This window comes from Ischnura elegans, chromosome 9 (genome assembly GCF_921293095.1).
Source record: "Ischnura elegans chromosome 9, ioIscEleg1.1, whole genome shotgun sequence".
NCBI lineage: Eukaryota > Metazoa > Arthropoda > Insecta > Odonata > Coenagrionidae > Ischnura > Ischnura elegans.
Genome location: NC_060254.1, coordinates 7,524,357 through 7,812,714, shown reverse-complemented (window position 1 = coordinate 7,812,714; position 288,358 = coordinate 7,524,357). Strand labels below are relative to the sequence as shown.

The 288,358-nt window shown below is 38.1% G+C and overlaps 6 protein-coding genes and 2 long non-coding RNA genes across 8 annotated transcripts; 7 read left to right on the top strand and 1 right to left on the bottom strand.

Annotated features, from left to right (window-relative positions):
* The first annotated feature begins 4,564 nt into the window (after positions 1-4,564).
* LOC124166107 (eukaryotic translation initiation factor 3 subunit L) lies at positions 4,565-18,333 on the top strand. The gene is made up of 11 exons (XM_046543751.1): positions 4,565-4,722; positions 4,854-5,062; positions 6,888-6,972; positions 7,950-8,076; positions 8,980-9,209; positions 10,701-10,871; positions 11,082-11,252; positions 12,621-12,767; positions 13,355-13,515; positions 15,997-16,204; positions 18,078-18,333. Exons 1-11 carry the CDS (start codon positions 4,693-4,695, stop codon positions 18,210-18,212), a joined length of 1,674 nt encoding a protein of 557 aa, XP_046399707.1. The 5' UTR covers positions 4,565-4,692; the 3' UTR covers positions 18,213-18,333.
* Positions 18,334-22,188: 3,855 nt separating this feature from the next.
* Positions 22,189-40,525, top strand: LOC124165246 (peroxisomal membrane protein PMP34). Its single transcript, XM_046542565.1, has 8 exons — positions 22,189-22,468; positions 22,544-22,604; positions 22,696-22,762; positions 24,300-24,454; positions 26,830-26,955; positions 27,442-27,701; positions 27,915-27,982; positions 38,707-40,525. Exons 1-8 carry the CDS (start codon positions 22,406-22,408, stop codon positions 38,858-38,860), a joined length of 954 nt encoding a protein of 317 aa, XP_046398521.1. The 5' UTR covers positions 22,189-22,405; the 3' UTR covers positions 38,861-40,525.
* Positions 40,526-47,282: 6,757 nt separating this feature from the next.
* LOC124165811 (FAD-linked sulfhydryl oxidase ALR) lies at positions 47,283-51,675 on the bottom strand. The gene is made up of 4 exons (XM_046543337.1): positions 51,527-51,675; positions 51,336-51,396; positions 48,319-48,466; positions 47,283-47,809 (listed from the first exon to the last, which is right to left on the bottom strand). The coding sequence occupies exons 1-4, from the start codon at positions 51,659-51,661 to the stop codon at positions 47,647-47,649; spliced, it is 507 nt and encodes a 168-aa protein (XP_046399293.1). The 5' UTR covers positions 51,662-51,675; the 3' UTR covers positions 47,283-47,646.
* Positions 51,676-55,443: 3,768 nt separating this feature from the next.
* Positions 55,444-175,705, top strand: LOC124166025 (serine/threonine-protein kinase SMG1). The gene is made up of 59 exons (XM_046543600.1): positions 55,444-56,106; positions 56,344-56,450; positions 63,705-63,871; positions 64,633-64,798; positions 65,139-65,264; positions 65,697-65,867; positions 66,156-66,250; positions 66,503-66,687; positions 67,938-68,092; positions 68,346-68,593; positions 68,751-68,932; positions 71,938-72,094; positions 77,545-77,710; positions 78,724-78,987; positions 80,491-80,743; positions 82,270-82,474; positions 83,586-83,866; positions 84,972-85,195; positions 85,563-85,736; positions 87,924-88,111; positions 88,708-88,825; positions 90,455-90,559; positions 91,153-91,418; positions 92,426-92,603; positions 93,928-94,193; positions 95,834-96,117; positions 96,745-96,939; positions 97,488-97,915; positions 98,374-98,764; positions 104,157-104,422; positions 104,898-105,128; positions 105,780-105,962; positions 107,245-107,465; positions 107,775-108,124; positions 108,409-108,599; positions 110,106-110,164; positions 111,004-111,157; positions 114,955-115,074; positions 130,948-131,083; positions 136,599-136,752; positions 137,689-137,892; positions 138,605-138,752; positions 139,662-139,823; positions 140,456-140,652; positions 143,031-143,386; positions 145,643-145,878; positions 148,525-148,755; positions 148,873-149,160; positions 150,003-150,300; positions 150,513-151,126; positions 151,650-151,818; positions 154,479-154,636; positions 155,954-156,197; positions 158,492-158,626; positions 159,222-159,382; positions 162,953-163,253; positions 170,989-171,192; positions 172,109-172,227; positions 173,390-175,705. Exons 1-59 carry the CDS (start codon positions 55,569-55,571, stop codon positions 173,465-173,467), a joined length of 12,651 nt encoding a protein of 4,216 aa, XP_046399556.1. The 5' UTR covers positions 55,444-55,568; the 3' UTR covers positions 173,468-175,705.
* Positions 175,706-182,125: 6,420 nt separating this feature from the next.
* LOC124165420 (cell division cycle 7-related protein kinase-like) lies at positions 182,126-203,026 on the top strand. The gene is made up of 11 exons (XM_046542827.1): positions 182,126-182,224; positions 182,390-182,743; positions 186,543-186,762; positions 188,514-188,607; positions 188,856-188,998; positions 190,688-190,814; positions 191,519-191,731; positions 194,278-194,373; positions 196,072-196,393; positions 198,693-198,842; positions 201,941-203,026. The coding sequence occupies exons 2-11, from the start codon at positions 182,422-182,424 to the stop codon at positions 202,150-202,152; spliced, it is 1,899 nt and encodes a 632-aa protein (XP_046398783.1). The 5' UTR covers positions 182,126-182,224; positions 182,390-182,421; the 3' UTR covers positions 202,153-203,026.
* Positions 203,027-207,142: 4,116 nt separating this feature from the next.
* Positions 207,143-235,833, top strand: LOC124165541 (zinc finger CCCH-type with G patch domain-containing protein). The gene is made up of 11 exons (XM_046542989.1): positions 207,143-207,369; positions 207,461-207,673; positions 207,741-207,827; positions 209,015-209,152; positions 211,124-211,266; positions 213,276-213,487; positions 213,938-214,080; positions 227,556-227,676; positions 228,917-229,120; positions 233,157-233,342; positions 233,973-235,833. The coding sequence occupies exons 1-11, from the start codon at positions 207,313-207,315 to the stop codon at positions 234,140-234,142; spliced, it is 1,674 nt and encodes a 557-aa protein (XP_046398945.1). The 5' UTR covers positions 207,143-207,312; the 3' UTR covers positions 234,143-235,833.
* Positions 235,834-252,136: 16,303 nt separating this feature from the next.
* Positions 252,137-271,286, top strand: LOC124165471. The gene is made up of 4 exons (XR_006866236.1): positions 252,137-252,256; positions 252,520-252,882; positions 258,463-258,565; positions 270,676-271,286. It is a non-coding gene; the product is annotated as an uncharacterized LOC124165471 (long non-coding RNA).
* Positions 271,287-271,616: 330 nt separating this feature from the next.
* LOC124165472 lies at positions 271,617-273,956 on the top strand. Its single transcript, XR_006866237.1, has 3 exons — positions 271,617-272,039; positions 272,497-272,596; positions 273,522-273,956. It is a non-coding gene; the product is annotated as an uncharacterized LOC124165472 (long non-coding RNA).
* Positions 273,957-288,358: the final 14,402 nt, after the last annotated feature.

The following is a 288,358-nucleotide window of genomic DNA, read 5'->3' as shown; positions in this document are numbered from 1 at the left end:
TACTGCATATATAATGCTTAAAAATTAACTCCAAGACATTTTTATTTTAGTATTCTACCGCTTGGTATTAAGGTAGGTTTGCATGGAGCATTCCAAAAGTCCCCCATGCCCTCATGGACTTCCCTCCTGAATTCACAACTTCGCCCTTTTCATGCTATTTAAAAATCCTATTCTCTCCTTTGTTTACCCAACATTCTATCCTCTAATAGTGTTTTCAACATCCACTCCCAGCTCAGTACTCCCCTAATCCATACCTCCTGTCTCCTTTGAATTCTATCCAGTAGCTGCCTCTCCTCACTCAACATGTCTCGCACTTTGACCTTCTTTCTTCTCTCAGTCCACTTCACTTTCTCCTTACACACATCTCGAACACCTCCAGCCTCTCCCATTCTCCTCCCTAAGTGCCCATGTTCCCACACTGTAAAGTGCTATACTCCAGATCAAAATGTTACAAATTTATCAACCAATGTACTGTCTGTAAGCAAGCTAGTTAAAAAGACACAGCTGTCTTGTTTAATGAATCTGGGTACAGCTTATTTGATGCCAGATCTTTGGAAGTAAAAGGAGTGATCTAGCCACTAGTTTAGAAGAAAATGGCATATGTTGTCAAGATTTGAAACAATATAATTCATAAAGTAAAAGTAATGCAACTTGTTACGTAGGATTGATATCAAAGCAGTAGAGGACTGTTTACTAAGTCTGTGGCACAAGAGTAGCAGACTTGTGACAGAGTAACATGCAGGTTATAATGTGGTTGTCAGTGGTGTGGATTGTACCCCTAATAATTAATTTCAGCCTTGTATAGCATATGTTGATGGCATGTTAGCAAAGAAATGATTCAAGATAAGTGCTAGAATGGAAGCTGTATGTAATAAATTAAGTCTGATCCTCTCAGAATTGTGTGGTCTGATGGTATTATAGGTGAAAATATATTTATATTATTTATGCAAAATATACATATAAATTCAGGGGTAAGGAAAGAAAGGGATAGGAACATGGAATAGAAAAAGGGCGAGGACATTGTATGCTCACCGTAACTGATGACTGCACAAGAAAGGTTTTTGTTTTCTTTATTAAAAGTAAGGAGTCTCAATTAGTCCTACAATGCTATACAATTTTTGAGGCAAGCATGGAGAATGAGACAGGGGACAATATGAAATGCCTGCATACAGATTATGGGGGTGAATATATGGGACAGGCATAACAGGGGAGGTTAAGGGCATGTGTGATAAAAGATTAAACTACAAAATCTTATAATCTTCAAGCAGAAATGATTCGCTGAGCAAATAGAAAGCTAGGTACAAACTCTCTGGCATCAATTTACTAAAATATTATTGGGTTGAAGCTTGTTGAGAAGCTGTGTATCTCGAAACAGTAACATCCAAAGCAGGAGGGAATGCATTACCTGAGGAGAGATGGTCTGAACGAAAATTTAATCGAAGACATCTAAAAGTATTTGGATGTATTTTCTATGCTTATGTGGCTACAGAGCAATGAAAGATGCTGGATGCCAAATGCAAAAAGTATTGGCAATTGTGAGGAGTCAAAAATGGTATTTTTTGACTGACCCTGATATTGCGGGAAGATTCATCGAAGCATGTGATATAGTATTCTTTGTAAATATGTTTAGGGAGCTTAAACCAGTCCAAATATCTCTTGGTAACTCTTTTATTCTACCTAGGCTCTTAGGGGATAAGGGATAATTAGGTACTAGCCTCAACCTGGCAGTGGAGAGAATGGCAGAGCTGAACTCACAAAGGTACCCAAGTAGTGAGGGGAATATCAGAATATCAAGTAATGAAGACTCCATCCCTGAATCAAGTTGTGAGGGTAATGACAAAGTTCCAACTAATGTAGACAGTAGTTTTGAGAGTAATCAAGAAAATGAGTCAGTGTTTGGAAGCGAGGAAGCAGAAGAGACGTTTTCTTTAAAAAAATGGAGTGGCTCGAAAATTACCAGATCACATAATCTCCTTGTCATCTACTAACTTGAGATGCAATCAACATTTGTCTCATAGAAGCAGGTTTGAATGTAGCTCCTGCAGTGACCCAAAAACTTTTCCTGATGCTCCATTTCTAATTTTGATTGGTTTTCTTATGTATGCAATGATTTGTACAAGGCCAGATCGCGTCTTTGCAGTGTCAAACTTAAGAAGGTTTATTGATGATTTTACAATGCAATACTGGGCATATGCAAAGAGTATATTAAGATATTTTAATGGGAACTATAAATTATCTTATTCTTAGTCAGGAAAGTTTCTGGAGGGATATAAAAATGCTGACTTTGCCATTGACAAATTAGATTGAGTGTCCTGTACTGCATACATGACAAGTTAGTTAATGGAGCAGTAGCTTGGGAAAACAAAAAGCAGTGCTGTGCAGTGGCTATGTATACAATAGAAGGCGAGTATGTAAGTTAGGCAGCTGGAGCAAAAAAAACTTGGCACTGCATGGAAGGTCAAAGAACAGAGGTTAGACATCATTTTGTTAAAAACTCTGTTGCCAAAGGAAAAAATAATTGCTGATTACATGTTTACAAAATATGGTAGCAAATGTGCCTCCAAATGGGCTTAACAATGGTAAGCATTTGAACTGCATTAATGAATAGAATTTTTTAGCTGTTGGAAGCAACTGGTTGAAGGGAGGTTTTTGTGCTTGTAACCTAGTTGCAAAGTTAAGAAATAAATAGCTACAACATGTTAAAATGGTTCTTGGAGTGTAGGTCAATGTCTCATTTTTCAACATAGGTACATATTTTACTGTTCCGAGTGCATAAAAAAGCCTAAATCACAATAAAATTAAGTACATTTTGGGGATTGGATAGTTGGGCATTGTCCATTTACTTAGAGTGACATTCATCAAATAGAATTTAGCATTTCCTCCTGATTTTACAAAATTTTATACGGTGTAATTATGACTGAAAATTGAACGTAAACATTGAAAACCGGTAATCACTATAGTTATGGCGATTTCCGATTTTCAATGTTTTTGTTTACTTTTCAATGTTTGATATCATATGATGCAGCTTCTTAAGACAAATACCCAAGTTCAACTGAGAACCATTTTGGAAACCCATTACTTTTGAAAACATTGATAGAAGTGTGCCTGTATAGTTGGATAGCATTTAGGAGGACACTGAAAATAAGTTGGCCGCGTCATCAATGCGTCGATTAAAGAGTATTTGGAGCCAATTTATAAACTAACTGCAGTACTGCAATACGTATTTATCCGGGCTTACCAAATCACACGCTATGAACAAAACAATTGCACTGAATACTCAATCAACTCGATGGGGTTCTTCAAGCACACATCACTGCAGTGTACATGTAAATCAAGCACACATCCATGATCCTTGCATAAATAAATTAATTGATGATGTTATTTATCACGGCATCACTACCCTGAATGTCACTTTACTTGTGGTACCATAACGTGAACTGATCTCTTTAGCAGGGGAAAATAATTTTACTACCTACGGAGCAAATTCACTTGCGATGAATGTATAGTTTAGCACATTAAATAGCTAATAAACGTTTGGCAAAATGGCAATAATTTGCAACATATATGCCTTAAAATGATAGACCAGTGAGATTATGCAAAGCGTAAGCAATTCTAATATTCCGACGAACAAAGTCTTATATTGTTATTTTGAAGATACTATTATACTATAAACCACAGTCTCTATGCTATAAACACTCCCTGATGTAGCTTTTCAACTTATCTTTTCACAATATAACGTTAGAGTGTCGAAAATTTCCACAAGTTAGTATACAGAAGCAAAAATACCGTTAAAACTACCACGCCTGCATATTAATGTGTGAAATTATAGATCGTATTTTGCATTTTTTACCACCAATTAAATTAATAACGGTTGTAAACAAGTTACATACACGCACACTTCAACGCAACGGATATACATTTTCCCATTTTCAATTTTATATGGACTAATTATTTCAAAAACTAATATCTATAACTCCTTAAACTCTTTCCTACGATAATAGAAGCACAATATAGTCGTGTAAACACCCTATGCAAACACAAAACACCAGTCAAAATTTTAAAGGTTGCGCCTATTTTCGCCTTCGCATCAACTGCATCAAGAATTTCTGATGCGAGCCGATGCGAGTTGATGCTTCCGAAACCTCGAAATATGCTCGTTGCAGGGCCGCATCAATGCGCATCAATGCTTGATTCGGAACGGCCTGATGCGCATCGATGCACATGATGCGTGATTCGGAACGCACCCCTACTCAACAGGGATTCTACAACTGCTACAACGATATGGATGCTCAGTCGATACACGAGCGATATATTGACAAGTCGCTTAAAACGTTGAAATATCATGGAATTCTTCCTATATTTCCGATAGTTGAATATTTACCCAATTATTCGGGAATAATCTGTGAAATGGAAGCTAGAGCACAATTTAAAAAAAAGCAATAAGTGCTTATTTTCTACTCTTTTAAGTGTATTTTCATGAATCGAAATCTCTTGAAAATCGTAATTTCGAATCGTCTCGAATCGAAATATGGTGAAAGCCTGCACTCTAGTGGTGATTGTTCCTCGACCATCCTCGACGACAGTTGAGGATCGTAACTGTGAGAGGAGTCGGGGAGCGAATGTGTGGCACAGTGTTTTCCTGCTAAATTCTCTAATATTTTTTGTGAATATCTTCATTGAAATTCTGTAGCAATGTATGACGACTATGACCCAGCTGTTAAAGTGAGTGGTTTCAGTGGCATTGGTGGCTTATATATAAGAAGTTCATAATGCATGCTTCACTACCTCCCATCTGTTTTGTGTAAAGAAATCAAGCTCTATCAATGTATAATACATATGCTGTGTTTATTTAGGCTGGATTTGATTCCTACGGTTATGGAGGTGCTGGAGCAGGAGGTGCACTGGAATATGAACCGCATTCCGGGGACCCCTATGTGGATATTGATTACGACCGGCAATATTCTTCCATCCCAGAAGTGGTGAAAAAGTTTCTGGTATATTTTAGAAACATTATCCATGAAGAAGGAACAATGTTTGAGATTCAGAATATTTATGAAAATTCGTAAGTTGAAAATAAGCCCTGATTTGGACATAAGTAATTGATGAAATCACCTTGAAGTAATTTACTGTAATAATGACGATAGTCTTACCAAGTTGAATCATCTTTTACTATTGTCTTTAATGTAGTGCGTGAAGTATCTGCCATAAATATTCCTCTTTTTATTTAAATTCATAAGTTAAATGCAGACCGTATATATCTCTAGTTTTCTACCTCTAGTATTCTATCTCCGGTATTCAGAGTGCTGGAAAGGGAAATTTGTGGTTTATTTTAGCCAAATTAACACCTTGTTATTCCGTCAATTCCTCTGTTGCTGTTGTATAGTATATTATACCATCAGTTTTATTTAAGCTTATGTGATGGGTTTCATTCATATGCATTCAACTTCACTAATGATCTCTCCCGAGTTTTTTTGCTAACGTCTGTTAAAGCTTGGTGGTGATAAAAAAAATTTGTTGGTCTGTCTCCTATTTATGTAATTTCATGTTTTCATCGCATAAAAATTCCTTCTCAGTTAGGAGTGGTGCAGTGCATGCAGTCTCATGCTGAAGTGTGTAGCTAAGTTATCAAAACCATCACCTTCATTTGAGAATGTCTGTATGTGTCCACCCTTACACCATTCCTATGAAAAATTGCAGAAGTCTGAATCCACCTGTACATGCACTGCCATATCCTCCTATGGCTGGGAGCCGTCAACGGTCGTTCTAAATCTTATTACCGATCAGCAGAAACACCCTCTAGTTGTTCAGGCTGGCCAACCAAAGAAGGCTGCTTTGATATTCCAAGCATAATTTTTAGTGGAATGATGAGTTCCATTCGATGGAAATAAAATATGTGACGCAGTTACTGCCTGCAGGCCTGTTGTTAGCTCAACTCATCTTTCAATCTTTGATAGTTACCTTCTTCTCTGAAGTGGTCTTCTACTTTTTTGACCTTGTTGCTCTTTTTGTTTTATTGTTTTTTGTTTTTGACCTTCATTTTCTTTGTATCCTCCAACAATTGTTCACTCGAAAGTAATGTGAAGCCTTCAATTCTTCTCCTTAATCAATTCAGTGTGGAGTACTTTTTTTTAAGGTTTTAGTGTTTCACTTAATAAATGCTTGCCCAAAGGCTGTAAAAGTTGACTCCACAATTCGAATACTTTATTTTTTATTTGGTGTGGAAGGCAGATAGGAATATTTTTTTTAGTAGTTATTCAGTCCAACTTCTTGTTTCCTTGGAATTAATCATTTTAAATCGTAAAAGCAGCTTACCCATTGTCATTGCCCCCATACCATTGCTAGGCAATCAGAATACTCTGAATACAACTGGTCTCTGGTTTGAGATCCTATGAAGCTAATTTTTTTTTCCTCTTTTATGATGGATATTTCAAAAGATGATTCAACTGTTATGTTTGTTATGATTATTTGACTCTTTTAAAGTATTTTTCCTGTGCAGTTGACCTAGAAACACCTATACAACAGGCTTTACTATGTAGTGAATTTCTCTATGGTCCAAAACTCCTCGAGAATAATAAGAGTTTCTTAGTCATAAGATATAAATACTTTAGTCAATTACACATTGCAAATATGAGTAGTGATGAATATTTTGAAACATACGGCTTGATTATTCCTTTTCCCTCGTATTTTACCTTAATGTCATGCATAAGATATTCCTTATACATACATGTGTGTTTCCATTTGCCCAGTCATTTTAGGTGTGTATTTTAAATTCTGAAGGCTGAACCCTGATCGTGCCTATTGCACTTTGATGAGGCCTCCATTTTTGCATAATTTTGTCTGCTTTCTTCTCAACCATAATTATTTTATCTTCCTGCAAATATTTTTAGATTTCCCAAGTTGACGGAGCAGTATTTTGACAAGCGGCCCTGGCCAAGTGAGGAAGAGGTTGAAAGACTTGTGGATAACGACCAGGTACGTTCACTTATTTATTTTAGATGTTTGAATGCTCTTGAGTCTGCCAAGGGGAACTGAGGGTTGATTTCAACCAAGGCATTTATTGCTTGGCACCAACTCAGTCAAACACATTTGCTTTCTGCCCTTTAATGGCTGTTGGTGTGCCCCGCATTTCGTATCCCTCCCTCTGCTCCTCTGGAATGTTAAGGACCCTAGGGGGTGGTCTCTCCTCCTGCCCACTGCTGCATCTTCCATACTCACTTCCCTATGGCAACAAACCTGTCAACAGACCTTTGCCCTTGCCACCTCAACCTTAGGACCTTATTAGAATGATGCAAATGCTAAAGGCCTAAAAGGCAATTGATATGGCTTATGTCACTTGTGCATCCATCATTAAGAGAAACTTTACATATCATAAGAGCTTTTCTCTTCTTACTTTTTTGTTTCAATTTTAATGAAGCGGAGGTTAAATTGAACTAACTGTGAAATTATCTTTAGTAAATTAATGTGTTAAAGCTGATAATGAGCCGTCTGATAACGATGTCGCTTAGGGCGAAGTCCCACATTGGGGAGGGCTCGTAAGCTCGTCAATAATAAAAATAATTACCATGGATAATACCATTTGCCAGTGTTTTGAGATGTTTTTTATTAGCTTGACTAGAAGAGCTTCACTTATTCCCACCAGCAGATATTTGCAGTGATAAGAAACTGATTACTTGCAAAGGCCTCATCGATGACTCTAAGATGATGTCAGTTACTTTTCTAGGAGTGTTGAGAGTCTGTAGTTTAGTTTTAGGGAAATTTTAATATTTTTTTAATTACAACTTTATTAAATGGGTAGATGGTGGAAATCAGGAGTCAAAAATTTTCAATTGTGGTCTTCATAAATCAGGAAATACTTTTAGCTATGATAATTGTAATCTATGTAGAGTAAATCATTTGAATGGGTGTATTTCGCTTCACGTTTCATTTTCAGTTTATGACTCTCCTTTCAGGTGTTCATGGTCTTGTACAAGGAGCTTTACTTTCGCCATATTTACGCCCATGTTAGTATGGGGCCTACCTTGGAACAGCGGTTTGGGTCTTATTATAACTATTGTGCATTCTTCAACATAATATTGAGTAAGTAGCCTTCTATGATTTATATGCTTGAATTAAGTTTTTTTATTGAACTGTGTAAGTGACCCCGAGTACACTCTCATCCCTAATTTTTACGGCAGCTGTGATTAATGTCTCTTACATGAACTTATATGGTATTAGTGGCAAAGTAAATGAAGTAATTGTTATTGAAAGTAATAATAATCAAAGAATAAAGTAGATGCTTAATTATGTATTGTGTGATGAATGATTCTTTTGACAGTCCACCTATCAAGTCCCTCTCCAGCCCACCAAAATATTCCTCTACCCTTTTTACCCTCATTTGTCCTGCTTTCTTGCCATTCCCATCCTAAATTACACCGGTTTTGTGGAGGAATGAGCTCTTGTGTTACAGAGAAAGCATGACACTGAAACCAAATTTAAAATTGCTTCGAAAATGATTTAAGAATGATCTTCCTTTGATAATTTTTTTGGGATTGTCTTTCCACTACGATGGATATTCAAATTTATATAATGATAAAACAATTTATGACTATGTGATAATTAATTTAGAAAGCCTTAAGAATTTCTAAGGCATATTTGCTATTACAAGAGGTGGAATTATCCATGAAATTCAAACCAATGGTTTAGGCCAAATTTTTTTTTTCATTATTGATCATGTCAACTCAAATTGTCTCATCAAATTTAGTGACTGGTGGTTTTAATAAATGTCTGATTGAATGTCATAGTTAAAAATGGCTTATGCTCATCTTTCTCTTCTGTATGCAATAGTTCAAGTTTAATAATCCTTCAAATGTATAAATCTTAAAATTTAAATTTAGAATTCAGTAATCTTTACACAGGCCTTTCACTCTAGGATCTATTGTTTGATTTTATTACTAAGTACATGTGTACTGTTAATGATGTTCTTGCATTCCTAATTCACAGGTTCAGAAACTCCGTTTGCCCTGGAACTCCCTGATCTTTGGTTGTGGGAATTAGTGGATGAATTTGTGTACCAATTCCAAAGCTTTGCACAATATAGGTCGCGTATGAACAAGAAAGGCCCCGACGAGGTTGAAGTCTGTGCCCAGCACATGAAAGTGTGGAACGTCTTCTGTGTCCTTAATGTTCTTCATTCCTTAGTGGATAAATCAAACATCAAGCAGCAACTAGAGGTAATTGCTGCTTTTCAGAGAGCTTAGCCTTTTGCTCGAACACATGCCTGCGCAATATGCGTTTCTTCTCAGTAAAACATGTGTGTTATTTTTCTATATTAACCCAGTCTTAAGGCCTGTTTACATAGTGTACAAATACGGTCTTTTTAAGTTCTACATTGTATAAATGCAAAAATTCACCATCCAACCTCCCAACTTATGGAAATGGAATCAGTTGTAATGTGGTTCATGCATTTCTACTTGTTCCGTTCTAGTCAACCAAAATTGTTCACGCATTTACACACTAACTTGTAGGTATAAAAATCTTGTGTAACCAGGCTTTTATGATCCATTCACTGCCATCTCTACAAATTTGCTCTAGTATGCCTATATTTAATAGTTTTAATTTTGAAAAAAAAATGCATTTCTCTTCAGGAGTATTCTAATACACTATGTAATCAGACATAGTGTATCTTATTTCATGTTGTTTACTTAAATGACATTAATTAATCTTCAGTCTTAAAAAAACACTTTTATCTCTGAAAATAATAATTTATTTCCCATCGATATTACAAGATACGTCATAATCATATTTTAAAATGTACAAGAAAAAAAATTCAGACTATATAATATTTTAAAAACAGCATTTCAGTTAAGAAATATTATGATGCAGAATCACGTCATCTCCTTGACACAAAGTTCTTGCTATAGCCTCTGAAGTCCTCTCAGGCTTTGGATGGAATCTTTCTTTATCTCACTCAAGATACATTTGAGAACCAATTATCGTATTTATCTGACAATATTCCCCCATTTTTTTATCAAAAATTCCCATTTCAAAAGTAAAGGACCTATATTCAAGCTCATTTTTAAATTTTTCCTGAAACTGAAGCCTAAAAATTAGGGGGGAAATATGTGGAGAAATATGGTACTAGTGAAGCTGGCCTGTATGTCTTCTATTAAAATGGACCCCTCTTTATATAAAAGGGTAGAAGAATTCTGTTACTGCATATAAATATTATGGGTAGGGATGAAAGTTAGGTAAATACGTTTTGAAAAACTGCTGCCATCAAGCAGTGTAAAATAATTGCATTTAAATTTTTACAGTTAATTAAAAAATTGTTTTCACTGTTACTACTATTAAAATTAGAAAATTCAGCATAATTTTAGGATGAAAGAATTGTAGGTGGGTTCAAGTGGGTGGGTATTTTATCAAGAATGTTATAGAAACATATTTTTCATTTCTTTTCCCAACCTATAACTGAAGGCTATGAATTTCCAGTGCTTGTAACTTCTGTACTAAGAATCTTTTTCAAATCTGATCATAAAGAAAAGGGCTAAATTAGAAATAGCTCCCCGTAACAATATTTTGAGATTTTAAACTCGTTGTTCATTTCCCTAATATTGTTTCCACGAGCCTATAATGATTGGAGCTTTAATGCATAGATGTGTACTTTCATTTGATGTGGTATTCATAGCATATTTACCATTCAACGATTTTAAATGATTTCACAGGTATATGCTGCTGGTGGTGATCCGAACACGGTTGCTGGTGAATTTGGTTCTCACTCGTTGTACAAGATGCTGGGGTACTTTAGCTTGGTTGGTCTTCTCCGTTTACACTCTCTCCTTGGTGACTATTACCAAGCCATCAAAGCGCTGGAAAACATTGAGCTTCATAAAAAGGTTTGTATATTACATAATATGTATGTTTGCATTCATTTTTGAGAGCCCAGAATGTATACGTTCATGGCATGTTTAGTAATCTGTTGATTGAATTTCATTTTAAAATGAACAGTTTGGGGGAAAAGTTGAAAAATGGCACATTGTGAAGTTGCTTGCCATGCCCTTGTTTTTGAAGTCTCATATTTACGCTTTGATTGATTTTTATTTCAGACTCAGTATTCACACGTACCAGCCTGTCAGATCACCATGTCATACTATGTTGGATTTGCGTACATGATGATGCGCAGGTATTCTGATGCCATCAGGACATTCTCTTCAATTTTGCTCTATGTGCAGCGAACAAAACAGCTGTTTACCACCCGAACCTACCAAAATGACCAGGTATGCTAATAAAATCGGTAGATTCTCCAATGGAAAATTACCCAATGAGGCAGTAGATGAAATTCTTTCATTTAGCTTGAGTGCATTCTGTGTTCACCACGTCAGTTTGCATGATTCTCACCATTTGGTTCATGCTTCCTTCCAGCGAGTGTGCCTAGCATTCTAAACAGTCTATTTTCTGCAGATTAACATTGAACGATTACCCGGGAAGAACATAAAACATTTTCACATTCTGAATATGTTGAGCTGGTAGAAATCATTTAAATTAGTATTTTGGGAAAGATATGAACATATACATTTAATTTTCTGCCACCCCATGGTGCTCACCTATTAGAATTTCATACTATAGGCTCATGATACTAGTCTACGCATGCACTAGACCATCCTTCAGATTGCTCTAAACGGAATTGCCCTGTGGATTCAAATTTTAAAGGTTAAGAAACAAGGAAAAACAGGAGTATGTTCATCTCCAATCTGATATTCCTATCCAAATGCATTTGTCTCCAAATGGACATTGTGCCAATAGATTCCAAATTTTTTTTTCTCTTAAATGGCAGAACACCCTCCCAATTTTTTTGTCATATTCTTAATATTTATTCTTTTTTTGCCCGTTGTAATAGAAAAAAATTGATGAAAGAAATAAAAAATTGTTTTAAAATTGGCAATTATTAAAATATTTAATCTTTCGTTTAGTGACATATTGATGGGAAAATTAACAATTACTCCTACATTTAAGTTACATTTTCGGATTTGGTAAAGAATGTAGCATTTAAATGCCCTAAAACATCTTTTTCATTTACTAATTGCCATACATGTTACGTCAAAAGTTTAGTGAGCATGAAAAACTTGCAGAAGAAATTCGTCGCTATGATAAGGTTAGCAGATAGGAAAGAGGAATGGAGAGCTGCTAAATCCAATATTAGGATTGCTGACTAATGATGATGATGATGATGAAAAACTTTCATTTTAAAATACCTATTATGCAGATGTTTTTTATTTCAGCCAAGGGCTTTTTATGATCGCTTTATTTATACAGATAAAAATGTATACCAATATTTATTACATAATAATTTATCTAATTCTGAGAGGTCAATGTCAGCCTACGTTGGTATGGAACGACCCAAGAAGTCAAATCAATACTTATAAAACATTCCTTTCATTTTCACGTTTACCTAATAGGATTCAACATTTTTGGTGGTATTCCCTTTCTTTGCAATTTTCAGGGTTGCCCTTGTAGCCAATATTAATACTGACTGCTACTTATACTCAGAATTTCTACTGAGTTTCCCTTGATCGTATTCAGTTTGTTAAGGAAGAGGACCTGTTTTCGATTTTTTTCTATGTAATTTCCTTTTAATTATATTTCAGATCAACAAGCAAACTGAGCAGATGTACACGTTGCTGTGTATGTGCCTTGTTCTGCATCCTCAGTGTGTGGATGAATCGATCCAGCAAGCTCTGAGAGACAAGGGTTTCCACGAGAAAATGTATAAAATGCAATATGGGGAACTGCAGGTATTGTTTTCTTAATTAGCCAGTTTCACATGAGGCATGAAATTGACGACTTGATGGATATGGAACGTGCTTTTTGAAATGGATATTTGAAAGCCATGAATTGCATGTACTTATGCACAAATGCCAAAATTACCCTTTATTTTATTTTAAAATGATTGCGTGCCCAGTTGAGAAAAAGATGTAATTTGAGGGGATCAGGTTGGTGTGGTGGCTGCTCACCCTGTGGGCCTGAGTTCAAATCCTGGCTGTGGCAGAGATTTTACAGAGACAGCCTAATCCCTGCTTGAGTGCTTAATGGAGGGCATGCCAAGGGCAGCACTCTGTCCAACGGACATTCAACTGTTGTCCCAGTGGTGTCTTTTGTTAATAGCAAGCTAATGTCGACACTGAATTCGTATCCACCATTCCTTCTCTCCTCTCATGGCACAGCTCTCGGTAACCTTTTTATACCAATCCATACCAAAATGGAGCTTGAAGATGTGCAATTCCATGCCCCGTATGATACAGGCTTTATCTCATGACTTAGGGGAGGGCTCGTGTGGATTACTTATCTGTGAATAAATGTTTGTTTCTTTTTCGTCCATCAGGAGTTTGAGCAGTGCTTTTTGTTTGCGTGTCCTAAATTCCTCTCGCCAGCGCCGCCTCCTCCGGATGCCGTGGAAGACTTCTCCAAGGACGCCACCAAGCATCAGTGTCAGGTGTTCATGGATGAAGTGAAGCAGCAGAAGATGCTACCCACCATCAGGAGGTGCGTTAATGTCTCTTCTTTCCAAAAGGAATAGTCGGATGAAGATTTATAAATTGTGGGGGTTCTTCTGAAAACTGGAGTCGCAAAGTTTCATTTGCCAATTTACTTCTGTTGATATTTTGAGTGGTTTGGATTTTTTGTCTGTTGCCATGCTGGTGTTATAATTGGCATCAGCTCTTGGTTCCTCTTCTTGAGAAAGTGTTATCTTTTCATTGCTTAAATTTAAGAAGGAATATAATAATGATTTTCTTTCGGAAGTACTTTATAAAATACACCCATGTCTCGTATAGCGCAAGGGATGCGTTCCTTGGGGTCTTTGCGCTATACGAATTTGCGTTTTACGAGAGCGTTTTAACATAGGGAAGATAGGAATACGTTCCTGGTAGCATAGGTCTTTGGTATTGAATTTCCTCTAAAACATCTATATTCCCATAAAAAGCCTTAGAAAACATTATTTCTATAAATATTTATAGTTTAAAACATCTTTAAAGATAGTATTCACGCATTCAAAGACTTTTATTCACGTTAAAAAAAATTCTTACGTGCTTTCGAAATTCCATCCTGTTGTGCGGGTGGGCTAACATCTGCTATCTCAGGGGATCGTAATGCGTTTCCGGCAGTTGACGATTTTTAAAACTAGTCTAAAAACAACTGTTGTGTCACCCAGGCCCTTTTGTAGCTCATCGAAATGACAGGAAAATGCTACTTTAAATGCCATTTCATAGCTAGTGGAGTTTATGAATGATAAATCATTTTAATTTGAAGTCCTCCGAGTCATTAGCAGCTACGTGAAACAGTCTTTAAATGCCTTGAAACCTGACCCAGGTTTTCCTTCCCTGAAAATGAATGAACGAGAATGCATTCTTTTCCAAAAGAATATCGTCTCGTCAACACTAGATCTAGTTGAGGGGGAAAGGAGCCACTTTCAATAACAGCTTGGAGTTCATCCGAAAATGTTGTGGTGGCTGCGCTATCAACACTTGCAGATTCACCTGATATCGCCGCACTGAAAATACCTGCTTGCCGTTTAAATTCTGGAACCAACCGCTTTCACTAAATGTCTCGGAGCGACTACCACTCTCGTCTTTTTGTACTGATTCACCATGAACTTTCCGTATGTGTAGACCGCTTGGTTGAAGTTGGTGCGGCTGAGGTCACTGATATTTTAGCTTCGTCTTTATTCAAAATAAGGCATCGTGAGTTTAAACTTCCACGCAATATCGCTTTGACGCTCTCCATTTCCAAAGCAATTGACCTCTTTCAATTCCTCTTCTAGGTTTATAGTTTTTCTTGATAAATTCTTGATTTTTCTACACGCATTCCTATTTTTTGCCATATTCTCTTGGTTTTTACTCTGTATGGCTCTATCTAAATCACCTTCTTCTGCTGAACTGTATTCCTGAGACGCAGAAGGCCAATGACTGCGGGGAGGGAACGAAGCCATTGTGTTTGAGACTCTATAGCGGACCCTTTTATGTGTTGATGCTATTCATGCGCAACTCGGCCACCGCTCCATTTCTCCCCCGTGAATACCGATGACATGAAATAATATTAATATGCGTAAATTGATAGAAATTACGTGTGTACTTAGCGCAAGTTCACGTTTTATCACGAGAGCGTTTAAAATGTTTGATTAGGCTACACTGCGTTGCAATGTTTCCCCGAGGAACGAATTTGCGCTATATCGAAATTGCGCTATACGAGACATGGGTGTACATCATCTCATAGGTGATTGGATCCATAAAAATCTCTTTCTTTAAATTCTTAATACAGCCAATATTCATTGAAAGTTTTGTGCAAATTATTCCTGTGGCGATTATTTTTGGCTTTGGTTCCGTTTGTCATGCTAAGCACAAGAACCGGTTGAACCAAAGAACCAAACCAGCTCTTCCTTCATAGGTGCAGTATGCTTAACTAATCCGTACCCTCATGGCAAAATATGGCCTTGCTGGGATTTGGCCTCATCCACAAGTTCCCTCCGTCATTTTACATGTCCCTCTTCCTAACAATTCCCGGAATCAGTTGATGTCTGAATTGATCACATCCCTCCGCCTTATCTTTGGTTGGTGGAGCCTTCCTTCTGGTCTCCCCGTGATCCCCCTCCTTAGGCATCATACCCATCTCAGTTCTTTTGCTGTCATTGTAAATATCTACATAATTTAGATGATGTCAAAAAGTCATTATTTGCTGCTTTTTATGAAGTTTTTTTCTCTGCACTATGGAAGAAATGCTAGGGTAAGCCCAGTTTCACATGGCAGCTGCTCTAAAAACAGATTTTTTTAGGGGACGAGTAATTCATTGTCACCTTGTTAATATTATACCATCGATGAAATTAGAGAAAAATATACATATTATTTTTATTTAACTACAAAGAGAATTTGTGAAGGAAAGAATAGTCAATGAGAAAATTGATTTTTAGAGTAGCAAACAACATTCTTCTCCTCATCAGTATTGTCACTTCTCTTTTTTTTTATTTTACAGCTACTTGAAACTGTATACAACATTGCCTCTGTCCAAACTTGCTGCATTTATGTCTCAAGGGCAGAAGTCAGAGGATTCAGACGTGGAAAGAGAGTGTGAAGAAATGCTTGCTATCCATCTCTTGTGCTTCAAACATAAGATGAAGAATATTGTTTGGACCAAGGGAGGAACTTCAGGCTTGGATGGAGAATTCCAATCTGGCTCAGAGGTAATACTGCCAATAAGTTTCATCTGTCCCTTGCACATCAAAATTCCATATATATAATATTTGTCTTATTTTGTAAAAATCTTGAATATTTGTCTTTTGCCATCATAAAAATGGAATGAGTCCATTGCTTTTTGATCCCATGTTGAAATGATGATAATAGTGGATACATTTGGACATAGTTTATTTCAGACAGTTAAGAAACCGTATTAAGCCGGTGTCCCACGGTTAAATTTACGTCAAAATTTCTTGACCAAAACTTTTGATGCAAACGCATTTGATCCAAAAATTTGTATGTGACACAATGGGGTCTCCCACGATGCATCTCATTTGGACCAAAAGATGGAAAACAAACGAAAGGCGATATTTTTGTAAACAAATATGGAAGCTTGTGCAGTGGAGGATTCTTGGAAGAGGAGTCATTTTTTTTAGCAGTCGAAATTGTCTGAGCAGGCCTCTTGAACATTAAAGAGGCGAAAAAAAAGAAAATGGGGGAGTGTTGAACTTGGCCTTGGCCTGAAAGGAGATATGAAAGCATTGGAATAGGTGTGCTAGCCATGTTGGAGAAGGAGTTTGTTGCCGAAGTTCCTGTAAATCATCTACATTAATTGAGGATGAGTTTAGATATTTTCATGTCCCTTAATTTGAGGGAAGAATAAAATGCCGGGATACAAACGTGAGGCAGTTTATTCCCGCGAGGAAAATGTTATTAATAAATGATGTACATTGTAGTTGAGATGATGTTGTGAATAGTGCTGTAAACGTGCATTGAAATTACATTTTTTCTCTCCTTATTGAGCAGTTGATAAAATAAAGTCCTTATCCTACCTTAGTGATCGAAACAGGCAGCTGTAGTGTTTCACAGTCAGTCATTTCGTCAGCTGCGTGCTCACTTGGAACTTCATGTCCTCCACAAAGTTACCTGTAGAATTTGGCCTCCATACCTTAATTAAATCTTTAATTCTTTCCAAAACACTCCTCCTTATATTGTGTTTTTAAAAGATCGCTTCCTTCTTATTAAACCTGAACTCATTATTATGGATTTCCTAGTTGAGAGTTTCCAAGGCCCTGTGATTGGTGTCATCCAATTGGATGAAAATTTAGAACCTGTCCTATACATTTGGACCAAACTGAGTTTGTTCCAAACGATAGGACCAAAAGCCAGTTGGATGAAATTTTGACCATGGGACAGGGTGTGCGTCAGTTGTATCAAAATTTGATACAAATATTTTGATGCAAATTTGACCGTGGGACACCAGCTTTAACTTGTAACAAATAATTTGAGTAATTGTTGCTTCAAAGTGCCACTGGATACTTAATTCCTCAGCTTGGAGAAATATCAGAAAGCGGTATTTTTGGGTACTTTTTGTGTATGCTGATACCTTCAGAGCATTTTGAATACCGTATGCAGGTAAAGAAAATGCTTGAAGTCAAATAGTCAAGAAAACGTTACTATTAACTGCAGTTTGACTTCGAAGTGCCTTTCCATCATGGAAAATAAAAATATCATATAGATTTACTCTCGATTTTGTTTAATTATGGTTTTAATCATGATCAGTCACCAGAAAACATTACAAACCACCTTGATCACATCTATTAAAAATGTGCAGTGAACCGTAGGTGTAATATTTTTATAATCCAGACAAGAAAACCTCAAAAGAGCCTCCATAATTCTTTCTTTAGCATTGTTTGAGTATCAAAGAAACAGGACTTGCAAATGTTCTTTTGATTGGGCGTTAGTAAGCCAAAAAATTATGTTTGTTCATGGAATGTGTTTTTCTCCGAAGTCAAGGGTGTCTAAAGTTTTAAGAATAATATCTGTTATGCTAGTCATAAGTGAAAAAATTCTAATTTCTTCTGAAATTTCTTTTTTCAGTTGGATTTCTATATTGATAATAACATGATCCACATAGCTGATACCAAGGTTGCTCATCGCTATGGAGATTTCTTCATTAGAAAAATTTTAAAATTTGAAGAACTGAATAGGAAACTTCATGCGGTCAAGATGTAGTGTGCTCTGAATTAAAACCATGTGAATTTGTACTAAGGCGTGCATCTTTGTCCATTTGTTGTATTTTGTATAATATACAGTTTCTCAAGGAATAAAAGCCGGGTTATGTGTCCAAAAAATACCGAAATGCCTCTCTTTCCTGATGATAGCATGTCAAAACTTGAACTCTATGTCACCACTGCAATTTATTTAAGAAATTTCCATAATAAAATATTGGATAACTAAGTCCTTCGTAATTTTTGCTGTGCATGTCCACCATTTGTGTGATTTTCGTTTGCAAAATGTTTGAATTGAAGAAGGCATGGACCATAATTCATTTAATAATATGTAGAGGTCCGTGAAATTCGGGAGATGCGATATCGCAAAATAATGCGAAATCTGTGTGTAAAAACGAAATTTCCAGTTTTTGCAATTTTAGGCGAAATAGCGATAAAATCACATCTAATGAGTCATAATCTATTAAAGCCTAAGCCTTCATTGTTAAACACTGCCGATGTTCATTTTCTCTATCTCATTATGCTTCCAAGGTCAATTGGCTTGTTTAGTGTTGCACATAATGCATCCGCATAATATCACGCACTGTAGTGATTTCTCCGCCAGTATTTGCCCATTAAATTTATCGCAACTTCTCTCTTCGATTCCCATGTATCAATCCTGAAATATTTAGAATGAGGCGCATTCTTACCTGAAGCATTAGATATTACGAATTAAAAAGTGCTGAAAGAAATTTAATGCGGCCGCAGAAGAGCGAAAATACAAGCTCACGTGCCTGGTACGCATCAATGCCGAGCAGTAATTCAGGTGACTCAACGCGACACATTAGACAGCGTTATTGGATAACTTGTCGCAGGAAAACCTTGATTGTGGGTCTAATGTAACAATTCTGTTGACTTAAACACGGCCACTGGCTGGGAACGGGTCGCTGTTCAAGGTACGGCCCACAGTATGGCAGAGTTGTCTCGTCTGAAAGTGGCCTGAATTTCACAGCATCGTGACGTGAATGGCAGCCAGCGAAAAGTCGTTTCGTCAGAAAGCGGCCTCAATGTAGCATTGCCTATATTTCTCGTCGTAGACAGTGCACTGCCAGGCCGGATTGAAATGGGCACCGTGGTGACCACGGCGCTGTGCCATCAACTGCGTGATTCGATTCATTTAAAGACATCCATAAACACATATGGTTATTTGAAAGCATGAAGCGCTAGCAGTTGGGGGAAGGGAAGGAAGGAACAGAAAGGAGAGGGGGTTCTCCTTATTAGAGGACAAATCGTCGGATATTCGGAAAAAGATATTAGCCAAATCTAATATCTTTTTCTTCAGGTGAGAAAGCATCTCATTCTAGATGTTTCAGGGTTGATAAATGGGAAATAATTTTTCAAGTTTCTTTGAATCCGATTATTTTTAGTTATATGTGCTTCTTTCACTGCCTTTCCTGACCGATTGGCGACAGCTGTAATCAAAACTAAGCGATTTTGTTGTATCTAGATGCTGTCCTATCTTCCCTAAACACCTTGGTGAGGGGTATCGAGAGGGAACATGAAACATTTCGGCCAATTTGTACGTTATACAGTACTATGGTTATACTGTAGCTACCAAGCACTCAGTTTGAAAACACCATTAAGAGGGGTTGTGTTTTGTGGTTGGACTTTTTTTTTTATTGTGGTTCCAGCTTTAAATATCGAACGAAGGGAAGGAATTTTAAAATGCCAAAAGCTAATGATACCGTTCATACCAGGGCAAGTGATTTCAGCTCAGAAGGAATTGTATGTGAAAGACAGAGTATTACGGTGCAAAGTTTGCGATAAAAGATACGACTTTGAAAGATGTGACACGTTGTTAAAGCACATCAGTAGCGATACACATAAACGTGCTAAAGAAAGGGGACCCGCAAAACAACAGCTATCATTTGAACACTCAGTCAAAGAAAGTAAAAAAAGAGCTTGTTGTTGCTACTACTGAAGCACTTTTAGTCTTTATTTAGTGTAGAGAAACGTGACAATCCAAAAATTCTGGAATGACTCCCGAAGTATACACATATAAGGTAGTAGGGATTTGCTGGTTGCCGATTGTATTCGTCAAGACTGCATACTTGAACCATTCATACTCCTTGAACCATTTCATTTAATTTTATCAGAAATTTTGTACAATCGAAATTGTGTTAAATGATATTTAAAATGCTTAATAAAAGTATAAGTATTCATGAAACTTGTACCATAAAATAATAAAAAGTGGAAAAAATTGTAGTATAATAACGCCTCCAAGATTTTCTATAACACCGAAATCACATGGTTTTAAAACGAATTTTAGCAAAAAATAAAACCACTTTCATGGGCCTCTAATAATATGTGATAGTTTTCCCTCGAGGCCTTAGGTAATTTTTTTTAGCTGATAATTCATACCCTCTCATCCCTATGTATCTTTTTCATTTGTTGCAAAGTTAGTCTTTTTGAGATTCACAATCTTTTAATTTTTTGGTCTTGATTGCAGCTCATTTTTCTTTGTTAAGGCCCACCAAATTCTGTTGGCATCTTTATAGTTTTAAGAGTCATCTCAATGGGCATCAAAGTATCCTCTGAATAAAAAAGTAGTCTTTAAGTAATTAGGGCAGCCTTATCTTGAATCCAGGTGATGAAAATGTGAAGGGAGAGAACATTATATCCTTATGCCTTATCTTGTTCTATTTATATTGAACAATATTCCATTTCCTTATTATATCTTTTAGTCAATCAATCAGTCCAATCATTCATGCCCTCAAAGAAAACTCAAATTTACATCATTTAATATAGCATATTGCCTAACTTGTGAATAGGCTGATTGAAAAATAAAATAGATCGTGAAATGATGAATTGATGGTGAAACATCGGTTGACAATTGCGTAACAAGGCTTTGTAGCCTTGTCACTTAACAGACACACCCATGTAAAATCTGCAAAGCTTGAGGTGGCTTAGGGAAAAGAATTGACCCCCTCACCCTACCCTGAAGAGTTGATATTCACGCTCCTGTGGTAGAGTCTGTAGCCAACTTTAACCTCACCTATCCAAACTAACCTTCAGGTTGAATCAATAAGTGAACTGCTTTTATTTCCTTATGAGACCAAAAGTTCATATCTGCCTCAGTAGACTGCACCATAAGGCCATTGCGTTACCATGGCAGGCACCGATGAATTGTCCTTGGATTGTAGAATGTTGTATGTAGTTGGAGCTAGCAGAATAGGGCACTTGAGATCTGAAACTGGATAGGTTTGTTTATAATCATGCTAATTGGAGGTAGCAGTAGGGTTACCAGATGCCAATATATGAAAAGATGACAGCACCCTGTGAAAAAGGGGGATAAAGGACACCTGAAAAGTAGCGGCAATTTCATAATTCAGAATGAGAAAAATTTATTAGCATTTATGCTGTAATAATATATATTAAATGAATTTACAACACTCTCAAGATAACTGTTTGGCTCCAACAAAAGCATCTATTGATAGTATAAAAAGTATTCAATTTAAAATGGACTGCTGTGGTTTGTGAGAGAGAGGGTCACAGTCTAAACATTTCATTAGGCATTGGTGAGGGTACTGAAGGGTGTGGAATAAGTGTAACTCGATGCTTATTTATTACAAAGGATTTATTGACGATTTAATGTATTAAGTTTGCTAATTATATGAGATACCTGTGAAAATACGCGAATCTAAGCGAGATTTTTATCAGAATTCTGTTGACGACATGATATATTCCTGCAGAGCCACAATCTAGAATTTAAATTTGGCGGGATATATTTGGAAAGCATGCCAACTTTAAAAAATTTTCTGAATATTTAAATTATCCCAAAAAATGAAAATTAGGTATAAAATGTGTTCAAGAAAGATAATAAATTTTAAAATGTTATCAAGATTACCATCAAAGATAATTATTATTTTGGTGTCCAGTTCAAAGAAAGGAGAACGATGCAACCCGCAAAGCTGATGTATTTTATTTGCTGATTTGGGATTACTTGACGGACCTTGAGGCCGGATACCCCGATTGGAGTTGAACGATCGTTTGAAAAGGACTTACAAATTTTGTGGAATACATTTATAAGTGATAGTTTCTAACTTCAATAGGGGGAAGTTTTGTTTGTCATTAGTTTCCACTTGTAATTGAGCATGTACTTGTAGATATACCTATACTCTTACTCGATCAATTGAGTTAATAAAGTTAGTATCAAAAATGAAGACGGACAAGAAGCTTTTCTCCTACGAAACGCTGGCTCATGCTGCTGCGGGCGCCGCGGTAAGGCTGCGCTCATGTTTGCTTAATTTATTTACTCATCATTGAAGTTTGGATTCATTTAAATGATTGTTACAGGGGAGCGTCGTGGGAATGACTACATTTTTCCCACTTGATACTGTCAGATCTCGATTGCAACGTAAGGGTTTTATTTATTTTTGGTAGAAGCAGAATAGGTTAATAAATTTTCTTTCTGGTGACATTTTTTTCTTTTTCGTTTTCAAACTCAGTTGAAGACCACAGGGAGGCGAAGAATACTGTAGCTGTAATTAAGGATCTCGTTCAGGAAGAAGGATTGTGAGTATATTTCAAAATATTTTAGGATTATACCGTAGTTAACGCCCGTTTGTTTTACATTTTTACTTATATTGCCTAGGTATTGTGCCCGCATCTAGGTGTCTGGATATAACAGTTATAAGAATAACTTAATTGTACGTAGTTTTTTCACGAAAAAAGGCCCGAGACAGCCCATGCAGACGTGAGATTTTCTCGACACAGTAGTGTGTAAGCACATACTGTCTTGTAAAAAATAAATACAGCATAGTTGTGGGCATTGGGAAGTTCTGGCGGGCCAACTTCCCATGATAACGATTCCAGGGAGAATACGGGAGTGACAGGGTGATTGATGAATGAAAAATTATACTAACGTTAGTAAATAATGACATTGCTCAAATCAATGCATTGCATTGGGATCAGAAGGCCTCATTAAAGAGGGTAAAATTATTTCAACATCCTTCTTCCTTTAACAAATGTATTTTAAAATTAAATAATTTCTATATATTTCTACCCATGGAATGGCTAACTTTTCAATAAATACCTCATTTTCAGTTTTAAATAAATTTTTACTACCACTGCAAAATATTCATACATCTCTCGTCCACAAGTGAGGTATGTGGTAGATCTAATACAGTGTACAAATATAGAGATCTGTATCATTCCATAGTAGATGTTATGGCTGCCTGAGGTATGGTATATCATTCAGAGAGAGATATGATATTACCCACTGTGTGTCAAATCAAAATATTTATAACTATCTATTAATTTGACGAGAATATCTATTTATTTCAAGAATAGAGGTAAGGCTTCCTATCGTAGGATTCATGGAACAAATCCCATCGTTGGCAGTGGTTTTTCTGGGGTATACCTGTCATTGCTCGAGTGCTGTGTTGAGCACTCATCAACTACAGCATTTTATCCATTGGTGGTGACAACTCGCCACGGTCCTTTTGGTAACTGTAGTTTTAGTTCTTGGCGATGCGTGGTTTATTTTGGCTCTCCCTCAACAGTCCAAATGATCTTCACTTCTGGAACCCCCTTACATTTTTGTGCCGGTATTAAATTAATGCATCTAGACATAATGCACTGAATTGTTGAGGCCTTTACTTTGTAGAATTCCATTATATGGTTGGAAGGAAATTACTTTGCTTTTCTACAAAACACACACTTTATTGCCGACTAGTTTCGGTTACACTGTACCATTTCAAGACTAGTGATACACATAAGAATTTGCCGGGATATATACTCTGTGGTCGGGTGATTGGAGGGGAAGGGGAGAGGGGAGGTAAGTGACGGGAAGGGGGATCTCTTCCCACCTTCCCCCTTCCCGTCACTTACCTCCCCTCTCCCCTTCCCCTCCAATCACCCGACCACAGAGTATATATCCTGGCAAATTCTTATGCGTATCACTAGTCTTGAAATGGTACAGTGTAACCGAAACTAGTTGGCAATAAAGTGTGTGTTTTGTAGAAAAGCAAAGTAATTTCCTTCCAACCATCTAGATATACATTAAATCCATGCTCAATGTAATGCAAGCTGAAACCCTTCAATTTTTCAGTGCCACACTGTATCGGGGTCTGGTTCCAGTCCTTAACAGTCTCTGCGCATCCAACTTTGTGTACTTCTATGCATTCCATGGTCTCAGGCATTCCTTGGGTTCAGGCCCCCGTGGTGCCTCTGCAGAGAAAGATCTTCTCCTGGCCAGTGTAGCAGGTACGTGCTACGGACTCTTGCTCTTAATTTTATCATCGGATATTACCTTTGAAGGGATAGTATTATTGAAAGGTACAATTACTCAGACAAAAAATTTCATGATTTGTTTACTGATAAATTGAAAAAAATAGATTTTCCTCTAAAAAGTCTATACATTCAGCCACAAATTCAAAGATTTGAAGCAAATAAAATTTTAACTACTCTATTCTCTCCTAAAGTTAATGATATATTTGTCAAATGAAACAACATTGTACATTCCATGTAGCTTTATAATTATGTACTTCTTCCTTTATGATAGGGTAGTTTCCTTCATCAAAGAAAACGAAAGGGATTGATTGCGATTCGTTTCCCACGATTAGTGTATTGATAACATAAAAATTATTTGGTTTTAGAAACCCTTGTTAAGACAAATGTTAATGGTCCATTTTAACCTCATTTGAAAAAGGCCAAATTGGCGCCCATGCAATGCCACTCCACGTGACGTCACGAGGACCTAGATTCTGTATGAGTTTTACATCATCTGAGATTACCAATGTATGCATGAGGCACAGCTCAGGGAAACATTTCTTAATAATCACCTATTACAATTGGCTGTGGTCGGAAAGTTCCTTCGTTTGATAGGGTATTAATAATCCTTATTTAAGCCAAGCTCTACCTGCTAGCAGGGTACTCTACCCCACCACCTTGCTCGGCAGCAAGCAGCCTGCATCGTAGCGGCGTTCATAGCCTCGCACCCAGGTGGCCTCACGCAGCAGCAGCCAGAGTCACCCTGGCTTTTTCCAGCATTCATGGTTAGTCATCAGGTTTTCGCACGATTGAAAATTTTCACTTTTCATGTAATCCCATAAATAAATATCGTCATTTGAAAATCTAACAGCATGAAATATATATGTACTCAAGGAGTAATAATCTTTCCATTTAGGCAATAAAAAAATAATAGGAAACCACTCTATTACCTAAGAGTGCCTCATCACATATTTTCTAAGAGAATAACAAATCGATGGCTAAGTTCTAACAACACGTATCTCAAAAATAGCAACTTTTCAGGTGAGCAAAAAAACAATTAATTTTTTGTACTTGCACAATGAATTAAAAAACCAAAATTTCATAAAACTGAAAAAGAAGCATTGATTTGCAAACAAGTAGTTGTTTTTTGCTTGTATTTTATTTTTTTAAATGTTATTACACTTTGTTTAAGATACCTGTCTCAAACCGGCCGAATTTAAGATACGTGTTGTTAGAATTTAGCCATTGATATGAGAATGTCTATTTTCATATTATTTTGCGTTTTATAGAATTTAAATGAAATACATAATACAGGGTAACCCAAATGTTAAAGTGTATAAAGTACAGCCAGAGTGGCTAGTAACATCCAATTCCTATTATTTTTTATTGCGTAAATCGAAAGATTATTACTCCTGGAGTACGAATTTCACGCCTTTAGATTTTGAAATGACGATATCTATTTTTCGCGATTAAATGAAAAGTGAAACATTTCAAGCGTGCGAAAACGCGATGGCTAAGTATGAATGCTGGGAAAACCTCGTGTGACGTCGTTCTGGTTCCCGCTGCTGCAAGTGAGGTGACCTTGGGGTGAGGCTTTGAGCGCTGATACGACACAGAATGCTAGCAGGTAGTAGAGTACCCTGCTAGGTGGTAGCGCTTGGCTTAAATAAGGATTATTAATGCCTTATCAAACGAAGGAACTTTCCGACCATAGGCAGATTTAATAGGTGATTATTAAGAGACGTTTCCCTGAGCTCTGTGCCTCATGCATGCATTGGTAATCTCAGACGTTATAAAACTCCCATCTACTCGTATAGAAACTAGGTCCCTGTGACGTCACGTGGAGTGGCATCGCATGGGTGCCAATCTGGCCTTTTTCAAATAAGGTTAAAATTGCCCATTGCCATTCGTCTAAACTGGGATTTCTAAAACCAAATAATTTGTATATTATGAATACACTAATGGTGGGTAAGGAATCGCAATCAATGCATTTCGTTTTCTTTGATGAAGGAAACTACCCTATTGTATAAGTCCCTTACTTTCCCCTGATGATCTACCAATTTCCTTGAGTGATTCCCAAAAGATCAGCTATTTTGGGAGTGATTTATTTATCCTCCATAAAATTTCCCTTTCCTTAAAAAAATCAGCAGGACATTGATCTATAAAGTAGTCTGCAGGGTAATTTATAGATCAATTATAGATTTTTGATCATAACAGTTAGTTTTTGTAGGTAATATTGGAGAATGACTTTAATATTTTTTAGTACTAATAGGGTAATGTGGCAGTGATATATGTAAACCTTAAAGCTTCTTGTCCTGCAAAATTAAGGGTTTTGCATTTTTTTATTTGGACGTTTCTTTTCCTTTTAGGTGTAATCAATGTATTGACGACAACTCCTCTTTGGGTTGTGAATACGAGACTGAAAATGCAAGGAATTCAGTCTCACAATGAAGAAAGAGTGCCTGTGAATCGAGAAAAATTTGATGGCTTGATAGGTATGATTAAAAAAAAAAAATATTTCATAGCTGCTCAACATAATCCACTTCCAAGATGACATCTAGTATTATTTAGGCATAAATTTTGGGCATGAATGTTCATCCACTGGCATCGGAATTATGCACTTAGGGCGTGCATCTGTTGTGCTTGCCCAGATTTTTTACTTTTTCTTGTCAAGTAGTAAATGTGGTGTATTTTTTATATAAATTCATTTGATCAATTTTATTTTAATTCGGCAATCGGTTGAAAAATTACTTGATATTTTAAGCTGAAGCACTTAAGATCATGGAGATATATGTATTAAGTTTTAGTAATACTGGTCAAGTGTAAGGATTAAATAATATATATCATCTCTTTGCATTTTAGCTTAGTTGTTTTGGGCTGTAAAGTAATCCAGATTTATCTTTTTTGCTGACATTGTCTGTCATACAGTGTCAGGTAATTATGATTGTCAGTGTCTGTGATGTCATGTCTTTATTTTGCAGATGGTCTCATGAAAGTTTATGGCAGGGGAGGCATTCCTGCTTTGTGGGCAGGGACTGTGCCTTCTCTGATTCTGGTTTCCAATCCAGCTATACAGTTTGCTGCCTACGAGGCACTAAAAAGACATTTACTAAATCCTCCAGGCGCATCTGGCCGCTTAGAGCAACCATCCGCCCTGGTCGCCTTTCTATTGGGTGCTATTGCAAAAGCAGTTGCTACCCTCATTACCTACCCCATTCAGCTTATCCAGACTCGTTTACGGGTAAGTTCCTTGCTTGTGAGAAACTGTATGAAGTTAGACCTTGTGGAAATATTATTTGCAGTTTATGGTGAAAGCAAAAGATATTGTTCTCTTGAAATATGTATTATTTTAGTGAATGCTCAGAGACAGGTCTTTTACTCTGGTGCTCACGTATTACATTCAAATGCTGAAGTAATTTTACAAAATGTACGGTAAAAATTCTTTTCCTTACAGCATGGGCATAACTTGGAAGGGCTGAAGAGAGATGCTGGAATGTTTGATATGATGATATACATTCTAAGGTATGTGTTTTTTAATGTACATATAAATATATATATTGGCTATATATATTTATATTATATTATATTGGCATTTACATTATGTTGGCTATTATATATATTATAAATATATTAAATGGCAATTAATTCATTAAATTTCAAATTTACATCCCATCTAATGAGTACCTCTGCTACAAAAATTCTCCTGCACAATGCTGTACACTTTGGTGGTGAGCAATTGCCTTATATTTTTGAGATTGGCTTGAAATATTAAAATCAAGATATTCCACATTTCTTTTTGAGTGCTGAGTTTGTGCTTGTAAGATAGATAGTTCATTGGTAAGGATGTGAATTCATCTATGTGCTGTAAGTATTTGGAGTTGTATTTTTCAGGAATATTGGTTATTCAATTAGGGATAAGTCAAGGGATTTAAAAATTCAATTTCCTCCTTCCATGTTGTAATTGATTCAGTGACTAAGTACACTTTGTTTTAAAACAAATACAGTAAAACCTCTATGTAGTAAACCTCTTTACATCATAAACCTCCATACATCATACCACCCCTACGGTCCCATCTGATTTACATGTAAATTTATAGGCAAACCTCTTGTAGTGAACCTCTTTATATCGTAAAACCTCCACTTATCATACCAAGGAGATGCCCCAGATACAGCCTGACTACCTCTGCAAATCGTACTGAGACAACAAGAGACCATTAATGCAGCGGTGATGACGTACATGGAATGACATTTTCAGCAGTTAATGTTTCACTCTTTTTTTTCTTATATGTATACCTTATTATGCTGTTATTTTCACGTTAATCATTAGTTGTGGCCATTTTGTTCAATATGAAAGCATACCTTACAGTAAATAAGAAAAAAAGGTTTTCAACTGTCCCAATCATTTTAAGTGACTGTTGAACTGATAGAGATCACATCATTTTCTCTCGAATCATGGCAAAAATCATGCGATAGCATTCGCTTTCTGTAATTATTGAATAATAAATGTACATATGTTCATTGATGCATGCATGTGTGTTTAAACACATAAATATAATGGTTTAAAAGACAGTAGCACCTTTCATTTCCAAAGGATATGAAAAAATGGTGCCTATCACTAAAACCTCTCTGTAGTGAACCTCCATTCATCAAATTGCCCAAATTTTGGTCCCCTCCATTACGATGTAAAGATGTTTTACTGTATGTATAGAAAAACTTGCTACAGCAATTATTTCCATTCTTTTATACCCTCGCCTAAGAAATAAAAATCAGAATGTCAATTAAGTTTCGAAATATTATCTCTGGAACAGGTTTTCAGGCTAATTAAGGCCACCATCAATGAGAAAAAGAGAGTTTGTCAACCTGTGAGAAGTGGGGCTCGGTAGTGTCAGCATAGATGACTCCTCTAGTGTGCGAGTTGATGTCGTCACACCACTGCCCAATGAGAATCATGCTTTGCAGTTTTTCTATTTTCCAATTTGTCATCAGCTATAGGAGCTATTTTTTTATTTAAACTAGGGATGAGTCGATTCCACTTTTTTTCGATTCCGATTCCAATTTCGATTCCTTCAAATCGATTCTCGATTCCGATTCCATCGATTCTTGTTCATTCTAACTGGTGGGATTTTGATTTATCTGTGGTATTGCTGTCATTAAAATTTAAGAATTGAATGGAATGAAATAACTAGGGATGGACGGATCCAGGATTTTTGGAGTGAGATCTTTTGAATCGGATATTTTCGAATCCAAATGCATTTTCAAATTCCTGTCATTAAACAAAGTCATTATTCAAGTTTGTTGTGGGTACATACAATCAATGGAATGCTTCTTAGATTTTCATTCACATTCTAATATTTTTATAAATTAAAAATTATTTTATGGGCTTTCAAGTTGTTTTTTAAAAACATCTTCACATACTCAGGGCCTAAACTGTTACGCTTGGGTTTGGAAATGAAAATAGGAAAAATCTTAGGATAAACCACTGACCAGTGGCGTAGCGAGAGGAATATAAATGTAAAAAACACAATTACTTTCCTTCATAAAAGGAAACAAAATATTTAAAAATCATGAATTTACAAAAATGAAAAAAAATGAATCTTTGAAAAATGAAGTTTTTCTATTATGAAGGGCGTTAAAATTAGTTTGAAACCCTCTCCTTTTTACCCTGTTGTTTAAAAATTTTCCCCCTGGTGTTGGATCCCCCCTTAACAAAATTCCTGGGTACCCCCCTGCCATCGACTGAATTCCAATTTTCCTCACGCACGTTTCTCCCGAATTTTACTTTCTCATCACTTACGGACTTGTGTTTCATCCGAAAATGCTTCAGTATGGTGAGGTGGGTTTAGCACATCCTCGGGATAACTTACGCCACAGTGCACGCACATGGCATTCATTGGTTCTCCTTATCTCAGTGGAAATGTTTACACGCAAGACATTTTTATTGGCGTATCATTAAATTGAATTGCAACTGTGCAATTAGCAACACAATTAACAGTATTTAAAATGGCATTAACGTCATGTGTGACGAGGTGCTCAACCGCTTAGCATGAGGAAGAAGTGGGCAGCAGAAGCACGTAAAGGAGAGGTGGAGGGGTGGCGTAGCCAGGAATTTCGTTCGGGGGGGATTCAAAACCAGGGGGGAAATTTAAAAAAAAACCGGGCTTTAAATAATGGGTTTTAAACTAATTTTAACACTTTTTATAATCGAAAAACTTAATTTGTTAAAGAAAAATTTTGTAAATTCCTGATTTTTTCAATATTTTGTTTTCTTTTGTGAAGGACAATAACTGTGTTTTTATATTTCGGGGGGTGAGGTCCGGACCATCCCCATGGCTACGCCACTGGGAAGGAGCACGTGAAGGAGAGGTGGAGAGGAAGGAGCGCGCTCCCTCCGTATTTCAAACAACAAGGCTACAAATGAGGGAGTCGGACGAAGAAATCAGATCTTGCTTCAGTGACGTCGTTGCCTTCAAAGAGAAGCCGGGCGCGCTATGTGATATATGTAGTTGGCGTTTCCAATCCGTCTCTAATTGTTTGAGGGGTTAATGCTGCGCTTGTTTCTTTGAAAATTATGCTGTTTGGACAATCAGTTAAGTGTAATTGTAGAATTGTAGATAGAAAACTGAGTGGCAATCAATTAGAGCTGAAAAATAAACAGAAATATCGTCAGGAATGCGTCTCGTTTGGTCTAATTCTTTTTTAAATCCCGTGCATATCATCTAATTGTCGAAGCTATCAAGATATCTTCGGGCCCAAAAAGTCACTCTCCTAGCATTTGTCGTCTAGAAACAGAGAATTGAAGCAGGTAGGCCAAAAAAGGTCAGTTGGTGAGGCGAGTTAGGGATGAAACACGCTTCAATTGTTTTCATGTGATTTGATATTTTCCTTAGAAGACGATGATTTTTGGTCCGTGTGATTTCGGATACAAAAAAAACAACAGAGGCACGGGCTGGTGGACGGCCAAGGGTGGTTTTCTGAAATCTGCGACGTAGTTACTTTTGACGTGGTTATTATCCTACGGCGCTGAAATTCCTCCGATGATTGTTCAATCTCTTGGGGAGAGTCACACTATGTGCCAGTCGTATTTTGCCTTTTTTATTTTCTGGCTGAAAATCCTGGCCACGGCTGAAATTCTTCTCGCAACCTCTGCGAGAGCCTTCAAACAAAACGGTTCATGAGTAGGACAAGAATCGCATGCGACGACGCATTCGAAGAGAGAATCGGAACTCTTTCCACCCTGATGGGGCATTGCATTCACTGAATCTGTTATTTAAAATTTCGGATCCAGATCCGATGTCTTCCGCGACTTTGGATCCGATGTATCGGATGAAGGGCAATATCCGCGGATATTTGGATCAGAGGTATCCGATCCGACCATCCCTAAAAATAACAATAGCCGCGGTGGCTACATTCTCGTTTGGCCGCGGTGGCTAAACAAGAATGTAGCGTTCATTGCGTCCATACACACTAGAGCAGCCTGGCGGGTGCGCGGTGGCGGCTGAACGCAACCTGTCGAGTCCGCCCGGAGGCCGCGGCGGCTTATGCCAACCAAGTATCAACTTCCTCAAGGGTTGCATTGCTGAAACTGGGCTATACAAACGCGAATGTGTCTAATTTTTTTATTATTGACGCAGACGCGTGTTAGTCTAAAAAAGTTACGTACATAAAAAAACCCGCTCTTAGCGCGTATTTGTAAGAAACTTTTTTCACAGGAAAACTCGCTCTCTGCACGTTTTTATTATCATCAGACTTCAAATATCATTCGAAAATAAAAAAAATATATTTCGATCTATTATACTTTAAAATTGGTGGTCGAGATGAATTCTCCGAATGTGATTCATAATCGCAATACTTTGATTTGCCGTGACCAGCGGCTAATAAAAGAACGGAAAACGCATATTTTCATGTTTCCGAGGCCGCTTAGGTATGTAAGTCGGAGCACCCGCATGCCGGGCGTATCCTCCGCGCGGGCAAGGCTGACACTGCGGCCGCTTAGATGTGTGGCAGCCTTTGTGACCCAAACTTATATATAACTTACGACCTTCGTTTCGCTATCAGTTCATAAATGTGAATGATTTTCAAATTATGGCGGTATGATGTTATTTCTCCTCATAATATAGAAGCGCCAATAATAAAAACATTGTTTTAATACATAAAGGCCTTAAATAACACTCTGAAACGATGGGATAATAACGGCATCTACGGAAGTGCTGAAAGTTTGGCATCCATTTCGCCATTACTCTGGATGTTTGTCGGCCTGGCCGTAAGAAACCCATAACAAGCTTACTTGAGAAGCGATTTCCTTATTTCTTCCTTTCACCTTATCTCAATGACTTATAGTTAGGGACATGCAAAAGTCGCAAATGCGATAACGCGAATTTTAACGCGAATTCCGGGATTTTCCCGCGAAATACGCGATTTCCGGGGTTTTCCCGCGAATACGCGAATTTCGTGTTAATTGCGATTTTCTCCAATTCATGGGCGATTTTCACTAACTCAGACGCGATTTTCACCATTTTTTTCTTCTGCTCATGCTCCTCCCACGAAATTATTTTTCGAGACGTACATTTAAGCCGTAATTTTTTCACTGCATTGGACGCGACGAATTTCAATGGGCCGCCGTTCACGGCACAGCGCCGTGAGATGTCTCGTTTGAAAGAGGCCTGAATTTCACGGAACCGTGCCGTGAACGGCGGCCGGCGAAAAGTCGTCGCGTTTGAAAGTAGCCTCAAGGTAGTACAATGTGTATTTCACGGCATAAACGGCGCACCGCCGGGCCGGATTGAGCCTTGCCTTGCTGACCGTCAACAACGCCGTGCCGTCAACTGCGCGATTCGACTCGCTTGAAGACATGCATTGAGACCAATGGTTATTTGAAAGCACAGTGCCGTGCCGTTGACGACGGCCGGAGCAAAGCAAAAGTCTGAAAGCGGCAAAAAGTGTCTATTCCGTGAAATACACACGGAGCTACATTGTGGCAGCTTTGTGCCAAAACGACTTATCGCCGGCCGCCGTTCCCTGCACAGCGCCGTAAAATTCAGGCCACTTTCCGACAAGACGACTCTCTGGATTTCACGGCGCTGTGGCGGGAACGGCGGTCCGCGGAAATTAGTCGCGTCTATGAGCGGCCAATGCCGTGAAAAAATTACGGCTTAAATTTACGCATCGAAAAACAATTTCATGCAGAGCAGAAGGAAAAAACGATGAAATTCGCGTCTGAGTTGGTGAAAATCGCCCATGAATTGGAGAAAATTCATGGTTTCCACAAAGAAACACCCTCGAGGAAATAAGGCGACTTGTTTGCCCGGAGGATGTCTAAACCGAATTCACGATGTCTACAAAGTAGCAAAAATGCCATGGGAATTTGATGGTTGACTTTATAAAATTACTGGAGGGTTCAAACTATCCAAATACTCACATTCTATAAAGAGTTAACCCTTTCACTACTAATGACGAAAATATGCGGCAGGACGTTTCTTGACCCGGGAGACGAATGGCGAAAATTTTCGTCTGAGATTTTCCTACGCAGGCCTAATGCCGAAAATACTTTTCCTTGCTCTCCTCCTTTTATGACATTCGTGGGTTCGCAAAGTCTTAGTTTCGGGACCCAACACAGGCCAACACCATGGACTGGCAAAATCTGTAACTTCCGAAATCCGGAAGCATGAACCTAGACCCTCGTCTCTTATTACCCCTCTTTGTGGCAAGGGACCGCAATCATACAATTGTTCATTCAGTTAGTTTGCGAAATAAATATATGGTTCTTTCTCAAAAAATATAAACGAAGAATTGAATTCTTTGTCTTTTGGCAGCGTTTACAAATTTTTAAACGAAATTCTACCATAAATATTAACTTATATCTCGATTTCAGTATAAAATCAACATGGATATTGTTAAGGCATTAAATTCGTTAATGCTGACGGTAGAGCTTCATTCAAAATTTTAAAATTCTCAGAACAAATCGAGGAATTCAATTGAAAGTCTGCAATTTACGTGCAAGCAACAATCATCCATATAGCTATCCACATAAACAAAGCATGAGTTGACAGCGAACCAATGCTGCTGGTAGGGTTGTAAACCACGAAAGGAGGGAGACCAACTACCCTCAGAGTCCAAGGGCAAAATGCCCACTAGGAAGGATCAGACAAGGTTGGTGTTGAGAGTGTTTGATTATCTGCAAGACCTTTCTTAACAGATGTCCAACATAAATGCTCCATACAGAGGGGACCGAAGAGTCTCATGGAGCGCAGTCCCGCATTCATGTTAAGGAGAGTACTCCACCATTTAGAAAGAGTTAAGGAAGTTAAAAATGAGCCTCGAGAAAATTCATAGAGTACTTTTTCTTAGATAAAACCACTTATTACATCTGCAAAACATGAAAACCTCTAAAGCAGCTGCTGTAAAGTCAATACCTATGCAGATGGCTGAAAAAGCGTCAACCAAACTTAGTTCTCTTATGGTAGAAGACCTAAGCAGAAAAATAGGTATTTGAAAAGATCTCAGTTTTTGATCCCCAAGAAGTTCCGTCTACAGACATGAACCCTGACTTAAAAACAAAAAAATCATGGCCTGGAATCAATGGAGACAGAGAAGTTGATGTTGGGGTTGGGAGAATTACAGAAACTACTACAAAAGCAAAATTCCCGCGGTTCAGTGGATGTAATTAAAGCAATCCAGGAGCTCAAATGTCTGAGACATCGTTTGCATCTAAGTGCCTTTAAGCAAATTTGGATCCCTTCTGCAAACATGGACTGAGAAAGATTTCTTTCCTGCTATAGCACTGTGTTAACAGATATGAGAACAAAAGTAAAAGATGACAACTTGATCACAATAGCAATATTTCATTTGAAATTACAGACATTTAAAAGTAATTTCTCTCTATGTAAGCTAGATAAAACCACTTATTACATCTGCAAAACATGAAAACCTCTAAAGCAGCTGCTGTAAAGTCAATACCTATGTATGTAATATACCTAAATAAAATATACGCGAAGGATAAATATGTAAAATAGGTTAATTCAGTCATGTACATTATTGCTTTAATTATTCTCGATCAGTAATATCCTAAATTTAGGGCAATGGGTGGGCCACTGGAAGGATGGCTCTCAATCAACATAAATTACTTTGCCGTTAAAATAACACCGATTTCAGGGCAAAATAACATCGCTTTTGTAGAAAAATAACACCACTTTTGGCTATAAAATAACCCCACCTTTTGCATGTCCCTACTTATAGTGTGCTAGCTGGGTAGTCTATGCTCAATACATTTATCTTCCTGGAATCGATGGAATCGGAATCGACTTTAGGCGATCGATTCTCGATTCCGATTCCGTGCCCTAGAATCGGTGGAATCGACAGAAGAGAAAATCCCGCCCCATTGTGAGGAATGTGACTCTATAATCAGTGTGAGACATATCCTGACGGAATGTGACCTATATCGGATATTGTGATATAGGATGAACCTTGTTGGAGGACTAAACGATATGCTTCGTGACGACCCTGAACGTCTTAGTCGGGTAATAAAATTTCTGAAAACTATTGGTCTGCTGAATGAAATCTAACCTCGTTACACAATTTGTATTCACGCACTCACCTTTCTCACCTATTATTTTATATTCCGAGGAAGTAAATATCCAGATTCCTTCAGGTTCAGGTTTATGATTTGATCCTCCCAAAATGAATTTTTACGAATGGAATGATGCGGTGCAAAATGACCTAAGATGTCGACGCACCCTAAAAATAACAATAACTAACTAATCGGTGGAATCGAGAATCGACATTTGGAATCGACTCATCCCTAATTTAAACATTGACGGTCTTAACCCTATCACGGATAAATCGATCTCCTTGGATTTGAACCGTGGACCCTGTGATCAATAAATAGCCCGAAACACAGCCTCCCCCCTCCCCTCCCTTGGTGGCATCAAGGTCCAAATAGGCCGAAAGAAAATATTATGCTGAGCTTTGTTTGTGTGAAGCGGGCTGTGGAAATCACTCTGGAGGAAAGGAAGATGAAAAGAGGGAGCAGTTTCCACCAAAGGAAAACATTGACACCATTCCTGAATTGGATAGGACTGGGACAGTTATATCTGATGGAACCTTGACAATCATTGTGAAAGTCAGGATACAAAAGCATGCTAATTACACCTGCATGACACTCAGTTCCCTTAGTAAAAAACTGTTATTATTATTTTATTTGCTCAGCGATCTTGTACATTAAATAATGTCCCACATGTAAGGCAAGTCAAGTCATACAATATATACATATTGATACCAACATAACAAACAGTATATTACCCTATACACATATGTACATATTTACATTAAAGTGTTAAAGAGCATCATCCAGATATCCCTAACTGAATAATACATTTTTCTTAGTAAGAGTTTTTTCAACTTATTTTTAAACAAAATATCATCATTAACATTTTTAATGTCGTTGCAGAAAAGTTTCTTGAGTTTTCCACCGGTTGATGTCGTCCAAGTCTCCCGACGTTCTTGAAACGTCGGGAGACATGGACGACATCAACCGGTGGAAAACCCGAGAAACTTTTCTGCAACTGATACGCCGGGAAAACCTAAGATCATACATTTTTAATATCAGCAGTGAGTTGTAATATCAGAGGAGTCACTAGCTTTGGAAGTTGACTGAGAAGCTCTTATTTAACCTCATTAGGGAGCTAGGTAGTGTGGAGGATAGACTGCTACTGATCAAAGCGATCAGTGTTTAAATGCTGGTGAAGCATTTCAGACACCCCTAAAATAAAAAATCCAAGTGCAAATTGGCTCAGAGAAAGGAATTTACTTTTATGATGCCAGATCACATGCCTGTGGCTTAGTCTGTGATGAAATCTTCCATCACCCATCCAAACCACCCTTCAGGTTGAATCACTGAGTGGTCGAGTGATATTTGAGTCACCACCGCAGGTAATTGAGTATTTGTTACCATTTCTCAAGGACTTCCTCAGAGGACTTTTCCTTCTACTTTTCCCTCCATCATATGTCTCATAGGGTAGTTTCCTTCATCAAAGAAAATGAAAGGCATTGATTTCGATTGGTTACCTACAATTAGTGTATCCATAATATATAAATTATTTTGTTTTATGATTCCCAGTTTAGAAAAATGGCAATGGTCAATTTTAACTGCATTTGAAAGAGGCCAGATTGGCGCCCATGCGATGCCACTCCACGTGACGTCAGAGGGACCTAGTTTCTATACGAGTAGATAGGAGTTTTACATCGTCTGAGGTTACCAATGCATGCAAGAGGCACAGAGCTCAGGGAAACGTCTCTTAATAATCACCTATTAAAACTGCCTATGGTCTGAAAGTTTCCTTCGTTTGATAAGGTATTAATAGTCCTAATTTAATCCAAGGGCTACCAGCTAGCAGGGTTTTCTGCTACCTGCTAGCATCCTGCATCGTATCAGCGATCAAAGCCTCACCCCAAGGTCACCTCACTTGGTGCAGTGGGAACCAGAATGACGTCACACAGGGTTTTCCCAGCATTCATACTTAGCCGTCGGGCGCTTGAAAATTTTTACTTTTCATTTGATCATGAAAAATAGATGTCATCATTTAAAAATCTAAAAGCATGAAATACGTACTCCAGGAGTAATCTTTCGATGTAGGCAATATATAAAAATAATAGGAAACCACCCTATTGTGCCTAGGATATACCATGACCTATTCCACTGGGTCCTTCCGTTGCTCATAGAGCTCCTTAGTTCCCTCTCCTCTCCTTTTCTTCAGGGCAATTCATAACCCTATCTGTCCATTTAACTTCAGCACCAGGTCTCGAAGGCTGTTATCTGTTCTGATCGTCTTTTTTAAAAAGAATCTCTTTTTTATTTAATGCCTATGTCCCCATCAATGTTTTCGCATGCTGTTTTCTTGTCTCTAGTATTTTGATCTTGTAGCAGAGTAGTGGCCTTTATGTCATGAAGGCAGTATTAGCTTTTGGGATAGTTAGCTTAATGTCTGTCATGCTTCTTTCCTTCAAATCCAATTGTTCAATATATTCAACTTCACAACTAAGTAATCCTGAAAGCATTTATGAGTGGTACAGTGTTCTGTTTGGGGGAGGGAAAAGTCTGTTGTCGATTCTTACTTGTGAGTGAATTATTTCTAATGAATTTGGCAAGTTATTACTTTGCTGGTTATAATATCGTAATAAAATACTTGACATCCTATATGTACTTGCCCCTTTTTTATACTCAGTTAATGAAAATTGTCTTGATTTTTTTGCAGGAGGCAAGGTTTTAAAGGACTTTATAAAGGAATGGAGGCTAAAATCCTACAAACTGTCTTGACTGCTGCCCTAATGTTTGCCACATATGAGAAGATTGTAGCATTTGTGCTGCATTTATTACTGAGAAACAAACCAGCCCCCCTGAAGCATTGACTAGTCAGCAAGAAAGATGTACGTTCACTTGTGGTATTGTTGTGTTTATTACTTGCGTGCCTTTGTCTCTCAAAATTTTAATGTCTTTCTTTCCAATGAGCATGTAAAAGAACAAATTTTTCTCTTGTCATTTTATTCTACTGAGGTTGTTATAGGTTTGTTATTATACTTTATTGTTATTTTTTATTCTTGCCATATTGTTAAAAAATAAACAATTCTCATGCTCCTGGACAAGTGATACAGGGACAGAATCACCTTTTCAGGTGCAATATTGTAGGCAAAATGTCATTACTGTTATTATGTTCATCAAATGAGAATGGTGCCACTCTAATATCCTTTTGTTCAAATCAGGTTGTGAAAATTTTATGTATATTTAATCATACGACTTCTTACTGTGCATGAAACATAAGAGGCTTGTTAATATGGCAAGTCTAATAAGAAAGAATTTTGCGTGCTGTAAGATATTTTAATAAGGAGGGAATGGAATTGAATCCTATGTATGATTTTTTATCATAATTTCTATTTAGAATGATTTTTTTTAGGCTGTAGCTGAAGATCTATCTACCTTGGCTCACATAATTACTCATTACATAACTATCAATTATGTACCTTAAATACTTTAACATGCCTAGTATGAAATTTTTTCTTGGAAGTATTTTGTTGAAAATTTTTATTCATTTATTTGCGCATCATGATTTTTAACTTTAAATTTCGTAATCCTGAAAATGTTGTATCCAACTTTTGAGTCAGATTCAGTTGATGAAGCACTTTGTGACCTTTGTAATTGTGGATTTACATGCTGTGTCAAAGTGACTCCAAGCTACAAGAGATAATTTATGTTTATGCGTTACTTGTTGGACTATTCATCAATGAGGTTGAAATTTAGTTAGTTAACCACTCAGTGTAGTGACTAGTTATTCCCAAGGAGTCACCTTTAAATTTTTGATGAAAAATGGTTTAAGGAATCCAGGAAAAAACCCCGAGGCTCACGTTTGAAAATGTTAGCTTTTCTTATTTTGTTGTTGATTTTGTATATGAAATACTTCAGTATTCCAAATTCCATGTTAAAAACATGTGAAACAAAATAGTTATGCATTTATAATTAATTTAATTAGCTTTTGATTTTTTTACATTGATTGCCTCAAAGCTTACTTATTTATTTTATTTTGACTGTTTTATTAATATGGGTAATATTCCTCAAAAGGAAAATTGTTTTTGCATTTTGAAATTCTGTTATTAGAAAAACCATGCTTTAAGAACAAACTAATTGCATCTGGAATCGACTCTATGTTCACTCCTCATCATGTGCAGTAAGGAGGCATTTTTTTTATCTTCTACAAAGTATATTTAATATCATTGTGTATAGCCAATGTGTCTTAAAATTTCTTTTCATTAAATAACTTTTGCAAGCTTTATAAAAATGAGTGGAGGTAGATAATTCAATTCCTGTGCAATAAAGCCATGTTTATACCCGTAATATTATGATAAAATGCGGAACATTCAACCATTTATTGACATTTCCATAATTTTACCTCTTGCCGTTGACCTTACAGGATTAGAGTTATTTGATAGGTTCTGTTCAGATTTCTCCTCTTTGTTCTTTGAATTTTGATGTGAGGAAAAGTTATAATACCTTATGGAAAAGCCATTCTTTTGTAAGGGAAATTGGTATCCAGAAAAATCGTCTTTCATTTAGAGGTATGGACTTATCATTAACATTTGGATTATATTATTTCACCTCAAATTAAGTTGTGATCCTGGTTTGCCTGAGAAGAACTATTATGTGATTAGTATTTAATTTCATCAAAATGTATTCTAGCTCCATACTCTGGAACAGTGGTGGTTTCTGGAACTTATCAAGGGGGAGGCGAGTCTAAAGCAGTCCATAGGTTAGGCTATACCTCACTAGGAAATAGAGTCGCCAGAAAAGTATGGACTTCACTTCGGGATACTATGATCATAATGCTGCATTAGCCCAACTCAAAATCGTAAAACCATAAAAATGTGAGATGAGATGTGAGGGGAGGACTTAATTGTTCCCTGCCACAGCTGCTGCTCTGGAACGTACTGTGGAGCTCCAATTATTATCCATCCTTAAGGATAGGAAAACCAAAGCAGATAATTAAATGAGACATAATGTATTCATGATCATTTGATTTTCAATTTTACAGAAGTATCTTTATGATGCCTTTGCATTTTAGCCACCGCAACTTGGAAAAGTTGTTTTTGAGATTGGGAAGGGTAGTAAAGGGGATGAGAATGGTTTATCCATTTAGGATGCTACCCAGGAAATTAATGGGATTGTAATTTAATGAACAGTTAATAGGGGGTCAATTCTATTTTTATTTTTTTTCTCTGCCAAGTTGTATGTGCATGAATCTCATTGTGTATCATTAATTTTGGCATTATTTATTCTTATACAATTTATTCACTTCTTCCTGCATCTGATTGTGATACAAACTGCCATTTTTCACTTTTTTAGTATGACTTAAAATTGTTATTTTTATGAATGCCAACCAACCAACCAAATATTTTAGCCAACTTGGGCATTAGATTCCGAAATATCTCAATGCAGTTAACCAACTGCCACAATGTAGATGCGTTTCATTATTATCTGTAGTAACAAATCTTTGTTGGAATTTTGTGCTCTCAAGAGTTCAGTGGTGATTCAAGAGGAAGAACACTGAACTGAAACATTTTATGGGATAAAATTAATCTATGTTGTGGGCAAATACATGGTTTATCATGAAAATATGTAATGAAAACTTTTGGGACGTAGCCTTTTTTAACACGTGTATGTACTCAAGTGATTACTTAATACTTTGATGGGGAAAATTTAGGGCATCTCTCTCCTATTCCTTTTCATGTATAATTCGTCTAAACTGGGAATTATAAGTTTTGGTCAGGAAATTATATATACCTATGTATGTATTTTAGTTGCCATAGTGGATGGCTAAATTTTCACCAGAAATGGTTGAGTAAATTTAGCGATGGTAATAAACATTGATCAACATAATGGGTATTCACAGTGCTATTTGACCTCAGATCTTGTCCAGAGGTTAACATGGTGTGATTTTTATGTATGACATATTTATGAAAAATTTTGTTTCATGTAAAACCAAAAAAAGTTGTAACTAAAGCAGGGTTGTTATTAAAATAATATTGTATCAATGGAATCAATTGTGAAGCTCCTTTTTTATTTTTGTTGTTTAATATTAACCTTTGTGGGATAATTATGGCAAGCTAATACATAGGTACTTGACCTGAAAAGAGAGTTGCCATGCAAATCCATTTTTGTATACCTGTTCTCAATTTTAGAACTGGGTTAATTGTTTGCAAACTACTTTGAAATGGTAAAGGACAACCGAAATCATTAATTCTATGCTAAATTATGCTTTGTCAGTTATGTGACCTGTCCTGTAAGGAAGTACCTTTTGGGAAAATAACTCAGAAAAACATTTTTTTCTGGGCAAGATTCATTTTTACACAAAAGTGCATATCTTACAATATTTATCAACACAGTTGCCACCATTGTTTAGACAATTGTCATAACAGGAAACTAACTTTACTCTGCCGTTTTCATAGAGAGATGCCGCCAAGGAATATGGCCATTGCTGAACACACTTCTTTGTGTTCACTCAATCACTGTTTTTGCCTACCTCCAAAATCATGCTTCTCATTCAAGAATAAGTGATAGTCAGAAGATGCGAGATTGGGGTTGTGCAGCGTGTGATCAAACTGCTCCCAACCAAATTACCTTGGTACTGAATAAGGTCTTGAGTGACACCAGCAGAATGGGGTCATGTTTAGTCAGGAAGCAACACAATCCCTTACCTGAGCATTCTGTGCCTTTGTTTTGAATCGTTTTCTCATTGTTTCACAGCATTGCAACAAATTAATGGTTTCACATTTGGGAATTAGGAAAGCAATGAGTCAGCATGAGATTAATGGTATCTATTGAGTTTTGGAGATAGGGGTGTAGGTATGAATGGGAAGGAACATGGGTGAATGTTCATGGTTGGGATCTCTGGAGTTATGTGCAATACATATATCATGTTGCAAACTTTAGAATACAGGGCTGAAGCACCTGTGCCTAGGGTAATAATTTGGACCTCATAATTTTCTTTGTCAAAAACTATTTAAATGATGATATGTATGTAGTTGTATTAGCGAGGAAACTGATTGAGTGCAATGCAGCTGCACTAAAAATTCTTTGTACAGTAGAAGCTGGTTTTAGTGATTACAGCATACAGCAATAAAAGGCATTATAACAAGTGATTTGCAGTGTACTGCCAAAAGGCCTGTGATTAACATGTAAAAGATATGCATATAGCAAGACTAAGAAGTCCCCACCATGGTATGCGCTCTGTACATCTTTGTTGAGCGATGCATAATAATTTGACAATGGAGAAAATAGGGTCGCCCATTTTGCCAGTGATGGTGGAAATTAACTGTGAAAACAGATTTTTGATGTGTGTTTCACCAGCAACCAAACTTCTAAGCATCGCAAATACAGTACACGTAACCAGACCAAATTGAATTGCAATCTACTACTCACGGGAATGACCACCCAGCTTGTGGGAAAAATATGAAAGATTAAAGTCAGTGTAGTTTTATGTGGGAAGAGGGCTCAATCCGTGTGCTGGACTGCCAATGGTTGATGGGGAGCACTAAGGAGAACTCACGTAGTCCACACATATAAGGTGAGCGGGTGTCCGGATTAATCTGGACGTGTCCTCCTCTGTAGATGTTCGTCTGCTGTCCTTGCAGACTTTTTAAGTATCGGAAAACATCCTCCTTGCTTGTCATTATCATTCCTTGTATAGTAAATCTGTTGGTAGCCATTCAGAATTTCTCAAAATTTCCGAATATTTCTTCAGCATACCTGGTCACAATGAAAATGCAGAAAGAATACTTTCTCTTATATCATCTCAGTGGACTGATGAGAGAAAAAAATTAACCCTGACTCAGTAAAGGAACTCATAGTGGTAAATTACAATTTCTAACTATTATCTTGTATGAATTTAATATTTTTCAGTTAAAAATGCCAATATTGCTTGAAAAAATTAGATCAACAGAAAAATATAAGCATAATGCTAATAAATTTTTGTTATTTTCTTACTATTATTTTTCAAGTGACCTACTTTGTCCTCATTTTTCACTACATATTTGGGTACTGTCCTGTTTTTCACCTCTTGGCATCCAGTCACCCTTCACACACTGAACTTATTATTGCCAGGCTGATCGACATCCTGCTGGAGCAGGGAGAAGATATTGATACAAGCTTAAATTGTTTTCCAGGAGTACATATTGTCAGTCAACTACAAGTTTAGTATGTATTAGTAAAATTAGACACAGCAATATTTCCCCTGAGTTTTATTATGACACTATGCATTTTGTTGTTACAAACGACATTATCAAGTGTTTGTAACGACAAAACGCGTAGAGTCATAATAAAACTCAGTGGAATTATTGCTACGTCTAATTTTACTAATATTAAGAATGTCCACCATATTGTACCCAACATCATACAAGATACAAGTTTAGTACCTAGCAACTACTTGTCCTTCCCGCCGACTCAATGCTAATTTGAGATCTGATGCTTCCGAGTGAATACTGATCAGCATCTACTCCACTGCGTGACTGCCACCATATTGTATTCAAATCCAGGGCGTGATACTCACTAAATTATCGTAAAACTTGGAAATTAACTTTATTTCCCTCTTCTAATTATTGAAGCCAAGTTCTCGGTTTTCAATCACCAATTACATAGTATGTACTGTATAAATACACGGTATTACCAGATTGGTGAAAGCAAAATGAAAAAAAAAACTACAGTTGAACACCTAGAACTCCCTAGTCAGGCAATATTTCCAAGATATGCTCTGTTGTAGATAGATCAGAGTAATATGATGCAACTACTGATTCACTCTATGATATAACTTATGTTGAATACATAATTTTATTTGTCTTCGCCAGCTGAAAATGCTTCCCACTCTTAACAAATACACTCTGTGATGTATCTGTCAATAATGGGACACAAAGTTACTCATATGACACTATACATGTTGCAGAGTTGTTAGACATTGATGCAGTGATAGCTCAACTTGGCCCCACCACACAGCCTTGGCCCGTCATGGAGCAGATGGATGACTTCTTTTCTGTGTTCTCTTTGTTGCTTTTTGTATAAAATGATTGTGGGATTGTAATAAATTGCTGAAAACAAAGATCCCTTGTAAATAATTGTAGATCAGCTGTGCATAGCATGTTGATATCTCGCTGTCGTGGAGATGGGCAGTAAAAACTGGAGTAGAAATGGGGAGAGTCTTTTAGTTATCTTCCAGCATTGCAAAGAAACCCTTTGCCCACCGGCAACGATCCCTCTCCATCAGTCACACCCAATGTAACAATGTATATGCGCACAGATGGAAAAATCTGTGTGGCAGTGACCATTACGGAGTTACAACATGGATAGCAGAAAGCTCATTGAACTAGGTATATTCAACAGGGTGTAAATGGATCGCAAGGGACTTCTACTACATTAAAAATGTTTTCTTTACTTTATTTTTAGCCTAATAACGTAATGTTTCACATACTGATATGTATGGGGAGTGTGATAGCCTAGTGGGTAGAGCACTTGGCTGCTGATGAAAGAGTCCCAGATTCTGGGTGAAGAAGCCTTTGGACACCCCAAATTAAAATCCTCTGTGTGCGAGGCTCCCCCCGGAAAGGAACTGGCCCCACTACACTGAATGTGAGATATTCACACACCTGTGGCTAAGTCTGGGATGAACTCTACCCTCACCTATTCAAACCAACCTTCTGGTTGAATCACTGGGTGAATTCTGAGATATATTCATGCTGGGAGTCTTCTTCTTATCCCGTCATTACTCAATGCTACCTTGTGGTTGAATATGAATGTTTGTTAATTTAGGAACAATTAATTTCCTATAAATCATAAATTATTAGTAAAATTAACATTTTTCATCTCAATTTGCAGTGACTTATCAAGGCCCTCTCAAAGAAAAAGCAGACCAAATAAAAGATTGGAATAATTACGGTCATTACTACCATAGAACCCAAAATTCAGCATCATCCAAGTCCCAATTGAAGGTGCTCAACTATATGTCGACATGTACAAGTGATTCACTCATAAAATATTTACAGCCTTCCCAGGCATATTTTTAGAGGAATTGCAAGTTTTCATACTTTTTTTTCGGTAATCTGAATGCACAGAGAAGCCTCTAACCAACAGCATCTAGCAGCAGTGGAGAGCCAAAGCGTGGGTAAAGGGTGGATATAACTTGTTGTTGCTGTCAAGAGTTGTGCCATATTTGCATAGGGTAGACCAGTCCGAAAACGGATGATCAGAAAAGATCTAGTCAACATCAGTTTGCAGCCTCCACACACCTCCATTATCTGCCATTCACTGATTTTATTTCCATTGTGCACCATGTTAATTCAGCTTATGTCATTAATGAAACTAGCTGAAACTGCAGCAGCATCCTATCCAGGAAATTTTAGTCTTCGGACCAAAAAACCAAAATAAAACATGAGTGCAAAATAGATATCTTCACATATTGAATTCAGAAGGCACAGAATTCATTGCCAGATCATCTAGGTCATTCTCAACCTTGAAGAGTAAAAAAGATAAATTGAGCAGCTTGAACACAATGGCTGACAATCTTGTCTATGTCAGTATCAGTGGCTTTAAGAGCTTGTCTTGTATGATATGCGGCATGATGTTGCGGAAGTTCTAGATATTATTTTAATAAATGAAATAATGCAATGTTTCATTCAACTAACATTTAGAGTTTTGTACTCAAGAACAGCCCATTTGCAGATACATAATGTGTAATGCCATAATCGCGTGTTACATACCTAAATGAGAACTCTGTTTATTGCTTCAGAGTGTGGCAGGAGGTGGCCACATGTTAAGGAACGACGTCTTGCAACGACTGACTCTCGTGCAACTTACAGCAATGCCACTGTTTGGCACTGGATCTGGCAAATGGTTTCTGCCATGCATAGAGATTTGACGAATCCTTCCCATCCCAGATGATTTCTGATCACATTACCCCTCATTGTGCAACATGCAGCCATGAATGTGTGATTTTTAAGAAACAAATGGCAATAATTGTTATGCAATGTGTATTCCAATTGCAAAATTATGTACAAATATGCAATTTATGGCAAATGCAAATCTTATGACTTTATGTAATTACTCCAAATTGAAAGAAAAGCTGTGAGTAATGGTGAATATGAGAATTTAGAGGCCTGATCTTTCACCTTCTGAAATACATAACAAGCTCCCGATTTTCTGGGTATTACGAGCACTCATCAAATCGACCTTCCACTGTATGTACTTATTTTGGAACATGGTCAATAGGCTATTTATGAAAAAAATGCTTGCAGCAGAGTATACTATTCTTAAAACATATATTACATTTTTTGTATTATAAAAGACTCATGGTACATAATTGAACACTACAAAGAGAATAGAAAATAACATTTCTCTGAATAGGAATAATTTTTTAAGATGCTCCTCTCTTTGGGAAGGGAGCCAAATCATAAATATTTATCCGACATAAAATAAAACAAAAGAATGTAACTTTAACATAACAAACTTTTATTTTCATTTTTTAAATGGAAACGAAGTAAAGAGTGAAAAAATAATTTAGCAAACATTTCATAGCCATAAAAAGTATCTTCTAAACCACACACAATACTGTTAACATCGCCACTGACCAGATGAAAACCACAGTCATGGAGTGCCTACGAGACCACTAATCACATGAACCGTCCCGCCATCCATCACGCCACCTTTCATCAACTAATTTGCAGTCAAATATAGGCTTACCCAGCTTCTTATTCACACGATTATGCATTTCACACAGCCACTGGCTAAAATCGCGATGAGAGGTAATTCTTGGTGGGTGAACTTCAAGGCTGAAGAAGAAAAAAAGAAATTATATACTAAATATCATTGCGTAGGCATTAGTACTCATTGAAATTTATTGCACAGGTCAATATTAAACACTTGGTTAATGGTTTTTAAATAATTCAGTCATTCATTGTGTAATTTAAATAGGAACAAAAAATAAACTAACCAAAAGTGTGCAAATGGGTCAGCAAAAAATTAATGCCACAATCAAACAACAGATTTAATCTTCTTTTAAAAACAATGTCATGAAAAATAAAAATCTTTCAAATATGTGGTCTAATAAAGAACAAAGGTGTGTCAACACATTAAGTATAATGAAGAAGCAGTTGAGCAAAGCACTGATTCCTTCACATCAAATGTATTTTAGTATCCTTTTAGTATATTCATCTACATCCGCATACTACTCCGCAAGCCACCTAAAAGGCGAGTGGCAGAGGGTGTTACAGGACACCACCCAGGATATTAATTTGTACCTTCCCTATTATTCATGATTTTCAAACAAGTAAGAACTTACTCTTTCCTGAAATCTTCAGCACAATGCTCACATGGATAAAATTGAGAAAAAAGGCTCACAAACTGTTTCATTCCTTCTTTTTCCTTATTACTTGGTTGATCTGGATACTTAGCTGCAATTGTATGGAGAACTGCCCATGTTGCATTACCTGGAAAAAAAACAATATCCTGTGAATCATGAAATCAATAAAAATATAAATGCATTGTTTGTATGATTCCATAAAGAGGATTACAGTGAATCAACCCATTTCTGCCCAGAATAATGTCTGAAATTACTATTTGCACCCATCTTTTCAAGCAAGTGGGATTACGTGTACCAGCTTCAAAAATAAACTAATATAAGGATTAAGTCAACAAATGTGGACATACCCTACCCAAATACCTACACTATTTTCGTGCATACACCCCTGTTGAAATCATGGTAAATCTAAGCGTCCTGGTAGAGCAACCGGCCGGCAACCGGGATGTTCTGGGTTCGAGTCCCTGTCAGGCGGCATTCTTACTCTCTGATCTCTGGCTTTTTCCATCTACCACAGCATCGTTGTCCTCGTCCATTTTCTGCTACGTGTTCCTATCCTATTCTAAGAACTTACATCCTTGTGTGTTGGCAGTTACGGCATTGTGTTAATAAACAAAGGAGTATGTATAAGGATCATATGCATTGGCTTGCTTCGCTTGGACTCGGCATCCCCTGAAATGCATGCTCCTGTCTCTTTCCAGCTGTCATGTGAGAGTTTATCTTTCCTTCCATTCTTGTGTCCTTGTTCATTTCTGTTGGTGATTGTGAGCTGCCCCAGTGCCATCTTTGGCTACTCTTATGGGCCAAAGCAAAGGACGTTTTCTGTGCATAAACCCCAAATGACATAACGGTAAAAAGCATCCTGGTAAAGCAACTGGTAAGGGACCAAGCTGGCAAACGAGAGATTCTGGCTTTAAGTCCCAGTCAGGCCGCATTTTTGCCCTCTGATTTCTAGCTTTTCTCATCTACCACAGCACTGTTGTCCATGTACTTTTTCTGCTAAGTGTTCCTATCCTTTTCTTTCCAATCCTATGAATTTATTTGTAGATATATTTATATTAGTACATGCCACAAATATAACCCAGGTTGGGTAAGACATAGGCCCATATTCTTAGTCGACCCAACATATCCGTCCCTACATAACAAGAGGCCCCTACATGCGTTTCTCAGTCGACCCTACAAATGTGGTGGGGGGTAATTCCATCGTCAAGTTCTCTGAGATGACGTAGATGATGGCACAGCACCAATTTTCCACTCTGGTGGCGTAATGGGAACTAGCTATGAAACTAAGAAAAGACACCCGATAATTTTTGGGCGTATTGTTAGGGCAACGGCTCAAGGTAAATAAACAAGCAGTGTCGTCTGCCAGGTCGTGTTGGTAAATGAGTGGCAATAGCGACATGAAAATATGTTTTTCATGGTAGTACGTAAACAATATTGGTTTCTTAAAAGCGTACCAAGTGCCAAACAAGAAAAAATTAATATATATCCACAGAAACAAGATGATGTAAACCACTGTATCACACTTATTATACTTCAGACAATTTTATTATTTATTTAACTTGATGGGTGTAATGTGGTAGTTTTATTACCTTTCTGCTGTGTTACTGTACATTTTAAAATGGCTTGTGTGAAGTCGTCTCCCTTAATATCCATTGTAACGTAGATTCTTTAATCGAAGTGATCAGCAGACGAAATTTTGCCACCATGTTTTTGTAGGGTGTAGGGCTGGTTCGGGTACCCTACATTAAGTAGTGCCTGTTTAGTTCCAAAAACGGCCATATGTAGGGTTTGATGTGGCGCATGTAGGGGGAGATGGCTTAATGTAGGGGCTGATGACGTATCAAGGGTCGGTTGGCCCTACAGGGTCGACTAAGAATACGGGCCATAGTATCAAAGACAAAAGACACAATTAAAAAAATTACACGACTAAACTTTTGGTGGCACTACCACCTCCCTCTTTCTTAAGTCTTCTTCCTAATGCCAAGGAAGATGGTAGTGCCACAGAAAATTTATTTGAGTTTTTTTTTATTGTTTCTTTTATACTTTGCCTTACCCAACCGGGGTTATATTTTAGCTAAATACCTCATCGAGGAATATCAAAGTAACGATATTATAGTGGCTGACATAGCTATGGAAGGATGATAATTTTAAATACATTTCTATGGGATCTACGAACTGACCTATGAATTTATACCTAGGCTCTGGACTCTATAAAGGTTTAATCCCACAAACCCCCTGGAAGTCAAGCTTACCAACTTCAACCCCTCACATCTGACAACCTATTGCGAGTGATAGAAGAATTTTTTAAACATGGATTATTCGATAAGAGATTCTGTCATTTTTGTGATATTTCTCGACGTTTGGACATGGATTGAGCTCCTAGTCAACAGGTGGTGGTGAAGCAAGGAGGTTCAAAAACACCCAAAATGTTTGGTAGATACAGTGTTTAGTTAGCCCCACCAAAAATGCACCCTTCCTCCAAACGAAACTCCCCAGAAATTTTTTCTAGGCCTTTGGATACACACATTTTAATAAATATTATCAGCATAAATTTACCGTCGTAACGTCGACCTATAGAATGATGCAATGCCTAAAGCCTCTGCTACTAACAGCGATGCTGTTTGAAGACTTCTTGAATGCCGGTGACATCATACACAATAACCACTACTCAATCCTCCTCTTCCATGCGCTCTTAATGAGCAGGGTACTTATTTTACAGGGGCTGGACTGAGGAATGGCGAGTCCACAGAAATGCTTCCCCAGTCTCCAGATCTTATATTTCTCATATTATAAATAATTGGTTCATAGCAAATTGGGTATTACTAAATGGTGGAAACAAACGATTGACATCATCTTTAGCTCAAACCTTGAAAATCAATTAACAAGAAAAATCAAGGGCATAGCATACAAACTAAACAAATCGGGCCACTAGGAACTACAAATTGTGTTATAGCCAGAATGAGAAATGAAATATGTGTGCTCATGCTGCTACGTACCTAATTCGTCCTTGTCCAGAGGACACCCATGGTCTTTTGCTTTGCCTGTATTTGGTATGCCCTACGTTAAGAGAGCAATATATGATTTAAAAGAAATGCATAAAACGCAAAAGAGTAGAATAACAGAGTGACCTTTATGATGATGCAATATTAATCAACTGAATATAATGCAAAGGTGAGATTTCACTCACATTAGTGCGTCCTTGGGGGCTCATGTTCATAGCATCTTTCTGTTGCTTCGACCAAGTCTTAAAGTCCACGCATGTTCGACAAGATTTCTGGCGAGCACTACCTCCATACTCTCCGTGGCCACTGAACGTCGCCATGATGAATTTAAAAAAATAAATATTAGAGAACAGTTGAGCGCATAAGCGCGTAAAAGGAAATCGCCATTTCAGCGGGAAATACGAAAGAAAAATCGAAAAATCATACGCTTTTATCAAAGTTTATAGGCTACTGTTTGTAACATGAGTTTAGGATTCTGAATATAACATCGAAAATTTTGCATTCACTCTTTGGAAATAATTTGAAATGAAATTAGTATTGTATTATCATCAACTTAATTACTTTTTACGTGCGGATATAGACACGAATGGGTTCTGTTTACAACTTTTTCGGATTGAGTTAATTATTATTTTAGCTTTTTTGTGACCGTTATTGAAGTGATTTAGATTTGATTCGAATTGTTTTATTTCAAATCATTACGTAAATAGTGCATAAAATTACACTTTACATTAAAATTTATTGTCCAAGATTCGTCAATCAGCCTGTATTTGATATGACGGACGTATAGCACGGCCTAACCACTTTGAGACATGAAATTTGTATCCAATGCCACTTTCGAAAACTATTTACCGATGAATATAACTATAAAAATTTATTTTAATGCCTGAATTTTCTTTGACATAAGCTATAATTTTATGAAATGGCCATTTTATAAAAGTGTAACGAAATTATCAATGAATGGATTATAATCCACAGGTACTTAAATCTTGATAGTCTTTAAATACACAAAATTCCGTTAAACAACGTACCGTATAAAATAAGGTGATTTTCAAGTTCAGGAGTATAGCTAGGAATCAATGCTGGGAGGCATGAGGTGGGGTGCAACTATAATACCGGGGTGTGTGTGGGTATGGAATACCCACCAAGGATAAGCGGTAGGTGCGAGATTAATAAATTGCGGAATTTTAAGATCAATTGATCAAAATTGTGAGTTTTACGGCTTTCTGATGGATATTTTTGTTAATACTTACACTATTCTATTAGTGATATAAATCCAATTAAGTAAAATAGATTAAACTTAAAAATTTCTCTGAGCTCTGGGGGGGGATTATCACCCCCCCCCCCTCCCCTCGCTGCGCCGCTGCTCAAGTTTTCCAGCCGGCATGATTGCTCGCCGTAATTAAGAAACGGCCTTTGCTCATCGTATTCCATGCATTTTTCGGTATCATTGAATCACCGACGTCATTGAATTAGTGTTTCTCATAAAGTTGAGGATCAAAACATTCACGCTTCCAATTTTATGTCCTCACCACTTTTTCACGAACATTGTGTGACTTTATTCTTTTGGACTTTTGGCACTCATTTGTATTCCTGTACGGAAGGTGCAGATAACTTCGAATACTTTAAATTAATAATAATTTACCCATCCATTATCAGAACGCTCAATGGTTCATAGTGCTACGAAGTATCCTCTGGTCTGCCGGTCGCATCATAAAATAACCAACCAATGACAAGGAAATCCTTTCGTTACGAGGATTAATGATCGCGAATTCTGAGGTTAAATGACGTACTAACTCTCAACGTGAAGGAAACTGGAGCGAGAATAATTTATTGCCTCCACCAAACATACCACTTGGTAAATTAATACAGCGACAAGAATGAAAAAATATAAGCTTTTAGAAGCCACAGAGGCATGGCTGTTTCATGAGTATGCCTTTAAATAAATAGTTATCGCTACTTTACACATTGATACATTTGCTGTTATCAATAAAAAATTAAGCTGCGATGCGCTTCATCTCCTACGCACATAACAGGAAATCTTTCGCGGATGACATTGCAACATTGATTGTACAACACAAATATTTTCAGGAACTCCAAATGTTGAGAAGATAATAATTTTCACTTAAGGAGTCGGGAAATGTGGAAGAAACGGGCATGAAAAGAGATTCAATTTACAAGAAAACTTTTTTCTTGTAAATTTTTCTTAACTCTTTTTTCCCTTGGAGGGAATCCATGTTTCATTCCGGATCGGACATTTCATTATCTGTAGCATTTATCAGTAGCGCAGCGAGGGGGGAGGGGTTTGGGGGATAAAATCCCCCTAGAGCTCAGAAAAACTTAAGTTTAATCCATTTTACTTCATTTGAATAATGTACTTATAGAAGAGTGTATAAGGATTACTAAAATATCCCTCAGAAAGCCATAAAACTCACCATTTTGAACCATTTATCTTAAAATATTTCTGGGGGAGGGCCCCCGCACCTCCCGCTTATCCTGGAAGGTATACCACACAACCCATGTCTATAGTCGCGCATAAAACCCCTCTTGCCTTAATTCCTAGCTGCGCCCCTGGCATTTATGACATTGTTTCCCATGAACAGTGGCTTATCTCTTCTGAATGAATTGCCATGAATGAAGAACTACAAGGCATATACTATCTATAGAGCAAGGGTGGATCTGGCCGAAGGTTGGCTCGCACCCTCTGATGCGTATGCGTATAATCATAGAGTAAGTATATATATACCATAGAGTATACTTACTCTATGGTATAATGTATGCTCCGAGTGTTTGAAAATGCGCTACTTTATTAAATTACCCTATGCTATAAAGAGGAATCGTAGACAAAAAAACTTTTGATGACGACATGTGGCGTTCAAAAAAAGCACCCAAAGCAAACATTACCACGTATGAATCAAGAGTCGGCAAGGTATGGCCTGCGTATGGAGCCGATTGACTGTTAGCTTTGAATTAATTTTTATACTTGCTATAAAAGATTACATATGCCAAATTTTTTTTCAAAACTAAAGCAGCTGCAGATAGAATCGCATTTACGCTCTAACTGATAAAACTGTCTTTCTATGTAAGCGGAACTACGGTAAAATGTTCAAAAATTTAATTTCAAATCTGCTCCCTTTGCCATGAAATTAGGTTCTGAATCAGTATGAAGAAAGTGTCATAATAAATAAAACATAAAATTATAGCATCTTTAATTTAAAGCTTTTAGCTTTTATCTGCTTCTTATCTTTGTTTTATTTTTTTGAATTTTTACTAGTTGTTAGGGTTTTCTAGGCTACTTCTCTCAGTGGCGCAGCGAGGGGGGTTTTTGGGAAATAAACCCCTCCCCCCAGAGATCAGAGAATTTTTTTATAAAAATATTTTTATGTGAAAAAATTTGCACTTAATATTAGGGGGACGGAAGGCACATAAACAAAACATCAAACTATTTTCACACTGCCGTAAAAGTCACCATTTATCTTAAGAATTTTCATGGGAGGGCACCACGTCTGCACCTCCCGCTTACTCTGCCGGCATTACATACCCCCCAGACCCTTCAGTAATACCGTTAAATAACAGTAAATACGTTCAAGCGATATCTCAATTATTTATTAATACGATGCTAGGTTTGATGCCTTTAGGATGTAGCATTAACTACATCACTATAGTGTGCTTACTGATGATCATGGCATGTTGAAATTTTTATCAATCAAATTCTACTTAAGATAATTTCTCCAAAAATAGATATCATTTTCGCCACACCCAAATATAATATTTCTAGTAAGTGCATAAAAGATATTAATTTATGCACGACCGCAAGTTGGAGAATACATTATACCTCTTCAGTACATTTAAAAATTATAAGCGGTTGAATTGGTGTTAAAAATCATAAATAAAATTTAAATAAGTAATAAGTTGCGATAAATATCGTTGAAAAGTAATTGTAACACATTTAAAAGATGTAAATAGCCATATTAATTTCATACCATGCCAATAAGTTGTTTGTATCGGGTGCCATTGCAGACAGATAATGCGGCGACGATGCTCAGATATTCTTAAGAGAAAGCGCCTCTATGCATAGCAGGAGAAATTAATCATTAAAGGAAGATAGTGGACTGCACGAACTCAACGGAGGCGTAATTGTTTATTTTATTTGAGTCAGCTACATTGCACTCATAATTGTGCACTTTTATAGTAGTTATACTCCCAACGTAATGTAAATGACGAAAGGTAATGCAAACTAATAACTGTGGAAATAAGCTGAAGCCTTCCAAGAGCTACAGAGACTCTGAAGACGCGGCGGCAAAAGAGGGGGTAGGCAACGAATCGGAATTCAAATCCAAAGTTTTCTATTCCGAAGAGAAGAAAAGGTCACTAGATAGTTCTAGTTTTATTAGAGGCTCTAGTAACAGCAACTCTTCAACTTTTCCCACGATTGTGGTGTGTCAGAGGGAGAGTAAGCCCCTCGGCCGGTCTAGGGGTAGATCACGAGATGACTTCAGAATGGCAAGAGGTGGTAGTGTGGCTGAAAGAAGAGGAGGCGGTGGAAACGGCATTAGCGGATCGTCCACAAATGTTAGAGGCCGGGGTGCAGGAGGTATGTCTCGGAAAGCGACAGAAAGAGAGGTTGACTCAGGAGTGGGTGGATTCTTACCTCGTGGTAAATTTCAAGAATCGCTGAGTAAAAGCAGCTCTAGTGACGTCTTGTCCTCAGGATCATCGAATTTGTCGAAAAACGTCAATGAAATGGAAGGGAACAAAGGCAGATCAGGTAACATGACTCGTGTAAACCCTTAAGTAGACTAACAGTTCTGAGCTTCTGTCATTTCCTCTGAAAAGTAACCAACATACTTAACTGAAATTCTGACATGTCATGATTTTTTTATGTGTTTGTATTTATATATTTTTAAGTAGCAATATTTATGTTTGCGCTCGTCATTAGGGTTTTATGATTAATTATTAGTATAATTATGGTTGTATGAATGTTCCACAACTTTTCTCCTTCCAGATTCCTACTTCATGCTTCCCGATGATGCTAGGATCTCTAAACTTCTCCGCCGGCTAAATAGGGAAGATGACCCAGAAAAATGCATATCTATAACTAAACAGCTGCAGGTTAGTCTGTCGTAAGCAATGTTTATTCTATGAATTATGTCATGGTGTGTTCTCTAGAAAAAAAGAACTTCATATGTACTGAAGACCTCGGCCGCAACCTCCATTTACTACTACCACTCCTGGTAGCTTTACTTCGTGTCAGCTGCGCTAGAAGTTATTACTTGTGATTTATAATGGAAGCCTCCTGTCCAAGAGGGTTGTTATTTTTTCTATCCTTTAAGTAACCTTAGGCTTAGTGTAAATCGTTAAATTTTATGATAATCTTATATTATATCATATGTTATATGCTGTGGACGTATACCATTTGGAGTTCTTTTACCTATCTGTTAATTTCTTAGTTGATTCTAGTGTTGGGATTACAGCCTTAAATAATTTGCCAACATGTCGAAGTGGTTTCTAGGTTACATATAACAGATTTACAACACAACTTCTCCTCCTAACTAGAACACATTTCTCACCTAAAAAGGAACACCATTCATATGATTATATTTCTACTAATCTCAACCTTGTTCTAAATTTTGAAACTTAAAATGCATTCAAAGGTTTCATTTAAATATCACCTATCTTCAGTTGGGATGTACCGAAGTTCAACCTTTTTATATCCTACAGCCTCTCATAGAAAGTGATAATGTGCATCAATATGTTTAGTTCTATGGCTTTTCCTTTTATTCATTGCTAGTTTCTGTACAGGCTGGCCATAAGAGATTATTGGTCCATAATTAATCTTTCCAATTAATTCATGGAGAAGATTATTTAAGTACGCTCATTACACATTTGATACCTTCAGTGATAGCCATGTATTTGGCTTCTGTGCCGGAAATGGCTACAGTCTGCTGCTGTCTCTCGTGAAACAACACTTTTATTTAACATAAACACAAGCCATGTATCTATCTAACTGGTAACTTTAACTGTTTGCTGGTTTAACTGGATTACTGTCTACATTTGAAATTTGGTCAACACCTTATCAATGTATTTGTATTAATCTACCAATATGCAATCACTTGTATTTATTACTCCCATACGACGGATATGTTTTACTGCTCCTAAGTCTTTCAATTCAAACATATGTATAAGTTTACTTTTGAGCATCTTCTTTTCAACGCTGTCATTTCCAAAAACAAAATTACACCCATGTCTCGTATAGCGCAAGGGATGCGTTCCTCGAGGTCTTTGCGCTATACGAATTTGCATTATACGAGAGCGTTTTATCATTGGGAAGATAGGGATGCGTTCCTGGTAGCATAGGTCTTGGGTATTGAATTTCCTCTAAAACATCTATATTCCCATAAAAAGCCTTAGAAAACATTATTTATATAAATGTTTATAGTTTAAAACATCTTTAAAGATAGGATGCACGCATTTGAAGACTTTTATTCACGTTTAAAAAAATTCTTACGTGCTTTTGAAATTCCCTCCTGTCGTGCGGGTGGGCTAACATCTGCTATCTCAGGGGATCGTAACGCGTTGCCGGCAGTTGACGATTTTTCAAACTAGTCTAAAAACAACTATTGTGTCACCCAGGCCCTTTTGTTGCTCATTGAAATGACAGGAAAATGCTACTTTGAATGCCATTTCATAGCTAGCAGAGTTTATGAATGATAAATCATTTTAATTCGAAGTCCTCCGAGTCAATAGCAGCTACGTGAAACTGTCTTTAAATGCCTTGAAACCTGACCCAGGTTTTCCTTCCCTGAAAATGAATGAACGAGATTGCATTCTTTTCCAAAACAATATCGTCTCGTCAACACTAAAAACTGGTTGATGGGGAAAGGAGCCACTTTCAATCACAGCTTGGAGTTCATCAGAAAATGTTGCGGTGACTGCGCTATCAACACTTGCATATTCACCTGATATCGCCGCACTGAAAATACCTGCTTGCCGTTTAAATTCTGGTACCAACCGGAGCTTTCACTAAATGTCTCGGAGCGATTACCACTCTCGTCTTTTTGTACTGATTCTCTATGAACTTTCCGCATGTGTAGACCGCTTGGTTGAAGTTGGTGCGGCTGAGGTCACTGATGTTTTAACTTCGTCTTTATTCAGAATAAGGCATCGTGCGTTTAAACTTCCGCGCAATATCGCTTTGACGCTCTCCATTTCCAAAGCAATTGACCTCTTTCAATTCCTCTTCTAGGTTTATAGTTTTTCTTGATAAATTCTTGATTTTTCTACACGCATTCCTATTTTTTGCCATATTCTCTTGGTTTTTACTCTGTATGGCTCTATCTAAATCACCTTCCACTGCTGAACTGTATTCCTGAGACGCAGAAGGCCTAAGACTGCGCGGAGGGAACGAAGCCATTGTGTTTGAGTCTCTATAGCGGACCCTTTTATTTGTTGATGCTATTCATGCGCAACTTGGCCACCGCTCCATTTCTCCCCCGTGAATACCGATGACCTTGAAGGCTTCAGCGTAGACACACTACCTGGAAGTCAATCGCCCGATAACCTATGACGGCAAAAATACGTCTCAAACCGTATTGCTGGAAAAAAAAATCATTTCCACTTGCCCCACGCTTAATTAACGATCTAAATTATTTATTATCATTCTGTTAAGGAGACGAGATAAATTACTTCGGTAGGCCGGCTATCTGGACCCAATGACGGGTAATACTTTTGGCCATTGCACAGCAATGGATTTCGATTAATATATAAACAAAAAAGAAGCTTTGAGGCAAGCAATAATATTAATATGCGTAAAATGATAGAAATTTCGTGTGTACTTCGCGCAAGTTCACGTTTTATCACGAGAGCGTTTAAGATTTTTGATTAGGCTACACTGCGTTGCAATGTTTCCCCGAGGAACGAATTTGCGCTATATCGAAATTGCGCTATACGAGACATGGGTGTATCACGAACTAATATTGCAGCAACAAAAATACAGATCCATCTCACCCTTTTGTAAACACCTGGTTCAGGGTCACACTGCTCATAATTAAACTGATACAGAACAGAATGTATTTTATCATTCCATGCTTCCATGTTTGTTTGAGACCATTCAATGCCTTTTTTAACTTGCATACCTTCCCTTCTCCTGCAATTTCCTTACCCTCTGGTTGCATCATATAGACTTCTTCCAGTACTCCAGTTAGGAATGCCAACTTAATGTTCCAATGGTCCATTTGCCAGCCTAAGTGGACTGATAGAGCAAAGGCCACCCTTAATGTTGAGTACCTTACCACTAGGGAAAAAGTATTAAAGTAATCTACTCCATATTTTTGGGTAAAACCTTTGGCCATTAATCTTGCCTTCTATCTAAGTACAATACCCTCACGGTCACTTTTTTATCTTAAATACCCATATATTTTGCTCTAGCTTCTCACGTATTGTAGCGTTACGTCGTTAAATCTGGTCGATTGTTCACGTAAGCCCAGACATAGGGAAAACTCCAACCGTCGGTCACAAGCTGGATCAGGGAAAGACTCCACAAACAAGAAATCAGCTCACAAGAAAAAAATTGTCAAAAATAATTTACGAGTATTTTCGTTCAATATCTATTCCAAGTAGAGTATTCAAAATCAGAAGTATTACAGAAAACAATGATTATAACTAATGATCCTATAGGAAACATTACCAACTAAATACCAGCAGTATATTCTTTCTAAATCGGCCATGTCCCACTAGCCATGAGTCCAACAAGAGGGCCCGAGCAGAAGAGGGCTTGGGTATTGCACGACGAGACAGGATTGAGGGGAGGGGTTTTTCCAAGGAGTGGAGGGGTAGTCAGGACGATGTTCATCCACTGCGTCACTGCCCCTGTTGACAGGCTGCTCCGCAAAACATCATCCCTGGGTTGGAGTGAACAGCATACCAGCCAGAATTTTCCCCTCAAACTTCTGGGTTGGAGATATCAGTCGAATCAGAGTGATATTCATTGGAACACAAGGAGGGGAGAGACATAGTGGGGTGAGGTGTTGGAGGGAGAGAGAGTTGTGATAGGACTATGGTAATACTTTTCACTCCAAACTGCATACTAGAGACTCATCACCCATTTCCCCTTGCTTGCCAATGAGTAAGTATTCCTCCGCAGTAGTCCTATATAAGTCTTGCATAGCAGGTAGGCTGGTTCGGGGCTGTTTCGGGGCTGTTTTGGGGGCTGTTTCCGGAGACAGGGCCTTTGTGGGAAAATCCTTTGCGGGAAAAACCTTAGCGCGAAAAGTCCTTAGCGGGAGAAGTTCTGTGGATAAGTTCGGAGGAAGTTTGGAGGAATTTCTGGGGGGGGGGAGGGTACCAGAAATTTTGGGGCGGGGGGAACACTAAAAAATGCCACAGTATAGTGGTGAATGTATGAGTACCTAAGTGTCATTTCGACACCTCCACTGCACAAATGCTCAAAAATCGCCCTCCAAATCATATCGCTAATCTTGTAGCCCAACAATACGAATGCTCTCTGCTGGCAGTAGCTGGAGCATAAATGCTCACCTCTAATTCTCCAAGCTTAGGAGGTGAGCGATTGTGCTCAGACTACTGCCAGCTGGGTGCATTCCTATTGTGGGGCTACTAGATGGGCGGATTTGATTCGGTGAGTGATAGTTGAGCATTTGTGCAGTGGGGGTATCGATTGGCCTTCAGGGAATTTTACTCCTAATGCATAGCGTGCACCCACGTATCCCTCTCCTTAGAAGACAAAGCCTGAGACAAGGACTGGTTCCACTCTTCTACATTCCGAACTGAAGGTTATGTAATCAGGGAATTCCTTGAATAGTCATCCGTCATCAGCAATAAAAGTTGATTTGTCTAGCCATAAATATTTGCATCCGAGTGTGCAGTACACTCCCGATTATCGTAATGGGCAAATGATGGGGAGAGACGGCACGAATAATGGGAAAACACGGATAATCCAAGCTTTCACTTAAATGTCTTGTAATGTTCATAATTTACGTGAAACAATCAATATATTATTATTTATGCTGTTATTCTGTTATTTTAGAGTGCTTCCCGGATTCAATGAGAGCCTTCTTTGCCAGTTCGCGATCTTTTTAGCGGCGATATCATGCTTGTATTCATGTTATTAATGCTCCATGTAAGGCATGGTTTCGAAAACCACACATCCGTGGGTGCGTGATGTCAGATACAGAAAAGTGGTTTGAACGAATGCTTCAAAATACTGCCCGACATTGGATGCTACACTTTCAAGCACCACACCACGTATTTGTGTCTTGCACAATTTTCGCGGGTTGCAACTGCTGCGGGACATGTATCCGTGATCACGAATCGCAGTCGCACACTGCGAGTCTTGGAAAATGGGAACACGGAGCTCCCGTGTATGCAGCTAGTGTGCGATTGCCTCCGTTTTATAAAGGGGATTCTAATTGAAATAATAAGTCCGGTGTATCCTAGCATTAAAATGGAGTAATTCTGGTGATTTTGCGTTCGGTTTTATTTTTATAAAGATCGCAGAAATATTGAGCAAGAGTGAAAATAATGCATGGATAATCCGCAACACAGATATACCGCAGCTGGATAATTGGGAGTCTGCAGTATTTTGTTTTATTGCAGTTTTAATGCCAATGTAACACATATCCCCCAGACACACACAGCATTGTTTTTACCAAAGGTTGGATTCATTAATGAGACTTTAAACTGGCTAAAGTCTACTTTCTCCTTTTCATGGATGCCTCGCTGAATCTGGAAAATTGTTTTAGTGTCACTGTACTGTGAAGTGCCCAAACGGAGCTCAGGGCTAATTAGCCTTGAGCTCTGACATTAATGTCTGCTGCACTAATAAATTAATATGGCCGTACCGGCTGTTATTGAACTTTAGTTTCTTGAAGTTGAAATCTAATTTAAATGTTCAAATCATCCCAGATATGGCAATAATGGTGGGAAATTCCTCCACTTTGAGATGTATTGGGTGATGGTAATAGGAATTAGTTTTGTGATGAGAACACACAGCATTCAATGCAGGTTAATGATTATGGCAGTGCGTTATTCTTGTGTCGATTTACTGACATTTCTCTGATAGATAAGTGGAATTATTGCAAAATTCTCTTTCCAGTGGCTTAAATCATCTTCGGAAACAAATACTTGATATTTATATTGTTTGATCAGCCTAGCGCTAGTTTCAACATGTTGTGTAATAAGTATCTTGTATGATGTTAGGCACGATGTGGTGGAAATTCTTAATATTATTAAAATGAGACATTGCAATGTTTCCACTTATAGTTTTATTATGACACTATGCGTTTCATGGTCACAAACAACAATCAATCAAGTGTGAAAAGGTCTTAAAGAGTTTCTCCTTATATATCTTGGTGCTTGAAGGGTGGAGGATGGGGTTTGGGTGACGAGAAGTGAGGATATTGAAGGCTGTGGGGGGGAAGGGTCGTTTTTTAGGGTCTCGAAGAGAAGCAGGGTGGGGGGGAGGAAGGAAAGGTTCCAGGATGGGTGAGGGTACCTCGCACTCTTTCAATGTCTTCTTTCGGGTTGTGGTCGTCCGGATGGAGTCCTCGTCCAGATGATCTTCTCCTCCTGGGTAGTTGACCCCATGTCCTTCTTCTATTGTTCTTCTATGGTGTGAAAGTGGGGGTGTAGTGTGGAAAGGGTTTCTACAAAATTTAAAAAACCTTTGGATATCCTAACAAATTTTTTCGGGGTCAACTGTGACGGTTGGGAATCTAGGGGAAAAAAAATACAGTGAATATTTTCCTGATTTTGGCAACTTTTTTCAGTTTCTCACCTCAATGATTACACAGGTGATATCATATCAAGAAGGTAAGCAATAAAAAAGTTAAACATAGTTTCCTTGATAATCAATTTATCTGCAGCGTAGTAATACTTTCTCAAGGGTGCACCATTATCATGAAGTGCTCTTTACACAGTAACACACACGCATATAACATGCACAGTTAAATGTACAAGATGATCATCAAATGATATTAAAAAATCAGCATGTGAGTCGCTAGAATGCTATAAGCATCAAAATGCTATAAGCATCAAAATGCTATAAGCATCGAAATGAGTCTTCCAATAAATGAACGCATAGGCTACTGCCACAGCCCCCAGATAGGCCAGACAAATTGGTACTTTTGTATATAAAAACATGTATAACACATTAGTATCACAGAGTGTAGTTATTTATTTGACATTTTTAAATAGACACATTATTTCCATATTTAGTGAATGATTGTTTTCATTATTGATGTTTTACTATTATAAGCATGCGTATCACAAAATATCCCTACCCCTGACAGCCTAAAGGGCATTTTAAATTCTAGTGCATTATCGATCTGTTCTCCAAAATTTCTTTTGCAGGAGGCTTTTCAAAATTCAGAAAATGGTCGCTACATACGTCGCTCAGTGGATCTTATCGCAGATTCACTTCTGGAAGTCCTGCGTAGAGGTCCTGGCTCAGATGCTAGACAACAGGCTGCTCGCTGCTTAGGTAGATTTGGATATGCTTTGGAGAGCGACTTCAAAAGGTATGTTTCACGAATGAAAATAGCTCCATTAATCTCATCAAGGTTTATATAATACTAGTTTTATCTTCGTTTAGTGTCTCAAATATTAGTGCCATGATGTTCATTTTTAATTTTTTTAAAAATTCTCATTGTTTTTATGTAGTTTTGATCCAATGAAGTTGAGGAAAACTTCATTCTTGGAACCATTTCTCTGTTAATCAGTTCATTGGACATAAAAATGAAGTGAATTTTGGTACTTGCGGCCTGTACACTTTTCATCTTTGGGTTTGAAATGAAGTGACATGGTATATTTGAGAAAGTCGATTGTTATTGCTTTTAATGATCTTGGGAGATCTCCAAATGTCAAAAATCAATCAACCAAATTTTTTAGCTTGTTGATTCTACTCCCCATAGCACATTCTAACTGGTTTAAATGAAGAATCTGAGAAGAATTAAAAACGAAGCCACACACTAATGAGGAGACTTTTTTAATGTGACTAGTCTGTCTCTGCTTTGTTTGCGGCATTACATGCTTGTGCCTGACGCTATACTGGAGGCTGTAACAACTGCCAACTGTGGGAAAATGAAAAGTTCTATTAATATTCCATCATTGAGGGGGTATTAACTCTTAAGACTGTAGGATTGGTTGTTATGGCTGCAAATGTTGTTTGTATATTTTGTTAGAATAGAAATATTTCTAATCTTTTCAAAACTTAATGTATGTTTGTTTTTATTTAGTTGTTTTGTTAATTTACCATTTTCTGTCATCGTGCACCCTACAGATTTTCTGAGTGGCTATTTAACAAGTATTCTACAGAGAGAGGGGAAGAAGTGCGACGCCTCCTGATGGTGGCACTGTTGGAAACTTTAAAAGTAGATGCTCGTTCTGGTGGCGATGGTGAAAGTAAAGGAGATGGATCTTTAGTAAAACTTAAAGACTTCTCTGGGGTAAGCTAATGTAATATATTATCATTGAATTGTTGTAGCTAATGGATTAAACTGTTTTAGTATTTGTATAGGCCCTTTTACTTGTGGAATATGGTTTTATTTTTTATTCTAGAGGTGATTCTATGAAGTTTTTAAGCTTTTTGCTCCATTATTTCTTTGGCATGCACTTTCATGAAAAATGAAAATATATCACTATTTACATTATTTTTATAAAATGATCATTGATCATGTCCCTTGGAGGGAATTGTTTGACGCTTTTATATCAAGAGCTTAATGTTGAGTAGATTTCATTTTCTTATGCTTTGTTTGATTGTAATCAATATCTATTACTCTATTGCAGCATCTTATGTCTCAGCTTCAAACAGCCCTGGAGAATACATGCCTTCCAGAACTGCTTGTTGCAACAGTTGATGTTCTGCTCTTCTTGGCAAAACTCTGTCCTGTGCCCTTTACAAAGCACTTTAGAGTAAGTATCTTGAGTTAGAAGAATGTCATAAACATAAATAATACTCATTTACTTTTAATATCTCAATTGCAGAGTCAAAAACTTGACTGGGTTTAATAATAAAATCTTCTACATAAAAATCTTTTTATCTCAAAATTTTGGAATACCTATGTGGTGGAATTAGGAAATGCAATTGTCTTGTTGGTACCCATGTCTGAGGCTTTATCTTCATCCAAAACAGTGAAACCTTTATGATTTATGTTTAAAATTTTTTAAATAATGTTTTATATTGAATGTGCTAGAGGAGTTCAATCCCTGCTGGCTGTTTTTGTGTATTTGGCAAAGTCTTGATGGCACTGATGACCTTGAAACCATTTCCTTTCCTACATGCAATATGGAATTTGTAACCATGTTTGCTGCTTCTAGAGTTCCTTGATTATATTTCTGTTCCAGGACACTGTTGACATCCTTGTGGGATGGCACATTGATGGAGGACAGCCGCATTGGGTCTGTACGTATGCATCTCAGACACTTCGCAAACTTCGACCATTCTGGCTCAATGACCTGGGATTTTCAGTGAATTTGCTTGCGCAGTTCATTGAAGATGTTGAAGCATTTGGGGAGGTTAGTGTGATGTTTTAAATGCAACACTACATCTAATTTTTTCAAAATGTCTTGTGCTAATCAGTTAACAAAGTTAATGGGTTGATATTGAGTTAGGCTACTACAAGTGAAAAAAAACGGAATATCATTCTGAGACAAATGAAATAACTCAATTGTTAATGTTTCGAACACGCATTATGTGTCTGTGTTGCATTGTTATAATTAAATGATTATTCAAATGATATGAAGTACTCAATGTTTTTATGCAATATATATTGGAAATTAAGTTCTTATTGATATCTTTTCCAGGATCTTCTACAGTCCGAGTCTGGGCGTTCTAGTCCAGAAGACAAGCCTCCATCCAGCCCTGAGGATCTAGTTTTTCGCATCACTCAATTAATCAAGTAAGAGGATTAGCTGACACTACTTATTTTTCAGTGAATACTGATTCTCTTTTATAAGTGTTGTTTGGCAGGTTGAAAATTTTTAAAGTGCACTTAAAAATCAGTTGCTTTTCGTAGTGAGTAGAACAAAAGAACTGGCTTATCAATGCATGCCAGTTCTATAAAAATTCTTTGATATTCTGTCTGTTTGCATTGATAACAAGACACGGAAGTCCCGCTCTCAGGTCTGATGAGGAAATGTCTCTCTCCTAGGGTGTTCAACACAGTGGTGCGGAGCCTTGGTGAGGGGCTGACGCCGGCAGTGCCTCCGGCTCCTCAGAGTCCTGTCACATGGCCGTTTCTTGTTGATGGCCTCCAAAAAGTTTTAAAAGCTGTTCATTCTGCTCTGTCCACACCACCTGCATCTCATCAAAATTATGAAGACCTTCTTGTATCTGGTATGTGACTGCTGTAAAGATTATTTGGGAATGTTTGAGGAAGGTATGGCCAGGGAACAAATCGGTAGTTTATCCATTTGAAAACGTATTGTCATACATTTGGTGTGGTTAAGTGGGCACTCTAGATTGGACCATGGGAGACTCATTGAGCCTCCAACATTCTAAAGTCATAGTCAACAGTCCCGTCCCCATATGACACACAGATTCATTGTCATTAGCGGTGTTATGTTAACTGCATTGTATGCATCCCATTGCTGTATCACCATCGTCTACAATATAAACAAGGCAGCAATAAAATAATGACTCTAGCATTATAACAATGCACAACAGGCGGAAAACCACAGCTGATCTTTCCTCACCCTTGCAATTTCTGACAGAATTAAGTATTAACGTGCCTTGCATCCAGCAAGTGGGATTACTCGCCAAGTTACTTATTCTGGGAGCCAATGAGTGCTCTCTGTGCATGCACCCTTACAATGCTCAACTTTGTCTCTTATTTCATGCGATTTCTTCTGGAATGATCAGTTAATCGCTCTTTGGAGGAGGAGAGAACTAAATTTCTCCTAGAGTCATTGGCATTATGATAGAAATGTGAAATAGGAAAAAGGAGTCAGATTAGTGTGTTGGTTCCCATCCCGTGGACCCTGGTTCAAATAATGATGTTAGCTGAGGTTTTTCTAGGTTGCCTTGTCCCTACTATAGTACCCCGTGAAGAGATGGGAGGTCAGCAATTTTTCTTTCATGTGGGATGTTAACCCCTGGTCCCCTTGGCACCTTTCATTACGAGCAGGCGATTGTTGCTGCAATGCTTCTCTCTGTCCTTCCTTCTCTGCCCTTCCAAACGATGCAAATGACCTGACCTCTTGGATCCCTCTTCCAATGACCTGCTTATGAAAAAATATAAATGAAGCATGAATGAATTTTAGCTTAGTATTTCACTGAAAAATTACCCTGGGCAGAAAATATCCATACAACATGTCTTGCAACATTATTGCAGTTCAACCATGAGGGCTGCTAGAATATATCTGTGTTAGATTAATAATTTATTATGAATATGCCTACGCTAGAAGAAATATTTTTAGCAATAAGGTCTAGTGTTAAAAAAAAAAAAAATTAGTTATGATTTTAGGGGGTTATAAATTATTTATTTCCTGGGCAATGTCTTTTTAGAGTTGAAATTGCAAATTGATGAGGTTAGCCAGAATGCTCTCAGAATGAAGACTAATGTTTTTATAAACTTTCATTTCTAGCAAATGAGTGTGCCTGCCTACTCCTATCCTTATTGCACTCTCGGATGGGGACTTCAGTGCTGGAATCTCTGAAGACATTTTTATTTTCTCAGATAGCCCTTACACCCTCACTTTCACATTCAGCTAGAGTTTCCATGCTGGGTACCATTGCCAAGGTAAATTCTGGAGTGTCAACCTTTTGAAATTTTATTTGTGTTTTTGTCAAATGGACTAATTTATACATGCTTGATGATTTTAATCACTGTTGCTGAGGATAGATACACGACTATTTACTCAAATTTTCAAGATTATGATTTTGGACTTCAATTACTCACAACTAATGATTCAAAACGCTTTTTGTTGATAATTTTCCCTCACTTTTCTCCCAATCTTATATCCCATGCGTCAATGAGTGTTACTTTTTTTCAGACTGTAAGAGAGGTGAGTTCCAACTTGCCTCCCGAACTAGTTCCTGCACTGATCTCTCCAATTCTGCCGGAAGCGTCTCCTCTCTTGGAATTGAGGTTTAGTGCCAGTTGCCCGGGGCACCTCGACTGCCCATGTCGCTCTGCAACTTCGGAGAGTAAAGGTGTAGGGGGTGAAGGAGAAATGCTTCTCGTTGTCCATCATGCCTTGCTCAGTCTGAAAAATGTACCCTTGCTGCAGGAGGCTTACAGGTCTGTCCACCATTTGTAGCATTTTCACTTCAAGATGATTATCTGAGATATAAAATAATTTAGGATGATTGATAGTCCTCATTTCTCTTGTTTTTTTCTTGAAAACTACCTTTCGTCTATCTTCATTATTGTGGATATTGTCAATTATTTTTTCCAGGTATGTTCTGATGGAACTAGAGGCAGCCTACATGAAACTAGTCCCTTCAGCTTCTCTGCTCTCCACCACATCAGTGTCTTCAGATGTTGAACCCATTGTAAATGGAGAAGATGATGATGATATTCAATCAGAAAAGGCTCAGATAATTGTATTGTATCAACTCCGAGCTCTGTCGGACTTAGGTAAGGGAAAATAGTCTCTCCTCTCAAAATATGTTTTTTAGAATGCCATAATTGACATAATTTATTGGATCTTTACCCCTTGGATCTGTTTATTTGCTTTGATGGATAAATAAACCTTAACTTATGGGTAGAGACATGCAAAAGGTGGGGTTATTTTATAGGCTGAATTTTGAATTGGTGAATATCACGATATCATGCTAAGTTTGCATGGGAAAAACCCCAGAATCCATGTTAATATTTGCATTATCGAAATTGTGACTACTGCATGTTTGTACTTACACGTTACAAACTCTTTAATTATTTGGATTCAAAATAATAATTAAAAGGAAGCAGAGCACTGCACATGAATAGTTACGTGTAGTCCATCAGAAAAATTGTGATATAGTATGCTATTGCACACCAGGCAATTTCTATCAAAAAAGAATAGATGAGATCCAGATAAGATAAAAATGTTGGATTTAAAAAATTAAAACCTGGAGAAAGATCAAGTGGCTGCCTGATGTAATGAGACATATTGGTCGACTAAGCATTCTTTTACAATGTGTTATTAAAACTTTTTTACTTGGCAAATAAAATTATGGAGGTGATCCCAAGTTTTTTTTCAGAGCTTTCCTGCTTGTTTACATTTTTTGTGAAATTATTTTCATTCTTTTCTTGTGGTTGTTCATTTAAATTTGCCATTAATTCAGATAATAAGAGTTCATCCTTGGAACGGTAGTATTGAGAACCGATGGGGGAGAACCGGACCAGTATCAAAAACCGAAAAAATTTAAGAACTGATTTATCCTTACTTACCGTATATCTCCGAATATAGTCCCCCCCCGAATATAGTCCCCCCCCCTAATTTTGAGACCTCAGTTTTGGGAAAAATTTTAAAATGTAAAGGAAGGCAATTTTTCTGTGGTTAGCAAGTTAAGATTCTAGATTCGATAAAAACTATTATTTTCTGTGAAGATTAAGAACAAATCTGTTCACATATTTTCCATCACAACAAAATAACTATACCTAAAACATGTTGTGATCCATTGCATGTATCAGTAATTTATAGTTCCTTAACCAGATGTAATGAAGAAATGAGAATTTTTTTTAAGTATCCAAGGCTATTGTATTTTTTAAACCTACACAAATTATTAATATTTTTGATTTCCAAATGACTACAGACAATGTCAATATATAAGCTTTAACTTAAAGCCCATAAACAGTATTGCATTTGGCCCTAAAACTTCCTTAGATCCAGTGTAACACACCCATCAAGTCATCACAAATCCAAGTGACCTGAAGAATTTAGGAAATCTAAATAAAATTGTGTTAAATAAATTATAAATATTATAAAAATATTGCTATCAAATGCCTGCTAAGCAAAACAATTAAACTACAGGACTTACAAATATCAAAGTAATAAAATTAAGAAATAAACTTTTTCCAACAAACATTAAAACTGAAAAAAAATTATATCAATTTTCAATGCCTCGTCGCGAATCATTGCATAAGTTACACAAAGAGCTTCTGCTCTGCATTTGCGCACAAATTCGACGATATTTTCCTCTAATTCTTTGAATCTGCCGCATCGAGACCCCTGAAATGACTTCCGCGATGTATTAGCGCTTTGCTAGCGCTGTAAATACTATGATTTACGGCGTATTCTGCAACGGCTATTTTTAAATTGGCATCGAAACTCCGTCTTTGAAGGCCTCTAATCTGCGGCAGGATTGATCCTCATCTTTCTACTTGATCCATCACCTCACTGTTGAACGTAAAATTATTTTTAATAAAGAAAATATCGCGGAAATAATTGCGAAACGTTATGCGACGTAATTTATCGATCCTATTTACCCTGACGAATTGAAGATATTCCTCAATAAATTGATTACACTTTCGATGCTGAGTCGCTGTATTTCGATCAAATGCAGTAATGCCGGCGCTTCTGGTTTAAAGTCGTCGATTATTGCGCCTTTTCAGAAACAAATGCATCACCTATTGCGCATTCTTGTTCTGTGAAAGCGGCAGTGGTTGTAAACACGAACCGCACGGACGTATAGTAGCTACGGACGTAATGAAATGCTAAATCGTCACGAAAGGTTCACTTTATCTGTTTATTTTTCGCAATTATTTAAATCGTGTAGTTATTAAATGAGCGACGGGTACATATACTATTGATTCAATTCTAGTGTTCGATTAATGTAATGATAGTGTGTGTTTAGTTTTCATTTTAATTATTTACTGTTTTGCGTCATTAAGTGATCAGTGTCGATTGAATTATTCTAACAATACTTTTCCAAGAAAAATTAGCGGCTACCCGATGGGTTCCGTGAAAACGCATATTCGATATGCTATTTGAATCGGAATAATCGTATCTGTACAACATTTGTGGTAAAAATTGTCTTAATTTCCGGTAAAACGTGGCAGTATTTACTAATATCTCCGATTATAATCCTCATAAATATACTCAAATAGAAAGACTACGAGAACATTAGCCATTATGCCGTTATTTATTACTTTATGGTCACCTTTAGTATGCTAAATTGGATTACACTCGATTATTGTCCCCCCCCCTTACTTTTCCGCGGCCATTTTTGGAAAAAAAGGGGGGACTATATTCGGAGATATACGGTAATATCATTGAGGAATATAAGAAATATATGTCAGTGCAAAATGAAAAAAATTAAATAACAATGGTATTGCTAATTGTATCCATTAATGAGGAATTTATTTGTTTCTGAGAGGCCCTAAATTAAGGGAAAGTTTTGTTTAATTGGTAAATTCAACCAATCTTTGTTTTCGCTCCAGTGTTTTCTTGGGGTAAATGGTTGTGTTTATGTTGAATTCTTAAGTAGGAGACTATTTTTGTTTTATTTGTACTAGTGGACCAAGTTTGTTTGGGTATCTAGTGTTTGAATACCCTTTATTTGTTCTTTAATAGATGGTGAGATCGTACATTTGTTTATTGCAGCCTGTGTTAATTTACTGGGCATTAATATTAACTTATGCATACTTTTTCCAATTAGCTAATGCCAGTAACTCCATAATTGGTATGTGGGCTTTGAAACCTAGCATATTGGAGTTGCTTGCTGTACGAATGCGATGCTATAATCCAAGACTTGCTGTGAAGTGGCCTCATATTCAGCATGCTATCCTGTATCTTCTGCGTTCTCATTGTCAGAGGTAAGTTGAATGTAATTGAAGAGTGATATTATAATCATTACATTCTCTTTTGTTTCAACTCACGTTGAATCAGTTTTTTGACTGAAATGGATAAATCTTGAGGGCCGCATGCAAAATATTTGTTTTAATTACTTGTGTGTGGAGGAATGCTAAAGGTGGCATTATTTTAAGGCTGTTTTACATGGGGCACGTCATTGCGAAATCTGACTTACGTACGAAGGTGCAATCAAAATTGCGTAGTGTAAAGTGGTGAAATGCTAGAACACATGCGAGAATGTGTGGATGTAAGACTGCAAAATAGCCCCTGCTCTCATTCCGAACTCGCATTCTCGCAATTTCAACAATTTTTTTACTAAAGAAGTCGCATTAGTAACCATGATTATTATTCAGAATATTCTCGTGAATTGAGCAATAATGCCCCTAATTTCTACTTATAAGTATATGATGTGAAAATGATTAGTATGTATGTGAGAATGAATGTCTTGAGTACCTATTTGAAATATTTGGTTTGCCAACTTTGAGTGATTTGCTGGTAAACACGAGGAAATATTATTAGAATATTGTTTTTCGCGCATTTATCTATTTGTGTTACGTTAAGTATTCAGCTGTAGGAAGGTTTGTGATGCATAAATGTTCTTATTCTGCCATACTGGTTTGTTTAATGAGTGAATGGTTCATCTCGAGTTACGTTCGATAGACATACATATTAAATTAAGTTCATGGTAAGTGCCATTGCATTTACGATGATCCATTACATGAGATTCACTATGTGCATACATGTTACAGTATTCTAGAGCATTTGATTGACGTGAAAAATTTGTAATTTTCGATAATGACTTCTGTCTTATTCCGATTAAACCATGCTAAGCGGTAACACATTAGTCTGCACAATAATTATTGCGTGTGAGATTGAGAAATGAATGTAGTGCTAACGTGTGCAATTACATGCCCCGTATAAAGTGGCCTTTAGACACAAAAATAGTTTTTTTTTTTGCACAAGTGGTACTCTGAAATTTGTGTTATTTTAGCAACAATTTATTGGATTCTAATTAATTGCCTTCCTTTCAGTAGGCCCACCTATTACCTTTGAGTTTGAATACTATTGATTTATAAATTCAAGGATAAACATTAGCAAAAAACTGGCTTAAGGGCTTTCTGGAGATTATTTATTTTATGGCAAAAAAAATTTTGTGAGGGTTAACACATTACGTGCTGACCGTTTTTTGAAGAAAATGCCCTGTGGCTGACTTTTTGGCAAAAATTTGTATTTTTTTAATTATTATTTTAACGACGTGATCTTATGATTTGTGATGCCTGCTACATGTTTTCGCACTTTTTTTTTAAATATCCCTTTATTTGTTGAAAATTTGAAATTTAAATTTTCAGAGTATCCTGTCAAACCTTTGATACCTTCCCGCAACACACCTACATGTTTCCCACATTTCTTTGCTCTTTGTCAATACTGTAGCGAAAACCCGTTCAGACTTTATCACTTTCTGGAAAAAACTAATGGAAATAGTAATGCTGTAAACATTATTTTTATAATCTGGAAATGATACATTCAAATACGATTTTAAATGTTTTATTGCTCAAAAGAAAATATTGCGAGTATTACCAATATTTCCAGCAAAAGTGTTGCTCCCTATTGTGGAAAAATTATTATGAACGATATGATATCCTTTGGATAATATTTTATTATAATAAACATTGGTTTATAAATGAAAGGGAAAATATGTATTAACGAAGAATTGTTGCAACGAAACATATTGTTTTACAAATCAAAAATTGACCAGCATTTTTAGAATAATTTATCAGTTACTAAATACTTCGCATAAAATAATATCTTTTTAAATAAATATTGAAATAGAAAATATAAAAGGTAAACATTAAAAAATAATTTTTTTCCGCTGGGTAAATAATTTTCTGCATCACAAAGTCTTGTGATACTTCTGGAAACAGTCAAGGCACAATCGAGGATCAGACAGGATCAGATTCATATAAACGGGTAAATGTCCTAATAAGCCCTTGGTTTTGGTTGAGGCAGGCTAGGATGACTATCTCCTCAAAAGGATCGAAGGTACAGATATTGTCATAAGATATTCTATAACTGGAATTAGAAAGTCGATTAGAGGAATTTTTCAAAAATTTTCTTTGAATAAAAATTACGTTTCAGCAACAGTTATTTCAGTAGGTGGATTCCCAATTTTTAGTACCATTTGATGGATTTCCTTTCAATGGGAAAGTCAGACATCATTTGATCCCAATGATCGAGGCCACAATTGTAATTGCTGTATTCAACCACCGCATGTAGCTTTCCCGGCGAGCACCCTCGTTTTTTCGTAGATTCGTTCATTTTTTGCACTGAATTCAGCGATGATCATCCGCACTTCCCTCTTATCCGTCCACCTTAGGATACCGATTTTATACTCATGAAAGGCCTCCACCACCTCACCTTTCTTTAATTCGCAGCAGAGCACCAAAAGAGGAATAACTTTCTTGCCTCTCCTCAGTGTCCCCGTCAAGTTAGGTTTCACATTTGGATAGAGTCTAGAACTGGCTACACTGTTATAAAAGTTATCAATATAAAAGGATTAGCCTCAGTATAAATGATCCTCCATCGTTTCTTTACCATCTTCTCCGAATGCCCTTATCCAGACACTTCTGAGTTGGAGGACCTGCAGGGCCAAACCCTTTGCTTCCGTCAACATATACAACTATATTGCGTACCTGTAGCGCTTTCCCCTCACATATTCACTATATCCCAGCCTAGCTCTCCAAGGAACCATAGACTCTTCCAAACTTAGGTCACGTGAGCGGGTTACTGCTTTTTCCATTGATTCCTTGAATGCGTCTATATGGGGCTAATTTTGAATAATCAGTGGGCCAGAGGAGTGTTATATTCAGAGAACGTAGATAGGTTCTTGTTGATTTGAAGGGCTTGGAGAATCGACATGAATTGATCAAGCGATTTCTCTCTCCTGAAGCAATGCAAGTCATATAAAGATCAAGCTTTTCAATTATTGGAGATACGGGAGATTTGGATAATTCTAGCACGAAAAATAAGGCCAAAAAGTGGGGAAATTCTTCTATGGTTAAATATTTCCATCTAGTAAATTTCCTTCAGGACACGTATAGCCCATTTTATATCCTCGGATGTATATATCCTCGGGCCGGATCAGTTTCTTCGAGTTCGGCGGCATGTAACTGGGTTAGTGGAAATTGTTCTCTTAGGCTTTTTTTTGTTGGGGAGGATGCCAAATAGAATGCTTGTAAGTATTTCGGATATTATGGAAATAATCAAGTAATGAGTCTCTAATTCAAATGCTAGTGAACATAAGGATGGGGAAGTCTAGCTATTGTGCATGAAATGTAAATAGTAAAAATAAATTGCAATGTGGAACCAGGACTTTACTGAAGTTATTGTAAAATTTATGCAAATATATTATTTCATGCAAAGCAGCAAATAAACATAGGGATAACAACAAATTTTGCCATGATGAAATCATAGCAAATAAAATTCACTCGGAAACTTTAAAAGTATAAGAACATTTATTAATATCGTTAGGATAAAAATACACATACCTGGAGTATGTCCGAAATTAGGCAACCAGCTAAGCAATTTACCACGATAGCGTTAATTGAAGTTAAAAATAAAATTAACAACAAGGGAAAAATATTTGTATTCCTTCTTGTAAAAACCAATATTATTTCGCTTTGAATATTTGTAAAAGTTTTTTTTTAAGGTATAATAACAATTGTGAGAATATATAACTGTTTTCTGCATTATAAAATGAAAGTAATAAAAAATACATTGTAAAAAGCCACTCCCAAAGACGTCCTTGCAGAGAAAAACCGGGTAAAATAGAAAAACACAGAAAAAATCGAAAAAAAAATTTTTTCGGAGCTTTCCGCATGGCAAACAGGCAAAGAGTGGTGACTGACCCTCTCCCATACCCTAACAGCGGTGGCTGGCGCACAGGGCGGAACATAACGCAAAAGGGAATCATGACGTAGCGTCTACGTCATCAGTCACTGGGTAGTGGCTGCCATGACGTAGACGCTACGTCATCAGCACGGAACGTGTTAAGGCCTGGAATGACCAAGATTGTAACATGGATCTCCCATAACCATGGTATACAGTGAGTCCTCGTTTAACGTCACTTACCGTTCCTGAAAAATGTGACGATAAACGAAATGACGTTAATCGAAGCATAATATCCCATAAGAAACAATGTAAAAAGTGAATATCGGCTCCTAGACCTCACAACTCCTACGCGAAAAAAATGTTAGCGTATCATATCTTGGGCATTTTTTACGATAGGAATACCAAACTATCGCATAAATACGAGTTCCTGTTTTCATCGACGACAATAGCAGCAGTGATGTAAATCCTTCTCCATTTTTGCATCTTCCAGCATTTGCTTTTCGGCTTCACTATGGTGGCTGCCCAGGCGAGCGTCGCCTGGGCATCATCATCGCTGAAACATCGTCGCAGTTACAGGAACCAAAATTATTGGGAACTCGGCGAAAAAAGTGACGACAAAAACTCTGAGATCTACACGGAAAAATGCCTTGAAATCACTTTTTAGGTTCCTGAAAACCATTATGTCAAGTAAAACCTTGCGCACCTATGCAAGAATTCATTTTGCAGAAATTTTTGCTAAAACCGTAATCGCAATTATCAATAAACAACACCGTTTCACACTTTGTATAGACTGACTATATTACCACCCACAAAACGAACAACATGCAACACCCGCCGCTTCGCCTTTTTTTTCACGCGAAATTTAAAATACTTGACGTTATTGCGAAGCGGAAGTGCGATAAACGAATGACGGTCTCAAAATTTTCATGACGTAATCGCGAAATGACGTTAAACGGGGTGACGTAGAACGAGGACTCACTGTATGTTCTACTACTTGAACTATCATGAAATAATCTTTCTTGGCAGAGTTCTGATTTAAAAAGTGTTGTACAAATTCCAAAAAACTTCACTTTCTAATGGTCAAATGCAGCTGCTAAATAACATAATTTCAAACAAACGTTCAGCATATTTATTTTACCATCTTCTAATATTTGGATCATATTCCTTGTCAAGCAAAAATTTTAGTTTAACGAAGGCCTCTTGTGAGTCTCATGAAAATGCGTAAGAGGCATATTTCCTGTGGATTGTTAGTTTGGTTATCTATTTTAAGCATGAGGGAACTTCATTAGCCCTTCACCCATAATGTTCAGGCTGGCAGTCGAATTATTTCAGGCATAAACTTTGGGCTCAACAGGCATGAGCATGCACCTACTAGATGTTTATGTCTTGCTATTTTAACTCAGTTTATTGCCATTTGCCAATCTCCTCAAGTATAATGTTGTTTTTAATGATTTAGTTATTACAGTTATCAGCCTTTTTGTAATTTTTGTCGATATTTTTTTAATTCTGGTGAATTTTTCTCCAGGTACAATCATTTTGTGTCAAGCAGTAGCCTTGTAGGTGCCGGGGCCGGTGGTAGTGTCATTGGTGGCCCCACAGAAGTTGGTGGCCTTGTTGTACCTTCTGGGTCTTCACCTACCAGTGGCCACCTTACTACTATTCTTCAACTGTTAGCTAAAATTCTCAATGAGGTAATACCTGTATGATGACTTTTTAACTAATTGAAATGTGGCTTTTTTCCACTCCCTGAAAGCTACGAATCACGTAAAATTTAAAAGGAGAACATTAACTTATATTGTGGAAGAGTAGAATCATGTGTTGTCATTATTTGTATTAAATTGTTGTTTTTTAGTGCTCTAATGGTGTTAATCCTACATATTATCTCCCTCAGTTGCTAGCAAACTAATAGTTTAATTCAATTTCAATTGAATACATTGTAACAAGCAACTACTTTTCATTTAAAAAAATTGGATCTTCTATTAACATACTACACCCAGTCAGATATCCATATAAATATTTATTTGTAGTACCCTGGCTCTTATTTATAATGATTATGATTGAATTGAGTTCTTATTAAAATTAATTAATGTGTCTTACTCACCTGATATCTTTGCAACATTAATGCACATTAATAAGAAAGTAAAAGCTGATTAGAACGTTATTACATGATATTTTATCTGTGTAGTTCTGGTTTATGAATATCGTATAATTATTCTTTTTAATTTCTAAATTGCCTTCTGAAACTTCTAAATCAAATGTCAATCGTAGTAGTTTTCTTATTATTATGCTGGGCCAGATGCTCAAGATGATTCTACTTAAGCTCCTTCATGGCACACCTTGGTAAGAAGCACATCTCACTTTTATGCATTCAAATTTGTGAAAAAAATGGTCAGTCCTTTTGTATGAGTCCTATTGAGAAGTTTAAGGAATATTTACATGTACTTTTGGCCATTGTCTAGGACTTTGATAAGCGTCTTGTAACTTATCTGGGTACCTAAGCAAACCAACAATCCCTTTTTCCCTAATGTTTTGGGGTGAGCGCCATGGTCACCCAGTTTCCCATTGGACTTGAGAAGATTGCAGAAGGTTAACATGTTGTTTAAAAGGCGCATGTTCAGCTGTAATTTTTGGGAAAAATCTTTGCCTCACACTCGAGTTTAATTGGTATTTTTTTTTAAAGAACCATCAATTTCTGTTGTTTCAGCCTGAAACTGGTGAGCCCACTCGTCTCCTTGTACTCCACTGGTCCCGAGAAGTTATTGCTCAATGTAATCCATATTTGTACGGCAATAATGGGAGTGTGTGGCATGGACATGGGACTGAATTTGTTGACTTTGTGTGGGCACTTGTGCTCTCGGGGAGAACCCACAAGAGGCACACTGCGCAAGCAGTCCTTGCGGCAATGGCCACTCTCCTCGATGCCAACTCTTCCTCTGTTAAGTTTTCGGGAGAGAGTTGGTGCTCAAAGGTAAGTTCAATCTAGAATGCTCCAAATATGACTCAGATTTGCATTTTGTTGGGAGCCCCTAGAGACTTGGAGGCTACGTACTTGGTCAATTATGAGCAGTTACCTTTTAGAATGGCATCCTCTCAGGATTACAGCACACTCCTGAATATCCAGGCTAATGATGGGGAGGTGCGGTACAAATGATTGGAAAACACGAATAATCCAAACAATAATTCTCTTTAAGTCTTGTTGTTTTTGTAAATCAAACTATTATTATTCAAGCACATTTTCTGTTATGATAGATAGCTTTCTGGAATCATTAAGAGCTTTCTTCTCCTGATTGCGATCTTTTTAGTGTTGATGACGTGATTGTACTTGTATTCCTAATGCTCCGTGTAATATCTGGTTTCCGAAAACCATGTATCTGTGGCTGCAAGATCACGGATTCAGAAAAGTGGTTTGCGTGAATGCTTCATAACCACTGCGCGACACAGGAATCTGCACTGTCAGGCACCACACCACATAGTCGCGTCTCATACAAGCTGCCCGGGATGCAACTGCTGATAGTCACGGATCTGTGGTCACTGAGAATGATTGCACACTGCGATGATTGGGAAAAAGGAACACGGAACCCCTGCGAAAGTAACGGGTGGGCGATCACGGCATTGCGTAGCAGCGGTTATAGGAAACCACGACTTAAGGCAAAAGGTCTACGCAGGCGAGTGCCTGGCATTGACTCATGCTATCTCTACTTGCACTTCCCCCGCTGCTTTCACTTCCACTTTTCCCCTCCTCTCCAGTTTGACCTTGGCTAGCCACGGCGTGAACATGCCCGAGTGCAACGAAATCTGCGGCTCCCTTTGGCCATATTCAACTGCATGCGAAGCCACGGCCATAATTGCACATTTGTGATTTGCAATTTATGATCGTAGATCACATTTCTCTTAATTTACGATTGGTTAACCAATAAAAAATCATCTAAAATTGATCAAGAGATTTTTCCCCGCCACTAATCATCGTTTGCAATGCTAGAGCAGGCATCCAAGTAAACTTGATACATTCCTTGTGAGCAAGTAAATGAATTAATCCCAATTTACAATGGGGTTTCTAATGGATATAATAAGCCCAGTGTAGTCTTGCTTTAAAATGCAAATATCTCGGCGTTTTTGCGTCCGATTTTTTTTTGTAGAAATGGTGGAAAAATCTAAGGAGCGTGAACTCGTGTATGGATAATCTACAAACCGAATAAACCGCTGCCGGATAATCGGGAGTCTGCTGTAGTCTGCAATTCCAGGTCCTACAGACACAATGAAATAAGTGATACTTAATTGTATGGATAAGTTAAGGTGTATGTTTTTCTCTTCGACTATAAAAGCTTAAAAAAATGCTGAGCAAGGCAGATTGAAGTCATTTTATTCTGTGTCGGGGGAAAAAAAGAAAGAAAAAATTAAGCCTAGTTTGATTTTTATGCCAGGAGTGGCCCATATATGTGTATTGATCTCGTTATCCAACTCTTCTTTTTAGGTGCTTCCTGAAGAGATGGTGCCATATATTGTAGACATGTGCTTGCAGCACTTGGACTGGCCTGAGCCAGAATTAGTGAAACTTCAGCCCCTGCTCTTAGGAATTCTTCCTCACCTTCCATGGCCAGTGGCATTACCTGTACTTCTGTCACGACTGACGGCAGCTGCGCCTAGCCGTATTCTCAGCAGCAACGATGTTGGTGCACTCATCCAGAATTCTGTTTCTCCACAAAAGGATTGTAACCGTGTAACTGGTAGGAATTTTTACATTCCTTTGTACATTATTTTTGTGGGTATAGGTAATTACAGTGATTTAAATTTTGAAGTATAGTCATTGGCTGAAAGTAATGTTTTTCAGGAAATAGGGTAATCCTCAGTGTGTGGTAAAATAAAAAATATTCAACCACTATGTTTAGTTTAAGTGTTAGTAATTAAGATTTTATTTCCTTTAATATGGTTTAACCATGAAATCGATATATTTGGTATTTACTAGGTGAAAATTCACGCTGAATTGAAGGTATACTAACTTTGTAAATTTTCACTGTGTAAGTCGTCTTCGCCGACAGTAGTGGGGTTCGGGGGAAACGAAGCTGGGAACGAGTCCTAAATTCTCACACAAAGCAACTTCACTTTATTCAGCCCAAGCCTTACACTTCTATCCCGCTGCCCAACCACAACTGCCTCCCCTAGCCGCCGCCAGCCCATGTCCCTGGAGTCACCGAGAGAGATCATTTCTCAAGCAACTCTTCCGATGACAGCAGGAACGTGCTTATTGGCTGGGTTTCAAACGAAGTCCGTTCGAGGCAGCTCCCCGTCATCTCGCAGCTTTTAATAATCTTAATGAAACCGCGCTTACAACTGACTATTTATTTAGTAAGACACGTTTCGACGCTAAGGCATAATTTTCTAACATCAGAAAGTAATGCTTTAGAGGGGAAACACATTTGTTTTAACACATTTGCTGCGTTGTGACTCACCCGTGGATCTCACCTTACTTCCTCCCTGGGTGGTAAATAGCTATTTTTTGTCATTTTGCAGCAGTTGGCATTGAGCAAAATGAGAGGTTTGAGAATAGGGTAATCTATGTTGTCTGACCGGCTGTTAACCCACTGGTGGGTCCCACTCTCACCTGACTGAATGTTGCCACGCAAAATGGCCAACTGTCTGCTATTCGGCCCACCCCTCAAGATGAGAGAGAATCCGTCGACCTGAAATTTTGTATGAAATGTATAAATTTCATGTTTCACTCGACCCAAGAATGAAGTTTGACAGCTAAAATTGAAAGAAAAAGGACTTGGAACCAGATGTCACTGGTCTCTTGTCTAATGCTCAGGTTGTGAATGCTGATAAATTAACAGCACTTGAGTTCTGGCTGCAGACCTTAGCCACATTCTGGAGGGACTGTTCTGCAAAGGCCTAAAAATATAGGGCCTCTAGCATTGTCTCTATCTGCAGTGGGCTCAAACGTTGGCTTCCCCATGTTCGTCCACTTTCCTCTCTACCTGCTCCCAAAGGCAGAAAGCCCCTGAGTGCAGTTAGTTACCTTTAGGCAGTGGTTAGATGATGAGGCTACAAGTGATCACCGGTGGGTCACACAGCACAGATTGATGCCCACCCACTGTTGAGTCCCACCATGGTCTGACCCTGGGAAGAGAAATTCAGCTCCATTGCAAACGTGTTGATAAATTTCTTGAAATTGTATTTTTGGTCTTGGCTGTATTGTTAAAAGCTCAACTTATATTAGTTTTTATTCAGCTGTCTTATTTCTCTGTTCTTGCAGTTAATGGAAGTGATATGCCAGATTTGACGGACAATTCTTTGCATAAACTAAAGAAGAATGACTCAAGGCAATTGTGCATGAGAACTGTGAAGACATGGCGCTCCATAATGTGCGATGGTGCCTGCAGAGGGACCTTTGGAGGAGAAATGCATCCTACCCACTTTCGGCCATTTATGGCTTATCTCCTGCAGGGCATCCAGCACAGGTTAGTTTCACTAAAATATTGCCATACATGCTATGTAGCCGTGTGCGTAAGATCCTTCCCTAGAGTCTGGTTAAGTGATCAAGCTGGTTTGCAAAGGGGTAGTGTGAGCTTAATCTTGTTACATATTCCAAGGTTGGTTATTCAGTTTGCTGAGTGGCCACTTAAGTGTAAATATGTCATAAGAATGAACAGAAAGTGTTGTTGCTGGTAGATGAAATTAAAATCTTGTGCACAATTTCTCAGAGCAAGTATATTTTCTCACATTGTCTGTCTTTGAAATCAAATACAGTAGATTCTGGTTAATTGGGACATATCGGGACTTGTGCACTCTGCCCCAATTAAGCGGCTGCCCCAATTAGTCGAACAATCCTGTACATGGGCATAAACAAACGTTGAAATGACAGAAAGAATACTAAAGAATGTTTATAATGCAACATAAGTTTATTAAACTATTAATTTGATTATTGAATCAGCGAGTTTAATTAATTTATTATGATTTTTAAGAATTATAACAAAATAGTTAAAAATATTTTTCCCAGCCTGTATTTTACTAAGTCCTATTAAAGAAAAGTCCTATCCTCTTTCGGATAGTATAACAACAAGAGCTTTCAAAATAGGGCAAGAATAGGAACATTTGTGAAAAATAAGAGTAAATAAAAAGGAGGAAAATATAAAAAATAGTATTCTGAAAAAAAAATTTTAATTTCGTCGCGAGTATTGAGTCAATTTCGCCGACTCATGGCCCAATGAAGCGGCATGTTGTCCCATTTAAGTGGAAAATACCCTGGGATATTCCTCTATTGGGTTCTGTTCTTCAAGATCTGCCCCAATTAAGCGGCTGCCCCAAGTAACCGGTGGACTCATTAAACGGAATCTACTGTAAAAGGGAAGTGGTAGTATTCAGTGGAACTTGGTGACATTAACCAAGATAGAAGGAATGTAATTGGCTGTAAATACTCTTAAGAAATTTTAAGCTGGGTTCTATGACTTTTGAATCTTTTATTTTAAGAAATAATGTTTCGTTTCTGTAATACCTTCAGTCACCATTTTCATGGTTTTTATGGATTTAAGGGAGTTTTAATGTGTGTTTCAAACTGATGTTTATTTTTAGTGACAAGAACTGGCTGTTGCAAGCGTTTGCCTCGTGTTGGCCCCTTCAGCATGGCCAGGGATCTTTTGAGGGTAACCTGAGGAACAGCATAGTTGCCGCTCTCACTGGTAAGAAGCGAGTTGAGGGGAGGCTGGAGGATCAGAGCCTGGCGTTGGAGTTGGCGCTCTCGTCAGAGGCAGCTCTCCTCTCTTGGGCCGCTCACCAAGCTGCGCATCTTTGCGTGAGGATGAAGTTGAGAACACCTTTGGGAAAACCTCAGGATACATTCACCAGCATTGAAAGTTAGTGCTTTGCTTTCACTCATTCATTGTTATCTACGCAAAGTTTTATACCATGTGTGTTTGTGTTGGTCATTGAAACCATGTATAAAAAAACTGCTAAGTATTAAATGGGCAATTAGCCCTCTTAGTTCCGTGCCCTTGGAGTGGTACTAGTGAGAAATGCAGAGGGCATTTAAATAAAATATAACAACTTAATAGAAAATGATGCGGTGTCATGTTTTTGCAAGTATACATTCTACATATTTTTTGAAATTCTACTATTTTAATGTTAATTGTTAACTATATCATTTATCTTGATTTTTATGCAAAAGTTTAGTAGCTGCATGATAATTAATTTGAACAATAACCTATCGCAAAAGGTGATTCATCAGCTGGTGGCACTTAACAGCTGAGAAGCAAAAGCCAATTAGCCAGCAGCACCAGAAGGGTTAATATAGAAATGTAATGTTTTTCGTGAAAATTTTCAGAAAAAAGGTCATGAGAATTTTTTTTAACCAATATGGTGTTTCAATCCTGTAAACTTCAAAACAATGAGTCCACTGTATTTACTTAAAAGTTTGCAAGTTTGCATATTTTCCATGTAAGAAATATTTGGTTTGGGCAAAATTGAAAAATTTCATAATTTTCACAATTTAATGTTTAATGAATTTTCTTATCCATGACAGAAGAATATTTGGGTGTTTCAATTTTATGAGATTTTTCTTCTCTCTCTAAGGAGGGGTTAAATTTGATTTTCTGCATGCTTATTCAAATCTTGTGTGGGTTTTAAACATTCTAATCAGGAGATCTCCTCTAAAATAATAATTTTCTCTTTGTATCTTGATAGGTGTTGTTTCATGCATTCAAAATAGTCCAACCTATGTAATTTGCTTAATCAGAAAGAAGTGAATGACTTAGTTAAATTTACATGTTGTAGTGATTCTTTCTGAATCATTATTAACATTTTTATCAGTTGCTAGATATTTTGTGGATTTTTAGAATATTGATTGTTTCAATTTGTGAAACATGTGATAAAAAAATACCGCAACTGAGTAGGTGGGTTTTCTTTAAACTATTGCCTGCCTTTTTGGCTTCTTTGATGTCTAAATGCATTCCATATTTTCAGGTGCGATTAAAAATATAGCGAGAGAGGGACCACATGTGCTTATAACTCAGCCAAGGAGTGAGAGTAATGACCAGACGCCACGGGGTGGCACCAGGAAGTGGTTGATGCGCACGCAGCCTCTTGCTCGAAGGGCAATGGTATTACTGGACTTCCTCGAGCAGCTGGAGAAGGCTGCGTACAATGCATGGGAAGGTTCTGCTGTTTCAATGGCACCACCACCCAAGGTATGTGTACGTAATAATCCCATGGTCTCTGTAACATTTTCCTCTGACTCTTCTTTTCCTTGCCCACATTAGTGATGTTTATGGATTTTAAGAAACACACTGGTCAAATAAAGCAGAGCATCTGTTATCCATCAAGAGAATGGGCAAGAAAGATAAAGAGAAGAAATGACATGTTCAAATCATTTTCATTTCATTACCATAAGAAAAGTGATCATTATGGATTTCTAATTGAAACGTCACAGATTATAAATAGAATCTCATTGATCATAGCAATTATAAGCTGATATGTTTTGGAGATTATATTCTGCTATGCTAAGAAATAACAATAACTTCATTTTTTGAAGTATTAAATTTTTCCTTCCTTTAGCCTGTGAGAATGTTCTTCCGCACCAATAAGAGCACTTGTGCTGAATGGCTTGGCCGGATACGTTGGGCATCAATGACAGTTGCAGTTCAGAGAACAACTCATGGAGCTCCTGCACACGCATTGCGTCATGGACAAATGATGCTGTCAGCCCTTGCAGAAGCTGCTAATACTAGGGTAACTTTGGGCATGACTGTTTAAAATTGTAACTTGATTTGTTTTATAGTCTAAAATGAATGTGATTAAACTTTAATGAGTCTACAGCTAAAAAAGTATTGACTTAAAGACCTCTCAGTGAAGATTTTTATGCAGCTTCTTGGCTTTAAGATAATTTTTCTTTAAATTGCGAACCCTCAAAATTGTGTAACCATTTTGTTCTTCTGACTTCAGATCTAAACTCACTAATATTCAATCCTCTCATATGTTGTCGGTTGAATTGGTGAACACGTAGGATATTATGTCAAATTTGGCATAAATAAGTCTTTCAGTTGCTGCAGTAGTCGTTCTCATTGAGGAAATAATACTTTAGTGGAACAGACTTATGTTTTGACTAGAGATGGGTCGAATAGCAGATTTCTCAAACTCGAAATCGAATATTAAATCATTGCTCGAATATTCGAATACCTCAAATTTCGAATACCTCAAATTTCGAATACCTCGAATTTCGAATACCTCGAATTTCGAATACCTCGAATACTAAACGATGAATGCTGGAATGTTTGACTCGGTTGCCTATGCAGCAGGCAACACAAGATTTTGGGGAGTAATTTTGATTTCCTTTAAAGGATTCGAACAGGAATTTAGCTGATTAATGGAATATATTAATTGTATGGAAACAATTGGGCATATAATTAATTCAGCTAACATCGCTTTACCCCCACTCCTGCTGCCAAGTGCTAGCTGACAATCTGAGGTATTTTGTAAAATACAAGCTCTTCTCCACCGGATTTTCTTCAATTATTTTCAATCCATCTTTGGGAGTTCTCACGAGATAAGAAGATGAATTGGAATTGCTATCAGGGAGAAACCAAATATCCTGAGAAAATATCCCTTTGTCTGGGACTGTAACAATAAAGATTTATAGCACCACTCATAAATTGTAACTTGATATATGTTTTCGGAAAAAATACCACATCAACTTCCGAGAAGCTCTGCTGCTCATATCGAGTCTCGCCAGAATGCCAAGCCTCCATCCTATTTTGACATTTATTTCCTCGCGTAAAATGCTTAAATAAAGTCAGAAATGCGTCGTGTTCGGTCTTGTTCTTTTTTAAATTACGCACACATTACTAATATTTCAATCCAACAAAGGTGTACTATCAATTGCCGAAAGTCATAGTTAGACACCTTATGGGCTAATAGGTGATTCATGCAGCAGTTGACCTCCAGAAACTGGAAACTTAGAAGCAGGTAGGCTGACAAAGGTCAGCGGGTGAGAGAAGGGGGGAGGGGCCGGAAATACATTTCTTTTGTTCTCGTGTAACTTGATATTTTTTTTCGAAGCTAAGGTCTTCGTAATATGATCCCTGCGCGAGCTGGTACCTTTTTTTATTTCGGAGAAGAGGAAAGCTTCAGAGGGGGATAGCGGATCTTGGGAAATGCGCTAATGTCACTATCCCACGGTACTCATGCTGCAGTTGAGCTCCAGAAATGGGGAACTTCGAAGCAGGTAGGCAGAAAAAGGTCAGTGGGTTAGAAAAGGGGGGCGTGAGACACGTCTTTATTGTTCTCGTGTAACTTGATATTTTTTTCGAAGCTAAGGTCTTCGTAATACAACCCCTGCCCAAGCGAGGACCTTTTGTTTGATTTCGGAGAAGATGTAAGCGTCAGAGTGGGTGAGGCGAGTGCTGAATGGAGGGGGATAGCAGATCGTGGGAAATGCGCGGATGTTACTATCCCACGGCATTGGAGTTTCCTGGTGGGGGAAACCGGGGATTTTCGGATTTTTTTCACCGGGATCAATTTAGGTTCCCCACGTCGAGCTCTTTTCACCGCTCTGACCCGCGAATTTGATGTATTTTGTCAACTTGCCTATGACAGCGCTGCATGCACTAAAAGACTAGAGTTCTGTACATTTTTCCAACTACCAACTACGCGCGTGCGACAGTGTACGACGCGAAATTCAAAGTATTCGAGGCGGTACTTTTCGCATAACTATTCGAGACCTCGAATATCGAATACTTTCTAGTATTCGAGTATTCGCGGATACTATTCACACATCTCTAGTTTTGACTGTTATACAGTCAATATCCAGATTTTGAAAGGGTGAACTGCCTTTTTATGGTTGAAATAAATGGGTTTTTAATGTGTTAAAGTTTTTATTTTAGGAAATGCCTCTCATTTATTTTCTTATTCTTTTTATAGAGTTCTGAGTTTGAGAGGTGTGTGCTGTATGTAGCCTGGTCTTTATGCATGCTTGGGGAGCCTGAAGCAATTGTTGGCCTGCAAGCCTGGTGCAACTCAGTTGTGAATTCATCTGTCGAAGAGGAAGACATCTCTACAGGCATGAAGTTTTCATGGCTTGAAGCCATTTCACATCAGGCTGCTGGAAGGTGAGGTTCATCGTTCAAAACATTTAGGGAGTGTGATAATTTACCTCAATTTTCTTGTTTGTAAAATTTTCATGTGATAATCCTTGTTTGAATTGTTAGTAATTCCTGTAAAATGTTAATGGAATCAAATGAAGCATTATATGATGTTGAACTCAGAAATGGATATCTTGGTGGTACAAATTATCCATACTTTATAGTATATTTTAGGCTGAGCTTTTTAATTCATATGCTATTAAAATATTGCTTTCCCTGAGCATTATAGTGTACTGCTTCCTGTCCTCTCTATTACTTTCGTACCTCCAAGCTTTCAGTGGCTTTTTTCTGGAGGATTATGACCACTGTGAGCTCTCTTATGTTTTTATTGCACTCTTATGGAAACAATATAATATTTTAAAGTGGGCACAAAACATTTTCCATATTTTGCTACTCGTATGAAATAAATGTAATGATTTCAGACAGAATAAGCTCAAGTTGAAAAATATTTGTTGCAAAAGGCAGAGTATCAGCCTGTTGCACCTATTGCCATGCAATTTAACGGTAAAAGCAAAAAAAAATGCCCACAGAAGTTAGAAGGTTCACATGCATTGCCTTTGCAGGTATGAGGCAGCCCTCAGGGAGTATATGGCTGTCATTGATGAAAGTGAAAACTTTGAATGTGATGAAGGCAAATCAGAGCACATAGATTCCCATGTTATGGCATTTATACACAAGCAGGTGAGTAATATTCTTTTACTTGACGTATTTTAGTGCCTTGTATTTTATGTGTTGATTGAAAATCTGATTGATGTGATGGCTATGTGTGTGGGATGGGATTCGGTAATTCAGATGGGTTAATAGTGGCTGTAAGTGCAGATGCGATGAATGGAGAGAAGTGCGATAATTATTTCTGTTTACTTAGAAAACTTACTACCCCTTGGTTCTTTCAACATTGCCGTTGAATGTTACCTCCTCTTGCACTGCTTTTATTCTGTAAAACATTTCCAGAACGATTCTGAGGCCTTATTATATAAAGTATGTGTGGATCTAGGACTCTTTTTTTCAGATCCAGATTTGGATCAGATCCTTAATTTCAGGAGTTGGATGTTGGGATATTATCTGATTCAAATGTTTTTTATTTGCCTGCTATAAGACAAAGTACAGTTGAGGACCTCAAATCCGGAATCCCGAAACCCGGAAAAGCCGAAATCCAGAACATTTGAAAATTCCTCTGCGTAGTTGCCACCTCGTGTCACCACTCTCCAAGCCTTGTTCTGGGACGAGTAGGAATTTAGCACATGCTACGGACACACGCTAAGAACCTTGTCAGGGACACAGAAGGATATCAAATATCAAGTACAAGAGCCTGAGCACATGTATAAATCAATTAATTTACTATGCATACTACGAAGACCAGAAAACCCAGAAATCCAGAAGCCCTTTGGTCCCAAGCTTTCTGGATTTGAGGTCCTCAACTGTATTAGAATTTCTTCTGGGTACATGCAATCGAATGCTATTTTGATTTTCGTTCACTTTTGAATACTTTTCCTGATTATAAATCATTTTTATAAGCTTACACACAATTTTTTTAATACTAATATTTTTACACGCTTAGGATCTAAATGGTTATTCTTGTGTTTGGAAATGAAAGCAGGATTCTATCTTTGGATAAATTATCGACTGCATTCAAATTTTCCTCACACATGTTTCCTGCGAGTTTTGTCATTTTTTCTGTCACAGACTAACTTGTGTTTCACTTGTGGAGGCTTCAGTTGTGGTGAGGTGCATTTTGCTCTTCCTTGCAATAGTTTCATGCAACAGCGGATCATGCGAGAACTACCGATAGTAATTGTAATTATGACGACTTTTCCACAGATTGCAATTACCCCGACTGCTATTAATTACTTTCCTTGTTAGCACGTTTTCCTGGTTAGTACGTTCATTTTTTGTAGCCCCTTCAGAAACGTACTAAACAAGTTCTACTGTATGTTGTCTGTTTTACGTAAATTGTGAACACAACAAGACATTAAAGTGAAAGTTTGGGTTATCCATGTTTTCCGATTATTCTCTGCCGTCTCTGCCCATCATTAGCCATTAGGATAATCGGGAGTGTACTGTTATTTAAAATTTCGAATCCAGATTCAATTTCTTTGGAAAATTTGTAACAATTTCATTACCCAGTGAAGAGCATTATCTATAGATATTTGGATCCAAAGTATCTGATCTGACCATCGCTAAAAATATGTATTTAATATGGATGATCTTCTACACTTACTGCTGTTTATTTGCTATGCCTTTATAGGCCAATTGAAGGTAAATAAATGTAATATTATTGCTACTATTGTTAGTTTTCATATCTATTTTCAGGTTGAGGAATGTTATTGTTCTCTCCAAGCATGGAATGCTGCAATGCTTTGGTGCGAGAAAGATACACACATGGTGGACAATCACTGTGGATGGCTCTATGAAAGGGTTAGTGGAGAATGGGCGTGGGTTTGAGGCATGTTTTTTGAAACCCATTTTTTTAGGATGTTAGAATAGTTGTTAATGAGAAATAGGTGAGAAATCCATGTGGTATTTTCATTAGGAATCATAACTTGTGATAAGTTTATTTGGGTCATAATACAAGTCATTAAAATGGATTGTGAGGCATATGATAATATCTTTACGTCTTGTTCTCAACAGCAAATTTTTCAATGCTACTTTACAGTTGCTAAGGAGACTTTAATTATTTTTTCAAAGCTTGGTGTTATAAGTTTTAATGCCCTCTCTAACTACTAACTTAATTCATTTTCATAAAATGATAAATTTCATTTGTTTTTTATGTCTATCAAAGATGTATTAGAGTATATTTATGATGGTATTTTTGTTGAATTTTTAGTGTTAGGTTTCGTAGCTCGGAAGGTGTTTTCTTAAGGCTCACAGTTCACTTCTATAAAATATGTCATTTTAATGGGGAAATGTTTCATTGGTTTTATCATTTATTAATATAAAAAGTATACTTCATCATTCACGTAGTAATACTGTTATGTTTATCATTATAGATTTTGATTTTTGGTTTACAGAAATCTCGTGCTGTGTTGAAGATACTGAGTAATTTCCCATCATCCATGAAGAGTAGTGATTCAGAAAGTAAAATTTCAATTGATGAGGACAAGGATGACCGGGGAAGTGATGAAGAAAGTGCTTTTGAAGACTCAATATGGGAAAAGTATGGCTTGAATGATGGCATAATTGGTTCAGCGTCATCCACTGTCGCGCGAGTGGAGTCGGTGCTGCAAGGCATTGCCTTAATGATAGCAAAAGAAGGGACAAAAATTACAGATGCTGTGTAAGTGCACGTATAGTTCATTGGGAAGTAGTGGACTATTATTTGTTTTAATTTGTGCTTTAATTTTTACTTTGGTAACATTATTACATTCATAGCATAACAGTTTACTAGATAATCAATATCTAGCAACTGTTGTTTATTGAGCCTCTTGTATGGGGAATAAATGATTACTGGTGATTTAAAAAAGTGGCTTGTTATAATTTGCTACTTATTAAAATTGTTGTTGTTATTTACTGCATTGACGTTTCAGCCAGCCAGTGTTTATTCTTAGAAAAGCAATCGACATTTTGATGCAAGTTTTTAGCCCTTTTAATTGGATGTGCAAAAATTACCGCTGGCCCTTTGATGGGGGCAACCTTTTACCGTATTAATCATTAAATTAAATGCACCAAAGGATGAAGTTCACCATGAAAATATATTTGACATAGCCGGGATTCGAACCCAGATCTCCTGATTGCCAGTCAGGCATATTACCCTGTTACACCACCAAGCCATTATCACAGAGCAAACTTAGGGATAGGTTTTGCCAAACAAAGTGTTGACTTCACAAGTCCATACTGAAGCACTGTTTTTAACTTTGCACCCGTGCATGTGACTAAATACAAAGTCACTTGTGTCATGATCAGTGCTTTGATCATTGAATTGTCTTTTTTTCCATCACAAAATTAATTCCCCTTCATTCTGCCTTGATTTTAAGTCCAAAAATCTGCATCAGGAAAAAATCTAAGTGTATGTATTAAATTTAGTTCTACAAATAGTGAAAAATGTGAAATTTCAAACTTCCTGAAAACAGCGTTGGCAGTCTTAGCACCTCCCACTAAAAGTGTTTGTGCAATAAAAGGCTGAAATATACTGGCATTCACCCATTTTGTACGACCACAATATGTATTCACATAATTCATAGAAAAACTTGTCTTACTTTTGTGCTTCGTAATGATTCTGTTTGTGTTCCTATTTGTTGCTATATCTGCTTCTAATTTTTTGCTGTGCTACATTAATTCATGCAGGAAATTGCCCCTGATGGGTGAAGTGGAAGGTTGTGAAAAAGCATTGCAAATTCATTTACGAGAGGGATTATTCAGCAGTCCAAGCAATTTCCTCCCGGAGGTGTGTGTACTTCAGTTTGCAGCATCTGGCCTACGATCTGTTTTAGAAGGGAAATCAGGAACATACTTGTTTGATTTGGTGAGTGATGTCTTTTGGCCTATAGTGTGTGAATCATGTATTGATAAGATAAGTTTTCCATGTGAAGCTACATTCTGTGAAGCCTCTTATTTGCACTCAACTGTTTCATGTTTTCTCTGATTATACATTAATTGCTTTCGATCCCAGGCAATACGTCATATGAGCATTGCTTCTTTGTTTTTCACTTTCTTCGAATTCATACTTTTTGCAGGCAGTGCCTTCAAGATTGTAATGAAGTTTCACAGTTATAATCTACTTAGAGATCCGAGAAATTCACGAGATGTGATTCGTGAAATAACTCAAAAAAATGGGAAATCGGTAAATAAAAACGAAATTTCACATTTTTTGCGATTTTTGATGAATTAGCGAAAAAATCACATCTAATGAGTCATATTCTATTAAAGCCTAAGCCTTCATTGTTTAACCCTGCTGACGTTCATTCTATCTTATTACAATACTAAGGTCAATTGGTTTGTTTTGTCTCTCGCATATTGAATTTGCGTAATATCGCACATTATAGTGATGACTCCGCCGGAATATGCCATGGACTCAATCAAGCCTCTCTTCGCTTCACAATTATCAATCTAGAAATTCTTGTAAATGTCTAGAATGATGCGCTTTCTCTCCTGAAGAATTAGATATTCTGAATCAATAAAAACCTAGCGTAAATATAAGCTCATGCACCCGGCACGCATCAATGCCAATCAGTAATTCCGATACCACAATAAACAGAGTTATTGGATAACTTGTTGCAGGAAAAACTTAAAGTGTGGGACTACCTTAACAATTTTATAGACTTAAACACGGCCACTGGCTGGGAATGGAAGGCCACTTTCAGACGAGAGGACACTCCGCCAGCCGCCATTCACGGCACGGCACACGGCGTGGTGGGCGAGTCCTCTCGTCTGAAAGCGGCCTGAATTTCACACCGTCGTGCCATAAACAGCGGCTGACAAAAAGTCATACCGTCGGAAAGCGGCTTCAATGTAGCACTGCCAGCATTCCACGCCGTAGCCAGCACACCGTTGTCCCGGTGACCACGGTGGCCGTTGACAGTGCTGTGCCATCAATGGCGTGATTCATCTAGTTTGAAGACATCCAACAGTTTCACTTCATGTTATCCTGTTTTGTGAAATCGAAAGTTTATTGTTATACTCCGTCAAAGCAATATGATGTGTGGCCTAAAGTGATGTGAATAATGAGTATAAAAATAGCATCAATTCCATACTGGCTATTGTTAAGAACTTTTTTAATCCGTTGAGAGTTTTAATGAGTGCATGTTGTTATTCCCAAAGGTAAAAGTGTTTTGTCTTAATTTTTCTAGTCTGGCTCTGACGTTCTGGATCCTGGATTGGGATCGTCGTTGCTCCTGCGCTTGCTGTGGTGGAGCCACTTCTTCTCTGCCGATCTAGAGAATGATGCTGTAATTAGCCGACTTCGTATATGTGCGTCCAAGGCTGCTCGCTGGGAGGGAAACTTCAATCTTTGTGAGAAGCTGTTGGAGAAGGAGATGAAAGTGCGCAGTGGAAAAGAAGTGTACATTCTGGAAAATTTAAATGTCACCGCAGAGCATGCCAAATTCCTTCAATAGTGAGTCAATAGTTTATTTCATTACCAAATTGCTGTTGATTGTTGTGATTGCTGTTTATTAGAGATGGGTTGGTTCCGCTACCCAGTTCTGTCGGTTCTTGGCCCGTGGAACTGGTATCGAGAACCAGTCGCTAAAAGTTGGTACTTTGGAACCGGCTCGGAACGGTTGCAAGGATTTGAATTTAGCGCCCTTAATAAATTTCTTATGGTTGCTCATTTAAATTTGCTGTTAATGCAGATAATAGGAGTTCATCCTTCGAACTGAGTTTCAAGAACTGAGAACCGATTGCGGAGAACCGGACCAGTACCGAGAACGGAAAAAATTTAAGAACCGACTCATCCATGCTATTTATATATTTAATAATTTATTTAAATATTAGCTTTGGGTACACTAATATTACTGCTAGTGTGAAAATGTGATAAAAGTAAATTCAAGTATTTTTAAGGTACCATATCATCATATTGTGGACAGGTTAAGATTCCCTCAGGAGGCAAAATATGCCAGTGATGGTATTTGATCTCTGTTATTGTTGATCGATTTTGTTTCAGTATACAGGCGGTCCCCGACTTTCATACACAATGCGTTCCCGAAAACTTGTACGAAAGTCGAATGTACGAAAGTTGAACCATTGACTTCGATACTAATTAGGGGTTGCGTTCCAAAAGAGCAGAATATACAGACTAAAACCTTTTTTTTCACGGAATTCATTTCAATTGACTTAATTTTAATAATATGTTAATAAAACTCCTCAAATCATCTAATTTCTTTCGAAAATATGCAGAAAATGCAAATAAAAGTTAAAAAAAAACAAGAACTCCGTTGGCTATCGAGTGAAACTTCTTCTTGGCGTTTAAGTTGACATTCCACTTATTACGTCCACTGTAAATAAAAGGACATATCAAGAAGCATAACAAAATGTAGTTGTTGAACCTGCACTCTGGATACCTTTTAATTTTTACACCAAAATTCGACATTTGGCAGGTGACATTCGTGATCGCGTATATTCCGCATGTTATTCAAAAAAGACAAAAGACAAACGGAATTCTGGTGATATTTCGTGCAATATCGTTGCTGAAGGTTTACATAAATTAAACAGCACTCAAACATAAAAACACAATTAGAAAGAAGATCTTACTAGTTTTAATGAAAGCTATTCGATGATGTCTAGTCAACTTCTTTTGAAAAATATCTTCAATGAAGGCTTTCATCTTCTCTTGATAAAGGAGCCTATAGCAGGCAGTCTCTCTCCCAAATAAATCACCTAGATTAGAGTCAATTACCAACCATTCCCTTCTTTATATACGTTCGTATTGTTCGTATATACTGCCAATACTGCCATTTGAAACAATTGAATGTTGGGATGCGCAATAAACATCGCGGGAATTTAAAAAAAATTGCAGACCAACGTCCGAAAGTCCGAATTTAGCGTTCGAAAGTCAAGTAAAAGGTGTCAATTTTGAACGTACGAAAGTGCGAATTGTACGAAAGTCGAGGACCGCCTGTACTATGTGTTGATTGATGCTACTTTTGTTAACTCTTAATTGTAACTTAATAGAATTAATTATTTCAATTAAACATGAAGGTATTCATGTAACGTCATCAATTTTGTTCTTATGAAGCTATGATTAACTCATTGCAGTACTGGAAGTCATGTGGATGCTATCAATTTGGCGTCCAAGACTTGCCTTGAAATATGTAAAGTCTTCTCGGAGAAGCCCACATCCGAGAGCTCGGCTGTACGTGAAAAGTGCTCTCGCCTGCTGCTCAGTCTCTCCAAGTGGATTCGGCCCGCGCCATCGGCCTCCGATGATCCTGATTCTTTGCTTTCCTCTCCCGACTACGTCACCAGTTCACCCAGTTTGCTAGAACTCTTAAATTGGGAGAAGAGTTCCTCCTCTCTCTCTTTGGATACCACTCCTCCAGGTTTGTCGTCTTTTTCCCAACTCTCACGCTCACTCAGTGGTTTAACATTAAGGTTGGCTTAGATAGGTGTGGGTAGAGCTCACCCCAGACTAATCCTTTGTCCTATAAAATTCACGCAGTACGGGCAGGGGTGCCAATTCCTTTCCCTGGACCAATGCCTTTTAGGATCAGGCGTGATCTACCTGCTAGGCTACCATGCTCCTCTTTCCTAGCCAGTAAGAAAATGAAAGGAAATAAACTTAAGTTCACAGACCTTTAATAATACTGACCCCGGGTTTGACTGTGCTACTACTGAAGTGATTTTTTAGATCTAAAGATCCGTAAAAACCTGGGTTTGTGTCATTTAAAGTCTATGATACTTCAATTATACAATTTATTTTCATTTTCATGGAGTTTCACAATGTTGTGTTAGTCACAATCTGGTGTACCAGGAAAGAAGATTTTGGTGATGGTTTTTGTGGGGTTGAATGATTTCAATGGTTTATATTTTAATTTCCTCAATGGCTTCGTCTGTTTCGATGGTGACATTAATAAACTCTACCCCACCTTCAATGCAGATCATATAATCCAACATAAAATCTTCCTTGAATTCTAAAATACTAATGGATACCCTTTTCCATACTTCAGGTTTTGAGCAACTTGCTGTTGATAGTTCGTGGAAGAGTGGTGAAATGAGTGAGTCGGCTGAGGCTTTGCCAAGTTTGATCCGCCTCGGAATTTCCATCTGTCCTGGCTTAGCAAAAGCGTGGGCTACCCTTGGTGGGTGGTGTTATGACATGGGTCGCAAAACTGTGGAAGAAATTTCAATGCCAACTGCTGCAAGTATGTATATTTAAAAGATATATTATCATAGCATAGTGATACTTGTGACAAAAGAACTTCTATTGAATTTTAAGTTTCATCCTCATGGTCGGAACCTAATAAAATTCATTTAACCTCTTATTTCCAAATTAGTATGAGCTGTGGTAGCAATTTTTCATTTTTGTTAGACAAATCATCTCATAGTGGGAGTATGTACAACTGTTTCTGTAGTTAGCTGTTTATTTTTTATCCAAGGATCATGTGCATATGATGTATGACATGCGAAAAAAAAGAATTCCCCCATCAGTATAACTCTCCACTCCACTTGTAGCTTATTTATAATAACAAAAATGTGTGATAATTTAATTAAAAATATATATTTTATAAACAGAAAACATTTTTGCTACAATTTTTTATGAGTTCTTCAATTATTTCCTCAAGAGACCCTAAATATAATGTGACCTTAATTGAAAACCCATTTTTGTTGTGGGACAACATCATTGATCTTTGCATACGTTGGTGATATTCCTTTGTTAATGCTTGCTGACTTTTTAAATCTATCTTTTAAGGTGGCAACAACATTCCAATGTGGCTCTCTGATAAAGAGATGGTGGCTGCTCAAAATATCTTCATGCCAGTTTTACGGACTAATATGGAAATTTTAGAAGCTTGTGAATACCTTTTGCAGAAGATAAGTGAAGAAGAATGTGAAGTGAATGATGTTGTTAGTAACCTTGTCAGTGAATTTAGCAGCCTTTCTCTGGAGGGTGCAGATAATCAGTTGCTTGAAAGTGCTTCATCGGATGATAATCAAGAAGTTCCAGACTCTTCATCGCCCAAGAAATACTTATCCACACTCAGTGAGCAGCAACTGTTGGAGTTATGGACACTTATTCAAAGTGCATTAAAAAGACGTTATGTGCATTATGAGATGGCGGTAGCTGCCTATTTCCGTTATTTGCACCTTAGTGGTGGTGATGAAGAAGTGAAAAGCAAGGTAATGTTTAGCATGTGATTAATGCTTATCCTTAGTTATAATGTAACTATGATTAATTATCTTGTTATATGTTCATTCACTAACTGTTTTGAGAGGTTGTTAGCTTTGAAGATCCCATAGTATCTTCGATGGAATAGTATCCATTCCGTAGTATCTTCTATTATTCTACAGTATCAGGCTGTTTTAAAGGAATAGTGGGCCTGCTTACTTACATCCAAATAGGCATATATCAACCATAGTTGTCAAGAGAAGTGTCCATTAGTTAAGTTGAGAGTTTTCTCCTCAGTCTTTGTTTTTGACTGTGATGATTTTGATTATTAACTTGTATGAAACTAGAATTGAGGTGATAACTGAGGGAAAAGCTTTGATACATCATATACATATATGGGCATTATGCCTTAGTTTTTCGTGTATAGAAATGTTACATTGACTCATTTATTGTTCTCCTTTGTTTTTAGGAATCTGTAATGAATGGCTCTGATGCAACTACTCGCCTCACAGCTTCTCTGCGCCTTTTGCGACTGGTGTCTTCACCTCTTAGGGCTCACATTCGATTGCGCCCCTATCTTGAGCATGGTGTTGCATCTACGCCAGTTGCTCCTTGGGTTCCTCTTCTCCCGCAGTTGCTTTCACGTCTAGGCCATGCATCGACTCCGCCTTACGCCCGTCGAGCTCTCTCTGGACTGCTCTGCCGTCTTCCCCAGCACCTCGTGGCATTTCCTGCCGTTGTTGGCGCCACTGCTGACAGCTTAACCAAAGCCCCTGGTCTGAGACAGCCTTCTGGGCCTAAGAGCGGGCTGAGGGGCAAGAGGAATTCTATTCCAGAAAACAGAGATGTGGCAACATCAGGTGAGCTCTAAACTCTTTAATACAGATTCCTCTGGTGGGAATCTTAATTTAGGGCCTTTAATTTTGATAGTTCTTCTTTTCAGCAAACATGAAAAATGTACTTTATGAAGAAATTTCTTGCTCTGAATGCAGTGGAAGAGTATTCTATTGGAATTTAATATCAAAACTGCAGCATCTTTCATTGAAGTTAAAAAAATTTATGGCTTAACCTTCCTTATTATTATCAAAAATCTTTATTATATATAATTATTCAAGCGCTTGTGTTAGTTAAGGATTCTCTTATTTGATAGCAGCACTAAAATTTTTAGAGTAGGGTCATTCCATGTCAGTTCATCCAGGCATGACACCCACCGACTCGGATTTTGATGAAACTTGCCAATTTTCATCCTTCCATGCTGGAATGAAACAGTGTAAAATATTTCTTGGCTATCTCTAACAGTTTTTTTTTCACGACCATTTGAAGTTTGGGTGAAACTGCAGTTTTTCAATGAATGCGATCTCCAGAGGCACTTGCGCCTCCAGAGGGAAATAATTTGTCTCAGCCATAGTTTTCATCCGATTCTAATGAAAATTTGCAGGTTTACTATAGAAGTCATGAGGATTCCAAAAAAGTATTGAAAAATATCCTAAGGAATATTGGAAATTCTCTAACCTCGTATGTTTCATAAGATTTTAGAAAATTTTGCGTCAAAAACATGGTTCTATAAAACATCAAATTTTGACCTGAGGCAATATCTGAATCAAGCTAAATTATTTTTTCTAATATTCCTTAAGGTATGACCCACCACATGTAAAAATAAAATTCATGGCTTTTTGCTTGCTTTGTTGTTAAAAAAAATTTTATGCAAAAAAAAATCCCTTTTCACGACTCTGGTCGTCAGTGTTGGGTCCTCCTCCAAGTGTGATGAAATGCTTGTGTTAACTGCTTTCTATATCTAAGAAAATATTTACAACATGTATCTAGTGCATAATACATTCAAAAATTAAAACATTTTTTTATGTGCAGGTTGTTTTTCTCCCGATAAGAAAAATATATTTTTGAAATAGAATATTTTAAGGAATTCATAGCACTTACCCATCATTGCTGGGGATAACTTGATTGTTGTTACATAAAACACATCAAAATACAGGATTCATGTCAATACAAGTCAACTTTCTCCTTTTTGTATTGACAAAAAAACTTCACGAATGTTTTTTACCTCATTAATGTTGTTCTACTTTGAACAAAAAGGTTTTCAAAGTACTGGATAAAGATTTCCTTCCAGAGCATGATTCAGAAGTTCTTGATAAAGCGAGTGATATGGATGTGCTAGTTGGGTTACTAAATGAAAAACTGCTGACAGCAGGCAGTCAGCGAGAGATAATTCAGCTACTAACACTAGCTCTGACTTCGTGGAGTAGGAAAAAAGTAGCCACTGAAATTAATGTTAGTGAATATACAATTCAGCATGCTAGGGAATTCTAAGAATGAAAGGCATAATAGCCATACCAGATCCAAGGAGGGGCACAAACATAGAACAAACTGCAGTGGACTTAGTTCAGTCATTCTACCAAAATTATGAGTATTCACGCCTTATGCTAGGAATGAAAGATAAGGTGAGTGTGTCCACAAATATCCACAAGCAAAGGAGGTTACTTCTAAGTAACCTAAATGAGCTGTATGCAGCTTTTTAATTTGAATTCTCACATGTAAATATAGGGTTTTCAAAATTTTGTCTGTTGCGGCCTAAATGGTGCATGTTGGCAGGCTCCTCTGCAACCCATTCTGTGTGTGTCTGTGCTATCCATCAGAATGCATCACTTCTTCTCCATGGATGCTCTATAGAGGAGACCCACAACGACCTATTTGACTACTTGGTATGTTCCTAAGATAACAGGGATTGCATGTTATGGCTCTGTTCAGAATGTATGTCTGAAAAACGACTGAAGGAGCATCTAAAAAGTAAATTAGAAGAATGGAACCCTGAAGATGAAGTGACATACAATGGGTGACAACAGATCGGACCCAATAAATTAGGTTAACAGTGACTCTGGATGAATACATCAATAGTCTGGTGAACAATCTGGAAAAACTTCTCCCACATTCCTTCATAAACAAATCCCAGGCGAGATACCTAAAAGAACTAAAAAATAACCTACAGCCAGATGAAGCCATTGTTTTGCTGGATTTCAGTGAAAACTACCATTATGTAATACAAGATGAGGTTCAGGGTCATCACTGGAATCAGGATGGTTGTTCCCTACATCCAGCGGTAATTTATACTCGTGGACAGCTGAAGAAAGATCTACGTGTGTCAAGTTTGTGTGTATTTTGTGACGATCTAGAACATGATGTAGCTTTCGTATTTGAAATGCAAAAAAATAGTCACTCAGTTTTTAAAGGAAAAGTTCCTTGAAGTAAAGGAAGTGCAATATTTCAGTGATGGTTGTGCTGGCCAATATAAGAACTGTAAAAACTTTATAAACCTGTGCCATCATCACCAGGACTTTGACTTGCATGCTTCTTGGTCTTTTTTTCAACTAGTCATGGGAAATCTCCATGTGATGGGATAGGTGGAACAGTTAAGTGCATTCTTACAAGAGAAAGCCTTCAGCGGGATCTGAGTAATATAATGACTTCCATTGAAGGTGTTTGAGTTCTGCAAGTACAAAGTGGACAAAATTTCATTCTACGTTTTAAAAAAAGAACAATTATCAATGATTCGGCAACAATTAGAAACTCGCTGGTACCTTGTAAAAACAATCCCAGGTACTCGTAGCTACCATTCTTCTATACATTATTGCGACAAAAAAAAATAGCTTTAGGACTGCCGCATTCAATTGTCTCCTTAATAACTTCATACACCACTTGTAATGGCGTTTTCTTTCCATTAGTTACGAATGCAATTACAGGCCCTTGAAATTTACCCCACCAATGAATTTACTATAACCTAACACACTACCAGACTTCCGAGTCTCTTTTTTGCCTTTCAATACTATTCCCATTTCGTAGGATCCCCAATTGTAAAAAAATACCACTCACAGTAAGTACACCCGATGAGAATTTCAACACACGGCTTGAAAGAACACCACGCAGCATGAATGACTCTAGTGGACTGAAGCTCGTGGTTTAAAAGCTCCCTCAAGAGACGAGAAAATATCTCGAAGGGGCCCTGGTATATGCTGACTGTGTAGATGGAATCTTATCTTCGTCGATTACTGTCCAGAAAAAAATATAAAAAAATAAATGCAGAGCGAGGCACATGGCCCCTTCGCCTAGGACGCTAAGGACTAACGAGGCGGGCCAAACACACTTGGGGCTCGAGGTGACGACAAACAAGCAGAAGACGGAGAGAAGGCATTCAGTTCTGAAGATACCGTATCTCAAGTTTAAGTAGCTGACCCTTGTTGATGTCTCTCAAGCAGAATAGGAGGAAGTTTTCATGATAGAACAGTTGAAGGAAGGCGTTGAGTTTTTGGACCGAAGTCGTCAACGTGCTGGTTTAAAACGGAATTTTATCGAAGCATTTTAAAAACTTTTTGAAGGCATAAAGCTGTTATAGATATTTTATTGGAGAGGAAAAACATTTCTTCAAATGATAGAGTAATTAGTTTTAATTTAACATGCAATGTGTGGTGGAGAAAAAATATTATATACAGTAGGTCAGGAAGCGTACTGGGTACGCATGACGGTGGCATACGAAATTTAAAGGGCGCGTACTGGGTACGCATGACGGCGTTGAGGGTTTAAAAGGAAAACTTGGAATTACCACTACTGGGAAAAAAATGTAACTCTAGTGTAACTGAAATATTAGCTTTCTCAGGGATAGGCCTCAGTGAAGACTATGGATACTATCCTATTTAACTACAAACTGATGCACAGACAAAAGTGACTATATATTGTTCATTTATAAGTTGTGCAACATTATTGAAGTAAAACACATTCAAGAAGTTCTTTGTCAATACAAAATGGAGAAAGGTGACTTGCATTGACATGCATCCTGTATTTTGATGTGTTTTATGTAACAACAATCAAGTTATCCCCAGCAATGATGGGTAAGTGCTATGAATTCCTTAAAATATTCTATTTCAAAAATATATTTTTCTTATCGGGAGAAAAACAACCTGCACATAAAAAAATGTTTTAATTTTTGAATGTATTATGCACTAGATACATGTTGTAAATATTTTCTTAGATATAGAAAGCAGTTAACACAAGCATTTCATCACACTTGGAGGAGGACCCAACACTGACGACCAGAGTCGTGAAAAGGGATTTTTTTTTGCATAAAATTTTTTTTAACAACAAAGCAAGCAAAAAGCCATGAATTTTATTTTTACAGGTGGTGGGTCATACCTTAAGGAATATTAGAAAAAATAATTTAGCTTGATTCAGATATTGCCTCAGGTCAAAATTTGATGTTTTATAGAACCATGTTTTTGACGCAAAATTTTCTAAAATCTTATGAAACATACGAGGTTAGAGAATTTCCAATATTCCTTAGGATATTTTTCAATACTTTTTTGGAATCCTCATGACTTCTATAGTAAACCTGCAAATTTTCATTAGAATCGGATGAAAACTATGGCTGAGACAAATTATTTCCCTCTGGAGGCGCAAGTGCCTCTGGAGATCGCATTCATTGAAAAACTGCAGTTTCACCCAAACTTCAAATGGTCGTGAAAAAAAAACTGTTAGAGATAGCCAAGAAATATTTTACACTGTTTCATTCCAGCATGGAAGGATGAAAATTGGCAAGTTTCATCAAAATCCGAGTCGGTGGGTGTCATGCCTGGATGAACTGACATGGAATGACCCAGTAATAACCAGATTGCTAGTAAGTGTATCTGACCTCCCGAGTTGATTGTCACGAATTGATATCAAGGCTGTTGCAAGTTGGGGGAGTAATGGATGTCAAACCACTTTAAATGTTTGGGAGATATTGTCTTAAACGTTGCCTCCTCCAAATCAAACCACACCAAAATGGATCCCATCTCCAAGTGAATGCCCCCAAAATGTTCTTGTTCTGACCTTGTATTGAAGCAGTATTGATTTATTGAATGTGGTAAATAAACTTCTTTGTGAGAAAAATAACACTGTATTCTGACCTTGGTGGAAGAGTTTTCATTTGTATTTAATATCAAAGCAGCAGAACCATTCAAGTTGTATGGTACTTAACTTACCTCCATGATTATAGTTAAATTTGAATCATTGAAGTACTTGCATTAATATAATGGGATGTGCCATTTTTAAAAGCAGTACTTCTAGGAGGGAAAAAAATTATATTCTGAAAGTGTTTACAGCTCTTATTGCTCATCAATCAAATTTCAATGATCTTGTGAGTCCATATTGATGTGTTGATGTGGTCTTTAGTGAGTTAATGGAGCTTGCAATGGGTGTTCTCGTTTCTAGAAATGTTTGAGGAGTCCCAATCAGAAGTTGGAGACGGGAATGATGCGGAAATGGCCAATGAAGAGAAGGAGAGGGCCGACGAGGATGAGATGGCGGAGGAGGAGAAGGCGATGGAGAGGGGGGAAGGAGGGGGGGTTGATGAGGAGGATGAAGACGAGGAGGACGATGAAGACGAAGAGGATGAAGAGGACGGGAGCGCGGGGGAAATGCAAGCGTCCGTCATGAAGAATTGCTTCCAGTCCATTGTCGATACTTTGGCTAAAAAGGTATGATGGAACTCCACATATTTCATTTATTTGAAGGTGTTACCACTGTGTAATGTGACTCACAATGTTACCCAGGTAAATAACTAAGCTTTTTGCATACCTTATTATTTTAAGTAATTGAAATACTTTTGTGGTTGTATTGGGATATTTTGAACGTAGGTTTTCACAGCGAGAGGCATCGTTGCTAACGGCTTCCGGGTGCAGCTGCGTGTTGCGCTTTGTCGTGCAAGCTTTTGGGATATTATCTAATTGGGATATTGGGATATTATCTAATGTATCTGAGCATGCATACAATACGTTCAACAAATGTTTAGCCAGTGTTTGTTAGGCTTGCATATCCAATGCTTTAGCTGGGTGTCAATCGATGTGTGCAATGCTGGAAATACGTGGGAAATTTAAAGGGCCGAGGAAAATACGTGAAATCTGAATTACGCTTGGAAAATTTTCACTTTAGCCATTTCTTTTTTATTTGTAGAATCCCGAGTGTGTAGCTGGAGTTCAGACTCTGGTTAAAGAGCTGAGACGGACTACCCTTCTGTGGGATGAGGCGTGGTTGGGTCTATTGGCTCAGCAGTCCACTGAGGCAGCCAGGCGTTGTAGTCAAGCCGAGGCGGAAGCTGCAAGGACGTACGCCAATCCTAGGATCATTGATCCAACAGTGCGGGATAAGATTATTCTAGAAAAACATCGGATTATTGTTGCACCTGTAAGTATCCTCTTTCATGGTCTGTCTTGAATTTATAGCTCTATTTTTAAAATGGGAAATGTTTTGTTGGAGACATAGGCCTCCTTTTCACTACAAATGGTGGTTTTAGTGAGGCTTTTCTTAATTTTCACCATTCTTACATTGGACATAACAGGGTTCCACCAACACTTTGCCAAGCTGTGCAGAACATTAGAGTTAGCTCAAGAAAAATGTATTGTTTGTGGTTTGTGTGGAGTGGAACCTAGTCCTCACACTTTGCATCTTGTTCTTATCATGGCAAGATTTGTTTATTTTCCTCATGGAGGTTTAAATAATAATATGGAGGAGGTGTGGATAGTGAATATTCATTGTTGGAGGTGATTCAAAAACAGATTTGCATGGGAAGGATATTGTGGTGATCGTGCACTGCCCCTGGCCATTAAGCACAAGTGGTGGACTTGAGCATAAGATTTGATCAAGCAAAATGTCATCTCCATATTGTTTTGAGCCTCCTTGGCTACTGATCCACCACTTATGTGCCACCACTCATTATCACACCCGAGACCTTCACTGTTTTGGTTCTCCATTATTTGAGTATTTTTATACAGAAGTGCTTTGGAATCTGGCACGATGCTTAGCGTACGGTGTGATAATTTTAATTTTTTTCATCAGGTGCTGTGGGCGTTAGAGCAGCTTTACTCTTTGACGTGTGTTGTTCCACCTGAAACTCCTCATGAGAGGCGGTTCAGGGATCGTCACGGACCACTCTTAACTGAGTTACTGTCGCGAATGCGCCAACCGCCTGATCCTCGACATCCAAATGAATCTTGGCTGACGCTCTATCACAGAATACAGGTATAATTTTTTAATTCCAAACGTATCCCTTTTGAAAGGAATAAAAGCATAGAGATTCATCAATCAACATGAGTCACTGGATGTGGACTATGCTATCTGTTTTCAATTTAACTTCTTTGCAATACGGTACACTCCCGATTATCGTAATGGCTAATGATGGGGAGAGACGGTACGAATAATCGAAAAACACGGATAACCCACACTTTACAATCATTTACCCCTGGACCTCAAAATTAAGATAGGTACCGAAGTATTCAGGTGTAAGTGTTTTACTCTGTAAAAGAATTCTTTGATTCAAATTTTTAAAGGAGTGGAATGAGTGATTAATTTTACATAGTTATATATACCATTTTTTAAGATTGTATTTTATCTTATCTTGTACATATGCACTTTGTGTAATTCATTGACGTGCCTTATATTGATGCACAATGCTGCTATCAATCTCTGGGCAAATAAACACTATTATTATTATTTCACTTAAATGCCTTGTAATGTTCATAATTTACCTAAAACAAACAATATATTATTATTTATGCTGTTATTCTGTTATTTAAGAGAGCTTCCTTGACTAATTGAGAGCTTTCTTCGCCAATTCGCGATCTTTTTAGCGGCGATATCATGCATGTATTCATGTTATTAATGCTCCATGTAAGGCATGGTTTCGAAAACAACCCATCCGTGGCTGCGGAAAAAATTGAGGGAGAGTGAAAAATCATGCACGGATAGGTAATCCACAACACGGATAAAGCGCAGCCGGATAATCGGGAGTCTGCTGTACTTTTAATTTGTGTCGTCTTTGATTTTCATTGCTATTTCATTCTCTGCTAATCCTGAAATCATTGAGTGATAAACCTCAGTTCAATAATGAAGCATGGATACTTGTTTTATTAAAAAAAGTGGATAAATTTGCTTTTTAAACCTTTGAGCATTTTGCACCTATCTATGCATTCAGACGAAAAAGTGTATCAATTGCTATAAGTACACATGTACTTGTGGCTTGTCCATTTAAATGTCCACAAAGCAGTAATGATGTGTCCCATAAATAGTTGAGGCCTATCCTATGTGGCCGTGGCCTGAAGAGAAAGAGGATTTCTTCTAATTTCCTCTTGAGGATGAATTTCTATCCAGTATGTAGCTCCTTTGTCGAAACTATTTATCCTGGTAGAAACTTCATCTTTCTGGATTTTGCCTTTTTAAACTAATGGTAAAAGTTGAGTAGATTTTTTGTTGACCCTTTTTTCATTAACCTATTGTATTAACTCTTTTGTTTACCTTCTCGCAGGCTTCTCTGAGAGGAGGATCAAGTTCAGGGCCTCCATCTCTACGTATGTCAGAAGTGAGCCCAGTTTTGGCAGCCATGCGTGGAACTGCTGTTGCTATGCCCGGAGCCAACAACTCCACTGGGAATGTAATTACAATAGAGGGAGTACATGAGCATGTGACAATTCTCCCGACAAAGACTCGGCCCAAGAAATTAGTTTTCTATGGATCAGATGGCCAGAAGTAAGTTGGTATTTAAAAGGTATCAGGAATATCAATATAATCTTGTAGAAGCTTCAGAAGAAGTAAAAGCTATTAACTTTAGGAACTATTAACTTAAAGCTATTAACTTATGAAAGAAGTTTTCACAGTCTTGCTATCTTTTCATGAATGATGTATTATCTCTCTACATTTGTGATTTTTGTCACTTAATTGTCTTGGACCTAATTTAAATATCTTTTTTAACGCATGTTGTTTTTTATTGTGACCTCCTTTTCAGCCTCAATGGTGTAATTATTCTGCAATGTCCTACTCTCCATTTTATCTTCCCAGGTATACATACTTATTCAAGGGACTGGAAGATCTGCATTTAGACGAGAGAATAATGCAGTTCCTAAGTGTTGCCAACACAATGATGGCTCGAGCATCTCGGAAGTACAGCAATTTGGATGTGGTGAGCAGGGGGGGAGGCGGGTGGAAAGACCGCGGTTCGTTGTACCGTGCCAGGCACTACTCGGTGACGCCTCTAGGCCCAAGAGCTGGGCTCATCAGCTGGGTGGAAGGCGCAACTCCATTGTTTGGCCTGTACAAGAGATGGCAGCACCGTCAAGCTGCAGCTTCAGCAGCAGCTGCGGCTGCTGCTGCAGCTAAACCTCCAGGAATCCAGTCTTCTTCAGGACAAGGTTTGTTTTCTCAGAAATCATGTTAATTAATTCACTTTAATCATAAAGTGCGTATGAAACAAATATTGCATTATTGAAGAGTGCTGGATTGTTTTGGAAATGTTAAAATGTAAAAAAAAAATCAACAACAGTTTAAAGGTAAAATATCATGATTTTATGAACAGTTCATGCTCTTCTATGAACTCTTAGACGTTATTGGAATTCCACTTTAAATATGATTTATAACCAAGTTTGAATATTCGCTCTTTTGCTCAATTTCATGAATAAAACATTGTTTACTTTAGCGTCGGTCAGCAGCAAGAGTGGTGGTGGTAATAGTGGTGCACCCACGGGAATCCTTCGCCCATCGGAGTTGTTCCACTCTAAACTAGCGCCGCTTCTGAAAGAGAGGGGAATCCCAGTGCCAGTGGCGCCAGGGCCCCATGGCGGAGGAGGATATGTGCCAGCCGATGGGAGGAGAGATTGGCCCCCACAGGTGAGTGCAAGAGTTGTCATCACAGTGGAAATTTCTTGAAAATGGAGTAATATGTGGTGTATATCTCTCTTTCACTCAACGATTTAAACCAAAGGTTGGTATGAATTAGTGAGTGTGGGAATCCAGAGAAGGGCAATCAATTATATCTTCTTTCACTAACTAATATTACCACAATCTATTCCCGTTGAGAGTGTCAGAAGATTTGTTGAATACTATGTCATCAAGGAACTTCACCATCATCTTTATTGAGATTAAACTTTGACAGCATATGTTGGCTACCAAATTACATGTTGTTTCTTTAGTATACTTATCGTACAAAGGTGAATGGAATTTCAAATGGTCAATATTTCACTAATTCATATTTCAGCTACCAACTTAACAGTATAATTATAAAATGTTTTTATTTCTCTCTGAAATGATTATAAAGATAGTTGTGGCACATCACATTGAAAATAACTTTCATACAGTGGAACCTCGTTAAAGCGAGTACGGGCTATAGCGAGACCCCCGCTATTACGAGAGATAGCCGATGCACCGTCAATTGACCCTATAATAACCGTGTTAAAAAAATCGTTTTTACGAGGCTCTTTTGGTGTTGACTCTCGCCATAGCGAGGGTTTCACCTCCGGAAAAACTTACACCAAGACTCCTTAATCTCTGTAATTGCTAGCGATCTGTTAGAAATGAAGTTAATGGAGTGCTCAGTCTCAAATTTATGTGGTAAACTGTCGTTCGATAAATACGTAGTTAATTTTGGTGAAAATATTGTGGCATTAGCATTCGCGAATGCTTGATCTTCTTTTGTTCCTCGGGCGGCAGAAAGCAGTCGTCAGCATACCGGCACGTCCATGAGTTGCATGAATAGAAAGCATTTTATGGAACACACCATGGCCAAAAAAAACTCCAAACACGTCTAAGCGAGAAAATAAAAATAAAGGAGTAATATGAGGTATATTGGCTATTATATGCACCACCTCCGGTAAAGCGACAATTCGCTATAGCGAGTGTTTATTGGTGCACCGTGGGGTGTCGTTTTATCGAGGTTCCACTGTAATTGGTTGGTCAAAAAGTATTTTCAAATTATGGTAGGTGTTTATCAGCATGCTGAATGTGCAGTTTTTGCTCATTTGATTTAGTATTGCAGAGTCTCGTAGATTATCGAAAGGGAAATAGATTTTTGTGTTGTACAGTGGGAGCCACAGCCATTCATGTATTTCTGTTTGGCTTAAAACTGAGAAAATCTCTACCTTGTCACCAAATGGCCTAATAGTTTTGAGATTATCTAATATAGGTATAAGGGGGGTGATTCTGTTTTTTATAAATGTTAATTTATTGATACTAATGTATTTTTGAAGTGCACTGCTACTTTTAGTTTCATTTATGTGAAGCAATGGTTTTTTACTTCCTTTTTGTATGTCACCTCAGATAAGTCGCAAATTCTTAAGAATGAGTGAATATTATTTCTGTGCTTGGCATGTGAGAATGATGAAAGAATGTATGTTCCAGGTTCTTCGCCAAGTACTCTCACAGCTGATGGAAGAAACACCCAAGGATTTGTTAGCTAAGTATGTATTCTGAGTGAATGAACAATTTTGAGCTATTTAAAAGTGATACACGGGTGTATGCCATGTGGTGTACAGGATTTTGCCCCTACGTTTTTGTGAACGACTGCTGGATAATTCTTCAAGGGAATGGTTTGGTTCTATTCCCTTGAAGAAATGCCCATCAATCGGTCACGAAACATGGGGGAACATCCAACGTACCATGTGGCATACATCCGTACGCTACTTTTTAATCATCATGAGCCAAAAAAGGTTTAATTAAGAAATATTTGAGCAATGGTCATTTCTTGAATTCAGTCAAATTTGTTATCATTCTGTGAATTGTGATGGTGACAATGATAATTGCCCTTGGTAATGTTGCACAAGCCAGGGAAATACAAAGATATGGACATGAAAGTTATTTAATGATTGTATTATGAAACTTCAGGAATCTCTCATGCAATTTTAAGGAACTTGATTGCTTTCAGGAATTCTTCCTCATAGATCCATACTGTGGACTACTCTTTTGCTAGGTAGTTTTCCACAGTAGGTGAATGAGGAGGAATACTTGATTATGATTACCATGATTATTCCTTTACCACTTTACCGAAGCTTCCAGTGGACTTACGTTTGAGGAAGAAGGAGAAATTTAAATAATTATTCTTATAATGTAACTCTGTCTTGCTTGGTCAAAATTGTGATGCAAAGGAGATTTACAGTTAGTGAATGATTTTAAGTGATCATCCTCAGAAAGCATTGACCCTTATGCTGACTCTGGATCACCTGTTTTGTGTTATGCAGTGTGTCGGTATTTGCAGATCCTTTTCACTGGTATTTATTGCAATGTAATGTTTCAATTTCAGAGAGCTCTGGTGTCGTAGTGCAAATGCAAGTGCTTGGTGGCAGGCAACACGGACATACGCCCACTCAGTGGCTGTGATGTCCATAATTGGATATGTCATTGGTTTGGGAGATCGTCACCTTGATAATGTGCTGGTGGACTTGGAAACTGGGGAGGTAAGGCATTTTATTGGTCATTTTTACATTCTCCTTAACAGTCCAAGAGTTGCTTATGCAGCAGAACTGTGTTAAATAGTTTCCCTAAGGTATTAAGATCTTAAGCTTTGGTGGCGTATGCTGGAAGTGAAAGCTGCTCAGGTGCTCCCCTGGGTAACCTCCTCCATGGCTTCCTATTTTTTTTTTTCTTTTTGGCAGCCATCGAGGAGATTACCCAGTGGAGCACATGAGCAGCCTCCATGACTAGTGTATCTAAGGTCTTTGAGGGTCAGGAACTTCTTAGGTCAGAAAAATTATTGATAAGGAAATCAAAGCAAAGGCATCAATTGTTAATCGTAGTGGGACTTGTGGAATTATTTTTTCTAATTGGAAAAGCCTCTATTTATACACTTCTTAACTGGGTTTTACTGTAATTAGTGAATGATAAGGAAGATATTCATTGTGAACAAAATTACAGATGGTTCTTGACTCCACCAGTTCTTGAGCTAGGAACCAGAATCAGAACCAAAGCCATCGGTACCATCTGCATCAGTACCAAAATAATTTATGGTAAACCCAGTATGAAGAATTTTATTGATCACATTTGGCATTGCATTAAATGGAGTAATTTTATGATTCCAATCACTTTTGGGATATCTTAATGTATTATTATAGCAGTTTTCATAATAAACCTATGAAAATAATTACTGTCGTTGTTTAATTAAGCTATCATAAGGAAACGATTAAGAGCAAAAACAAGGATAAAAATTACAGAATTAGAATGGACAGAATAGTGGTACTGATTTGCCTTGGAAAAATTCATTGGACCTAGCCAGGATTTAACCCACTTACAGTAGAACCTCGGTTATACGACCCTCAATTATTAGATGACCTCACTTATACGCCGATTTTTTTTGGTCTGGTGGATAACCCCATATGAGCCCATGTATTTCCAACCTCAGTTATGAAACTCTTCACCTATACGACGACCTCGGTTATGAAACGTATTTTTCTAGTCCAATGTGATAAAATACCTCACTTGTACGACTTGTCAGAGAACTGCTCTACGAGAAGATTGCGGTACGCGCGCCGATTTGTCACAGGAGCGGGGGTAGTATGCTCTCATTACATAGATATGTCAATGAAGAATAATAAGTTTTAATAATGAGCGATGCTGTTTATTAGATATTCTTTCTAACTGCATTAGATGATCGTTAATCCGGAATATCTATCTCTAACGGAAGATTGTCTAGAATTTTCCAAGGTTATGCTTCCCGTCGCCCGGCGAAATAACACATAAATGAGCCGTTAAAAATCCTCGCGTACCAAAATTTTGGCTTCCAAGGTCATCCAAAAAAGATTATTGTATTGGTAGTATGGACGTAAGTCGATGGTGATTCAACACAATGGCAAAAACAGCATGCGTGGTCTCATTCCGCGGGCTAATCCCTCATCCGCGGGACGAATTGAGCCGGAGGAAAGTTGCTTACGCGGCGCGCAGATCAAAACTGACCCAACATGTATCTCAGTGGATTTAAATGAAACGAAGGTGGACCTTCAGTAGCTATTAGCTTGAGTCTGCCCGGTGGCAAGCGTTTGTTTTTTAACTGAACGAGAGTTAGTACGAATGCCCTCGGAGAATAACTCGCGTCGTTAGTAGTAACGTAATCATTGAAGTCAAATTCAAAACGCGAGAGATAAGGCAGTTCCTTTCGACTCAGGAATGACTTATAACCATTCGAAGTACAAAAACAGTCTTGGTGTTGTTTTCAGATATGGGGAAGCAAAATATTACGTGAAGATGAGTCACACGGCTTGTGAGTCGAAGTTCCCGGCGCTGAATTCGCGGAAGAATGCCGGCAGAGAAGCTATACCTGGTAGATTCAATCTATTATTGCTAAAATGTCATGGGAAAATTCTTTTTTAGTGCGTAAACATTATTGAGAGGGGAGATTTTTCCGGGCTCTTAATCTATTTTTGTCCATTCATCACTGACAGCAGTTGCGCGATTATTTCAAATGCTCACTTAAAAGTTTTCTAAGCACCGGAAAAGTGAATTTACTCACGGAATATCCCGGGTACCAGTGGCGTAACTAGGAATATGCTTTGGGAGTGAAGGTAGTACCTGGGGGGCGGCTTCACCCCCCCCCCCACCCCGCCCCGTCCGAGGCAATGGGGATTCCCGTAAAATTTTAAAAAATGGCATGCCTGTAAATATGTTCTACATAATTTTGGCACATAAAATTTAACTTTAAGTAGATGCAGTTGCTGTTTATCAAAGCTAGACTTGTGTTTTAAATTTTTTTAAATTTCTCTGAGGCTTTGGAGAGGGATCTATGCCCTCATCCCCCAACCATAATTACGTCACTGCCAGGTGCTCCATATTATCTATGGCATGGTATTTAGAGGGAGAAAACCGACAGCGGGGGTCATTTGTGCCATGAGGTAAGAGAGGGAGTATAGAAACCCTGTGATGGAATTAGCCAGGTTGTAACAATAGGCTTAACCAGGGCTTACTGTCCAATCTGCCGGACAGTGTGCTGCACTGGAAGTTCCGTTCACGCTACTCTCAAGCAGGGATAGAGCCATCTCTGAAAACTTTCTGCCTCTGCCATTAACCCGGGTCCATAGAGTGTGAAGCCTTTGTGATGCATTAGTGAAATTTTGCTCCCTAATGACGGGGTTAATTTGGATGACTTTCCTCTGGTATTTCATTTCTTTAATCTCCAATCTGGGGTTTGCCTATAGGTGGTAAAATGAATTTCCTGAAAACTGCTTTTGATGAGTCAACTTTTTTAAAAAATTGGCTTCTTTGTGAACATTTAGTGTCATCATTCCGAAATCTCTCCAGTATGATAGCCTTGCAGCTTAGTACCAGAAATGCTGGACGTTCAACCGTGGGTAATGTTGTTCAGGAATGTAAAATTATGTTTCTCTTAAAGTAACACATCATCTGGGGTGTTACTTTTGAGAAAATAAGACCATTAGGCATCAATTTCTTGCCTCCAAATGAGTAATTGCATCCTGGAAACAAACCAGCCCCTATAGGAAAGGATTTCATGCTAAATACTGAAAAACCTCACATATGAAACTTCCTCACTTATGAAACTTTTTTTGGTTTCCCGCTGAAAGTTTCATAAGCGAGGTTCTACTGTATTTGTGATTGTGAATGCATGCGTGATAACGTGTTTGTGTAAATAACAATGTTAGCATCAATTCATTTTATGTTAGCCTCTTCAAGTATTTCTGATTATTGATGCTGCAAAGTATTTAATGGTAATATTACAAATGCAATGCTTCAAATGGCAAATTTTATCTTTTTTCCATTGTAGGTTTAAGAGGATGCATAATGAATGTCTTTTTTGTGATGCGTTGCTCATTTATAATTTAGTACTATCATTTTGAAATATAGCATAGACCTTTTCAACATTTTTCTTATATCTCAAGTATCAAAAGTTTACTGTTGTATTTTCTTGAAGGGTAAATCTTCATGTTTGAGGTACAGGTAAATGTGTTCATGGGTTTAGTCTGCACTTCCACAAAATTCCTTGGTGATGGTATAAGTTTTAAGTGTACAACAAGGCAAATTTTAATACTTGGTGTATATAATTTGGCACCGGTACATGTGACCGCATACAAAGTTACTGGTTTCATGCTTTGTGCATTAGTTTTAAACCTCAATGCAAGCAATGAATCCCAAAAAAATGACAATAACAACTGGTTGAGTGGGGGTGCTGTGTCCTGCTCAGGAATTTCATTTTGAAATACATACTATTTGAGTCATTCTTTGGTGAATATATGTTTTTTTAATATTTCAGGTTGTTCATATAGACTACAATGTCTGTTTTGAGAAAGGTCGCACGCTGAGGGTTCCAGAGAAGGTTCCATTCAGAATGACCCCCAATCTTGAAACTGCCTTGGGCGTGACAGGAATTGAGGTAAGTACATACATTGTGATCGTTGTATTATTCATGCCTCATAATTGTTGGTGAGTGTCTATCATAATAAGAAAAACCACACTGAAAACTAAGAATAACTTTTGAAAAGAAGATTTAGAAAAGAATTGGGAAATTCCCTTGTGAAAATCCATGAGTTTATGTCAACTGTGACAGCAACAATACATGAAATAGCATCACAAGTAAGGAAGGCATTTTTTTAATGAGGAACTTGCATGGGTCGTAGATTGCTCTAAAAACTATTTTGAATAAGTCAAATGGATACATTAGGTCGCAAAAATACCTTCAGTTTCTCCATTCAACATCAAAAGAAATAAAAAAATTGCATTTAAAATCGAGAAAAATTTCTCTGAGCCGACCACTGCGCGAAGACACCCGAGCGTTGCCGAGGCCAGGCGTGACGTCATAGGTGCCTAAACAACCGTAGGGAGTAGGGAAATACGCTGAGCGCATGGTGTAAAATTTATTTTGAGGGAGTATTTAGCCGCTCATCGTCACTTTATTTTGTTCTGTTATTCTTGGGCAAGTTTTCCTATTGCTATTGTGCCTAGATTATTACTTGGGATATTAATAATGCGGCATCGGGATGATGAAGTACAAGCGTTTCACTTCGTGTGTTTTGGTTATCAGAAAAATGGATGATAACGTTGCCACTCGTTCGAATAGTACACCTGAAATTCATCTACGTCAACATAATACCCCGCAAGCCGCCTAAAAGGCGTGTGGCATGGGGTGTTAGGACACCAGCCTTTTTTTAGGACACCAAAAATTGATGCTACGACCCTCATGGAATTTGTTAAGACAAATTATTGCTATACGTCGGCGGCAAATCGAGTTGTAAAAGAAACTTGTAATACTGGAGGATAACGATCGTAAGATGTGCTGTTGACATTAGAGTAAGCTGTGCTGTTGAATTTGGCAACGCCGGATTAACGGAGAAGGTAGTCGTATCCGTCCTACGGTACGAATTCACAGCAAAACAGTCTGCACACAATCCACATGTGAGATCGCGAATCGGTTCCGCTCCCAACACACACAAGCTACAACCTATTTCAATGATATAGGTAAATCCATAAACAATATACTAGCATATACCATAAAAATATAATGGGAAATAGGCAAATACTCTTATCAAAAACTGGATGTCACTATCACATTCTTATATTCATCACGTACAACTTACAATAACAGAACTCGTTATGATGAATACAACTATTTATTCACTGATTTAAACCCTTAAATTAGCCCACACAAGTGACATTTCTCACTACTATTCGTTGAAATAATGGAATAACAAACTTCACACCCAGTTTTTATTTCAATAGCGTGATCGTGAAATGTCATATCTACGGTGAACAACGGAGATTAGCACGCCACTGACAATTTTTACACCACTTTTAGACATTTATCGATAGCGTAATAGCACTTTTTACAATTCAACCACGATGGAACACTGATAACTCTTGGCCGATATTTTTCAACCTTGTCAAACTTTGTGCATTACAACCACTGGCACTGTGATTATTAGCAGTAGCTTAACGGGAGATGTCACGTTAAAAATAACACTATTTTGGCACAAAAATGTTCCTAGATGTCTCCAATCAGCGAGCAAAAGTTGCATTGACTGGAATTCACCCCATAATACAAGCACAGAGAGTCCTAAACGACGAATTCTCCGGTACCTACGAATAAACGGACGAAGTTATTGTATATAAAAGCTAAGCGGACATCAGTAAACATCAAAATCGTTCTAATTACATACTTAAATGAATGATATGCCGTCGATAACATCAACTTACAATTAACGTATCCCCCTTCCAATGGCCGTGGCTCAGACTCCTACAACGATGTTATTTAGGTATTATCAAATTTTTGGTTTAACTGCTCCAGTTTTATATTTTATGCCCTTACTCAGATATTAATATTATAAATAATGCAAAATACGAGGGCTTCCAAGCCTCTATCGTCGGATATTTATCTTTAAATATAAAATAATCAACACGTCTAACAAACGAAGCTCTCACAACTGCTGGCAACTATTACAAACAATCACAACAATAGCTTCGCGTGATGTTTAGGCACCTTTGACGTCATCGAGGCTTCGTCGGCAGTGGCTTGGGGGGTGAGGGAGTTTTTCCCGCGCTTTAAAATTCGTTATATTTATCATTAAATAACTCGCGAAGGAAAACTCAGATTTACATGCGGTGTTCTTTGCTGTATTCAGAAAATAATTTTCTAACCCCCTATGAAATAAAAAAAAATCATGCAAGTTCCCCATTGAGTTGATAACCCTGTTAGCTCTAGTGCCGCCAATAAAACTAAGATAAGCCAATGCTGGATACCTATTCTTCCCATTTACTATATAGTAAATAGTTCTAATGATGAAACTACAGATATACAGATTGGCCTAACTTTATTCAGAGTACAGGATTGTGCAGTAACTTAAAATACAAACGAGATACAGTGCAACCTCGATATAACGACACCCCACGGTACACTAATAAACACTCGCTATAGCGAATTGTCGTTTTACCGGAGGTGGAGCAAATAATAGCCAATATACCTGTTGCGAACAGATACACAGGAACAGGAGTGGTGCGGCGACAGATAAACATCTATCCGATAAACGTAAGCCTAAATCCAGACGAAAGGCGATGTTTTTTTGCATCACTAAATTTCCTTACTCAAATAACGACTGACTATTCAAACAATTTATAAGCACCGCACTGAATAAAAAATCGTGCAAAGCATTGTTTCGTCAATCATTATATTTATCGAACGACAGTTTACCACATAAATTTAAGACTGAGCACTCCATTAACTTCATTTCTAACAGATCGCTAGCAATTACAGAGGTTAAGGAGTCTTGATGAAAGTCTTCCGGCGGTGAAACCCTCGCTATGGCGAGAGCCAACGCCGAAAGGGTCTCGTAAAAACGAATTTTTTAACACGCTTATTATAGGGTCAAATGAAGGTGCATCGGCTATCTCTCGTAATAGCGGGGGTGTCGCTATAGCCCGTACTCGCTTTAACGAGGTTCCACTGTATTAAAGTTATTTTGGATTTTGGTTTGAAGTAAATTACGAATAAGAGCATCATTTCATGAGCAGCGTTAAAAAACTCCCATTAATTGGGATGTATTTATGATGCTTACAATATGGAAGGATTGTAGATAAAAACGATATCTCAAATAGCACCATTTCCAAATATTATGAAAATCAGATTTTATCGCATGTTTTGAATGAAAAATTTCACCCAACTGAAACTTTACTTATTCATTGAATCACAAGATCCACTGTTTTCAATTAGTGGTGTAATTAGAAATGAAAGTATACTTTCTGGCAAGAATAATTTTATGATAATACCTCTTCAGGTCACCCTTACACTCGAACCGTCCACAACAATAGATTCCGAGGGTGCAACTAGCAATGCTCTGAGGTGTACATAGATTTAGGAAATACTCTTAACATAGATGATGAGCAGAGTTTAGTATCCTAATGCCCTTCTGCATCATAAAATTGGACATGTTGTTTAACTGTAATTGTTTTAGTATTTGATTGCTTCTCAATCTTGTTTCAATTCTATTATAGTATTTTCAAGACTGTTCTGTTTAGAAGTAAAGGTACAGCTGTAAGAAAATAAATAGAAACAATTTCCTCTATGAATTTAAGTTTTGTTTAATAAATTTATATCTGAAATACTACATACATTTTACTACTAGTATAAAATTCTAGGTTTACAGAAAAGTAATTGAACTTTGCAAAATTCTTCTCAATATATATATTATTATAGAGTTCCACATAGTACTGACCACTACAGTCATTTTTAAAATTCTAGGAATTATAAACTTATTTCGTGTATATCTAATGAGATTAGTCATTTTAATCATCTTGCTATTGTTTCATATGTTGACTGCTGTTGAAAATCAAATATCATGGTCACTATTTATGTTTAATTTATAGCACTTTTGGGAGAGACATTTTTAGTTTACATTTTATCTTAATTTCATGTTAATTTCATTAGTTATTATATTGAGATGCTAAATAGTTTCCCCGTCTAATAATGATTTTGGGAACCAAATGATGCATCTGTAAAGTTGCACGAGTCCATCTCTGGATCTTCCATCTGTTCTTCCCTCATGTATTTTCTTCGACAAGCTTGCCACTTTTTCAAAATGAATCTTAGGAATACTCTTTTTAATTCGGCGTTCTTCCAACCGTAAATGATGGGATTCAGGCCAGAGTTTGACATGGCAAGGGAAAATGTTGCCCTGTAAATATTATATGGGAGGTGGTAGCCGTTAACCAATAGAGCACAGACTATAATGTACGGTAGCCATAGAAGTAAAAATGATCCAAGGACCAGCAGGACTACAATGGTGCTCTTAGAAAGGGGACGGACTGTTGTTCCGGCACTTGTGAGGGATGGGAATCGAATGTTCCAAGTGCTGCCACGTGGGTCATCTTGAGAGGTGCAAGATGATGATCTCCTCTTTACGGATGGATAATGTTCAATTTTATCTTTTTGCACCGGAGAAAGTGATGGCAAATCGTGGCTGCTTGGCTTTTTGCTTGATCCTTCCTCTAAGTTGTCACCGTCCTTTGTGGGTTCTATGTTCTGTATATTATGGATTTTGAAGTCTCCATCGTGTGTAGTTGATTTTTCCATCATCCCTTCTACATTCAGTCTTGATCTTAAATTGAAACCTATTGATAGATCATTTAGTTCATTTTCGTTATTATTGTTATATGATGCACTGACAGTTATCACGTTTTCATTCTCCTCTTTTGCATCATCCGAGTTGTCAGTTGGACTTTCATTTGTCAACTTCAAGGCATTTACGCTCAAAATTATTTCTTGTGATTTGAGACTTTCCTGGTAATCATTCACCCGCATTTCAGGTGCATCCTTGGGGTCGTAGTATCCCTCTACTCTTTGGTCCAGGGACATTGCTCCGTTAGTGCCGTGGCAATTTTGTTGTGATTTTTGAGAAACAATATTTGGGTGTTCGGACACATCTGTCAAATTTGGGGAAGTATGCTCCTCCTTATCTGCCATTTGATTGTTGTTGATATTGCAAGAATTACTCCAGGGATTATGTGCTGCAGAAGCATTGCAGTAATTAGGCAAACTCTTCACATTGGTACATACATGCACAGCATGAAAGTGGCCCTTAAGATTTTTAATAGCTTTTGATATGCATTTGTTTCGACATTTGCTGATGTCAAAAGAATTTCCTTTTTCTGATTTAGAAAATGGAGAATTTTTTAGTTCATACTTTTCGTCATTGTATGCATGATTCTTTGAAACATCATCACCAGGTGGTAATGTTTGATCTTCTATACTCTTACTTTTTGGGAAAGATTCAGAGAACTTGTGTGGGATAGTGTTGCATGTTTCAGATATTTGCTCCACCAGTGGTTTTTCTTGGAAACTATCCAATGGGATATCTCCTTTATGTTGTGATTGAATGATTTGTTCATGATTCAATATTTGGTGATTTTCATTTGATGTCTGAGTAGTGTCTGAAGAAATAGAATTCAAATTTTCCTCGTCATCTGCTATGTCACTTTCCTCTTCAATTTTATACAAGATATGGAAGTTACTTACATTCTCATTATATTCCTCTCTTCCCTCGATCTTATAGTTGGCCAAATTTCCCTCAATAGCTGTTGAGTTACATCCTGTTTGTTGCAAGTCTTGACCCAGTGTAATACATTGCTGTGATGGGAGCCCACTTGATGTCAGCTGGCTTGACGGCTGAGTAGAGTTGTTGCCTTCTGTTGTGTTGGGATTACGTTGTGCAGTCTGGATTTTGCTCTTTTCCGTCTTCGGATTGTCATTGAATGAGGGGAAATGACAGTAGGTTTTTCCGCTCTGGCATCTTCTCCACGGGGGGCCTTTCCCGTCTGCCCCCAGGAACGTGCTCAGCTTGGCTCGGGCCTCTTTGCTAATCCGCCAGTAGAGAATGGTGAGGGCCACCATGACAGTGCTGAACAGTGGTGGGATGACACAAGTGATGTACTGAGGTGTGAATATCTGTTTGAAGGGAACAAGCATGCATTTCATCAGTACTATTAATTATTAATTTGGTATTATTTATTTGGATTGGGTCTATGCTGGCAATTTTATGCTAAAGTTACATTATACAAGTGAATTATGGCATAAATTTACTTGTGTAACCTCTTGCAATGTGGAAAATAATGGCAGAAAAAATTTTTTGTGGCCCCCAGAAGTTAATTTACTGACCCAGGTTTCTGTAAACTATGTAATTTATAAGTTGGAAATGCACATGATGCGAGCTAATGTATACATTTGTTTTGGAGTTGGGTGGGGGATGGCTAGGAATTGGGGAAGGGATAAATGGAGTATAGGTGGAGGTGGAGTATAGTACTCCTCACAATCCTCCACCCTTGTTTTAATTGCACATCCAGTTTGACCCACTCACTTGGCTTTTGCAACTTGTTACTTATCTTTTTCCATTCACATTATGGTTGAGTTCACTAAGTTAAAAATGCTCGACTGAATATATTCCTGATGTGTCCAGATAGGCGTCATTGCCAGTTAATGCCGAGTTTGATGAGTATAATTTTTCATTATGTGATGCCAGTATTAGTTAAATATTTTCTCAGATTTTAAGGAATCTAATAAAACAATGATTGATTGGGATATTCCTCGTCTGATGAATGAATAATTTCAACAGCCAGTATTTATAGGATTTAATTCAGACCATGTTTTCAAATGCCTAAGGGGAATGAAATGTGGAACATTGTTCAAATTACCTCGTCTAGTTCACATGCTGTTGCTGTATTCCATCGGTTCCAGTATGCGGGCACAGTTGATAGCGCTAACGCTGACACCCAACATGAAATAATCATGGCCACTGCCACCCTGAGGAAAAAGGAGGATCTCTTTTTTTCATTTGAGCAATTACATTCTCTTATTTAGAGAATTGTTTCAGGCTTTATCTGGTGGATTTTTAAAATAGAAAATTGAAACTTACAGGCACCTTTCCACCAATACTTCAGTTTCACTTCACGGCCGGTTTCGATACATTTTGTATGATCGTCAGTTGACTTCTTCTCAAAACATTTTGTTTAAATGCTCTGGAGGGGAAATGAGTCGGGGAAGAGACTGAGGGAGTCGTGAGTGTCGAGGGAGGGATCTGGGTGGTGTGGTGGCTAGTAGTGTTATGGCTTCCCGTGGACTCTGGTTCAAATGTAGAGAATTTTCAGACTGCCTGATTCCTGCTTGAGCGTTGTGTGGAGGACATTTCAAGTGCAACACTCCGTCCGTCGGATGGGACGTTAAGCCGGGGTCCCCTTGGTGCCTTTCGTTTATAGCAGGCTAATGCCGACACTGGGTTTCTTCCCACTCTTCCTTCCACACCCTTTCCTCATGGCAGAAATTACCTCAGCTGCTGGTCGCATTTGTACTCCAAATCAGTGGCGCAGCGAGGGGGGGGGGGGTTTTTAAGGGATAAACCCCCCCCCCCCCCCTTAATAAACTAATTAAGTATGGTGAACCTTAGATGAAACAGTTTTGAGCAGTACAAGATGTATTCCAATACACAACCGTAAAAACATGTCATGCCGAGGCTACATCGATGAGCCACATGATAGCACTACAAGTACCTACAAACCCCCCCCCCCCCAGAGCTCAGGAATTTGTAAGTTAAATCCATTTTACTTAATTGGATTGATATTACTAATAGAATAGTGTAAGGATTAATAAGATATCCCTCAGAAAGCCGTAAAAATCACCAATTTGAACCGTTTATCCTAACATTCTGCAATTTATTAATCTCGCACCCAGCCGCTTATACTGGTTAGTATTCCATACCCCAACACACCCTGATATTAGTTGCACCTAAAACCCCCCCCCCCCCCCCCTAGCCTTAATTCCTGGCTGCGCCCCTGCTCCAAATAACATAGCACACGGTGAGTGGATGGGGAGAATCGCGGACCATTGTGTTGGGGTCCCATGTGACTTTTATTCTCCCCCCAATCAACTCCCCCTCACTTCCGCCTCAGTCTCTTCCCCTACTTATTTCCCCTCCAGAGTATTTAAGCAAAATGTATTGAGAAGGAATCAACTGAGGATCGTGCAAAATGTGTTGAAACCAGCTGTGAAGTGAAATAGAAGTATTTGTAGAAAATTGTAACTTTGAATTTACTAATATACAGGCGGTCCCCGACTTTCGTACACAATGCGTTCCCGAAAACTTGTACGAAAGTCGAACCATTGACTTCCATACTAATTAGAGGTTACGTTCCATAAGAGCGGAATATATGTACTAAAACCTCGAATCATCGAAAATCGTCGAATCATCTAATTTCTTTCGAAAATACACAGAAACTGTAAATAAAAGTTAAAAAAAAAAACAAGAACTCCATTGGCTATCGAGTGAAACTTCCTCTTGCCGTTTAAACTGACATTCCACTTGTTACGTCCACTATAAATGAAAAGACATATCAAGAAGCATAACCAAATGTAATTGTTGAACCTGCACTCGGGATGCCTTTTAATTTTCACATCAAAATTCGAAATTCGGCAGGTGACATTCGTGATCCCATATATTTCGCATGTAATTCAAAAAAGACAAAAGACAAATGGAATTCGGGTGATATTTTGTGCAATATCGTAATATCGTTGCTGAAGGTGTACATGAATGAAACAGCACTGAAACGAAAAAACAAAATTAGAAAGAAGATCTTACTAGTTTTATTGAAAGCCATTTTATGATGTCTAGTCAACTTCTTTTGAAAAATATCTTCAATGAAGGCTTTCTTCTTCTCTTGATAAAGGAGCCTATAGCAGGCAGTCTCACTCCCAAATAAATCACCTAGATTACAGTCAACTACCAACAATTCCCTTCATTGTATACGTTCGTATTGTTCGCATATACTGCCATTTGAAACAATTGAATGTTGGGATGCGCAGTAAACATCGTGGGAATTAAAAAAAAAATACAGACCAACGTCCGAAAGTCCGAATTTAGCATACGAAGTCAAGTAAAAGGTGTCAATTTTGAACGTACGAAAGTGCGAATTGTACGAAAGTCGAGGACCGCCTGTATTACATTATCTTTCAATAATTTGGTATTTGCTGGAAATAAGGACTGCGAATCATCAAGTGAAGAAGCTTTCATTACCGTTATGAAATTTTGTTGGAATTAACCAATAATTCACCTGAAAGATAAAGATATCTCATGAAAGATATTTGATGTCCATTTTTTGTTTTGAATACTTTCCATCATGATTTTTTTTTGTTTGATTGTGTATGTTCTCCACTGTCGAGCCAGTCTTTTACTGGTGAAGCTTTATCCTGAAGTGCAGTCATCAAGTCATTACTAGCATTCTTTTTTCATTTTTGAATGATTTTACAACTGAGAATTGTCTAGCATAAAAAAATATTTGCAGCATTTTATTTATTAAATAATTAAAGCATATGACCAAGGTTGGTGCGTTGATGTTGCACACTGGACTTGCGGGAATAGTGTAGTCACTAAGTAAATTTAAAAAATGAAAGTCATCTCCATACAGTTAAACATCTTCATACATCATGATGTCATTTCAAGCGTCATTGCCAAGCCACTATTTACATGTTCCTTTTTTCCTTTCCATTTTCTCTCCTAAGATACGCTCTGTGCAAGTACAGAATTTTAGGATGAAAGGAAATGGGTAAGGCATCTGATTGCTCTCCACCTTGAATTCGATCAGAGAGCAATGACTGGCTATGCTTGATTGGTACGTCATCAACATGTGTCGGGAGTAGAAAGCAAAAAGGAATGAGCAAATAGGGACTTAGGCTTAAGATAGCCTGGTTTTTCCTAGTCCCTTCTCTTTTGTGGCTAAGGTGATGTAGGAATTGACATTACAGTGTTCGCGTACTGCCTCAAGATGTTTTTGTAAGACTCCCCTTCCTTTAAAATGTTCTGCTTTCATGGCCCTTTTCCGAATAGAAATTAAAAGTTGTTAGAAATATGTAATTTAAGGGTCTTTAGCATTATTAAATAATTCCCGAAAATAATGTTAGTTCTCAGTTGGGAATATTTTATGACATGCAGGCCATACTCACTTTTTATTCATGTATCGATTGTAGTGTAGAGGATAGACAATGGCTATATATCTGTCCACTGCTATTGCCAAAAGGTTACAGGCAGATGCGCTGCAAGCCAGGGCAATCAAGATGAAGCGTAGCAGGCATGTCCACTCAATCTCTCCAAGTATGATGCCCTCATCTTGGCGAATTGAGCCTTCTCTGTCTGCTCCTTGTATGTAAAAGGTCATGTGAAATGGCATTGCCAAGCCAACGAGTAAATCCGACATTGCTAGACTGAGCACAAAGCAGGACGATCTAGACGGTCGTCGGCAGTTTCGAGCCATCTCCTCTGGCCCATTTCCTAAAAATTTCAATGGTTTTAGAACTATGACTCATTATTTGTACTAATCATACTGTGCATACTAGCTTCATTTTTATTTAGGATTTGTATCTTCAGTTTTTTTTATTATAATAGCATTCTGCTTACGAAATGTTAAATTGTGGTTTAGACTGAGTATTAAGCTTTAGTTTTGAGAATAAAAGTGCATATTAAATCATAGGTTATCACACTATCAGAAAAGGCACACATTTTTAAATGAGGAATACTATATGCAAAGAAAATTATGATATTGTAATTTGGACAAATTCTGATTGAGCTGTATGGTCCTGTTAACATTTATGCAGTGCAATTTATGTAAGTGCAAAACTGTAACTCCAAGTATTTACCTATTGTGTTACCTTAACATTGAGAAAATAATATTCCTCATAGAGTGCAACCTTTTATTGCAAGTCATGCTCTATTTTTTATGCCCTTATTCAGCAGTCTTGTCATCAGAGATTAATTTATGATTTTTTTCCTTTTACTTTAGAAAAAATTATACCTGACGGATACCAGTTAGTAACAATATTTAGCTATTTAAATGGATAAAATAGATAAGATATTTCAAGTCCTTACGTTTATGATCACTGCTGTGTAGTCCCATCTCACTAGTGTGCTTCCTGTTTGAACATTTTGATCGGGTCCGCTGAAGTGGTCCTTTTACTTTGGATTTCTTATTCCTGATCCTTCTCCTCCTTGTGCGAAGTATAATGGCGATGCTTAAACTGTTTCCCGTGACAATAGCCACCAGTAGAAATGCATCCACTATTATCCATAGGAGTGCTTCTGGGCCACGTCCTGGTACTATTACCAGAGTTTGCAGTGATATATTGTGATTTAAAAATGTGCTTCCCGTTATATTGTGTGTGCTTAGTGGCATCTTCAGTATTTTTCAGCTCATTTTGGATTTCCATTAAAAGTATCCTGAAGTGTTTATAAAATGTGAATGAAAAAATCATTACATTAACAAATATAGCTTATACGATTATTTTAACCTGTGGTAGCTGTGCAACTGGTATGGTTAACTTCAGTTAGTTCAGATGGCCAGTCTATCACTTAGTGTGTAATTTTGAAGCCTCAATAGAACTGTGAACATGCAGGGGTGGAACACACACATTTTTGCAAGGGCTGGTCATTGAAATCAAAGTGGGCATTTTTTTCATTTTTTATGTGGTAAATTTGTGCTCATTCCATCATTGTGCTTGCTTCTATTTTGTGATTTTATTGAGGCTAATTCGTTCATGCTTTTAGATTTGGGTATCCTCCTTTCATTAAGACTACATTCAGGTAAATATTTCACTTTATTACCCAATACACTTTCAGAATTTAGGAGCGGAATAATATTAAGAAGCAATGAAAAATGACTTGAACACTCTGAATTAGATTGTATGCATTGTGCAGAATTAGATTTGATAAAGGAGGAATCCGTACTTACTGTGGGAATGAACTCACTGTTGTGTAGACTCATTTATTATTTTTAAGTAACTGTTATTAACTCTGTCACTATAATACCACTCGGGTAGTTCTCAGCAGCTTTAAAAGTCCTGCATTAGCATGCTATCAAATGTTTACTTTAGCTCCTTCTGACCGAAGTATCAGGCACGCTAATGGGAACACTGCCACTGATAGCTCCCTCTGGCTGATAAATGGAGTGTGTTATGAGAAGGGAAGGGGTAGCTAAGCAGCTTGAGACAAGAGAGTTCTTCCCTGGCATTTATATGATCTCTGTTGAAAGATTATGATGAGATGCCTCGACAAAAATTTCCATGCAAAAATATGACATGGGATTTTTAGAAATACATTTTGATCACTATTGTATGCCTAGTTAAGGTTTTATGGTGTAATTAATGTGAAGCCCATTTGGCTAAGAATAAGACAATGTAATTATTTTTAGGATCATATTTTTAACCATAAATATTTACATGAAAATGATCTCCGGGCCTCCTGAAATACATTTATGGCAATAATGAATGGTTTTCACTAAATACTTTTATATATAACCATTGATTACTGCTGAAGTATGTATTCCTGAGGGTGGAAAATTTAAAAATCGCTGAAAAATTCCTCAAGTTTAAAATAAAATAGTTTATGCATCTTACATGATAAGGGTTATATCTTAAAGGACGTATGTGCAATGCATATCTCCTCCTGATTTTGGTGTTGCATCTATTATTGAAAGATGTATCATAGCACCATTTTAATTTATTGTTAGCTCATCATAATTGAAATAATGATTAGGAAAGAGTGAGTAATATCAGGCAGAATTCTAAGAAATTTCAACGTATTTGAGAACACCTCGTCGATTTTTTATGATTTGTACTTATTCGTGAACTAACGGCAGTTTAGTACTTCCAAACTTAGGTTGGCATTGAATCATTTAATTGTTGCGAATCGCTGGAAAATTATCCATTTTAAAAATTACTGCAGAAAGTATGGATATTGTGCATGAAGAGTTAGGCCTATCACTGCAATGAGTTTGTTTACTGACTTATTTATTTTATTTCGGATACATTTTAGGTTATATGTTTTTAAGGCTTCGTTTATCATTTTTTATGTTGAAGGGAAATGTGGTTGGGTGGATGGGAAGTGGAGCTTCCATGCGTCAGAGAATCATGTCGGCACCTGCTGATTGACTCTCTTTCCCATCCTGTGGTTGTTATACCTCCCACTTTCCCTCGATCCCTGGTCTGCTTGATTCCTCTCTTATCTTCCCACTAACCACACACAAATTGCTCTGTCTCCCTCACTGTGTGATCAACCCTATCAATCTCTCTCTCTCTCCACCCAGACTAATAGATAAAGGGATTCCCTTATCTTTAATCTCCCCTCTACTGTCATGTTCTCATTAACCGTGCGCATAGCTTTGATGTGAGTAGGATATTGTCTTCTTCATTGAGTGGCTGCTTGGTTTATTCAATTTCAAGCTGCTGCTTTTTTTCTTAATTTATTCGTGCAAATTTAGGTCAGAAATTTTTAGAGATGAAAGCAAATCATTTCTATTTTCATTTTGAGAAGCTTGTGATTCAATGACTCAGCTCATTCTCTTACTTAAAATAATAATAGTTCCATGTCACATTATTGATTTAATTGATCAGTTAATATTATACGTTGGTTACTAATAGAAAAGTAACTAAACTACAATCCAATGACAACATACTCTGGAAGATAGATTCAGCAATCTCTGTTATTCTCCATTGCATTTCATATTATAGCAGTTTGAGTCACAATTACTTGCTATTATTTTCATGCAAATTGGAAGAATTCGAGGCACGAACTAAACACTATAGATTCATGGATTTGAATGGCCCATCTCCATTTACATTGAATACCTTCTTCAATATATTTTCATCTCTGTTTGAAATTTCATCCTTTATAAGTTCTGTTTTGTGTCAAATGCGGCTTCTTCTTCCTTGAAGTGTGACACTATAATGGTAAAACATCAAATTTTCATCCTGAGTAAGTTAGGTATTGCATTATAATTATTGTAGTAATGTGGTAGCCTGTGGATACGCAACCCACGCCACTTAATTAATGAGCATTTAATGTTATGGACCCCAGTAAATGACATTTGCCATATCTTGTTAATAGAATATTAATTCTTATCAGAAGTATTGAGATGATAATGTTCTAGGCAGATGGTCGAGGTTATATGTATTTTGGCCATCCATCCACTGTAATCAGGAAATGATGTGATGATAACCTGGTCAAAATGATACCCATGTTTCAAGGTTGTGTTATTCATCAAACATTTTTAAGATCATCTCCTATTTAGTTTGTTTATTATTATGTGAGTTACAATTTCTATAGTATTTTTGGAAATATGTTTGGATACTAAATAAGTATTAATGTGTCGTATGCTAATCTTGTTTAAGATTTTAAATGAGTTACGAAGTAAGTTTATCAGAGAGATCAATTGCAATTTTAGCTTCTTCTAGTTTATTTAAATTATTCTTTGTGTTTATGATTTTAAATTCCAACGTTAGGTTATATGTTCTGTGGAATATTCTAGCACCCAATGAATGATTTTTATGTGTACACTTTCTACCTGCGTAATTATCTTGACTCATCAAGTCTTAGACCAATACGTATCTGCACCTGCTAGTTTCCCACGTATGAGTCGTTCCGAATGGAGGGAGAGGTAACCTCAAAAGGGTACATCAATAGCTCCTCCGGGTGGCATTCAGTAAAACTACTAGTGAACTATGAATGTGATGAACATTTCAATTCAAATTTTAAATGTGAGATGAAGCGGAGTACAGTTAGAAATTGGGAGGTAAATAATGTTTCTGTATATTTTTTTATAATCTTTGATTGAATTTAGAAATACAAGAGCCTCAAATGATATGAGCACGGAGTCATTACAACTATGTGTAGTGGAATTCTGCAGGTAAACATTCGTAACTGCAAAAAAAAATGAAGTATGTCTCTCATTCATAATGTGTGAAATTTCCATTCCATTCTTTTTTCATGACATCAATATGATTTAGGTATGATTATGCATATGATGTATATATTTCTCTCAGTTCACGGTTAGTTCCTTAAATTCCTGCTATTGGCTCTGTGGTTACCACTCTCTCCAATCTCTGAAACCCCTCGCGTTTAGTCTTCTGTCCTGGTCGGTCGTGTTTTAGATTATCTTTGTAATCACTTGAGCGCTTTTATTTTGTCTTTCCTCTCCTTGGTACATACATGGTTGCCAATTTTCACTTGTGCATAAGCTTGACCCAATAGCATTTAATTTTGCATGCATTCGTCAATGCTCGTTCAGATAACTCCTACTGCGCATACTGATATTTAATTCCCACTTTTATACTTAAGAATCATTGATTAGTGTTTGTGGACTATTGGAAGCTTAGCATTTGAAATTTAATTGGAAGGAGTTTGATTTTTAATTGCAATCTTTGATTGCACTTTCAATTTTTATGATAGAGGAATTTATTTTTTGAGAGAGAAGAAAAATCTGTTGAAATTAAAATTACTTAATTTTATTTCTATATAATTATCCAATGGTATTTGAATAATCTGCAGGGCATTCTACTGTTTGAATTAGAAAAATTACTTCTTAAATTTGACCAGGAAATTGAACTGTAAATGCATGAAGCTGGTGTTCTATCTTCTATTTCTCTGTACGGAAAATTTAACCTATTTTCTTACATGTATATCATAACAATCTATGTTGTCTTTATTCTAATCTGTAAGTAAATCTTTTTTGTTTTACTTACATGCAACATTGTATTTTCTTGTATCTTTTTCGGAACTTAGTTTTCTATTCCTGAAGGTTGTCTTGTCATTCAATGTTTACACTGGCCATCTTACTGAATATCTGTGTAGTTATCTTAGAAATTTAAAAGTATCTAATTTCGTTGGGAATGAAACGAAGAGGTTACATCATTGAATTGTTTCATTTACTACTTGTTTCCATTATGTTACAGGGAACGTTTAGGTTAGCCTGTGAACATGTTCTACAGACCCTTCAAAATGGATCTGAAACACTGTTAACACTCTTGGAAGCTTTTGTTTATGATCCATTGGTCGACTGGACTCCCGGAAATGAAGTGGGATATGCAGGTAATGTAACTCATTCACTCTTAAACCTGCCCTGCTCATTGCCTTACACAAGCAGAAGCATCACTTCTGCCCAACCAATCTTCTGAGTAGACCCTTCTACCCATTGGCCCATATCTGGAAATTTTACCTAAGTAATTTCTTGAATGTAAAATCTTTAAGCTAATGTCTAGTGTTGATTAAAATTTGATCAACTTATCCTGAAAAATTCTTGGTTATGACATAAGATTTAAATGAGTGATTCGTTGTGAGAAAAGAAAAATTAAATCTGGTTGAGTAATGAGTCCCATTTAGATACTTATAAAATCATACATTGCTAAAACAGATCCTTTTCGTTAAAAAAAAATGATAATGGTGATTACCAGTTGTAATGTCTGCACATTAATATAAGGAGCCACTTTTAAGAACTGTCTTTATTCTCTCGATCACACTCCATGACAACTCATAACAATTCAATAAACAAAACACACCAATACATCACATCTCCTCCCCCCATACTCCGAAGACCACCGTTCATAACAAATTCAAATTTAGCAACCTCCACAAAACTTTAACATCAGCAAACCTGAACTACTACACAAAAACAATATTCTTCCCAATGCACAAAAAAAATAATAATACCTTGTAACATAGAAATCGACAGAAACAAACAATCATAATGAATAACATACATAAAGCATACAATGCACAATAACAATCAAATTCAAATTAACAAGCCTGAACATCAAATAATATATAATGCTTACAAGTTTAACCTTTCCACCTGCCTGCGCTCTCGCACAGGGTAACGCCTCTCTATTCTCTGTTTTGGACTATCAGATTTAACTAATTGCCGTGAAGTTAAGTTAGGTGAAGTGACGTCATGCTGAGGCATATCAGACTTCAGCCTAGCGTATTCACTGCTAGAATGATGAGGCGGTGTATTCTTGGGACTGTACTGTTGAGATGGTGTGCTCTGCAGAGGTGACCCCCCCTCCTTCGACAGCCTGTCGTCTGTCACTCTAGGCAACAATAATTGTTCCGGTGGAATCACCTTATCAGGTACAATTGAAGGCATGAGAGGCTCACTATTTAGGTCTATAATTTGATCGATATGACGTTTCCAAATGACATCATTCTTTAATTTCACCAAGTATGATACTGCACTCAGTCTCTTAACAATTACTGCTCCTATCCATTTATTTCTGCCTCTGAAATCCCGTACAACTACAGGTTGACCCTCAGATAACATTCTCGTCTTACAACCCCCATAATTTGCAACTTGCTTACTCTGTTTATTGTATACATAACTTTGAAGATTAGGTCTAATGAGATCTAACCTTGTTCTGATTGGTCGCCCAAACATTAACATAGCTGGCGTTTCATTAGTTGTTAAATGTACCGAATTTCTATAAACAAGTAGAAATTTATATAAAGCCATATTTACATTGTCATTACTACTTAAAGCTAGGTTAACACGCTTTTTTACATTCTTCACAGAATTTTCTGCTTGACCATTTGTAGCTGGATGGTAAGGTGGCGATAAGGTATGCTTAATGCCATTGCATCTTAGAAAATCCTTAAATTCACCAGAATTGAAGGGTGGACCATTATCTGAAACTATTTGTTGCGGTAAACCAAACCTTGCAAACAAAGCACTTAATTTTGTAATAGTCTGATTAGCTGATGTTGAGCTTACCTCTTCCACCTCCAACCATTTACTATGAGCATCTACTATAACAAGATATAGTTTGTTACTTACAGGCCCTAAGAAATCAATATGTAAACGTTCCCACACACTCTTGGGATACTCCCACACATGTAGGTTACACTTTTTAGGGTTCTGCCTCACAGACAAGCAAGGTGGACAACTGTTGGCTAAATTCTCAATGTCTGAGTCTAAACCTGGCCACCAAAAATACGAACGAGCCATGGCTTTCATCTTAACAATGCCAAGGTGTCCGCAATGCAACTCAGTTAATAATGGCTTACGTAAACTATGAGGTACAACTATCCTATGCCCCCAAACAATAATACCATTTTCAATAGCTAATTCACCTTGCCGCTGGAAATACGGTTTTAATTCATTGTCCATATTTGAGTGGTTATTTGGCCAACCATACAATACATAGTTGTACACTTTCCTTAACAAAACATCCCTTTTTGTTTCCTCCATAACGTTATTAAAATCAACTGGTATGTCATTCTCTTGAATAAATTGCAAATAAGTACCTACATAATTTACATCCTCTGACTCAAACTGAAATTCTTTTACATTCAAAGGCAATCTAGATAAGCAATCTGCGTTTGCATTATCCTGTGATTTAACATATTTAATATCAAAGTCATAATTCGTTAAGAACAGCGCATAGCGCTGAAGTCTGCTTGCTGCATAAGCAGGTAAACCTTTCTTTGATCCAAAAATAGATATCAATGGTTTGTGATCAGTTATTAAAGTAAACTTTCTACCATACAAATATTGATTAAACTTTCGCACACCATAAATAATACCTAAAGCCTCCTTGTCTATGACACTGTACCCCATTTCAGCCTTTGATAAGGTCCTTGATGCATAACAAATTGGTTTCTCAGAACCATCCTTCTGTAACTGACTTAATACACAGCCTAAACCATAGCTAGAACTATCAGTAGCTAATCTTACCGGTAGGTTAGGGTCATAATGTGCCAATATTGGAGCTGAAACTAATTTATTCTTGATTAGCTTGAATGCTTGTTCACATGAGATTGACCACTCAAAAACACTATCTTTCCTCAACAAACTATACAAAGGTGCTGCAATAGTAGATAAATGAGGCACATATTTTCCATAATAATTAACCATACCTAAAAATGCCTTTAATTGTGAAACATCAGTGGGAGTAGGCGCCTTTTCAATAGCGCTTATTTTAGATGGCGATGTACTTAGGCCATCCTCACTCAAAACATAACCCAAGTACTCAATTGACTTGCGGAAAAATTCACACTTCTTTTTACTCACACTGAGACCACTCACTTTTAATCTATTGCAAACTTCATATAACCTTTCCTTGTGAACATCATTATTTTCCCCAGTAATCAAAATGTCATCAAGGAAACAAACAACTCCTGGAATACCAGCGAGAATGGTTTCCATTATTTTCTGAAAAATACCTGGTGCAGAGGCCACTCCATAGGGAACTCTATTGTACATAAATAGCCCTTTTGTAGTACTTATAGTACACAATTTCTTTGATTGGTCATCTAAGCATATCTGCTGATAAGCTTGGGATAGGTCCATTTTGGAGAAAGTTCTACCTTTTTGTAACGTATTAAAAAGATCTTCAATCCTAGGTATTGGATGTCTATTGATGATTAGCGAATCATTTAGTGAAGAAACCCTGAAATCTGCACACAAACGTAATTCCCCGGTTTTTTTTACTATTGGAACAATGGGACTTCCCCATTCACTATCACTCACAGGTGACAAAATACCTTCCCTTACCAATCTATCTATCTCAGCCTCTACCTTGTTTTTCAGGGAGAAAGGTATCGGCCTAGGCTTCAGAAATCTAGGCACAACATTATCTTTTAAAACTAACCTAGCTGGCTCACCCTTATAACAGCCTAATTTATCAGTAAACACCTCAGGAAACTTTTGATATAAACTATTAACTATTTTAAATTCTGCATCTATTATACTACATAAATCCCTACTATGCTCTGAGTTAGTGCTCATAATAATATTACTAACCCCACTAGGTATTTTAATTACCAACCCAAGATCACGGATCCAGTCTCTGCCCATTAAAGGATTTGCTCCCTTAGCTATTACATATAAGGATAACTGTTTACATATATTTCTATATTTTACCATTACGCTCAATTTCCCTATTGGTTTGATAGGCTGGCTTGTATATGAGCTTAATACCAAATTGGTACTTAGTAACTTTACTGAAGTAAAATTGTCTTGATAACATTGCTCATTTATGACACTGACACAAGCACCACTATCTACTTCAAAATACAAAAGCTTATCTTCAACTTGCAATTTTACCATAATAGGCCTTACCCTATCATTGGTTTCATCAACCTCATTAGCTTTACTTACATTAAATAGATTAGTTAAATCATATATATAATCATTAGTTGGCTCATTTTGCTTGGAATCGTCAGTAGTAGGCTTGTTTAGCATACAATCATTAGAATCACAGGGTTCACAATAGTGATTAGATGGCTTAGTACTAAAATTATTAGGCTTTGGATTTGACACACCCCTATCTTGACTTCGACAAACCTGTGACAAGTGGCCTACTTTGCCACACTTATAGCACTTGTATGACTTGAATTTACACATATTGGCCCTATGGCCTGACTTCCCACAACAATAACACTTTACATCACTAGACACTCTCTCTTCCCTCCTAGTTGTGTCCTCCCTCCTTTGGTTTGTGGGACGTTGTTGTTGTTGGTTCACGTGAGAACAGCTGCCACGGCGATGCGTTGTCCCCATAGCCGCCGACGTCGTCGCCAAACCCTTCCGCCTGGCGTTGTAGTTAAGTTGACTTGTTTGTGGATTCCCTCGCGCCATCAACGTCGCTGCATCGTGGTCAGCCATCTCCATGTTGGTAGCTATCGTTACTGCCTTTTCAAAAGTAAGATCTGTTTCCCCCAGCAGCCGCCTCTTAATTGCGTCACTACGGATACCGCTGACCAGTCTATCTCTCAAATAATCCGACAGATTATTTCTAAATTCACAAAACATTGAAAGTTCCTTTAACTGTACCACATAATCGGAAATTGACTCGTGCTCCCGCTGGCTCCGTAAACTAAACTTATAACGCTCCGAAATAAATGATGGCTTTGGACTTAAGTGCGTTGTTACTAGCTGCACTAATTGTTCAAATGTCTTAGTTGCCGGCTTATCTGGTGCACACAAATTTTTTACTAAATTGTAAGTTTTATGCCCAATTACTGTTAACAAGGTAGGCACTTTTTTCTCGTCCTTAATGTCGTTTGCATCAAAAAATAGTTCTAAACGCTCAATATACGAAGACCACGTCTCTTCAGCCGCGTCAAATGCATTCATTGAGCCGATGAGTCCCGCCATTTTGCCGTCACCAAAAAATCTATCTTCCTGCACTCGAACTTGGTACTTTTACTATCACGATCACGCTCAATCACGGCTACGCCCTTCCGCTGTTGACCGTAATTACGTGGATTCGTGCTTCCTCGTCGCCAAAAATGTAATGTCTGCACATTAATATAAGGAGCCACTTTTAAGAACTGTCTTTATTCTCTCGATCACACTCCATGACAACTCATAACAATTCAATAAACAAAACACACCAATACATCACACCAGTAACTTTTAAATTGTACTCATGTTGAGACATTACTGGTGTGATATACGACTATTTTTGAACCATTACCTGTTTTTATTGCCTCTCTTTGTGTTTAATTTCAATGCGCTTATCTTGTGAGGTAATAATTCCTTGAAATGTTGTTAATCGAACAAAGAGTGGCCAAATAAGCTGAAGCATGCGTTGGGTTTTTTTGGCAGGCTCTGTGTATGGTGGTGGTTGGAGTCACAGGAGGCCTCAAGGAAGTACAATGCTGGAGGGTCGTCAGTCACGAAAAGAAATGGAGAAAGAGCTTACAAAGTCCATGTTTATTGTTCGTGTGCAGGAAATGAGAAATGAATGGTTTGCTAATCAGTAAGTAGATATCTCAATGGAAAAATAAACTGTCAATCTTGATTTTTTGATCAATTGTTGGTGGAAAGTTAAATGTAGTCTAATGAAAAATCGGATCAACTTTTTAGTAAAAATTCTGTCATTCAGTACATGTTTATTATGCTTTCAGTACAGTTTGTATTTGTTTGAGTACATGTATTCAGTACATGTTTGCATTGCTTCTTTTGAGCTCAAAAATATATAGTTCCGATGTGAAATATTGCTTTGATTTCCAGCTTGGATCATGGTGCTGTATGCATGTTTTGTAATTCTTTTTATCATGTATGAAATTTGTGGAAACTGTTTTCGTCCTTGTTAGCCTTGGTCTTTCTGAATGGGCCAATTTTGTACCTTATCATAAGATTATTGGGATTAGATCTTCAATGATCATGCTTACTTACCTCATGACTGTTTCATCTATTGCCAAATAATATCTGTGCACCTTTTTAAGTTTTGCTTGTCATCATTTTTAATGGGGATGGGTCGGTTCCATTCTCAGTTTCACCTCTCAGCCAAATCAGAACCAAAGCCAAAAAGAATCAGTGCAGAAAGATTTAGCTCAAAACTCAGTTTGAAATTCTTTATTTACACAATTTAAGTTGCTTACTTTGGACAGAGAGATTTTATGGACTCAACCACTTGTTAGATAAGTCCTTGTATTGTTTCAGGAAGTTTTCTCAATATCATCACAAAAATCATTTATGTCTTTGATAATCAAGCTATGATAATAAAACCCACAGTTTAGAACCAGAACCAATCAATGAACGGGAATTGGAACTGACAATAAAGTGAAACCTACCAATCCTTAATTTTTTAGAAGTTCTCGTTACCTGCTCAGAGTCTTTGGATCACATTGCCTTCTTCAGAAACCAATTCCTGTATGAATATTGTCTCAACAGTGTTCTTCACCTTTTTCAGGGATGATCTCAAGGATTTATTGCCACAGGCAAAGGTGCAGCTAGAAGCTTGGGAGGCAGCTAGGTCATCTTATCGCTCGAGAGCGCATACATTGCAAGGGTGGCACCACGTTCTTGCTGCCTTGAAGGATGCTGAGGCAAACTGCTTAATGCTCACCGCTAGCGAAGATGTAGAAAGCAAGGAAAACGTTGGGGGCGCTTCAGGGTAAATTTTCACTCAATTTCTCTCCATGATCACCAATTTTTCATGGCACTAATGTCCTGAAGTTTTTTTCTTTTTTTACTTTTCATTATGCTCTTATATTCCCCAGGAAGATTTTAAAACTTAATTTTATGACCGACTTTTTTTTTTAATCCAACTGGAGTGCATAATGACTTAAGCACACACTTTATGTTTTCCACACGTTTGTATTTGTCGTCTTCAAAAAGATGCCAAGGCATTGTATCCATTTGAGGTCAAATGAAAATATGCAATGCATGCATTATGGGTACTCATTTTCTTTTTCTTTTCAAGTTATGATAGCAAATGAATGGCTGGGTAAATTATCCTTAAGGGTTGAAAAAATCAATTGAAGTGTACCTTGCCTACCAGCGTGCATTTTCTTGGAAGGCTACTTAGGTCTCCCACTGGGTAATTGCTGACATTGCTTCCAAGGCTTCAAGAACCTAGTCAGTTCTGAAAAGGGTGGTAGCAATGTTTACGATTACCCTAATTGCCTTTCAAGAACTTCATCTTCAATGTAGATTGAGTCATCCCATCTGTATAAATTGATGCAATTTTGCATCACAAACTTTGCAATTTACCTAAAGCAAGGCATTGCAGTGCAAACCAAATTTTATTAAAACGTGTCGTCCAGTTGGTGTGCTATTTTCATTCTTTATTATGCTATATTAATTCTCATGTGGATTTTCTCCAGGAATGGGTCAAGTAACCAAGAAAAGGCAATGATGGTTGATGGAGCTGCTGCTTCCAGTTCTGGCGAAGGAGAAAATGCAGTTGAAAAGGCCAAGGAAGGCCTAACGGAAGCAATCCAAGAATGGGAAGCTCAAGAAAAACTGCATCAGGTAGGCATTCATTTTTATTTATCCAAACATGCAATCCTTAGTTCACAGAGACTAATGGGAAATAAATTAAGTTTTTAAACAATGGCAGAATTCAGCCAGTAGCTCCTTCCCAATGACCTAATGAGACACTTTCTCACCACATATTCCATGCAACGGCTGTGGCCTGGAGCTACTCACACTTAGGCATAGGGTCACTCATGGTTGTGGTGCATGTGACGTCTCTGTGTTACATGGTTTGCCTTTCTCTGTCCCAGACGCTTATGTTATGTTCTTGCCCAAGAGCTGTATTTACTTGATTTAAAATGTATTGAATTAAATAATAAACCACTTGAAGTGTGGGCCTCCATGGAATCATTTTTCACAATGCACTGTGTTGGAGCCATAACTAGTAGTAACACAACTAATAACTTCACTATGGGATGAATAATCACATGAAAGTAGCAGTTGCTGAGATTGGTTTCCTGCGATCCAATACCTACCGTTTGAATCCCTTACGTTAATTTGTTTGCTATGCCTCATAAAATTGGTCTAAGTAATACAAAAACTTGTTCAAAATTATATTCAAGCGCACATGAAATCAAATCACTTTGTCATCCGTGATTTCCAAAACACCTGAAACGTAGACCAAAATATTGCTGGAATCTATGTGTACTATTAATAGTTGCACTGCAGTATATTTTTTTGTGCTAAAAATTCACCTAATTCGTTCACATAATTGTCAGATGACCTTGTGCCAAGATCATTTTTCGTGTGAAACAGCCTATCCACAGGAGGAGAAGGCTACGGTGATGTAACGATACTTAGGGAAACTTATTGTTTTCATAATAATTTGTTAATTCAAGTAAAAGTTAATAATCTCGAGAAAATGCAGTTGTTTAATTGAGTATGTGTCGTTGTTATTTTTTTCAGGCTGCCCTCAGCTCGTTGTTTGGCCCACAACTGTCCCTATGGATGCAGGAAATGCAGAGTTTCTCGATCAAGGAAAGAGAAGGGGATGAGAAGAGTCGAGAGGCATTCGATTTGGTGCGAGGCTTGCTCCAGACCCTTGGGGCTGGACAGACTGTGGCTCAGGTATCATTTAGACCAAGCCTGTTTTGTTTAAAATGTCATTTTTTAATCTGTGCTGTTTTGTCTCAGGCGTGACCAACTTCTATTTTTTAATTCTTCCTCCTTCGTCAGAAAATTAATTTTTTTAATACCTACAGTCCCTGAGCTGAAATGGACTATTTTTTTGATTTAAATTGCTGGGAGTTTTATTAAGTGGTTATTCTCCCACAAAAATTAAATAAATTGATTGAAATTCTTAAGTACCTAATGCTTAATTTCGTCCTATTTTTTATGGTATAATTCCAGAAGGTGTCGTACCTCTACCCTATTTTATACGTATCAAATGCACTGGCCCTAATCTAGTCCAACCAATTGTTACTCTGGTGTTATGTTAGTTACTGTAGAATTTTCATCACAATAGTCATGTTGAATGGATTCATTTCGAGAAGTGGGGATCTACTTCATTGAATACATACTTGATTTTTAATCATGGTAATTGCATTCACAATGTGTAATTGGTGTCCATTGAGTAGTTTTTTATCCATGAAGTAATAATTCATCTCATCTTTGTATGTTTTAATTTTAAATGAGATATTTTATTCTCATGGATTAAATGAAATAGCGTGTGTTTACGTATCCCTTTTTGTTTCTCGCAGTGTGATCAATCCAGAGCAGATTTGTGGAATGTGAGGTGTCGACGAATGATGTTGGTCCATGGATGCTTGGATCTCCTGGGGCAGTACTCAACTCTGGCCTCATTTTTCCCAAGATCCAATAGCCGTTCCACCCCCCACAGGCCTATTTGCTATGCCCGGTGGGCTAATGAGTTGCTTCAGGACTTCACTGTGGAAACGTATGTTCACCTTCACCATTTCATACATTTTGAGTGTGTGGCCATTTGCAATTCTGATAAATTACTTAGTTCATGTAAAATCTAGGTTCATTCTGTTTCTATTTTAACCTGGAGGTGTAAAAGCAAACTCTGAATAATTGTATTTATACCTATCAACTGCGGAGTAGCCTGAGCAACCTTAGAGACTTGAGTGAGGTTTCATAATACCAACGGGGCAATATAGTCGAGTTTGAGTTACGACTTGAGTAACATTCTAAAATACAACCCCGAGTGTTCAAGCATCTAAGATAGCATGAGGTGTTGGTTATGTAAGCATAGACATGAACTTGTTTCATGTGTATGCAGATTTCTTACTCAAAATATGTAATTTTCATGGCTTTCAAGTTGGAGTGTCTTCTACTTAGTGTCTTAATTTATTTTATTATGAAGTTCTATATGTGCTCTTTCAATGTAAATGCCTTAAATCCATAGTATCAATTAGAGATGTGCGAATAGTATCCGCGAATACTCGAATGCCTCGAATATTAGAAAGTATTCGATATTCGAGGTTTCGAATAGTTATGCGAAAAGTACCGTCTCGAATACCTCGAATACTTTGAATTTCGCGTCATACACTGTCGCACGCACGTCGTTGGTAGTTGACTCGGAAAAATGAAGAGAACTCTAGTCGTTTAGTTCTCGCAGCGCCGTTTTACGCAAGTTGACGAATTACATCAAATTCGTGGATTTTAGCGGTGAAAAGAGTTAGACGAGGGGGACCGAAAATGGTCGGGTGAAAAAATCCGAAAATCCCCGATTCCCCCCACCAGGAGTACCTCAGTGCCGTGGGATAGCAACCTTAGGTCATTTCCCACGATCCGCTATCCCCCTCCATTCAGCACTTGCCTCACCCACTCTGACGCTTTCCTCTTCTCCGTAATCAAACAAATGGTCCCAGATCGCGCAGGGATCGCATTACGAAGACCCCTGCTTCGAAAAAAATATCGAGTTACGAGAACAATAAAAACGTGTTTCACACCCTCCCCCCTTTTCTCACCCACTGACCTTTTTCTGGCTACCTGCTTCGAAGTTTCCCATTTCTGGAGGTCAACAGCTGTGTGAGTAACGTGGGATACTTACATTAGCGCATTTCCCTAGATCCGGTATCCCTCTCCATTCAGCACTAGCCCCCCTCTGAGGCTTTCGTCTTCTTCGAAATAAAAAAAAGGTCACAGCTCGCGCAGGGATCATATTACGAAGACCTTAGCTTCGAAAAAATACCAAGTTACACGAGAACAATAGAAACGTGTTTCGGGCCCTCCCTTTTTTCCCCCACTGACCTTTTTTTTCCTACCAGCTTGGAAGTTCCCCATTTCTGTGGAGGTCAACCGCTGCATGAGTCATCTATTAGCACAAAAGGTGTCTAAGAATGACTTTCGTCAATTGATGTTACACCTTTATTGAATTGAAATATTAGTAATGTGCGCGTAATTTCAAAAAGAATAAGACCAAACACGACGTATTTCTGAGTTTATTTAAGCATTTTACGCAAAGAAATAAATATCAAAATACGACGGAGACTTAGCATTCTGGCGAAACTCGATATGAGCAGCAGAGCTTCTCGGGAGTTGATGCCGTATTTTTTTCCGAAAACATATATAAAGTTACAATTTATGAGTGGTGCTATAAATCTTTATTGTTACAGTCCCAGACAAAGGGATATTTTCTCAGGATATTTGGTTTCTCCCTGATAGCAATTCCAATTCATCTTCTTATCTCGTGAGAACTCCCAAAGGTGGACTAATAATAATAACTAACAAAATAATTGAAGAAAATCCGGAGGGAAAGAGCTTGTATTTTGCAAATTGCCTCAGATTGTCAGCTAGCACTTGGCAGCAGGAGTGAGGGTAAAGCGATGTTAGTTGAATTAATTATATGCCCAATTGTTTCCATAAAATTAAAATATTCAATAATCAGCTAAATTCCTGTTCGAATCATTTAAAGGAAATCAAAATTACTCCCCAAAATCTTGTGTTGCCTGCTGCATAGGCAACCGAGTCAAACATACCAGCATTCATCATTTAGTATTCGAGGTATTCGAATATTCGAGCAATGATTTAATATTCGAATTCGATATTCGAATTCGAGAAATCTGCTATTCGACCCATCTCTAGTATCAATACACATTTCTCAGCCTACTGCTTACCTTGGCATTTGCCAGTTGTCTGAGTGATTTTTCCTTGTCTCTGAGAATGTATTTGGAAATGACTGAAAACATCTGAGCTTTGCTGGTGGTGTACTCATAATTTCACTCCTCACACCACTTCTGGTGTACACATTGTGAAAAATTGTTGTCTGTGTTGTAGTGTAATTTTGTTTTATGTATTTTGACTTTGCAGGTGTCATCGTTTACACTCTCTTGCATCATCCCTTCTAATGAATCCAAGCAACATGAGTTCCGATTTGGCAGCTGTCCTCAGTTACCGCCGGTCATTACAGGCATCAATTGCTCACTCTGCATCATATTTAGAGAAGGTTTGTGTTCGACTGAGGGCAGAGAAATTGGACGAAGCCGATGGTAGCATGACCATGACACCATTGCAAGCCTGTGAAGATTCTCGTAATGCAGTTATGAGGTTCATTGCTGCTGAAGGTGGTTTGCTGAGAGGGGGAGCTGCTATCCAGTGCGTGGTACTGACAGCGTTGGCCAGGCTGAATCGACAGTTCTTGAGTATGGAGTCTGCTGCTGCTTCAGGTAATTGATTTAGAATTTGCTAATCAGAATTTGTCGAGGGGTTTGCAAATAGGGTGGTTTCCTACATCAAAGAAAACGAAAGGCATTGATTGTGATTCGTTACCCACCATTATTGTATTCATAATATACAAATTATTTGGTTTTAGAAATACCGGTTTAGACTAATGGCAAGGGTCAATTTTAACCTCATTTGAAAAAGGCCAGATTGGCACCCATGCGATGCCACTACACGTGACATCACAGGGACCTAGTTTCTATACGAGTAGATAGGAGTTTTACATCGTCTGAGATTGCCTATGCATACATGAGGCACAGAGCTCAGGGAAACATGTCTTAATAATCACCTATTAAAACTGGCTAATGTCAGAAAGTTTCCTTCGTTTGATAAGGTAATAATAATCCTTATTTAAGCCAAGCGCTACCAGCTAGCAGGGTACTCTGCTACCTGCTAGCACCCTGTGTCGTATCAGCACTCAAAGCCTCGCCCCAAGGTCGCCTCACTTGCGGCAGCGGGAACCAGTACGACGTCACACGGAGATTTCCCGGCATTCATACTTAGCCGTCGCGTTTTAGTGCGCTTGAAAATTTTCACTTTTAATTTAATCGCGAAAAATAGATATCATCATTTAAAAATCTAAAAGCATGAAATACGTACTCCAGGGGTAATAATCTTTCGATTTAAGAAATAAAAAAATAATAGGAAACCACCCCATTCAAAAAGCATGTCTATAATGCAATAGGCTTGTATGCCTACTTTGTTTTATATCCAATTGTCATTGAGTTTGAAGAATTGAGATGTGTGTTTTTCAATTTATTGATTATTCGCTTGTGACACTTGTAATGTAGCAATTCGTGACAAAAAGTCGATGGCCTTAAACGCTTAGGAGATGAGTTGATGATTTCACACACTTCTGTCAAGCAACTAACTGTGGCTCTGGAACCCCACGACCTTGCAAGGTTCATTGCTCTTTACACTCCTGTGACCGATTCCTTCCCTCAATGATTGGTTCTCTCTTAACAAGTTCACTCACTCTGTGATTCTTCCCAAAGTTTTTTTTGGAGAGGTGAGGGTAAAGCTCTCCCCAGACTTAGCTTGTGAATAATACTTATTCTGGGTTACTTTCCCTGGGTCACCGTGCCGTACGAAAATTTTAATTTGGCTGTGTTGGAAGGCTTCACCTGAATCACAGTAGCGGATACAGAAAAAACTCATTGGGGTGGGGGAGTGCAAAAAATATCTTGAGCTAACCTTACTTTTAGTTATGAAAAATAATCAAGTTACGTATAATAAATAAGCAAATTTTAAGAAAGTTTTATTGAAACTAATTTTAAACACGTACAAGACAATGCCATTTTATGGTATAAAAAAGTTCCAACTGTGGATCTGCAATGGTTGGCTATGTGGGCAGACCTGCAAAGGGGACAAGTGCCCACCATATGTATCCGCCACTGACCTGAATCACCATCCCATTGATCAGCAGCAGCTAAGCACTCGGCCCACACTCCCCAAGAACAAGAGCCATAACTCACCAACTCCTGAAAACTCGGGAGAAAATTCTGCCTTTCTTCATTCGACACCTTCAAGAAAATTGCCATATGAAAATTACTTTTTTATTGTAATCTATTTTTCTCTCTGATCCTCTGAATTCTTTTAATGAATTGCAACATTTGTCTGAATGAACGACTCCATTCTATTTCTTCCATTTCTGACCTAGCCACTTCTTCCATTTCTCTTTCTGACCATTGCAGAAAGATGCTTACCCCTCTACTTTAACATTGTCATCAACTTAATTGCGACCAGCATGATCCTTGAATCCATTTAACAAATGACCAGGCTTGAGAAAATTCTGGAAATTGTACCAAATGGAATGAATATTTTTAATAGCTCCATGTGGTATGCTTCGTGTCAATAGCACACAGCCTTGAGTAGGACTCTCAGTTATAATTGTAATAATGAGCCAGATAATCATTTTTGATCCGATTCTGGCATCCAGCTAACATTGGCGTTCAGGTTGAACATTTCAGTGGTATACTATTGATTGCTTTGTTGTTAATGTAATTTTATTTTGATGAATGGAAGATTATTGTATGATAGTGAGAATTTGTACATTTCAGGCCATTGTTTCTTCATCAAGAATTAAAATCCTTTACGTGAATATTTATGGCACTCTCCTCTTTATGTTACTTGCATATTTTTTATTCCTCTCTTGCATATTGCAATGAATCTTCTTCATTATTGTATTTTGTTATTTATAGCAATTGGAGAGTCCTTGTCTACACTCTGCTCAAGGGAAGGGGATTGGTTCTTGGATGAGATGTGTAACATCATAACTACAGTCACGGAAATTTCTTCAGTGGTTGACATGGACGGTGCTTGGGGAGGAGATATTGGTGGTGTAGGCATGGCAACAAATGTTGAGGATGATATTCCTCAATTGAGAGATGCATTGCAATGTCTGCACACAGCATATGGCATTTTTAAAGCCCTTCAGGTATTTATATTTGTATTTTCCTATTCTCTGAGCATGTGTTGAAGCCTGATATTTAAAAGTTGGGAAAATATTAAAAGTGCTCTTGAATTTTTAAGCTTCTGAAAGTGTGTTAAGAGTATTTTCGGTGATTTATTTTGTGCATGATTAAATAACTGATACCAATTTATTAAATGTGTTCAGATTTTTTGTCTATTTTTTCAGTTTTCACTTTAAAAATTCTAGTTAATTGGGATGCTCCTTTTTTGGTCTTCAATAAATTAATTGCATTATTGGATTAATTAGAGACCCAATTTCATGTACTTATGAGCTCAGTGAATTGGTCCTTTAGAAAGTGATGCTAATTAATGGGTCAGGAAAGATCTTTATTACTTTACAGTGATAGAGGGTTCCTGATACAGAACTTTCATTGGATTAGTACTAGTGATGGGTCGATTCCAAAATTTTTACGATTCCGATCCCGATTCTGGCATTTCGATTCCGATTCTACCGATACCGATTCCATCGATTCTGACGCCATAAGCTCCAAGAAAAATATCACTTATAGCTACAAGGGAGACCCCTGAGTATAGTCGTATTCATAGTTATAATAAAGATTAAATACTATATATATGAATCATGTAATATTTGGCCCTTTGAAATTCTCAAGCAGAAAAACCAACATGCTCATGCTCAGCCAGCAGGTTTTGATGTCTCCATGTTACAGTATTACTGCCTGCAGAAAATTGCCTTTTGCTACACACTTGTGTGACTGGGCAAGTACTTTCCTACCAATATTGCAAGATTTCGGAAACTGGAATTTTTATTAAAAACTATATCATCGATCTTTATGGATCTTGAGTCCTCATGGAACTCAAGTGACTAAGCGAATGGGCTAAAGAACTTAGCTTTAGTTTTGTAGAGCCAAAAAAATCTATACTTCTCACGTCGTTTAATCAACCTTAAAAACTCTTGTTTTTTTTTTTTAAGTTCAAGAAAGAAACTAAACGCTACAAATGAATATCACATCGGATGGACGCAGTAATACAAAAAACTTAAAGATGCCTTGTGGTGTGAAAACTCCCCTTTCCGCGCGACTCACCTCGGGGAAGGTGGAAAGGGAAAAAGGGTATCGGTTGTTGCCTTTCGAGGAAACAGTTTATTTTCCTCTCTCTTAAGCATGCCGACTTAATCTCTTTACTTTACTTCAATACCCGAGCCATATTTCTTATGCATGAGATGGTTCTGAAAAATATCCTATCCTTAGTATTTTCACTCGAGTAATGCGTTAAATGGTCAAGTCTATCTATACATAACCCTTTTTAACACCTTCAGTTTAGTGTTTTATGTCAATCAAGACTATTATCCGTGCTTTAAATGACGATTTTCAAGACTAAAATTTTTAAAAACTTGAAAAATCGGCCTCAGTTACCGAGCCTCAAAGTTCTGCGGCGTGTAGCTCAGCCTTAATTGACGCACGATTGAAAAATCGCTCATATTTCCTTTGTCGCAAACGTTTTTTTTCCAAGATTTCTACTTAGTACTTTTTAGAAATCTCTACTTTATATTGTGGTTCAAAAATTCCGAGTTATATTTTTCGTAAACAAAAGAAAATGTCTACTTTATGTCAACTTTCACGTGAAAAACGGGTCGACCATTTTGTGATGTAAAACCAGACAGATGAAAGCCAAAATCTTCAAAAGTCATTAGAAGTATAGGCAAAGCACCAGGTGAAAGGAATATTGCATTTTTTATTCTATAAAAATCATACCAACGCAACACCACCTGGATAAATTTAAAAATTTCAGGGATTAACGAGATCGCGTGTGGTTTTGAAAAGTTGGTCATGTTTGGGCCACTGTATCATCACTATAGGGTCGTATTTATGTAAAATGGCATATAAATATAAATCTGGTAATGATTTATGAGTATTTATGCTAAATTTCAAGTCTCTATTCCCAAAAAGGTGATTTTGGACTTTATTCCAGCTTTTTCCGATTTCGGACTGGTGTGCGCCGGGTCGGAAGACGATCGGCCGCCGCGGCTGGCGTAAAGGTATTCAGCGCCCACTTCGACAACTATAGAGTATACAGCTAGCTGAAACTACCAGGCCAACGCATTAGAATGACTTATCGGCTTTGAAAACTGTATTACTACATGAGTTTCATGATAGCGCTTCGTGTCGGCAGATTGCTGGACCCACTAGCCTTGAAAGCTCTGTAACCGTAACTTACTCGACTCGACATCTGTGATGCTACTCGAAATGCTCGAGTGGAGTACCACCGTCTAGACTCGAATTTTCAAGTGCTCCCACATCCCTAGAAGATAACGTGTTTTGTTATTACGATTACGCGGAGTGAAAATTCAAATGACTGTTGGAAACGCTGTCGTATATAAATTTGTGGTTTGAAGTACTACTGGAATCGGAATCGATTTTTCACCTTGGCAAGTACTCATTTTCGATTCCGGTTCTTGGCTGAGAATTGAGAAATCGAACCGACCCATCACTAATTAGTACTATTTAATATCATACATGAATTGCTCGTGAAACATTTTTCTGGTTTTTGAAACTAGCTCTATTGTTTAAAGCGTGCTTATCTTTGATTATTCTGCAGCGTGTTTATAGAAAGGAATTCTACTTATTTCATGTATTATTTTTATTTATTACAGGACTTAAATTTCAATGTTAGAACTATAATACTTCCTGAAGCTCTGAAATCAGTAATTGGAGAAGAACCTTCAGTCTTGATGATGATGGGACTATTGGACATATTGGAGAGGAATCTAGGCACTGATCTCAATCACCATTTTGGACCAGACATAGATATGTCCAGATCTCCAACTAAGCGTCTATTAAGTGTCCTTGAAACGCACCTGCAATTTGTTGCTATTGGTGCTGAGGTAAGTCTTTTATACTATTAAATTCGTAGAATGCTACTTATAAATATTCCCTTTATGTATTACATTAGTGAAGTTCATCTTCTGTTCAGATATAAGTCTGGTTTTGTGTCATTGCAGTCTCCACATTCAGCTGCCCCAGCAATCGCAGAGCGAATGTGTCGTCAGTTTGAGGAAATTCTCCGCAGTGACGAGGAAATAGTGGGATCGTCGAGAGAGCAAGATGGAGGGGGGATTGGTGGTCATGGGAATATGAGCCCGGGCCAGATGCTGCTCATGGGTTTCAACGGGCTCTTTGAGAAAGTGCAGCGGGAAGGATGCGTGCTTGCCGACAGTCTGCCTTCCATTCTGCCCCCAAGGGGCTGGGTGGAGGCAGTGGATCACCTCATCGAGTCGGAGGCACTCCTGGTGAGGTCACACTCCTCCTTTAACATCAGCGTCATCAGGGTGTCCACTGACCGGGAAATTGTCCGTGAACTTTAACCCCTGTAGTCCTGCATTAATTAGTCCAACCAGGAATTTCAAATTCATTTCACTTAAAAATTTTCAGCCTGTTCAACTTCCATTTTCTGGTTTAAAATGTGTTTGTCGTAATTTTAATGTATTACCATTTAAAAGATTGAGGTTATTTTGTGTGTCTTATAATTCTAATGTATACCCATGGTATACACATGAAGGTGACCCATTGGTCCGCTCCATCTCTCCTTGCCCTCTTCTCCACCAGGGGAAAATAACAACCACGGGACATTCACCTGGAATTTGTAGACATGAAAATCCAAATACCTGCTAAAGTCCAAAAGAATAAATTCACCCCAAAAATTTAATTGCTTACAAGCTCCTAATTATTCCCATATTCTATTTTTAAAGATAAAAATAGAATATTATAAATCTAGATTGAGCACTATGAGTAACTTATTGTAAAAAGACACAGAGCTCAATCAAAAGGTTCACTGATCAATAAATTACTTAACGATGTAATGATGAAAGCCTCAAGCGAACTGATTAGAAAATTTTTCCTCTTTCATACAAAGTATTATGGAAAATATTTAGCCATTAAAGTTTTAAATCACAGATTTTTCCATTCAGAGGAAATAAACTTGTACCAGGAATAAATTATGATTGAGGAAAAAGTGCACCAATGCAATGTCTTGTAACTATCCTATGGTGTAAGCGCAATTCATCTAAAATCTTAATGTAACAATTTATAATGTGGGAAACTGGTCGTTTTACATCAACAATTGACTTTTCAGGCACCAATGCTTCGCACTGAAACGAGGGACACTCAAGAGACCCTTCTTCATGCCCAGAGAGTTAATGCCATCCGGGAATTCTTCTCCTTGTGCCAGAGTGCGGCAGATGCTTTCAGGTCGGAGGGCAGCTCCTCGGTCTCGGAGGTGGAGCAGGATAACGAAGAGGAGAGGATCTGCATGCCAGTGAAACACTTCACTGCTAACGCCGTCCAAGGACTCCTCCTTGGGTCCATTACACGCTCAATTTCAATGGCCATCTGCATCACCATCCACAAATCTTTAGGAATTAATGTGAATGGTAAGACTCTCTTTAAATTTACTTGCATGCAGTGTATTACCCAACTTTTTTCAAGGAAAGGAGTTCATAAACCTTAAGCTGGTAATTTTTCTCACTTGTACAGTCCTCCTTTTTGTCCAAAAGAGTTCTGTGACTAAAGGGAGGAGGTTGTTTGAATCCTCTTCTGAGTATCTTATGTAGCCATTTGTATATCCCCTTCAATTTACTTCCAGAAACAATAAAAGACATGATCAGCATCAACTCTGAAAACTTTTCTGGTTCCCTGAAGCGGGTCTCCTTGGACGACTTGTGCCGCAACGCAGTGGAAGTGTGCTGCAAGCGAGATGCTCAGGGGTTGCAACCGTCGGCACCGACCCAACTCTCAACTTCCCCTCTCCTCTCTCCAAGTGCCATGCTCGCCTTACCCATTGGCTCGCCAGATGCAGCCAACTCTGCTAGGATCCAAGCCGGCTGTCTTCCCGGTGTCGCCTCCTCGGGCATTCTGCCCATCAACTCCGGCAGCATCGAAGCAATTAGTCACCATGAGCTCACGCCTCCACCGATGGATCCTGCTGTGCTGCTTGCTTACACATCTGAGCCTCATCCCAGCTCTTCTATGGTTGGAGCGACCCTTGCACCATTCCCCACCCTGCCCAACATGACTGGTGACGTGGAGGTGGATGCATCGCATAGCAGGACTGTGGAAGAACTTAGCAGAGGAGATGGAATGAGGCTGTTCTCTGTTTTGCCTGTGCCGAATGTGATGAATAAGAGGGTGGTGTCATTGCTGCCTAGCTTCCCGCTGTCTCTACTGCCGGTTGCATCTACTCTACTCTGCACATTCCAGGTCAGCAGAAAAAGCTTGCATGTTTGTTAGTGCTGACTAAATGGCAATCGGGTAACTTACCTAAGCAAAGGGTGGCATAAAAAAATGTCATATTTTGAATTTGTAGTTGACAGTGTGTGGTGGAAATGCCTTAAATTCTTAAAAACCCTAGTAAATTTTGTTCAGTAGTATCTTGCTTAAGTATGTGGAAGTCAAATTTGACTAATGGAATGATTTGTTAGTTTTAGTTTTGCACGAATAATGGAATGATGACTTGTTTTCCGTCCAGAAATTTATTTTCTTGGTACAATGTGTTTTAACTTAATGGGATGTGACATATTGGCTTTGGAATCTGTCGGGTTGAATGTGTGAAGCCACATTTACTCTTGCCATTAATGTGTAGACTATGTCCAAGTATGAAGCGAATAAATTCATGTAGAGATTATTTCCGTGTGGGTCACCCATTGTATCTGTAAGGGATAAACTTATCAATGCTGTTTTAATCCTCAATTCACTGATTCCTAGCATGTGTTTTTTGTTGTAGGCTCACTGTAGCCACTTGGCCCTTCAGAGGCGTTTACTCAGGGACGCGGAATGGGCTCGATTGTCCCTCCAGAGGCTGAGGCTCCAGGCGGCTGCCCACGCCTGGATCCATGGATCGGATGAGGATGGCATCGACAGCCAGATAGACACAATGGCAGTCAACATACTCAGTAAGGAATCCTTCCCACCAAGTCAATCACCCCAAGTAGCTGCATTTGTTCTTCTTTTACTCTCGAGGCTTATGAATTTGTCATTAATTAATTAGAGAAATGCACCTAGTTTGAGTTTTTGTTTTTCAATATCCATGATTTCATAGCTACAGTTGATCTAGCCAGAGTTTTCCAATGACAGAAGAAAAGGGGTGGAGGAGTCAAGTGACTGCTTGGCCAATTGCTTTCCCACACTTGCAACCTAGATACCGTATAAGCGTGTGTAAGAGGCGCACCCCTATTTTGAGGATCGAAGCTATAAAGAAAAAAAAATTTTGCGGCATTTTTTTATCCTATCGTGCGGTGTTGCAGACGTATGCCTGGAATTTCGACAGTTATCGAAATTTCCTCTTTCAGTACTATTTGAAAGAGAAAATTTTGATAACTGCGGCGGTAATAGCGGCATAAGAGGGAGTAGAAAGAGTTCCTATCCTCTCTTCGCATACGCCATCGCTCTATGTTGCTTGCCCTACTCACGAACAATTTTGTTTAAAAGCTCTCTAAGAAGTATTGCAATAGAATTGCAGCTGTGGAAAATTTTAAGGCAAAACACGACAGCCACATAGCATGAACCTTCCCAAGAGATTGGGCAACAATCGGGGCAATCTCAGCGCCGTAGGATAATAATCACGTCGTACATTTAAGGCCCCTTGCACACACACCGATTTTGGACGGCCGGTAAAATATCGGCCGTCCACATTCCAATAGTGAACACTGGGAGAGCATCGGATCTTGCACACGTACCGACCACGCGGCGGCACCGGCAAAATGCCGGTTAGCTGCCGGCCATTGTCACTGCGGATCGCCGGCGCCGGCTCAAAAACATAGCAACTTATCATTTGACCGGTAAAAATCCGGCGTGTGCGCAAGCATCGCCTCGACGGCCGGTAAAATATCGGCCGATATTTTACCGGCCGTCCAAAATCGGTGTGTGTGCAAGGGGCCTAACGGAACTACACTCGGCCCTCCATCAGCCTATGCCTCTGCTGTTTTTTTCCTTTCCGAGACTCAACAGGAAAACATCAAGTTACAGGGGAACAATGGAAACGCATTTCATCCCTACCCCATCTCACCAACTGACCTTTTTCGGTCAACCAGGTTCAATTCTCCGAGTTTCTGGAGGTCAAATGCTAGGTGAGTCACCTTCTGAGCTCGAAGATATCTCGATATCTTTCACCAATTGTATGACACGCACGAGGTTCTAAAAAGAATTAGACCTAACGCGACGTATATCTGACAGCATTTAAGTTTTTTGATTTCTAATTGATTGACACAAAGATTTATAGCTAAAATGAGGCTACTAATATTCAACATAGTCCAAACAGCACAATTTCGGAAGAAACAAGCGTAGCATAAGCGCATTCAAACAAGACGCGACGGACTGGAAACTTCAGGCAACTCAAACTGCGTATATCACATTGCTGTGCCTTCGCCCCTTCGCTTTAAAGGCAACGATGTCACATGCAAGATCGGACGTGTTCTTCCGTTGCTCCTTCGCTCATAGCCTCGTAGCTTGAAATACAGAGGGGAGGGAGCGCGCTCCTTCCCCTCGACCTCTCCTTCAGCGCTCTTCACTTATAAGCATTTCCGATTTCTTCTATCCACCATTTAGTCCAACAATGAACACACTCGTTCTAATTTTTTAAACCGCAGGTTTTGACGCCAATATAATTTTCAGTTGCAAAAAATCAGGAGCTCAGCGTAATGGAAAATGCTCGGCAAGACAGATGTTGACTATTAACCAGGTATGTCCTTCAAAACTACGCGTTTCTATACGTTTGATAAGCGATTACTATATGCAGTATAACTGCCGCGGGATGCCCACTCGTGGCAGTAAATTTAGCGCGAGCTCCGGAGCGAATCACCCCGCGCGATTTTTTCAATGTTCACCTCTGGGGTGCCGACGTGACGGCGCGATGCTTGCAAGAAATTCAAACAGGAGCATTTTAAAAATACGTCACTATGGGAGAAACTCCCCTGCCTGCTGCTTGATTTTGACCCAGGGTTTCAGATGACTCACGCGGAAAACCAAGGCCACTTAGTTCCCTTGGACTTGCGACCGGGGAAGGGGAGTGGGGAAGATAAGAAGTTTGTGTAAGAGGCGCACCCCTATTTTCGGCCGCAATGTCTGGGAAAAAAGGTGCGCCTCTTACACGCGCTTATACGGTACTTGCCTTCCTATTCAACATTTTCACTTGGATGCGGATCGTCGGAAATATGTACCTGGCAATAGGGATCTTTCGTTTTCTCTCTTGAGGATGTATACAACCGTTTCTTTGCAGTATCATTTTGTTTATCTTAGGTCATAGTCCTTTTCATTTGTGACCGACCCATTTTTCAACCCTTTACCTGTCTTAGGACAACTCTTGCTGCCTTGGCTGAGGAGGTTCCTTTTATGTCAAAATAATAATTTCCGATACTTGCGGTGCTTAGATTGTGAATCAGATTATGTGAAATGCCCATAAGTTAAGTTCTAATAAATAGCTAAAATAAAGTTTACTTGATGTGTATGAAGGCATTGAGTTAGCTTTGTTTTGTGTGAAATTTTTAAAATATTTAATGCTCTGATGGAACTACTATTACATGCATGTGTTCTTTATTTTCCTTTTCTCCCAATTCAGGTCGTCCTCGATTTTTAAATGAACTTCGAGATTGTGTGTCTGCTCTGTCTGCGATAGAGCCATGTGTCATGGAGGCATCGGAAAATTACAGTGCCTCGGCAAATGAAGCCATTCAAAGACTGAAATGGGAGCATGATAGTAATCCAGCGTTTGAAGAGGTAAGCTGTGGATGCACTTTACTCTCAATAATGTGAAGTATTGTGGACGTATTTCCTGCTCCAGGAAATACAACTTAAAATTTTTTTTGCTGCACATATATCCTCAAGGATAAAATATGCAAATATGTTAGGATAATACTGTTATAGAAGAGGGATGGTACAATTGGCCATTATGGTGAGAGTCCCAGTGCATGCTTGAATTACAATCTTCCTATTTTGCCAACATATCTATTTCCTCCAAAATGAATACCCCAGTTGATGAAGTCAGAAGTAGAAAACTTTTGGTCAATTATATTTTTAGGAAGCTCAATTATGTCTATTAATACCACACTTTGATGAGTTTAAAGAGAATTGAATCGTGGACAATTTATGTAGGTAAAAATGATATTTTTCATTTAATGATGACTTAATTTGTCCAAGAGGAATCTAAAGTCTCCACGTATAACACCTCGCTAATTCTCAGCTGTGAGTTCTAATGTTGTTGGCTCTGTTTTGGTTTACTCGAGTTCCCTAATCCATGGTTTCATTTTGCCTTGCGTGAAATTATTTTTAAGAAATGGTGAAAAAATCTACTGTGATGTGCTGTTATTGTCTGAATGTAGCCAATGTCTTAATAATAATGTAATGTGTGATTATGTGGATACCATGGTATAGGCTGAGCTGGAAAAGCTAGAATACTCAGGAAATATGGTCTTCTGGAATAACTCAGGGAATTTGTTGTATGTTTTGGAAAAATCAATTTTTGATGAATGTAGCTTCCAGCAAAAACCAGCCCAATGCCTTGATTTCTGATCACGATGCACCCATAGCGAAGTGGGATGTAAAATAATTTATTTTTGATTTTTGTTATTTTTAAAATTTTCCATGCATTATAAGCATATTTCTTGATTATATTGGAGTTGGATCGATATCAATATTTTAACAGGAGGTATTATTCTTAAAGGTCAAGATAAAATAACCATTCCTGGGTTGTTTTTACCTTAATTGGTTAATATGCGAGCTGAAATATTATGGAATGTACGAGGTTTACTAAACCTCATGTAAATGGGGTAACTTTCACAGCTGATAAGTTTTTCTCAATATTCTTCACACTGAATGAAAATGACGAGGAAACTATTCCTGTGGTCCCTAATTTCCACCCCACGGGCAATTCTTCTCCAAATATGCTTGTGTTTAAGCACCCTGGAAAACGAATCGATTCCCCTGAAAAATGAGGATATCTCACAGAATTTTTTTGATTGCCACACAGTTCACATCCTGGATGTGATCGTGTGTTGGAGGAAGGCTCATTTGTGAACACTCTGTTCTTCATTTCAGGTGATATCATCTTTTGAGAGAGAATTGGCGTGCAGTGCGAATGAGCTGTCCCGTGAAGGGTCCCTGTCTGCCCTGTTGGGCTCTGTTGGTGCCGCTCTCCTCCACCGAGAAGGATTGCGAAGTGGCTGTCTTCCAGTGGCCCCCGAAGCGGAGGCAGCCGACTCTGCATTCATCCGCATTTTGAATGAGTGCGAAACATCTATTACTTCACATCAGCAAAAGATTTTGAAACTAACTTCCTCAGGTATGGAAACTTTTTAGGTTCTAGAAATGATGATAATTGAAAGCATATAGTGGCTGTCTTGGAAGAATACCTGTGATTCCCACTGGGTATGTGTTGGCATGGCTAGTGATGTTTCAGAAACCAATGAGGTCCCTATCTTTAGGGTTATCCTTAGGGACATGGGAACTTAACCCGTGGCCGAAACATTGGCAGCCATGTCTGTATTGACCCAGTGGGGAACCCAAATAGCCTTCTAAGATGCCATATGCCTGAAAACATGAGAGAATACTCCATATATTTATTTAACTTTTATGTGAGTGAGATTTGTTTGGAAATTAGTCTAATTCATTCCACTTGATTTTCAGTGTTATGCCTGAAGCTTAAGTGCTGTGTTTAGTGGCTTCATTTTGCCTGCTTTGGATATGAAATCAGAGATCATCTGGTTTGAATTGATTTATTCCTTTAGGATTACCCATAAATTGTTTTCTATGCATATACATTTGGTCTAGCATCTCCTAATAGATTCCACATCTATGTTTTCATACATTTTAGATGTAGTATTAAATGTTTTGGGTGAAATTCTTAAACCTTAGTGAAAACCAAATTTCTTTATTTCAATCTGAGTATGATTTTTATTTTGGGCTCTTTCTGCAATCAGATACATGATTGTGAAAAGAACTGTAAAATATCATGTCTGTAACATTTATTGCATGGGGTTAGTATATTTTCGGAAAACTTCCATTAAATGGTGGAAATGAGTCAAAAATAGCTTATTGGTGTGATAGAAAAATATTTACCTATAATAATTTTAGTATCAGAATCGGTAGAAGCTTGTTTGAAATTAGTATGGTATCATTGATTTCCACTGTACCAATTCTTTTGTTTACTATGTATGTATTTCTGAAACTACATATGTACAGCATGCTCCAGGCATATGTTATCCAGGCTAATGATGTGGAGATGCTGCACAAATAATGGGAAAACACGAATAATCCAAACTTTTTCTTAAATGTCTTGTAATTTTTAAAATTTACACAAATCAAACAATCTAATGCGTTGTAGTGTACATGCATTGTCTGTTATTTTAGATTACTTTCGGGAATCATTACGAGCTTTCTTTTCCCGGCCACTATCTTTTCAGTGGCGATGATGTGATTGTACTTGCACTTCTACTGCTCTGTTTTATTCCTATTTTCCAAAGACCACGCATCCGTGGCTGTGGGTCGTGGATTCGGAAAAGTGGTTTGCACGGAAGCTTTGAAACCACTCCGCGACATCCGAAACCATAGATGTCAGGTACCATGGTGCGTAGTCGCGTATGACACAAGTTGCCCGAGATGCAACTGCTGATCCGTGGATCTGTGATCACCGAGCGCGATTGTGCACGTCAATGGTTGTAAAAAAGAAGTACGAAACTTCCGTGAAGGTAGCAGGCGCGCGATCGCACCATCACGCAGCAGCAGTTATAGGAAACCAGGACTTGAGACAAATTGTCTACTACATTGGGGCTGTTACGCTGGGGAGTGCCTGGCTATGGCTTATGATATCTCTACTTCCTTTTCCCTCGCTGCCTTCACTTCTACTAATCCCTTCCTTTCCAGTTTGACCTTGACTAGTCGCAGAATAAACATGCCCGAGTGCGACGAATTCTCCGGTTTCCTTTACCTGTATTCAACCGCATGCAAGGCCATGGCATTACTTCCGAGTTTGCGATATAAAATATACAATTAGAGGTTGTAGATAACATTTCTCTTACTTTACGATTGGTTTACCATTGAAGAATCTTTTAAAATTAATCAAGAGTTTTTTCCGGGCCGTTGCCTACAATGCCAGAGCAGACGTCCAAGCAGACTTGAAAGATTTCCTGTCAACAAGTAAAGAAAAGAATTCCATTGTATGAGGGGGATTCTAAGGGAATTGATAAGCCCAGTGTAGCCTTGCATTAAAATGCAAATATGTATCTTGGTGCTTTTGTGTCCGATTTTATTTTTTTTATGAAGATAGCAGAAAACGTTAAAGTAGCGTGAACTCGTGCACGGATAATCTACAAAGCGGATAAACCGCAGCCGGATAATCGGGAGTCTACTGTATATAATTTACTGGTTTTGACTTCGGTTAAACTTTCCTCTTGGTCTGGGTGCATACAAATGCTACTACCTTAATAGTCTAAGAAAATATTATGCCAAAGGTGAAACCTATGTTTTCTACCAGGGCTGAAATTTATTGCTTGATATTAAATGGAAATCAAGATTGATTGTTTTTTGATCAGCTTTGAGTTCATATATTTTAATCCCATTTTAATATTTTTGTTGAAGGTGATGTGCTGGCATCATCGGTGAAACCTGATATGGCAGCTTTGTGTAAAATCACAGATCCTAGTCTTCTGCAGATAACACCTGAAAATTTCAAAGACACCAACTCCATCAGGGCGTTTGAAGTTCACATTGCTGGTAAGTGTATCACCCCAGTAGTTGCTGCATTGTATGAGAACTGCCCATTGCTCTGTTGAAAGTCATGCACTTACTGGTGTCTTACAATTGGTTTTAAAGAGCGGGCCGTCATAAAGCACCTCAAAATAATTGATTCTGAACTCTGGAAATGTGCTGATGCTGGGGATGACTTTGAATCACTCAATGAAATGAAGGAAGCAAGTTTACCCTTTGGACAAAAAATAAAGTGGAAAACATTTTGGGAGATGTTGTAAATCCCTAATTGAATGTATTATGACAATTTTAATCATAAAGCATTAATGGCACAGCTCTTAAAAATGGATTTTGTGCATTTGTGCTATTTTCATTAGAATTCCTCTGCATGCCATGGTTTCTCCATCTAATTTTCATGGCATTGTAAAGTTTGATTTTACTTAACATTATTCATTATATACATATAATAGTACATTGCAATGGCGTGTATTCAAACAAAATGTTATTCTGTGTGAGCGCTCTGAATTCTGAGCCTTCTTCCTCCTCTCGTTGTTGGAAAGGTTGTGGATTTATTTTTAAATTAGATGATTAGAAATGAGTGATTTTGAATGTATTGTTACAGAGAGGATACGTGGTGTGCAGGTTGAAATGGGTGAGGCCCAAGTGGCAATGGAAGCAGCTGACGATGGTGTCCGTCGTTGTGCTTCCAAAATCCGCTCCCTTTTGGCCACCCATCACCGGCTAATGTCAGACGTTCGATCTTTGCTGAAAACAATGCTCAAGGTACGTGGCTAAGTTAATAGTGATTGTTAGTTTGGTGTTTCATCATCATTATACGTGTATTTACCCATGTGAACTTATTATCCAGTGACGTCTAAAGTGAGAGATTTTATCATAGAGTTTACATTACTAAGGAGGCCCCACTAGGTGGCATTAGCAGTCATAATTTGAACACGGGTCCCGCGCATTAATTCAAACTCCAACTTTTGCCACTTGTGGCGCGACCGACACTACCATCCCCTTCATTTGGCTTGTTGTCAGTGGCGGCTTATGAGTGATCGGCTGTTATCATCCTCTGTGAGCCGAGAATTTCACCGATTTTGGTGTTTTTTTTAGTACTTCTCCACCAGTAAGATATTTACGAAATATCATGGGTAAATCTCGGTGTTTTGTGCCCGGATGCATCTCCGGCTACGATTGGGAGCTGAGGGAAAATAAGCGGTTGGGGATACAGGACCACAGCAAGAATTTTTATCATACAGACTGTCCCAAGGGTCGTGTGTCATTTTTGACCTGTAATTTTACTAACTTTGCATGGAGCAATATTCATGAAAATTGTCACACTTATGGGGAAAGGTCCTAAGTTTTGTTGAGTGTAAGCAAAATTTTACAATTTTGACCTCACAAAGTAGGTCCAAACCAAAAATTTGAATTTGCCTTATGGGGTTTCAATGTTAAAAAAAATCGAAATAGACAAAAGTGTGAATTTCATTGACCAATATGTAAATTCTTAGGTTTTCGGACACGAGAAAACCGAAAATAACACTTTTATTTACGAATATTCAACCGTTGACCCAGTAAGGTCACCGTCAAGGTCATAAGGGTGGCAAATGGGATAGCATACCAACAAAGGTGTCGATCCATGGGTTTTGTAGGGTGCCCAAGTCATTGTTATTGTCCAAATACCCGTATTATTCACTAATTGACCTCCGAGGGTCACCATGGGGGTCAAAGGTCGTAGAGTTAAAAGTCGGGCAATCATAAAAACCAAGGGGTCAAACTATAGGTTTTGAAGGGTGCCAAAGTCGGTTAGGCTGTTAGTAGATCCGTATTGTTGATTTTTTGACCTCCGAAGGTCACAATTGGGGTCAAAGGTCTTAGAGTCAAACGTCGAGCCATCATGACAACCAAGGTGTCAAACCATAGGTTTTGAAGGGTGCCAAAGTCGGTTAGGCTGTTCGTACATCCGTATTGTTGATATTTTGACCTCCGAAGGTCATAATGGGGGTCAAGGGTCATAGAGTTAAATCGGCCCACCATGACAGCAAAAGAGTGTAACAATGTGTTTTAAAGGGTGCCCAAGTCAGTTTTGCTGTTTTTAAATCCATATTGTCGACTTTTTATTACCAGCGAGGGTCACAATGGGGTCAGTGGTCATAGAGGTATGTTTTTAAATAATAGGAAAGCTAATGTCCTCAACCAAAGGTTGTTCGTCGTGATGGCTCGACGTTTGACTCTATGACCTTTGACCCCAATTGTGACCTTCGGAGGTCAAAAAATCAACAATACGGATCTACGAACAGCCTAACCGACTTTGGCACCCTTCAAAACCTATAGTTTGACCCCTTGGTTTTTATGATTGCCCGACTTTTAACTCTATGACCTTTGACCCCCGTGGTGACCCTCGGAGGTCAATTAGTGAATAATACGGGTATTTGGACAATAACAATGACTTGGGCACCCTACAAAACCCATGGATCGACACCTTTGTTGGTATGCTATCCCATTTGCCACCCTTATGACCTTGACGGTGACCTTACTGGGTCAACGGTTGAATATTCGTAAATAAAAGTGTCATTTTCGGTTTTCTCGTGTCCGAAAACCTAAGAATTTACATATTGGTCAATGAAATTCACACTTTTGTCTATTTCGATTTTTTTTAACATTGAAACCCCATAAGGCAAATTCAAATTTTTGGTTTGGACCTACTTTGTGAGGTCAAAATTGTAAAATTTTGCTTACACTCAACAAAACTTAGGACCTTTCCCCATAAGTGTGACAATTTTCATGAATATTGCTCCATGCAAAGTTAGTAAAATTACAGGTCAAAAATGACACACGACCCTTGGGACAGTCTGTATGATAAAAATTCTTGCTATGGTCCTAATACCGGATCTGACCCGTCCCCAAGTGTGCCTAGGTGGTCTGCTAATGATGTCAACGAGTGCTCTTCTTTATGAGCTGCGCAGGAATCATTTTTAATTCTCTAAAACATAGGTGCCGGAAGTTTAAAGACATGGTTGATATCTATGGGCCCTCAAACTTAATTCAGGCTAGGGAAAGTTAACAGCGTTTCCTTACCCACTTATTCTTCCCTTCTCTCAACGTGAATTAGCGTACCGATTTTGTGATTACGTACATTTTCACCACCAGGAAACTACTTAAACTCACGGTGATAGTTATATTTTCGTGGGCAGTTGACACGAACTTTATTTTTTAGCAATGAACGATTGAGACATGGATTCAAATTCGCCACAAAGCGTGCCTCTCGCGGCCATATTAGGGTGCCTTCACAGCTCCGCGTTGCGTCGACGCCACGAGAGCTCCCGCTCCGCCAGCAAATTTTGCCCTTCACAGCACTGCGTTGCGAAACGTGGATTCAAATTCGTCGCGTAGCGTGCCTCTTGTGGGCGTGCCGCTTTGGAACAACCGGGGCTGGCTACATCAGCGCCGCTATTTGATGCGACCGGTGGGAATCACAGGAACCAAGGGAGTGGAGAATCCTGTGTAGAGTATTTATGGATTTTATTTAATGATGGTGGAAATGCTGAAGAAATCTTTTCTTCTTTTGAAATACTATAAACAGGCTTTTTTCGTATTTGTTGTGGGAATCGCATAATTTGTCTTCACTTTCTTCAGATTTCATTAATCATTATGACCAATGTTATGCAAAAAACTTTATTTATGAATCTTGTAAACATCAACTTTTAGGAATTTCATCAGACCCTTTAAATGCTAAAAATTAATATGATTTGGCTCTTAAAATTTGTTGGGCTGAACAATACCAAAACATATTTCGATTTTATTTATTAGAATCTCTATAACAATAATGCAGCATTTTGGAAAAGATGGTATTGCATCAACATAGAAATTATTTTGTAATAAATGAGATATATTCCTTATCAATGGAAAAAAAAATCTTTTATTGAAAAAGGTTTTTGAATGTGGGAAGAAAATTCAAAAATCCTATTGAAGTTGTAGGTTACTTGAATCAATTTTCATGGTGCTGGGGGAAATAATTTAAATTTCTTGCTTTTTATGTGAAGTATTTTTGACCATGCATGTACTAGTCAAGGAATATGCTATAATTAAATGATTTATTCTTTTATTTGTCATGAATTAAAATTTTCATCTTGCCATTGGTCAGTGAATTGTGAAAAAACTACTCCCTTCGAATTCCTACCATTTCGATAGTGGAAAGAATCCATTGTAAAGTAAAATCATTCTAAAATTTGTCTGCCTCCTTAGAAATGCAGTAAATATTTCCCTCCATCTAGTTGTTTTATTTTTGGATATTTATATATATTTACATGTATTCAACTTAGCTATGCATTTTTGAAATTGTATTTTCAGTTTGAGGACATGGCATCCACTGGCCTCGATGCCTTCCTACGCTTGTACCGCTCGTACTCAGAGTCGTTTGCCTCGTTGCTTCGAACCCTCTTGGCGCCTCCTGGCACTGCCCCTCCCCAAGACTCGCCAACTGCCAAGGGAGGTGGCGCTGGCGACTCGGGTGGGGGGGCCGCTGGGTCGAGGGCTTGCAATGATGTGGATGGTTCGGATGGAGAGGACGGAGAGGTGATGGGAAGGAGGGTGGACGCGCGCAGGAAGAGGCATGCCCTCGAGCAACTCCACTCCCTCGAAGCCATGACTGGTAAAATATATGAACTCCCTGCTGCTCTCTCGCGTGTCAAGGGGTGAAAGAATTCAATAGCTGGTGTACATGGCATTTCTACTTCCAAGCCATTTGCATTCATATCCATCCCTTTCTAAACTGTCTATGTCCATTACGCTGGCCCTTATCTTTCAGAGTTTGGAAAAGTTGTTTTTTTTTTAGCCTCAAAATGACTGAAATGAAGTTTAAATTCCGGCGCTACAATTTGGTTGCTAAAAAATAATGGCAATTGTGCCCCAAGGGCCCGAAATATGGTCTTTAAGAACCCAAAATTGGGATTTGGGATGGGACTGAAAAAACTATCCTTATGATAAAATTGAAAGTAATGTGCTTTGGGTAGAATTTGTTTATTTTGGCATATTTCCAAAAGGTTATGAGTTGTAATATCTCGCAATGCATTTCGTCCCCTATCACACACCACGGTGCTGCCACCTAACTACTTTCTGCACCATTTACTTCTGCCACTGAAGAGTTATGTTTTATTAATCAATGATTTTCTCTGAACTTGTTAATGTTCTAAGTAAACAAGAAATTGAAGACACTAGTATTTACTAGGTTGGATCGGTCAAGAAAATTGTATACAGTAGAATCCTGATTTAAGGTTTTTCAGGGGGGACAAAATTTAAAACACTAAATGCGGAAAAACACTAAATGCGGACCTGCCATTTTTTTCAGGTTTTATGGTCTGTAATGATTGGAATGGCTTTTTATGAATAAAAAGTATTATTTTAAGTAACTAAAAGGTGCTGAATGCAGCAAAAAATCTTTAATGAAATGTTCTCTGCCCTGTGAAGGTTGGATAATACTTTTCAGGAATCAGCTAAAAAAATGGGTAGTAAAAATAAGTAATGAGAGGATGACAATTGTTTTAATGAAATATTTTTAGAAAATTCTAATAAACATCAACTTAAAAGCATTCCCACACAGATTATTATTATGGACATTAGTGATTCCATTTTTATGCATATTTCAGTGGTCTCGATGAAATTTAGAAATTTTTCTTTAAAAGTGACATGTAGGTGACTACAGTAAACTCTCGATTTTACGAAGCAGGATTTTACGAAGTTTTCGATTATACGAAGTGATAGTGCGGTCCCGGCGAAAAGCCTATGGTAAATACATGGTGCTATTCGATTATACGAAGTTTCGATTTTACGAAATTTTTTTAATTTACGAACCCCGGATCGGTCCCTAGGAGCGAAAGGCATTCGTTTTTACGAACTATGGCGAAATATTTGTCAACAAAACTAGTTACGCCGGCGTATGTAGCTAAAAAAATCAGCGCTTCCAACTGTGGTTCATCAAAAGTGTGAAATCGTAAATGATAGTGCAACTTTGGAGAGAAAGTGTTCGCCTAATACCTCACGGTGGGAAATTAGGGGAAGTAGGAGTTAAGTAAAATATCGCGACTGACATAATGCCTCTATTTACGTGCCTATTCGTAAACATCGCATCGACAATACTTCGTAGTTTAACATGTCAAGAAGGTCGCGCGGGGTATTTCGTACACTTCTAATTAACCCTTTGCACTGCTGTGAACGTACCTTGTACGTTCGCAAGGCAGGCTGCTGTGAACGTACTTCGAAGACTATTTGACTACTTTTCGCCGAAGCACTTCGAAGGGTCCCCAATCCGGGACCCTTTCCTCGACGAGCTCATCCTCGCTGGCCCCTCTCTTCGACCCTCCGAGCCTTTCTCCCCAAAAGTGACCGCTCTGACTGCATTTTGAAAATCTATCAATCAATGCCATCATCAAAAATAATTGTTTGCATCGCACTCCTGCCAATCAGGCTTTTAAGTACGTCTCTGAACCGTGTTTCTGCGATGAGAAATAACGATTTCGTTAACTTTGCTAAAATGGCAAAGTTAATACAATTGCCATTTTTCATTGCAGGAACACGGTTCAAAGACGTACTTTATTTCCTCCAGTACAATCGCAAATTGCTGGAAATCGGCCGGATTCCCTTTGATAGCGCATCGTGAGGATGTTCTCGAGGTTGGTAATTGATACAACTTGCCTACTAGAAATTCTATTGCTATAATATCGCGGCTATAGTTGATTCGTTACGTTATACCTTCAGGAAGCTGCAGCGGATAAAATCACGGAGGGTATTAGAGGCTTAAAAGATGATTTTGAAAAATTCTTGGAAAAAAGCAGGAAGAGCACAGCGCGCAACATCAAACGATTAATATGCCATTGACGATGATCTCCGGGCTTGCGACAATGGGACGCCGGTACATACGTCGGAAGAAGCAGCGGCCGGGACTAGTCAGAATAGCAGTGACGACGAAGATGAAAGTGAGGAAGTAATTTCACCAAATAAAAAAGAAGTACAAGCTGCCCTCCAAACATTAAGATATTTTTATCTGGCTAACGAGTTAGGTCCCCAATTTCATTCCCATTTATGCAAGTGAGAAACCATGGTGGAAGCGGCGATGGAGAAGGGCAAAAAGAAAAAATAACAGATTTTTTTAGTAGTATCTTTTCGTGTATACAATAGCCTTCCTGAGTAGACAACTTAAATATCTTAGTATTGGGTTCTATTAACCACAAACTTATTTTTCAGGCTACTCGTAATGAAGACGCACTTCTAACTCTGACCATGAACTTTCTTCTCGCGCGTCTCCCCGTTTTCCCATGCCGAGAGATCTTTCTTTCCGAAGTCTTTGTTTACTTCCTCCCGCGGCCTTCTGCTGATCTTGCTGACACCCACCTTATGCATCCCAAACCCCTCCTTCCCCAGCATTTCCCATTCATCCTCCCCCCTAAGGTTACGGAGCTTGAGTGCGTCGTAGAAAAATACGCCCCCCAAAAGTAGACTGAGGCAGAGCTGAAAGCCCTTTCCCCATCCTTCTTTCTCCTGCCCCTTTCACCCCACCATAAGCTGACCGCTTCCCAGGCAATCCCCCTCCCACTCTTATTCACCCCACCCACTGGGAACGTTCCCCGATTGTGGAGAAGGGCATGGTTCATATTTACCTGCAACGGGGGTAAGTTATTAACCGGAGAGAGGCTGAAGAAGTATCTTCCACTGTCGGGGAAATAGAGCTGCGCTTATAATTGACTCTCTTCTTCTCTGCTGACGTTTCAATTGAAATTATTTTCTTTGCTCTTTCCTCACTATATTTATTTACGATTATGGCGCGACTATTTTTTAGTGCTAAAGCTAAGAAAATCTTTTCTCTACGTCAATGATTCTTTGCATAACTTTCAATACGGCGGATAAAGGGACACGAAAACTAAATGAGGTGAATGTACAGGTTTTTGCGTGTCATTTTTGGGAATCCACGCAAGTGAACCAATACTTCACACACGTTGAGAAATGATGAAACATCTCTTGTAGGAAAACAATCAATGCGAAAAATAACGTTTCTCTCTTTATTTCTCCGATAATGGAAGATGTTTCTCCTGTCGTTTTCCTGTTGGAACCTTGCTCCCGTCGGCATAAAAGAAGAGAGAAATACTATATGAACATAGCACTTCACACCCGGTATGAAGAATATGGTCCTGATGAAGAATAAAGTCTTTCGTAACAATGTCTGCTTAGATGACGGAGCACAGTATCCGGACAATGAACTCAAACAGAATTTACTTCAAATATTCGCCAGAAGATAACCATATCCTACGTAATTTATGATCGTAACGGAATGTCAATGAATATAACTAATGGAAAAGATAGCACATTCAACTGAAAATACGGAGTAACTCGAAGTATTAACTTACGAAGGTTATTTTGGAAACGGGTGGAGGCCCTCGTTCTTCTTTTTTTCTCGTCACTGAGCGATAGAGGGCGATATAAATGGCGGTTAGGCCGGCTGCCGCTAAAATTCCGTGGGTGCTGGAAACAAATATATATCTTACGCGAACTTAATAGTTGTTATTCGCTCCTAACCACAAATTTATAACATTAAATTCTTATAATAAACTTTGCAATTCATTATTTGATTACGTTTTCTAAAACTGGTCGGGAATTTCTTAAGCGATCGTTGATGTTGAAGTATGAACGAGAAATGAGAATTTTATGGTGGTATAATTATTTAACGATCTTTCACAGCATAAATCGATAACAAAAAGCCTTTTCTGTGAATAATACCGAGAATAACCACCGAAAACATTTAAATAAGACCACTAAAGACAAAAAACGGCGGAAGAAACAAAAGCGAACATTTTTTCGTGACTTATGAAAAATGTTTGAATTTACGAAACTCGATTTTACGAAGTGCCAATTTTCCGGTCCCACTGACTTCGTAAAATCAAGAGTTTACTGTATAGCATTTCTAATATAATAAGAAAAGGTGTAAGTAGGTACTCGAAAAATCATGAGGAATGAGTGAAATAAAGGGACAGCAGAAGATCGCTAATCCCAAATTCTCAACTACCGAATATCTAGTAAAAGGGAGGTTTTCTGAAATTTTGCCAACTTAGCGTTTTCTGTTGCCTCGGCGAAACAAGGGATTTATGAGCCTTTAAAAAGCCTCCTATGCGCATATTTTGGATTTCGAGGTCATCCAAAAAAGTAGAATCTTATTTTAGTATGCATACAAGTCGATGGTGATTCAACTCGATGATAACACCAGATTCGTTGTCATATATCCGCGGCCTTATGCAGGTCGAATGGAGCCGGGAGAAGTTGCTTACGCGGCGCGCTGATCACCTTGACTCCGACTCGCCTTGTTTCTCGGCAGCTTTTAATAAAATTTGGTTGGACCTTGAATGACGATCAGCTAAACTCTGTTAAGTGAAAAGGTTTAATCTTCAACAGAACTGGATTTCATCCGAAAAATTGTCAGTGCCTCTGGTGTTTGGCAATTTCATCAGGGTTATGATGTCGAAGTCAACCACCAAGGGATAGCTGCCGGATTTTCGTATTTTTCCGCGCTCATCTATTCTACCGTGAGTATGCGGTGATTTTTTTTCCAGCATGAGCGATTTATTTAGAGTCATGGACCGTGATAGTTGGTCAAAACTCCGATTGTCATTCTCTTTTGGCATTAATTAGCACCAGATAAATATTTTTGAATCGACAGCGATATCAACCAGCCGCATGTCGATAATTTGGCTCCGGGATATCTAAATTACGATGTAAAATAATTAGAGATGGGTCGAATAGCAGATTTCTCGAATTCGAATTCGAATATTAAATCATTGCTCGAATATTCGAATACCTCGAATACTAAATGATGAATGCTGGAATGTTTGACTCGGACCTATGCAGCAGGCAACACAAGATTTTGGGGAGTAATTTTGATTTCCTTAAATGATTCGAACAGGAATTTAGCTGATTAATGAATATTTTAATTTTATGGAAACAATTGGGCATATAATTAATTCAACTAACATCGCTTTACCCCCACTCCTGCTGCCAAGTGCTAGCTGACAATCTGAGGCATTTTGCAAAATACAAGCTCTTTTCCACTGGATTTTCTTCAATTATTTTCAGTCCATCTTTGGGAGTTCTCAGGAGATTAGAAGATGAATTGGAATGGCTATCAGGGAGAAACCAAATATTCTGAGAAAATATCCCTTTGTCTGGGACTGTAACAATAAAGATTTATAGCACCACTCATAAATTGTAACTTCATTTATGTTTTCGGAAAAAAATACCGCATCAACTTCCGAGAAGCTCTGCTGCTCATATCGAGTTTCGCCAGAATGCTAAGTCTCCGTCGTATTTTGACATTTATTTCTTTTCGTAAAATGCTTAAATAAACTCAGACATACGTCGTGTTTGGTCTTATTCTTTTTGAAATTACGCTCACATTACTAATATTTCAATTCAATCAAGGTGTAACATCAATTGACGAAAGTCATTCTTAGACACCTTTTGTGCTAATAGATGACTCATGCAGCGGTTGACCTCCACAGAAATGGGGAACTTCGAAGCTGGTAGGAAAAAAAAGGTCAGTGGGGGAAAAAAGGGAGGGCCCGAAACACGTTTCTATTGTTCTCGTGTAACTTGGTATTTTTTCGAAGCTAAGGTCTTCGTAATATGATCCCTGTGCGAGCTGTGTCGTTTTTTTTATTTCGAAGAAGAGGAAAGCCTCAGAGGGGGGGCTAGTGCTGAATGGAGAGGGGTACCGGATCTTGGGAAATGCGCTAATGTAAGTATCCCACGGTACTCACACAGCAGTTGACCTCCAGAAATGGGGAACTTCGAAGCAGGTAGCCAGAAAAAGGTAAGTGGGTGAGAAAAGGGGGGAGGGCGTGAAACACGTTTTTTTTGTTCTCGTAACTCGATATTTTTTTCGAAGCAGGGGTCTTCGTAATGCGATCCCTGCGCGAGCTGGGACCTTTTGTTTGATTTCGTAGAAGAGGAAAGCGTCAGAGTGGGTGAGGCGAGTGCTGAATGGAGGGGGATAGCGGTCCGTGGGAAATGCCCTAAGGTTGCTATCCCACAGCACTGAGGTTCTCCTGGTGGGGGGAATCGGGGATTTTCGGATTTTTTCACCCGACCATTTTCGGTTCCCCTCCTCGAACTCTTTTCACCGCTAAAATCCACGAATTTGATGTAATTCGTCAACTTGCGTAAAACGGCGCTGCGAGCACTAAATGACTACAGTTCTCTACATTTTTCCGAGTCAACTACCAACGACGTGCGTGCGACAGTGTATGACGCGAAATTCAAAGTATTCGAGGTATTCGAGGCGGTACTTTTCGCATAACTATTCGAAACCTCGAATATCGAATACTTTCTAGTATTCGAGGTATTCGAGTATTCGCGGATACTATTCGCACATCTCTAAAAATAATGTTGTTTCGTAGGGAAAGAATGCTCTCACTCACGGTCATGACAGAGGAAACACTTCCTCTGTTCTTTCGCTGTTCCTCCGTGGAAACTGACCTTGGAATGGATTATAGAAAGAATCTTCTAGTGAACTGCGCAATTGACATTGGGCCTCCTCTTTTGAAAAGGGAAAGTAGCCGACTGAAAAAATATTGGGCTAACAATCGACTGCCCGTAGGGAGTAGAGTTGAAAGGGGCATAAACCATCAATTGAAAACATAACGAGAAAACCATTATTGTAGCGGCCCTCGGAGGATAACTCATGTCATCACTCGTCACGCATCATCGAAGTCAAGTTCAAGAAGTGAAGGATAAGGTAGTTCGAGGTTATTAAGGGATGACTTTGCTCCATTAGATCGGATCTGATACAAAAAGTGCCTGGTGTTTGGATTAGAAGGGGAGCGAAACGTTACGAGAAGACAAATCACCCTACTTGCGAGTTGATGGTCGCAGCGCTGCGCTCGCGGAAGAAAGCAGCTGAAGAAGCGTTCCCCGGTAGAATCTATCGACTATTGGTAAACTTTCATGAGACTCTTCTTGTTGATGAGTAGAATTTCGAAGATTTGGATGAACCGTCATGAAAAAACGTTAAATCGGGCAAAAAAATCTTGAGCGGGACAAATTTTTACGACCATAAATGCGGAAAAACGCAAAATGCGGAAACACTAAATACGGATAATTTTTTACATTGTCCTAATAGGGAATGAATCGGGACCCAAGAAAATAAACGCTAAATGCGGAAAAATGTTAAATGCGAAGACCTTAAATCCGGATCCGACTGTACTTAGCATTTCTGGCGCTTGGGTTGAAAAGTTACATAATATCCTCTAGTCATGCTTCCTGATTTAAGCTTTATTTATGATTACTTGCACCATGATGGTGGCTTATATTTGATATCTAGCGCTCAGATTATCTTTCTCCCAAATCAGGTCGGATTTATAGTGGTCTGGTGGACTTGGCCGCTCAGATGGGCCAGAGTGGCAGTGGACAGCCTGCAGAATGCCTTTTGAAGACTTCAAAGTCAAAGTCTGGACGTCCGAAGCTGGTGAGGCAGGATGGAGTGTGCCAGTCCCCAGTCAAAGTCACGGGTGCCAACGCGAGCAGAGTTGCCCCTTCTCCTCGTGCTGCTAAAGGTGAGGGTGACACCAATTCATCGACCCTTTTACTCCCAGCAGGCCAATGTACAGCCTTGAATGAAAACTGCCTCTGGCTGATTTATTGGCCCAAATTTTTTCAGTAATAATGATTTTCCATTATAAAAATATTACGGTATTTACTCGTGTAAGCCTTGTATCTTCTTGTATCACTGAGGACTTGCAGGTGGAGGTTAGCAGATATTGGGAAATATGCGACGTACTTAGCTCCATCTCTTGGTGAAAATTCACAATCTGTGTCTATCGTGTTTAGGTTTAGCCTATGATTCCAAGTCTTTACCTCCTCTCGTCCATGGAGCAGATAGTGGGGAAAGAAAAGCATGTATAACAATAAGTGACTTTTCAGCGCTGTGTTTTCTTTCCTCAAGTATCGTTGTACGCCTAGACTTAGATGAACGACAGTTTTTCTTTCGAATAACTTCAAAATGCTTTGCAAGTTCACTACTATGCCATACATAACCAATTCACATAGATATGTTCACCAATGCTAAACTCTGGAGAAACAAATGAAGATGATCCACGGGTAAATATGGTATTCAACCTTCACAATTCAACCTCATAGTCTGTGACATGTTTAGTAGGTTGAGTAAATGAGAATTAATATCAGTATAATATAGCTAACTTATACTCGCTAAATTTTTATTGGTACTTCTTTAAGCTATGTTAGCTACAAAATTAAATTTAAAATTCTGACTTGGTGGGATAAAGTGCCAATGGGCAATAAATATGATTTCGTGTTTATTTCTCCTTTGTTATTGTGGAGAGAGATGTTTCATATCCTCTTATAATGCTAGCCTCAATTCTGGGTCAAGAGAAAACATAACTCTAAAATTCCTGAATACTTACCTTGTGTTGATCTGTGAATTTATTTATTTTTTCTTTTCATGGTTCAAAGGTGGAGTGAACAGTGTTGGTGAAAGAAATGCATATGCGTTGAGTGTTTGGAAGCGGGTGAAGATGAAGCTGGAAGGAAGGGATCCAAGCCCCTCAAAGAAATCCAGCATTGCTGAGCAGGTATGTCCTTTTAATTAGATATTATTTTGTACGTACAGTGAACTCCCAATCATCCAGTCTATTGATAGGGAGAGGCAGTATGAATTATGGGAAAACACGGCCTCGTTGGTGGTGGGGTAAAGTCCTCACCTGCCAAAATGAAGGTCGTGGGTTTGAGTCCCACCTGGGTCGGTTGTCCTTACCCAGGGCATGGTTGTGTGTGACAGTCGTTGTTACATGTTATTTCCCCTGTTGTAAAAGGCTTTAAATGAGCTGTTTACCCAACTGATGAAGATAAGTGAATAAGAAAATATAATTATGTAAAAATTTCTCTTTATTGTGACCTATAGCATTGTGTCCACACATATGATTGGGTGTTGCTATAAGCTGTGTGTCCTCTCATAGGCAGGAACTCCAACGCAACTTCCTTCCTTCCTTCCTAGTGCCTTCTAATTCACTATCTTACTGCCCTTCATGAATATGCAAATCTGGCTGGGGGCTAACTATTTGTTATCAGGCATTTACTCCTTATGTATCCCTCAAAATTGATAATTTAGGGGCAGAGGTCACATCAGCCAAAGATGTTAGCATGGCTGGGGAAGAAATTTTGTGGAATTTTTTTTGGAAGGGTGCAGAAAGTATGTTTAGGAATTCTCTTTAAATCATTTTCAGTCCCCCCCCTTAAGGCAAAATTTCAGCTCTCCAGCTCTTCTAGAAGTGGTCAGAAATTTGTATGCAGTGGTCAGGTATTTGTATTCGGTGGGTGACTCAGTCATGCAAGGGACTTTATATATTATGGACATGCCTTATTTGTTAGCATGTTTAGAATTTTAATCTCCTCATAAAAAGCACCAACTTCTTACATCCACTGCATCTGCTATATTATTTGTGACTCACATCTCAATCTACATGAACTTTTCTCATTCTGTGAAAATGCGAACTCCAAAGTATTTTCATATTGAAATCTCTTACTACAAACTTCCCATTTTCCCAGTCCTGTCGAATTCGTTATAGGGAGATTTTATTCTATAGTTTTTTATAATGTATTGCAGAACGACTATTTTTATTCATGAAATTCATTTTCCACAATCTTGTTACATTGTGGAACCCAAATTTTGATTATCTTAAAAAAATGTCTGCATGCATTGGATGCTCTAATGAGGGAGTAACTCTTGTGCCACAGGTTGACTATGTTATCCAAGAGGCCACTAGTCTGGACAACTTGTCGCTGCTGTACGAGGGGTGGACGCCGTGGGTGTGAGAAATGAAGCGGTCACCGCCTGGGGTCTGGCCCTTGGGTGGTGAGCTTGCGGGTCCAAGATAACAAATATAAAAAATCCCAAATCCGAATGAGGAAGCGGGGTGGAAGAAGAAGGGGGAGGCTGTGCCGAAGCGCCAAGAAAGAGATGGCCCTCCTCCCCTCCCTCAAGAAGAAGCCTCGTCCCATTGGAAGACGGGGCCACCTTCCCAACGCCCTGCTGGGCAACGGGAAGACTACGGGGGCAAAGCGGACAAAGCCCGTGCCTCTTGTAGCTAACCTCACGGAATGATACAGGAAACCCTGAGGGCACAATTTCATTTCCTCTTTTCCCATTGTTTTAAAATTACACCTGCAAAGCCATTGGCTGCAGCGTTGAGTGTGTCTCAAATCCCTCACGGGCATCCCAGTGATATCATGGGTGAAATATTTCAACTACATGCATTCCCATGCATGAACGTATGATTTTATGCTGAAATCCTAGCCTAGCCCAGACTGTTGGGCTAGAATGTCAAATGTTGATTTTTTGTGCCCAGTCCAGAGAACCTTTGTTCCAATATATGTTGAAGCCATTGTTGGCTGGTCTTCCTTTCAGATCGCTTCAGAAGGGAGGGGGGACGACTACGGAGTTGCTGAATTCAATTTTTGACTGAAATTAGTGTGGTAGTATTTCAGCAAAAATTTCAGTTATGCATGGAAGGCCAAATGTTTTTTTATATGGACTGACAAATTGATAATCATGATGTGCCCAATTTCCTCTCTTTTTTTCTCTCAAAATTACCTTCAATGAGTTGGCTGAATGGTGAGGATTGTCAACAGAAATCTTCATTGTGCATAGTAGATGTTTATGCTGTGAATCATCCTAATCTTTTTTATTAAAAATTGAAATCGTTATTTTGACCATCCTGCAGTTCTTGAGCTTTTCATGATGATGTGATCAATTCTGAAGCCTTGCCATGAGAGTAACTTCTGAACATATATTACTGAACTTTGGTTTCTGCCCATATTCTGAAAGGAAGATACATATTGCACTGTTATTAAATCTATAGGGCTGCTGAGTGAGTAAATTCACTAAGATTATGAGTGTGTTCACTCTCTAAGTAAGGGTCTTAAATTCATACTCTACATGTATCAGGAAACCTGCAGAATCGGATACGTGGGTGGAATTATCTTGCTGGTAGTGACTGGGCATAGTGTGTGGCATGTGGTAAATGCTGTCAAAACTTAATCAAACAATTATTTGACTGATTCTTCTGTAGCCATCAGAAGCAATGTGCTTTTAAGCTCGTGGAAATACAGTTTAATGACACGATTCCCATCTTATCTGGCCGGAATTCTTGAAGGCCTATCATAAAATATATACACTGGTAATCAGTTTACTAGTAATGAATGGAGGCTTTGCGTTGAAACCAATGCAGTATAGTTTTACCTGCCATTCTGGTGGCACTCGGTGGTCTTATCTATTGCATGGAGGATGTTTTTCCTTCGTCAATTCAGCAAGCAATTAATGGCTGGCCACTTTCTGTTATGCAATGATTGTTTCATAGCTTATCATAACCAATACAGAAACAGCATTTGCATAGTAGTTTTCGTCTCGAAATATTTGAACTCTTTTTTTCGACGTTGTGTGATTATTTTGGCGTCTTGTATGAATCTCAACCTATCTTCATGAAGGTTTGTATAGGCTCCAGTGCAAATGGTTAGAGATTATCGCTCCTCCATGATTGTCATTTAATTTGGAATTGAAATCATTTTACAATGCATGAAAGTTCTCAACTTTTCAAAATAAATTAATGTCGTGAAAGTTAAACTCTGTTTTATGTACACAAGCTTTTTGGTTTTGAGGTAAAAAATGCTAGGATTGTATCCTTTTTCTTTTTACAATGAAAGCCCTGCATATCGTTTTAATCTGTATCATTGTGGTAAAATTTTAGTTGATATTTATGGAAATTTGTTTTGCCTGAAGATGGAGCACCAAGAGAGCACTTGACAGGAATTTTATTGACGGAAATATGCTGATTGTGTAAATCCATCTCTCTAAATTGTGAATTGACCAAAGTGGTGAACTCAATGGCTCAAGGAGTTTGTTAAGTGTTTTATTTGCTGGTTTATGTTAATGGTTTTTCTTCATCTATAGGATTTAAATTGCTCATACGTGTACCTGTAGATATTAGTGAGTTTTCTCTTGTAGTAATTTTACGGAATTTACTTCAAAATTTTAAATAAAGTGAATATGTACAACTTTATTTTTATTATTGGGTGTGAAAGATAATTAATTTGAAGTATTTTACCCCTACTTGGGCCTGGATATAAGGGGCTTAGAGTGGTGATAAACTTTCAAGAGACCATGTGTCACAGTTCTCTTTACATTAATATTGAACTTGATGTAACACAGTATGTACTTACTTTCTATTACTTTAGGTACTGGAATGCATAACCACACATGATTTTCAAATAATTAACTGAAGATGAAGCTTCTTCAAGGGAATTGGATGAGGAATTGATTTTCTGGAGAGATGGATGCCTATATATACCTTTACTGACATATAACTAAAGTTTGACCATCAGTAACCTGCTTCTTCAAGTCAGAGGTATTTGGCTTCCTTAGATGTCCAAGGACTCAATGGGGTACCAGTAGTAATATTTTATTCTGAAGACTTAATTCCTTATTATGGCTAGAAGGTATGCAATTTGTTCTGAGAGAGAGCCTAAGTGATCTGGAAATATGGTGTGATGACAAGAAACAGTTTAGGTAATGTGTGTGACCTACTTACCTCCACTATATAAATATTTATAGAGAAACCGCAACTTCATGTTCACAAACAGAAAGCTGTTCACTATGGAAGGTTTTTAAAGTGTCTATACTCTACGCTGAACACTGTTATGCTGAAAAATTGTCATGAAATTTTAACCCTGGATAGCTAATGTCAGTATGAACCAAAGTTACTAATGATATCCAAGTCGAAAAAACACCATTGTAAAACTAGAGAAACTTAGTTCCAAGTGCTGCGATTGGCCACTAGTGATGCCCTTGATTCGAATGCTTTCCCTGCCACAGATTGCCGGTTTGTCTGTGTGGGCTTGAGCCACAGCACTGCTGGTCAACCAATGAGAAGTGAAATGGGTTTGCGAGGCCACATGTTTAAAGTAATAAAATTTTCTAGCTATGAATATGAAATACAAGTATAGAGACCTTGGTAGATTCGATGTCAGGACCCCAAATTGGAAGGCTGGCTCACTACCACTGAACTGGTGAGCTGCCTTGGATACATCATGATCTTCAACAGGCAAAGAATTCAAGGTCATGAGTTGTCCGGCACTGGGCAAACTCGTGGCCAATCGGAGCATTTGGCTCAAAGTTTCTGTAGTTTAAAAGTGGTGCGTTTCCGACCTTAACATCATTCGTAATTTGGTTCCTACCGGCATCAGCTCTCCAGGGATAAAATTTTTGTGACACATTCTCTCCACCCTGTATTCATTTAACCAGCATAGAAGGAATTATGGAGAGTTAGAAAAGAGAGCATAGAAGTAATTATGGAGAGTTGGAAAATGTGGGTATATGTCAACTTTCATGAGGAGTGATAATTAATGCGATCAATTCCTGCCTGTTGGTAACTGGGGTGACTTCCATGCCAAGCAGGCCCGTGCTGGAACCCTTCTTAGGGTGGTGGACGGCCTTTGCTGGAGGGCATCAGCACTATGCAGGACCACCGGAATGATCCAGAATGAATCACATACTTATTTTAATTGTCTACTCAAGACGGTGTTAATTATGCTGTTTAATGATACATCATGGAAATCAAGTTAACAGCTCCATGTTGATATTCTGACTGTAAAATTTGTCAGTTTCGGAACAGGAGGGAGCCAAAAATTTCCCGGGTGGAGGGTGCAATGGGATATGTCCCAGCATGGGCCTGATGCCAAGGCCCAAGAATTAGATAATTTTTGTTCAGCAGTTGTGAACAAAACTGTCTCTAAGTTTACTGGCTGTGTTATCTGGTAATTAGTCAGAACTTGATTATAAAATCCTCGAGTTATCATAAATAGCAGTGACCGTATTTATTTGAGTATGTATATTTTACAAAAAAGCCCATTGTAAAAGAAAAGGGGCGGACTATATCCAAACGCATTTTTTAAATTTTTTCCCAAAACTGAAGCCTCAAGGGGGGGGAGAAGATATTCAAAGAAGTACATACGGAGAGAGTTTTGCATCCAATTTTTTCATGATTTACTGTTAAGGGATACATTAATAAAAGGGATTTATTAGTAGGGTCTTCTTCTGTCAGACCCAAGGAGACTGCATAGAAGAGGCTCAATTCAATCCCAAAGCAGGCCTTTTTATGTGGCACTCTTCCCACAGGACTCCTCTTGGGGCGAGCTCTCCATTAGTGTGAGATTCTAATTGTTTCTGTGCATAAAACTGTTTCTCTTCCATAAAAAATTCCTCAAGATGGATTCCTTATCAGCACACTACACCTTTGCAGGATTCCCAAACTACACGATGAGCTAAAGTCGGGGGTATTAATATGCCAAATATCCCATACTGCACATCTCATAGAATTTTTTAAGTACATATCCATGTCAACAACACACATCTTAAAAGTTTTACCGGTCTGAGTTAATACTGTTGATAAAAAATTAAATTCAAGCAAAAACCAACACTTTGTTTGCAAATGAATGTTTCTTTTTCAGTATTATGTATTTTTTGTTTTCAATTTCAATTAAAAGTATATACAATAAAAAAAATAAATTTTCTTTTTGCTCTCCTGAGAAGTCCCTATTTTTGAGATATTTGTTGTTAAAACTTAGCCATCCATATGTATATTTTAAAGTCGATGACAACCAATAATGGAACATATGTATTTCCATGCACCTAATGACGTAGGTGTAACAGCAAATATTACAAATAAGGATTCTCAAGACCCACCGCGTATTTTAAATGGGTTTACAAAAGCAGGCACTCGTGCTGCTGACGGACAAATTGATCAGAGTTTCACAGAGAAATAAAGAGTACTAAGGGTTTAAACCAAAATTTATATACATAATGATGTGGTCTATCAAATTCATAACTTTTCAATCTCACAGCTGATCTTAAAGCCACCGAGTGCGTCCACCGGGTTTCGGATGGTGGGTCGACCTTTAGATATAGAGGTTAGCTGCGAGATAAGCAAGTTCTCTTGTCGAATAAGCAGTCGTGGAAAAAAAGCGGCGGTGTTCTGAGGGGGTATTGGGCTACCCTTGGGTAAGGTAGACCATTTAAATGATACCAAAGCCTGTGAAGATAGGGCGGGAGAGGGCAGCAGCTCTTCTTCACATGTGCGAAGGTGGAGACCATACTGGTCGGTAACATTTACTTTAACGGCAGTAGTACTGCGATGTGGAAGGCAAGGGAAAACCACCACATTATCATTCCAAGGAGTCGCAGTTACTCCACTCAATTTATATACTGGCATGATGGAATTCTCTCGGGTAAAATATTCCGGAGGTAAACTAGTCCCCCATTCGGATCTCCAGGCGGGGACTACTCGAGAGGGTACATCGGTCAAAGGTGATATAATGTTACTAATAGGAACATGGAACGTCAGATCACTTCGTACCTGCCTAGAGAACTTGAAGGTGGAGATGCGAAGAATGAACCTCGACGTATTAGGCATCAGCAAAATGAAGTGTCCCCAGGAAGGAGACTTTTGGAGTGGAAGCTACAGAATGATACACACAGGATTGCTAAATGGTTATGCTGGAGTAGGCATAATGCTTAGAAAGAGCGCCGGGATGCGTGTTAAAAGCTACCTGCAGTTTAATGAAAGGATAGTAATGGTGAAGATAGATACTAAACCCGTAGCTATTGTAGTGGTACAGGTTTACATGCCTACGTCAGATTACGAAGATGAAGAAGTAGAAGATGTCTACCAAGATATAGCGGAAGTTATCAAGCAGGTAAGAGGGGAAGAAAATCTTATTATTTTAGGTGACTGGAACGGTCGGCGAAGGTCAAGACGGAATAATAACTGGGAAATATGGGTTGGGTAACCGAAATGAAAGAGGAGAAAGGCTACTTGAATTCTGCACGGAGCACAGGCTAGTGGTTGCCAACACTTTATTCAAAAATCCCCTGCGAAGAAGATACACGTGGAAGATGCCAGGAGACCGTAGAAGATTCCAAATCGACTACATTCTATTGAAACAAAGATTCAGGAACCAGGTGAAGGACTGCAAAAGTTATCCAGGGGCAGATATCGATAGTGACCATAATTTAGTTATGATGAAATGCCACCTTAAATTTAAAAAGTTGAAGAAAGCCGTGAAAAACATATGGCAGGTTGAAAAATTGAGGGAGGTTCAGCATCAACTGGCTTTTAAAGAGGCTGTAGAAAATAAAATAGGGGAGGATACGACCAACAAACCAATGGAAGGGAGTTGGAAAACCATTAGAAGTGGTCTGCAGGCGGCAGCTGAGGAAGTTCTTGGTAAAAGAAGAGTCGTTATGAAAAAAACATGGATCAAGCAGGAAGTATTAGATCTCATTGAAGGAAGAAGAAAATACAAGGCTGCGAAAACAGAGGAAGGACAGAATCGTTACAAGAGGATAAGGAATGAAATATGTCATAAAGCGCGGAAGGCTAGAGAAACGTGGATGAAAAGCATTTGCGAAGACGTGCAAAACAATCTTAAACATGGAAAAGTAGAGGCCGCTTATAGGATAGTGAGGAACCACTTTAAGGAAAGATGTAATACCCTTAGGGACAAAAACGGAGAACTATTGATTGAAAACGAAGAAAAAGGGAAGAGATGGAAGGAATATCTGGAAGATTTGTAGAAAGGAAGTCCCCTCAGAACGGATGCTATCGCAAACGAGAGGGAAGTAGATGCCGATGACATGGGAGCCCCAATTTTAAGATCGGAATTTGATGCAGCTGTAAGAGACCTCAGAATAAATAAAGCGTCTGGCATTGATGACATTCCTGCAGAACTAATTAAAAATTCAGGAGAGAAGACGTTGAACCAGTTGTACAAAATCATTAGTGAAATGTATTCGACAGGTGAGATACCAAAGAACTTCGAGAGGAACATTATAATCCCTATTCCTAAGAAGAAAAGAGCGGAGAAGTGCGAAGATTTTAGGACCATAAGCCTTACTACACATGCGTTGAAGATACTGACAAGGATCATCTATAGAAGAATAGAATGAAAAGCAGAAGAGTACTTGGATGAGGACCAATTTGGATTCAGAAAAAACAAAGGCACAAGGGAAGCAATATTGGCCCTAAGACTGCTCATAGAAAAGAGAATGGAAAAGAACAAGCCAACATTCGTTAGGTTTGTGGACTTAGAGAAAACATTTGACAACGTGGATTGGAGCACAATGCTTGGAATCCTAAAGGAAATTGGGGTTCTTTATAATGACAGAAGAATCATCCACAGTTTATACAAAAACCAAGTAGCCGTGATAAAATCAGGGCCCAGCTGTGAAGAAGCAAGAATTAGGAAAGGAGTGCGACAAGGCTGTACCTTGTCACCCGTAATTTTCAACGTTTACATTGAGAAAGCCATTAATGAAATCAAAGAAAAGGCATTGGGAGTGAATATATCCATGGAGAAAAAAATAGCATGCTAAGATTTGCCGATGACATAGCCGTTATAGCAGAAACAGCGACGGATTTGAAAAATATTCTGGTTAATATGGGTAGGGTAATGGGTGAATATCAACTGAAAATAAGCACGAAGAAAACCAAGGTCTTAGTAGGCAGCAGAAGAGAAGAGGCCAAGACTAACATTAAAATAGGGAAGCAAAAGCTGATAGAGGTGGATGAATTCTGTTATTTGGGAAGCAAGATAACTAGTGATGGGAGAAGTAAGAAAGAAATTATCAGCAGAATAGCCCAGGCGAAGAGAGCATTCCACCAAGAGAGACCTGCTTACAGCGGGAAACTTAAATATGGCGTAAAGAAACAATTTATAAGAACCTACATTTGGATTATGCTCCTATACGGAAGTGAGGCATGGACAATGACCGCAGTGGAGATAGCAAGGATAGAGGCCTTCGAAATGTGGTGCTACAGAAGAATGATGAAAATCAAATGGATCGACCGAGTTAGTAACGAGGAAGTCCTAAGAAGGGTAGGAGAGAAGAGAAGCCTCATGAAAACCTTAATAAGAAGACGGAACAACCTTATAGGCCACATCTTGAGACATGATGGCCTGATGAAGACAATCGTCGAAGGACAAGTAGAAGGCAAGAATGGAAATTGAAGACCTCGAACAAAATATATGGAACAAATAAAGAGAGATGTGAAAGAGAAGAAATACGTAGGTGTGAAAAGATTAGCTGATAGGAGAATTGAGTGGAGAGCTGCGTCAAACCAATCCTAGGATTGTTGACCAGTGATGATGATGATGATGAACTTTTCAATGCTATTCCTTGCAATGATAAACGTTTAAATTAATTGGCTGAATAAAATTAAAGGTAAATTACTTACAGATTACTGAGTTATTACTAATCTTTTGTTACATGAGATTATATTTGTCTAATTCCCAATTTCAACAGGGTTTCGCTGCGTGTAAGCAATTTTTATCAATTAGATTGAATTTAGAATTTTAAGATCCACATCACTCAAATATTGGCGCCAAACGTTGACAGCCAATCATAATTTCGTATCATATTTTAAAGTTTTGCACCTACTTCCGGCCGCCATCCACGCCAAACCCGCCAACGGCCGTGAGCCGACGCGCGGTTTTTGTGTAGATTCTCCGAAATTTTCAGTTAGTATTGTTTATGTGGGTGTATCATGTTTCTAAAAGAGTGCTTAAAATTATTTCATTCATGACCATGCGACTTTATCTTATTAAAGTCATTAAATTATTTATTTGCAATGCTCGATTCTTGGTTACCTGAAGTATGTGTTTGGTTGCTTTCCTCATTTCCAGGAGAGTACTGATGTTTCGTTCGAGTGAAGGGGATGGAGACTCTAAATCCACTTCCCCTTGAAAACTTCCAAATTTTCGATAAAAAGGATGAGAGCCTTGCAGAATACCACTCAGCGAAGTCGGATGTCAGGCAGGAATTAAATGACTCGGTCTTCAATTCACCTTTGGAGACTTCAGTGTGTAAAAGTACAGCTCAGGATGCATCGCTCAACATTACGGTGGAACTGCCCGAAAAAGATTCTGCACTTCGTGACGAGATCGAAGCTCCTCTTAGTGGTGGAAATGCCGAAAAGTTACCTGTTTCTGCAGTGAAAGGAACCACGAAAGCCGAACTCGAGGCTTCGAAGCAAAAGAGTAGGTCTTAGATGTCGTTATTTTAAATAGATTTGTTCATCATCTGCTTGTTGTTCGGTAGCATGCTATTGTGTCGGCTACTTGTAATGCCCGCGATTTTACTCAGTGTCCTCCCAAGTTTTTTCGTCGAAATTTATTGGAGAATATTAACTTGAGCCAATTAGCTACTCATTACTTTCTGACACAAGTTTTCTGACTGAGGAGGAGACGTAATGTTGTTAGCGGTTTCGATTTTTTTGGAAGGGTTATTTATTCCTTAATAAGCCTCCAAGTCTTACAATTGTCAAGCTCCTGTTAATAACATTAAGCTTATTGAGTTTGTGCATAAAAATATCGCTGATGGAGGGTTGAAATGGTGTATTCCCCATGAAAAAAATGCCACATTTAATTTTCAGTTATCAGAATAGCTATCTGAATTTTTTATAAAAATTAGGAAGCAAATATTGCTGATGGACGTGCGCTATCAAGGACTAATGTATGCTCTACTTTATTTCTATGTATGGGTAGTAAATATCTTCCATTGAAGCAAAAGAGGAAGAAAACATCTGAAGCATACGAATAGATGAACTGTCAGCTTACCTTGGACAGTCCGCTACCAGATGTAAAGGTTGATTTTAATGTAAATGACAATGCTTTTTTGATCCCAATAAAAAGCTTTATTTAAGTGACCCGGGCCTCGAAGTCTCGCCTTCAAAATCAAGGTTTGACGATGACGTGTCTCTTCTTTGACTTCATTTAAAAATACGATTTTTATGCAGAACGAAGTATTGCCATTTACATTATGGATTAGTTTCTTGAAATCACATTAGAGGCTGTCAATTATGTGGTTAATTTTGATTTAGATTCTTTTTATATCACATTCCAATCGATGGCTTGCTGAAAATCTGGAAGTTATACCATGGATGACTACCAGAGGAATTTTTATTTTATTTTCAAACCACCGGATACAGCTCGTATTAGCCATTTTACACTGGTGTGTTCAACAAATGTAACAATTAAACGTACACAAATGACCATGCCCTAGATCTGGGAAACCTACCCAGGCGGGACTCGAACCCGCGACCTCTTGTTTGATCGGCGAGAACGTTACCCCGCCGCCACCGAGGCCGGCAAATTTTTTGATTTTATTTTAAAAGTGTGTCCTAAGAATTCATGCTTCTAAGTACTGGTATTGCTGAGAAGTTGACATCACTGCCATCAGATTCCTCTTATACTTATATAGTGGCCAACATGGTATGTTGGGAAAACTTTCCTTTATCTGGAGCCATTGGAACGCAAATAAAGACAGAAGGTAGAAGAGTATGTTGCATTGGCAGTTGTGAAGAATTTCTATTCTACGGCCTCATTGTGGACCATTAAGAACACAGTCTAATGAAGAAGATAACTAAGTATATGCAAGGGTCAAGGAGCATAGCAGTGCTACCTTATACTGTGGGAATGACGGAAAGAATTGGGAGAGTTTTAGAAATGGACATGACATGGAGATATTATAATGAGCTGAGAATTAGTGACCTGCTGGAATATGAGAACAAAATTATGGGTAATGTGAAGGGGAGTACAAGATCATGTGGCTACAATAAGAAGTGTTTGGTATTGATCTCTAGGGGGATGCAAACAAATGCCAAACCCAAACTGTCAACGTTCCAGTCCCATGACAACCTGAGATCATGTTGGTCCCTAAAATGGATGAAGAAACAGGGAAAGCTCCTTTGGAGGCCTTCACCTGCTTCCCCATTCTTACTGAAGGCCTTCCTCCAATCCCCATTCTTACTGAAAGGGTTGTTTGAGGCAGAAAGATGATCTCGGAGCTAGCAAGATGAATGGCCGCTAAAGGGCACCTTAATCCCGTTGGGCATGAACACAAACTATTACGGCAAGGGGGACTGAACCAGAAGAGTTTGGCGTTCACTTGCAGGCCACTAGTGATCTCCATTCAATTGGGCGAAAACCATGAGGCTCTTTAAGTATCAGCACTGCTTCCAGTTGGCTATCGCAGAGCATGCCTTCTCGAATGTGGATTATCGCACAGTGATGAATGCAGCATGAATCTCTTCGAAGGAAAAGATTTTTTTCTTATCTTACCTGGTAGGCTATTAAAAAAGTTTCTGGCTCAGACTCCTGAGAGAAAACAAGCTCCAATCTGGGTGCTCAATGGTGTGTTGCTGTGCAACCAGGAGGACAACATGAGGACAATATAAATTCTGGCTAACTTTCACAGGATGGTATTCGAATGTTACATGAAGATGTGTCCTGTCTAGGCAGTGAAATGTGTTAAACAATGTACAGCTATGCAATCACAAAAAAATGCATTGAGCATTGCTGCAAGAATCATGAGCATAAAAGTTGGTTTTTTGTCAACAGTTACAAATCAGTTGATTGATTAGTAAAAATTCATGTGCCATATGCTAATATCTTGCAGAACTGTCATAAAATAATCAATTAACATCTTGAATTAACCTAACATGTGAAGTTGTTAAAGGCCGAAATTAATGATAATGTGTTTGATTACCCAAAATCTTTATAAATTTGGTATATTGACTTTAAAGGAAAGTAAAATGTAGAATTTATTGACGTATATTTTTAGTTCCACTGAGGATTTCTTACTCCTGAGCCTTCAAAAATAATTTGTTATCAATGCCAATATGTTGTCTATTTCATAGGCTTTACTGGTAGAGCTTTACGATTGAATTGGAAATTTGATTGATTGGAAATAATTCATCAGTAGTAGAAAAACCATGAGATTGGTTTGAGACAGGTAACAACTCATATTATCAATATTCGAGGAAATAACTGTGTACTAGCTGAGTGATGTACTTTTATGGATTCACCTGTAAATAGACCTAAGACCTTGTAAGAGTCAGGTTGTGAAAACTGCCAATCCAGCAGATTATCCCATTAATACTGGCAGATGATTTATCCTCTGTGGAATTTTTATCCTTTTGTCAAGTTTTTGTCTCATGTAAATGCAAGGAAAAGTTTTTAACGTGGGCCATATCTTATATTGTTAAGATGTAATTATTTATTTTCCCTTTCTCTGGTGTGAAAATTACTCTTACATTCTGGGGAGTTTGCCTCGGTCACTTATTTGCCTTTTGGGAAACCTGGCTTAAGTAAAAGGCCTTAAGTCATGAATGGTGTGTCACCATAATGGTAAATTGACCATTTCATCAAGTCTTATTTAAGTATACCGGGACTAGCCACGGTGATAACTTTTATGGAGTCACCCGCAATGCACAAATTGTGCGAAAAATCCACAGAGGAAAAATCATTCGCCTTGACTGGGATTCGAACCCGGATCCATTGATTTCCGGCCGAGTGCTTAAGCCAGTTAAGTTACCGAGGCGTCATTCTCCCCTGTGGAAATTTGTGGACTTTACCGGACAAGGTGGTATGGACTGCTGAGCATATTATGCGACTAGCAGTCCAGGTCGTGCGCATGGCGTCACAGCCGGAGGCAAAGCCCGAACTTAGAACACGAGAGGTGTTCGCTCTAGACTTATTTAAGTACACCGGGACTAACCACGGTGATAACTTTTACGGGGTCACCCGCAATGTGCTCAGCCCCAGTAAAGTCCACAAATTTCCACAGGGTAGAATGACGCCTCGGTAGCTTAACTGGCTAAAGCACTCGGCCGGAAATCGAGGGATCCGGGTTCGAATCCTGGTCAAGGCGAATGATTTTTCCTCTGTGGATTTTTTGCACAATTTCATTGAGTCATTTATTATTATCATTATCATCCTTAGATCAACCAAGATAATGTCAAAGTGCACTTATTGACTTATTTATTTTTACTCTCAGGGGAAAAGGCTCAGATCTCTCGCCTTTTAAAATGCTTACCAGCTTTGGGAGAAAGTTTTAACATTCATCGGAAGATTGGAGAAGGAACTTTCAGTTCCGTGTTTATGGCCACGATCAAGGGAGAAGAAGATTTGCAGCAGTACTATGCCATAAAACACCTTGTGCCTACCTGTCATCCATCACGGATTGAAAAAGAATTGCGGTGTTTAATGGACATAGGGTAAGTTATTACTTCTTATGTATATGAAGGAATTTATATTTATTATATTTTTGGTGAAGTAAGTTTTGGATGCAATTCTCTGTTTTATTAAGATATTAAAAATTTTAGTTGGGTCAAATTGAGTGTTTGAACTTAATTGACTTTTTGTCGCCATTGTAAAAATATGATGCTGCTATTTGTTTGTGTTCATATAGAATGGTTTTCACATATTTCGTTATACTAAAGAAATGGTGTTTTAAAATGAAATTTTGTTGAGTTCCTTGTATCACATTATTTTGCAAAACAGTTGAAACACCTTATTTCTACTTTTGGATTAAGATACTCTTGTGAATATCCATCAGACTTGAATAATTTATTCCTATCAGATAACCAGACTGTGTCGGCCTAAACTACTAATTTAAAATATACCTACGAAAATGCAGCAATCCTTATATCTGCATCAAATACAGTGGTGCACTCAACCTCGAATATTGCTGATCACTGGAGATGTGAAAAAATCTGTTTCAACCTGAAAACGTTGTAAGCGATGTCAACCAGAATAAAATGTTCCCAGCAAACTTTTTTTAGATGATATTTCATGCTAAATTACCTTCTACATACATATATTGATTTAAAACATATGGTAAAAACGTGAATTAGAGAATATCAATTTTATTGGGTGAAAAAGAAGTTACATTAGCTTATTTCAGAATTTTTTTAAATAGTTTAACACTGTTTACGTTTGAAATAATCTCTAATGTTCATCTGTTTTTTGTTTCAATTTCTTCATTGGAGGTCATTTTCTATTATAAATTGGTTAACACCTGATTCTTTCAAAATCTGTTACGGTCTTACAAAATTAGGATAAGGCCCTGTAAGTTACGCTTTGTCATATCATCGTCGCTTCTGTTTTCCACTGTTTCCATGGAATTCAATTGAGCCAACTCTTACTCAGTGATGTTACGGGAGATCATGGGATTGAATGGTTTCATCCATGGAGACATAATCATAGCAAAGCTGTATTTTATGATCCAATTTAACAGCACTTAGCATAGTCATCAAGAACCGTTACGTATGAAGTGAGTAATGTGTTGGGGAACAAGGAGGTATTGTATGTGAAATCCAGCTGAAGGATTTAGATCTTTTAAATTTTCAGTTTACTTGCAGAAAAGGTTTAATGACTTTTTACAGCATTTGTCCCAAACTGGATCTTTTTACAGATTTTGGCCCTTTTTTATCTGCCTTTTTGAAAATTTTATTTGCAACAATCTAGGAGGCATATTCATAATCAATTATTACTGATGATCTGGGGTATATGTGAGGTTGAGTGACTGTCTGTTGTAACAAGTGCTGCTAAATATCTTAAATATCTTAAGAAAATCCCACGTAATCATGATTGACTTTTTTATTTTCTACTGGGTAAATTTGGCGTTAAGATTTGCATTAGCAAAACATTAATTGGTGATGAAAAGTAAAGAAGATTGTCATTCCATAGAAATATTTATTTATGTGGAATTACAAAGTTTTCGTTACTTTTCATCATGTCAATTAGACTCCATAGAGTCTTACCTGAAACAACTAATTATATTAATAGAGGACTTTAATCAAAGTCTCAAATTATTTGGAATTGAAATGAGTGATATCCCCTGAATGTTGGCTTGCATATTTAGCAATCCGTGAATTAGTATAATTTTTATAAATATTGCATTAGTTTTTATCGTTGAGCAGTCTTATAAGAAATCCCATTCATTCATTCTAATCTTTTTTTCCAGAGGAAAAGACAATGTTGTCGGTGTTGATCTTTGCTTACGAAATGGACTAAATGTTGCCTTTGTCATGCCATACATGCCGCACAACCATTTCACTGTGAGTATTTTTGAAAGTGATAAAATAGTGTTACTATGCACTTGATTGGTTTTTCTTATAATCGATATGTTACTCTTAAGAGTTCTTTAATGTTTGGTTTGTGGTGTAACGTTCTATGATTCTACAGTATTTTTAGTAAAGTATGATCTTTTTACGTTGGAATTATGCATTTTTATTACACTGATTGATTGTTATAATTATGAAATAGAAAAAAGTTTTGTTATTCTAATGGGATTTATCTATTTAAGGAATATGTAACAAAAATGAATGTCGATGAAATCCGGCTGTACATGAAAAATCTTCTTGTGGCCCTGCAAAGAGTTCATTCCTTTGGCATTATACACAGGGATGTGAAGCCAAGTAATTTTTTGTATGACCGTGCAGGAAAGAGGTGAGTTTATACGGTCATTGAATCTCATGTATTTTTTCCAGTTTAGCAAATCTAAACCCAAGTGGAAATTCCGTGCACCAACAATGTAGAACAGTATGACTTAACCAAATGTTGTAGGGAAATTGAGAATTAAATGCATTGAAGTGATGAAATTCGAGAAGTTAGGGAATGTAGAATGGGAAATGAGAAATAGGAGTCAAGATGTATTGGTTGTATGAGTTCTGCGACATGAAAGAAAAGACATTAGAGCGGAATATAACATTTATTTTTGAATTTATCATGTCAGTACTCCATGAAGTGAACATTCAAACGATAGATTTGATAGGGCATGTTTATTAATAGTTGAGGAAAGTGTTAATTCACCTTTATTCCCCGCCTAGGAAATAAAAACTTTGACCGGTAGTCATAGAAAGTTTTAGGAAAATCTCTGATAATAAAGCACGGTTAAAAGAGGAAAATGGGAGAACATGGGTGCGTTTGAGCAGTGAGTTGAGTGTTTCATTGGTGTCTTGGCTGGGTGGCTAATGGTGGAGCCAACTTGGTGCCACTTGACTTCATCTCTACTACCACTGTTTGACTTCATTTCACAGTGTACATGCTTTGCGGCATTTCATTTTCAATCCCTCCGTACAACTGATTCCTATGTATGCGAACTCAAGGAAATTGAGGAAAATTGTATGGTAAATGAGGGAATAGTGAGGGGGATTGAATATGAAAAGTTGGTACGAACAGTCATTGCTGTGCACAGGAGAGTAATCATAGAGTGTGTACCACATCTACTATGACAATTGGAATTAAAGGAAATAATCAGATTAGGGCATATACCAAGGGAAGCATATGTTTTCTTCATTACATTTTCTGCAATGTAATGATGTGACATGGATGTTCGACTGACATGTGCCGTAATGCATAAGACATTTGCTACGAGGAAAATTCTCTTATGCAAAGAATATTGGGGACTTCACTCTAATTTTTGTCTTATTTTTCGTTTCACAAAATAAAATATATTGCGACCGGTTTCGATACAGCGTATCATCATCTGGCCAGATGATGATACGCTGTATCGAAACCGGTCGCAATATATTTTATTTTGTGAAACAGCTAAGTGTTTTCTTAACCTTTGTGCATCATGAAGGAGTTTCACCATGTTACGCCAACCACCATCGCATTTGTCTTATTTTTCATTTATTTGCACGATTTTGTTTTATCTTCCTTGTTAATTCTTTAAAAATTTGCCAAAAAATAAAGGATTGCATAGTCTCATTACAGGAGATGGGAAAAGAGACAACTTTTAAAAATAACATAAATGTAGAGGCTACATTTGGACAGAAAGCAAAAGAAAAACAGTGTACCAGAAACAGAGAGAAAACCTGGCATAGTGCATGACATTCATCTGCCTAGCACAAAAGTTTAAGTGAGAGAAATGCTTTGAGTTTGTGATGAATGAGTTGGTGAGGAAACTGTAGGTATGGAGGGAGTTTCTGAGAAAATTTGGCACCATGGTGGTATGGTCCCTCACATCATAATTATGGTACTATAGCCTCAGAGAATATTGTTATTTTGAAAAGTATTATTTCATAGCATCTTTTTTGTGTACTTGGTGAATTTCAAAAGAAATAAAGGCTTAGGTTTCCTGCTGATTGGGCGGAAATTTTACCCCAATTTAATTATCATCTTTTGTTTTCACAGGTTTCTTTTGGTTGACTTTGGTTTGGCCCATGATGTTGGAGAATCGTGTGGTAGTACCTTTAAAGAATTGAGTACCTCTATATTTGTGAGCCCAAGGAAGAGGAAAAGAATGGAAGATCAGAAAGATGTAAGACTTTAAAGTTAACTAGTTTTTCATGACTCACAAGATTAATTCCTTTAATCATAAATGAAATATTTTTAGGGAAGCCTATGATGCACCTGGACTAGAGTGTTGTGAACTATTCATCTGCTAGAAAGTCAGTAAATATTAAGTTTCAGGCATGCATGAATTCCAAGTTACCTCGTTTACAAGTACATAGTAATCTTACCATTGTGTAAGCAGTGATCTGATATGATTGTCAATAGTGAAGGAGTTTGAAGAATAAAGAGACCTCATCTCTTTCGTTTTCTATCTGTTGCCTTCATGAGAAAAAATTGACTTTTAATCCTGCTGTAGATAATCTATTGATGTGATGAGCTCATTCGAGGCAACTCTCTGCCTCTCAGCCTCTACTGAGCTTTTGCATTGGTCTTGTGTAGTTTGTTGTTGTTGACATTCTTATTAGTGATTCTTGTACTCTCGTAATGGGTGGGTCTGTCTCAAGAAGGGAATGAATCGGATAGTTTCCCACTTGTGAAAAGTTGAAGCCGATTTTGGCACTTTTTTGTTTTTACATGTATGGTAAACATACACAAGAATTTGGCTGAATGGGAAAGGTTTTTAGTTTTTCTTACCTTTCCCTTTTGCCTACCAAATTCTATTAAGGTTTAATTGAACAACCCGCTATTCAGCACATATTTTTCTATACACAGTTTTTGTTTGTATTTCAGGATGAGAATTCTACCAGCCAAAAGATGCCCTGCAATAATGGCTTACGAATGTCTCCCAGGAGACCCCTGCAGCCGATTGCAAAGGCATTGGTTCAAGGGCAGGTAAAGGCTCAGGAGAGAAATGTAATGGCTTCTCCCACGAGGAGACCTTTGGGGGAAAATCAAGGGCACAACATTAAAGTGAACCACAGCACACCGTCCAACTTGTCCAAGGTACTGTGAGTGCTGTGTTTGAAAAGAGCATGCCTAAATGTGTTGCAACCCTATTACCGTATTTGTCCGAATATAGCTGCTCATTTAGGTTTTCAATCCACATTCTTTAGTTAATATAACCACTACGTAGACCGTTGACCTTGAATTACCATATTTATCCATTTTATTTTGGAAATGATGCCTTAGATGTGGAATATCTCATGCTAGTGTAGTGAATTATTCAATTATTCCACTTTGAAAATACTTGCTTTAAATAAATGATGAACTTCCTCATATGTACAGTATAAAATGTGTAAATCTAAACAATGGAATCATCAAAACATCGGAAGGTTTTCCAGAGTTTCTCTAAATTTCAATTTTTTAAAGTCGCATCGCCAAAAATGTGGCTATCTAAGTGATTTAATTGCCTTCTCAAAGCCTGGCTGTATTCGTGCTAATCCAGCTAGTCAACTAATTTACCATTTTCTTTTGGAAAACCTGGTAATTTCATTGTGGCTGTAAGGTCTTGGAATGTCTGGGAAAATTTGAAATAAGTCTAGAAAAAGCAGACTCTCTTTATTACGAAGTTCACGAGACTGAAAAACCAGAGGTTCGTAAAAACTAAGTTTGTATGAACGTTTCTTTTAGGAATCGTTGAAAAAAAACGTGATTTGGCAAAATTTCTTGTCTCCTCAATCTCCCATACTCATAGCCCTACTGCAGGATTCATGTGTAATATATGAGGTTAAATTATGTGCAAATATATAAAAACAAACACATTTGTTTGATTTGATCAATAGAAGAATGATGCATATTGCAATCGATGGTTGATATCTTCCTGTATACAGTAAGTCCTCGATATACAAACAAACTAACTCAAGGCATCGAGGAGTGCATTTATCGTGCAGAATGCAACTTTGCATCACTGTTGTGCGTTAACTGACAATTGTGATGAGCTGATCTAGCTGGGTGTGCGACGCAGCTGGAGCCAAAAAAATCACTCTCCACTGGAAGGGAGAACGGGCGAAAGGCTGAACAGTTCCCGACATCACACGGGACTCAATGATACTTTGTTCAGAGTATGCCCGCAGTCTGAGTTCCTTTACGCCACACCGCGTTGCACCGGCCAACTCGAAAGGCACCAAATTTGAAATTTTGGGTATGCATGAATTTTTCGAATGTTTGTATCTATGAAAGTTCATAAATCGAATGTGCGTAGGAAGAGGACTAACTACGCTCAATTTATGATCGCTTTTGAGTGGATCACCATGACTCCACTGGAATGAAGCTTATTACATGATGTTGTGTGCATACAGAAGTATCTCCTACTGATGAAAGTACCATAATTGATGCTCTTGGGCACAGTGCACGAGGAGAACTTAAACGTAGCTCAATGATTATAAGGTAGCATAGTGTATATCCACCTAAATGCTGTTGCTTATCTGTGGAACTTCATAATAAAGTTCTTTATGTAACCGCTGGGACATGGACTGATGTTCGTTATTTTGGTAACAACGAAAATATCGTAATAACGTTCCTTTTGCTATAGATTGGATCGACCTTTTCGTTGGGAATAATGATTTACTTTGTATTAACGAGAACTTCGTAATAAGGGTGTACGCATTAATGAGAGTCTACAATACATATTTGATTTAGAATTCAACTAAACAATTTTCAGCATCCTCTTTTTCATACCCTTCATATGATCATCCCATTCCCAACATGTCATTCTGTAGGTGCCCCATCCATGTTATAATGCATTTTATTTCAATCGTTTTAAGGCTCATATTTCACGGCATTCGATCACATTTTTATCGCGTATGAAGATAAACATTTGGTTTTAGTATATGTTTATGGAACTCTGAACAACTGTAATCCATCATCAGTCATCAAATCAAAGATTGGGTTGTTGCAACTTTCTACTCCATTCTCTTATCAGCTAGTCTTTTCACACATAGGTAACTCATCTATTAACTCAATTCTTTATCTGCTCAATTTTTCTCATCAGAGCATTGTTTCATAATGTGGCTGTTGAAGTTGTTGTGTTTCAAGGTTTGCAAACACTCCTCTCCTGCTCTTCTTAGAAATTCCATATCACTGAAACTATATCCATTTGTTCTACTTCATTCTTCTGCAACACCACTTTTAGAAAGCTTCTAACCTTGGCTTCTCTTCTGCTTTGAAAGAGTTTTTTCCTTACTTTATTACTTAAATTCGTAGGTGTTAAGAGACTCCTGTTTTTTAAGGAATACCATCTTCCCACTGCATATTCTATTGACTGCATAATTTCTTGTTGCTTCTTCCATTGCTAGTCACTTGGCTACCCAATTAGGAGAATTCCTTCACCTCCTCAACTTTCGAAATTGCAACCAAGGAAAATTCAGGGAAGTCATCTTGATATTTGAGTGCCCACCCTGGTTATTGCTAAAAATACTCTACACCCTTTTAATGACTTGTATCCAAGTAGAAATAGGGTTCTTATATTCGGACATGTACTGTAATTTCTATGTAGTTTTTTTTTTACTTTTTTGGCTATGAGTGACTATGGCCTTAACATCTTTTTACAGTGCATGTCTACACCCAGGCCTAGTGGAGAGTTCTGCATGCTGGAGCCCAAGCAGAAGTCTGCAGGTGGTCTTGTCATAAGAGTTCAGAACTCCAAGGCATGTTAATTTTGTTGTTACTAATTTTTTTTAGTTCTTTCCTGTGTAGAATGATTTTATTCTGAAGGTTATCTTGCCTGTGTGTAGCTAAACAAATGCTGATGTTAATGTAATGATAATGAATTACTACGTTGAAAAATTGAACCTTATAGATCAATAAGCTCAAAGTACCTGTAAGCTCTTAATAAGTGCAACATTGTCTTTGCATCCCTATGTTTAAGTTGTGTAAGCTAGGATTGGTTGTCAAGTGACTTGAAAATTCTTTGACTCCCTGAGATCTTTTAAAGAGAACTGAGAATGAAACTTTTCATTCACATGCATTGTGTATCAGTGATGTTGGTAAACTTTTTCCCACGAAATAAAGCATGAAACAAAAATATTTACATCTTAAAAACTTTTTCTAATTCTAGTGTTGGTAGACCTAAATGATAAATAGAGATTTTGTCCAATCAGGTCCATATATCCAACAATTTATGTTTATGTCTTTTGTCTAAATTTTCCAACTGGTAGTGCATGTTCTTATGAATGTCCTTCAATTTTTTTTGTGAAAGCTACAAAAATCGTTATTTATTTGTTACAGTCATCAAGCAATTATTTAGTGTCAATTTTAATTGCTTGTTTGAGTGATTGGTTTAAGTTGCATGGCAAATTTTCTTCGGACTGAGATTTATCATAGTTAAACTCCCTAAAGATTTGTATCAAGGGGCTATATCATTATAAAGAGTTAATTCACGTAATACATATATGGTACTTCAGTGTGCATTGTTCAAGCCTGCAATTGTAAAGTTCTAGCTTGTTATTAGACTCATTTAATGTTTGTTATTTTTGTTTTTTTTTCATGATTTTGAATTTTCGTTCACAGTTGATTTTATTTTTAAAATTTAGTTACAGTATTGTATTGGTATACTTATGTTTCCTAAAGTAAATTATTTTATACTACATACATAATTCATATAATACTGTAAGTTATTCCACTAGTTGAGGGTGTACGTTGAATACCATTTTTTTAAATATCAACTTCATAATCATACTTCAGTCAGAAAAGCCAAAGGTTTGAAAAAAGAATATGCTGTCCTTTGGACCAGGAATGATTAAAAATAAGGAGAAATGTTCTAGAAAAATCTCTGATCTCCTGTGGAATTAGTGATTGGGAAAATTGAACTGTGGCATTGCCTGCTATCTCCATTTGCACTTAAATACTAAATCATATTTACAAATCTATGTTTCTAATACAATTAATTTGTTTTAATTATATATACAACAAGCATATGTTTATATGTCTTTGGTTTTATTCTTGCTGTTTTTATACTGATTAGTAATAACTTATTTTTGTTTTATTATTCTTCTGAGCAGTAAACGTTTTTGGAAGTAAAAGATATTGTTCCTTAACCATTGATAAAATATAGAGATGTATTTTACTATAACCTTATTCACCCTTCGGGAATTCTTCTCAATGGAATGAATGAGTGTTGATGCTTAATTGTTATGCATTAAATAAGTGTGTTGATGTATTTCAGCATAATATCAATGCACACAATTTAAATTGTGTGGATAAGAAAATATGTAAAGTGATAGTCTGGGAAATGGAAAAAGTATTCTGGGAAAGTTTGGGTTTTTTGCTTGATGTTTGATTGGCTCATGTGAATTAATTGTTTCTTGTGTGGCAAGTGGATGACGTCTTTCTTCCCTCTTGCACAGGTTGTCCCCACTCCTCCGTCAGCTGTGGTGAGGAATGGCCCCCACCGCCGTCCCCTGTTTGCTCCGGCCTCTCGAAGGAGCCTGGCCTCCAACCTGTCCCCCCTCCCGCCCCCATCCACTCCTCCTTTGCCCCCCGTCTCCTCGCAGCTCGCCTCTGCCCCCGGCCCAACGGCCACGCCCACTTCCAAAGGCTGCAGCTGCCACGCTCTCCCAAGGGTTTGCCGACACTGCCTCCTGCAAAAACCTCACTTTGCGCCCCGTGCCGGGACACCGGGGTTCAGGCCCCCTGAAGTACTGCTCAAGAGTCACCAACAGACCACAGGTAAGTTAGGGAATCATTTTGAAAATGGCTGTGTGAAATTTGGTGATTTTCACATTCGTCTGGAATCCAGGATGGATCACCGAAAGGGGAATTGGCTTTCACTTTGGAGACCACTCTATAATACAGGTGCTTTAAGGAACCTGATCTGAGAAATGAAGTACAAACAAGTCATTTTCATGAAAATCCCAAAACATGCTATAATTGCACCTCAAGGGTGGATCTGTACAAAAGATAATGACGTGACGTAATGGTGTTTCATTATAATGCACTTGATTACGAAAAATACATTGCAGACTTCGTGATAAGGACATGTCACGGTAATATTAGTAATAATAATGGGTCACCACCCTCTTGGGTGCTTAGTGCATTACAAAAACAAAAGAACATAATAAAATACTAGAATCCAAACTATTCAATATCTCCCCCTTTTCATAGACAACCAGGGTACTAATATAAGAAAGAACACAACAGATCACACATCTCCCCCTTTTTACCAAGAAAACTGGATTAATTGGATACCTGTCAGATTACACAACAAGTGGCATTCTCTTTTGTATATTTTGTAAAATTGTATTTGAAAATCCGTATTTTTATACTAATTAGCATTGAGATTCTTGTCAGTGCATGCAAAAATTGTTGATAAATGTTTGAATAAATGTTGGTTTGATAACATGTATAATGTGGTTACAACGCAAGAAGTTTATTAAAATTAAATCAACTACTTTTTGGGTTATGAGAAAATTAATTCTATTGGAAGTCAAATCATTATAGTTAAATGAAAATGATGCCAAAGTCAGCTAAAATAGGTAGAAAATACTTTGCTCAAAATTAAAACGATTGAAGTATGCACATTTTATTTGTCCTCATTTTGTTTCTTAACCTTGAAGAATGCAGTCCATGATGGCTCAACATTTTCTTAATTACAAGGGTGAAAAATATTTTCACCGACCTACCTTCTGTACCCCTCAAGAGCAACTGAGAATGAATGGATGAAAATGGATGCACCTCAGTTCTCCTGATTACCAAGTTCTGTGGTTTAATTCCCAGTCAATTTGAATTTTTACCAAACTTGGCAATCGAATTGTGTGCATCAGCAACCTATTGTCTAATTTTTGCTGAAGTTTGTGAGGGGGAAAGTATGGTGGTGTGATTATAACTAGAGATGGGAATCCTCATGAGAGCTTCAGTCATAATTCATTTTCATAATTTTAAATGAATGAAATTATGTTTTCTTCATTTTGTCCAATGTGGCTTCATCATTGTTTGTGCTGTGGGATGTCATGGTTTTATTTTTCTGAGTTATTATTTGGGTTATTCCACGTCAACTTAGCCAAAACACCCCACGCTCACCATCTTAGATTTGGATCATTTGCTCCCATTATCTGGTTATAAACATAGTTGGGGAAAATCCTAAGTACAGTAAAACCTCTTTATATCGTAACGGTGGGGGCCAAAATTTGGTCATTTTGATGTATGGAGGTTCACTATGGAGAGGTTTTAGTGATAGGCACCATTTTTTCATATCATTCAGAAATGAAAGACACTACTGTCTATAAAACCATTATATGTATGTGTTTAAACAAACAAGCATGGATTATTGAACATATATTTATTACCTATATACATAATAATTACAGAAAGCGTGTGCTATCACATGATTTTTACTACGATTTGAGAGAAAATTATGAGATCTCTCTTAATTCAACAGTTATTTAAAATGATTAGGATAGTTAGATACCTTTGTTCTTATTTACTGTTAGGAATGCTCTCACATGGAACAAAATGGCCACAACTAATGATTAACGTGAAACTTACAGCATATTAAAGGTATATAAGAAAAAAATTATAAGGGTGAAACATTTATCACTGAAAATGCCATTCCATGTACATAATCGCAGCTGCATTAATGGTGTCTAGTTGTCTCGGTTTGATTTGAAGAGGTAGTTAGGCCGTCTCGGGGGTATCTCCTTGGTATGATAAGTGGAGGTTTTACGATATAAAGAGGTTCACTACAAAGAGGTTTGCCTATAAATTTACATGTAAATCTGACGGGACCGTAGGGGTGGTATGAAGTATGGAGGTTTATGATGTAAAGAGGTTCACTACATAGAGGTTTTACTGTACATGTTTTGGTTCAGGTACCAATCCTATCTAACAAATGAGTATTTGTGTGTTCCAAGTCTCTAAGGAGAAAATTCTATTCTTTGGTTGAAGTATGCCGATCCACCGTTTTTGCATTGTAATAAAAAAATGAAATCAAGTGAGTGACTGATAGAAGGTGACTGTTGTTATTTTTCAGCTGTGGACATGTGGGCTGCTGGTGTGATTTTGCTGTGCATAGCCAGTGGATGTTACCCTTTCTTTCGATCTCCTGATGACATTACTGCGCTAGCCGAAATAATGACTGTATTTGGCACCACAAGACTTGAAAATTTGGCTACTAAATTGGGTAAGTTTTTGACTTTTTTTTTAACTAAAGGTGAAATTTATATGAAGATGGTTTAAGATTAAGACCAAGGCCATTTTGGTGAAAAAAATTTCGTAGTTATGAAGGCTGTTTGGAATGAAAGTTATCTGTTACATTTGGTCAGTATTTTAGTCAAGCTCATTTCGTTAACATAAGTTTTTCATCATGACTTCACATATAAGTAGTTGATCATTATTATATGTTTACATTAAAGTTGTGATGTCAAGCCAAAGTAATGCACTTACAGGGACTGCAAACAAACTCAAACTAGACAAACCGTGTGCTAGCATTGTGTACCTAATCTTAGTGAGCTCCTGGGACCTTTCACGTAGGGTTTTTTGTATGTATGCGATACTAAATAATACATCTCAAGATGTAATCAAGTGAAACAACTGTTCTTGTCACCTCTTAGCTTCCTTTAAGGCTCTGCCCACATGTAGCTGTTATTACCTTTGACTTATCCACAGAAAGCAACAAGTTTTTACGAGATAGCAGTCCAGCTAACTGTAATAATATTAAAATAGAAGCTGTTACTGACTTGTTTGAAAAATTTGGCATATTAAATTGGAAAAATCTACTACCCGGTGAGGTAATTCCCATAAATGGGGTCAACATCACTTGTTTCAATATTAGATTAAGAATGAAAATGCTCTGCATAATTGTCATCTTGAAATCTTGCAGCCAAATACAAAGGGCACATAACTGTCAGCACTTTTTGCTGCAATCTTGCCAAACAACAGTGGTAAATAGATTACTTTGTGACAAGTATCCATGTTTCAGATTATCAGAGCATGGGTTTCACCCTCCTGCGATGTTTTCTGCGATCCTTAAACGAAATAAAATCGAAAGCAAAAGCACCAGTATTGCTGCATTTTAATGCAAGGATACACATGGCTTAATATTTTCACTAGATTCCCTTTGTTTATTTAATTATTTTCTTTACTTTATTACAAGGAATGTTTCAAATTTACTTGGGCATCTACTTTACTATAGAAGAAGACAATTAGCTTCAGAAAATACTTGATTGATTTTAGAAGATGTCTTTTATGGATAACAAATTGTAAATTAAGAAAAATATTATCTACAATCTTAAGATGTTTATATCATATATTAAATGCACAGTAGTTGCCATAGCCTCGCATGCTGTTGAATACAGCCCGAGGAAACTGGAGATTTTGGTGCACTTTGGCATGTTTACGCTGCAAACAGTTGCTGTGGAACTGGTGGGGAGGGGAGTAGTGTATGTGATGGCAATGAGGGAAATGGAAGCAGAGATGAAGGGAGTAGAGATCGCATGAGTCACAGCCATGTGCTTAGCAGTGTAGACAATTTGTTGGAGTATATAGAGAGGTGGGAAATGAGTACAATGACATTATCACCTAATAAGATCAATGGTCAGGTGAAGAAAGCTCTCGAGGAGTCCTTGAAGCTCTCTAAAATTACCCCTTAGGGGTTATTGCAATCTGAGGAAAAGTTTTCATAACTACAATTACTGTCTGAAGTTCTTGTTGGAGCGCCTTCCTGAACTCTAATAATATTTAAAATCAAGAAAATTAGTGCTAAACTGCCAAGGAAAACATGTGTTCATAGATTTTCCAGACTATTACACAAAAACGTCACCATTCTCCCGTGATTTGATGTATATGTTTTAATAGGACAAGTTTTGCTGGGTCATTTCTTCATTCTCAGAGATTACTCGTAGAAAATGCCGATAACCCTGAGTATATATCAATTGGTTGTTTTAAAAAATCATAAAATTGTGCTACATTTTCATTACCATTACTCCCGGCAACAGCCGTACACATTCGTGTTCGGAATGACCCGTGTCGATGAATATATCGAATGATGTATTGATATTCATATGACGATTAGTAAGAAATTTAAAGATTATGATAAGCAGATTGTTAAATTCTACAGTTGAAATTCTCTATAAAAAATTGTTCAATGTAGTCTGCTTTCTATTTCTTGAACTGAGTTGAGTATTTTTGTGTCAAGTTTTGCGTGGCGATCCAAAGCATCGTCTGCTCCCGCAATACTTGTCAAGTAATGATGCGTATACTCCTCGCATTGAGAGCTGCATTTGGATTCATCACGGTCGTAGAAAGAGAGATGTGGGATGAATGTAAGAAGATCAATGGCTGATAATACATAATTAAGTAACTAATGAATTCGGAGGTTTACACACTCAGAAAATTCTAGGAAACAACTTGCAGGTTGCTTCATGGAAAATAATTGAGCGTATTAATCAGGAAAGTGCCACTAATTCAAGCGTACTAGCCAAATAGTTTCACCTGTATTTCGCTCGGATGGTACTGGGACAGGGAGAAATCGTCGTGCTAAGGGGGAACGTACTAACCAAGTTCTATTGTATAATGTTTGATTTACTATGGGCTATTTTGCTGCATCAGTGACAGGATTACCCCAAAATTTTCGAGCCGCTACTAGGTGCGATTGCTAGGGAAACGCATGGATAAGTTTACTCTTAAATTTGACATCAACTACTGGAGATGAGGATGGTAAAGGGAAGAGGGGAAAGGAATCAATGTTGTCACAGATATTCTCCATATTCTGTAGCTGGTGCATAAATTTATGAATAAACCTTTCCCAGACATTTACTTTGGCAAAATCACGAGCATTAGTCTGGAGACGTTGGAATCATCCTAACTTGAACGTGGTGACCTAGCCTGAAAGCTTATATTCCGAGACCTTTTCTTTTATTTCATTTACGGCTTTCTTCATTGAAAATTACGGGTGACAAAGCACTGTCTTGCATCAGTCCTTTCCTAATGCTTGCTTCTTCACAGCTGGGTCATGATTTTATCACCACTATGTACTTGGTTTTTGTATAAACTGTGGATAATTCTCCTCTCATTGTAAAGAACTTAATTTTTCAAGACTCCAAAAAAAAAAAAAAATGATGGACGTGAAAGGTCTGCTCATTAAAATGGAGTGTAATGTAAATTACAGCAAAATGATTTCCAAAAGTGGTAAAAATGACAGGTTTCAGGGTTCTTTCTAGTGTTTATCTTAAGAGAGTTATGTACCATTGTTGACCATTATTTTTTCCCTTTTCTTTTCAGGTAGGAAAATAATTTGTAGCAATAGAAGGCCTGCAATGGACCTTCGATTCCTTTGTGAAAAACTGCGTTCTCGTGGAGAAAATACTACTCCAAGGGAGCCATTGCCAAATGATGCCTATGATCTTGTCAGTCGGTTACTCGATCTGGACCCAAATTCTAGGATAACGGCCGAAGAAGCATTGCAACATCCATTTGTGATGTATGGATCATGAATGGTCCTCTTTTGTGAACACGCGAGACAATACGAATCTTTGACTTCCGTCGGAGATGGATCATTACTTGCCATTTTTCTATTTGCCTGGAATTTTGGTGACATGACATGTTTGTACCAGTCATCGCTATAAGCTACATACCATTGTGCTTCTCATGTTGTACTTACGGAGGTAATGATGGCTAAAAGGGGGTTTTGCTATGCACACAAGTCTATGGAAGCCATTATACACAGTTTTTGTTTGCCTCCCAAACCAAAGTTGAAATTACTTGGGTTTTCCTGGTTATGTATTTCCTTGTCTATAGTGGGGACCCAATGCTCGAAAATTCTCTTTTGATTACATGATGCCGCAGTATGTTGTGTACTGCTAATTTTTACTTCTAAACAAATAGCTTGTGATTTTATATACTTTTAAACTAATTTTATTGATCCTCATTGGTGCTGTTTTTTAGTTCAGTACAAAATTTTGTGGGGATTACCTATGTATGGAAGAGTGGTCAGTTATTCATGTTCATTCCCATTGTGTTTGTGGGCTTAGGTTCATGTCATGTGTGTTTGATTGGTGTATGTTTCAAGAGAATTTCTCAATTATGAGTATGTATGTCATATTTTCAATTTATGGATTGTTACACATCTTTTGAGAATTCCATCTCATTAACTTCAATCCATACTCTTCTCTGGAATTTGTTTTATTTCTAGGTTGTGCTGTTTGTCGATGGTCTGGTACTGAGAATGTTACTGTATTTTATTTCTCATTTGAAAAATTTTGATATCTCTTTGGAGGACCATCCTTCTTAATGTGATTTAGCATTAAATTGATGGACTTAAAAAAGTATTTTGTATGCCTTGGGGAATAAAAAATGATTAAAATATCACATATTTTCTAGTGATTTGTGTGGAGATCATAGTTTTGTAGTGCCTTGAGGAACCTCAATGGGTGCAGAACCCATTAGGCATAGACTTTTCAAAAGCGTATCTGTATCATGAATGATAAATTGTGTTACCTCTGGGAAACAATGGAGTTCATCCACGCTGGAAGGGTGATATCGCAAACAGCATTGTTGACTTTAGCCCTAAGTTTGTCTGAGACAAGCGAGAGTCTGCCTCTCCCATTTCCATCCTCAAGGGAACATCTTCCTTCCTTTAATGCACAATCCTCTCTCCTCAATATTAAGGCCGTTTTCCAATCCACGTAGTATGCACTCTTATTCCCTTGTTCCCTTTCTCCCTTGCACCCTGCTCCCTTACTAATGCTCTACTGGCGCCATAAAGTGTGAACGGAAATAATGCGAACTATTGACAGTAGCGAAATGTGAAGTGCAGGGTCGGGACATCTTGTGGTTGATTTAAGAATTAATTTCACCCTGCTACTCGGTTTGTAATTTAGACAGCTTAGTATTTTGACTTTTCTGGCACCGATTGGACGCTCTCTCTTCACATGATAATCAAAAAATTACTTACAACTCCAGTTCAAGACTTCTGAGTTTTCCATTGCCGCCATTTTCACGTCCACTTCCTCTGAGGGCACATTAATGAGGGACCATCCGCGTTCCCTTGTTCACTTACCCTTCGTTCCCTTGCGCCCTCGCCGATTGGATCCACCTATGCTGTCGTCACATCCGTGAGTTGACGATCGAAAAGTGCACAAAGGGTGAATAATTGCGAATTGGAAAACAGCCAAAGTCTACATAACACCCTCTTCATTCACAGAAACAAGTTGTTGATGTATTTCTTTCTTGTAGGTATCAGAGATCAATATAACTGTTGATAATGTTTTTTCGGGGCCTGCCCTGTATACCTAATTGGTATGTTGCCTGAAGTGTTGTGGCCGTTGCTGGTCACTTTTTCTGAAGATGAGGATAGTTTTTCTATGGAGGGAAGGAGGTTGAAAGGACGGTCCTCAATTTAGAGTCCTTGTTTAAAGTATACCGGGACTAGCCGCGGTGATAACTTTTACGGGAGTCACCCGCACTGCACAATCGTGCGAAAGATCCTGGCTAAAGCACTCGACCGGAAATCGGGGGATCCGGGTTCGAATCCCAGTCAAGGCGAATGATTTTTTCTCTGTGGATCTTTCGCACAATTTAGAGTCCTTCTTGGACTCAATGAGAGCTTTCTTCGCCAGTTAGCGATATTTTTAGCGGAGCGCGGTCGCGCACTGTTAGGTTGGAAAACAGGAATACGGTGCTCCCGTGAATGCAGCTAGCGCGAGATCGCTTCCATTTTACGAAGGGGATTCTAACGAAAATAACAAGCCCAGTTTATCCTAGCATTGATGCAATAATTCCGATGATTTTGCGTCTGATTTCATTTAAAGTATATTGCAGAAAATAATGAGCGAAAGTGAAAATCATGCACGGATAATCCGCAACATGGATCAGGGCTCCAACTTTAACTAAATTACTGAATTCATGGTTTTTTCCACATTTTCACGGTCTACATTTCGTGAAGGTTATTTTGTAGGCAACTTGAAAAATACTCTTTCAGTCATAAAGTCTGATTTTCATTTCTTCCTTACATGTGTGTTGCGATGCAGATATGTCTTATAAATTCTGTGTACAAGCCAGACTACTCAGACTATCTATCTCAGAATACTATCAGGGTGAGAGTTGCGTGTTAGTGAACTAAGGCGTCGTCTTGTGTTCTGGGACCACGCGTTGGGGAAGTCGCAAAGAATTTAGGAATGGTGAAGAGTGGCTTGGTGGGACATAAGATGAGAGTGAGAATATGCTAAACTGGCCCTCTCTAGGCACAGATGGCATAGACAATACCCAAAGTTCAAGCACTATGGAAAACGTAGTTGATCATGCTGGTCATGGGGACTGACTTTTGAAAGTGACTGCTCTGTGGTTTAAAAAAGCAGTTGTAGCCTATTATATGCTTGAGATAGTAGTGGCTCCCCTTTCCATTCATGATATCATTTGTTGATGCTTACTTTCAGAGTACTGAGGCCAAGGATGGAGAGCGTAATGAGGATTGGCCTGAGGCGTACACAGCTAAGACGGAGGTGGATGGTGAGGACTCACAACTATGTATCTGTTCAAGCTTATGGATGCTATTTAAGTTATTGTTAAGGATGGAGATTCATCATTCATCCACACTTTCTTTAGTTAAAGTGCCAATTTGAGGGACAGCAGACTCCCGATTATCCGGCTGCGGTTTATCCGGGTTGTGGATTGTCCGTGCATGATTTTTACTCTCGCTCAATTTTTTCCACGATCTTTATAAAAAAAATAAAATCAGACGCAAAAACCACCCTATTTCATCTACCGTGTAAAACCCTGGAAAAAGCCGTGAATTTCGTCATAAAACCTTAAAAACCTCTCAAACTTGATTTTAGAACTACAATTGACCGTTCAAAAGAAAAATTGATATGCCGATCATGTTTGAAGGTAAGTCACTCGCCGACACTGTCCACGCAGTTATCTGCATACGTGTATTCGAAGCGCAAATTCTATATCCATATGTATTCCAGATAATTATAGATTAAGGATTCACTTGGTTTACGGATGCTGATGGATTGAGGGATCACATGGATTTCAAATACATATGCTCTCAACACAACCCGGAGTCGAGATAATAATAGATTGAAGCCCCTTATGGACATATATTAGAATGGATTTTATATTCACATTGAGTCTAGATTCTTATGAATTCAAGATTCAGATGGATACAGGGTTTGAATTTTTTTTGTATATGCATATGTACTCGAGATAATTATGGATTAATGATTCATTTGGGTAACGGATACAGAGGGATTCAGAGATCACATTGATTTCAAATAAAAATGCACTCACCACACAACCTAAAATCAAGATATTGATGGACTCGAGACCCTTATGGGTAGATATTAGAATGGATTCCATATTCTCACTGACCCTAGATTCATAATAATTCAAGATACAGATGGATACAGGGTTTAAATGCATTGTATATCCTAATGTATTCCAGATAATTATGGAATAAGGATACACTTGGATTACGGATTCAGATGGATTGAGGGATCACATGCATTTCAATTACATACTCACTCACAACACAACCTGGAGTCGAGATATTAATGGATTCGTGTCCCTAATGGAAAGATATTAACATGGATTCCATATTCGTTTTGATCCTAGATTCATATGAATTCAAGATTCAGATGGATACAGGGTTTGAATAGATTGTATATCCATAAGTATTTCAGATAATTATGGATTTAGGATTCACTTAGATTACGGATACAGATGGATAGAGAGATCACATGGATTTCAAATACATATTCTTTCACAACACAACCTGGAATCGAGATATTAATGGATGCGAACCCTTACGAAAAGAGATTAGAATGGATTCCATATTCACATTGAGCCTTGAGAATTCAAGATTTAGATGGATACAGGGTTTAAGTTGATTGGATATCCATATGGATTCGAGATAATTATGGATTAAGGATTCACTTGGATTACGGATACATATGGATTGAGATATAATATGGATTCATTTTATTTTGAACTGCGGATAATAAAATAAATGTTAATTTTTCCAAAAATCCAAGATTTTAAGTGAGATTGTTCGAAATAAATTTATGGGCAAGAAATACAGCAACATTCCCCGTTTAAACTGAGTGAAAATGAGCAAAAGTTATTTTTCACCGGTAAATAACTAGGAAATTATAACTCCAAACAGATAAAAAAAAATCCCCAATGCGTCAAAATGTATTACTTCGCTCTTTTACTTGGTGTTTTTGATCACATTCTTAAAAGTTAAACAAACATAAAATACAAGGGTTTAATTTGAATCCTTGACATGCTACCAAGCTTCGTGCTCCTATGGTTAATAATTTTGGCACCTTGTTACTTGAGCTCTATACAAAAAATTATTTAAACTTAATTCGTTATACATCACCAAGTTATTCTTCGAGCCTCGACCGTTTTTTTGGGTATGAGAATGCGGTTTAAATCAACCGCCAACACCGCCAAATAACTTCGCCCCTGATTTTTGGGAAGTTATGCAACATACGTTCGTTAAATGTATGTTGTTATTCGGCAATGTTGACATCCGTTGACATATCCTCCTTTCATTATTAGTTTTTGATACGAAATGTGAGCCATTGGAAATGAGGAAATAAAGTACTTGATGTTCTGTTAATACTTGGGGATATTTGTAAAATTTGCTAATGGATTCTCAAAGTGAAGAAACCTTGTTGTCATCAATTGCCGAATACGAAATTCAGGTATTTAAAATTTTCATCTGATTTTCTTATACTGTCTAATGGAAAATATTTCAAAAGATCCGTATCATATTATTAATCTTAATTTATAAAGCTGGACCAAGTTAATAAAGCAATAAGTATAACACCGCCCGAGCAACGAGAAAGTTTAGAGACATTGCAAGCTGACATTCAAGAAGTTATTAAGCTTACAAAAGAAAATTTGCTGTCATTGAAGAAGCAGCAGCTTTTAGGAGTTCTCTCATCTATTGAAGAAGAATCTGCAGTAGAGGATGACCCTTTTAAGGCGGAATACGAACTATTTAAGGTGGTGTTATTTGCATAGTAATTCCCATTGTTCTAATGGAATGTGAATTAATTCAAGTCTTCTACAGGCAGAAGTGGGCAGCACATTGGCAGATAATGAAGAAAAGAGGAATACCGATGCCGAGGATAACTCATATGATGCCCCAGATATTACGGTATACTTCTTTGCTTTCATTTTCCTACCTTTGTTTTGAAATTGACTTAGACTTTTCGAAAATGTTTTTGAGCAGGAAATTTAATTTTGAGTAGAGAAATGGAATATTTTGGTAAGATATCCAAGGAGATATATTAAAGAACATTGGAAGGCTTTTGCTTTTGGCATGCATAGTATGCTGGTCAGCTGCAGCAGCAGTGAATGAGACATCGACGTAGCCAAGAACCCTATATATGTAGGGTTCTTGGACGTAGCCTTGCTCGTTTATTCAAACATAATGGTTGATGTATCTATCTCTATCGTATAAAAGGGATGTTTTCTAAATAAACTCGCCTCTATTCTATTAACTGCATAATTATCATTGATTATCATTGTTCCTTATGTTGATTTGTTTTAACTTGTCTAACTATTCTATTTGTATCTACTATGGATTCCTTCAGTCGGCTACACTGTGGATTAAATAATTCAATTGCACACCAAATAACAATATCTGTGTATTTCGTATTTGAATAAAAACTGTCAATAATAATGTAGTAAATTCTTACTATCTGCTCCTCACTGAGGCTTACGGCTTAGCTGCTATTTTTTTAAGAGACTAATTTTGTTTTAAAAGAGAGCTTCTCAAGGAATCTGGTCGCCTCATCGGTAGCAAACCTGCTCAAATAGTGGTCCTCTCACGACTTTTTGCAAAATGTGATTTGGAGGTGCTACAAGTGAGGAAGCTTCAATTTTTTTCCTTCGTCCTGTTCTCATTTTCCTACCTTTGTTTTGAAATTGACTTAGACTTTTCGAAAATGTTTTTGAGCAGGAAATTTAATTTTGAGTAGAGAAATGGAATATTTTGGTATGATATATATAAGATGTGAAGGGGAGGATAGTACATATCAATATTCAATGTCGGGCCCTTTGTGCCCGACATTGAATATTGATATGTACTGTCCTCCCCTTCATAAATAACTCTCCTTTTTGACTGGTTGGAATCTGCTGTGATCGGAGTCGTGTAAACTTTTTCACTGTCCCAGAAAACAGAAAATTTAAATACATCTCTATCATATTCTGTTGAAGATTTTCAATTCTGTGAGGCTTTGTAATGGATGAGAAATATTTCATTTTAGTGCTGGTTACCTAATTTGCTCAATTTCCATTGTGTTCATGTACACAGTATTTTTTATTTTCCATTTCTTTCAGGATGAGTTGAAGTCCCTGGAAGGCATGAGGTGCCAGGTGCCTCATTCCCACGAATGGGGAGAGACAAGTTACCATAATGCCATTGTAAGCCAAGTCGAGCCTTACGAGGAGGGTGTGTCAAGTGTCCACCAAATTCAGGTGCGTATGCTGAAACTCTGTAGAATCATTTACCATTGCTTAATTTTCTCTTTTACCATGTCTATTGGCTCGAATTATTACAGAAAATATTACTATTAAATTCCCTCAGTCACTAGCCAAATTCCTCCTGTGACTGGTGAATTCCATTAAAATATGATCCCTTGCTTCACATCACACAAATTGAATCACTTACTCTCATGTTTCCAATGCGTTTGGTCATCCATTGTGGATGACATTTCATTGCTTGACCTGTGGATCTAGTGATCAAGGCTGGAGAATGTTGTTTCAAATGGTTGTGCGTTCCCCTGTACCCTCTTTCCCGCAACCCTTAGCCAAAGAGGCTACTGAAACATCATTTCTAGGCACGGAAATGAAATCCTGGGCAGGCTGGCAGGTATTCATTCTTTGAGGCCAGGCTCAAAAGTCCGAGACTTTAATGGTGGTACCTCAGGAGGAGGGAGTGCTAGAGGAAGGGAAAAGGGAGGAGGCACAGCACCCCTGGATGAGGAGGCACAGCACCCTTGGATGAGGAGGCCACCTGTTGCAATGCCTCCAGGAAAGGGATTTATAAATGCCGTAAAAAAATGATTAGGAAGAATACTACGCCTTCATCATTATGGTGATGTGGGGTACCAATGCTAAAACCAAATTTCCCGTTTTTGGAGGAATGGTATATCCTCATGTAAGGGGAATGATTTAGAGATTTTTCGCTTGGTATGATTTGAAGACAATTTTAACTGGGATGTGGGATATATGTATTTTGTGAGTTGCTGGAAACAAGTTCATATTGAAGATCATCAAGATGAAGTAGGCCCAGCAACGGTCACCGAGACCAGGGATATATGTTGATTTTTAAAGTTTAGTCATTTTTTTGTGGATGACGTTTAAATAATCGTATTATGAATAGGGGTAGATTCCTTCATCAAAGAAAATGAAAGGCATTGATTGTGATTCCTTACCCACCATTAGTGTATTCATAATATACAAATTAGAAATCTCAGTTTAGACGAATGTTAATGGTCAATTTTAACTGCATTTGAAAAAGGCTAGATTGGCGCCCATGCGATGCCACTCCATGTGTCATTACAGGGACCTCGATGCTATACAAGTAGATAAGAGTTTTACATCGTCTGAGATTACCAATGCATGCATGAGGCACAGAGCTCAGGGAAACATCTCTTAATAATCACCTATCAAAACTGCCTATGGTCGGAAAGTTTCCTTCTTTTGATAAGGTATTAATAATGCTTATTTAAACCAAGCGCTACCTGTTAGCAGCCTGCATCACAGCGGCGCAAATATCCTTGCCCCATGGTCACCTCACGCGGCGACAGCGGGAACCAGAATGACTTCACTTGGGCTTTTCCCAGCATTCATACTTAGCCATCGCATTTTTGCACGCTTGAAAATTTTCACTTTTCATTTAATCGCGAAAAATAATTATCGTCACTTTAAAATCTCATCCTTTAAACTTTTAGCCAAGGAGGCTATAATTGATAAAGACTGAATTATATTTGAAGACAAGGGAAGAAATTCTGGGCGGGCTCATTGGCCTTCACTCTTTAATGCCAGGCCAATCATTTTAATCATTAGGTGAAGTCTATGTCTCATAGTTAATGATTTCATATTAAACCAGTGAATTGAATGTAAAAATGTTTCCCAGGTTTCACACCAGGTGATACTTCCGAATAGCAGTGGCAGTTCAAAACACAACTGGTTTTTCACCATCAGGACATGTTCTCCCTCCTCTGTCGAGATTTGCACATGTACATCTTTCAATTGCCACCCATCTTTTGCCAATTTCAATCGACCAGTTTTTGCTCAAAGCTTGAGAGCTTATATGTACTAATATGTAGTGGGAAAAAATATGTTCAGTTTTCATCATGACTTGTAAACTTCAGCCATTCTAATAAGTTTTTTCTAGGGTTTAAATTAATCCTTTAGTAATCGATTGTTTTGTATGCATTTTAGGTCAGAGTAATATTTGTGAACCCTACTCACCAAGAGATGCTGCCATGTCCATACTTCCTGGAAGGGAACTGCAAGTTCAGCGATGACAAATGCCGTTACTCACATGGTGAAGTGGTCAAGCTGTCGTCCTTGAGAGAATTCAAGTCAGTTGAAAACTTTCTTTCATTTTTATCATAAGGAAAATACAAGGGAAGATTTCCATTTTAGAATCTATTGTTACATACATATATGTACATATCTTAGTATGTGAGAAGTGAATATTTTATTCATATTGCCAGCACCAGTACTGGCCATGGACTGTTTTCACATGCTTTGTCATCGTGAAATTATTTAAGACTGCACTCTCATCCATAAAGCACACTTCAGTAAACCATTCATAACTGCAGGCGTGTTACTTATTCTACTTTGCATGGCTGCATGGGTAATGAAGACTGCAATTTTCACTGGATACTAATCAAATAATTAAGTACTAAATTTCAGTAACACACTCTCAATTGTCATTATCATAAGTGCTGACAGCCAGTGTGATTTTGGACAGTAAATAAGAGATATTTTATCTCCATTTAAAAAATCACTTAAAAGCGCCAGCACAAAGGCAATGAAAGCAGTCAGCACGTGAAGGTGTGTATTGAAAGCATCGAAGCCAACTGACAGTGGCAGACGAGGCACCGTATCAATACCTTCATTTGTTTACATTGAATCCAAAAACAAAAACTAGTGCAAAACTAGTGCCAGTATCAGGATCGTAGATGGTAATTGTGCGCCCATGCTTAACAATGTTTTGCCACCGTACACCATGCCATGATAGGTTGCTCTTGTGATTGCCTCCTCTATTTTATCCTTGGATTTGTTTATTCAAGTGGGAATATATATTTTAATGAAGCAATTATTTTCATCCATTCATTATTACCATTATATTTGCAAAGAAATTATTGAAGTGTATTTGCAAAGAAATTATTGAAGCTTAGAGTGTACCCCTCAGTGGATGTGTGAAAGTATTATTTAATGAAAATATCTTTGAGGTAGGGTTGACATGTTCACTGGTAATGGGTGTTACAAATTCTTTCGGTCTGTGCTACAAATAGCTAAAAATTATTTTGATAGCGATAATGCTAATAGAGAGTGTGTTTACTGAAATTTACGACATACTTTATTATTTTTAGTGGTATCCAGTGAAAACTGTAGCATTCATTTCTCATATCACCATGCAAAGTTGAATAAGCAACATGTCTCTTTTTATGAAAAGTTCACTGAAGTGTGCTTTAGACATTAGTTTCCTGTCTTAAATAATTTCTATTAATGTGTATTTTCCTGGTGGACTTAAGTGTCTTTTAGTAAGCATTTGATAGCGAGGAATTTTTAGCCTTATATGCTTTATATCTTTCAATTAATACTGAAAGATATGAGACCATAGGTATTGCTATTATGCATAAAATACTATGTATTCCCTTCTCGGGAATTGATAATAATGGGTTAAGGAAGTTGTTGACTTATGATTGATCAATGATGATCTGAATAAAAAGGGAATCCTGATTAAGTTCTATGTTTTGATTATGGAATGAACTCTAAGTTACTGAGTAGTATGTATTAGCTCTTGATGTAGTAAATGAATTAGTCTCAGGATCATAGTTGGTGAGAGTTTTTTAAATTCTAAAGGCCTGTTTACACGACACATAAGCCCGTAGGAGTGAATGTCTGATTGCATGAATTATGGTTTTTGTTGGACTGGAACAGAGCGTGTGTGAATGAATGAATCAAATTAGAATAGGTTATATTTTTTGTTCAAGCATTTGTAGAAGTTGGGTAGTTTTTCTGTGCATTTTCACATTCATTCTCGTGCCCATGCATTTAGACATTAACTTGCACAAGAAATGCTCTGTGTAAACTTGCCTCCATATTTGTTTTATTGTTGAGCATTTCCTTAGTAATGATGGTTGATAATTGAAATATTGGAATTCAAAATTATTACTATCTAAACTTTCATCCTTGGAAGAATTCATGTATTCAATCTGCCATTAAAACTCCAAATCTTTGTGTGTCATTTATGCCTGTTCATTATTTTCATCTAATATTCCAGTGGTAATAAAATGTACTATGTTAAATAGGTACTTTACCACTACTTGAATTGTTAAAATTTTTATTCCTCTTACAGGGAGCCTGACTTCTCTCAAATTGCTGTCGGATCCCGAGTCCTGGCAAAGCGGTCTGATGGCCTATGGCATCGAGCACGCGTTACTAACAGTCCCACTGACAATAGTTACGCTAGCAGAGATAGCCAAGTGTCGGGAGATGGAGGATGGGTCGTTAAGTTTGAATCAAGTGGAAAGATCACAGAAACCAACCTAGCTGATCTATTGCCACTTGGTGAGTGCATGCAATGTAGGGCTTGTAATTTTCTTGCTACATAGTATTTTCTATCACTGTTCCTCATTGAATATGTGATCCATCTTTGCAACTAGCATTGACAGCAGGCTAAAAACTGCAAAAAGCTTGCAAATCTAAGGGCCTCGTTTTAAAATGCTTGGGTTAGCGTTAACCAGAGTGTGATACAGACATAATGTTAATTTGAGAAAGGTTGAAAGTTACTGATAAGCAATGTAGTCTACAACAATGGACAGTTAGACTAGTGGATTAGATGGAAATAATTTGTCAACCTCAGCTTCCATACTTTGCAAAACTTGAAGTACACATTATTAAACTGGCTCATATTATTCTAAAATTATGGCTTTGTTACTCTAATTATTTTTATCAATGCAGTTTTGGTCATTGAATGTGATACAATTTTAAAATCTGCTGTAATTTTGTTTCTGATAGAGGACTTAGATTTGACATCTAGCTCAAGTGATGACAGTGAAGAGGATGAAGAAGAAGTGTACATCAATGAAGACCTTGTTCAGAGGAGCTTGCTGACGACACCTCAAGAAGGTGCTCTTGGTGCATGGGAAAAGCATACAAAGGTATTACATATTACATATCTATTACTGGAGTGAAGGTTTGCTACCACAGCACTGACAATTTCATATGATATGATTTGAAGCTCGCGGCTGAGCTTAAAGCCACTGAGTGCGTCCACCGGGTTGCGGATGGTGGGTCGACCTTTAGATATAAGCTGCGAGATAAGCGAGTTCTCTCGTCGAATAAGCAGTCGTGGACAAAAAGCGGCGGTATTCTGAGGGGGTATTGGGCTACCCTTGGGTAAGGTAGACCATTTAAAAGATACCGTGACTTGGCAACTGAGGGCCGCCAACAATTATGCCTCTCATCATCCGGGGGAGAGGGCAGCAGCTCTTCTTCACATGTGCGAAGGTGGAGACCATACTGGTCGGTAAAGCGACACACATTCCACTACGGGCGTGGTAACATTTACTTTAACGGCTGTAGTACTGCGATGTGGAAGGCAAGGGGAAACCACCACATTATCATCCCGAGGAGTCACAGCTACTCCACTCAATTTATATAATGACATGATGGAATTCTCTCGGGTAAAATATTCCGGAGGTAAACTAGTCCCCCATTTGGATCTCTGGGCGGGGACTACTCTCGAGGGTACATCGGTCAAACGAGATAGAATGTTACGGATAGGAACATGGAACGTCAGATGACTTCGTACCTGCGGTAAGCTAGAGAACTTGAAGGTGGAGATGCGAAGAATGAACCTCGATGTATTAGGCATCAGCGAAATGAAGTGGCCCCAGGAAGGAGACTAGAGACAGAGAAGGAGAGGAGAAGGAGTGGAAGCTACAGAATGTTACACACGGGATCGCTAAATGGTAATGCTGGAGTAGGCATAATGCTTAGAAAGAGCGCCGGGATGCGTGTTAAAAGCTACCTGCAGTTTAATGAAAGGATAGTAATGGTGAAGATAGATACTAAACCCGTAGCTACTGTAGTGGTACAGGTTTACATGCCTACATCAGATTATGAAGACGAAGAAGTAGAAGATGTCTACCAAGATATAGCGGAAGTTATCAAGCAGGTAAGAGGGGAAGAAAATCTTATTATTTTAGGTGACTGGAACGCCGTCATCGGCGAAGGTCAAGACGGAATAATAACTGGGAAATATGGGTTGGGTAACCGAAATGAAAGAGGAGAAAGGCTACTTGAATTCTGCACGGAGTACAGGCTAGTGGTTGCCAACACTTTATTCAAAAATCCCCTGCGAAGAAGATACACGTGGAAGATGCCAGGAGACCGTAGAAGATTCCAAATCGACTACACTCTAGTGAAACAAAGATTCAGGAACCAGGTGAAGGACTGCAAAAGTTATCCAGGGGCAGATATCGATAGTGACCATAATTTAGTTATGATGAAATGCCACCTTAAATTTAAAAAGTTGAAGAAAGCCGTGAAAAACATATGGCAGGTTGAAAAATTGAGGGAGGTTCAGCATCAACTGGCTTTTAAAGAGGCTGTAGAAAATAAAATAGGGGAGGATACGACCAACAAACCAATGGAAGAGAGTTGGAAAACCATTAGAAGTGGTCTGCAGGCGGCAGCTGAGGAAGTTCTTGGTAAAAGAAGAGTCGTTATGAAAAAACCATGGATCACGCAGGAAGTATTAGATCTCATTGAAGAAAGAAGAAAATACAAGGCTGCGAAAACAGAGGAAGGACAGAATCGTTCCAAGGGAATAAGGAACAAAATATGTCGTAAAGCGCGGAAGGCTAGAGAAACGTGGATGAAAAGTATTTGTGAAGACGTGCAAAACAATCTTAAGCATGGAAAAATAGAGGCCGCCTATAGGATAGTGAGGAACCACTTTAAGGAAATATAAGGAAGGTAAGATGTAATACCCTTAGGGACAAAAACGGAGAGCTAATGATTGAAAACGAAGAAAAAGGGAGGTGATGGAAGGAATATCTGGAAGATTTGTACAAAGGAAGCAGCCTCAGAACGAATGCTATCGAAAACGAGAAGGAAGTGGATGCCGATGACATGGGAGCCCCAATTTTAAGATCAGAATTTGATGCGTCTGTAAGAGACCTCTGGATAAATAAAGCGTCTGGCATTGATGACATTCCTGCAGAACTAATTAAAAATTCAGGAGAGAAGACGTTGAACCAGCTGTACAAAATCATTAGTGAAATGTATTCGACAGGTGAGATACCAAAGGACTTCGAGAGGAACATTATAATCCCTATTCCTAAGAAGAAAAGAGCGGAGAAGTGCGAAGATTTTAGGACCATAAGCCTTACTACACATGCGTCGAAGATACTGACAAGGATCATCTATAGAAGAATAGAACGAAAAGCAGAAGAGTACTTGGATGAGGACCAATTTGGATTCAGAAAAAACAAAGGCACAAGGGAAGCAATATTGGCCCTAAGACTGCTCATAGAGAAGAGAATGGAAAAGAACAAGCCAACATTCGTTGCGTTTGTGGACTTAGAGAAAGCATTTGACAACGTGGATTGGAGCACAATGCTTGGAATCCTAAAGGAAATTGGGGTTCTTTGTAATGACAGAAGAATCATCCACAGTTAATACAAAAACCAAGTAGCCGTTGTGACGTTACGTCGTAAAATCTGGTTGATTTTTCACGTAAGTCCAGACAAGGGAAATACTCCAACCGTCGGTCACATGCTGGATCAGGGTAAGACTCCACAAACAAGAAAAACAGCTCACAAGAAAAAGGTAGCCAAAAACAATTTACGAGTTATTACCGTACGATATCTATTCAAAGTAGAGTATTCAAAAAATCAGAAGTATTACAGAAAACAATGATAGTAAATTCATGATCCCAAGGAAACATTACCAGCAGAAAATTGCTCTAAAAATCTCATGGCTCACAAGACATGTGACTCCCAGCAGGTCTCGACCAGAAAGAGGGCTTGCCTATGCAAGGCGAGACAGCATTTGAGGGGAGGGCTTCTTCCAGGGAGTGGAGGGGTAGCCAGGCGAATTCAACAACCGCCCACTGATGCGTCACTGCCCCTGCAGAAACGGCCGCTCCACAAAACACCATTCCCTGGTTTTGAGACAACAGCCAGCACCCAGAATTTTCCCCTCAACTTCTGGGTTGAGACATCAGAGGAATCGTTCATTGGAACACATGGAGGGGAAGGAGATACTGGGGTGAGGTGTTGGAGGGAGAGAGAGTTTGTGATAGGACAATGGTAAAACTTCTCACTCCAAGTGCAATACTAAGGCCTTAGCACCGATTTCCCCTTGCTTGCCAAGGAGAAGTATTTCTCCGCAGTAGTCCTATATAAGTCTTGCATTGCAGGTAGGTTGGTTCGGGGTTGGTTCGGGGTTGTTTCGGGGCTGTTTCAGAGGCTGATTCCAGAGGCTGAGTTTCCAGAGGCAGGGTTTTCAGAGACAGGATTTTCCAGAGACAGGATTTTGCAGAGACAGGATTTTGCTACAGGCCTTTTGCGCGAAAAATCCTTTGCGCGAAAAAACCTTAGCGCGAAAAGTTCTTGGCGGGAGAAGTTCTGCGGATAAGTTCGGAGGAAGTTCGAAGAATTTCTGGGGGGGGGGGTACCAGAAATTTTTGGGGGGGGGGGACACTAAAAAATGCCACATCCTCTGTGGGAAAATGACCACAAAAATTGCTTGAACTTGTGGACAAAGACACGTCCACCAAGAACTGATTAATGCCTAGAAAACTTATCGAGGCATCACAGGTCCACTGGTTTTCACTGGATGAACCCCCACTGTTTAACCCCCATGAATTTCACAAAAACCATTATTCAGTGGTTAGAATTGAACTGAATATAAAAAGTTTATTGATTGAGACAATAGTATTCAAGAAATATCACTCAAAAATAGTTTTGACAAGAACATACATTTTTATCACTCTGTAAATAATAACCTCAGAAGTGATGTTTGGAATTCAACAGAATTCTTAAGTGAGTAACATGACATAATTACAAGAGTGAGACAAGAAATATTGCTGAATTGATATAGAGTAGATTAATTAGTATTACATAGCAAGAAAATGAAATTAATAATCAATATGTCATAATGTGATGCTTGTTTCGGTGAACAGTGAATCAAAATTACAAATAATTATCATCAGCGACCAGAAGGAACTGGGAAGATTTTTATTGGTATAACACCAGGATATCTTTACCAAACTCAAATGTTCCTTTTCTCATCAGAGATATTTTGTGGTTTTTTTAAAACCAAGTAAAGCAATACAATAACCAACCACTTAGTAAATGGGCAAAATTGGGTTGGTGAAGCAGTTGGGTTCATCAGAACCCTGGGTTGTCCCATTAGTTGGGTTCAACCACCTTATCAAAAATCAACGATTGACAAAAATGGGTTTTAACTTCTACCCAAAATTCATATTGCAACCCAAGAGAAAGTTAGGGTCGACCAACAAAATATATACCCCATATTATATAATCATTAAGTACAAGTTTATTCAAAAATACGGTTATTCACTAAATAATTATTAGTTATCAAAATACCAGCAAAAATATTCAGCATAATATGTGTCTCACTTAATTAATATACATTGGCATTAGTATTTCTCCCATTTAAACCCTCCATGTTTGTAAATATTATCAGTCCATAATTAATTATCAATAAAGAATCCTCCAAAATTCAACAAGATTACGTAAATGACAAATAGATTGCACTAAATTCCTCGATTTTCCAATAATTATTAATATTTACAAGGCATATGGTATTCATGTCAGCTATTGAACAAGTACTGACTAAATTTAATCAAGATGTGTATATATATCTCTCAGTATTAATTAAACAAGTCAAAAAAGAATCATAGGCGATGCTAACAAAATGAGAACTGCATATTGCATCAACAAAAGAAATCACTCTAAATTTCACTCTTCAATTAACAATAGAAATGAGAGCTACATGCTGGTTGCGACAAGATGAAAGTTCATACTTGTCGGGCGATGAAGGTCGCAACTCAACGCCAAAGCCACACTAAAACACAGTAGGCAGTCTTAAGATCAGCTGATCAATTCAATCACTCAGCCATCGATAGAATATTGAACACTGCAAAATCACGACACTTATCACTGTCCAGAATTGTGAGAATGTCCATAAAGTCTTGGTGGAGGAAAGGTGACACAAAACACAATTGAATCTTAATAACTGGGGCCACCTCCACAGCTTATCTGGAAACGAGCCATCTCGGGGATTTCCCCCCAAGTTAATCTCCCGTCCTCTCCCTCCAAGCACCCATAATTCCTCCACCTTACCCCATCTCACAATCACAGAAGACCAACACTAAATTACATGAGTGAATTAAGCAGATGAGAATAAGCAAGTACAATACAATATTTCAGAACAATTTCAATTACAAGCATAGAAATAGACTTATTATTCATTAATCAAAACAATATTATTAGGAATCAATAGAAATACAACACCGAAATCAAGCATCAAATAGTATTTGAGAGAGCAAACATTAGCATTCATTGAAAAAAAAAAAGAATAAAAAAAAAATCAATGATATTTCTCTCCTTTTAATTACTGGAATTAGCAATGCCACCATGATATGCCTTTAAATGAGAAACATGACAAATTTTCTCTTTCCCAGGAGAAACTTCGAGAATAACTGTTACAGGAGAGAGATACTTTTTAAGGACGAAAGGTCCTTTCCACAGAGGTTCCAGTTTTGCCATTTTCTGTTCACCTTTAGAACTGACAGGATGGTTTTTGCAGAGAACAAGATCTCCCACACAGAAAGTGATTTGGGAGTGAGATTTATTATAGGATTCTTTATACCTGTTTCTGGCCTTTTTTAAATTAGCAATAACATGATTCAGGCAGGCTTGTCTGTCATTATCGCTGAGATCATTCTCGAATAAAGATTTTGGAATGTCCCACTGATTAATTAAAGGATGCTTAAGTTCTCTGCCGAAAATTATTTTGGCAGGAGAATAACCACTGCTCTCATGAGAGGCAGTGTTCAAGGCAAAATTTAAGTCAGCAAGCATAGAGTCCCACATATGGTGAGCATTATTGCACAAAATAGCAAGTGCAGATTTTAGATTTCTATGCAATCTCTCTACCTGATTAGAACAGGGATAGTATGGAGAAACAAAAATTTGCTTAACCCCCAGTTGCAAACACATCTCCTTAACGGCATGAGATTTGAAAACTTGTGCATTATCAGAAACCAAATATTTTGGAAAACCGAATTTTGGAAACACTCTTTGAGTGAGTATTGAAACAACCGAACCGGCCGTAGCCTTGCGAACTGGCTCAAGAAAACAAAACTTAGAAAATCCATCAATAAGAGAAAGTACATATTGGTGTCCACCTTTAGTCAGAGGTAAAGGACCCACAAAGTCAATATAAAGTCTTTCCCAAACTTCAGAAGGATTGTGCGACGATAGCATGCCAGGAGGTGGAGCATTTCTGGGTTTACAAGTTTGACACAGATGGCATTTTCTGACCATGTCATAAACCTCTCTTTTCATATCCTTCCACCAAAAGTGTCTGCTAATCTTATCATAAGTTTTAGCCATGCCCAAGTGAGCAGACATACTAGAGCAGTGAAAATATTGAAAAATCATAGGCCTCAAGACCGTAGGCAAAACAGCTCTTCCTCGCTTAATTTTAGAATTCCCATAACATAATAGCTGTCCCTTCAGAAAATAGTTTTTGTCGTTCAAGGAATTATTATTAATCTGATTGAAAATATCCTTTAGAACGAGATCAGTTTCTTGGTGTTTTCGAATGTCGACAAATGACAAAGGCAATTTATGTAACACACAAGAATAAGGAACAGCTGACTCCTTATGAGTGTTAGATTCCACATCTAAATGACTATTTGTAGATGAGGATGGCTCAATGCGAGAAAGACAATCTGCGACAGAATTAGATGCTCCTCGAACATGATGCACAGTGAATTTATAAGAGGATAATTTAAGAACCATCCTGCCTAGTTTGCCCAACTGCTTAGGATGAGAGAAAAGCCATGTCAAGGCACCATTATCAGTGTACAAGTGAAATGGTTTTACTTGTAAGTAAACACTGAATTTTTGAATTCCAAAATGAATTGCGTGACACTCCAATTCATAAGAAGAAAATTTACGTTCATGTTCCAAGAGTGCCTTACTAGCGAAAGCCACAGGGACAAAATCACCATTTACTTTGTGATTCAAAACGGCACCAACCGCCAAATTACTGGCATCGACAAATAAATGAAATTCCTCGTCAAATCGAGGGAAAGATAACACTGGTGGATTGGTGAGAGCTTTCTTCAACTGGCAGAAAGCCTCATTTTCAACGGCTGTCCATTGAAAAGGAACATTTTTACGTTTCAAGCGATTCAGTGGCATAGAAATTTCAGAATACCTTGGAATAAACTTGCAGTAAAACCCACAAAGTCCAATGAATCTGGCCACTTCCTTCACATTTCTGGGAACTGGGAATTGTTCAATTGGTCTCACTCTCTCAGGATCAACTTGCAAGGTTCCATTTGTGATGAGATGGCCCAGAAAAGTGAGTGATTCCACACCAAGCTTAACCTTGTCCTCGCACACCGTCAAACCGGCACTGCGTAGTTTGTTGAGGACAGCATTAACATGAGATACATGGTCTTCAGCAGACTTGGAATAGATACACAAGTCATCAATATATGGATAGACACATGAATATTTCAAATCGCCCAATACTTCATTAATGAGACGAGTGAATATTTGAGGAGAATTTACAAAACCAAATGGCAATCTATTATACTGGTACACTCCGAACGGCGTCACAAAAGCAGTTAATTTCTTAGAATTCTCAGATAATGGTATTTGATGAAAGGCAGAATTGAGATCAAGAACAGTGAAATATTTAGCATCAGCAAGATATTGGAATGCATGTTCAACAGAAGGTGTTGGATAACCGTCTGATTTAACAACTTTGTTCAACTTACGGTAATCAACCACTAATCTTTCAGATCCATCCTTTTTAGGCACTAGAAAAGCTGGCGAACACCAGTTTGAATTGGAAACCTCAATCACTTTCTTATCAAGTAAAGATTGGATGTGCTTCTTCATTAAATTAGCCTTTGGAGGTGACAACGAATAAGGATGGGATCGAATCGGAGTTGAATCTAGCAGTTCAATTTCGTATGTCATAACAGATGTGACCCCCAATTCTTGAGAAATCACATCAGGAAATTTTGACAATAAGCCCTTCAACTTATCACACAACGTGATTTCAGTGGACGACAGAACATGTGATTCGGACGAGTTACTAACTGGCGCCGATTTAAACGCTTCGCAATTGTCCGTAAAAGAAAAAAGAGAATTCGGGGCAATTTCAAAACTGACGTTCGCCGGACGAATGATCATCTTTGAATTACAAATGAAATCCACACCCAGTAACACGGGAAACGGGATTTTAGCTAGATAAAACACGTGGTTCCAAGAAAACTTGCCTATTTGAACCTTGAGTGAGACAGAGGAATTAATATGAAAAGGCTGCCCCGACACAGTGATTAAATCGACGTCAACATTCTTACGAATAACCTTACTCCGGCAACATTTCAGAGAAGCAAAGAAATCTTCATCACACAGTGAAACTGAACACCCAGTGTCAATTAAAGCCTGGCATGGCATAGAATGAAGATTAATAGATAATATTGGCAATCGAGTCGAACACTTGTCACGGACGCTCATCAAACTCACGGCAGGCTGAGTAAATCGTCGTCTTTTGCGACACACGTTCACTTTGTGGCCAGGTTTATGACAGTAAGAACAATTAATAGGAAAAGAAACTTCCCTAGGCGCACTGGAAGAGGCAACAGAAGACGGATTCCTAGAGATACGATGGAAAGTGTTGGAATATTCAGCACAGTCCATTAAATGTTTAGAAGCCTGCGTGATAACAGAGTCCAATTCTACAAATGTGTTAGGCTGATTTGAGAACATAATTGCAGATTTTGTTAAAGGATTTAACCCTTGAATAATGAGTCGCACAATAGAAGACTCGGAATACTGCAAACCCAGCACCTGAGTGGCATTACGCACAGAACACACGAAATCGTGGGGCGTTTCGCGAGGGAACTGAAATCTTTTAACTTTCGTAGTGATCAAACGATCAAACTCTCTGTCACTAACAATTCTAGCCCAAACTTTTTCTGTGATTTCAGACCATGCGAGATTCAAGTTTAACATAGACAACCAAAAATGACGAGAGCTGGCAGGTAGTTTAGATACTACAAGGTACAATAACGTTGACAGAGGAACCAAGGACAAAGAAACGATTTCATTAACTTTTAACATGAAATTAAACCAATTCTCACTGTTTGACACTTCAAATGGCGGAAAATCACTGAGTAATTGTTTGACAATCACTAACCCTTCAGAAACTGGCAATGTCTGAGAAGCAGACATTTCGTGAGAGACGTGAACATCACAGCTTTCCTCGTGCGTTGGGCGAGGTGGAACAACTTCTAAAGAAGATTCCCGTTCATTATTAGAAACTTCACTTCCTACGGACACATTAGCCGTACCCCTGGCCTTACGATCCTCGCCCGTGGTTAAATAAGTTTTTTCGTACGGGTTGTCAATACCTCCAGGCATTTTGAAAAGTGAAGTGACGACAACGAGAAAAAGAGAGAGAAAGAGCGAGATTTAAAACTATCTATCTCTGCTGGAAGAGTCCAATCACCAAAAATAGTGCGAGAATAACTAGCTGCTATCCAAACTATCAAGAACATTACGAGCATTACGAACATTAATGTCAAATGGCATATGACCACGAGGAAAAGTCGGCAACACTAGTCACGTAATCCCACACGAACCAAAAAGCACTTAATGGAACATAAAATAACTCACTTTTAAGAGGAGAAACAACCAGAAACTGCAAAAAGTGGAGAAATAGTGGAGAAATGTCACCATTGTCCAGCACTCGGGAGACCTCGACGAAAGGACAGGAAATCGAACCTCAACTCTGCTACCAAAATGTGACGTTACGTCGTAAAATCTGGTTGATTTTTCACGTAAGTCCAGACAAGGGAAATACTCCAACCGTCGGTCACATGCTGGATCAGGGTAAGACTCCACAAACAAGAAAAACAGCTCACAAGAAAAAGGTAGCCAAAAACAATTTACGAGTTATTACCGTACGATATCTATTCAAAGTAGAGTATTCAAAAAATCAGAAGTATTACAGAAAACAATGATAGTAAATTCATGATCCCAAGGAAACATTACCAGCAGAAAATTGCTCTAAAAATCTCATGGCTCACAAGACATGTGACTCCCAGCAGGTCTCGACCAGAAAGAGGGCTTGCCTATGCAAGGCGAGACAGCATTTGAGGGGAGGGCTTCTTCCAGGGAGTGGAGGGGTAGCCAGGCGAATTCAACAACCGCCCACTGATGCGTCACTGCCCCTGCAGAAACGGCCGCTCCACAAAACACCATTCCCTGGTTTTGAGACAACAGCCAGCACCCAGAATTTTCCCCTCAACTTCTGGGTTGAGACATCAGAGGAATCGTTCATTGGAACACATGGAGGGGAAGGAGATACTGGGGTGAGGTGTTGGAGGGAGAGAGAGTTTGTGATAGGACAATGGTAAAACTTCTCACTCCAAGTGCAATACTAAGGCCTTAGCACCGATTTCCCCTTGCTTGCCAAGGAGAAGTATTTCTCCGCAGTAGTCCTATATAAGTCTTGCATTGCAGGTAGGTTGGTTCGGGGTTGGTTCGGGGTTGTTTCGGGGCTGTTTCAGAGGCTGATTCCAGAGGCTGAGTTTCCAGAGGCAGGGTTTTCAGAGACAGGATTTTCCAGAGACAGGATTTTGCAGAGACAGGATTTTGCTACAGGCCTTTTGCGCGAAAAATCCTTTGCGCGAAAAAACCTTAGCGCGAAAAGTTCTTGGCGGGAGAAGTTCTGCGGATAAGTTCGGAGGAAGTTCGAAGAATTTCTGGGGGGGGGGTACCAGAAATTTTTGGGGGGGGGGGACACTAAAAAATGCCACACCGTGATAAAATCAGGGCCCAGCTGTGAAGAAGCAAGAATTAAGAAAGGAGTGCGACAAGGCTGTTCATTGTCACCCGTAATTTTCAACGTTTACATTGAAAAAGCCATTAATGAAATCAAAGAAAAGGAATTGGGAGTGAATATCCATGGAGAAAAAATAAGCATGCTAAGATTTGCCAATGACATAGCTGTTATAGCAGAAACAGCGGCGGGTTTGAAAAATATTCTGGTTAATATGGGTAGGGTAGTGGGTAGATATCAACTGAAAATAAGCACGAAGAAAACCAAGATATTATAGTATGCAGCAGAAGAGAAGAAGTCAAGACCAACATTAAAATAGGGAGGCAAAAACTGATAGACTGGGATGAATTCTGTTATTTGGGAAGCAAGATAACTAGTGACGGGAGAAGCAAGAAAGAAATTATCAGCAGAATAGCCCAGGCGAAGAGAGCATTCCACCAAAAGAGAGACCTGCTTACAGCGGTAAACTTAAATATGGAAGTAAAGAAACAATTTATAAGAACCTACATCTGGAGTATGCTCCTATATGGAAGTGAGGCATGGACAATGACCGCAGCGGAGAAAGCAAGGATAGAGGCCTTTGAAATGTGGTGCTACAGAAGAATGATGAAAATCAAATGGAGTTAGTAACGAGGAAGTCCTAAGAAGGGTAGGAGAGAAGAGAAGCCTCATGAAAACCTTAATAAGAAGACGGAACAACCTTATAGGCCACATCTTGAGAAATGATGGCCTGATGAAGACAATCGTTGAAGGACAAGTGGAAGGCAAGAATGGAAAAGGAAGACCTCGAACAAAATATATAGAACAAGCAAAGAGAGATGTGAAAGAGAAGAAATGCGTAGGTGTGAAAAGATTAGCTGATAGGAGAACTGAGTGGAGAGCTGCGTCAAACCAATCCTAGGATTGTTGACCAGTGATGATGATGATGATGATCTGAAGAATACATATTTTCCAATGAAAGTGTATAGAAAATTAAAAATTTGGGTCATTTGACTTACACTTGATGGCTGTCAAAAGATCTTAGAAATGGCTCCAAATTAGGACTACGTAATTTTTCACTGAAATAGTTCAAAGATGAGTAAAAACTAAAAACAATACCTTTCCCTATTAATGAAGTTTTTAACAGTCGTTTTGGAGAATAATGCTTTCTTGAGATGTGTGCCTCATAAGCTGCTATCTAAGCCAAAATAATTGTTGTAAATGATAAAAATAGCTTTAGCTGACTGTCATCTGAAACTTAGTTAACTCCTGAACATCTGATCCAATTATACAAGACTGACCCGCGCGAAAAACCGTTGATCCAAGATATGGATAGAATTTTATAAGTATTTTCTAGTTTTTAATTCATTGTAAATAAGTTGGCCTTTGAGAATCCAGCTTCTTACATACCATGGTTGTTATTGGTAATTAGGGAGAATAATTGCAATAAGATAGGTAGAGAAGGAAAAATAGTACTGGAAGATATTAATTACCACATCTCTGACAATATGTTATATACATTGTGAGATTTCTCTCAAGCTCTTTGGCATTAAATTCAGGAATGGCATGTAATTTTATTGTTCAAGATGTGACTTTGTGTGAACCATTGATTTTTGAGAGTAGTCATTTGTTAAATCAAGATAAGGGGGCAGGGTGTCTGAAGGAGACCAAGTAACATCTGGGGAAACATGGATTTATGTGAATTGTGAAGCTTTTTATACCTAAATCCTTTTACTGCAAGCCGGATAATACATGTATTAGCCCTCATTTAGTATGTGAAAACTGTCACCGGCCGAACAGTTAAGGATAACATTGTTTTTTCCTTACAAAAAAATTCTTAACCACCGTAATTCTGCCAATATTTCAAGTACCTGACACACCGTCAGCATTCAATAAATCCAGATGTAATAAGTAATATTAAGTGCAAGAAATAGTAAGTTTGGCACATGGTACCTTAGTAGGTAGAGCGCTTACCTGCTAACAGAGTGGTCCTGAGTTCAAGCCCTCGGATATCCCCGAACTAAAATCCTTGAAGTGCAAGGTGGCCCTAGGAAAGGAACGGAACCCACTACCTACCTTGAATGAATGAAATTCACTTGCTAGTGGCTTAGTTCAAGGTGAAATCTACCCTAACCTATCCTAACCAACCTTTGGGGATGTATCACGAAGTGAGTGAAATAGTTAAACATTGGAAATATTTCAAACTTCCTGAAAATTTAGGTCTTGGGCAATCCCTCTTCAATTGGGCTGGCTGCAACTGGGTCCCTCCTATCCTTATTTGTTATTCCAATGATGAATGGGTAAGGGAAATTGTGTCAGAAACTTTTAACTCAAAAGTGTTTTGGAATGTAAGTGTGGAAGGTTGTCTTAAGCTTTGCTGAGGGCTATATGCCATTTAATCAACTGATTAAAAAAAAGAGCTACTCAAATTTTGAGATTTTAAAGTTATTTAAATTTGAAGATTTTCATTTGATGAATGAAAATTTCTACCGTCTTGATGTTGTTGATGCTTGTTTTCCTGCAGGGTATTGGATCACTTCTCATGAGTAAGATGGGCTACGTTGTGGGCACTGGTCTCGGCAAGAGGGGTGAGGGTCGGCTGGAGCCCGTTCCAGCGGTTGTTCTTCCGACTGGAAAGTCCCTAGGTTGGTGCTTACTGTCATCAAGCCAGTGCATAAATATTTATATTTCAGCTATCAAAGCTGTTTATTTATCGAAATAACACTAATTAATCTATGCAAGAAATTGCAAGGTCACAAAAGCGCATTATGGAATTTTACTTCAGAGTCCTGACTGAAAATTTTACTCAAAGCATCATATCACTCACAGTTTCTGCTCTAATTGTGCATGTTTGCAATTAATGACAATGATAAATATAAATATTATTATTATAATTACTATAAATCCTGAAACTATAAATTTGAAGCAGGTGGAAGGGTTCTATCGAAATATGAAGGACATAAAACAACATTATCAGAAAATTTGGAATGTTTGGATGATGGGTGTCTACTGGTGCTTCAATGGTTTACTCGGAGGACACAGAAATGCCCTAGAAGGGATTAAGCAAGGGCTGTGCCATGATGACTGAGAAACCACGGAGTGAAAACTGTTATTGAATGTTTGGTTCCTCGTGCCCTGTGCACACCTGTTCACTGTATATGTATGTGTTGTCATATGTCGCTGTATATATGCCGTTGGTTTAAATGTATGTTCTACATCAACTTTGTTCACCATGTGGGTGGTATTTTTTTTACCTAAATATGTGTTATCGATATTGGTCGAGTTTATGATTTGCACCATAACTGTCGGTGGTATGACCTTTTGTCTGTCATTTTAGAATTATTTTTTTACCTTTTGAATTTACCTTTTAGTTTTTATCATCTGATTTGTGTTCTGTAAAACTTTGCTGTTAAATACTGTACGCAAGTATGTTATATGTATATCATCCCTAATATTGCTGCCTATAAATAGGCATAATGATATGTTCCATACTTGTATAAAACTAGCAGCAAATAAAAATATTATACTATTATCATATTACATATAAGTATTAATGAATCAGAAATGCTAAAATAACAGCTACTTTGTGAAAACTTTCCTCTGTCCTAAAAATTAAAGAATTACACTTGGTGAAGTATGCTTGTGGTGCATAATTGGCAAGAGTTGGGTTTTGTAACGTGTTTACATATTCAGGTGCCTTATCAGATATAACTATGCATTTATATTCCTTAGATTCAATTAAACAGGGAGAACCACACGCCAGGGTTGATCAATCGAGCTTCAGTTCGATTACATAATCCAGTTTCAGGCCCAAGAACCAAGCATTCAACCGACTCGTCCTTAGTTTTGGGATTTCAATATTGAAGAACCCCTCTCGCCTTTCAGATCACTGCATGGCGATGAAGGAGCAAGGATGGGAGACTGATCCTACCAAGGCAGGCGGAGCAGGAATGAAGAAGGTGAAGAAAAAGTGGAGGAAAGGCAAGGGTGGTGGACGCAGAAAAGGACTGAAGAACAAAGACGGACTCCAAGCAACTCCTGACACCAATGTCTTTGACTTCATTAATTCACACATTGCACATAGAAAGGGTAAGTTTTTCTCGGAAAGTGTAATTAATTAATTTTTTTCAGGGGATTGGGATGATATGATAGCTAGAGTGTTGGAATCCAAACTTTTGTCTTCAAACACATTCAAACTTTTGTCTAGTGTCTGGGAGGAATTAATATCAATGAGACATCTTTCAATCACACAGTTTTGCTACAAAATATGATTGATTTATAGTCTGTGTACTTGGAATGATTTTTTGGTTCCGTGCATGATTTTGGTAGTAAGATATAGCCAGGTGTTGATTATCCATTTTTTGATTAACAGATCGTTGAATTTTCCATCTCAGGGTTCCCACTCAACCGTGAATAACGTGAATTTAGTCTGCCGTGAAAAAACCTGGAAAAAGCTGTGAATTTCATCATAAAACCTTAAAAATCGCTCAAAATTGATTTTATAACTACGATTGACGGATCAAAAGAAAAATGGATACGTCAATTATATTTCAAGGCCACACGCAAACAATGTCCACGCATTTATTATCTGCTCACGTATATTTGAAGAGCAATGATTGGTCTGTGTGCCATAACGACACATTGCCCTTGAGCCTGTATTAAAGCCGGAAGTCTGGTAATCAAAGTGTTCATTAACCCTGGTGAAAAATCAGACATTTCTTAACTTCCCTGGCACCCTGGTCCCTCATTTGCCACTCACAACCGTAGGCCGGAGCTGAATTTTGCAAACGATATGTGACGCCAGGAGAGATAACACTTTCATTGCTGCATTTGCATTCACAGCGTCTGTTGCGTTTGTTAAGGTTTTAGTTAATGTGTGATTGTTACATGTTCAATATTTCTGCCTAAAATGGCTTATCAGCAAACCGTGAATTTGACGACATTTAGACCGTGAAAACCTGGAAAATACCGTGAATTTTATAATTTACTTTGAGTGGGAACCGTGCATCTACAAATCTGTTACTTAGCCAGTCACCCAATTCCTCCTCTTCTCTCCTTTTTCTTCTCTCTTCTCTGCTCTATGTTCTCCATTTGTCCTTCCCTGTCCAAATTCAATGTGTACTTCATCAGAATACATGGATGAATTATGTATTTAGAAAGTATCACATGGAAACTGAGCTAACAAGATAATCTAGTTTAAATGGATGATAATTATCTAGATTTTCCATTTTCTGTTTGGTATTTCTTGTCCATTGGCACAGATAACAATTAAAGATCATCTTTCTGCATATAAACACGCACACATATTTATGTCTATTTGGGATTCCATACTATTATGTCACTATAATATTGTCCTGCAAGTATGATCTGCAATTTAGGAGTGATGATGGATTTATCCTTGAGGGCATTAAAATAAACACTTGCAATTTTCCACTATTATAAAATTTATTACGTCCTTGGTTTCAATGTTAACACTTTCCCTATGAAGGCCGTGTTTCCACACCTTGAATTTTCTGACGCTAAAGGCTGAAGGCCATGTTTTCACGGCTTGAACTTTTCGACGCTAAAGGCCAAAGGCCGTGTTTTCACGGCTTTGCAGTCAAGCATGCCAAGTGGGTCCCAATTGCCATTAGGGTCCCTAGGTGCGAGAGGTCCGACCCTTTCATATTGTCCGTGTGGGGATTATCTCGGCCCATTCTGGCACTTAATGTCCCACTCAAGGAAGGTGCTCATGGTCACTTATTTTTTTTAGAATAACTAAAAACGTACATGTTGCATTTATTGAGAATCATTGCCAATAATTACATTCTGGATGCTCTGCTGATCGGTTCCAAATTTTAAACAGAACTCTAGCGTTCATATTAACAGAGTTCATCAACACCTAGTAGATATAATGCCCTTTTTCTGAAAACCCTAAAAATAATCGTAAAACTTTGTTTAAAAGTTCTAGAGGCATTGCAAAATGGAAGGTATACATTGATGAACTGACATTTTCTGCAATAGTAACAATTAAAAAAAATTAAAAATTAAAATCGAATCGCATAGTAACAATAAACTGACCGCAAAAGTACGCCGTGATGGGTTGCCTTCGGGAAAAGGTTCGAGGATTATATTTTTTTGCCCAGTTGCTGAGGAAAGGCACCAGGCACCCCACTAGGTAAGGTCATTAAGTGGAGGAAGCGACTACCTGGACAATTCCTTGCTGAGAAACAACTCTGTGCAGGGCAAAAAAGAAATGCTCAAAGCCTTCGTACAGGCAAAAACCAACTTTCCGTGAAGGAGCGTGTCGCAAAAGGGTTAATACAGTTCACTTCACAAGGTACAAATGGTGTGTAGTGCATTTAATTTTCACAAGTTGTAACCAAAAAGGAGAGAGGGAGAGAAGTGAGGGGAGAGAGGTTACCCCACTCCAGTTAAAAATTGTATTAAATGAATGCACTACACACCATTCATACCCTGAAGATGTTGTAGTAACATTGAAATCTAGGTCGTAATACATTTTATAATCTTGGAAATTTGCAACTATTTATTTCAACATGGAGAAATGCTACTCCATCTCGCTTGAATCTTTGGATTTTACTTCTCTTTGAGAGGGTAAGTTTCCAGGTACATACATCTCGGGACGGACTCTGCTGAAGGTGGGCAAACTTCTGCCAGCCCTCTTGTCAGTACTTGTTCCTTTGCTGATGATTCTTCTATGGTCGATATTCTTCCCAGCTGTCGGTGGCTTCAGCTGGGGCTACCTTTCTCTACTGCATTCGGTGAAGATGGTGAAACATCATTCCTTGAATGTATGTGAAAGCATGTCAGACTTCAAAAATATGTACAGAGTCATTAGGAAAGAGATCATCTAGGAGAATCAGATCGTCCCATTTTTTCACTTAAACAGCCTCTCTTCTCCTCTCATAGTCCTTTTCGTTCGTCAGTGGATTATTCATTGCCTTTGCTTTTTAGTGAAATGATTATAGCTCATGAAAACTGCATGGATGCTTTGATAGGTCAATACATCTGCAAATATAGTAGCACCAAGTATAGAAGCAAGCGCTTATAAAAAGAAAAGGAAGTCCATGTAGTTGCAGAATGACCATTTATCCATGCACAATTATGAAGAGGGAAAGCTTCACATAGTGACAAAAATGGTGATCATACATGCTAAAGGATCCTCTTGTGATTGCATTATACCTTCTTAGTATGTACAGGACTGCCTTACAAAATAAAAGGTAGTCTCAAGGCCAGTGTACTGATAAAATTAGCAATAAATATAAATTCAGCCGCAACCGAAAATTTAGCTTGGTAGCTTTGAGGTGTTTATAGAAAAAAATGGAGACATACTCCATGCCATTGGATGGAAAAATGATGTGGTCCTGGGTAAAAACTCTCGCCTAAAAACATGATTTTCGTGGAATATTTTCACTTAATATTCTTGAAATAATAAGTCTTTAACCATAGAGTAAGTATATACTTACTCTATGCTTTAACTAATAGGGTAGCTACTACCTTACCACTGCCCTATTAGTTCAAGTGTGCCACTACTACTACTTCTATGCAAATTTCAATCCCATTTATTTCTTAGTTGCCTAAGATTTGCTGTCTAACCTTGGAAAAAGAGCGATGAGGTTCCTTTTGTTCTTTGCAATTGTGTTTTAAACCACAACATGTACTCTAGGGTACAAAAAATACAATAGCTATGCAGTTCCTATCTAGTTATATATGTATATTTGTTGTCTCTCACACACCATTGATCCCATTTGAATGGTGGGATCTGGGTTTGAATCCTGGTCTGGGAAAATGATTTTTCCTCAGAATTTTTGCATTCTAGTTGCACTTGCAGATGAATCCAGAAAGGTATGCCCCTGGCTAGTCTGTATTTATTTCCCTGAATAAATAGCTTCCATTATTCGCTCTTGGTTGTAATGTGGTATACATATATAGGTTATTTACCTTGAGACATCACTTAATGATGGCACCTAGCAGTATAATCTAGGTAATGTGAGGAATTGTATTTTATTGTGGCATGTTAGTAAAACGTCTGTTTCTTGAATTATATGATGGAGTTTGACATAGGCACTTGAGGACTTATTTCGTTGATATGAAGTTTTTACGTGTGATTTTCATAAATTTTCAGGTGACAAAAAGCCATCAGTGAATAAGAGTGAGCCCCCTCTCTCCGCTCGTCTCTCAATCGAAAGCTGCCATAAGCTGCGAGTGACAGGCCTGCAATTGGAGGAAGACATTAAGAGAGCAGAACGAGACTTAATCAAATTGAAAGACTCTCTGCAGAGGCATGGCTTCAGAACTGCAATATGGCCAGGTAAAAGTATTTTTCCAAGTGTATAAAGTGGTATTGACAAATAATTGGATTGACTATCCTTTTTCCTCAGATACACACTTGAATAATAACTTTTTGGAATTTTACTGCAGAAAAGTAAAACGTACATGAAGGAAACCCAATTGAAAAATTATTTGAAAGGTCTTACTCGTAGCCAGGTGATTAAATGGGAACATCTCTTAACTTGCAATGGCTGATGGTTGTTGAGTGAAATAGATAGCAGGTTCCCTAATAAGTCCATATTTTTGTGGACAATAGTTCTGCCCGCATTCCTTTTGGCATTGTCAAGTGAGCGAGGACCTGATAATGCCAGCGGAATCATTTGCAAAACTCTTCTCTACAAGAAACAGACAAACGCATGAAAAGCATGAATGAAAGATGCTCATGTTCATTAAATCATTTGGCTGGCTTCATCAGGATTAGAGTCAAGATAGGCCTCACCCAGGAAATTACTTTTTTTACGGGTTTACTTAAGACTTAAGTTTTGGCTGTCTTTGAACACGTTGTCTCAGTGACTACACCTTAATTTGTATGATGTTACTTATTCACATTCTGTTGAATATCGAATACTCTGAAGGGATTAGAATGATGAACATTTTTTTATCATTACAGATACCTCTCCTGCTACTTCAACTAGCCGCACAGGTAACCCTCAAGTTGCTAGGCTGCAGAAAGCCGTTGCCGCCAAGGAGGCAGAGTTGGCTAAGCTGAAAGAGGCCGAAGTGGGTGTTGCGATGGAACAAGGGAGGCGAACGGCACACAAGAAACTGACAATTTTCTGAACTGAGTGAACTTTAATGTAGTGTTTTGACTACATTTGTTTTAGTTTCTGCAGTAGCTGAATTTTTGGATACAAGTATTCCACAGTGCAGTTGTGGAACCAAACTGCCTCCGCCTATAACAATGATTATGATTATTTGTTGCTGAAAGGTATGTTGTGCATGTACTAAGAAAAGTCCTCATTGATTTTAACAGCAACGGGAAAGGCTTTGAATGCATTTCTCAATTATTTTGACTCTTTGGTGAGTTGGTGAATGAGGTAAAAATTATGTGTGAAAGAATGTAATTATGTATTTATGTTATGGACAGTGATGACATAGCTTTGTGTAAATATAATTTTGTAATTACCAGCTGCAATGTTGAAACATTTGAATTCATATGGAAATATGAAATAATTTTTTAAGTATAACCTGTGATAAATCATGGAAAGATTACATCATTTACATATCAGATCTAAGTATGTAAAATAGGATTTCAAAGTTATAGAGTCATGTGTAGAGGTAAGAGCAAGCTCAGCAAATTGAATGGTTTTTTAAACAGGTAAAATGTCTTGTCAACATTAGCTTTCTAGTATTAAGTTACGAGCTACAACATCCGCTGGCTTTATTAATGTGATTGATAACATAGCCACTGCTTTGTAATTCAGTCATTTATACTGTTAGGAGCCCCCTTCGCTCCTCTGGTTACCAGTTTTGCGAATATGTGCCTCTTGTAAATGTTTTTAGTTGACAGTATTCATTGAGCTAAGTTTTTCAATCACCTAGGACTTTCAATTGCTCACAGTCAAAGAAGACCATAGTGATAATCGATCTCCATCACTTGACCATGGATGATATACGAGAAGTTGCCAACTGTTGTTCTTAAGTCACTAAGTCGCTTTTTTGTTCAGAAACTTAGTCTCTGGCTTGTGAATTTCAGGGTAAGGGGATAGTTCATTTCCCTGGCCCTCCTGGTACCTAATTGGAGATTTCTTGTTTGGTGATGTCTTAAGGGTTCACTCTGGATATGATCCATGGACCCTCTTATCAGCAGCCCAATGCTAGGCTACCTCACTCCCCAAATGATACTTGATCTTGAGTATTTTTTTGTGGGAATTATGAATTTATTTCTTTGAATTTTTAGTGTCTAAATGTCTTTCAATAACTGCTTGTTCTGTCTCTTCTTGCTTTTAGATGATATAAACTTTCTTACCATGGATTTACTATTTTCGAGGGAAAATATTTATTCCAATACTTGAGTTTATGACTTTCAATTTGTTAAAATGATTTATGGCTTGCAAAAAGGGAGGTGAATGTAAACCATGATGATAATTTAGTGATGGATGAAGGGAGCGGTGACCGCCACCCTTCATGATTCCTTAAAAGATAGAAAAGTGGTAATCATATTATCATTAAATGAAGTGTTGCAATTGATGTTTTTATTTCATTAGCTCAATCTACGATTCTTGTGCATTGAGCCTGTTGTTTAAAGAGGAGGTGTCGCATTCCAGCCATGGTGCATTGGAACCCATGAAACGAAAATCCCTGCTCTGGACCTTATCCTGCAATTTTTTACCTCTCTTACTTGGATAATTTTTCGCTGGAGATGATACACTTGCCAGATTTGGTCAATTGCTTTTGAATTGGTTAAAAATCTTTCTGTTTTCAATTTTACTATGTGGGCCCTTATTCTTATATAAAAGATAGAATGTCAGGCAACTTTTCTGCACTATTTTATTGAACTTCATTGCATAAATTGTTGCACAAAACAAAATGGTATGATGTTGCTGTTTTTAATTTTGAACCTGTTCACTGCTAAGCCTCCAAATCAGGAGGTAGACTATCCAGAAGCAGCAGTGGTGCAGCGAGGGGGGTTTTGGGGGATAAAACCCCCTCCAGAGCACAGAGAAAGTTTAATCCAATATATTTAATTGGAATAATTTTACTAATAAAACAGTCTAAGAATTAATAAAATATCCCTCTGAAGGCCACAAAACTCACCATTTTGAAGGATTTATCTTAAAAATTTTGTGGGGGATGGCCCCCTCACCTCCCGCTTACCCTGGTGGGCATCCCATATCCCCCGGACCCCCCAGTTTTAGTTGCACCAAAACCCCCCCTAGCCTTCATTGCTGCTGAGAAGCAGTACCCTCAGTTATGGTAGGGTGCAGCAGTCTTATAAAATGTTTAAAGGTGCTCAAAAGTCAGTTGTGTGAGTCAGTTCATGACTTTGGCTCTGCTGAAAATGGGTTTAACCTAGGTGCTGTGCTGAGTCAACATTTACATGGTTTTAAATTTTGGTGTAGGTGCATTATCTGTGGCCATGTTGCAGGTAGTTCCAAGTTCACGGTACACCCTCGTAAGAGTTGCTAATCTGTAGTCACCATTCCTCGACTCACCATTACTGGCCTCTCCCCTCGACCCTTCAGGCAGGGAAGCTCCCTCCTGGAAACTGACCACACTAAATGCAATTTGAACTTTCGTTTAAGCTACGCACTGCAACAAAATATGATTGTTTGCATTGCATTTCTGCCAAACGTACAATCAAGCATGTCTTTGAACAGTGTGTTTTCAATAAAAAGTAACGATTTTGTTAACTTTGCTAAAAATGTGGACTTCCAGAAAATGGTACATAATGTGTAGTGCTTTGGAACCGGTGTGCTAGCAGGCCACTTGATTCAGTTTCAAACATTTGAGTTGGCTGTCTCTGACTGTTCATTTCCCTGCTGAAGATTCAGTCACTTTTCCGGAGAAGCTGAGTGAGTAGCGCAGATTTGAAATGAATGCGCTTGGCTTTGGTGAGTGATGGATTGGTGCTGATAAAGTGTTCATTGGTAATTGACGGATGTCTTGAGAGTGATGTGCTAGATGTCACGGAGTGTGCCTTACAGTACTGTGAATGTACCCCTGGCCCAGAGTATCCTCTCCTCATGTCAGTTTATAATTTTCCGTTTTTCTGATAAATGCTGTTATGTACATATTTACTTGTACAGGTTGGCTGCATATCGTTGTATAGTGTCCTTGTGATTGAATTCTGTATTGATAAAAAGTTGTGGAAATGCATTGGAGCTTTTAACTGATCTACATCTATGTATCATCATGGTCTACATAATACCTAGAATATGCACAGCATGCTGTTAGAATTATGCACTTGGAAAATTTAGAAACATTCATTGAGGAATACATTAGGTAGTAAGCTACACTACCAGTCCACTAACCAATTTCAGAGTTCTAGTGCTGTCGTTATTGCCTCTTATCGACTGTGGATAAGCAGTATCCTAAATCTATCTGTTCTATGGACCAGGGGCACAGCTAGGAATTAAGGCTGGGGGGGGAGGTTTAGGTGCAACTGATAACGGGGTGTGTGGGGGGTATGGAATACCCACCAGGATAAGCGGTAGGTGCGAGATTAATAAATTGCAGAATTTTAAGATAAATGGTTCAAAATGGTGAGTTTTACGGTTTTCTGTGGGATATTTTATTATTCCTTACACTATTCTATTGGTAATATTAATCCAATTAAGTAAAATGAATTAAACTTAAAATTTCTCTGAGCTCTGGGGGGGGGGGGGGATTTTATCCCCAAGAACCCCCCCTCACTGTGCCACTGCAATGGACTAGTACATCTTTTATCTTGTTTTTTTTTATTATCTGATCCATACCATACCATATTATGTTATTATTATAGTATTATATATTAAGAATATATTCTCCTCTGTTAGGTAAGGCAGACCTTACTATATCTCTCATTTTGTGCTATCAGGGACTATTAATCCCTTTCTGCCTCTACCTATTCCACAGAATACCTTGATAGCCACCTGAAAGCAGTTTGAAAATTTTACATCTTGATGCACTTATATGATGAAGTATTTGCCCCACATTTTAGATGCTTCAACTATGACGCATATACTATATTAGCTTACATATATTGAATAGCATGCGTTAGCTCTCCCTGAGTGTGCCCTATTTATTTAAGTGCACAACCAGATTAACTCAGGGCAAACATCCCTTATACATGCCAAATTCATTTCCACATTTGATATCACTTATTAAATATGAAGGAACTTTTAATTTTGTCCAGGAACGCATCATTGTCAGAAAAAGAAAACCTTTATGGAAAATTGGATGAATTGAAAGCAACCCACGTAATATAAACTAACGAGCAATATAAATTTTGTCAATTTTCCTCTAGTAAATGCTCACCTAAATTTTATTTCATATTTATGCAGGGGCGAATCCAGGATTTATTTCTGGGGGGGCACAAGGATAACTCGTAATGCAAAACGAAGGCAATAATAATAATAGGACCGTATTAAAAATTTTGCATATTCTTTAAGAGTCTGGGGGGGGCACGTGCCCCCCAACCCCCCTAGATCCGCCTATGTATTCATGTATGTTTGTGTGTATTCATGTGTTTAAATTTGAGTGTCTTACAAGTTATTCCACTACCTCTGTTCTCATTGACGGACAGTGGAATGGTGATGCCATCATCACCAATCTCTAATTAAAAAAAAAAGTCGTACACATTACAATCTCATGAATGCTAGTTGTGTGAAAAATGTAGATTTAAGTGGCGCCTCCTGTAAAAAAGCTTTCTTTAAAAATCAGGACATGAAGTTAAAATAATGGTATTTTATTTAAGTTCAAATTAACATTTTTATAGTACGTACTCCACGGGATTGTATTGAGTGCAATGAAAATTATGACCTCAATTTCCTTCATAGGATTCCATCCTCGCGCATGAAATGCTAATTATTATATAAAATGGCAGCGCCTGAATGCCAATTCATGATAATCTCAGCAACAACGTAGCAATGAGAGTGCTATTTATTATAAATAAATATACTTAAAAACTACAGAGAAATTGGAGTATAGTGAAATTGGAATGGAATTTGCATCATTGGAAGTACTTTGACTCCACAAATACCCGTCGGGAACTAAAGTTGCCACTTCAGAAAACAATAAACAAATTATGACAATGAGATAAATTTTATTAATGCTTATAAAATGCTCTAAAGACATTTCCATTGTATTTATCACTAGTGAAACATGCTGCTCAAGTTTTTCGATTACTAAACATCCTAAGAAGCTGTCTTTCTTCAACAGTATGAATTCATATTTAAATCTCCTATGTATTTGTTTCTGGGGGGATGGACACATGTTTAAGTGTGCTGCATGTGCTACTTTAATTCATCAATACGTATCTGAGTTGTATAAGTTATACTACAAATGATACATTTTGGACTGTAGCAAAGTAATTTGAGGTGCATATTTAGCTGGCAAAAACTTGTTAAGAGATGGGAGAATCAGAAAAAATAGAGAACTGAGAAAGATTTACAGTAGATAGGATAGTGAATAGGTATTTATTGGATGACCCAATTGCAGAAGACCTCTCGGAGGGCCAAGACTGGATCTGAGAAACCAAGTATGTACTGAGGGATGTAAGATGAGTTGGAGCAGAAATAGAGAAGATGGAGAGGAGTGGCCACAGGTTGTTGACGAATCCAGAAACCATCTTGAGTTTAAATGGCCAAGGGAGTAGGTAAGTAACCTTATTGTTGATTATTTATCACAAATCACCTTCTCTCTGAGAATTTGCACGATTAAAATTATTTAAACATACTCCCAATCGTCCTTGTGGTATCAATCGAGGAAAGATGAATAAGATGTGCTAATCATGAAATGCCTTGACTGCAGGATTCTGATCTTTACATCTGCAATTATAGTTGTTCAGGTGCATTATTAATTGTTTTCAAAAACTTCCACTCGCAATGCTGTTAGTCAACAATTTTCACTTTTCATGAGTAAATCACGGCATTATAAACACCCATTGAAGCAACACTTTTAACACCTGTGAGACGATTTTGAGCTAAAATGGAGTACCTCCAATCTTTTGTACCATCAACCACAGCATAAAACGAGAGGTGACTATCTAAGAGGAATCAGTCACTGGTGATTTTTTGGCGACGCATTCACATCAAATGCACTAACTAATCCTTCTATCGTCTGACATCTTGATCACGTCCAGTGGTGCTGGCTCCATGGGGCCCGAGGGGGCCCAAGCCCCCTCAAAAATTCATTATGGGTGTGAAGAAGAAATGTGTCAGGCTTGTCGATTTTTCCCGAAGTGCCCAGATATCGAGATTCGAGTTATCAGGGCTCTAATGTTGATCATATAACTCTTCTAAAATTCTTAAAAAATTTAAAACTCCCTACTTATAAAATTTCCCACGGCAAGATCCCCGGTTTGTGCCCCCCCAATTTTTTTGTGAGTCGGCATCCCTGAAAACGTCCAGAACATATTAGTAGCACCGACCAAGGGCAATTAAGCTTAAATAACACTCCTATGCTGGAAACTTTTTTTTCTATCCTTTACTGTGGGGAATGGAACCCAAGCTGTGGAGGAGCCCTTCTCTTCAACCCAGTGGGGACTCCCAATCATTCGAAGTATGTAGTAGCATCTCAAGTCCTCACAATGACCATGAAGGTTTGTAAAAAAAACATATCTCGCATTACTTGAGGTGATCCTCTCATAAGGATAGTTATGATTGGGGCAGGGGCGGTCTAGGGTGATTAGGGGCCCTTTGCTGGGAATCATGATTGGGTCCTCCTTACCCAAAGATCTGGGGGTCCTCCCCCGAAAATTATTAGGAAATTGTAAGCCCAGAAAAGGATTTTGATGCTATTGTGGCTCTTAAAAATGGGGTAACAGTTAATAAAAAATAGCAATTTCGTAAAAAAATACTGTGGAAATTGAGAATTTCAGTTTATAAAATTCTATATTGTATCAGCGTTCTACTATTAAAAATGTAGTGAATTACATCCTTGAAACTGCACTCGAATCTGAAACTCCTCTAAAATAAACTTTCGAATAACCCTTCCAAAAAAACATCCGATTCTCATTTATCAACTGACACCTTCATTTCATTTCATTTTTTAGATTTACTTTTTACACTAAGCATGTTGTAAATAAAGCAACCAATGAAAACGTAGATTTTTATAATAGCAAAAAAAGTTTGTTCAAATAATCAGAGTCTTTTTTCCTATCCGCTTCACGTTAGGCACGAGCGTTGAGCTTTAAGCTTAAGCTCGGGGCACATAGTGATCGCCCACCAGCCGACATGGCCAGACCGCCCAAGGATCGGAATTAGGCTCACTCAGTGGCATAGCTGAGGGGGGGTCCGGACCCCCCCCCCTCAAAATATAATAACTCAATAATTTTTCTTCATAAAAGAAAAAATATTGAAAAATCACAATTTAAAAAATATTTCTTTATCAAATGAAGTATTTTCGATTATGAAAAGTGTTTAAATTAGTTTAAAGTATATCGGGACTAGCCGCGGTGATAACTTTTACGGGAGTCACCCGCAATGCACAATCGTGCGAAAGATCCACAGAGAAAAAAATCATTCGCCTTGACCGGGATTCGAACCCGGATCCCCCGATTTCCGGTCGAGTGCTTTAGCCAGTTAAGCTACCGAGTGGATATTTTCGGACACTACCGGACAAGATGTAACTGGACTGCTGAGCATATGATGCCACAAGCAGTCCAAATCGTGCGCACAGCACCACAGCCGGAGAGCAGGCCCGGACATAGAACACAAAGAGGTGTTCGCTCTAGTTTTAAACCCAATACTTAGTAGGTACCCCGTTTTTCAAAACTTCCCCCCCTAGTTTTGGACCCCCCCACCCGAACGAAATTCCTGGCTACGCCCCTGATTAGGCTGGTTACAAGAGTCGACATTGCACATGATCTATCTGTTTGTCTTAAGACAATTCATTTGTCAATTGACACTAAGTCGCTGAAATTATTTGACGACACTAAAGTGGGGGAGACCGGGGCAGGTTTTCGCATTTTTTAAAATTTATCTTTTATTTTGTTCCCCTGCATATTTACAATTACCAAAGGCGTGCCATAACAATTAGTAGTATATCACCTACAATCAGAAATTATTGTAACGTATGAAATATGTATATACTTGTTAGTAAAAATATAAAGAAGTAGATGTAAGTCACGTGCGAAAACGTGCCCCGTGGCCGGGGCATGTTTTCGCATAGCAATAAGTTATACTGGGGCAAGTTTTCGCATAGACTAAAATATAACTAAATGGAAAATAAGAACACATATGTCAGGAATTAACTATATTTTACACAAATGAATTAAGAAAGTTCAGCAAAACTCATAATCATTGTCGCTCTCACAGTTAAGGCAAACAAAAAATAATGATTCCCCTTTGATCCCCTAAGAATCGTGTGCCCATCTTTTGCAGCGAGTGCATTTGACCCACTGCTCGCTAGATTTGGAATTACTAAATTCTTCCAAGCAGTAAATGCACGTACAGTCGGTCTCATCATCATCACTGGAATGGCTTTGAAGTAGATTATTTACTGACTTTGCCATTTTCCCATCGTTCTTCATTGTCTCTTTGTTCACCTTTTTCTGTTTCTTTTTTCCTTGCTGTAGCTTTTGCCTTTTCTGTTTAGCTTGTTCCTGTTCCAATTATAACTGATTCTTAAATAGCCGAATTTCTTTTTTTCCACCATTGCCTGGCTTTCTTTCTGGGTCGAGCTTTTTCGAACGGCCTGACATCCTCTGGCGATGTACAAGAAGCAGCAGTAGTTGTAGGGATGTTTTCAGTTAACTGATCCAAATTAGATTCAGTGGAACAGTTTTCAACATTGATCCCAGTTGGGTCAAGCCTATCCGTGAAATAGCTTGGCATGAAGTCGGTGTCAGTAAACACCAAATGATTCAAAGTGCACGTTTTCGATGGCGAAAACTTGCCCCGCATCGTATTCGAAAACCTGTCCCGTCGCCATTATTTTACTTTAAACCAACCTAAAATGGTGATAATAAATAATTCTTTGTTCAATAGGTACCTATATCGTTAAACACAGCAGTTAATGCTCAATCGAAATATATTATTAAAACAAGGCACAACTGAAACGGTATGTGTTTGTTTTTAGTTTAAAGTAGGGCAGAAAAAGTTACTCACCTGAGTAAAAATCAACAAAAGGTGACACTCCTCCACAACCCTTGCGTCCCTGTCCTTGAAACTCACAAAACAGCCGTCGATGCATAGGCGCATCATTCGAGTATGATTGGTGATGCGCTATAGCGGATAGTTTAGGAGGTAAAGCCAATTCGAAAACGTGCCCCATGCGAAAACATGCCCCGGTCTCCCCCATTTGAGGAAAAGCACTTTGTTTTTTGCTTTGTTCTACCATGAGTGCGACGGAACGAAATGTGCGGTGCGGTTGAAAATTCTTCGATCCCATCAGACTTCTCTCATTATCCTCCCCTCCCCCTTTCTTTTCGCCACGCATCCCAAAGACTTCATCCCCCTTTCCTACGACTCGGAGCATGGGCGTACCCAGCGAGGGGCAGGAGGGGCCAGCTACTCCCCCCTAGGAGCAAAAATCGCAAATGTCTTTAAGGTAAATAATATTTTTTCAAGCAAATAATTTTAAAAACTAATAAAGAGCGGTTACAGTTTTCTTAAAATGTTGAGTTCATTCATATTTTCCATTCTTAAATCTTACCCACAACTTGAACAACCATGCCTTGCCCACCCCTTAACTTAACTTTGATCCTGGGTAGTACGCTCTTGACTCGGAGGCAGTGAACTTCCTCAGGGACTGCGGTGCTACGATCAGGGCCGGCCCTAGCAGGTGCGGGGCTAGGGGCTAACCTTCAGTTCGGGGCCCTTCACTTAAAATATTAAACTCTATACCCCATCTACAAACTCGAGAATTTTGAATCCCTACCACTCTCTGGCTATGCGTTCCCCTCCCAAATACAGACTTCGTAATTACGCCGTTATGATACCATCACGCAGTTGAGTTAAAAATAGTATAATACAAATTAAATTTATAATTATATTTATTCATAAAATTATGACGTATAATAAACATAAAAAGCGCGCTTTTTCAATAGATACGCATTTTTATAAGTTAGATTCTGAAAGTTAATTAGTTGTAAGCCTAAAGAAATTACTGTAAAATGAAAAAAGATAGTTTTAATAGATAGAACACGGGGCCCGGGGCGGTAGCCCCGATCGCCCCGCCCTAAGGCTGGCCCTGGCTACGATAACAATCGCTTAACTGCGACAGTGGTGCAGCAAGGGGGGGTTTTGGGGGAACCCCCCCCCCCCACCAGAGCTCTTGTCAGAGAAATTAAGTTTAATCTATTTGACTTAATTGGATTAATATTACTTATAGAACAGTGTAAGGATTAATAAAATATCTATCAGAATGCCGTAAAACTCACCATTTTGAACCATTTATTTTTATTTCTTATGGCGAAGGGCCCTCGCACCTCCCGCTTACTGTGGCGGGTATGCTACACCCACAGGCCCCCCATTATCAGTTGCGCCTGAAACCCCCCCACCCAGCCCTCATTCCTAGCTGCGCCTCTGAACTGCGACACTCATTCCCCGAAGTCCATCTATAACAGTCGAATGGCGTCCGTTCACGCGGCGCGCGGCCCCATTCAATAGTCGGTTGAGCTCGAATAAGCCAGTGTCGTAAACACGGGGGGGGGGGTAAGGTTTTCCGGGTAACGGAAGGTTCCCCCTCCCCTGGAATCTTTACAAGAGACGCCAAAAACGAGTAAGATGGCCTCAATAAAGTTCCTTACATCTGAATTTATTTGAACTTATAATAAATAGATACTCGTAAAAATTTGCCGATTTTTGGTCCTAAAAATCTCGTTTTCAACATCAAAAATCTCAGAGGAAGACCCCCAGTTGCCGTAGGATGTTTTCCATACACACCGCAAGGGCTCCGAAATCTCCGGTAAGTCCCCACCCCCCATTTCAAAATGCTACTGACTACGCTACTGACTCCTGCGTCAACCTCCGTCTTCCAGACCATATCGGGCAACAGAGAGCGGAGCGCGTGGAAACGGTGGTGTATAGCAAATTGTATTGCGAATAGGATGGTTTCCTATTATTTTTTTATTGCCTAAATCGAAAGATTATTACTCCTAGAGTGCGTATTTCACGCTTTTAGATTTTTAAATGACGATATTTTTTTCGCGGTTAATTGAAAAGTGAAAATTTTCAAGCGCGCGAAAACGCGACGTCTAAGTATGAATGATGGGAAAACTCCGTGTGACGTGGTTTTGGTTCCCGCTGCCGCAAGTGAGGTGACCTTGGGGCGAGGCTCTGAGCGCCGATACGACGCAGGATGATAGCAGGTGGCAGAGTACCATGCTAGCTGGTAGCGCTTGGCTTAAATATTGATAATTAATACCTTATCAAACGAAGGAAACTTTCCGACCTCAGCCAGTTTTAATAGGTGATTATTAAGACATGTTTCCCTGAGCTCTGCGCCTCATGCATGCATTGGTAATCTCAGGCGATTTAAAAATACTATCTACTCGTATAGAAACTAGTGCCTTGTCTACACTACACACTTAACTTAAGTGACTTCACTTAAATATAATCTTAAATATGGTGCGGTAGCTACACTTGAGCTTTAAGTCGACTTCAGCACCGTGATTGTCTATATCGGGAAACAGTTATGTTGACAGATGAAGGTCTAGGAGAGCAATTAGTGATTCTTTGATCCAAAGCGACTGTTATTTGAAATAAACTTCCAAACTCCGTGAATTAACCATTTTGGATTCAGAAGGTTAAAAGGAAAGACCGATTTCAGTTCCTGAGGGAACGCTATATGGCGAGAGGTGATGGAGCCATAGGAATTTAGAATTACTAAGCGTGACTTCGTGGAATGACATATTCATAACGTAAACAAAAACACTTATTGCTAGTCAAATTCCACTGCTTTATTAAAACCATTGATGTTAAATTTCAACCATTAATTCCTCCCACGTCAAATGAAATCGCCACATCTTATCTCCCTCGGCATCCCTAGGACTAACATTAAAGCCCTATGCAATAGTTTCAATAACAGTGTGTGGGAAGTTACTGAGTGCATTCGTTTACGTTATTTTCGATTATGACACCATGGAAAATAAACTGTTTTACCGGATCCTCTGCCGTCGTCTCATTGTCAGTCTTAAAATTCCTTAAAACGTTTCTAAGTTTTATAAATCGAGTTTCACCGTGAGCAACAGGCATAGCAATTAGTTTTCACGGAAATAAAACCAACAATAAGATGAGAAACACTACAAAATAAATTCGTCGAATTAATATCCCCAACACTAGAAATTAACTAACGTAATAGAACGCTCAATAACCACATCATACAATACAGCACAACTTAGAACATAATCATGAACATGCATGCATGAACATAATCAACGGGATGACGTGAGATGGGTATTTATGTGCCATTTACAACACATGAAGAGCTTCAACCGTGCGGAAACAGTTGCCTACGCAATTTAAGTTGGGTTCTAAGATGACTTAAGTGGAGGTGTACTTAAATGAAGCTGGTGACACCTACACTACCAACTTAAATACAGAGCCAACTTAAGTAGTCACTTAAGTTACTAGTGTAGACCCGGCATTGGTCCCTGTGACGTCACGTGGAGTGGCATCGCATGGGCGCCAATCTGGCCTTTTTCAAATGAGGATAAAATTGACTATTGCCATTCGTCTAAACCGGTATTTCTAAAACCAAATAATTTTCATATTTTGAATACACTAATGGTGGGTAACGAATCGCAATCAATGCCTTTCGTTTTCTTTGATGAAGGAAACTACCCTATTGTGTAGCTCTTGCAGCGTTGTGTTGCAAAACATTACGGAGTAGTTTTAATACCAAGTGATTGCCGTCGATCTTCATATCTGGGATTTAGTAGCGAGTTGCTGGGTGAATGAAATAAGACAACCGAAGAAGGCGTCCATTAATTACGTGATTGGGTGATTTTGACGATTTTTGGATCCTCTTTTCCCCTTTAGCGAGATATCGTGAGATTTGCCTCCACCCCCTCCCTCTAATTTCACGCGTGATTGCTCAAAATGTGCATTTTCAGCACAAATACTTTAATATATAATACTTTTATGATTAAATTGCGCTGGATTTAGGAAAAAAATAATTTGTCTAATTATTTTTATTTCAGATCAGATAAGACTAGTATGTTTTTAAGATGGCTAAGATCGTAGTCTGGAATAACATTTTACACTGTTTCTTGTGGAAAAGATTTACGTGATATTTGCTCCACGTGAGATTGGGTGAGACTTGACCCCCTCCTGCCCCACCTAAACGCCTCACGTAATTGATGGATGCCCCCTTTGTAACTTTTCACTGATTTTTATGAGTTATCTAATAAATATCTGTGAAAGTTTACAACGGTTGTATTTAATTCATTCATCATGAATTTTTACCTAGTGAGAGCTGAGTCGTATCGATTTCGCTAGTTACATATTTAGTGTTCTAGTACTTCGCTCGTTTGATGTATTTATTGGTACACGAGTGTGAATTAGGCATGTTTAGTGAACTATAAAACTTACTTGTTAATGATATTTACAGAAAACAGCTACCTCTAAGGCGTTTATCGTTGTTCCTCTGTCGTATAAAACAATTCGCATATCATTCATATACTTAGCACATTCGGTTAACAGCCTTAATATCACCTAATTTCCCCGTGAAATTAGATAATATCTGACTTTATAGATAATGTCTGAAATTAGACAGATCTCCTTCGTATGATCGTTTATATGCGCGGTGAGTGGCAGCTGAATGTAGAATCCTTTAATTTGTAATATACGTGCCCCTTATATTAAGGCCTGTTTACACGGTTGATTAACACGTACAAGTTAATGTACGATTGCGTGAATGATTTTAGTGGACCGGAACGGAATATGTACGAATGCATGAACCAAATTAGAACAGGTTCTATTTTCTGTGCATGGATTCGCACAAGTTGGGCGGTTACACGGTGCGTTTTGGCGTTCATTCTCGCGTTCATACATTTAGACTTCGGATATGCTTTCCCCGTATTAAATGGACCGAGGTCCTTCCGACGCATGGTGATAACTAGGTAAGTACATCACGTGGTCGGCAATGCTTCAGCTTTGGATCGCAATTCTATGGTATAGATTTATGAGTCCTCGTCACGCCGTATACTTTAAATTTTGACTCGACTTGATCGTAATCCGCACAGAGTGCTGGGCTTTTATACCTCTTAATACCCCTGGGCTTAATACCACATTTGGCAATGCTCTCGAAGGGAAGAATTTCTCCGGATTCCGTACGACGCTGTCATGAATAATCGCGGGCATTCACACGTCTGGATAACACGATGCATCACTTCCGCTCAACTGGTCGTATTTACTCTATAGCGGTCGAACTAGGAAAGTTTGAACTGTACTAATCGCAAGAAGAGGTCGTGTTTTTGGGCCTTCGGCGTGACGCAATTCAGAGTTGAGGGCGGAGAAAATTTCGCGTCGGTACGGAACCACTCGGAATATGTTCATTTGCTGGATGCCTAACCATGTGATGAGAGCGTGGAATTTCTGAGTGGTGTGCCTTTTCCGTCTTGTGAAGTAATATTCCCAAATTGTTTGTTATGCATTGTGAAGAAGTGCGGTGGTCTATGTGGAGTAAGAAAAAAAAACTATTTCGAAATCACTGGGTCAGCGTGTGACACAGTGTTAAGTGTGTTCGATAGTATATGCGAAGAGGCATCTCGTAGTGATTGTGTTACATGGCGAAGATTTTGGTGTTAGAAGGAGAGTTACAGAAGAGGAATAGCAATGCTCGAATCTTAGGATTTGGCTTCATTGTCTTGGAAACGGTCAAGTGGCCAATGAAAATTCAAGGAAAAATCAATGGAACGGGCAAGTGACGATAAATTTCATCTTTTAGTACTACTTATCATCTTTATACCTATTCAGTTTCTTGTGAGAAAACGATTACATTTGCATAATTTATCACACTGGAGTGTATTTCGAATTATTTACCTTCACGTTGCTACGTTTTTACATACAAACGAATACATCCGAAAATAACGTATTTTTCTAAGTGATACAACTGCAGATTTTATTTCCCTAATGTAATTGCAATTTGCGCCAGCTAATAATTCAATTTCTTATTTTGTTTTAATCATTTTGTTATTGGTGATGAACCGCTATAAATAAGCTGCCTTTCCTTCATAGAGTAAGGATTAGCTAAGGGCGGATAACTAAGGATAACTAGATAGAAAAGATAACATCAATGAATCGTCCGGAGGAAAAAATTGGCCACGAATCAAAATGAAATTAAATATATTAAAATATATTTAACCTGGCCCACCAAAGAAAGGCCACTAAGCTTACCTTGAATAATTTCTCTGCTCACCTAAACTCACAACAATTATTGTACCATTCCGCTAATCGTGTGGAATTACGTGACACAATACCACATTACCTACCATTAAGGCATTCTGGGACCAAAGTAGTGTTTCTCAGCCTCCCACTAACAATCCTTACTCTGAGTTCTCAGTCGATTTTATCTACCGCCTTTCGATTGAATACATACATGGAGTAAGCGGCCATATCATATAATTATTAGGAAGTATTTCCCCCTGCCAAACACCATAGAGGTGGCTCGCATCCGCGGCGTAACCATGGGGGTAGCGTGCCCCCTCCAAATCAATTGATTTTAGCAGATAAATACTAACCTATAGAACAAGTTCATACGACTTCACCAATATGTTTTAGCGAAACAGCTTCCCGACGGTTCATCAATTATTTTTTTAAGAGTCAAAATTGCATGAAATTGCATGCTTTCTAAAGATAAAAATGCTCACATTTTCTCCAGAGGGGGTTCAACCCCTCTTAGCCCCCGGGTCGCACCCCCCAACCCAACACACCGTCCTGGCTGCGCCCCCGGCTGGCAGGGTAGATATCAACACGCATCCACACCCACCAATTGTTTACAAGTCGTCCACAAAATTGAAGGAGACATTTATTAGATATATTGTTATTAAATGTTTTCTACCAGTTGCTATGGATTCGCACGGAATATTTTGCTATTCGTCCCTGCTTAATCTCCTAGCTACATTGAAATAGCAACGGAACGAAATTATCAAAGAAGATACGTTGCGACGTCCAACGCTTTGGTTCATATCAACTTAAAATTCTGTAACTCTGTTTAGCAAAGTCATGAATTGATATACGCTAAAACTCTTAAATTTAGGTGGTGGGCTGTCAGATAGTTGTATCCATTTAGTGAAAAAGATCTTAATGATCTTCATAGGCGGATCTAGGGGGGGGGGTCATGGGGGCACGCGGGGGGAGGAGGATCTAGGGGGGATCATGGGGGCACGCGCCCCCCCAGACCCATAAAAAATAATCAAGATTTTTAATGCGGTCCCATTATAATTGCGTTCGTTTTGTATTAAGGGGTATCCTTGTGCCTCCCCAGAAAGAAATCCTGGGTCCGCCCCTGATGCTCTTAAGTCCTCTAAAATCAAATTCAGAATTAATGCGCGGTTAATTACTCTATGATTGAAAGAATAAGTCAATGGTTTTACTGATCCATAATTAGTCTAATATTCAATTTTCTGTGAACAATGCCTTAAAATTGCAGTGGGTACAGCGGAGCGTGATAAATACGAACGTACCCCCTCCTACGATTAATATCTAGTGCGACCCACTCCATTGGCGTAGCCGGGGGAGGAGGCCCGGGGGCTCCGAACCCCCCCCCCACCCCCGAAATATAAAAACACTATTATTTTCCTTCATAAAAGAAAACGAAATATTTAAAAATCGTGAATTTACTAAATATTTCTTTAACAAATGATGTTTTTTCAATTACGAAAATTGTTAAAATTATGTGGATCTATCCATTTTCCGGGTTTTCGCCGCGTTACGTTGTCAGAAGTGTTTTTTCCGCGTGTATATAGCTCTCCTTCCCCGCGGCCGTGGTGTTGTGTACCGGTAACTCTTGCTGCTGCGCCGAGATTGGTTGCATTTCTAAACACTCTCTTGCAGGCGTTGGTTATGTTGTATCCGTCTTCTCTGTTGAAATTTTTAGGCGCTTTGATGATCTCTATTGCCTCTCTTATCAGCCTGGGATAATACCTCTTTTCCTTTGCGATGATTTTCGCTTCGCCATATATTATATTATACCCAAGCTCGCTCGTGGCTCGTGTTTAGATCTTTCGATCGTTATAAAAATCAAGAAATAATATTAAATATTAAGCGGTGATAGTAAATAATAAGTAATGTATTGCAATTATGGATACCACAGTTCATGCTACGAAAATGAATTGACATTCGGATGGAAGTTTATCATGTGATACTTTATAGTTCAGTTGAACCTTTAAAGCATACAGTAATAATCGAATTCAGACTTATCATGGAAAAGATTTATCACATGTTTCTTTCGTTTATAATGATTAAGAACTTCTCCATGGTGTTTATGATTGGTAGAAGGATACCTACATATAAACGTGAAAAGAAATATGTAAATGTAGATATAAACTTGAGAATGCACCACATAGCCAACACAATTGTGAAGGCGAATGAACAGAAAATTGAGCATGTTATAATTCATGTACATCATCACAATACCCTTTGAGCCACCTCTAGGGTGTTTGGCATGGGGTGATTAATCACGAACGTGCAGCATGCATGTGGACCACCGCACGCATACCGCACGGTCATAGAAATATGATGCATAATAGCAAAATATACGTCCATATTAATGCAAGCTGGTTCCTTGTTACGCGTATTAGCTCGTACTTTTAAATCCAATGCCTTAACGCAGCCTTAAATGCCTTAAATTAACATAACAGCACACTCTGCGGCTATTTGCCGTGAAGCGAACCTTGTGATTAAAGTATGTGACGTCACGAGAGAGGCATGTTGAGGGGCTTTTTTGCGGCGCCCTGTCTCCCTTTCGCCCACATCTTCCCCTTCAATACCTCTCCCGTAACCACCAGTTCTCCACCCAAAGACGCGCCAACCGAGCCTCTCCAGATCGCCTTCGCGATGCACTTGGACTCAAAATCGGGCCAACAATTTTGACTCCGCCTTGGGTTATATATGCATGGCAACCTCCCCTTATATCCGTAGTAATTCCCCGCCCTCCATTACCGCTCAGGACTGTTAGCAAGAAGCTGTGCGTCACTTCGGCTTTTCCCCCTTAGTCCTCATTCCATCATGCATGGTGAAGTTTGAGTCTCACAGCTGTTCGGTTAGTGTAAGGGGGTGGATCATCCATCGCTGAAGTATACAGGTAAGCTCTATTCTCGTAAATTACCTAACTTATGTTAGGTAGTGCATGCTAATTTACAGATTAAATCATACATTGTGATAATTTTTGTTCAAGAAGGTAACATTCTTTGGCAATATGATTTGGTCACAATTATTGGAGTTTTGTACCGACATTCGTGGTTTATATTTCATATTCCTTTCGAGTAAAATGATTAACAACTCCTCCTGTCATCAGCACCAAATTTTTTGTGTTATAGCTAAAACTACTTCTTGTTTTTTTTACAGTTTACGAAAGGTGGAGTGAACAATTGAATTAATCCAGTGAATGACAGTGCAATCCTAAAATCAAGCTGTCAACGATCTCTTAAAGCCTTTGCCTCAACGCTTGGAATATTATAATTGGTTTTTCATTATCAAGGAGGAAGTGTGCATGTCTCATGGAATTATGTGAAGCTACCTGATATGTTACTCAACGGCATTAGAGAGTGATTATTTAGCTAAAGAGTGAAGTGATAATGTCAAGGGTTCATCAAATACTTAATCGTCAGTTTTGTGTTGAATGTGAAGTGTTGGTGAATACAAGTATTTTGGAGAGTCGCTATTGTAAAGCTGAGCTCCGTCGCCGATGGACGCGGCAGCAAATAAAAGGTAGGGAGTCTTCTCCTCTTGTAGTTACAGTCAATATGAAGGTTAAATAGTTTCTGCAGAATATACTTTAAAAACAAATTGATTTAGCACCGTTGGTAATTATGCACTTTCCGGACACGCGTCTTTTTGCGATTTTTTTTCGTCGGATACACTCATAACATTGTCCTGCACCTCGATTATGTAAATGTGACAGCGACGACGGCGAGAGATGACCATCACGTTCTCCTATCACGTTCCGCTGTATCACGCGATCATGTAAGCCACCGTCATCGCGCGTATCATACAGGTACGAGCGCGTGGTGTTGGTGTCATTGAGAAATCTGAAGAGCCAATGAAATCCTTCGACACATCTCTGTCCGAGAATACGTCGTCTACGGAGGGTTTGAAATAACAATAACAAACAACTAAAACATAAAATGGAGGCAGTTCAAAGCTAAGTACTTCGCTTCGCCAATAGATAATATTATAATTAAGTACTCGTGTTATGGTAAAGTTATGGGGAAAGTGTAGTATTACTTTTAGATGTGTGATAACGTAATCTATTATGCTAATGCTCGCCGGGAGATACTGCAAATTATTTGCTACATCGTAGAGAATGGTCGAAAAGTCGTGACCTTGGATTGAAACTAATTAATGTTGAAATGATAATGGAAGTGTAATCGCGCTAGCGATTTGAATAGTTAGTTAATAGTTGATTTATGATGATTAAAAATTGAAAAGGAGTTTAACGATGTTGATATGTTGGAGAACGTACTTGGCAAATGTTGATAATTTAACTTCGATATAAAGTAATTGACGTTTGAATCACGGATGTACTTCAATTAGCAGTACTTTCCAATTTGCTGTGTGAAAATAATGCTGCTCAATCGAATTCACCACAATGCGCATATAACAATTGAACAACGTGGTCAACTAGTTATGTCAAGAGAGCACTTCAGTAGAAATAATTACGAATATTATTGGTTTTTAATAGATTATAGGGCATTTTTAAATTAAATAAACAATTATTTTTTGCTAATATTTGCATTTAGTGCTCGTTTTTATGTCAGCATATGCTTGTCACCATGGGTTTCGAACGTGATAGGCCGATGACGCTCGCAGCGTGATAAAGAGAGCGATCACGGTTTCATAATCGCTGCTATCACCTTCCGTCGTGGGAATCGCGTTGCCCCTGGCAACGACATCGCTCTCACCCTTCTCACAGTTACATAATCAGGGCGCTGATTACGAAACTGATATCTTTTTGTGGCGGAAAGCCGGCAAATTAACGAAAAAGCGAAAAAGTCGGGGGAAAAAAGCGGTCAGTTAGGCACTCAAAATGTTTGTAATATTATGGCAAACACAGTCATGCAAATATTTCGGCACTGATGCGTCATTACTAACAGTTTTTACTCTATAACAGTGTCTAAAAGTGCAAGGTGCATGAAGGAAAAATACTCAAAAAAGTATGTGTTCAGTGAAAACAGGCTCAGATAGAAAAGAACAACTGAATAATCTCATTGGAATAGCGTGTTAAAGTGAGAAATGTGTTTGGTAGCGAGAAGTAGATAAGCTTCTTTCCCACTTCCCACTGCGCTGTTAACACATGCTCGTGCAAACCTACGTGAAGCAAAAGCCGAGAAAGGCAGGACCCTATTTGACTACATATTTCTCCAGTGTCACCCCTAGTTGTGATAGATGGATAATTGTCTCAGCCTTAAGATGGTTTTTCTATCTCTCTCCCGTATGACATGACTTTGTAGGATGCAAGCAACCGATAGAATACGTCTTCTAAATTATGGTTATATTCGTATGGCTATATCTTTTTTATCGACATATTTCCTGCTAAAATCTAAAGCTATTCTTTTTTGCTTTTCAGGGTATGTACCTTCAATTGACCCCTCGCATACCGTCTAAATTTCTGAGTCTACACATGTCATATGTGCTAACACTATATTTCTGCCCCATTTGCTTCTTTCATCTGTCTATCAAAGATAAACCCATCCCCATATTTTTTCTTCGTCACGTAGTCCACGGAAAAAATCGAAACCGATTGGGAGATGAAGTGAACCCTGAGGGCTTTACGGTTGTAGTGCTATAACTCATTGCGAGTTGCGTCATAATATTCAAGTATATTTACCAAATATTTAGCCGGCTTAACTCATGCCTAAAGGTTATGAGGCGGACGAAGGATCTGTCTTCAACTTTTTGTAGACTACGACCATTTTTATTAAATTACTCGATACTGATAAGCAAACCTCGCTGGCAAAGTCTGAATTACACATTCAGAAATATTCCCGAGCAGAAACGCGTTGATTAAAATTTATGAACCTATTTAATCAGTATTTGAATAATCAATATCGATATACTTATTTCAATATTATATCAATCTCCTTCTCTTTCAAATAGCGCCTAATACCTCTTAGTGGAGCCTAAAATCCACATTTAATTCTAACTGATAATTTTTTTATTTCGGGGAAAACAAAACCAAACTTTGCGTTGATTTAAAATGTTTAAACCTAATAAAAATACCAGTTTTTATATTTTCAATGAAAAATAAAGTTAACCATATCGAAGATCATTAATTTGAGTCGTTACAAACTGATTAATTCAAATGACGAAATGATAACGATATGACTTACCTCGAGTATTTGACGATGAAGACCAAGAATATTGACGGTCTCCACGGAAAGAAATCAATTCCATCTCTCCGTTTCCATGTTTTCCTTGAAGTAGCAGCTTTTGCAGGTGACTTATACCTTCATTTGGTTATAGAGGGTTGCCCGTTATGAACCATTTAGCAATCCTTTTGTATAAAGATTATGGCATCTGGTTACTCCACTCGTACATGGCTTATGTGGAGCTTGAATATCTGGGAAACGAATCTGCGAATGACAAGAAAAAATAAATATTACTATGTTTTTTTAAATCAAGAGCTATTAATTTCATCGGCGAACACATGAAAGAATTATGATATAATCATTCAGGCTTAACGACAATATTTTGAGGCCAAGAAAGGCGTGACAGCTACTAACTAATGTCATCATAAATGAACAAATGTAAAAACGAGCATTCAAGTTAGCATTCGTTATATTTCATTGCTTACGCTCGACTACTTAAAAAGATGACAAGTAATTTGTGGGAGTCATTTGAAAGTTTTTCTACGATTAAACTTAGGGCAGCAATTATGACAATATCGAATAACACATTCGCAGCCGGCGTACAACTGGCATTTCAATAGAATAACTCCATTTCATAGAAACTTTTCCACCGATATAAGACGTTGATCCGAAGGAGTATTAATCTATGCAATGAATACGACCTTGATTTAATAGATGCTACTAATTCTAGCGTGGCTTTCGTATTTAAATCTACAATAAATTTGATGCATCGATGACAATCAAGTGAGTCGTAAAGGAAAGAGTTTTTATGCACTAATGCGAACACAAATATATTTATCCCTGTTGTATTTATCGTATAGTGGGATTAGCAATGTTTTTATCGCTCGCGAACTCACTACCGCTATTCACTGTCGTATGCAATAATTTTACATGATGATATGATTTGGTGACATGTTTATGCGTGAGGATAATCGTGATCAAAATTTATTTCTCTATTCACCATTTCATAAAAATTACATGTACTCACTTACCTCAGTCAATACCGCTGCATTTCTTCTTAGGTAGTATTTCTGTTGATATGTAGCTTGTTGTAATCGCAATCCATTCCCTTTTCCCCGGAATGAGACGGTGACTTCAACGAACGAAGGAACGGCTGAAAAAGTTCAGGAAATAAATGTTATAAATTTTAAACTTTCACAAAGATGAATCTACCGAAATGACGGTTGGTGAGGGAGTGGGGACGGGGAGGTGGCCGATCGGGGACGACAGTTGAATGCAGACCGTTGATAGTGTGATGTATTGTTTCTCGTGAAGCGGTGACGTGTTCTGCAAACGTTCTTGCTGACCTTCGCAGGTGACTAGAAAATTCTAGAACATTGATCACGTGTGTTTCGACGGTTGGCCGCTTAAGAAATTGCGCGGTATTTTTGTATAACAGCGGCAACATATGAACGAATCTTATTGGTTAAGCGTATTATTGATTTTCCGCGCGATATAGTTTTTAATTATAATATAGAATATCACAGTATTTATTGATCTATTTTATTGGATAAATATAAAATGACCTAAAATCTACCATATTAAGCGGTTTTTTGGGTTATTATTACATTAAAAAACAGAATTGGTTCGAAATTATCATGACGTCACAGGTATACGTCACATGGCTGACGGAGTGTCGAAACTTCCCCTCCCTCTTTTTCTGGACTTCACTTCGCGGCAAGCTCTCTTGGGGTTAAGAGGTGAGTACCTAAAGCATTTCTTTGGTGAAGCGTTTTCATGTCATGTTCAATGCTCTTTCAATTTATTCTCTGCGGTGTAGGATATTTCGCAAATACAATTTGTTCAACTGCATTCAGTAATCGTGGTCAAAGTGGCGTATATTATTAAGTGGAAAGTTTTATTTTACCGACCGTGTTCACATTTCAACTTTATATCCCAGGTGTGAAATGTGCCTCGAAGTCAGTGTCAGTTAGTGTCAGGGAAGTTTTTTTAAGGCTAGTGATAAGTAAATATCATCTCGGATTAAAATCGTTCATTTTTTACTCTTAATCCTGTTGAATTAAAATGATTTTTTTGTAAAACTTTTATCGGCAATAGACGAAATTCCATACTTTATTTGTTTCCACGGCGAATATTCGATCATTCAACTCGTTCGACCCTTGACAAAGTAAATGTGAATTGTTTCCATGTGGAATAAGTATGTTAAAAGCATGGAAATTGCATTCCGTTCTGAAGTGTAGACTTTTGACCTGAGTAAGTAACCTGCGAATAGTTTTATCTTTACATTTATCGTGTTTTTGAGAACATCAAAGGTGACGGTTTGATTACGGGAATTATGATCCTTACGGCAATCCGCTACATTACCTGCAGTACTTCAGTAGATTAGTACATTTTTACGAAGGTCAAAATAATGTATTTTATCTCTGTGACTGTAAATATAAGGTATTAACAGTAAACGTGGAATGGTATATTTCATGCCTGCCACACTGCTTTGATATTGATTATAAGAGAACATGTAATTTGAAAATGAAGCTCCTATCCGCGATTTCTTCAGTTGCTATTCAGGAACACTTATTCATCCTTAAAAAATTTCCCTAATTGGTACCTTGATGGCGATTTATTCCACATAATTATAGTTTCTACGAGGAATTTTAGAAAGTCCTTGATATTTAAGCCTAGGAAACTGCAATCAACTTATTCCGTCAAGATATGCTCCCACTACTCCGAAACCACTCTGAAATCATTGGTCATATAGTTTTGATGATGAGGAAATGTAATTGAATATTGGCGATCGTAATTGAATTTAAAGCAATTCAATTGGCACTTTCTTTTTCCCATTTATTTCACCGTTGTTGTCGTTAGTATGATAATTTGTTTTAGCCTTTAATTTTACCATCATCCTTAAGTTATCCTCCATGTAAGGTGTAAACTTTCAGTGCGTGAATATTGCCAGCCTTTAATGCGAACTTTTTCTTTTCAGGTCCTCGATTGAATTAGGGGTAGTGGTTCAATTCCGTGAAACGGTTGGGGTCAAATGGGGCATTGCCATGAGGTTTCAGGAAGAGGAAGGCTGAAGGATTATGGTGAGTCTATATCATTCACTTCACAAAAAATATTTGATAGGTCATTGAATATTCCCATACATAGATCTTCTGCTTCTCTTTGTCTCTATTAGTAGCTAAATACAATGGAAATCCTGTGAGGTGAGCAAAAATTAACTTGTTCTGTGAGAACGTTTATGGCGATATTTTATCATTTACTATTTCATTATGGTGTTTTATTTTACGAATTCTCAGCTGTTAACTTGTATGAGTCTCTGTGCCTATGATGCCTATGAAGGCAACTAGGATGATTTAAAACTTTTATAAGATTACGTTGCTCACGTAAATTTTGAGAGGGTACACTTCAATATTTAATCATGTCACGTGGAGAGCGATAGAATCTTTCAAATTCTCTTTCATATTCTTCATATGCGTTTCTTAAAATACGAAATCAGAGGTGTTACTTTTTCGACTTTATCCTCGACTTGTCCGTCGAGGATTGCCTTCATTCGGCCATAAAGATAATTTTTTCATTATATGTTCCATTATAATGGTCCGTCCTCTACTTTAAGTATGTATTCGCTATGCTTCTATTCTCTCCCACTCGCGAGAGGAGTTCCGCAGTTTTCACTCAGATGATCCATTTAATTTCCATACATTTGAATAACCATCAGTTTCTTCACTGCTGTCATTGCCATAGAGAACCATACTCGAATTATAAGTTCTGATTTAAAGTTTCCAAACTGTGATAAAATTTTCTGCATTTACTGGCAAATTGATACGTAATTTTAATGAAATATTCTCTTCGCCTATGCTATTCTACTAATAGTTCTATTCTAAGTCTTTAGTTTCCCTAATTTTCTGATCATCTTGAATTCATGTCGTTTGCTACACTCTTATAATTGATGATAATTTTCAGATGTCATTAGTCGTTGTCCTACCCATCTTTACTAGAATATTTTTCAATTTTGTAACTTATTACGTAACCTTTTAACTTGACTTCGTTCCTAATTCTTGATTCGTCACAGCTGGACCCTAATTTTTTCACCCCTGCTTGTTTTTTATGAATGAATTATGGATGAGTCGCCTGTCACTGTCCAGCTTTGTTAATTAACACCATTCGAGATTCCATGCCACGAATTCCAATCCTAGCGACTGCTGCGTCAAATTCTGTTTCGTTATCCAATTAAATTGCTTTCGTAGTTAGTCGCCCTCCCATGCGCATCTGATGCAGAAATTCAACCCATCTCTTCACTTTGTATTAGTTATTGGTCATAAGTTCTCCGTTTTTTTCACTTTCAGTATTCATCCTAAGCTCAATATTTTAGTGATTCCCCTGTGTTCCCCTAGCGAGCCTCTATTTTTCCATGCACACGATGTTTTTGTATTCCTCGACCACGTTTTTCTGGCCTCCCTGGCTTTATGACAAATATCGTTCCTTATACTTATTTAGCATTCCTCAGTTGTAGTAGTGGTACCTTCAGTGAGATAAATACTTTTTGCGTGACTCTCGCCCTCTGATTTCTCGGTCACATCCGATGCTATTTTGTTCTCCTCTGCCTCCTGAAATTACACTTGGCACGATGTACTGAGTAGGGTTGTCAGGTTCGCCGCTTTCTGTGAAGGGTGATGATGGCTTCGTCCGTTTAGGTATAGGCCCGTGTGCGTCGGCTTCCTGTAAACAGGATGGTTTCACACGAAGGTTAAAACGAATGCTTTTTTGTTCTCCTCTGCCTCCTGACATTACACTTGATACCGAGTTTTCTAAATTTTCATCTTGCCAAATAATTCTCAGCGCTTTCTTCAGTTTTTACTTTCATTATTTTGGATGATATAACATCACTATTGAGACATAGCCTCGGTCGTTTCAAGGGGTAGGGTAACTTGGCCCACCATTTTCTACTTGCTGAATCGTTTTCTTTTGCTGGTGTTAATTCAACTTAGGATCTTCTCATGTCTACTAACACTTTCCTAATGTATCGTCTTCGGCTGTGATTATTTAATTTTGTATTCGCAACCGCTAGCTTGTGTTCTTTGTCAGTCTTTCATTTTGGTTAGATAATCCCTGTTTCCCGGCTATTCTCCCGCCTTATACACCTCTAACCGGCTTTATTATTTCTGTGGTATCTTGATACACTCCACTTCTGCATTATTTAGCAATTTCATATATGCCTACAAACATTCGGATGTGAAGTAGTTATATGTTAACCACTACCTACTGCTATAGTTGTGCCTGTGCGACGTACCTCCTAAAATCCAAACTCGTTATAAGCGCATAAGTTAAAATACCTCGCGGCCAATGCTAGCAATTAGATAGAATTGTAGTAGCTATGATATACAGGGATAATGCTGGTGGTTGTCCCTAGCCTTCTACGTCACAGTAATCTGGCCGTTTAATTGATATTACGACCCTTGTAGTGAGAAAAATATCGCTGTGTGGATCAAGGTAAACCTAAACAAAGATATTCCTCAACTTCAGCCACATATTCCATTATTTTATATAATGGTATCATTAAATCACTCCTAATTGAAAGGTGAACCTCCTGATTAATTTTAACCATTGAGTTGGGCCATATATCTTTCGTTGAGGGAGGAAATTTCAGAGTTCCATCAGTAAGGGCTAATCATTAGCTTAGAAATCAGCTTTAAATTATTCGCCCAGTTCGGATTACAGCCTTAAATAATTTACCCTGCTTTCAATGTCCTTCATTGCCTCGTAAAATTTCAATGAATACAATGGTCTGCCGTAGGTCGGCGAACAGACTCACTGAAGTGGGCAAACAAGAGAACACACACAACAACATCATAACAGTGCTGCCAATACGTCGAGGTGGGCTCTTAGTTACACGTATCAGATTTACAACACGGCATCTCCCCCCAACAAGAACACACTTCTCACCACAAAAGAAACAATATTTATATGATAACATTTTGTGCTAAATTCAGCCTTTTTTTCTAAATTTTGTAACTTTAAATGCTCTCGAATGTTTCGTTGAAATACTGGCTATCATTTCTTCACTTACAGTGTACCGAAGTTCAACCTTTATTGCTACTACAACCATTCTACAGCCCCTCTAATTAAGTGATAGAGATCGTCACTATGTCAGTGAAAAAACTTTTAGGGCCATGTCGCCGCGTCAATTTTCGGGTGGCCCCATCGTTTCCCGACGAATGCTGGTCGCTTTTTCAATGTGATAAGATGAATTAAGAATTTTTATTCCTATAGCTATATTGGTATCCGTGTCAGGGGGTGGGGAAAGGGGAGCGGGAGGTTGGAGAAGTAGGTTGGTCAGTGTTTATCCGAATCTCAGGTTGCCAAGTACGAATTATTTCAACGCCGGTGTCTCTGTTAAGATTGTTCTTCTCCTCCTTTGTTATTTGAATGGCTTCTCTTACGAGTCTCTGTTTAAAGCCTTTCACTTTGGCGACAATTTCTTTTCCTTTAAGGTCGATTTGCAAAGATTATACACTCTGTCGATTGCGTGGCCCAGCGTTGCGTGTTCGGCTACCTTCCGCGGACTTCGTTGACTGCCCCAGTCGAATCGCTCTCTGGTGTTCCTCCTTGCGTGTTTCTGCTGATCTACCTATTTCGCCGATGTAATTCTTCCCACAGGTTTGAAAAGGGGTCCGGTATACCCTATCGACTTGTGGTGAAGCTCTGTCCTTGATGGGTTTTAAGAGATATTTAATCTGTACGTGAGGAGACAGGATTATCCTTATCTGAGATTTTGTTCGGATATTTCCAAATCTGTCTGTTGCCCCTTTATGTGTGGTAGGAAGGCTTTCTTTCGGTCACCGAGGTTATTTGTTGAGTTCTTGGCTTCTGAGGTGTTGTTTTTATCATACTCATTCTTTTTCATGACCTTATTAAATTCTCGTGAGATAATTCTGTAGTCGAATTCATTTCCCCGTAGAATGGCCTCTAATTTCCGCGTTTCTTTGTGAAAGTTGTTTTGGTCGATTGTTGTGTTGGAGCGTTGGAGTTCACGACTCCATTTATTTGTGCTGACTGATGAGGAGATTCCCAATTTCCACTGTCCTTCTTTTCCACGAGAACGTCCAAAAATGGAATTTCTCAGTCTCCCTCCACCTCCAGTGTAAACTTCATATGGTCGTTGATTCCGTTCAAATAATTTCAACGAAAAAGTACATCAATTTGTTCTAGTTTTATTTATTGCAAGTTTCTTAGCAGGCTGGTTTCGATTGAAGATAGATAATTAGTATACAATTAATCTTTCCAGTTAATTCATGAAGAAGATTAGTTAAGTACCCATATTCTTTGTTACCTTCAGTGACGACCAAGTAGTATTCAGCTCCTACGTTGTTAATCGATGCATTCTATTACTTTCTGCATTTCCATGAAAATAAAACTTTCATTCGACGTAATTTCAAGCCTTGTATATTATTTACGATCAAAGAGATCATTAGCATGAGATGCATCTACTTAACCATTCATATATAGCAGTGAATAGTTACTTCTTTTAAAAAAGAATCCGTGATCATTAGTTCCCTTTAAATAGCGCAACACAATCTTGCCCATTTGAAATTTGGTGAGCACTTCATTAAATCATTTGCTTTGATCTACCAATATGCCATCACTTCTATTTGTTTCTCTCATATCAAGATTAATTTCCACATCTTCGACGAATTACTCAATTCAAACATAATAATAAGTTTACTCCTGAGTACTACAAGCCTTTTCAACACAATCATAGCAAAAAGCAAAGATATCGTCAACAAATTTCAACAACGAGTTTTTCTGACAATTACTGAGTGAATGCACATGCATATAAATGTCCCACTTTGAGAAATAGGCTCGTTGAGCGCGTTGAAGTTGGGTGGTATATATGCCTCTCGTTCTCTCCAGACTCGAAAAGCTGTCCACGCCGCCCGCGAACACGGTGCGGGAGAATGATAGGCCAAAATTGCTTCTAATTTAATTGGAGTAGAACAGAATATAATGCCTCATTCCATTATTCAGACGATATTTTTAGATAATACAAAGACTTTTTTTTAACTTGCGTACATTCTATTCTCTTGCAATTTTCATACCCGCTGATTGCATCATCTTTCGGTGCTCCATTTAGGAATGCCGTCTTAATGTCCCAGTGGTCTTTATCCCAGCCATAGTGGGCTGATTGAACAATGAGTTCTCTCAACGCTGAATAACTAACCTTTGCAGAAAAAGAGACAAATAAAATATATCTACACCATATTGTTTTGTAAATCTTTGTCCTTCTTACCTGTTTTAAATCTTGCCTTTTACCTAATCACATTACCCTCACTATCACTTTTTATCTGAAATACCACTTCATATTTCAATGGCTTCTTAATTGCGAGTACCTGCATCAGTTGCCTTCAGGGAATTTAACTCTTCATGCCTATTTTGTATCCGCTTTCTTTTTTCCTTAGAAGACAAAGCCTAAGACAAGAACTCTGGCTCACTTGTACTTCTGTGTTTTTAATTGAATGTAGACACCCACGAGCCCCACTTAACTTATGGGGCTGGGTCTATGAAAAATCGGAATTAATGCCAGCGAATTGAATGCACTGAGGAATGGCCTTGGGGGTGTTTTCTTTCGGGTTACGTGGCGTAGTTTTTCCCCTGTTTTGATGGTATTTGGACTCACCGTTTGTGTATTGCTAATATGTGGCTCTATACTGTGCGCGGTAACTGCGGTGTAGTTTTGAGAAGGTCAGAGTTCGAAGAAATCACAATTTTTTCATCCTTTTTACAGATTATAACAGCAATGCAGTAGGTAGGGGAGGCCGGGGCACGTTGGCCATAGGGGCAGAATGGCCCAGTCAAGTTAATTCATACAATAGACACTAAATCGTGCTAGGAATCTATCAGAAGGTTTTTAGCACACTTCCCCTCTCTCCACAACACCATTATGACTGGCGGAGCTGTTTTTGACAAGTTGTAGCGATTAATTGTATTTGCGCGTGTTTCAGTAAAATTCTACTGCCAGGTTAAATGTGTGTTATATAAGTTTTGATCAATTTTGGCCCAATAGTTGCGTACTATAATTAAAGCTCATAGTTTAAGGATAACTACGGTGTGGCATACAATCTAAATTGCTTCAGTGAGTTTTGTTACGAATAGAATTTATTGTAAACATGGCGATTGGGCAGGTTGGCCCAGCGACGACGGGGCACGTTGGCCACCCGGGCATCGTAGCATGTCATTAGCATTACATATCATATTACCTGACTTTATCATGTCATACATTCCTCCTTCTCCAAAGTTAGATTTACATTTTCTGGTTAGCATATATGTCACTGTTTATGCAAATGTGCTTAAGCAGTTCATCCGAGAAAAATAAAAAAAAAGTCGAGTGGACTTACGCATTTGATTACCTCTTCAATAGGAAGAATTGTATTACAATTTATATTGAGCTCGAAAGCTGGATTACCCCTTCCCCACATGGATTACTTTCTGTCACATGTGAGGGTAAGCTTGCATCAATTGTCAACTCCAGAGGTTCCGCTGGGTCTGCGATTAGTCGTCTGTGGGAGCGTTGGGTTGCGTCTGAACTGATTAGATACAAAGACTCAATTAAATTCACAGAGGCTACTAAAATATAGGCGCAGTGGTGAAGACAAACATCTATTTGAACGTAACATAGTATCACAATGTAACGCATGTCAACTGGAGCTAACAAAATAAAATACGCGCGTCCGATATAGGAATATGAAGATTCACTGTGCGTAAAGTGTGCCTTTTTCGACGGTCAGCCTGGAGCACAATGTATTCAGTGCTTAAACTGCAAGCGTTGGGCTCATCAGACTGGTGTGAACAATGAAATCCGCGTACTATTTCACAAGAGAAATAATTGTGCTGATCCTTTGTATCTGGACAGTCACAAAAGTCAACTGGTTTGTTTTAGCACGCCAGAAATCCTAATAATTTAAAGCTTTCCCGTTGTTTTAGTAAAATGGTTACATATGTTAAATATATTTCTTGACAACTATTAGTTTTATTTTGATTTCCTAAAATCATACTAGTTCAGCTTATCAAAAAATACATGGGCCAACGTGCCCCAGCCGCTGGGCCAACTTGCCCCGATGTACAGGGGCAGATTGGCCCACCTGTCATATGCCCAGTATTTATTTTTTTAAATTTATAACTCATATATTCAAGTTTAATTATTGCCATCCAGATTTAGAAATACTTCAATAATTTAGCAATAATTTCATAAAGTTAACTATGCATACATAAAAAATATTTAAGAATGTAAAAAAATCGGGCTAAAGTGCCCCGGTCTCCCCTACAGTTGGCTCAGGAAAGGGTTAATACATATTTTTTTAACGGTTAATTTTTTTTAAATATTGACATTCAACGTTAACACAATCATTTCTAATCGAAATGACCAAAATGGATGTCTTCAAACTTTTAATCAGGCTCACACGTGATTTTTCCCTGAGGAATTTCTTTGTTGTAGAATACCTTCTTAATTAGTAAAGCCATAACATTCTTTTTGTAACTTAATATTTAGTATAGAGTCAGTTGCTGTTTCTGCAGCCTTCTGCAGACGTTTAACCAATGATTCAACTAATTCCTCTCGTGTACGAGGTCGAAATGCATTCTAAAAGCCGTAGATAAGCGCCTATGGCACCCATTGCTACCACCCTTCGCTGCCATTTGTCATTATTGTCATTATTTCCTTCATATAAGAAAACGAAAGGTATTCATTGCCATTCGTTACCCACCATTAGTGTATTCATGATGAATAAATTATTTGGATTTAGAAATCTTAGTTTAGACGAATGTTAATGGTCAATTTTAACCTCATTTGAAAAAGGCCAGATTGGCGCCCATGCGATGCCACTCCATGTGACGTCACAGGGGCCTAGATTATGCGAGTAGATAGGAGTTTTACATCGTCTGAGGTTACCAATGCATGCATGAGGCACAGAGCTCAGAGAAACGTCTCTTACTAATCACCTATTAAGATTGCCTATAGTCGGGAAGTTTCGCACCAGGACCTCGCACCAAGGTGGCCTCACACGGCGGCGGCCGGAACCAGAATGACGTCACACAGAATTTTCCCAGCATTCATACTTAGCCGTCGCGTTTCCACGAGCTTGAAAATTTTCACTTTTCATTTAATTGCGAAATATAGGAACCACCGTTTAAAAATCTAAAAGCGTGAAATACGAACTCCTGGAGTAAATAATCTTTGGATTCAAGCAATAAAAAAACACCCTATTCCCCATACTTGTTTGCATGGGGTATAGGTCTGGTGAATGAGCCGGCATGAAGTTTTTTTTACGTTGCAAGTGACGAAATCAGACGGTGAGACCATAAGATTTCCAAATAAAAATATTTCGCTATGGCCACTTAAAAGTTCGTGAAATATTGAAGAAATGATTCATATCCATTCGATCATAAATATGGAATTAACAATAGCCGTCGGATTATTTAGGGTGAAAGAGTTTGTATACTAATTTATCTCCACCTGATCTTTAGCTGTATTTGTGGTTCGCACGCCCAATGGAAGGAAAGCGTTGGTGCTTTAAAAGCACGAAATTTTGCAGATTTTTTCGTGACACAGTACTATAAGTTTGATTACTATGATTTTCTACAGAATCAAAATCATTAATCGTGCTCTAGGATCATCACAACGATTTCAGACAAGTATATATATTGGTTATTTATTGCATGTTGTCGATACTAAGCGTACGAATTTTACTAGACAGAGAATTGATAGTAATTAGTCGCATATACACGAAGATACAACCATGGCAACTTTCATTGCTGATTTCCTCTCAGTAAATGAATTTGTCATTCATAATCATCATCATCATAAGTCAACAATTCTAAGATTGGTTTGACGCAGCTCTCAATTCTTCTCTCCTATCCGCTAACCTTTTCATAGCGACATAATTCTTCTCTTTTACATCCTTGATAATCTGTCCAATGTAACTCATTCGGGGCCGTTCCTTACCCTTCTCCCCTTCCACCTGTCCTTCTACGATAGTTTTCATCTGGCCGTCATGACTCAAAATGTGGCCAACAAAGTGTCCCGTCACCTGCTTAATGTTTCTAGGAGATTTCTCTTTCCTCCCACTCTTCTTAGCACTTCCTCGTTACTTACACGGTCAATCCATTTTATCTTCATCGTTCTTCGGTAGCACCACATTTCGAATGCATCCACTCTTGACTTCTCTGCTGCTGTCAACGTCCAAGCCTCGCTTCCAAAGAGAAACATACTCCATATGCAGCAACTGATGAATTGTTTCCTAACTTCTATGCTTGTATTCTCAGCTGTAAGAAGATTCTTCTTTTTGTAGAAAGCCCTCTTATCCTGCGCTATTCTACCGGCTATTTCTTTCTTGTTTCGTCCATCGTAGGTAATACGGCTTTCCAAGTAAGAAAACTGTTTCAACTCTTCAAGCATATGCTTCCCTAGGCTAATGTTTGTCTTAGCCTCCTCTCTTTTGGCGCAAACTAAATTCTTAGTCTTCTTTTATTTATTTTCAGCTGATATTTGGCCATTGTCCTTTCCATATTTGTCTTCTTCAAATCCTTCTCTGACTCGGCTATGAATGTTACGTCGCGACTTCAGCAAATCGCCGCACACTATTTTTTTTCTCCGTGGATATTGACACCCGAAGCTTTCTCCTTGATTTAATTAATGGTCATCTCTATGTGAACATTGAAATTTAAGAGGGAAAGAGCACATCCTTGTCTCACCCATTTTCTTATTCATGCTTCTGCACCGTTGGGTCCACATTTGATCACAGCTACATGGTTTTAATACAAAATATAAGCAATTCTGCGATCATTGTAGAGCACTCCGATTTTTTCAGAATTCTTAGCATTGAATTCCATTTCACATTATCAATGCCTTCTCTAATGCTATGACAAATGCTATGAAAGTCGGTTTGTTTATCTCCTTTATCTTCTCTATGAGCAGCCTAAGAGCCAAAATTGCTTCTCTTGGGCCCTTGCTTTTCCTAAATCCGAATTGGTCCTCATCTAGGAATTCTTCTGCGCTTCGGTCTATTCTCCTGTGAACGATTCTCGTCAGAATCTTCGACACATGTGTCGTCAGGCTTATGGTAATAAAGTCTCAGCACTTCTCTGAGATCTTCACTTTGGGAATGATGATGTTCTAATCGAAGTCACCAGGTACATCTCCTGTTGAGTACATATCGAAGATAGTTTTGTATACTTGAGATAAGACCTTTCCTCCTGCATTTGTTATTAGCAATGGCGGAATTTCATCTGTTCCTGGGGCCTTATTCTCTCGCAGGTCTCTCATTGTAGCGTCAAATTTCGTTCTTAAGATGCTCGCTCCAATTTCATCCTTTTCAACTTTACTTTCCTCTTCGATAATTTTTAGGTAAGATTTTTTTCCGCTTATAATTCCTCCAGATATTTCATCCATCTCTCGGCTTTGTCTTCGTTTCCAATTAGAATATTTGTATTCTTGTCCCTTATGGTATTACATCTTGTGTTTCGTTCCTTGAAATGGTTCCTCACTATTATATAGGCCGCTTCCACTTTCCCCTGTACGCGGTTGTTTTGGTCGTCCTCGCATATGTTTCTTATCCACGCTTCTCTGCTTTTCCTCGCTTTGCGGCAAATCTCGTTCTTTATTCTCTTATAGCAAAGCCTTCTCCGTTCTTCTATGAGATCGAGGACTTCATCCGTGAGCCATGACTATTTTTTAACACATTTCTTCTCCCAAGAACTTCTCTAGCGGCCACTTTAATCTTACTTTTGATATTTTTTCCAGCTATTCTCCTATGAATTTTCAGTCTTTTATCATCCTATCTCTCTGTCCACTACTTCTTGAAAGGCCTGTTTATTTTTTGGCTCATTTAGTTTCTTTAAATGACATGCGTTCTTCGCTGATTTCTTGAATTTGAAATGGGATATCATTATCAATCAGGGGCGGATCCAGGATTTTTTTCTGGGAGGGGCACAAGCAAGGCCGTATCCAGGATTTTGTTCTGGGTGGGGCACAAGGATACCTCGCAATACAAAACGAATGCTATGATAATGGGACCGTATTAAAAATCTTGCATATTTTTGAGGGTCTGGGGGGGGCACGTGCCCCCGTGCCCCCCCCCTGGATCCGCCTATGTTATCAATAGATTATGATGCCTGTCGATTTTTGCCCCCAGGTAGCTTTTACAGTCCTTTAACTGGTTTATAAACCACTGGTTCACTTAAATATAGTCTAGTTGAAATCTTCTTTTTTCTCCTAGCATTTTCTATTTATATCTTCTTCGCATGATTCTTAAATAGCGTCGCTGTTAGCGGCCGAGCGTTCTGATTGGCTGAAAATTGAGGCAATGATCCCTTTAGCCCTGTCGACTAATAAATCTAATACTCTCATCCGAAAAGGTTGTTTGCCTCCTTGAAAATAAAATCGTGAGCAATGGATCGCAGTTATCGTATTTCACACTCAAAACTGGTGCAACCCTTGAAGTATCGCAGAAAGAGTTTTTTTTGGCAAATAAAGGTGCGCTCTTCCAATCCTAAAACAATACAAACCATACATGTGCGTCAATTTTATTTGTAGAAGAAAGGATAATACTCACAATTACCTATTAACGTTTCCAATGACCTCCCGAACAAAACTCTTGGCTACGCTACTGATGGCAATAAATTTTTCTTTAATAAGCTTTTCGACATTTATTCAAATGGGTATCAATTATTTTGATTGGTAACTGTTTTTTTAACTGATCAAAGATGAGAGGATCAATGTATGGGTACATAAAAATAAAAAAGTTTTCAGGATGACGTGTTTGTAAACTCTCCCTATGAATTTATTTGCCAATGGCCTTTTTTGAGTTTTAACTATTTCAGCCAAAGGGTATAAAACCTAATCCATTGATTAACGACTGACCTAATATCAATTAAAATTAATGAATAAAAATATATAAATAATGTATAAAATATCCAACTATATTTTTTGACATATCTTGGTAATTCCTCTGTATTTACATGATAAATATTATTCTTCGCAGCCCGCAGGTTTTGCTTTTGACGTATTAATAACTTTTGTAATCTCCTTAGTTTCTAATCAGTTCAATCTAAACAGTTTAGAAAGTTTTCATGCATTGAGGACCTGTTCTCTTGGGTAATTTCGGACTTATATTATAACTTGAATTCTCTTTTCTCTTTTTTACAGAATTGAAGGGCACGGAAAAAGCAACGAAGAATGAAATCATCAAATGAAGAAATTCAAATCATCGGAAGCAAAGAAAATACAAGAGGAGGCTTCAATCGGGAGAAGTGATAGGCTCTTCATCGCTAGGAGTTTATGGCTGATGATAGATATTTATGTGCAACGCCCTGTCGTTAAATGTATCCATATTGTACACATTTACACACAAATTACACACACTATTAATCAAGGTACAAAGGTACATGAGATATCCATCGTTGGTGACGTCAATTGAATGAAAGAAATGCAAAGAGTCAAAATAGACCCTGAGGGTAAAAAATAAAAACCTGGTTAAATGGTTGCAACAAATAAGAGGTTATAATAACTGGTACCAGAGGAAGTGAATAAAAAAATTCACAAAGGTCATGACCCAAGAATAAGGTTAAGAAAATGATGAAAATAGCGGTAAAGGTATGCTCCCCAAAAGAATACTATAATGAAAGGCCTTATAAACCTTTAGTATGGTTTATTGAGATTATGAGCTCAAACGTAGGTAGGGGTGTGTGTGTGTGCGTGCGTGTGTGTTGTGGCCAATTTTTGTGTTTTCCCCCTTCTTTTTTGGTTGTGTTTTTGGGAGTGTCATGTATATTTTTGTATGTGCACACTAATCCTACCTCTCCACAGAATCAAGCCATCGCTGGATTTGAAGAAAAGAAGACAACGGTCGAAGAGGACCAAGACAAGAAGACAATGCGTGTGCTAGCTTTGATTTGGGCTGTTTGGGCCGACTAATATGCGTAACGTAAGGCTAGGCGATTATTTGCGTGCGTTATTTTTAGTCTTTTGAACCAAGGTTTTTGTATGCACGCTAATCCATTTGCAGCGTACAGGAATGGGACTTTCACTTGGTTTGAGTGTAAAGATACCCCCTGGATGTTGTCGTGGAGTGTATGCGAGGCTTTGGGGATTTTTAGTGCAAGGGTTTTTTTTATTATTGTATGTGCCTACTAATCCTACCTCTCCCCAGGTTTTGAAGAACAGAAGACATCAGTAGAAGAGGACCACGACAAGAAGACAGCAAAGTTATCTCTGGATTTGAAGAATAGAAGGCGGAAGACAACAGTGGAAGACAAGAAGATAATGCGAGTGTTAGCTTTGATTTGGGCTTTTAGAGCCGAATAATTTGCGTAACGTAAGGATAGGCGATATGCGTCATGGGGATTTTGAGTGCAAGGGTTTTTTATTTTTGCATGTGCCTACTAATCCTACCTCTCCCCAGGCTCAAGTCATCACCGGAGACGAAGAGCAGAAGACAACGGTCGAAGAGGACGCACGGCATGCTTCTCCGATTCTTGAAGAACATCTCTTCTTGGCGCCCTCTAGTCACAGTAAGATAAAAATTTCATTTTCATACTCCTACTTTCATTCATGTGTCCTGAGATCTCACTTTGAAATTAAAAATCTTATTAATTTTATCAAATTAACTGAGCGTATGAAAAATTTTCCAGTAAAAATAATTTGATTTTGGGTTAACACTGTTTCAGTTTGTATTCACATTTTTCACTTCTATTTAAATGTTAACGTTAATTGGAAGATGTTAGAAATATTTTTTCCTCAAGTCCATTGCAATGAACAGTGAGTGCAGTTAATAATTACATATACTCTGTAAACTTATTTCGTCCATTTTACGATTTATCATAATTGCCTATATTATTCTCTTGCTAATGGCTATGGTTATTATTTAAAATAACTGCCTCATTCATTTGATTTTTAAGTGCTGTTTGCTCAGCCTTTTTGCTTTTCTATTTCTGCATTTATGTTAACTACGCATTTTTCTCTTCTTAGCTATGACTAAATCCCGGAATCAAATTCAAATTCGGGAGAACCAGAATTCAGAATGTGGATTATGAAGACTTAAGAACAGATTGGACCGATTACTTAAGAGGTAGGAATTGATTTAATTTATTTCCTTTTCAAATTATATGTTTAGATATATAATAGAGATTCTTCATATTGAAATGAAAAATATAACTTTTCACACGAATAAAGTTCATCATAAAGATCACAACTTTTTAATAAGACGTAATTTTGAGATATTGTAAATAATGGCGTTTTCTTTCTTGCATCGATGCGTAATGCCTTTAATTTCGTCATCAAAATTTACGAACTAAATTTTGTAAACAGTTTCTATTTTTTAAGTTTCTTCCCCTTTCATATTATTATTTGAGATTGTATTTTTTCGAAAATGGATCATAAACGCATCTTTTCCATTGTTATTTCCAAGAAGGTTCATGTTAATTAATGTAAACCCTCATATAGATATTCCGATGAAATTTGTTCTTATTTCGCTTTAGACTTCTAAATTAAATTTCATTCTCAATTCCTTCGTTATATGTAATTATTAAAAATGCTCCAATTTTCTGAGTAGTTTTGAGCAATGGAATTAATTTTTTCGTGTGACAATAATGTTAAAAAAGGTCTATTCCCATTCATGCATAAATTCAATGATTCATTGCTGCACTCTTTCAAAACCTAGTACTGCAATATATCATAACGGAAGTTTATCACAGTGCAAATTATTAAAGAAATCAGTGTAATAAATTATACAGTTATTCATTTTTCTAGAAAATATTACACTCGCTTATTCTGGTTACTTAAATTAGGAACCAATTTATTTCAGTCACCTCCAATCACATAATTTTTTTATGCATTGGGAAATTAATTTTTTTTAAGTGCCTCATCCAATTCTGACCAATGCTATCCTTCTTTAGTTATTACTGATTCAAATCTAATTTTTAGTACAGAGGGGAAAACCTCGTTACGGTTGTTAGTTGTATTGTTAGTACAAGTGATGCTTCTTATTGCAACAGGTGACTCTGCATAATGCTGCGTTGTCCAGGACACGAGGTGCAACGAAGTGTCTCTCAAGAGCCGAAGATTGAAGAAACTGAAGAAGCTGAAGGCCTGGAGTCGTGTTTTTTGGAATGTGGACTATTTTGTGTGCTTTTTTATTGATGTGTCGTTTATTGTAATTTATTTATTGTAATGTGTTGTTGTTTTTTTACAGCAATGGGGGAATATAGGCAGGAGAGTAGGAAATTAGATTCTTAGGTCGTCGACATGCGTAGCCTATCTACCAGGGAATTAGATAGAACTGACTTCGTACTTAGCTAGGTGGTTTAGCTTGGGGCAGGAACTTAGGTCCGTATTGTTTTCGACCTTAGGGATCGCTGCGATGATGGGTACCCACTTTAGGTTATCATGGGGTGTATCGTAGGTGTGTGAATGTTTTTTGGTATGAGTGAGTGAGAGAGTTTGTGTGCTTGTAGTAGTAGTACTAATGGTAGTGTTAGTAGCAATGCTAACGCTAACTATCCCTTCCTATCACTAAAAATCCCTACCCACCCTCCCTCCCCCTCAAAATCCAAACTGCTCCCTCTACGTGGGGAGGGGGATAAACAGAGGAAGGTCTATACCAATCAATTGTTGATTTTAATGAATTATACATGTTAACTTCTTTTTAAATGATGGCGTAAGACTTTCCTCTGGCTAAAGCAGTGTGGTATCCTAGTGCCATTTAAAATTCTGAGGATGTGACATGTATTTAGGAGGTGAAGAGCGAAAGATAATTATCCATTTTTTGCTCGTGTAACTTTGCTATGTTTGCAATGTTTTCATCTTTTTTTAAGTTTATTCTTTTGCTTGAAATGTGTTTCATGATAACCTTACTGATTTAATTACCATGAATTTTTTTATTAATTTTAGCTGATTGTATGCACCAATGTTTGTTATAGATATTTTGTATTTACTCATTAATATGATGTGCAGAACAAATATTTGTCTCTTTTTAAGGAATTAAAATAATTTCAAATGTATTTACAGTCTTTTTTATATTCACCGCTCTTAAAAACGCTGTGATGTGCAATGACAATGGTATAATATATTAATTAAAAAGCGACATTCTCAGTTATGCGTATTCTTCGCAATATATGCTTTTGTACATCCTTTTTTGTCGATTTTTAGTATTTTATGTAATATGGATATGGATGTCTCTTTGTGCTAAAATATAGCAATAATTATTAGATTAACTTTGTATATATTATTTTTTGTGAGTATATGCAGAATAAGCTTGAACTATTAAAGATTTGAAGTGCTACGGTTTTTCAATTACTTTTTTGCTAAAGGATTTTCTTCTATGCTGTTATTATTTGTCCAGTCTGCTTTTCTGATCGTCCATAAAAGTATCATACTTATGACCAATTCGCATTTTTTTACGATGAATAATTGTAATCATTTTGATGGCTTCCGCGGAGAGTATCAATATTGTAATGCAATATGAGTCATATTTACTGGTGGTAAATTTCATTATTATATTTTTGTTTCTGGTTTTCAATTGAGTTACGCTAATAAATAGTAGAAGGGAGAATATTTTTGACCTTATAATGTGGGTCAAAATGTGGTATTTTATATGGGTTTTCCATGCTAAAAAGAAATTTCGAGATAGAAAAAAGTGCGAATACATTGGTGAAAATGTCACATCTACGGTTCAAGGTCTTGAGAAAATGAAAGAGCTTCTTTTATAAGCAAAGTCTCATACTAAAATAAAGTATTTTTTTTGGACAAGCCAATGTCATAGTCGACGTAGCGATATTGTCAACTTGTTGACCGCCATGCGTTCGGCAAATGTTTATGATGTTTTTCCGCGCTATCTGGGCAACCAGCATGACTTACCATATTTTGTACGTTGCAAAAGTTATTGACGGGGTCTTCAGATCAACCAGTTGACCACTAACGGCTAGACGCACGTCAATTGTCATATGCTAATGATGTGGAGCATCCGGGTAACCAAGGTTCAAACCCTAGTTTTGGAAGGGCGAACAACAAGAAGAGAATTTCCCGTAGATTTCTCGATTTTAAAAGAAATTTAAAGTCGAATTTTTTTAACCTAATTGAAATCACAGTTAGCACCTATAATAATAGCTATCACGCATTTCAATGTACAAATAACATGGCTCTAATAATCTGTCAGAGAAGTAAAATGTTGTGAGTTCTTGCAGTGAAGTTTTCTCGGGTTTCACACCGGGTCAGGTCCTCCATTTCTCCTTCATCATAACTTAGTGTATTTACAATATTATACGCAATAAATTAAATTTGGTCACAGTCTAGATTTATGGAAAGAGCATCTTTCCCAAAATGCAATCTTCGAATTACGAAACTCAAAATGTAGGCAGGTATTTGGAGCACACCACCGATATATGGCACGATGGTTTGACCCTCATTATGATGTTTTACCTTTGACCCACATTATGACCTTTGGAGGTCAAAAAATCGAAATCTCAGATCCATGGACTGCACAACTGACTTGGGAACCCTTTAAAACCTATGGTATCACGCGTTGGTTGTCATGGTGACGTTTAACTCACTGTTAGTTAACTCACGAGGCTGTACTCACCAAAATTTGCCAACAGCTGAACATTTATTATACATGCGGCCGCGATTGAAATGCAAAACTCCAACTTTTAATTAGTTCCAAGTTGTTCCACGAGATAACTCTGAAGAAGTAAATAATCATTTGCGATATTTCTATCTAAAAATCCATTAGACAATTTACAGTTGACCTTTGACCACCCATGACGACATTCATTCTAAAATCAACAATACGGATCTACGAACTGCAAAATTGACCTTGGCACCCTCTAAAACCAATGATTCGACAGGTTGGTTGTCACGATGGCCCGACGTTTATCTCGATGATCTTTGACCTCCGTATTAACATTGGTGCTCATTTAGTGGATAATACGGGTACAAAGACAATGCAATTGAATTGGGCACTCTTTAAATTCCATGGATCGACACCATTGTTTGTTTGATATTCTTTTTGTCATTTTTATCAACTTGAAAGTTATCTTACTGGGTCAACGATTAAATTTTTGTAAATGAAACTGTCATTTTCGGTTTTCTCATGTCCGGAAATCAATGAAATTCAAAAGTTATCGATCTCGATTTTTTAAACATTGAAACGCCACAAGGCACATTAAAATTTTTCGTTTGGACCAACATAGTGAGGTCAAAATTGTAAAATGTTTCCTGCGCGAAAAAAAACTTAGGACCTCTTTCCCATTAATGTGCCAATTTTCATGAATATTTCTCAATGTGAATTTACTAAAATTAGATGTGAAAAATGACACACGACCTTTGGGACACTACACGAAATACATATTTACATCTGAAAATCACTGCTATCGTTACTAATATTTCAAGGTTTTTCAAAATTACTATTGTGGTTGGCGTTGATAAATAGCTTAAAATTTTTTCATTTCTTCAGATGCTTACATTCATTTTCTTAAGCCTCAGGTGGGCCTCATCACAGTCATGGGAGCAAATTCCACTCTTTGCCAAAGGGTCAAATGTAAAGGCACTACATCGAAAGGACGTCCTCAGAACGTCCCAGTGAATGTTGATTTCGGTGGTCACCACTTGGGGCGTGGTTTAATCGGCTTTCAAAAATATCCGAAGGGGGGTGGAGCGATCCATTTACATTCGATCATCAGCGCCGTATAAGTAAAAAATCCCATAATGGGGAAAATGCACAATTATTTAAAAGTACTATAAGTAGAAGGTCCCTATCTCAAATGTACCAACCAAAAACATTGCGGAGGAATAATGTTTTTTAGCTGAGTTTTGAGTCTTTAAAAATTATTCTTCATTGGCTGCTTGAAAACACGACGCCATCGTAGCGTGACGTCACGGTACGGTATCCAATGATGACAGACTGAGGAAGTGGACAGAAAATCATCCTAAACGGGTGCTCAAATGCAAATTTGGCGAATATTATTGCTATTTTTACTTCGATATTTTGCATTCAAGGCTCTGCCGCTCTTAGCTCTCTTAGCGAAGTGGATGGTGTACCGTCCGATGACGTCACTTTTAAATAGCATTTAATGACGTTTGTGGAATTCTAGGAGAGTTTTGGCTCGCATATTTGGACTCGTGAGAAATTTGCCAATTCAGTGAGACCTATTAGCTATGTGAAGAAATTTCATGCACGTTCCCCATTGGTTTGACGCAGCTCTCCACTCAATTCTCCCATCAGCTAATCCATTCACACCTACGAATTTCTTCTCTTTCACATCCTTCTTTGAATGTTGGATTTATTTGCAAGAGGTCTTCCTTTCACGTTCTTACTTTCTACTTGTCCCTCGACGATTGTCTTTAATCCCCAACTACTAGTACATGGGACCCGTAGGAAAAAGAAACGGCTTCGCTTATAGATCGGATTAAGAGACGTGTAGAAAGACTTGATGACTTATTTTTACGGTAATCATAGTATTATGGTATTATAACTGAATAATATACGAGTTTAAAAATAGAAGGATAACTGATGGAGGGAAAAAATTTAGATTGGCTCGTTGCGGAAATTCAAGTATATTAGTTTTTGCTTCATGTTCAAGATATTTTTAGAGAGTGTAATTATTGCGGTAGAAATTATCTCGTGGATAAGATTAGGGAAATAGAATGCAGAACCGGTAGATTTAATATGTAATTTTTTCCGTCTGAATAAGTGACCGAAGTACTTGTTCTAGTTTATCTCAGGGAACGCTTGACTCGGACTAGATAAAATAGGACCTGGATGTGAGGTTTTTAACTAATTACACGGTGGGGAGGTCCAGGGTGATTGTGTGCCATCGGCAGGGACTAATTATTGGACCCTCGTCCTCATGCCGGCCCCCTCCCCGGAAAATTTTAAATAATTGCATGTCCGGAAATAAATTTTGACGCCATTCTGGCTATTAATAACAAGATATAAGCAATGAAAAAATATTACTTCACTGCTTATAAATTGTAATTATGTATTATGGTTCTATTAACTATTTAGTGAATTCGTTTTATGTAATTGCACTGTAATCCTTAAAAAAAAAAAACTCAAAAATGACCATTCGAAAAACCCTTTCAAGGCCAGGCTTCGTTAGGTTCTCTTTTATCTTCTACAACCTTTATTTTATTTAATTTACATGATATTTTCTCACTTAGTATGTTGTAAATGTAGCTACTAACGAAAACGTACAACTTTATAATTACAAAAAACTTAGGTTCTAGGAATCTTACTCTTTTTTTGTAACACCCTCCATACATATGCACTTCACGATAGACGCAGGCATTAGCTTAAGCTTAAGCTCGGGGCCCTCTGCGTTCTCCGTCCAGCCGACCTGGCCAGATCACCCCTGATTACACGTGTAAGTACTATCGGAATTAGTTTTTTGGCACGATATAACTGAGTCGCTGTATGAATCACTTTCTACGATACCTTTTCGTTTTTTTAACAACTAGTAGTTTTATTTTCAATGTAGCTCGGTCTCCTTCTTAGCACATAATCCTTCTTTCTGGTGTGACACCGTGGCGTCGTGGGTGCGTGGCCATTGGCTGGAAAGCGAACGCATTTCTGATTAAGGCCCGAGCAAGTATGACACTTTCCGATATATTGGCCAATAAATTTGCGCGCAATATTGTTTAAAATATTGCGCCTTACGTACCGTATGACACGTATCAATATTTTCACCAATATTGGCCGCAATTGTGTTCTTATGCCCCACTACAGAATGTCATTGTATTTCGATGATTTTACATTTTATACGCATTCATGTGATTTTTACGCTTCAGTCAATATGGAAACAACTTCCTTCGTCCACATTTTAGAAACTTCAAGCAAATTCTCGGAAAAAATCCAATGTTTTACATCCAAACCAGATGCTTCACAAAGAGGTTTTTGTTTTGGCCACTAGGGGTAAACAAAACTGATAGGATATTGGCCGCGAGAAACTAGAACCTGTTCTAAATTCTAGATTGGGCGAGAAATTGTGTCCAATATTGTGAGATGGATACATGACTAGAAATTCGTGCGTGTCAGTTGGACCACAATCCAATATCCAATGAATGGGTTGGGAGGTGTCATACGGAATGAATGAGTTGGGAGGTGTCATACGGACTCTTGACTACATGTCTGCGGGTGTGGAATCACCTCGTGCTACTAAGTTTTTACCCCAGGGAATATACTGATGCTAAATTCATTAATTACAGTAGATTACTGATAAGAGTGTATACCAAATGTTCTGACATTTTCAGAGTTCACAGTTCACAACAAATTATTCGCTTAAAATTCGAGAACAATAACAGGGAGACGTTTTATGTGTCTTATTAAAATGTTTCTATTTATAATTTAAAAGTTTAACTTTATAATTTTTTATTTACATGTTACACCCCAAGATGAGTCGATAGGCGGGTTACGAGGGGTGTTAAGGCTTTAAAAAGACCTTAACCTGGAGGAGAGATTCAAGTGTATGTATTGGGTGTTTTGCTGGTGGCTCGATCTTTCTAACAACTACTTCATTGTACGCGGGAAATCGAATTACTCTAAAAATCCGTTTAGAGAAGTATCTCTATTATTCGTTCCTACCCGATCTGAAAATATAGTTTAGTTCTCGCATCATGTCCTCCTTGATCACTCTTGATATCAATCATCAATTATTCAATCAACTGGTGGAACGTAACCATTGAATCACAAATTGCCTCCAACTAAATTCGTTCCAGGCCTATGTAGCGCTATTTGTTAACGCATGGTAATAATTATAACGTATTCCACACCTTTTCTTTGATGTTGTATTTTTCCGTATACTTGCCAAGAGATACCAAACGACCAATTTCCTTCCCTCCACGAATTTAATTTCACAGCACACTTATTAGTTGCCGTTTAAACCTTCTTACTCCTTCCGTAGACGTAGGTACGTCAACCGACGATCTCAACTTTGCATGAATATCCTCCATCTTCTTAGCTTTAGCCATGGCCATTATATACTTGAAGAAATGGTTGATTAGTTTTAAGTATACCGGGAATAGCCACGTTGATAACTTTTACGGGAGTCGCCCTCAATGCACAAACTGTGCGAAAAATCAGCAGAAAAAATCACTCGCCTTGACCGGGATTCGAACTGAAAGCGTAGGTGATTTTAATCATGTAATGTCCCACTAGCCCAAGCACAATAAAATTTACAACTATATTTATTGATCGAATTACAATTACTTTTTTACTCTAGGGTTACCAAAATAATTTCAACCACGAGTGTATCTGGTGGTAGTAGGTACACAAAACACAGTAAGAGGGGGAGGGCGTAAAATATATCTTGAGCTGTCTTTACTTTTACCGTAATGGAAAATAAGTCGCAAACAAATTTAAAGCAAGTTTTATTTAAACTGATTATACATTTATAGAAGATAATGACCTCTTATGATATAAAAATTTATAATTGTGGTTCTTCAATGTTTTGCGCCGCAAGGGGTGGGTGGGGGCACACGTCTCCTCCCCTTAATATATATCCGCCACTGGTATCTGGTTATAAATTGATAATTGTTGTTACTATGATTAGGAATTATAATCAACTGAGAATTGACAGATATTAGCCGAAAGGGTACGAGATACTACCACTGCCACCTCACCTGCTTAACTCCTCTTCGTGGATGAATCTGTTGAGAAATATATGTGTAGATAGAATCATCATTTTAAAAACTTTAATCATATTAAAAAAATCAGTATCTATTAAATTTTCTTGATTCGTCTCCAAGGATAACATTGATAGTAAGAATGTCTCTCTTTAAAAAATGAAAAAGTGTGATTACTTCGGACTAAACCTCTCAAATTTTCACCGGAACTACCGCGCACAGAATAGACGTACTCGACAAGTTCTGCCACAGAGCCACGTATCTGTGAGACATATACAATGAGTACACATATCGTGGTGAACCTCAATATTAATAGAATTTTGGTATCTACAGGGGCAGCCTCGATCAAATACACTGCGAACTAATGTTAGATGAGTTTTTGCGCACTTTCTGCAGTTAGGAATAGCGACAAACAGCGCGAACAAAAGTTGCAATCATTGCAGAAGTAATACGAAAGAGAACCTACCTGATATGTTTTCCCATTTCTTCATGAAATAAGATTTCGAGACAAATGAATAGCGATTTTATCAGACAAAAGAGTGGTTTTTCGCTATAAAAATTTTATGACGACAAGTTTGTACATTTACAGTATAAGATCTGCTGCTTTACCACTACGCCTACTCACTCACCGATTCTGAAGGCGTCTCGTTGCGTGTTTTCTTAAGTCATGCACGGGAACGAACGAGTCTTGACCACTGGCGCTTGACCACTAAATGAAACTGAATTTCAACACGCAGTGGCATTATTTGCAGCGGTATTGCGGCAGATGTTTTATATGTTTTACAGTCGTTAAATCTCATCAAAAGGCTACTGAGTTAATGGTATGAAAATATTAACTTCAGGAAACTGTAGTTTAACAGATCTCATCATCGTTCTTAATTTCCATCGTCAATTTTTTTTCAGCCTTCCAGCCAGTGTTGTAGTATTACCTTATTTTTCCCAAAACCTTGGTTTTAAAATCTTGTAATTCTGTCAATTGTAGCATTAACTTCATTTTCAATATTAGTCGCGAATACATATGAGAGTCGCAGGGGGCGCGGGCCCCCTATTTGCGGGGCTGACCGCATTGCCGAACATAGGAGAACCACAATTGTAATTTTTTTATATCATAAGGTATCGGTGTCTTGTACATGCGTATAATCAGTTGGAATAAAACTTAAATTCTAAACTTTGCATGCAACTTGATTACTATTCACTACGATAAAAGTATAGGTCGCTCAAATAATTCCCCACCCCCCGTTGTGTTTTTTCTGTATCTGCCACTGTTCAGTAGGACGTACATACTAGGTACTTATATTACATACTACGTATGTCTGTTAGAAAGATAGTAGGGACGTGTGAGTAGCACCTTTTGATCTCGAGTCGAGTTGAAAATTACTCGCGAGTATCGAGTGGAGTATGATAATTTCTGAACCAGGCAATACAGCAATGCATACTACAATATATTCTAATCCTATTTTCTATTCTGAATGTCTATCCTAGTAATGTAAGGAGGAAAATATAATGAGAAATGTTGATGGTTAATGTCAGAAGTAGGGGATGAATGAAAATTAATGGGTCTTCAATAGTGCCATGGGCACACTTGAAATTAATTAACCCTGAGTAATATGTCGACCATTGAAGTCATATATATTTATCCAACCGACAAGGGAGAGCCCTGAGTATAGATATTTTCACAGCTATAATAAAGATTTCATACAAAGTATATTAATCATGTAATATTTAGCCCTTTCAAATTCTCAAGCAGAAAAACCAATTATTCTAAATGCTCAGCCAGCAGGTTTTTTTGTCTCCATGTTACAGCATTACTGCCTCTAAAAAATTGCCTTTTGCCACACACTTGTGTGACTCGGCAAGTACTTTCCTACTAAAATGACCCTTTTTTTCATGAGTTACTATTTTAAACAAATTTAGTAATTAAAAATCAATTAAAGTTGAACAAATTTTACAATTAGAAATATGCTCTATCGGGGGAGTACTTTAACAACTACACGACGAGTTAATGAATATTAACAAGGGCACAGAGAATGTTTACAATTCATTCCTATTCTTAAAGTAAGGCCCTGAGGTCTGGTTCCTTCTCACCCTGTGTGTCCGGATACTGGCGGAGGCGGAGAATGCTCATTGCTGGACAGTTGAGTACTTTGAGGGCGGCGTACTCTGTTCATCGGATGGTATGGCGAGCCACCATTATTATGAAAACTTACCATAAGTACTAACCTGATAGAGCAATTTAATCTTTACCTCTTAACTCGCGCTGCTGCTGCTGCTCCTCTTTCGAGGCTCATGTTTTATCTTTGTTTATTATTAAATTATTGTTATACATTTAATCAGCATAAATAAAGTAAGTGATTTTGATTGCTTGTTGCAAAATGATAATGGTACAAATTAAGGCATCAACGTAAATTATTACATTACAATTTTTAACAGTAAATCTAATAATTTTTTTTATACTCTTAGGAAATGGGCATTGCCCCAACATTTAACCTTGAATCTCATTTAATATGTTAAAATGGATACATACAACAAGATCATCGTTATAGTATCCTTTCGTCGTCAATACTTGTCAATAAATTATTGTTCTTTAATGATTTATTTTATGACCATGTGGCAGACCTAGTACGAGAGAGTATTGAAGAGTAAGGTGTTGAATTTAAAACAGACAACCGATTTGTCGGAGGTTTTAAGGTGGCTCAAAATATACTTTCTTTCGTTCTGCTTTGAGGAACTCTAGGACTTTTGACTTGTGTGGAAGGAAGTTACTCTTAATTTTTAGTAGAGCTCAGACAGTATGGATATCAGAGAAGATTATTTGAGTGTAGAAATTGATGAAAAAAACGCTTTTTTCTCATCCGTCCGCCTTTCCAATGGCCGTCAGCTGCTCATTCCAGGAACACACCGACTTAACTCTGTCCCTCAAGAACATCGCAAGCCGCGCTGTCCAGGACTTCAGCCACATATGTTCTCTCGGTTGGTAATGGGGATACTCGGACGCTGTAGCTGGTTCACTTGGGCGACCACTGACTCGGATGCAGGATCTGGAGAAGGGAGAAAGCGATCGGTGACTCTGTGTCCGCCAGCCCTTCATCTACATCTATAAAATACCCTGCGAGCCGCCTCTAGGGGTTTGGCAGGGGGTGATCAATCACCAGTATGCAGCATGCAACTGGACACCCAAAACACACCACATGGTCCAAAAAACGTCACACACATTAACAAATTATACTACCACACGCTGTTATAATAATAATAAGATTCAGAAACATGCATTAAAGTATACATAAGTTAGTAGACGACACTACAAAGCCATCTAATCTATTCGTGAGTTCTAACTCTGCTGTTATAATATCGTATCGGTCGTGAAAAAATACATTCTTAATCTGTCTGTTCTACAGTAAATATCTCTTATTTTATTTACATGATCTGATCTACCGTAGTATGTTGGCGTTCGTAAGATATTCTTAACTTCGTCGGAGAAGACACTGCTCAAGGATTTTTCTAAAAGGTTTAGTCTATTTTTCAATCTACGGTCCGGCAGAGATTCCCATCCGAGTTTATCTAAGAGGTCAGTTGCACTAGCAAGACTATCGTAACGACCTTTTACATACCTGGCAGCTCTTCTTTGCACGCGTTCTTAATCTTTTAATGAGACTATTTCATGAGGGTCCCAAACTATGGCAGCGTATTCCAAATGTGGTCTAACTAGGGAGAAGTAGTTAATTTATCTCACCTTTTCGTCGCACTAACCTAATATCCTTTTAACAAAACCTTCTTTTGGACGCTGAGTGCAATTCCAATGTAGTGCATGGATCGTGTGAGTAATCCCGAAGGATATTGCACTTAGCGGTCGATTCCGCGTCCTCTTTTCCACAAGTTCAGTCATCTGCGAGCATAAGTTGTCAGTTTAAGGCGAGTAGTAAGATCACAGCCACTGATTCTCCCGCCTTACGTGAACTGTGGAGTGACAAGAACGAAACTTGATGAATGGAAATAGACATTTCTTGCCCTTTATGCTGATAAAAGAGAACTTTAAAAAATCAGCTGTGACTAAAGATGAGACGGATTCCATATGACATACTTTAAACAACGTTACAGTTATGGTAATGAAGGCACCAAAAGTCAGCAAAGAAACCAAGGAAGTTCAGGCAATCCATAAAATATCGAAATATTATGCTCTCCTGTTTTGGGATCAATAAGGTGTAATACTTTTGGATATTATTCCGCCGGGTTTAACGATAAATGCATCTGCTGAGTGTAAAAAATACGCCGATTGCGCGGAGCCATTCAAAATAAAATAATACGTTCTGTATTCTGGAAGTTTTCTGATACATGACATCGCCCGTCCTCTACGCGTCGACTGTTTTTTGTTCAGTCCAAGTGTTCTTTGAGCAATTCCAATGGGACGTTTACGATCACCCACCGTGCAATCATTAACTTGCGAATTTTATCTGACCCTCATACTTCGCTGGAGTGACAATTTGGCTAGGACGTGAGCTTTCTAAAGCGGACGATTAGATTCAGGATACTGGTAAAATTCATAGAAAGGCATTCGCAGCAACGTTCGATGAAGGACATCAAGCGCCGAGGCATTAGCGTCGAAAATTACGCAAAAGTGTACTCAATAATTAGCAATGAAATGATCTTCAATCAAGCACTTCCTCTTTTATTTGTGGCTTATTGGAGGATGAAAAAATAGGCCCTCGATCAAATCAAAAAGAACATGTAAAATGAAAACAAATTGAAAATATTCAGAACATAAAGAATCACAGAATATTAACTCAAATCAGAAACACGAAAAAGAAATACTGAATACAAATAGAAACTATTCAGGTATAAAATACTAGCAATTATTTATAAACCATCTATACTTGAGTTGGTTTATTTAGTGGGATCAGAAGACAACGAACCTCGTCCCCTAGCGCCACGCACCGACCTCCACCCAGGTATAAAAATTATTAGTTTTTTTTTCTTTTCTTGACCTCTAATATATAATGATCTTAAGTTCTTGGAGTTTAAGCCAAATAATTCAATAGTGATTTGATTACTTTTCGGTTTATTTTTACCATCATCAAACAATATAACTTTTTGTAAAAAATATATTGCTCGTAACCTTTTATTTATGTGTCAATATTGTAATATCGTTTTTTCAATTAAAGACCTGATGATGGTTTAACATAAACCGAAACTTACGCAAATCAATTTTGAATTATGAAATGATATTAAATATTAAGCGGTGATAGTAAATAACAAGTAATGTTTTACAGTTCTGTATACCACAGTTCATGCCACGAAAATGAATTGGCATTCGGATGGAAACAACAGACTCAAGTGTAATGACTGTGAGACCTCTTAAATAGGTCAGACATGACGTTCGTTCCGATTAAGAACAGAGGAACACAGAAGGCATTTAAGAAACGGGGAGATAGACAAAACGCGAAACACCTATGGCCGAGTGACCACAGGAGCGATTTTGTTCCGGAAATTCTCCACCTTGAGAAAAAGGGAAGAAGGATGGACTGCTTGGAGGAGTTGGAGATTAGGAATCACATCAGGAATGGAATTTTAGCAAATGAGAATATATTTGTCAACTATTCCCTCCTCTTGGAAATTCCCCTGATGTTGAGTAACTCTCCAACCCCAACGCAACCCTCCCCTACCAACGCGTAATAGCAACGAAATAAACAACAAAATAACAACTGAAATAACGATTTCTGTACCTAAAGATGTTGCTTCTGCGACGAAAAGTCGTCTTAAATAAACTGAGTGAAAAAGTACCATGACTTTTTATTGTTTACAATGGATTTTCACAAATTTAAGCCTGAAAAAATCGAGTTAATTTGGAAGGAAGTTTATCACGTGATCCTTTGTAGTTCAGTTGAGCCTTGAAAGCATGCAGTAATAATCGAATTAAGACTTATCATGGTAAAGATTTATCACATGTTTCTTTCGTGTATAACGGTAAAAAACTTCTCCTTGGTGTTAATCATTGGTAATAACGCAAAAACGTGAAACGTTAAAAGAAATATGTAAATGTATGAACTTGAGAATGCACCAGATAGCCAACACAATTGTGAAGGCGAATGAACAGAAAATTGAGCATGTTATAATTCACGTACATCATCACAATACCCTGCGAGCCATCTCTAGGGTGTTTGGCATGGGGTGATTAATCACGAACGTGCAGCATGCATGTGGACCACCGCACGCATACCGCACGGTCATAGAAATATGATGCATAATAGCAAAATATACGTCCATATTCATGCAAGCTGATTCCTTGATACACGTACTAACACGTACTTATCAATCCATTGCCTTAACGCAGTAAAATTAACTAAACAGCACACACTGCGACTATTTGCCGTGAAGCGAACCTTGTTACGTCACTAGAGGCATGTTGAGGTACTTTTTTGTGGCTCCCTGACTCCCTTTACCCCCCCCCCCCCTTCTTCTTTAGTACCTCCCCCTGAACCACCAGCTCCCAACTCTACCCAACGACGCGCAAAGCGAATGCCTTCGCGATGCACATGGACACAAAATCGGGCCAACAATTTTGACTCCGCCTTGGGTTATTTGTGCACGGCAACCTCCCCTGATATTTTTAGTGATTCCCCGCCCTCCATTACCTCTCAGGACTGCTAGCAAGAAGCTGTGCGTCACTTCGGCTTTTCCCCCGTAGTCCTCATTCTATCATACTTACAATTATTACTTATTGTTAGTGTAGTTTGAGTCTCACAGCTGTTCAGTTAGTGTAAGGAGGTGGATCATCCATCGCTAAGGCGTACTGGTAAGCTCTATTCTCGTTAAGTACCTAACATAAATGCATGCTTATCTACAAATTAAATTATACCTTTTGATAAATTTTGTTCAAGAAGGTAACATTCTTTGTTCAAGAAGGTAACATTCGAAATATGATTTGGTGACATTTTTTGGAGTTTTGTACCCACATTCCTGGTTTATATTTCATATTCCTGTCGAGCATAATGATTAAGAACTCCCCCTGTCATCAGTACCAATTTTTTTGTGTTATAGCCTAAAGCAATATCTCTTTTTTTTACAGATTTCGATTTTGGAGTAAAAAATTCAATTAATCCAGTGAATCAAAAAACAATCCTAAAATCAAGCTGTCAGCGATCTCTTAAAGCCTTCGCCTCAACGCTTGGAGTATTATAATTGTTTCTTCATTATCAAGGAGGCAGTGTGCATGTCTCATGGA

Coding starts and splice junctions, on each gene's coding strand:
- LOC124165420 (XM_046542827.1), top strand. CDS start 182,422: ATGGAGACTCTAAATCCACTTCCCCTTGAAAACTTCCAAATTTTCGAT. Junction 182,744..186,542: donor CGAGGCTTCGAAGCAAAAGA/GTAGGTCTTAGA, acceptor TTTTACTCTCAG/GGGAAAAGGCTCAGATCTCT. Junction 188,608..188,855: donor TGCCGCACAACCATTTCACT/GTGAGTATTTTT, acceptor TATCTATTTAAG/GAATATGTAACAAAAATGAA.
- LOC124165541 (XM_046542989.1), top strand. CDS start 207,313: ATGGATTCTCAAAGTGAAGAAACCTTGTTGTCATCAATTGCCGAATAC. Junction 211,267..213,275: donor TCGTCCTTGAGAGAATTCAA/GTCAGTTGAAAA, acceptor TTCCTCTTACAG/GGAGCCTGACTTCTCTCAAA. Junction 213,488..213,937: donor AGCTGATCTATTGCCACTTG/GTGAGTGCATGC, acceptor TGTTTCTGATAG/AGGACTTAGATTTGACATCT.
- LOC124165246 (XM_046542565.1), top strand. CDS start 22,406: ATGAAGACGGACAAGAAGCTTTTCTCCTACGAAACGCTGGCTCATGCT. Junction 24,455..26,829: donor TCTCCTGGCCAGTGTAGCAG/GTACGTGCTACG, acceptor TTTTCCTTTTAG/GTGTAATCAATGTATTGACG. Junction 27,702..27,914: donor TTATCCAGACTCGTTTACGG/GTAAGTTCCTTG, acceptor TTTTCCTTACAG/CATGGGCATAACTTGGAAGG.
- LOC124166107 (XM_046543751.1), top strand. CDS start 4,693: ATGTATGACGACTATGACCCAGCTGTTAAA. Junction 8,077..8,979: donor ATTCTTCAACATAATATTGA/GTAAGTAGCCTT, acceptor CCTAATTCACAG/GTTCAGAAACTCCGTTTGCC. Junction 9,210..10,700: donor ACATCAAGCAGCAACTAGAG/GTAATTGCTGCT, acceptor ATGATTTCACAG/GTATATGCTGCTGGTGGTGA.
- LOC124166025 (XM_046543600.1), top strand. CDS start 55,569: ATGCAAACTAATAACTGTGGAAATAAGCTGAAGCCTTCCAAGAGCTAC. Junction 68,594..68,750: donor TTGCTGCAGGAGGCTTACAG/GTCTGTCCACCA, acceptor TATTTTTTCCAG/GTATGTTCTGATGGAACTAG. Junction 92,604..93,927: donor GAACATACTTGTTTGATTTG/GTGAGTGATGTC, acceptor TAATTTTTCTAG/TCTGGCTCTGACGTTCTGGA.
- LOC124165811 (XM_046543337.1), bottom strand. CDS start 51,661: ATGGCGACGTTCAGTGGCCACGGAGAGTATGGAGGTAGTGCTCGCCAG. Junction 51,397..51,526: donor GCCCCCAAGGACGCACTAAT/GTGAGTGAAATC, acceptor CTCTTAACGTAG/GGCATACCAAATACAGGCAA. Junction 47,810..48,318: donor GCTGAAGATTTCAGGAAAGA/GTAAGTTCTTAC, acceptor TTTCTTCTTCAG/CCTTGAAGTTCACCCACCAA.